Source organism: Archocentrus centrarchus, chromosome 4 (assembly GCF_007364275.1).
Source record: "Archocentrus centrarchus isolate MPI-CPG fArcCen1 chromosome 4, fArcCen1, whole genome shotgun sequence".
Lineage (NCBI taxonomy): Eukaryota > Metazoa > Chordata > Actinopteri > Cichliformes > Cichlidae > Archocentrus > Archocentrus centrarchus.
In genome coordinates, this window is record NC_044349.1 from 14931321 (window position 1) to 15175113 (window position 243793).

The 243793-nt window shown below is 40.3% G+C and overlaps 1 protein-coding gene across 1 annotated transcript; it reads left to right on the top strand.

Annotated features, from left to right (window-relative positions):
• Positions 1–111798: 111798 nt before the first annotated feature.
• On the top strand, positions 111799–243364 carry ptprsa (protein tyrosine phosphatase receptor type Sa). Its single transcript, XM_030728129.1, has 37 exons — positions 111799–111926; positions 127538–127683; positions 129748–129889; positions 150743–150931; positions 153126–153134; positions 158180–158197; positions 165432–165542; positions 167947–167958; positions 175696–175965; positions 176203–176784; positions 177400–177536; positions 177645–177789; positions 184346–184666; positions 187330–187523; positions 188659–188685; positions 189812–189929; positions 197879–198472; positions 199531–199625; positions 199871–200121; positions 200408–200495; positions 202117–202329; positions 202581–202744; positions 204580–204591; positions 204910–205025; positions 209628–209675; positions 213432–213529; positions 215930–216053; positions 218801–218976; positions 223095–223214; positions 228109–228263; positions 229112–229397; positions 233553–233731; positions 234086–234212; positions 234348–234473; positions 239357–239511; positions 242085–242220; positions 242662–243364. The coding sequence occupies exons 1-37, from the start codon at positions 111830–111832 to the stop codon at positions 242728–242730; spliced, it is 5850 nt and encodes a 1949-aa protein (XP_030583989.1). The 5' UTR covers positions 111799–111829; the 3' UTR covers positions 242731–243364.
• Positions 243365–243793: the final 429 nt, after the last annotated feature.

Below are 243793 nucleotides of genomic sequence, written 5' to 3' on the forward strand. Positions count from 1 at the left end.
AAAAAGTTAAGCTTCTGGAGCGGCCATCTCAATCTCCTGACCTCAGTATCACTGAGCCACTTTGGGGAGATCTCAAACATGCAGTTCATGCGCGACAGCCTGAGAATTTGCAGGAACCGGAGGCATTTAGCCAAGAAGAATGGGCAGCTTTACCATCTGAGCAAATAAAGTGCCTCATCCACAACTGCCACAAAATACTTCAAGCTGTCATTGATGTTAAAGGAGGCAATACACAGTACTAAGAACTAGGGTATGTAAATTTTTGATCAGGGTCATATGAGTACGGTATTTTTTGGGATATAAGGTGCACTTAAAATCCTTAAATTTCCTCAAAAATCGGCAGTGCGCCTTATAATCCAGCGCCTTATGTATGAATTCTTGTTTTGCTTACTGACCTTGAAACAATTTTATGTGGTACACTGCGCTCAAAAATCTGTCGAAATGTTTTAGTGCGACTTTGATAAGGGACGTTTAATAAATATCGACATTTTCCAGAGCGTACAACAAGGGGGAGGGGGGTAACACCCAGCGAATGCTTTTCAAATAGTTTAGCACTGCGGTCTGACTGCCGATGGCCGAAGAATCCACACCACTGCACGATTGCGTGGTCTGCAGCGATATTTCCTCAGGTCTAGCAGATCAGTTAAAAGGCCTCATTAAATTCTCTAAAATAGTCCATCATCGATTCACAAAATGACTCTACTGACGATATTAGACAGGAATAAGCTGTGAGTGCAGCACAGCAGGTGTGGAAAGCAGCCATAGCCGCTAGAGATAAATTCAGGAAGAAGTGGAAGCATTGTTCCAAAAATAGAAACTGTGGAGTAAACCGCAGAAAATGATGATGGATTTTATTCTACATCTTCCTGGCCTATTTTCATCTATGCTGGCCCGTATATTTGTGCGTAATCTGGCGATCAGTGGCCGGCGCTGTTGCCAGCTTTTGTGTAACAGAACTCGCTGTTGGCTGTCTCAAATGTCACTAGAAGTTGCTAAAGGACGATTCGAGGTCGGGGGTGTGTGTGCTGTCCCCCTCAAAATCAAATCAAAATCAAATCAAGGTTTATTTGTCACATACCTGGTCATACACAGTACAACTGGCAGTGAAATGCTTTCGTGACTGCTCCGCCACCCTGATTACAAAACTACAGAATAGTTAAAAAATATATTATACAGAAATAGAATGTATTTAAAAAGTATAAGTATATAAACATTAGAAAAATTAACAATATAATTAAAAAGAACAACCGCGACCCTGACCAGGATAAGCGGCAGTGAATGGATGGATGGATGGAAATTAAACAAATTAACAAATTAAATTAAGTAAACAAAATTAACAATATAATTACAAGGGGCAATTTAGAGTGAACCAGTGCGTAAAGCGACAGCAGTGCAGATGCTACATAATTCTATACAGTGTGATAATAATAAATATACAAGTACTAATCTATACATATACATACATATACACATAAAAACAGTATACATGCATATACTTATATACACATACATTATGTCCACATATATACATATATATACATATACATACATATATACACATACGTATACATATAAGTCTGGCGTTGTGTAAATTAGTCCTAAATGCTATGTTCGTTGAGGAATCGAATAGCTTGTGGGAAAAAGCTTCTTTTCATCCTCTCTGTTTTGGCTTGTAGAGTACAAAACCGCTTCCCAGATCGTAACAGAGAAAACAGTCCGTTACTGGGATGACTGGGGTCCTTTAATATCCTCCTGGCCCTTGTCCAGCACCGTTTCCTGTATATGGACTGCAGGTCAGGAAGCTCAGTCCGGATTATGCACTCAGCTGAACGTACCACCCTTTGTAGAGCCTGCCCATCCTGCTTGGTGCTGTTTCCGAACCAGGTTGTGATGTTTCCCGTAATGATCGATTCAGTGGTGCAGGTATAGAAGTTACAAAGCACCTTGGATGGTAGTTTGAAGTCCCTTACGCGTCTAAGGTGATAAAGACGCTGACGGGCTTTCTTTGCCAATGCAGTGGTGTGGCAAGACCATGACAGGTCCTCAGAGATGTGAACTTGTGATGTGTACTTGAAATTGTCTACTCTTTCAGAGAAACGGGGTGATTTCAGATCATAACGGGGTGATAGTTCCTCTCCTGCTTTATGCTGCAGTCCACTATCAACTCCTTTGTCTTGCTGACGTTAGGGAGGAGATTATTGTCCTGGCACCAGTCCTCCAGGTGTTTAATCTCCTCTAGGTAGGCCCTCTCATCATTGTTAGAGATCAGGCCCACTACAACAGTGTCATCAGCAAACTTGACAATGGTGGTAGAGCTGAAAGTGGCCACACAGTCATATGTGTACAGTGAGTACAGCAGGGGGCTCAGGACACAGCCTTGGGGGGAGCCAGTGCTAAGTGTGAGCGCGGGTGAGATGTGTTTTCCTATCCGCACAGCTTGTGTTCTGTCCGTCAGGAAGTTGGAGATCCAGTGACACAAGGATGGGTGAAGTCCCAGGTTCTCCAACTTGATGGTTAGTTTAGAGGGGATAATCGTGTTAAATGCTGAGCTGTAAGCAACAAACAGCATTTTAACATAATTTCCCCTCCCAGCGTCCAGGTGTGTTAGTGTGGTGTGGAGGAGGTAGGTGATGGCATCATCTGTATATTCTGAGTTATTGTGAATGAGTTGAATAAAGTTGGACTTACCTGACGCTTTTGTTTCGCTCTACATATGTTTTATCATGCGCCTTATAACCCGGTGCGCCTTATGTATGAAAATAGACCCGTTCACTGATACTGCGCCTTATAATGCGGTGCGCCTTATGGTCCGAAAAATACGGTAGTTTCTGTTGTCATTATGATCTAAAAAAGTCAAACACAATTGTGTGATAATAAACGGCTTCACCCAACTGCTAACCATGTACGCTCATGTAAGTTTAATATGACCATTACTGTGCTTTGCTTCGGCAATCGGTCACTTGAAACATTTTTAATCTACTTTAAATAGTTTGAATAGAAAGCAAAATTCAAAGAAGTGGCTGTGGGTAAAGTGCATCCATCAAGAAATAAAACATTTCTTGTGGCATCCAGCAACAAACACGGGGTGCATAAAGAGGATCCAGGTGCAAATTATGTTTGATATTAAATGGTCCAGACAGTCCTGAAAAGAGCACTCCATCTTCAGGTGAAATAATGCTGTTTAATTATTCTTCAAGCACAGAGGCAAACACCAACGCACACCAACTCTAGTCAACACATCATGGTCTGACAAACACATAATCAGTCTGCATTATATACCAGCTGTAGGTGGTATTTTACACAACACATGTTGCCTAGTACATAACTCATAAAGGACACTAAAATAAAAGTGTGGGCCCCACCAACAAAGTGTGAATATGCAATATTAAAGATAAAGTTACAATAAGTATTTTACATTCAGTGATATATCAAATCCTGAAAAATGCTAATAAACAATAATGGTCCATAAACCCAAAAAAAAAGAAAGAAACCAACTTTACATTTTATCTGTGAACTCAGTTAATGTGTGGATCAAGTGCAGATTAACAAATCTGCCTGAAAATTAGTTTTGTGATCCTTTACAGAATACCCAAATAATTAAGGAAAGTGCTCAAGTCTATTACAATTCAAAAATTGGCTTTTATAATGGATGAATAAACATACACATTGTTGCCAGATCAGAGAACTTCATTATTATTATAATTAATTATTAATTAATTATCCTGCAGTTAGTGACAGTAAAATATGAAAGTATGCATGCACTATAAACCTCAGCAGATGTGTATGATATTAAAATGAGGAAATATTATAGTCTTCACACTAGCTTCTAACTATTAGGGATAATGTGAGCTTATAGGAATCCAAAGGATATTAGAGAACTTCATTGTAAAAATAAAAAATAAATAAATAAATAAATAAATAAATTAATTAAAAAAAAGAGAACTTCATTGTTCACTTGTGGAGGTTTAGAGGCCGATTTCCACTCATATAGGACGGTTACTTCAAGATATTCACAAACAATTCTGCCTCTGGACCAGTACCAGCACCGACACTGGCACTGTGGGAGAGAGGTGAGAAACAGGGACAAAGCAGAAAGCAGGAAAGCATGGGGATGACCTGGAGTTAGAGTGGGGGCTTCATGAGACTTAAGCAGAATTCATGGCATTGTGTTTGTGTCTGTTTGCGCACGTATTTGAATTTGCAGAGTGAAGGATTTTGGATATACCACATATGCAAATATGCTCGCTTGTGGTCCTCTAAAAAACCAACAGTGCATAGCCAGACAGTGGAAACGATAATTGTAGGGAGACCGCTGGTTGATTGAAAAGTGGGCTTGAACAGGAACTGAGTGAGAACAAAAATAAAAGTAAAAAAAAAAAAAAATCAGAGTTCAAGAAAGCAGCATGGGACAGGGGCTGAAGTGGACGGTTCTGATTGTTTTAAGCACTCAATTTTACTTCGCTACAAAGAAGTTCTTTGTCTGTTATGACTTCTGTGTTCTATGCCGCAGACTGAAGGGCAGCAACACAAATGAGAGAAGCCCACATACCAGTTGTTCCACTTGTTTTTGACACTATCCCCTGGTGACAGTACACAGCTATAACATCTAACTGCATACTTCTACCTGCCTGACCAAAGAACTGCTGGATCACCATAAGGAGAAATGCATCACATCTTTTGACCTTTGTAGACTGAAAAATGGTTCTCAGAATAAATCTTAGGTGATGATAAAATGCAGTCATGCAGGATGAATTCCCAAATTTGTCATGGCTTTACACATCTGTCCATTTTAGTCCTTTTTTTATATTATATTTGCATTGTGTAGTTGTATTAATTATTTTTTAAGAAATACTTGATAGACTGTAACAGTATATAATGACTAATTAACATGCACATAAGAAGAGGACAATATTTATGTTATCAGTGGTTCCTTATTTTCTGTCATCTAAGAAACTGAGAATGTCAAAATATCTTCACTGTAATATTAGTTGTGAATATGTAGTTATAGGACACCGAAAAGGTCAAGAATAAGCTCTTAGCATCAAACAGACGGGTATTTATCAGCTGCCAAGAAGTAGACTCGTGGTTCTTAAAGGTTTTCTTGGGTTTTTCCCCAACTCTCCTGAAAGCTGAAAAATAATATATATATAAAAAATCCAATGGTGCCAGCAGGTGAGAGTGTGTCAGCACCAATACAGAAAACAGCATGATAGGAAAGATGGTCTGATAGAATACAGCAATGTATTGAACACAAAACCTGCGTTTTCAAGTGTCCATCAACAGCCATTTCTTTGCCACTTGAGGCTAAGTGCCTCCTTCAAGGAGCAACTCTGTGCATTAGGGCAAGTATGAGTGACCGAGCTCCAGCAGGCTAAATTTCAGCTTGTCCCTGTGAGAGCATCTGTGGCACTGAGGAAAGCAGCCCGGCCACTTTAAAGATTTGATTAACTAAAACCTGCAGCTGAAGTTGATTGATTAAATGCCCTCACTGGATTTTTATTTATGTGTGTTTTTTGGTTGTTTGTTTGTTTTTTGTTTTTTCAGCAAGCAGCCAGCAACAAAGTTTTGAAGTAAATTCAAGTGAAAATAATTTAATAAAATAACAAAAGTGAGTACACCCCTCACATTTCACATTTCTCAAATTGAGCACTGCTTGTGATTTCCCCTCCAAAATGTCATGTGACTCGTTAGTGTTACTAGGTCTCAGGTGTGCATAGGGAGCAGGTGTGTTCAATTTTGTAGTACAGCTCTCACACTCTCTCATACTGGTCACTGAAAGTTCCAACATGGCACCTCATGGCAAAGAACTCTGTGAGGATCCTAAAAGACTCTACATGAAGACTGTTATATAAGCTGCACACAGACTACTTTTCATTGTGTCAAAGTGTCATTTTGTCAGTGTTGTCCCTTGAAAAGCTATACTTAAATATATGCAGACATGTGAGGGGTGTACTCGCTTTTGTGATATGCTGTATATTAAAAAGGAAAAGAAAAAAAGATTTTACACTGACTTCAATGTAATGCATGTCTTCAATCACAATGTTTCTTTGTCGTTGCATTTTTTTTTTGTTTGTTTTTTTTTTACATATTTCTAGAGGGGGAAAATCATCATGTGGTGATAACTTTTGCCTGTTTTAGAATTATTGTCTTTACATAATAACAGCACCAAGGGGGAAAAAGTGTACTGGAACATAACTTATCCACAGTCACGCTTAAATAAATGGATAAAAAATGATTATTTGTATTTGCAGTGTAATATTTGATATACAAGCGAGCTTCACGTTAAGTCTGATATCAAGATATGATGCTTTATCTTTAAGATACCCCTGCTGCACCAAATGGGGGGGTTGCCATGACACAGTGCGCTGCATGCATTGGTCTGTTTCATGCTACCCTACCTTCCCTCTTATCCCGGGTAAAGGCAGGCTGACGATGCTACTGGATGAAACCTTTAGTGAGGCGGGGGAAAACTGTATGACTTCATCACAGCGAGTGGAGCGCTGCAAAAATTTGCGTTCCAAAACAAATTACGCTTCAGCCTAAAATCCCGTTTTTTTTGTTTTTGTTTTTATTTTGTTTTGTTTTGTTTTTCTACTGCTCAACGAACAAATTTAAGAAACTCCTGGAAACAGTACATTGTACTGCTGAAGTCTCGAGTTAAAATAACTTCTCCCCAAATTAGTTCAGTGTATGTCTATTTTTCAGAGCGGTTTGTATGTATAGTCGCTACTGAGTAAAATGCTAATTAAATAAATACATAAAGATAATAATGGAGTGAGAATGTTAAAGTAGCGCTATAAAAGAAGGGGGCAATGAAAGGAGGGTGAGAGAAGATAGAGAGAGCCTTCAGTTGAGGGGTGGCTGGAGAGGGAGGGCCGGACGCATGACATCATTCCCTCAGCTTCTCTGCACGGACAGAGCTCTGGTTTCTCCAAGTGCGCACGGCGGCTGCTGCTGAGGGAACGACTCCTCCTGCCGTACCCAGCAGGCGCGTCCTGAGCATCCGGCGCTCTTGGGGTGGATTTTAAAAAACACTACTTAACCCGGCAGGGGAACCCGCGTACGGTTCCTCACTGGACCTGCCGCGGGGACGCACAGATTTAACACAAACCCGGGGATTATTGCTTGTCTTAAACATGAAGATGTGATGGGTTTATAAGCTGAGAGAGAGAGAGCGAGAGAGAGACAGAAAGAAGAAGCTGGAACTCCGACGCTGACAGAAGGTAGGCAGACTTCTCAATCTCTTTTCCCGAACAGCGTTACGCTACTTTTCTTCCACTAGAGCTTGGTTTTTATGTCACGGTTTTATATTTGTGGAAAAGCCAAAAAAACCAAAACAAAAAAAATCAGGCATGAGCTCAGTTGGTCTCGAAGCGCACAAACCTGTTCTGTCGTCTTAACACCTGCACAGAGACTGAGGCAAGTCCCCAAAGAAAACCATCATTTACTCAGAATACTGCAAACAAGCACGTTCAAGCTGAAGCGGGGCTTTGCGATGGGGCGAAATGCTCGATAGTCCCGGACTCAGCGGGAGATTCGACTCTGCCATCGCAAAGCTACTGCTGGTGGCAGAGCATCTCTGCCGCTTGAACACCGGAGATACATTCCGAACGACTGTTGCAACAGGCTCTGCTTCGCTTTCAGTTATCCCACTGAGTTAATTGCAATTTTCGTCTCCTAAATTAAAGAAAGCTGCGTGGCTCTGCACCAGAGAGGCGAAAGAAGATTCTTTAAAGGTTTCTTTTACTCTATAAGCCGCATAGCCTTTCTTTAGAACATTATGCATATTTCTTAATCATCCTTTTTTTTTTCGGGCGGGGGTGTGTCTCTCGCTCTCTCTCTCTCTCGCTATTTCTTTCTCTGCGTGTGTGTGAGGTGAGTGAGCGCGCGTGCGCGCGCGTGTGTGTGTGTGTGTGCGTGTGTGTGGGAGGGGGTTCTCCATTCTAGCAAGTGCATCTCCACAGGGGGGGGTGTTTCATTGACCAAGTCAATCGTGACATGCGTTTCGTTAGAAACCAGCGATATAAGCATGCCCGTAGACCAGGACATATTCAGTTCTCTCAGGCATCGACCGTAAACGTCATTTTCAATTATTTCTGTCCCTTGTCTCTCTTTCTCCTTCTCTTTGTGCGGATCGCTTGTTTGATCAATGTTCAAGCCTAAGCTATAAATGTTGGACTTTGAGAGTGGTGTCGGTCTGCACTCCCTGGACGGGCTTTGCTTTTGCGCATCACGTCGCTGCCACTGGCGCGTAGAACGTGTTTGGGCTTATTTCGAGGTGCGCCACCCGAGCTTTCCACAGATCCACCGAGGTGGAGTCAGCACAGCAATGACACTGACTTTGTCTAAGTGCCAGTAATGCCCTTGTGGAAGCTGGAAACTCTCGAGACGATTGGAATTTGCTCCCGTCGGTAGAGCCTGCAGTCCCCGTGGAAATTTGACGTGATAGACGTTGTGTATATCCTCTGGAAACATATATATATATATATATGCAAGCTTTAAACTGGATTAGTATTAAAATATATATTTAAATTTAGCTAGACGGCCCGGCTTTCTAAAATAAGCAGTCCTGCTGCCAGATAAAACGGAACCACAGTTTAGAAATTGAGTAGCAAAATTATAAAGTTTTATCAGATTTGGAAGAGCCCTCTCAGAGTTTATTACTTCTATAAAAGCAACGCAAACACTTCTCCTTTTTGGCATTCTGTATCATTCGGATTCATTCGCGTTATTATTCATGAGAATAGAGAGAGTCATTAGAGGCGATTTCTTATATCTAACAGCGCGTTTTTATTTGGAGTTTAGCTTTGGCATATTTGCTACAAAACAATTTAGCCTATAATTTTCACCAAGTTGTGCATTTTTCCATCTTCTTCCATCTCTTTGTTTCGATCGCAATGAGCGCATCGCGGGTCTGCAAAGCTCATAAAAGCCAGAGGAGAGAACAATATCTCGCCCGCGCCCGGGTTGTTAAAAGAAAATGGCTTTATTCATTTTTCTCTGTACCAGTGGTAACTTAGTTATAGCTTTTTTATGGTGCCTGGAAATGGCTCACAGGCTCGCAGTGCTATGTAATGTAATCAAATTTATGATGTTGCTGTGTATTACAATTCCCTGTTATGCTCTGTCACATGAGAAATTTGGAGTGACTCCCACCCCCTCTTCCCATCCTCCACACAGGCAAAACACAATGCCCAGGCACATCAGAACAAGTCAGGTTAACATCCACCAGTGGACTGCAGGAAGAGACGCAGACACCCTCATCCCCCACCACCCCCAAGCCTCTCTGAAAATAGCCCGCAATCCTTTCTAAATTATATTCTGACTTATGCTACCATAAATTTATTCAGGCAACCAATCACATGCCTCTTGAGTTTTACTTCTCTTTTTTTTTCGTTTTTCATGCACATTTTTTTTTTCAGTAACAGTCCAAAGTTTGCCTTCTGCAAGGAAGACTTTGAAATATGCAGAGCTGATTCTCAGTGATGAAACAAACGATGTGATGCAGCTTAACACACCGAGAAAGAAACACACACAGACATTTGTATTACACAGGACAGCACCCATGGGAATTTGGGTTTTGCCCGTTATTTGTGTGATGTTAAGATTTCCAATTCAGATAGTTTTGATTCAGATCCATACTTTAACACAGATGTATCTGTATGTTTCTGTCTTCCTCTTAAAATTAAGATGGGGTGCCTCCCAATGATCCCTGAGACAGAGGACAGTCGTTAACTGTCTGACAGGGATATGAAAGAACAGCCATTACTGGAGCTTTTTCTTAATACTTAATTGGTGAACACATTTTAATGCAGTGCCTCAGCATCCGGTGTGTGTTCATGGAGCGGTCAAATACCCATGTTAGACATGCATAGAGGTCATTCTAACACACTGATGGGTCTTTAAAGATCTGGATGAAGTCAGTGAGGATTTTATTCTTAAATAATTGTGTTCCTGTACATCGTTATATTTTCAAAGGGGTCTTGATGCTCCTCTTAATCAAGATCTTATGTGCTAGGTGAAACCCTCTGTTTGTTTCACAGCCTCATTCACGCCACCTCACTGTTAAATGTCGAGAGACTAAAATAACAAAATCCTCATTATGGAACCTAATTTCTTTTTTTCCCTTTCTTTTTTTTGTTTTTTTTAGAGTGCAGAGCAAGAAAGGTCTCTGCTATGGTCATGTGGCGCTTGGTAATGGATGTGTATGTTAGCTTTTCTCTGTATTCAGCCAGCCTCTTTTTATGCATCAAATGTGTGATTGGATGACATGTTAGCATCCCTTGTTTGCTCCTGTTGAAACATGCTTCAGTTATGCTTGCCTGTCACCAGCTGTGCAGTCAAGATACTTTACGACATGCGAGTGAGGCCACGGCTGTTAAAAATTGCCACCACACTTGCAAATATGTAGAGCGACAGATATGCACCTGCTTACTCATATGCATCAGCATATGATTTTATCACAAGATGAGCCGTATTCTGCAGTCTCATTAAAAGCCAGCGAGCCAAAATGTTTGGTCATGTCATTAACGCAGGTGAAATGAAAATAGATGCGGATGGCTGGTAGAGCTATTTAAGGGAACTCAGACACACGAAAGTAAAATCAGAAAGAAAAGAGAGAGAAGAAAATATTTAATCATAAGCACCCTTCATGGAGTGTTTCGTCCATGTGCACTGAGGCAGTCTAATTACCAGGAGAGTGCTTGTTAGTTGTCACCTCCAGATAAACAATGCCCCCCCCACCCCCCCTTCCCCCCTGCCTGTGGAATATTTTGAAATTCCAGGAAGTAAAATGTCTGTTTCAGAGGGTTCACACCACTCTCACCTTCATCTTGGGCCACATGCAAATAAGGCAAAGTAATTTAAATACATGTTAACAGTCAGCATGAAGTAAAACAGGATTGACATCTATAACCAAACCACCACTGGTTGCCACTGCAGAGGTAATTTAGATTAAGTTAACTTATTAAAGAAAAACTGGGGAAGGATAATATAATGTGACAGCGCATTTTTGTACTCAGCCTTGTGTTCAACTGTGCCCCTATTGTACAGTAAATCTTGTCAGGAAGCATATGGTCCTGAAATCAATATGCTAATGAATTCTGGAATATTCTAACAGCAAAGAAAGAAATGTCCTTGCATCTTTTGAATGCTGATTTGTCATTTTAAATAGCTCAGATATAAGCTCTTTAGAGAAAGTCTTGACTGTCAGAATGGGGGCAAAATGCACTGTTCAAAACTTTTCCATGAACATTCTGACCTGGTTTGAGCCCACCATTGAGCTTGACACTTTAATGGCTTTGATATGTACTCATTTTCCCAGCACAGCTAAGATGTCAAGAAGGAAGATGTTGTCTGATCCTGGAATAATCGAAATGTTATCCTTCATTGCAAGCAAGCAAAGGAATGACTTGTGAGGGATAGGGTTAAAAGCCTCTGGGCCTTCCTTTTCTTGTCTAATGTATTAGGCTTCATCTCAAAAGATTACTTCATATTCATGCCTGCCAGTCCCAATCCCAGTCAAATAATGTGGAAAGATTTTAGTGGCAAGCGGAAGTGTGTTGCACCCTTTTACTTTCTGCTTCATCATGGCTTCATTATGCTGTTGATGATAAATGTAACCATGTTGTGGTTCAATTTCACTGGTAAGAATGATGCCAAAATGCATAATAATCAGATGTACTTCCTTTTCAACAATGCATTGCATGATCTAGAAATCGTTTCATGCATTTCCACCAAAAAAAAAAAAAAAAACAAATCAAGAAAAAACAAAACAGTTGCTGTAGCCAAGTAGCTGATGCTTCAAAGTTACTGAAACCAAAGTTAGAATCACTTTTATGTGCGGCCATGGAAGGGGCAAGTACGAGAAATTCACAGCTGATTCACAGAGGCAGCCGTATATATATATGTCCAATTTTCTTACTCAGTTTTCACTATAATGCTAAGTGACGTTTGGTTTTCAAACCTGTTGGAATATAGAGTGGTTCTCCAAAGGCATCATGGCAGAACTGTCATTGCACCAGCACCCCACTCACATCATTAAAGCAGGGTGTCAAGCATCAAGTGTTGCAGGCCTTTTAGAATATATGTAATGGTAATCTGTATTCTTAGAAAACCTGAGATTATGCCAACAAATAATGTGTTCAGGTGTAAAGTGCAGAGAAGGGGAACATAGTTGATGAAATGGGATGCAAACTACAACTGCAAATCCTAATTCTTATACAAATCTTGCACCAAATATTATACAGTATATTTTCCATCTGTAGCAATATTAAATATTCAGTTTAAAAATGAGGAAACGTCATTTCACTTTTTCAGTGAAAACAAGTTAGCAGAAAGACATTTCGTTAAAAAAAAATTCCTGTAATGATAAATCTGGTTTCTGTCAACCCAATGCCACTCATCCAGTTGCAGATCAGTAATGATGTTAATAAGATTAACATCATTATGCTTGCTTGAAGTGTTGGGAATGATTAATGTACAGATCTGATATGCTTAGAAAGTTTTAAGAGGCTCATTCAGTTTGTCCTAATATACATTCGCATGAGTCCCAGTTTCACAAGTTAGCACAGCCCATGCAGACACATTAGTTATACTTTAACAAATATGGCATTGTTAAAAAATGAACCATAAATTTCCTTTAATTTTCACATGAGGATATTTCAGTTATCAGATTAAGATGAACTATACAGTTTCATGTAGGGATATCACCAGAACCACTATTTATGGTACCTTTTGATACCAATATTCTTAAAACATGACAGTACTTGTGTTTTCTTGGTACTGTAGGTAGCATATGTACCAAGTAGGGTTGTCAAAAATCTCTATATTCAAATACTAACCTATATTAAAAATTCCTATCAGATTAGATAGGCATTTGCAACAGTACTGATATACTGCCATCTTCACCTCCTCCAGCTAACACAACTTTAAAGGCAGGCAAAGAGCCCGTCACTAGCAGCTGAACACCTGAACAAAAACACGACAAACTTGGCAACGCATCTTGCAGTCTGACACCCCGGTCTTCACGAGGAACAACAAGATCTAAGTATTAAACAGTCAAAAACGTTACCCTGGCCAATGCATACATTAACATTAGCCATTTAATTACTGGAACCCGATTAGCTGTCTGTTATCTTTAAGCTAGCGGCTAGTGGCTGTGGCTAATTAATAAAACAATAACAGTAATGTGGAAGCTTGGCAGCAAACGTTATCAGCACTGCCCTTCTGTAATGTTAATAGACAGTGTTAATTTAACAGGATAACAAAACTTTGTGCGTCTGAAAAGTGTTGTGTTTCTCTTGAAGTCTCAGATTAACATTGAGAAAAGTGTACAACTAGACAGAAACAGTGGCAGCCTACCTCACCAACTCTGTTTGATCTTTATTTGATCAGCAACACAAAAATATGGTGCCAAGTCACCAGAAGCACGGGAAATAAACATGGCTGTGGATGAATGCATTTGCTCAGCCGTGTATTCTTTAATTTTGTAACTTTCTTCCTCGTGGTATCAAATTGAGTAATAAGTATTTTCCGGATATTGAGGGTGAAGTCCTAGTATTGTGACAACCTTAGCTGTGGGCTGCACAGTTTGTCCCTTATTTTTAGTGTATATTTGATTATACATTTTAGAGCCAGTTGTATTTCTTTTTCCATTGATTGGGGGGGGGGGGGGGGGGGGGGGGTTTCTCCCCAGGAAAGTCCCGCTGTCTCTCAAAATATCTGTCATGTCTCTGTGTTCAGATCTGACCAAGCTGTGACTGACTGCATTTTGAGGCAAATTGCAGCAATTGCACTGTAGAATTATTTGAACACACACACACACACACACACACACACACACACACACACACACACACACACACACACACACACACACAAAATACTTGTAAAAGGAATTAATCCATTTGGTTTTTATGTGGGGTTCATGCAGGTAATGAGTTTGTTGTTAATGCATGATTAAGGTTTTCCAAGAAACAAACAGTAAAATACGAGGGAAAATATGCCTTATTCTTCTCTTGGTTACTACCAAAGATCCTCAGATCTGTAACTTACAAGTCATCCGTGGTTGTGAGCTTGGCAGGATGTTTTCAGGAAAGCAAATTAGGAAACCTCTCACTGGATGAGACCTGTAAATCTCCTTTGGGAAACAATTTTGCCCCCAAGGGTTGCATCTCTTGAAGGTCACAGTAGCATTTCACCTCCCCACTTGTCTTGCCCATGACTACACCACTGGGTATCACCGGATGTTTCCCGCCAAGCTAGTGAGGGGAAGCTGATGATGGTATGGGTCAGTGAGGCTGATGCACTGTGACAACAGCAAGAATAATAAAACACTGTCTCGCCTGTTTACTGCTTGCCAACATTATAGTCAAAGGAATGACAAAGAATGAATGATTCATATGCTGTCTTGGATAGTCATTTATGTTTGATTCAGAAGTGTAGTGTAACATACCAGCTGTGGTACCTTTGGGGCGTGGTGTGGTCATCACTAGGAGGATGGGTGGATGGCTGAAGATGCTGGTGAGGAGAGGAAAGAGATAGAGAGAATGTCACACAATAGCAGGGCAGAATGAAGACAGAGAGAGGATAGCACTGGTGGTGGCCTTGTACATTTCATCTGGAGGCCCTAATAAAACCCTCACAGGCCGGCATTGATCTCTCCCAGAATAATCCATTTAGACTGAGCGTGCCTGGCCATGTGGGGCCTCTTCAATTATTTATGGGAGAATGCTGTGCAAGCTTCCGTTGGGATGCAACAATGTGCCCTGGGAAACCTGTGAACTGCAGATTGCTGGAGAGCAGAGGAGACACTACATTTGGAAAGAGGAAAAATGGCAGATGGGAAACAAGAACTGGCTGGAGAAAGATATGAAGGACAGAGGGAGAAAAGATGGACAAAAGAAAACATGGAGGGTAGGTGAAAAAAATGCAGATTTGAGAAGGAAGGGGATGACAGGAAAAAAAAAAAGGAAAGAACAGAGAAGGAGGAGTGGCAAGGTGCCGAGGTGAGGAGAACACAGGAAACAACAAATGAGAAGAAAAGACTGCAGGGTTAAGTTTAAGAATAGAGCCCTTAAAAAGACAAAGGAAAAGGAGTGATGAGTGAATGGAGGGATAGAGTAAAAAGAAGAGCAAGTGGGAAAAAATGGTATTAAAAGTAAGGAAATTAAGGAAAGGAGATAAAAGGGGATGTGGAAGAGACAATAAGGCAGGTAATGAGGGAGCAGAACATACTGAGGAGTAGATGAAGGAGAAGTGGGAGAAATTTGTACAGAAGATGGAAAGAACAAAAGTCACAAAAGAGTTAAAAGTAAAATAAGGAGTAGGGAATAAAAGTAGTTAAAAGGGGTGGGGGGGTGGGGAAAGGAGGGGATGAGGGAAGGAGGCATCCGAGGAAGAATTATAGATGAGAAAGGGTAGAAGAGTTGACAGGAAATGAGGCAGGAATAGATGGATAGGAAGAAGGTGGAGGATGGGACCTTTAAAGCAAGTCATGAACATCTATTGATCATGGCAGAGTTATGGTTGCCATTGTGCTAAGTGGAGACATGCCAGCTTGACTGGCTGTACAGCTGATCATTATTCCTACTGCAGTCACCTTTTGTGCTGTGTTGTTAAAAAAAAATGAAAGAAAGAAAGAAATCCACATTCTTGTATGTAGTGATGTTTTTTGCATGAAAAGTTAAAGAAAATCCTTTGGGAGATCTTATTCATCTAAGTGACTTTCACAATATTGCTACAGGTTTTTATAGGGACAACATTTGGTGTAATCTAAGGATAAATCTATGATATTTTTTTCATGCCAGGCTACATATCCTAAACCCCTCCACTGCACAGTGTATGTTGTACAATTAGCAGTCCACGGGCCTCTCAGAAATCCGAACAGATTTGTCTTACCTATAATTCCCAGCACCGTATTAGGTTTTCCATCCAGTGCCTCCTGCCAAATCCAGATTTATGATAGTGCAAATGACAACTAAAATGGAAACTTTCACCTGCATGGTTGAAAGATTATGTCTAGCCCATTCTGAGATGGTATATGCCTACTTCACAATGTTGTTAACCTTTGTGACCTTTTGAAAGCTTTTGCTGAAACAAGTTATTGTAGTATTTTTTAGCATTTAGAACATAGTGCAGTGGTTAGCACTGTTTCCTCACTGCAAAAAGGTCCTGGGTTTGAATCCAACCTGGGGCCTTTCTGTGTAGAACTTGCATGTTTTTCCCCGTGTATGCGTTGGTTCCCTTCAGGTTCTGCAGCTTCCTCCCACAGTTCAAAGACATGCATGGGGTTAGTTGGTGATTCTAAATTGCCCATAGGTGTGATGGCTCCTTTGTTTGTTTGTTTAACCAGGATTCTCAAGAGCTTGAAAAAAGGGAAACTGGACTTTCTTAAGTTTTTGAAGATGTTTTACCTCTCATCCAAAAGGTTTCTTCTCTCCAGGTTCTCCAGTGATCCCCATTAGCATCAGCCTCAGGCTTAGCTATTCTTCCTGGGGTCCTAATTACTCAACCCAACATCCACAACACATCAACATAAAACAAGCTGGTTCTATTTATACAGATAGCACTTCATTGCATAGAGAGAGCATAAAACTACTCTATAATAGGACACCAAAAGAAACCATAATCAAAAGAAACAATCAAGAAACATCTGCATTAGTAGATTAGTAGTAGCAGTAGGAGAATGGTAGGCTGTTGTTATTCGTTGGCCCTGCAACAGATTGACGACCTGTACCCTGCCTCTCACCCTGTGACAGCTGGGAAGGCTCCTGCAACCCCTGCAATCGGTGGGTGGAAGCTACAAAATGTTCACAGTTTCTAAATATTTTCTTTCATGGTACAACTACCACATTTATTCATTTAGCCATTTGTCCTTCATTTATCTGCAATCTACATTAATACATTACATTAATATTGGAGGCAATTGTTTTATGATATCAAGTCAGTGCTGTAATACAATGCAAACTCGCTGGCAACATAATGGGTAAAGGGACTTCTTCAGACGATTTAAATTATTAGTGAAGCAGCAATTGAGGATGCATGCAGTTAGGAGGGGAAAGAAAGAACCGTGTAGTGGCTATTACATAGGCTATGTTAAACTGCTTAATCAGATTTGCTAAACGGTGTGGCAGTGTAGCTATTAACTAAAGATAGCAAGTTTCTCTTTAATTAGTAGGATCCCATTTCCCACCACTCTTCCTTCTCCCAAGCAGCCACCCAGAATTTATTGTTTGTCTGCGGACATTGATTATTGGATTCTAGTAATTGTTTTGTCTTCGCTTGATTAACAAACCTATGTTTTCTCCAGAGGCTGTGTTCAATAGCAGCCATTAATGGCAGGATTCCAGGCCAGCTTTGAATGCTAACGAGATGTTTACTATGATTACAGTGGAAATGCATGAAGGCAGGCGGGGGGTGCTTCCTTATTTTCTCACTTTCGTAAAAACAGCTAAGTTCATTAACTTAGGTAAAGGGGTTTTTTTAGTGAAAGGTTTCGAACACCAATCTTTGAGTGGGATTGGTCCCTTTGGTTGATGCATCTAGGTGTTCTGTGATTCCTGTCCAGCACAAGGCAAAATAGTAGATCTGTGGATGACTGTGTGAACTTTGGCATTTCTGGCATGTCAGGAATTTGAGTAGTCTGCCTAGCCCCCCCCCCCCCCCCCCCCCCCCCCCCCTTTTTTTTTTTTATTGAGAGAGAGATTAAGGTGGAAAGCAGAGTGTATTCCAGCTGTTGAGGAATAGGCGTATAATGAGAAAGAGGCAGCAGGGTGATGGGAGAACTTTTGGAGGAGCTTTGGGTCATGCTCAGGGACTTGAAAGATTCAAGGGCATAAGGTTTGGATGTAAGCACACTAGTGTATTACTCAGATTCTGTATATGCTGTTTTGTAAGCCCCTAAAATAAGACGTTTACCTTTTATCTGCTGCTTTTCTCAGGTGTAGGGTCAGGAACCTGCCATTCTCTGTCTGCTACCACAACGCCCTGAGTAGGCTTTGATTCTCATTCCAGGAGAATGTGTTTGAAAAAATCTAGATTGCTCCTTTTTAGATATCAAACTTTACAACAAGCATTTGTGCGAGCATGTTGTTACTACAGTACAATAGTTTAGCTGTTCTGTTCAACGTCCAGGAGGAATTTGGATCACTTATGCAACATTTGTGAATGAAATGATCCAAAGATACCAGCTGTATAATGTTATGGCCATGTTTCAGTATAACACCACTGTGCAGTGTGGGTGCCAGCATAGAACTTTTCTGTCAAAGACCTGAAAGTGACACAGCTTGCAGTAATACTGAGCTGGAATGCGCAATACTGTGGCAATCTAATAAGCTGCTTTTCATTGATACCTGTAGCAACACATACTTAGAGAGCAATCCTTTTAGTTTAAAAACAGTGCCGTTTTCATTCATTTGTTGCCCTCCCAGTAATGCAGCATGCTGCGCTGAACCACCTGCATGTAATTTAGCTTATCCTGGTTTCTCAGCAATTAATTCTATTATGTTTCAATTTGTTTTGTTTGCATGTGTCGTTCCTCATTTCAGATCATTTTCTATTTTTTTTTTTTTTTTTTCACGGTTGCTTTTTTTAAAACCCGGGGATTCAAACTACCCCCCACTATTTTCCTGTTTGCAAGTTGATTAAAGAAAGATTATTTCTAAGAAAATTAAGAAGTGACAATTGATAAGTGCTGTGAGGGGGATTTTTATTCTGGCTTCCCCTATGACAATCAACTTAAGGCCTCAATCTGCTGCTTGAGTTGTATTATTGACTTTTAACTTTCTGCTGTCCAACTCAGCTGTGCTGTGAGCTCAAACCAGCTGCTGAAGCAAGAACAGGATGCTTAGGGAGAGGAGGAATGAGCTCTACTTAAAAGTAATTTATTTCTTCTGTCGCTTTGTTGGGTGAAGAGGAAGTGACAAATGTGAGCTTGTTGTTTATGAGGCCTGGCTAAGTGCTGGCAGGGCTGCTTTTCTCTGAGGTATTTGGCTCTGTGTTTAATTCATGTCCTTGGGAGGTGCATTGCTTTGTGGTATAGTGTGTGGCAGGCGAGCTAATGAGAGGTGAACCTATCTGCTTCTTATTCTCCATCTGCCTCCCGCGCACTTTGACCCTGCTTTCTCTCACTTCTTGCCCCTGTCTCTTCCACTTTTCTGTCCTCAATCTCTCTTTTGACTTTCCTCTACTTTTGACCCTGTCCTTTTCTTTCCTCGCTGCGCCTTTCGTTTTCTGTTACTCTGAGCCCTTGTGCAAAGCATGTACACAAAATTTCCTTGAAATTGCCCCCTAGCTTGCTGTGCTTATCTGGAAGTGAAACATGGAAATGGAGCACACTCCTTGTCATCACTTCCTGTCAAATAAATCATTCAGACCTTTGACAAAACCCCAAATAGGACTGCCAATTTTCAAAGCTGTCCCGTTCATCACTTTGATTCATCTTCCCAGAGATGGAAACCATGTTACCCCACCCCCACCATCACCACCACATACAGTACACACAAACACACACACACACACACACACACACATCTTTCAAACCCACCCTCCACCACCACACAGTCAGCGAGTTAGCCAGAGAGGCTACTCTGCATTCAGTTTTCAAAGAAGAAGCAGTTCAGTGCTACACCAGTGGATGTGGGCTTTAAAGCACCCTGAAAGAAAGACAGGAGAACGACAGGGTGAGCTGAAATGTTGACCTCTTCGTCACCTCAGCTCAGCTACATCCTCTTTCTTCTCCTCTTTCTCCTGTGTACCTTGTAAGGTGCTGTTTTAATTGACATGAGGAAAAAAGCTCTAGTTATCTGGCTGCCTGCTCCTGTTTCATGTCACAACTTTTTTTCCCCCTTCCTTGTTCCTTGTCCATCATTCCTCTTCTCTGTGTCTTTGCCTCTTAGGCTTCCCTTCTTTTCATCTGCATTTTTTTTTTTGTTTCTCTCTGCCTCTTTCTTTCTGTGCCTGTCTTCCTTCAGCACAGCAACATAACATTTCCCACTGATTGCCTGTGTTGTTTCCCTCCTCTTCTTTCCTCCTTGTCTAGTTATTTACATCTCCCTGCCTCACACCATCCTTCTCACTTGTCTTCCTTTTCTCATCTCTGATTTAAAATCTTTATATAATTGTTTTGTAAAATTTGAAATGAGTGTATCAGCTAAGCTGCATAGATTCAGTTTGGAAAACAAAACAGTGGTACATGTTGAAGCAATATCTATGCTAGTTCAACTATAGACATTATAACATTAAATCTATGGGGGAATTACACGACAGTAAACACGGAGGTATAAGGAGGAGGGGAAAAACACTGAAATTAAAGTTAATCTCAATAATGCATCAAAATATCTACTTAAATAAGAGTCCAGAGGATTTTCAAGATGTCTGGCAAGCTACAACACTTGCTTCTACAAGGACTTTGGTTCCAGCAACTCTTCCTCCATTATTGAGCTGTCTATCTTTCCATCTGGCATCACCTGGCAGTGGAAAACCTTCTCCTTCCATCCTCTACTTTGCAGTGCATGACCAGTTTTGTTTGACTGACACGTCTGTACGTTCTTCCTATGTTCACGCTATTCAGCCCGGAAAATGAAAGAAATCCATTTTCACTTAGATCTGTAAAGATAGGAGCCCATCCCTCAATACTATGGTTTTTTCATCCATTTCATGATGGGCTCATGAGCAGGTGAATATCACCCTTGCCTCCTGGAGACAGAGGACAGACAAATGTTCTTTGGTTTTGAAACGGCCCATGGATCAGTATGAGCAAGTTATACCATTTTTTTTAAAGATATTTTTTGGTATGTTGAGTCATACAAGCAATATATTCTTGAGTTTATGATGAAGTCAGGCTTTTTTTAATAGATATCTTTATTTAGTCATCTCCATAGCTTAGATGCTTGGATGTGTCTGTATGAGCAGAAACCAGTTATCTGTTTTTTACACTGATCTTCAAAAATCTGGATCAATTAAATCTTAGTATCATAATTAACTTGTGCACAACCCGAAGATTTACAATATACACATGAGACAAAAAAAAAAAAAATGGCACAAAAGCATTAATAGAGCCTGTATAGATATCATCTAGCTTAATTTAGTATTAATCCACTGCCATATGCTCCTTTCTGTATTTCACTTCCAAAAATAGCTCTTAAGTGTGCAGCCTGTCATGGGACCTTATCATGCTCCTGGGTCAAATGCCAGTCCGGCTTAACACTGATAGCCACCTTTTATGTAATTTTCATGGCTTTGCGCACCTTTCCCCTTTTTTTTTTTTTTGTCATTACCTTTTCCCCCCTTTCCTCCCTAAGTCCAGCTTGTCCTGTCACTTCAAGGTGGGGCTTCAAACTCTGGTGCAGTTTTTCACAGCCGCCCTTTGTTTTCATCTATTGTTCTTAAAAGCGATTATGACCATCAGACAGGGCCATTAAATATTTAGCAGAACTCGGGCTGCTGCTTTCACTGGCTTCACAGGAACGCACACCACAGATGTTCAAAGTGTCTCTCTGTAGCAAGACGGTGCACAGATATTTTTGAGGGGCAGTCGCTCCATTACATAAAAGCTGCTTTTTGGACATTGACTATGTGGCGATCATGTGTGGTTAGGTGGCATTGCTTAATGTGTTTCTTTGCCCTTTAAGTAGTGTCTTTGTGTTTTGTGTGTGCCTGTGCAGTATTTCTGTTTCTTGTTTGTGTAAGCCAGTGTGTTGCATTCACTCCTACACCATTTGCTTTCTGTCTTTGTGTGTTTTCGGCGCCTGCCCCTCACATTATTTTGCTTTTCTATATGAGAAACTTTATATCTAACTCCATCCTTCTTTTCCACTGCAGAAATAAGTAGAATGATGAGTTGCTTGAAAGAAAGAAATAATGAACTCATCTAACTGCGGATTCACCAATCGTCTCTCATGTGACTGCTAAATTCAATAACGAAGTTCAAATCTGAGAGACTCTGTGTTCTTTTTAATGTCATTTCAGCTGAGGATTATGGGCACACAAAAATCATGTTCACTGGGTTTTTTTGTTTTCTTTTCTTTTTTGTAAAATATTAAACTGAAAATATTTAATTCACCAAGGTTTACAGGTTGTAAGGCTGTAACATTCATTGTTGAAGCCATCATGCCCTTGCAGCATAACGGGGCTTTGTTGTCTTGGCTGTTATTATTCAGAAGGATTTCAACTGAGAGAGCAGCCAGGAGTTTAGTGTCTTGCTCAAGGATGTTTTGGCTATTCTAAAAATGAAATGTGATGTGCCAGTTATGAGACGTCCAACCACAAGTCCACCCTTCCAGTTTATAATCTTACATTTATAGCAAGTGATGATGATGAAAAAATGCTTTGCCGTGCTAGATATTATGTCTCATATTGCGTCTAATAACATAATGCCGTCTGCTTGCGCTGAAGCTTCATTTTCTATAAACAAGTTAAGTAAGAAACACTCACTTGGTAGGGATTGCCTCATGGCTTCATATCTTCCTCCCACAGTCTAAAGAAATACAGGTTAATGAAGTGGGAAACTCCTTCTGTCTACATATTTGTTTTCTGCTGCTCAAAAAACTTTATGGGGCACTCAGTCACAACAGTGTAACACACAGTCAGTTAAACTTCAGGGATATCAGTCTGTCCAGTTAGGAAGCATAAACCATTGTGAATCTATTCCACCTGCTTTGGTGCAAATGAAAGTGACAACAGGTGCACTGGAGAGGCAACAACAACATAATCCTCACAATGGGAATAGTTTTGCTTATGGTGGCCACAGACCATTGCTCTCTCCTTATCCCTCCTGACTGAATGAGACGGTACCCGCAGCCCACTCAGGTTGCACAGGTAGTCCAGCACATCCCTATGCGCTGTAGGAAGATGGTTTGCTGTGTCTCCCTGCACGGTCTCAGATACCAGCAGATGGGCCATTACACGAGTAAAGCTGGGCAGGGCCATAGAAGAGCATCATCCCAGCAGCAAGACCAGAATCTGTTCTTTTCAAGTGAGAAGGAACGGGAGTACTGCCAGAGCCCTACAAAATGACCTCCAGCAGTCTATTTCCATGCAGCTCAATTGGAATTTGCCTGAGAACACCAGAACTGGCAAGTCAGACCTCGACATGTGAGTCAACATTTGCCTGACTGCTGTTATGTACTGGAATGAAATCCTCAGACCCACCGCCGGACCCTATGCTGGTGCAGTGCGCACTGTGTTCCTTCTGATGCAGGACAATACCCGGCCTCATGTGGCCAGACTGTGAAGGCAATTCCTGGGACGTTAACTATCAGTGCACCTGTATTGCCACAGATGGCTTGGAAGCTCATTGAGAGGATATCACCCAGGGCACCATCCACTGTCTCGTCAGAAGGATGCTCAGACATTGTCAGGAGTGCGTGTAGGTGCATGGGAGCCATAAACATTATGACCACATTATGATGCAAGTTGGATCAGCATACAATTTCAATTTTTAACTTTCACTTTTGGTGTCATTTTTAATCCAGCAATCAAAGGGTTGATGATTTTGGTTTCCACTGTTATTATGTAATTTTGCTCTCAGCAAATTACGGAGTGTATATCATTAAAGATTTTCAGCTTGAACAATTTGTTCATCAAGATTTGAAGTGTTCCTTTAATTTTCCTGAGCAGCTTATTTTTGTGCTGGGATGTTTTTCAAATATGATCAAATACAGTATTAAGCTGTGAAAAACAATAACAAACAACAACAACAAAAAAAAGTCAAAATATCCAAGAGGTTTCAATAAAGTTATGACCTCATAGTAAACGACTTCATCGCTCTAATTTCTGTCTACCTCTCTCTGCTCTCTGCTGAGGTGTCACCTCCAAGAAAATGAGGGCAGCCTGATTTTCAGCTCACCACACACCAGGTCAGGACCCCTTGATGTGACATTGTATTTTACCCTCTAAAATGCAGTAAACTCCGAGAGGGTGTATTTGAACAAAACCCTCGATCTTTTCCCAAACTGAACCAACCAGTGTTGTTGTCAAAACCAAATCCAAGAGCGACTGAATCTGAAAAGTCTAAAACTAGATGTCCTAGATAGGACACAAGCTACTGTCTTCTGGATGAACTGATTTTATGCATTAACCACAGCAACCCTAACTGCCTTGTAAAGTTGACTTTGTTTTCATTTTTTTAATGCCTCCTTATCCAGGAAGATGCTTTTCTAGAATTCTACCTATAATAAAAAGTGGCACTGATGGAGTATCCATTGCATTAAAATGAGACTGTGTGGGCAAAGTGAACAAATCCATAAGATTTTAAACACAAATACTTCTGATTCAGCTGAAGGTGTATAAAGGAACACAAAAACATACCCAGTACAGATATGAGTCTCAGTAGACGATCACTAAATCACTGGTTAAGGCAGACTTTGGGTGCAGCTGAGAGGCATATTTCAAAGATGCTGAAGAGCCTATTCATACTTATGCACAAGTGAGTTATGTTAATTGATAAAAGTCCTTGGTTTTAATGGCTATGTAGTAGTTGGTATTGAGAAGAAAGTGACAAGCTGTGATATGTGCTTGCATGGGCCAGCCAACTAACCCTCTCTTTCTTCCTCCCTTTTTGCCTAATGGTTGATAATGAAGAGGGCATCTTTACAGAAATGACATGTGCACGTCCTTTACTGGGAACAGACGCACACATAAAGGCTGGGCTGACTGCCCTTCAGAATACTGGACCTGACATTAATCTTTAAATGACTGTTGCTTCTTCCCTAAGACTTTCAATCCATTAGTGGCTGCATCTTGAGATGGAGGGAGATTGCCAAAGAGCCAAAGACAGAGAGGCAGCGTCTGTGTGTGTACGTGTAAGTATGTGTTGCGGATGAGGTGGAACGATGGAGAGAGTGCAATGGAAAGGATGATGTCAATGATAATGGAGGATGAGGACAGGGAATCAAAGAGACACAGAGACCAGCTTAGGCCACGTAGAGGTATGCAGTGGTGTGTGTGTGTGTGTGTGTGTGTGTGTGTGTGTGTGTGTGTGTGTGTGTGTGTGTGAGAGAGAGAGAGAGAGAGAGAGAGAGAGAGAGAGAGACTGAAGAAAGACAGAAAGGGCACAAGTCTTTTGGAAAAAAAAATTGTCATGTCAGCAGCTGTACTCCTCCATTTATGACACACTGACACACCGTTTCCTCACCCTGCTCTCAAACACGGGGGAGTAAGCTAAACAAACTGTCACATTTTTTTTTAATGTAAATAACTGCACAACAGAATCAATAAATACTGAATAACTAAAGCAAATAGATCAAAGTTGATTGTTCATGTTAATGTTTAATTCCCTTACCTCCATCAGTTTCTGTCTCTATATCTGTTATTGCACACAGTATTGCACCTTTTTCTCACCTTATTTTTTGCATCTTTGTTCACTTCTTTGCCTTGACCTTCTTTTATGCTTTCCTCTAATTGCAGTCTCTCCCTGCTATTCTTCAATCCTAACTATATGGCTACTGCAGTTACAACTTTTCTCCCCACTTCTTCTTCACTGAAAATCCCCTTTCCTCCCTTTTATGTCCTCTTCACGCTCTCACACTTGCCTTTCATACTTCCTATCTCTCCTGCTCACACCCTTTTCTTTAGCTTACTCTCCCCTTCCTCCCTTCCATTCTCTCTGCTCAACCCTCTTCTTTTCCCCATATCCTCCTGTCCCCTCATCTCCCTCCCACTGCTTCTCTACCAGTGAGCTATAGTGACTCTGACATCATTACCCTTGTTGTGACAGGTTTCATTTGTACCCTGTGGACCTATACATCAGCCTGACTGATAGTCAAGGGCCTGGGGCCAACAGAGGCCCCACCCAGACTGGGACAGAGTAACAGACAGAACGATCCTAAAACCACTCCAGCGTGTGTACGACTGGATATTTTTCCATTACTTGTTCTGATATGTCAAACTCAATACCGGTTAATAACACGCCCCAAAAACATCACCTTGGTTGAAATAACAACCCCTGTGCTTGAATGAAAGAAAGAAAAAGATTCCAGGGGGAAAAATGTGCACTCACACTGTTTGATTTGTGACAGTGATTGACTGGAAATTGCTATACAGGAAAACTAATGAGTGCTTAGAAACAAATGGAAGTCATTAAATATGGCATTTAGTAGGATTCGCAGTGCACCAATTTGCATGTGTCCTTTGAATTAACCACAAAACACCCTGTTTTTTGTTTAAACATATGGTAAGTCTTGAAATGTTATTGTATTGATTTGGATTGTTTCTGAAATAGCTTCAAGGTTGTTTTTTTTTCTGAACCCATGCAGACAGGAATATAACTTGACCAATAGAGTACACAGATACTTACATCTTGAATAAATCTATCAGATTATTCAAGTGCACTGCTCATACTTTATATACTTTTATGTAAGTTTTTCATAAACGTAGCTTCTTATTGTTCATTATAAATATGTAAGCATGTGTCATTGTACATATATCTATATATAAATATATCTAAATATCTCATTATAAATACTGAATATTTACTTTTACACCAATTTAAGTAATTTCATTGCTCAACATTACCTCCCCCTCACTGGACAAATGACAGTAGTAGGTGATGATTTGAGGGGGGTGATGAACAACTGCTGTTTACTCAGCCTGCCTCTTGTTTCTGTACTCATGCAGGTAATCTTCATGTGTCAAATGCATAACTTTATACTCCTTGAAGTCTCAAGAAGACCATTCAGGAATTTTCCTAGACAAAAGACAAAAATATTCATGCTGCTAGCAGACTGCAAATTCAATAGGCACAGAAAATTAAGTGATCATTCATTTTAAATTTTAAATCGCCCACAATCTAAATTATTTGTCCTGTTCTTACATACTGTTCAGTGCCATTACCAAAGTATGTGAGGTATTCCAGTCAACACAGCATCATACCCATTGCTGCACCCTCATAAATGCAGCCAGTACATTAACAATACCTTCAGACTGCTTCCAGTCCCATTGATCTGTGGTCATATTAATGTGTGGCTTATGAGCTCGCCGGCATCCTTTGTGGCCAGACAAAAATGAATCCACTTGAGTGTGGTGCATTTAATGGCCGACCTACACTGTTCTTTCACAATGGAACAGATCCCTGTTGTGTTCATTAGGTTACACAAAGTAGAAAGAACTGTTACGAAGGATCTTCCTTTTGCAGGCACCTGAACCCCTAAGTGTAATATACTGAAAAAATGGAATTGTGGGAGAGGTTTGAACATAATATTAAGTGCATCATAATAGTTTTATTTAACAAGTTAATATTTCAGTTCTTTTTTAAGTTTCTTTCTCAAATTTCACTCCATTTTGGTTTATTTTGAGAGCACCTTTATTCATATGTCCAAAATAATACCTCTTGAATTAGGTATTTATGCTCCAGTTAAGCATTTTGTGTATGTTCTCAGTTATCCAGGCCATGGTGGCCTTAAACAAAGAAAAAGAAGCCCAGCTGCTTTCTTTTAAAATGCTCAAGACTTCATATGTGTTCTTGAGTACGTAAGTGGGAACAATCACATATGGTCATTATCTGGTGATGAGTTATCCTACAGTGTGATGATTTTTTTTTTTTCTAGCTGTGTGTGTTCACTGTGTTGTGATGCTTGCAGTTGGCTCAGCAAGAGCATTTATAAATAAGGGCTAGCTGTCTTGCTGTAGTCAATACCCCTCCATTCACCATGGAGGTTAGCCAAGAACAGAGTGGAGCTCAGACATTTTTCATCTACTATCCTCTAGAATATAGCCTTTTGGTGATGTGTGTATGTGTGCATGTTTCTGCTTGTGTGCAAGGACCTGTGTAGGAAGGCATGTGTGTACTGTATTTTTTTGTGTGAGACACAAACTTAGTTGCATGTGTTGCTGAAGAAAAAGACTGACCACACAGAAGGTGCATTAATCATCCCGTGTTTCTCTTTTTACCCGCTGCCTTGTGTACTGTGAGTTGAGACCTGATGGATGGCTTGACTCTCACGCTAGATTCCAAGGGAAAGACTGTAACCTATCGACAGGCCAGAGACCCCTTGGGGAGATCCATAGCTTACTCTGCAGACTATACATCTCTGGAAACTTAGTGTGTATTTCTTCCATACACTGTAGATGCATTCTCTCTGACTTAAAACTGCAGTGGGAAACTAGACTGTGTAAATGTTAGCACCGTTACATGATTTTTGACTGTCATGGACATCCTACTAACAGTAAATGATGGGAAATTGGCTTACTAGTTTTACATTCTTTACACAAAAAATGATTTTCCACTGGTCTGATGAAGATGTCCCTCTTTGGGTGTCATCTTGATATTTTGTTGACCTTTAAATGCACTTTACCCTATTGTTTATTACTGTGTTCTGTTTTCAAGGCTAGAATGAGGAATTCTCAGTTGGAGATGTGTGCACAATCTTTCAAATAAGTGAAGCACTAAGCAGACAATTAAAGAGACGATACAGGCTAGCATGACTCCCGTTTGCCACCTCCTGTGGATCATTTAGCTCACCCATTGCTCCTTGATAGCTGATGAATAATAATGCCGAGTCAACATTAGGCTTCTTTCTTTTCTGAAGTGAGAGAAAAGGGAAGGGATGACACAAAACTGTAACACTGTGTGTGTGTGTGTGTGTGTGTGTGTGTGTGTGTGTGTGTGTGTGTGTGTGTGTGTGTGTGTGTGTGTGTGTGTGTGTGTGTGTGTGTGTGCCTGTGTGTTCTTGGAGTGTTTTGAGAGGCAAACAGGGGGGAAAAAACAAAAAAACAGGAAGCTCTTAGTTTTCCAGCGATAGCTAGTACCTCAATACAGGGACAGGAAATAGGAAAAGAATACACACAGAGACGTGACTGTAGCCTGCCTCTCCTGTTTTCATTCCCTCTATGGCTGTCTCCTTCTTTGTCTTGTGTCTCAGTAACTCAGTGTTGTCATTCACCTAACCTTGGTGGCAGAGTGGAAGGTTTCTTGGCGCCTGCCAGTTGTTCTTGGCACGGCAACGCAAGGGAATAAACCTCAGCACTTTGATGATGAGGCGCTTAGCAGATGTCTGATGTACAGCTTGACGAAGCTTCGATTTCCCAAGGACACAGTAACTCCTCGATATGTGACAGGATGTGCATATTTATATGTAAGTGCAGTAAATCAGACTTTGAAATATCAAATCAGAACGGGTATTTGGCTTTCTTTTTTCCTCGTTGTAACCCAAAAGACCATCACCCCGTAAGTTCGATATGTACCACAGAATTGTGCACTGCCTTCACTGTATAAGTAAATGGATGTTGACAGATGCTTGTGTCAAGCAGACTAAGACAATTGATGCTGACAGCCTGGGTCAACGTGTCCTGAGAGCAGAGGAACGTCCGCCTAGATTTCCAGGTACAGATGAAGAATTTTACCCGTAGGATGTTTCAGCTTTAAACATAATAGAACCTGTCCACTGACAAGGTAGATGGACTCCTCCAAAATATAGCTGAAACAAGGTTAGAATGTGGATAACATTGTAAGAAAAAGAGGTTACTTCCAACTTTATCCAAAAAACAAAGCCCTCATGCAACATGTTATTGTTCAAGAATTTATTTCATGAGCTAAAAGACATTTTCACAAAGTATCACTGTGTCACAATGCGTGCTGTAACTGCAAGTTTTAATGACAGTTTAATTCAGTCTTCACCAGTTAATCCCTAAAACATGCATTAAAGCAATACATTCATCTGTCTCACTGTGCATTTTGGAGTATCTGGCAAGCCTCATGCTCAGGTTAATTCCTCCATTGATCTTTTCGTGTTTTTGACTCGCGTTGGCAGGGCCATAGTATTAATTTGACTGATATGTGGTTGCTGATATGAGTGGGTCAGAAACAGGGGTCAACAACTATTTTGATTGGCCTCTCTGTCGCCCAGCATGCCACTCTGTAAGAATCACATCAGTGTATCCTATCAGGTATGAGATGGCAAGCATGCAAAATGCCTGACAGCCTCTTATGTAGTCATTTACACTGTGAGTCAGAATTCAAATTGTTCAGGCTCTCAAATCCTACTGTAAGCCAACTGTTTGTGCACCCCCACCCCACCCCACCCCCCCACCCAAAAACCAAAAAAAAAAAAAACAACTGGGGTGGGGGGTGGGGTGAAGCATAAGTGCACTTGCACACGTAAACAAGCGTACAAAACAAACATACAAAAGCATCCATACACACAGAGACCTGGATCACCCTCAAGGTCAGGCAATATTGGCAAATGGTAAGATAAAAGCAGATCATTACTTGAAGCCATGTTGCAGTCTGAGATAACATCTCATTTAGTGGTACATAAAAGACAAATGCAGCTGTGTGTTTAGTTAAGCCTGACCAAATGCTGGATTTTTGGGTCAATAGAGATTTTAGGGATTAAAAATTCTTATATATGTGGGCTCTATAATTTAGACTATGTATTTATTTATATTGGTGCTTTTTATAAGAGCCTGTCTGCTTTTCATGATATTGAGACAAATTGCAGTATGGCCATGAAAGCTACTCTGCTGATTAACTCTTTGCGGATGGCTTTTTATCTGTTGGCATTTGATGTACGACATCTTTGTAAGGGCTACGGTCGAATGCAATCACAGGCCCTTTCATTGCAGGGGTCCCTTCAGATTGCCTGCTAGTTCTCAAGGGAGGCCATCCCTCAGAAAATATTGACTGTTGGACAGTGAGCGCCTGTGTGTATTAGAAGGGTTGCTTTAGAGAGAAATTGCAAATGCCTTTGTGTTTGTGTGTGCGTGCATGCGTGTGCATGTGTGTATTGCGCTTGTCTGTCTCCATGTACTAATGGAGAAATAGTAGGAGAAAGCCACCCAGAAGGCAAAGGTCACTCGCCTTGTAAAAGGGACAGAAGAAATTCCATTTTTCGCAAGACATTGCTCCCAAACACAGCCACTCTCTCCTATCTCATTGTTTTCCTATGCTTTTCCCTTGTTGATAGCCTTCACTTTAAGATTGGCAAGGAGCTCTTGAGCTTTCCAATGATTTAAAGCTCACCTGCTGCACCTACATACTTCAGCAAGGCTCTCTCTTACCAATCTTGAAGGCTTTGCTTTTCCTTTTCTTCAAAGGGACTCCAGTGTTTGGTCCTTGGTGCACACGTTTAATGTTCACTTAGTAAAAGAGGGATTTCAGCTTTATACAGATGCACAGTTCTTTTAAAATAAAGAACTTGGAGATGTCCAGGTTGTATTGTCACTGAGTCACAATAGTTCTGTCAGTTATGAATCTTTACATATTTAAACTAACCACTGAAATTGAGTGTGCTTGATGGGTTTTACCAATATATGTACCTTTCTAAAAGACACAGCTTTTAATGCTTTGACTTTAGATAATGTCTAAAGTCTGATTGTTTTGGAGTCTAGTCATGTTTATGGGCATGTCCTAATTGTTTGCTTGTGCTGAAATGTTGTAAAATTCCTGCTGCAGCAAATCTTTTCAAAGACCTTGAGCATGTGCCCATAGTAGGTTTATTCTTAAAATCTAAAATTACACCAGTGCCAATGTTTCTCCATCAATGATTAATGCAAAACAACAAAACCCTACCTGCTCATTCACTGGAATTTGTTGGGACAGTAACTTCAAACAGTGAAATTAATTGGAGCCATAAGAATACACGATACCCATGGCTGTGACATTACCTCGGCCAAGAGGAAAATACAGGTGAATCGGCACATTAAGACATTTGCAGTCTTACAAAATGAACACATAGACAGCAGGTGTAAGTTTATCTTACCAAGAAACAGTCGCTAGCTAGCATATATTAATTCCTGCCTGTGCTGTGAGCTGCTTGATTGACAGTAATTATCGTTTCAGGCTTGTCATGGAGACACAAACGCTCTTGATGTCTTTGTGTAAAACCAAAGTGAGATCCCAGCCTCAGTCATCTACACAAAAATAACTCCAGCAACATGACAAAACATAATCTGTCTGATTAAATATGCATTTTTTGTGTGTAAAATTTGTTGATTAAAATTAATGGTAGTGTGTATAAATAAATTACGATTTTCAAACTTTTAGAGTTATGTAATGTGCTTAAGCCTTTGCAAGTGTAGTTTGCAAGTAAAGTCTAAATACTTAAATGAACATTATGGAGTTACATATTTATAGATACACGATAGCTGTCGGTGTTATTATCAGGTAGTCTGTTTGTCAGCGGGTGTAGGGATTTTTAAAAATATATATATAAAACCACTGTGGATGCCAGTACAGCTAAAGTGCGAGCTTTAACTGCATTGTTCCTCATGCAATATCTTTACCTACCCTAACACCCTGAGGATTCACCACATTTTAATTAGATAAAAAAATAACTTGTGTTTTCTCTTGTTTTGTGATGGGCACTGCAGGACAAAATAACTTAAAATAAATTAGAAATAATGTGAATTAATTTAATGCATTGATAGCAAAATACTATATACTATGAATGGCAAGCTATTGAAGACTACTATGAATTATTGTCTATGAGCACAACTCTCTTGGGACGGCAAGGTCACACTTCAGAAGGTTGAATTTGATCCTGAGCTAAAAACATGCCTTTGCCCTGTACCGAGGTGGATAGTATTTCATGTAGCAACTTTGCCTCACTTAAACAATGAACAACTTGGGTGGGGGAGGAGGAAATCAAGGTCTTGCCCTTTTTAACCGTGGTGTTCTGCTCTGGGCAACACGCCCCTGGGGTAGATAGTAATGGAGTAATCCTCTTATCTATTACTGCTTCCTTCACCCTTGCAGATCGTTTTTCTCCTGCTCTAGTGTATCTTTCCATGCAGTGCTCAGTGTTTTCCCCATTTGACTTTTGGACACTGTCTGGCTTGGGTCAGATTGAAATGGTCTAATGGTATTGGTGCAGTGCCATATCAATGTCACTCTGAGAGGATCGTTAATCAATCATTTAGTCTATTACAGTTGTTGAGTTTATTGAAACTCAGTGGTCAGTGGTGTTTTGCAATGTGCTGAAGCACATTTTTATTTGTTGATTATCTACAGCAAAAAAAAAAAAGAAAGAAAAATCATTGGCACACAGACATGCATTCACAAGCTGACAATACCCTGCAACTTTACACATGTTGGCTCACATATTGGCGCCTCGGACCAGTCGTGTTGGACATGGTGTGTGAAAAGTGTCCTGCTGTGTCGATGGTGACAAAGACTATTTCTGTACTCACTCTCAGACAGAGAGACAAGCAGGATGTGTTGCAGTGAACTCTCATCACACTGTGCTAAATAGCACCAAGGGGCACAAACTGCACCTAACATTAGCATGTTCCTTTCTGAAGCTGTCATGCCTTTTGGCCACCAGTGTGCAGTTACTGAAAGGTTATATGGGACCCATGAGTACATCTGCTTTTAACATACTGTACATCACCTTGAACCACTGGACACATCATCAGTGATGTTTCCTGGCATCATTTGGTGTTACTGGGTCTTTCAACATCAGACAGCCTCACCCAGGTGACCTGGCCGGGCTTGTATCCAAGTAGTTCTACACCACCCACGACTCCTCTCACCTGAACCACAGCCACCCAGAAGCAACTTGTACTTCTACTGTCTTGTTGGCCAAGTTAATAAGGTTAAGGTTAAGGTAACTTTATTGTCTCCCATTGGAGAAAATTGTCTTGCATTAGGGAAACTGCTGCATCAAAGCAGGCATTAGAAGCATAAACCACGAGTTGTGTTTGAAAAACAAGGACAGGCAGGTAATAGATAATGTAAGTAAGTCATGTACTGTTCAGTATTGTACTGTGGTGAACAGTCAAGTGTTACATTTAGTATGACTTTTCCTGTTGCGTAGATATCATGAAAAAAGGTTACTGAAATTATTAATGTTAGCCTTTACTATTACCATACACTCTGTGGTTCACTCAAAAGCTGCTGGATTGAGCCCGTTGTCTCTGAGATAAAATGTTTGCACATGTGGGATGCACTTATTTTCTTAGCACAGAAAAATGTGTTTGTATCACCCCACTGAGATGGTGGCGTGTACCCCAGTGAGATGATAGCATTCATCTGAATGGCAACACCTGTTCTGCATTTTGTCTGCATGTGTTTGGCTGTGTAGTGTTGCTCAAACAGGCCTCTCATAGACATGGCATCAGTGAGAATCCAGCTTTAAAAAGGTGCTTAGTAATTCTATTCAGATGAGCATACAAGGAGAAACTGGGAATTGCCATCCCACAGTTGCATTATGAAGTAATGGTAATAGAGCAGGTAGTAACTCGTATTCTGGGTTATGGTAAATGCCAAATCCAAAGTGCTGTACAATAAAACAATTAAATAAATAAAACAACTCAATAAAATGCATTCATACAGGATGTACAATGAGAGTGGAACACAAAATATTTAAAAAACACAGTTCACAGACTCAGCATTTACTTAGTGTTAAAAGCCAAAGAAAAAAGGTGAGTTTTTAAGAGTTATTTAAAGTGTGCGAGTGATGAGGCCTGTCTAATATACAGTGGCAGATCATTCCAGAGATTTGGTGCTGCTATGGCAAAAGCCCGGTCCCCTCTGAGCTTAAACCTAGTTTTAGGCACCATCAGAAGCAGCTGGTCTGTCGACCTGAGTGACCGGGTGGGAGTATAAGAGTGTAGCAGCTCAGAGAGATAAGGTGGGTCAAGGCCATTTAGAGATTTAAAAGCAAATAAAAGAATTTTGAAATGAATCCTAAAATGAATGGGCAGCCAGTGAAGTGAAGCTAAAACAGGTGAAATGTGCTCATGTTTGCAGGCACCAAATAAAAGTCGCCCAGCAGCATTCTGCACCAGTTGAAGGTGAGCAATAGCGGACCCGCTAAGCCCCATATAAAGTGTATTACAGTAATCCAGTGGTAACAAAGGCGTGGATTAATGTTTCAAAGTCTCCCTTTGGAGAATTGGCTTTATTTTGGCCAGTTACCTCAGGTGAAAAAAGCTTGACTTGACTACAGCATTAATGTGGATATCGAGCTTCATGTCAGGATCTATTTTGACTCCTAAGTTTGTGATTGTTGGCTTGAGATACTGTGCCAGAGATCCCAGATCTACCAAAGGGGTCACAGAATTGTTACCAAAAACCATCACCTCTGTTTTTTCTCGTTGAAACTTAGGAAATTTAGAGCCAACCACACCTTAATGTCACCTAAGCATTTAAGTAATTGTGCTACTGAGTAGGAGTCCTTCCTTTTAAGAGGCACATATAGCTGGCTGTCATCTAAATAGAATCGGAAAGAAATACCATATTTTCTAAGTATGGGGCCCAGCAGTAATAGATAAAGAGAGAAAAGGCGCGGGCCTAGAACTGAGCCCTGTGGTACCCCACACACAAGTGGAGCAGTGGAGGACACAAATTCACCAAGACCAACACAGAAACTCGTACTTATCAAGTACGACTGAAACCAACTCAGAGCTGTGCCGCTGCTCCAGACAAGAGATTAAAATTTTATGGTCCATTCTATCAAAGGCAGCAGTTAAATCTAAAAGAACAAGAACAACACAATCACCTGAGTCAGTTGCTAAAAAAATGTGATTAAAAACTCTTAAAAGTGCTGATTCAGTGCTGTGCAGGGGTTTAAAACCAGACTGTAAAACTTCAAAAAATATTGTGCTTATTTAAAAAGGTCATTAGCTGACTGTAAACTACCTTTTTGAGGATTTTTGATTAAAAAGGCAAACTAGAAATAGGTCTAAAGTTAGCCAAAAATGACGGATCCAAACCAGGCTTTTTTATCAGAGGCCGCACAACAGCAACTTTCAGTTACTGATGATATTCAAAAAATGCAGAAAGCATCAAAAGTACATTTTCTTTACTGTTAGCAAATAGTATGTGGCAATATCCTCTTGTTAGAGGTTAGAAAAGAAGTCACTACTTTTGCAGACCATTATGGTGGATATTCATTTGTATTAACTTATAAATATATCAATATTATACATAAATATTATTTGAACAAATTAGAGATTTAGAGAGTAGTAGACATTTAAACAAAGTGGCAGTTTTAAATGAAAGTGTAATAATTTTCTCTAAATGACAGAGCCTGATATTGAGTGCAGGAAATGTTATTGCATGCACATGAAATCCAGTTCCATCCTATATTTTGATTAATTTGTTTGGCTGCCTTTCATTTCTTTTCTTATTCTTTTTTGTATATATTTTTATCTGGTGCATGATCGAGGTCATGGAACACAGAAAAAGCACTGTTCCAGGAATGAGATGCTCAACAAACACATCACAGAATCAACAGTCCCTGGAAAATCACTGGAATGTGTATAGGTCCTAGCATTTAAAATTAAACAAAAATATTATTAAAAGGACAAAAATATTTATTTGTATAAAATAGTCAGAGCAGTCTCAGTGATCAGGCGAAATCAGCAAAAGTGCCTTAACCAAAAATGAATGTACTTTGGGTTTGACAAAACATCACAGAAAGCTGAACTTAAATACCTGCAGCTTCATATGCTTACTGGAAGGATCCATTTGTGTATACATTTATGTATCAAGTCAAGTTTATTTTTATAGCATATTTAAAGGAACAGCGGTTGACCAAAGTGCTTTACATCTAAAATAACCAAATAACATAAAATATAAGATAAAATGACAGTTAAGACAGGAAATATAAAATGTAGCACATTAGCTACCATGTCATAAATTATTTATTACTGTTTTGTTTTGTATTTCCTTTTGCCTGAAGCACAGACAAAATTGGTCAGGACTGTAAATGTAAATTACAAGACAGGTAGGCTGATACACAGAGGTATTACTTTACAGTTAAATCCTTTGTTACATAATAACTGTCCTCAGGTTAAGTCCTTGACTCCTTAATGGAGTCCTTGATAGAGTCAAGGACTAATGTCAGATTCTATCCTTACATTTTTGTTTTGCTGTTAATAAAATCCAAATCCATCCATCAATTTTCTTGAGCTTATCTGAGGCCTGGTCACAGGGGCAGGAGCCTAAGCAAAGAAGCACGGACCCCCCCCTCTCCCCAGCCACCTCCTCCAGCTTATCTTGGAGGGGGGGCACCGAGGTGTTCCCAGGCCAGCTGAGAGATATACTCTCATCCGTGTATCCTGAGTCTGCCCCGGGTCCTCTTACCAGTAGGGCATTACCAGAACACCTCACCCAAGAGGCATCCTAGTAAGATGCTCAAACCACCTCAACTGGCTCCTTTCAGTGTGGTGGAGTAGAGGCCCTACTTTGAGCCCCTCTTAAATGACTGCACTCTTCATCCTATCTCTAAGAGAGAGGCCAGCCACCCTTCGGAGGAAGCTCATTTCTGCTCTTTGGGACCATTGGCGAGGGTAGGGATGCAGATTGACCAGTAAATTGTCAGCTTCGCTTTTACGCTCGTTAACCACGACAGACCGGTGCAGTATATGCATCACTGCAACCACAGCCCCAGTCCATCTGTCAATCTCTCGCTTCCATCTCCCCTTACTCATGAACAAGACCCCAAGCTACTTAAACTCCTCCACTTGGGTCAGCAACTTGTTCCTGACCCATTTCCGGCTGAAGACCATGGCCTTAGACTTAGAGATGCTAATTTTCATACCTGCTGCTTCACGCCCGGCTGCAGACTGCTCCACTGTAAGCTGGAGGCCACCACCTGATGAAGTCAACAGGACCAGATCAGCCACAAAAAACAGAGATGAGATTCTGAGGCCACCAAAGTGGAAGCCTTTTGCCGCTTGGCTACACCTAGAAATTCTGTCCATAAAAATTGTGAACAGAATTAGTAACAAAAGGCAACCCTTGTGGAGTCCAGCACACCACCATAGTCTGACTTACTGCCAGCAATGCAGACCAAGCTCTCAATGCAGTTGTACAGGGACTGAATGGCCCGTAATAAAAGGACAGACACCCCATACTCCTGTAATCCCCCCCCCCCCCCCCCCCCCCCCCCCCCCACCCCCACAGGATGCCCCAAGGGATGCGGTCGAATGCCTTCTCCAGGCACAAGCAAAGCACAAGTAGACTGGATGGCAAAATTCTCATGCACACTTGAATATTTTTGCAAGGATAAAGAGCTAGTCTAGTATTCCCCAACCAGGAAGAAAACCACATTGTTCCTTTTGGATCCAAAGTTCGACTAACGGATGAACTATCCTTTCAGCACCCTCATATAGACCTTCCCAGGGAGGCTGAGGCGTGTGATCCCCAGATACTTGGAGCAAGTATCAGTCACTTTTTAGTCAGAATATTCATTGATTCATCTCTCCATTTTCAGAACCACTTATCCACTTAGTTTTACAGGTGGGCTGGAGCCTATCCCAGCTGTCATAGGTTGAAAGGAAAAGTGGCAGACAGGTCAGTAGTGTTAAAATATCCTTCCTGGATAATGGTTTATTTGCATGTTGTGTGGTCAATGTAGTAAAACGTGATCTCAGAATATTTAATTTCCCCTCAGTGGCTAATGTAGAGCTCCATACAAAAATCAAATGCCTGCACATAAAAATAAATAATAATTCAAATTTTGGTTACTAGCCAAACTGTAAATTGTAAACATCAATTAGAGTATGTGATGCTCAAGTACCTCCTGATCCACCTTTGACGATGTTTTCAATATGATCGCCTTCTTTTTCACTTAGAAATTAAAATAAAAGTAAAGGTAGCAATTAAATAGTTTTTGTGCTTCAGTCCTGTGCCAAGGTAACAGACAGAGTGGAGTTTTCAGTACTGCTTATCACCAGGATTGCACAAAATTAATACACTAAATGTCATAAAATGTAATGAAAACATCAGACCATGATCAGATGAAGAACCCAATAAGTTTTTGTGCAAATCCAAATCAGCAGTTTCCCAGTGCCCTTGATGTTTCCAACAGTTACCGCTTTTCCGGTAATAGTTACATCTTATTCCTTAAAATGTGGTCTCAAGATTCTGGATCTCTCTGTGCTTTTTTACCATGCCACTAAATTTTATATAATCAAAATTCTTTTCTACAGCTCTTCCTGATTGTACTCAGCCAGGGTATGATATGATATCACATAATAGAATCTAATAGAGGTGGGTGACAGGGGGGGGGGGGGGGGGGGGGGCATGGAAAGATGCACTGGTTGTTGAAGGAGAAAGAGTGGCAGCCATTTGTCACGTCATTATCAGCAGTATCCTGGAATTTGTCAGAGTCAATAACAAGACTGGCGGCGCAGTGACAGACAAGCATCTAACAAACAGAGAAACTGTAATTTTTCACAAGACAACAATTTCTATGCGTCAGCTCTCTCAATGAGGGATTGGGGAGACACAGAGGGGACATCAACAAAAGAGTGGAATACCAACTAAGTGTAGTCTGGATGCATAAATAGCAAGGAGAGTTTAGACACAACAACCCCCTCAGAGTGTTTGAAGGGCCAATATTGAATTTAGAGATAATGTGGCAAAGATGAAACGCTGGCTGATCAGACAGCTATTAGCTGCATCCTGCCACTACTCTTTAAGTGTTTTTTTTTTTACTCTCCTCTTCTTCTCACATGCTCTTTCAAGTGTAATCATATTGGATGTTGGGATATACACATCTTTAAATAGAACAGTGGGTGTAGGAAGGGCATATGTGGAGGAGGGGTGGAAAGACAAAAAGTTGATCTTTGATGTCTGTTTTACCTAACCATCTGAAAGAAGGCTTGATAAGGTTCTAAGATCAATAAATCTCAGGGAAGTAGAAAATATCAAAATTGGACTCTTGTATTTCAACCTTTTTCTTCTTCTGCCGAGTCCCTCCACTGGCTCTCTCATTTGTGTCTGGCTGTGCACCTCAAGGAGTATATACCTCTTCGTGGCTCCTGTTGCATTTTCAACCCTGCCCATCATGCTTCCACAATATAATGATCCCTGTTTGAGGGGGAACAAAATGCCTCTTGGGGATGGGGAGGCAAAGCTGCTGTTGAAAAATTATTATCCCACACTAGCAAGGACAGCCTAGGGACCCTGCCACACACACAGGTCTGTGCATGTTTTGGTCAACTGACTAAAGAAAAAAAATTATGCTCTTGGCTACACATTCAAGGCTGTAGTTGGAGTCAGCAAGGTGTGCCAAGTAACACAGCTGCATGCTGCAATCGATGACCTGGCTACCAGAGAGCTGGGATCAATGATGCCCTCCCTGTTATGCTGCAGGCTTCTTTTTTTTTTTTTATATCATGGACATGTGCTAAAGTCCTATTTTTTTATTTTCTGAGCCTAGGTGGTGAGATTAGTTGCAGGATAATTTAAGGCAGACAGATGGAGACAGATAAATACTCGCAAAGTTTTATTTGTTTATTCAATGCAGATTAACAATACCTTTTTTCTGTCTGCCAAATTTTGTGCTTATAACCATGTGATCACAGGCTTTAAAAAATATGAAGCACCCAGCCTCTCAGATTTTATCCTTTATTTCAGGGTCAGACAAACGTGGCACAGCACAAGTTAATTTCTACCATTGTTGAGGGCAATCGGCTCACCGCATCTTTAAATCTCTGCAAGGTAGAAGGATTGCTTGTAGTGGCCTGTTACTCTGATGCCTGTTCACAGTTCAGTTAGACAGCAATCTAGTCAAGTGTCTTCTGATCCTGATCACTAGATGCATTTAATGTTTAGGTTATATGATGTGTGAAATACTGCTTGGTTGTAGAATAAACAGGGGTATACGAAACACAGAGAGCCAGACAACCATCATGTTCACCACCTTGAGCCAATTTAGAATCTAACATGCCTTTGGACTGTGGGAGGAAGCTGGAGTACCCAGAACAAATGCACACAGGCACAGGGAGAACGTGTTAACACCACACAGAAGTCCAACTGGCTTGTGGATTTGAACCCAGAACCTTTTTGCTGTGAGGCGACAGTGCTAACCACTGCTTTACTGTCTCACCCTTAGTCATATCCTGTCTTACACAATGTGCTGTTAGAAGACCTCAAACAGTAAACATATTGGCTCTTATCTGAATGATAATGAGACATTTGCAAGGGCCAAGTTTGAAAAGGCCAGTGGGGGCAAACAGGGAGGTTCTAATTCCACTTCATCCTCTGAGATCTTTTGGCAAGTTGAGAGCTCTAGAGAGAGGGGTTGTGGGAACACCATCTCCCTGCTCTCTATCCTAATTCTGCTGCCTGGCACAGTCGGATAAAGAGGTAAAGAGGCCACCGGCACAGCCTCCAGTGTTTCAAGTCTGATTAATCTTCTGATTAGGTTAATCCAGCAACGCTTCAATGGAGGGAAGCCACTCCTCTGTGGAAAGTCTTCTCTTCCAAAAGATTTTTTTTTTTTTTAAATCTTCGGGTCTTTCTGTTTTTATCTTTAGTCTGGGGTTAAAGGTGTTGGTCTTCATCACATTAACAACTTTACGTGAAAACACTTAAGGGAGAATTTACACAAGGTTTGTGTTTGTTCCTCTGGATCTTTGCTGAAATGCCTCTTGGTTTGATTTCAGTTTAATTTCTCTTAGCAAAGTGCCCACAAGGAAAATACCTTTTAAAACCTGTGTTCGATCAAGGCTCTGGTTATTGTTTAAGAGACAAATGCTAATGAAAGCCAGGTAAGGAAGAATGCTTTACTGCTTTACACTGGAAGATACAATAGGAGCATTCCCTGATTTATCACCGAGTTGGAGCAATGAATAGAAGATGTTAATGAAGGTCAAATGACAAAGCGCTTTCTCTGGGTTCATAGTGAGGTTGAGTCTATTAAATGGCCCCCACTACCACACATATTCACCCCTCTCTCTCTCTCTCTCTCTCTCTAGCTCTTTCTTTCTTCTACACACACACACACACGCGCACACACACACACACACACACACACACACATAAAACTCATTTATTTAGCTTTCTGCTGCTTAATGATCAGAGAACATTTATTTTGCACAGTGTATCCTGTTCTATTGGATAATGTTTTTGTAGAGTTCACACTTAATTAGCCTTTTTGGTCTCTACCCATCTCTAAAACATTAAATAAATAGGATGTGCTGCGCTGATATGCAAGCCTCCCAGGCAATCCTCTGGTGTATTTAATAGACTATTTATTTTTGATAATCAAGCGTTAGAGAGTGGTGGTAATCCTGTTTCTCTTGGCGTGCTGCCTTTGTCTTCGGAAGGACAAATGAATTTGCTTAGCTCATTAATTGATTTGAGTGATCCAAATCTCTGTGATTATTTGGACTTTTCTGATTTCACAGTCAAACCAGTACCTGTAATGTTGATCCTCGAGCACTGTAGTCATTAGTTTTAACAATCCATCACATGATGTCACATTTTCATGTGATTAAGTTTAATGAGCTTCACAATAATCTGTGTGAATCTGAGGGTAGTAGGGCAGGCTGGCTGGCATTAAAACAGGGATGTGATTCGAGCTTCTTGAAGTTGTACTCTTTGCACAGCTGGTGGTCTTCCATGTCCAAGTTTGGTGTCTTGACATCTTGCCACAACACCTAGCTGTGGGCAGAAAAAGTGTTGTGCATTTGGATCAAGCCAGTGACCTTATAGTTACATGATATTCTGTCTAACTTCAGGCCACCCTGCTTCCTCTCTCGGATGCAGTGCCCAAAGCAACAAGCATCACTACTAAGTACTGCTGTGACACAACTCTGGTTGACTACCCCACCACCACCACCACCACCTGCAAACACACTGATTCAAGTTACACTGGGCACCAACCTAAATGGGCTTAAATTTTTAATTTGTGCTGGAGAACAGAGATCACATCTTGGGAGGATAGCATATCTGTAATTTATTTAAGAACCCTGCAGAGGAAGAGTTATTTTGGAGGCAGAGCGCTGGAAGGGAAGCATCCGGGTGGAATTTTTTTTTTTTTTTTTTGTTCAGCCCAAGGGGCTTGTAGGTAGACTCCACTCAGCAGTGACCTTCTCTCTGATGTGGAGGAGCACAGGGAATGAACATTCTATTTATGTGCAAGTCCTCGGGTAAAATCTGTTGAGTGCAGAAACTATTTCTTCTCTATCCCTAGGAACAATAGAAGTGTTTTAATAATTAATATGAAGTTTTGCTAAAAATCCTTTTACATTTTACCAGAGTAAAATGATTCACCAGCTCTGTCACCCAGTTTGCCTCATCTTGAATTACCCTTCCGTCTGAGGACTTGGTTCTCTGAGGAGTGCAGGAAAGAGTGCTCAGCTTCCCCTGGTCAAATACACGTCCCTTCGCTGTTGTGAAATAAAAGCTTTGTCGCTCTTAATTAAACCAGGCCTGATTAGCACCGACAGGTGTGGCGGGTGTTCTGTTTGCTCATGCAGCAGTAACAAACATGCCTGCTACAAATCTACGGCAATTTATTAAAATCACCATCAAAAGCTGCCGCTTATACACGCCAGTGTGGCAAATGCGTAAAAGTGGGGTAAAAGTGGTGGGGGCCGTGGAGGCTGATGGCGGTGGCATGCTATCATGGAGTTCATCCTTAATGAGTGTGGATTAGCAGGGATGATCCGGGCTTTGCAAAACCCCTGGTCCAGGGCTGGCCAGCGTTGTGTGTAACTGTGCATGTGTGGAGTGATTGGAGGTGACATCGTGACACAATCCAAACTCAGTTTTGGAAATCTTTCCCAGAATTCTCCGCTTTGATTTTGAACTGTAAAATTACACTGTATGACTAAGAGAGTATGTGTCTGTGTGTGCTTGCACTTTTTCCCCCCGTTGTGCCATCAGTCACCATGCAGTGCATCATGGAAGTGAAACCTCCCTCCCAAATAAGCATAAGAGCTGATTTATGTCTTTCTGCAGCGACTTATTTATTCATTTAATTATTTGTGAGCTGCTGTTTGTGAGGGGATAATGCTTGATTTTTTTTTTTCCAGTTATTTATTTTTTCATTACTGCACGGTGTTTTGGGGGTCATTTCATGTTTGGACTGCACAGTTTCTTGATGCTTTCTACCTTGGGGCATGAATTTTTGAGCATGTTTCTGGTCAGGGCACAAATTACGCTGCTTAGAGAGAGTTCAGGGAATCTTGTGACCGAAGCATCACCATTTTGAATTTGCATGCTGAGCACTGAGTCTCATTTTTGTGGAGGGGCATGTGAAACACACTCCAGTAGTAACTACTGATGAGCTTCCCTTGTACTGTATGTGTGAAGTGAGGCTGCTTACTAGTTTACTGAGGTGAGAAGGTGGATGGGTTTGTGTGCTGATAATTTACATGCAAGAAATGTGTTTTAAGTACAGAAAAAAAAGCATTTTCATTGTTGAATGAGTTAGATAAAACCCAAAACATCCTACAGTAACACTAAATGCTAAATGAGATAGCAAGCCATTCTCTTGTCCTTCAGGAAGTTCTTATTTTCACAATGTTACTGAAGTGCTGGATTCTCCAAATGTAATGACTGATGCCCTAGTTTAGCCGCAAGGTCAAGTTAACAAGCTGACATTTCAGACACCCTCTGGTTTAATGATGGCCATCTCTTTGCAGCCAATAGCTAATCCGGAGATTTGCAGCGAACACATAAAGACGTTACAGTGATATGTTTGCTGTCACAATGAAATATGGGCAATTGTCACAAAATAGCAAAGCCATTCCTCTACTCAACCGCGGAACTCTCCTGTCACAAATACACACAAAGTGCATACACAGCAGTGTCCAGGATGGAAATCGGATAGTCAGACAATAATTTGAGTAGAGCCATAAACATGTGGCCCGGGAGATGAATTATAATAATTAATCCACTGTGTCCATTCCCAACCACCTCTCGCTCTAACTCTCCACAAATTCACCACATGCGCACGCATAATACACACTCAAAACCTCCCCACCCCCCACCCCCAGCCATTCAGGCTCGGGAACACAGCTGTGACCACCTCGGCGCCTTTCCAACCCAATGTCACCAACATTTCTATCGAAGGACATTGAAGGGGATTTAGTCTGTCTCTCTCTCCCTATTAAACCCCCCTGCACCTTCACAATAGAACATGCTCTATTTTATCATGCCCATCATATCATGAAGCATTAACGTGGGGACCTACAATAACATTATTTATAGAGGCGTTAATATTAATATCGACCTGTGCGCTGTCAAGCGACCTGATTTACTGAGAGCTGGAATGCCGAGCCATGTAGAGGTGGCAGGTGGACTAATTGAATATCAGTCACTGCACACAGCGTGCCAATAGACACTCGTGCTGCTGGACAAGCACGCGCACAATTTACAATTGTCCAGTGTGCACATGCAAAAAATAAAAAGGACAGAAAGACAAAAAGATTTGAGTGGATGAGTGCACTCCCAGCTCAAAGAAACACGGAGGACTTCTGTGTGTGCATAAAACATTTCACCTCATAGACTTTCTAACCAATGTTACACGGCAGCAATTATGACTGGGAATCTGCTGAGAACGTGTAAGTATATGGGACTCTGCTGTACTTATCTGCTCAAAACAGGCTCTGCTAATGAAGCTTCACTCAGAGTGGTTCATAGCTGGAGCGTTTCATTTGAGAGTTGTGTTGTTTGAGTGCGTGGAGGTTTTCTGACGGAGCACAAAGGTAAAGGATTAGTTAGCAGCCACGGAGAATAATGAGGTTGTAGGGGAAAAGCTGTCTGCTTTAGTGTGTTTTGTTTGTTTTGAAGGAATCCCTTCACAAACTTTATTGAATTTGAGGCAGTGTGACAAACACGCTGATCAAAGTATTTTAGGGGAAACTGATTTTCTTTAATGAAACCATTAAATTGCACATTTAAACTATTTTCAAGCTCATTTCCTCAAAGTTTTCTGATGCTGCTCGGTGTGAAGAGTGTTTTTTTTTTTGTTTTTTTTTTATGGACACATCATAGTTATGCAGAATCTGTAGGCAAGGTACAGTCTTTTTGGCACCAGAAGCTTTCTTTGGTTTTATTCCCCAGTCAAATCTGAGCAAGCTTTAGCCACATGCAGATAGACACTCCCTGAAGAACATCATAGGAAAAAACATTTACTTGGATGAAATGCCAGAACTACTGGGTAGTTCTGGAAGCAGCTTTAGCTTTCTAAAAATGGTCTTTTACTTTTCATCTTTAAATCTATATTTGTGCACAATGTCTTGCACACAAAACAGAAAGTCTTGGCCTGGATATCCACTGGCACAGGAATACTGGCCACCCTGGAGGATAAGTCATTAGATGATATCATCACATACAGTACAGCAAGACATAGTCATTTTCATTCATTATTACGGCGGTTCAGAATACTGCCGAGAATAGACGTGTTGCTGAATTAAAATAAAGAAGGCAGGAGGTTATTATCCATCATTTATTAGTTTTTCAAAGCTTGGCATCCAAAGGGAGTCTGGCTGGCACTTATCTACCTTGCTAAAAGGTTTTGAAATCTAACAGTACTTACCAGATTGGTAATTTCACCTGTATTTTACTGTTTAACAAGTATTTCTAGTGAGTGAGGCAGAGATTTCATCAAGCTCATTATATTCAAAAAGCACACATAGCTGGTGACTGCTACATGTCGTGACCACCAAAATCTTCCCCCTTGATATTTGTCTTAGATTTGGTTTTTAATATAAGATTTAGTCCCATCTGTGCAGGCTAAATTGTGAAGCTAATAGTAAAAGCCCTTCAAAGTATGCTATCAACATAAAGGCAGCAAGACCAATCCAGCGCAGTGTAACATGACTGAGCTCGGGGTGGGGTGGGGGTGGGGGGGGGTCAACTTCAACTAAATATCGGTTGTTTCAAATGACAGAACATTCTCAAAGACGTTGAAATTGCATCAGTCCTTGAAAGTTTGTAATGTTACCACCACTGTCTCTAATCTTCTGATAAACTTGGAGGAAGCAAAGCACGATAGTATTCCAGTTTTGTTTCACTTCCATAAAATGTCAGTCTAGGCTCCAGTGTGTGTGTGTTATTTTGACAGCACAACTTTTGAGAAGTGTAAAAGATCTAAATTTGGATTTCAAGCACCTGTGGCATAGAATTTGAGAAGTGTGTGCTGTGGGAGAGCCACTAGAAGTTCAAATCAGTCAGTCACACAGAACATGCTCTTTGGTTTCCTCATTTCCCTCGACTTCTCTCCGCTCATCCCTTTCTTGATTTCATCTGATCTTGCATCTCTTCCAGCTCATCCTTTCTCCACCTCCCTACTGTCTTTTCTTATTCCTAGTGCTCATCCTTGTTTCCCCTTTCCCCCTCCTGTCTTTGTGTCTGTGTTCACCTCACTGCTGAACTTTTCCCCTTTTGACTCCTCTTTTTGTCTTCTTCCTCTTCTCCCTCCTTTCACTATTTGCTCTCCTGACTCTGATTCTCCACTTCAGTCCTTTTCTCCATTCATTTTTCACCATCCAATTGATTACATCACCTAAACCTCACACATTTGTCATTATTTCTTTTCACACCTATTCTCTTTTCCTTTCTGTTTTCTTTTCCTGACTCTTCTTACGCGGTCAAGATCTGGTTTTTAATCTTTAAATACCTGGAGGACAATGGAGACTGAGGAGGAGGGTGGCTGAGCATAAGGTGAGGAAAAGGTGCTACCATAGCAACATTTTTTCATTCAGAGAAAAATATAGTCTTTACTTTTGTGACATGAAGGTAGAAATTGTGTTGACATTTCATCATATGGTTGAGGTGTGTTTTTTTTTTTTACTCTCTAAGCAGCGTACCTGTTGACATTTGCAAAGAGTAGATCGTCCTTGTGGTTTGCTTCTTTTTGTGTTGTCATATTTTTTTTGTTTGTTTTTCACGTGGATGCTTAGAGTGTCCCAGTTCCTTGTTCTTCTATTCTGAATGCACCCTATGTGATCACATTGCTGGAGAGAAACCACATATACCCATTTCTGAGCATGCATGTTTTCATTTCCCAATTTGCCATGCACCATGATGCTCGACCATCTGTCTCAGCACGGTGACTAAACTCAATGCCAATATGTTGCAGGGTCATGAGAAAACAAACCGGAGCTGCTTTCCACATGATTGGACAAAGTGTAACTTAACCCATGTTCTGTAGCAAAAAAAAAAAAAGAGAAAAAAAAAAATCAATCTGTGAGTTGTGCTCTCGCCTGCATGCTACTGTAAGGATGGTAGGCAAGATTCCCACTTTCTTAGATGTTGATTTAGAAGGTATTTTAGCTCCAATGCTGTACAGCTAGCTCTTCATTCTGGCTGATTAATGGCAACTTGCCTGGTCAAGGGAGTGTCTCATGCGACAGAGGAAGCGGTAGTGCAACAGCGTGTGTGCTGTGAATAAATGCTGTACATTAAACAATTCCCCCGCGCTCGTCTTGGCAGCCAGGCGTGTGGGAGTATTGCAGAATTTGGCCTCACATTTTTTTTTCTGCAAGTGACAGGCATACATGCTCATGTGTGAAAACAGCCACCTATATTGTATGTGCTACTTTTTTCTCCACAAACTCGCTAAACCAATGCTATGTACTTTTTCCGAACTCATTCTCTGAAGCATTTAGCCTTCTTTCTGATATGCATGGGCACACAAACACATTGCAGTTTCTCTGTAACATCTTTCAAAACATATTTTTTATACACACACACATGCACACATCCAATTTCTACTCTCCCTTGTGCTATAGTTAGTATACCAGGGACTCCTATTGTAGCTAGCCAGTTAGTTGACACTGATTGGCCAGTGAGGGCCAGCCTGACCCCGGTGGCCTGTCAGAATGAAGGATCATGTTGACGGTCAGCCGTCGAGGTAATAATGCCCACAGAGGATGCTTGGAGATTGTCTGCAGGCAGCGCCCAGTTCATGAGACAGCGGTGGAGGAGGAGAGAAGTCAGTAACATCAGGATGAGGACAAATAGTAGTCAGTGGAAATTTGTTATCCTTTCTAGTGAAAAAGAAAAAAAATTCCTTTTTCCAAAACTACGAAGTTGTCAGATCAACAGTACGTTTTGAGAGAACTCTGAGTAATTCAATTTCATAAATGGCTAATACTTCTAAATCTAATTTACAAGAGATGTTCCACTTCAGCATTACATTGTGACGATAGTCCAGTTAGTAAGGAATCAGATGAACCTTGACCCTTGTAGCTATTATCAAAATTAAGTTGATAAAACCAAACGTTATTGCCTGCTGTTTTAACATGTCAGAGATTTGCTAGATTCATACTCTTAAATTTGAGAACTTACTTGTTTTGCCTTACATTAAGTATTTTGGGGATAAATATTGTTGGTCAGGGAAAACAAGAAATTTAATAACACACTCCAGGAAAAGGCAACTGTGATGTTTCTCTTTGTTCTTGTGTTTTAGAGCTCAAATGATTCATCGGAAAATGGCACTTAAACTTGGACTGAATTATGTGCTCACAATGGTACTCTGTGTATTAATTTGATCACAGAGTACAGCATTTACAGTTTTTATTCTTAAAAACGTTGTTTAGTTTTTTTTTTCTTTCATGTCAGTATTGTTATTTATTTATTTTGCTTAATTTTTTGCCACATTCATTTTTGATCCTTATTCAAAAAAATAATAAAATGCATTACTTCAAAAAAGTAACAAGTAGTGTGTAATATGTTTGTGTTATTACTACCCCTGAGAAAGTGTGCCATTACTTATTCAGTAACATGGCCTGAAATGCACTCTTACAATAACGATATAAACCTTAGTCCTACAGTCTCACATACTGGCACAAATCACTATCATAATGAGGACATACAGTACCTGTCAAAAGTTTGGACTAGTGTGTCCAAACTTTTTACTGGTACCACGATGCAAAAACACAGGTAACAACATAACTGTATCTGCAATGTACCTGTAAAGCACTATTATTAATCACATTACATCCAAAACATCACATAACATTTGATTATACACAACACTGATAATAACACTGATAAACACAGTACAAAACTTAAACTGGCATTTACAAAAAACTTCCAAAACAAACCCCAAAGTACATTTGGAGAAGCTGCCCACATACAGCTCTCCATATCCACGTGATATTGATGATGCTCGTGTCCTGCTGTTCTTAATGATATTCATGTTAGCTCAAAGGAGTCTCTACCCACAGGGTCATGATGAACTCCTCTGACTTCTCACTTGAGATAACCCTCCTCAGCTGCTCAGTGGAAGCTCCTTAGGGTGGACTTATTGCTACCCACAGCTGCAAACCTGACTGAGAGTAGACTGAGTATCGAGTGAGGCTACAGTGCTTTAGATGTAGCTTAGATATAGATAAACTCACAAAAGCATATGTACAGTACCAGTCAAAAATTTGGACAGACTCACCCATTCATATACGATTATATAGTACGTACAACTCATGTATATATTTAAGTAGCTGAATATTACAAACATACAAAAGTAAGTATGCATCCCTGCAATTACATGTCTGCACTATCAGCATAACTTCATATTGAAACCATGAACTTATTCCATCCATGCAGTGGCCTATTGTGCATGAGTAAATATCAAAACAGGCATCAATCACATTCACACATGCGCACACCTACACACATGCACGCACCCACACATTTGGACCAGGCTCATTAGAGATGTGAAGGAGAAAATGATCAAGAGAAGCCAGGAGGGATTTCATGCAGATTTGCACTCCATAGCTCTCAGGCAATCAGCAGCAAGCCTCCTCCTCACCCGAGAACTGTCGTCCTGTGGTCACAAAGGGCAAGAAGGGAGAGAGAGAGAGAGAAACTCATCACAGCATTTGTTGAATTCCCCCACCTACCACTTGAGGAGGTCGTTCATTTAGTAGTCCCTTTCATTAATGTTTCTCTGTCATTTTCCCTCTTTCTCCCTCTCCCTCTCTCTTGCTCTCCTTCTATCGACTTTAAAGGTACGAGCGAGTGAGTTGTAAGGAGGAGAAAAAGAAGCCACTGGAGCAGCTAAAGATATGAGGCTAAAAAGGTTTTGAAAACAACCCAGCGGTAAGTGGGCCCCTAAATTTTTGCACAGTGCACCGCCATTTTAGATGGAGTAATTATGTTTCCAGAAGCTGCCTCGCACCCTGCATAATAACTGATTTTACACTGGTGGGCACAAATTCATGCTTTCTCAATCCTTTTTTTTTTGTTCAGCTATAGTCTTCCTCCTGTGTTTCTACCTTCCCCGGCTTTTCTATCTTTTTTTCTGCTTTTGTTTACAGATCTCTGATAGTCACAGTGCACCATAATCCTGTGTGAATGAGATATTCCCATTTATGTCCCTCTTCTCATTTTTCAACCACTGCAGATACATATGCTTTCTAGCTTGCTGGGGCTACATTGTTACCTGTGTTTTGAAATGGCAATTATTGCTCAAAAAGTAAGGCTATGGCAAATTAACTTACCAGCCTAATTGAAAAGATAATAGGTCATTATTTCAAAATAATACATGTTTTGTTGTCTCTAATGGAAAATCAAATGGAGCATAGGAAGCAATTAATCAAAACTATAGAATATTAAAAAAAAAGTCTAATGTGTATCTGAGGGCTGTAGCAAAGGCTGAGATTTCTCTGTTTAATTAACCAAATCACTGCACCTTTTTAAAAAATTTTGCATGCATGTAAGTGTATGAGGTAAAGTTTATTGAAGTTTGGTTCAAACTCCCAATCCAGTGTTTTTGTTTTCACTTCCTAATGACACAATAAACTGTCATCTTCCTTCACGCTTTCCGTGCACCCTGTGCTGAGCTCATCCATCCATACTGACAGCTCAGCTAAGGCTGAGCGAGATATCATCTACCTGTCACCACAGACTGGCGCTGAGGAGCTCCTCCTGTACTTCTGCAATTCTTTCATTCAACAAACCCTACTGGTGACTCTCAGATCTGGAAGCTATCGCGCATCAATTTAGACATATAATGTAGCCACCTGTATGGGTTTTTACAAGCTCATTCACGGCTTCGGTTTGGTGCAGAATTACAAATGGTTACATTTTAAAAGACTGAACATGTTTTTACATATTGTTCTTGGGGTGTAATCCCATGATTTCTTGAATTATAATTGTGTACGTGCCACCCACCCTATGTCTCAAGAGGTTCATATTAACCTTTCAAATATTACAGCAGTAGGTCAAAATAAAGACTCCCAGCTTAGTTATGAAACTCCCTCATCTTGATTGCTCCAGTCGGGGAATAGTTTAATTTCAAGCTGATAGATCTAATGTAGGTGACTCCACAGCCATTACATGCACTCCACATCACATTCTCATTTCCATATCATCACTTGATTATTAGTGCTGCTGGCAGAGCAGGAGACATGCAGAAACTGTGAATGAATGTGAACAAATGGGTTTCAGAGCACATGGAAGCCCAGACATGCCCTCGTCATATGCACGGGGCCCCCTGCTTATTGTCACCTTGCTGCCAGAGGCTACCAGCCTCATTAACAGCTGTATTTGGTATACTGAGCCACGGTGAGAGTTAAGTCTCAGTGCCCTGCGTCGTTTGACTGCCGAAAAGGTGGAGAGGCAAGATGGCACATCTGGACCCCCCTCTGTGGGCTCAACAAGCTGGAAAGTGAAAGTGCAAAGAGAGCGTATATCAACATTAGATCCACTGATGTCATCTGAATGTGCCAGTTACACATCAGCTTAACAAAAACTGCTTTAAAAAGTGTCCTCTGCAAATGTACTTAATAAAAAAAAATAGTATTAATCTGTTTGTTCATGTCTTCAAGACACCACATATTTAGTAGATGGAAATGCTTTACTGATGATAAAATTTTCATGCTTTAGACGTTCACTAAAAAAATCACAATATTCCTTATGATATTGTGAGGTTTGTTTGTTTTATTTTTATTTTTTTTGAATGAGTAAGTAAACAAACTTCTGAATGAGCTGCTGCTCTTCCATGAGAGCGCTGCAGTGACAGGTAGCCATGTAAATTTAGGGGAGCAGGATGGTCAGAGGAGAGCAGTTCTGTTCACAGTTTGGAAATGATTCGACAATTCATTTATTGGTACAAGTTTGCCAATTGCAACACTGCTTAGTGAAAGGACACTTCACTGTTCCTGTTAAACTTGTTATGAACTAAAAATAACACCTCAAATTGCAGTGAAATTCCAAATGTATAAATTCAGCTACTCAGCTATTTCTGCTAGAAATCAGGACAATGCTTATCATTGGTTTCACAGACCAAACCCCATTTTTAAGCCATTTTAAACACTTCAGTCTGAGTTTGAGCACAAATATGGTCACCAGTGTGGCTGCTTCAGTTAAAACTGTATTTGCCTAAATTGGATGCAGCATCTTAAAAAGAAATTCTTCACTGATCACTCCACCTGGATGTTGTTTCTTTTAAATTTTGACATCTATTTCAGTCAAATGCTCTCAGCGTTTTGGTAATTCCTCAGCTGTGTTGCTGATTCAGTTGCCTTCCTCAGCAGGAGGGAGATGTGAGCTCCTCTGAGTGTACCTGACTGGGTCAAATCCATAAGGCCTTTGCACCTGAATGAACAGACAGCAGCAACTGTTGGCTGAGCTTTAAAGACAGTTTCGAAGGAAAAGAGAGCAGTAGCTCTTAAGTGGCTCCTAGGATGTTAGCAGCACAATTAAACAAAGCTCTGCTAATCTTTACAGCTGGCGTCAAGAGGCACTGTGTTCTCTCAGAGCAGTGTTATCCATAGCATGGCACTGGTAGTCTGACAGGGTGGATAATGTGCCTTTCTGCCACCATCCTCTTCACAGCAGTGCCTTTACTACACACTTGCTGTACTAGCAGCAATCCTAATATACATCATAAAGACAGAGACAAAAAAAAATACAGTGATGAATTAGCATTACTCACTTATATATGCTCCAGTTATTTGTTGCGGCATTTAAAGAAATTTAAATTGACCTCGAGTTTTTTTTAAAGCAATGAATCTGATTATGCTAGCACATGTAATTTCACGGTATTTGGGAATGAAGAATGCTTTATTATATATTCTCTTCATCTCAGAGTGATGATGTAAAACTATGCAGTGTGATGCATTTTAATAAAGGTCCTCTTTGAAATCCATTAAGCTTACTTTCTTTCATCGCTCAGTCATCAGCTCTGTCACGAGTTCTGGCCACCTGTTATACTAAGTTTTTCTTCATAATTCTACAGCATCCCCTGTAGCTTTGAACCTACACACTCAAAACTTAAGCACTTACATTTCTCCCATGGTTTGCCAAACTATCTAAGAAAACTTTATGGAAGCTGATGGAAGTGAACACCTGCTGATATGTCCGGATATTTAAATAAAAAAAAAAAGTATATATAATTTAGGGTGGGGATGGAGAGATGCTATCTTAGTCCTATTAATGCAGTCATTGCTATGTTGCCCCAGGATATAGAGCCTAATCCAGAGGAGTGCAAGTGAATGGGACTGTGGATCGGTCTTGCCAGACCTACTTAGGTTCTGGTTGAGAGCACAGTGCTGTGTGGGCGAATCTATTCTGTCCTAGGCAGGGCACAGCATAAACATTGCCCAGGGAATGCAGGCAAGCAAGCAGGCAGGCATGCAAGCAGTCAAGCGGACAAGAGTAACACTATAAGGATGGTTGCCTTTAATTTCCTTTCTACTGACTCCTCTCAATTGTCCAGGGCCTGAGAGCAAGAGTGGAGACAGAGAGAACAGTGTGTCCATGTGAGTGGAAATTACCTGTAGTAAAACCTTTTTTCTTGGGTCTCACCAAAGTATTTACTCTTGTCCACCCTCTCCCTTTCATATACTCTGACACACACACACACACACACACACACACACACACACACACACACACACACACACACACACACTTTCATACTGAATCTGCTCTGATTCATCCAGTTGCCACCACGAAGCAACGACTCACTTGCTCTCTTACTGTCTTAAAGTCATTTGCGTTTGCTCCATAGCACTCTGGCATTCTGACCTTCTGCTGCTGCATGTAAACAGAGTACCACTGCTCCCCCATCCACTGCCCTGCCACTGCCATCCCCCACCTTTCACTACCAAATAAGGGAGACAGAGCCTCTGAGAGCCACCAAGTCGGTCAGCCAGCCCACTGAGAAGGCCATTAGAGAGCCAGCAAGCCAGCAGAGGGGTTGGTAGAAAACCACCTCTGGCATCACTCATCACTCCTGGCCTCTCTGGCTTTACCCACCTCTCTGCGGTTTAGAAATACACATGCACTCACATCATATACACAAACACTCCCTGAAAGACACACATATATATCCACACTGCACCACATGCACTGCAACCTGAAAGCATTAACAGCACTCAAATACCGTACCCTCTGTATAGCGGCACACATTGAAAGGTGCATGCAAACACAGCACACACAAAAATCATTCAGCATAGATAGAAAAGAAATGTACACAGTGCACTACACATAAACAGAGTAATGATATATTACTTCATTAAAAGCACACCTACACACAACATAAATAATATATTGGGTGCTTTCCGCAAGACCTTCCTTTAAACAATCAAAGATGTGTTTCTAGATTTATATGGGCTACATTATTAAAGGTGCTTATCTGTCAGTAAACATAATTTTTACATCCCAAAGCAAAAAGCAATTAACATAACCAAGATATAAGACAGATGACTGTTAACAAAAATTATATTTTACATTGGTTAAATTGATTGTTAAGCTCGTGTCATATCTCCATCCATTTTCTTAACCACATATCCAGTTCAAGGTGGGAAGCAGGGACAGAAGATTATCCCAGCTGTCATAGGGCGAACACTAGAGAGGTCACCAGTCTATTACACAGATGCTCATATTCACAACTTTGGCCAGTTTAGAGTCACCAATTAACCTAACATGCATTTCTTTGGGCTGTAGTAGGAAGCAGGAGTACCCAGAGAGAACCTATTCAGGCCACTGCACCACTGTGCACCATATGTGCACCATGGAATGGCATTTATGAAATTATTACATATATTAGAATAAAACTCGAATATATGGAATGAAAGTTCAATATATTAAATTAAACTTGAATATACTGAACAAAAGTCTGAATATATTGAATGAAACTTGATGATATGGAATTAAATTCAAATTTCATTTCCAGCCATCCATCCACTCATCCTGTTCAGGGTTGTGGGGGGGCTGGAGCTATCCCAGCTGTCATAGGGCGAGAGGCAGGGTACACCCTGAACAGGTCACCAGCCTGTTGCAGGGCCAACACAGAGAGACAAACAACCTTTCACACTCACACCTATGGGCAATTTAGAGTAGCCAATTAACCTAACCCCAGTAAGTGCATGTCTTTGGAATGTGGGAGGAAACCAGAGTACCCAGAGGAAACCCACGCAAGCACGGGGAGAACATGCAAACTCCACACAGAGAGGGGGAGAGGCCTGGGCCAAGGTGGAATCGAACCCAGACCTTTCAGATGCTATTCTAACTGTGAGGCAGCAGTGCTAACCACAGTGCCACTGTGCTGCCCAAAATTTCCTTTCCTTCTTATAAAAATAACCAAGTTATTTTTAGTGTCAACAGCAAACCAGCATCATCAGTAACAAAACCTAAATATTTATACTGGGATGTCTGTTCAGTCTGAATGCCTTGGCAATTGCTGGATAATCAATTGACTTAGCCTTTGAGTGATAGAACATCAGCTTAAATTTATCTGCTTTTAAAATAAGCTTTGAACTATTGAAGTTACTTTGAACAGTGACAAAGGCTGATTGTAAAAGACTGAGTGTTTTGCTCAGTGTAGGAGCAGCACACTAAATAACAGCATCATCAGCATAAAAGTGAAAAGTTGCATGTAGTACATTATGATCTAAACCAGTGGTTCCCAAAGTGTGTCCCCTGGTGGGCCATAAAGGTACTGCAGGAGGCCCACAGTAATAATAGAAATTCAGTACTCATTCATACTCACAAGTATGCAAAGTTACATATTCATATAAATGTATTTATTTACATAAAAAGTGAATTAAAACTGGTAATAGGAGATGGTTAGTTTGTGACATTGCTCATTACTCTGACCAAAATTTATTGCTCTTGTATTGAAGTTTGTGTCCCAGTGGCAAGTTGGTCATATATTGGCATTAGCATTTTACATATGACTGGGTAGTTTTAGCAATTTATAGCCAACAGCCTGTGTTGTTTATGTTTCTTTTTTTAATCAAATTTTCAAGAGTGAAGATGAGAGTGAAGACAGAATTCTAGCCAGGAAAATTTCACAGGCTGACGCTATCAGACGACTGGGGGCAGAGGGGGGCCCTGTGGGATTTTCTGGTTTTTAAGTGTGCCACAGCACTCTTGACTTTGGGAGTGACTGATCTAAAAAATTTAAAATAATAAAACATTATAAATAATGAAAAGTCAAGTACTGATCCTTGTGGCACACCCTTGCTTATGGAGGCCAGACCTTCAGCTTGAACACACTGAGATCTATTTGGGTGAAAATTTTCAAACCAACCTACTGCTTGATCTGACAGTCCTGTACTAATAAGCCTCTGCCTCATAATATTGTAATCAATAGCGTCAAACACTTTGGATGAATCCATAAACAGGGTAGCACAGTGTTGTCTATTATCTAAAAAGTCAATAAAATCATTTACCACTTTTAGAACTGCTGTAGCAGTACTGTGCTATTTTCAGAAACCAGATTGGAATTTAGATAAAATATGTTTACTGTTAAAAATTATTTTATTATTTTTTAATCACTCACCGAGGACTCCATAACCTTAGCCAATGCAGACAGTTTCGAGATGGGCCTATATTTATTTACATCTGTCTGGTCCCCCCTTTTAAGCAATGGGAGCACACAGGCAGATTTCCATATTGCAGGGATTTCACCAGAGTCCAGGGAGAAATTAAAAATGTAAGTTACAGGCGGTGCAATAAAATCAACTTCCAATGCGTTGACCCTCCCCGGCCTGTTCAACAACCACGTCTGGTCAAAGTACTCAGTGAGTCATGCTACAAGATACACAGACTTCTTGGGTCTTTAAAATGGGATTGTTTCTCTCTTCAGCCAGTATTTCCATTGCCTTCAGTACTGCTAAAACTAAGCTAAAGTTTCAGTACATTCAGTCCTCTATAATAAAACAGTGACTAAATTTTTTCATCAATACAATACTGAAACCTCTCAATAGTATTACTTGAGACAGTACATGCATTTTCCATAGTCTTATGTCTTTATCACTACTGTTTTCCTGCTGACTCATAGTTCTTTTAATGACATCATATATAAGATAAGATAAGATAAGATAAGATAAGAAGGTATTGTACAGAACACAAACAATAACTAGGATACAATAAAAATAAAAATAGATAGTATGAGTTGAAGTAGAAAATAGAATGATAAAAAATCTGTATAAACAATATGTACAGTATAAGCAATATGTGTATGATGGTGGAAAGAACATATTGTATCAAGATTATGTTACAAAATGGATTATTATATTACACCTGTTTATTGCACTAAATAAATACTTAACCTATGAGGTACCAAATGAGGTATATTACACAGATATAGCAGATATAGCAGCTGGATAGCATAACTGCACTCCATGAGTGCCTGGCAGCACAAATGAAACAGCTGCTAATGGATAAGACGCACCCTTGATCCCCAAGGATCCCCAGAAGGGACCAGTACCATCCAACTACCGGCCAATAACCTGCCTCAGCACATCAGGTCCAGTAGTTCCGTCAGCTCCTTGTACATGTACTTAAATTTTCAATCTTCTTGTGCTCCTTCTTTCTGATGTCACTATATCTACTCGAACTAGTGCATCTATCCAAACTGCTGTCTTTTCCTTATTAACCACCAGTGCCTGTTAGTATTCACATCCCAGCTTGAATCTCACATTCTGCTACCGTGTGATGGACTGTGTCAGAGGCATCTTTTCAAAGCCTGAAACTCATATCCTCTTGGCTGTGGTAGACTCTATGTATCTGGTGCATAGGGCCTATTCCCATGCTGCCATGGTCAGAGCCTCTATGTTGTCCTTCAGGCCAGCCTTTCTTAGCCACTCGTAGCTCATCAGAATGAGACATTTTCATTTCAGCCTCTGACATTAAGAAATCCTCTATCTGCCGATGGCACACTGGCAGATATGTAGATATCTTGAATGATATTTTCTAGTCCCCAGACATTGCCATCATTATCATCTCTTTTTAACTGCCTATGCAACTCTTGTAGCAGTTTAACCAGGGATCTTGGCATTTTTATTGGATATGCATTGGATCTTATATTATTCCAATTTTTTGTCTGGCTTTTAGACCTTGTCTGTAGTCCCAGTCTCTCTTTCTTCTCTTTGCAACTATGCAGCCACATGTATCCAGTCCAAATTACATCTCAATATCCTGCATCCTGTACCCTTGTAGGATCCCTTCTGATCAGGGTTGTCCTGTTGGATTTTGGACAGTTTGGGGGAGTCATTTGTGCCATCGGGAACTCATGGAGTGCTGCTGGCTTTTACACTCAATAGGTGTGGACCATGTCAGTGCTGCCCAGTTCTTCATGCCTGAGACCCATTGTTGGATCAGCTCTGAGTGGGTCTGTCTTTGTGCCACTGTGCCTTTGCAGCTGGGAGTACACCTTGGATAGGTCTTTGGAAAACAGGTCATTTATTCTCTTGGCTTTTACTTCTCTGTTGTATATCTTCAGTCTAGCAGACTTCAGACTTCTTGTCCTGCTTTTTATCCATCCAGGACATATCTCTCAAATGCCTTTCTGCACCTCTGTTAGCCAATTATTATTCTTCTGAGCTTGAATTTGACTTTTAACCTTCTTCTCCATGGGAGGCTTTGCATATAAACTTGATCTTATACCCAAGTGTCTCCAGGTTTACTGTTGCAGTGGCATATATAAGCTTACTGGCTTCTGTGATGCCATCATGGGAGATGACGAGTAGAGCTGAATTAACATCTGCCAGCATCTCTTCAGATGGTCACTGAGCTGCGGGAGTCTCATCCAGGGTTGTGCACTGTGTTTAGCCTGACCACAACCTTAATCCACAGCTCAGTGGTCTCTGTCACTGAATCTGTCCGTGGAGGCGGTTGGATATCATCTCACTTCTCAACATTGCTCTCTTGAGCTCCAGTAAAGCATTGAGCTACCAAGTGTCAGTCAATACCAATCCAAACTTAAATGTATTACTTGTGATTTATAATATAGGAAACCCATACTAATTTACAAAATTCACATTTAACTCAACTGTCTGCTCAACCTAGCTGTCAACTTGAAAATTAAAATTTGCAGTTTAAGCAGGCGCCATATACAGCATTTGTCAGTTTAACAGGATTCATAAGACACACAGCAAAAACCCTCCTTCCCTCTCTACGTCTTTTTTGCCTGTTTCCTTATCTCTCTCTCTGAATTTCTTTGGTTTATTTAGCTGTGCTGTGTCACCTGTATCCAAATGTCAGCTGAGTTCAACAGAGCTTAAAGGAAAACACACTCAATGAGGAAGCCATATTTAAAGTGAGCATTTGAAAGCACTGCACGGGAGATAAAGGAAAGTAAGAGGCAAGACTAGGTCAGCGTGGTTGGTCACAGAAAAGCACTTCTGGATAGTTACATTAACGAAACACACTATGATTAAAGTATTTATCAGATGTCCTTCCTTTCGTCAATGAGCCCAGATGGAAAGAAATAATGCCTGAACTGTAATGAACCATGACTGTGCATGTACTGTTTGGAGAACAGTCCATCATGTGCATTAAAGCATAAAATTTCCTAAAAATGCAACAAAAAAAGTAGATTTATTCTTTGCCAGCAGCATGTAATTCATTGCAGTCCCATTCTTTCTCCTCTCCCTGCACCCACCAAGCTTCTATCTCCATTCTCAAACTCCTGTCTATTGCAGTGCTCACTTGTGTATCAAGGTAATGAATTCATAATCTCTCTCAAGCTCTTTGTAGATCTCTATCATGGAGGGAGATAAGAGCAAGCATCGTTGCACTCTAATAGCCGTCAGTCTGCCTCTGTTCCCGCTTGCTCTGTGTGTGTTTGTGTGTACAGTATGTGTGTGTGTGTTAAGCAAATCACCCTTCACCACAAACCCCGGCACACTGTCCTCCATTTTAGCTTCCAGGGAAGAAGAAAAAGATTCTAGCCTAGAGAGTCACTTATCAGCAAGCTGTTGAAGCTACAAGGCGACAAATGTCTCTCAGAAAGAAGAGCGTTAAACACTGAGCACTAGTCCACTTCCTCTTGTTCTTCCTCATGTGTACTAAAAGAAAAACACACTTGTCAGCCTAGCTGATAAACACTCAGTCACAGGGAAAGTAAATATCTGAGAGGGTGAGGCAGACTCAGTGTAACTAAACTTATGACAAGGGGCGGCTCTTGAGGGACGACTGGACGTGCACATGTTTTTAATTGTGTTTTCTGTAGGGTGATGAAATGTCCTCCATTTGAGCACAAGCTGGCAGTAAGTGGGCTGTCGCCTCCAGGGACAGAGTGAGCGATGGCCTGCTGCTATCAGAGGTGATTGTGCCTCAACCCCTAAGGGTGACATAGATGAACGAAAGGGAGCAGGGAGACAATAAGAAAGGAAGCAACCAGGGATGGACTGGAAACAAAAAGAAGCCAATGCTGTCAAGTGTCCCCAATTACATACACCAGACAGAAATTGCCACATTTATAAATCAACATTTTGTTTAAAAAGAAGTTAAAAAAAAAAAAAAAAGAACTTCACCAAGGCAAATATGTACATGGTGCGCCACACTTACTACGTAGCATGCTTGTCATTACTTCTATTTATTGTCATACAACAATAAATAAGTAGCTCAAATATGCATAACATAAAAGTTCAATCAAAACGTTTCATGACTCCACAAAAATTATTTAAAAAATTAAATTCTGCCACTCTTCCTCTAAAAGTGTTTCATCATAGCTTCTGTCTTTAGGTTCCCTGAAAGTCCTGTTTGGATTACATTTATATGTGTGCACTGGAGCTGAAAAGAGAGCCAACATCAGCTTCATTAACATCATAGTTAATGGAAGCTGGGTCTCCAGCTGCAAGCCAGGGAGCAGTGTGAAGTTTTCAGTGGAAGAGACCACACTGTCCAATGCATCAGGCCATGAGTTCAAACAGTGCTTATAGTTTTCTTTTGGGTTTTTTTGTTTGTTTGTTTTTAGACATTCACAGAGTTATATGCTGTGAATTCCTCCCCCAAGTTCAGGCTGCAAATGTGGAGTTTTACTGTAGCGTCCTTTGGCATTTCAGGGAAAAATATTTAGCGTAAACAGTCTCAGTTTCTTCCTACACGCCCTACATGCAAGATTTGGCTTCCTAAGTCTTGGACGTCTCCTTCACTATGATATTCAGATTGAAGGGTTGCCATTTTGATACAAAAGAGAAGATCGAGGGTGTGTCGCAGGTGCACAAGTGCACACGGTCAGAACAGGACTTCCAGGGAGCAATCTAAACATAGCAGGAGTGCTGGAACACTCACAGTACTTGACAAGGAGTCAGCCCTGAAGTGGATAGCAACCACATTTAAATAAGGTATGTTCTTTTTTTGTTTTTTTTGTTTTGTTTTTTGTTTTTTTTCTCTTTTTCTTTTTCTTTGCTTGTGTGTGTGGACTGACCGAACTTTTTGATCACACCAAGTATAAATGATGCAGCTTTACTCCGGTCACACATTAATGCTCAACAGGGCACCTGTAATTGGAGCTGTGTTGGTTGCTGCTCTCTGATCCTCTATCCTGCCTTTTTTTTTTATTTAATAAAATAAAAACATTGTCTATTAAATATAATATGCCACATAAGCTATACAACTAAAAAAAAAATAAAAAATCAAATACTAGAATAAAATAACTTGAAATGATTACTGTACCCATTTTTACTGTGTTATTTTAATTTCTTCTCTTAGCATTGGTGCACTGTGTCTGATTAGTTGAGCCTTGGAAATGGCCAAACCTGGATTCTAATATTGAAACCCAAGGCCAACAAAAACCCTTTGTTCTTTAGTTGGCTCTGTTTATTCTGGGCACATAGCACCTACTCCCTCACTCTTTGATGTTTTTTGTCTCTCTCATACTGTCTTCATAGTCATCTATCTTACCACACTTTGCAGCATTAGCCAGAAATTAGCTAGTGCCAAATACTAACTGCCTGAGTGCTACATACTAACAGTTGTGATGACGACTGGTGGCTGCTTATTGCAGACTGCACTAGTCGTGGTGCTGCAACTATGATGACCTATTGAGTATCTATAAAGCTGGGACTGGGGACAGAAAAGACCAGCCCTCATAAGATCAGCCAGGAAAATTCCCAAATTTCCAGATGGACATTTTTTTTGTCAGTAGACTCACTTGGGGTAAGCAAAAGGATAGGGCAGGGAGAAGAAGTATGTGTGTAAATATGTGCAAGCAGTGCTTAAGTGTTTGGAGCATTCTTCTTTTTGGTTGAGAAGAGTCTATCTGCAGCATCCAGACCCAACAAGTGAAGGTAATGCCATCTTAACCTAACCTTAACCCCAATAATAAAGCATCCGGTTCACTAAAAGACACACTCCTGCATGTCACAGCCAAGGTGGGCACACTTGAGTATATCCAAGTAAAAAGTGCAATCATAATTTTGAATATAAATTCAGAAATAACTCTTCTTCTTCCTGAAAATGCTTTTTTTTTGCATGCAAGCGTTATCTGTTTGACAACATTGCTAAGCAGACACTGTGATGAGGATCACCTTCACTTGGAAGCTTAGCAGCTGACAGAAGGAGGCCAGCAGTTTCAACAAGGTTCACCGCTTGTTTCGAGGATCTTCAAACAGTACATGCTGCTATGTGATTCGGTAACAAGACGCAAATGATTAAATGCTCTCCCCCCGAGCACTTGCCACATCTTCCGCTCTTTGAATTTACATGGCATTTATGAACACTCACAAGGAAAACAGAAAAAGCGGTAGTGGGATAGCCGGAGAAGAAGACTCCGGGAGTGGAGGAGTCTCATTATTCTGTTATGGATTGCACACGTCAGGCAGTAAGTGCTCTTTTTATCCTTCCAAGGCACTAGCCTCGGCCACTGAGCGCATTTCCCTACCCGAGTGAAATTTACCATGTTAAGGCTCACGCCACAAGGGGAATGGTGGTGAGAGCTCTGGGTCGCTTCTAAGATTTACCGCCTTGATTAAATAAAGGGCTGCAGTGTGAATAAGAGGCTGAGGGAGAAATCTTCGTAACATAAACACATGTTTTATACTCAACAGTAAATTGATTAGACCCCATCGTCTCACACACACACACACACACACACACACACACACACACACACACACACACACACACACACACACACACACACACACACAGTCTTTTACACCTCTTTATGATGTGCTATATGTCGCACTGGGTTTTAAACAAAGAACAGAAAGGGGGCAGTGGAGGATTGCTTGTGGCCCAGGGTGGCTTTCTGCCAGTACAGAGCAAAGATGTGTCTTTTCAAAAGGGCTTGTTCCTATCTGTTACTACCTGCATTCCTTGAAAAGTTCACACATAAAAATACTGTTACGCCTCTCCTCCTTCCTCCTGTTTCAGAGGAAGTGGCCTCTTATTTGATGCACTGTGCTTCACTAACTGGAGCCCCTTTCAAAAACAAAACAAAATAAAACAAGCAAACAGACAAATAAGCACACAAGCAACCCCCCCCCCCCCCCCCTCATATTTCAGTCTTATTTCCTGCCTTTACTTTAGTCCTTAAGGCTCCAGGAAAGTGCTTTACAACAGTCAGCTGCATTTTGCTGGGACAAAGCATTTTTTTTTCTAAATCGTGAGCTTAATTTAGAATAGTCTGAAACAACACTAAATTAAACCGGTCCTAATCAATGCTACAATTCGCGGCATGCCAGGCCGTAGTTGACTGATGTGCCTCCAGTGTGTGTATAGGCTCCCTGCTGGACATAGTGGACACCAGCTGTCACTGTTCAAATTCAAATCCCACAAGCCAATCAGGATTGCCTTTTCAGGTAAAAGCCAATGTGATTGGGTGATATCTTGTTTCAATTTATTTGCATTTATGCTAAGTTGGGGGAAAGTGCAAAGAGGGAAGACTGGGCAAATGCTGCTGAAAGCCTGCGATATTTTTAACTTAATTGTGCCATACTTAATCACTATGGCAAGACATATATTCCACAGATTGTCCACTGTTTTTTATGCAGTGAAATGTAGCTCAAAAGAGCTTGATATATAAGGTCAGTCTGTTACAGTTTAGAGCAAATTATGCAGCTTTTTTGCAGGTTAATTTGCATTGAATATCTGCAAAATGCACGTATCTAAAAAAAAATTACAAAAAGTATCGCATTTGTGCTACAATTAGACTAATAACAATTTCACATTAGCCTGTGTTCTCAAAGAACCATCATACTGTTAAAAGCGTTTCATGTAAATGCGCCACTGCTCTGTATAGTTGTCCCACAGATTTATAAAACAAAAGATCAGCCGCAGTAACTCGTTTCTTTTCGGGACACTTTGTGTTATGATTTCCTACTATAGTGCTTGAACGCACCAAGTGGTAGAATTTACGATGCTGGAGAAGTCAAGAGACGAAGTTTATGAGGCGGCATTGAACGCAGCACAGGACTCCGTATTTTTTTTTTTTTTTCTCTCTCCGCTTCAGAGGGGAGGGAGGGGGGCTGGTATTTGACTCCTGTCTCCCCACCCCCAGCCCGTACGGGGTGGCTTTAGGAAGAAAGGAATCCAAACCTGCGACTCGGAGATAACGAGAGACACCAATAAAGAGATACACATTTGGAGATCCGCGCGCGGCGGTGTCGCGCACGGATTATTATAGGGCATTTTATTTTTCTCTCACTGAGGAGATTCTGGCTTGCAGCGTCTGATCTTGGGGGGAAAGGAATACAAATGTACGGAGAATAAAAGGAGTATTTTATACTTGCTCTCTCCGCTAACAAGTGACTCTGCCGCTGGAGAAAGTGGAATATAGTGTTTTTTTTTCCCTCTGCCGTAAACTGTTTTTATTCATTTTTTTTTTTTCTGAGGGAACTGACCGCTCACCCAGAGCATACGGATTTATCAGTCGTACCCAGTAAACCAACTGGAGGGGGGGTAGTCTCAGAAGTACTTTTCTCACGCCGCTGAAGTGAGTGAGTGTAACTTTTTCTCCTTCTTAACTCTTAATGCTTAAAATCAGTTCGGGTGATCGGTTAAAGACCTAAGAGTGGGGAACGGGTATATATTTTCTAACTGTGCTATGGTTTTGTAGCTCAGTCCGCTGGGGAAAGCAAGAAAAGATGAATTTTAGTCTTTTTCTTCTTTTTTCCTTTCAGCTTGGTTTTTTTTTTTTTCTGTTTGCAACAAAGTCTTCCATGAATTATTTTGTCTGAACATCAGTGCAGTGGAGTTCCAGATTTACAAGCAGACAAATCAAAACCTTAATATCTGTGTAGTGAGCTTTCGGGCAATGGGCTCTGATTCTGTTGCATCTAAAGATAAAAATGTTTTTGTCACTCGCTCAGCATAGCCTCCCTGTGAGGGGTAACCGTTAATCAGGGCTTACCAGTGTAGTCAAAAACAAACATGAAAAGCAAAAAGAATTTAATATTTAAGTATTTTAATATAACTTAAATATGTATTAGTTATTGAAAGGCAAGACTGTATGAATTGGTTAGTGTAGGATTTCCATTAATAAGCCCCAGGTGCCCTTTAATATCCATCCAACTATATGGCAACGTGAGAACATGTGGATAGTGGAATAATTTGGATGTAAGTGCAGTAGTCTCAAGTATGTATTTAAGATATTTTATAAGCAATGGAAAACAGCTCCTTTGTAGTTTTTTATTAAAGGATTCAGTGTAACTAAGGGTTGTCTGGTGCCTTGTGGAGCATCTTTTGCCTGGTTGTGTTGGAAAGTTTGGATAGATCTCCAGGTGATAACCGCTGTTGTTCTTTTTCTTATTATTATTCATTTAAGTTCATTTTCAACTGGATCTTAATTTTCATAACACTTGGCAACAACCTCCACCAGAGAACACTGTCAACCCTTCACCCCCAGCGCCCCCACCCCAACAGCAAGTGAAGGGCAAAAACAAAAGATTAGTACCTCTAAAGCTTCTCAGGGACTGAGGTTTGCTGATCAGATGATCTCAAACACTGATTTTTTTGGTTCTTGATGTTAGTGGTTATTGGTGGTGGTGGTGGGGGGGGGGTTCAGAGGTCGGTGTCAGCCACAGAAAAGAGGCAGAGATGTGTTTTTGCATTAAGGGAAGGAATTCAGTCGTGTACCAGTTACTGCTGCTTACAACATGTTTTGTCCCATTTCATGTCTCGTTTCACTTAAGACAGTTTTCCTGTCTGATGAATAATTAATAATTTTCAGTTGCACCATTCTTGAAACAAAACAAAAAGCAACATAATAAAAGTTCCCTATTTTGTAAATCCAGCTCATCAGTCTCGCATTTCAACATTCGATCAGCCTGTTAACTTAAATATATAAAACTATTTGTCTTATGATGAGAGTCACATGCCTGTTGTCAATAGCAAGAAGGAATCTTGTCCTTTAGAGTAATTGGATGACACGTAAACCAAGACGCTGCATGTCAAGTGTGTTCTGCATTCTTAATGTGGCTTTAATTGAACAATTTATCACCCCTGATCACTGTCAAATAACTGGGCAAGAAAGACAACAGGCAATGAAAATGCCAAGGATAAGCTGCCAGCCATATTCCGCTAAGCGTGACCAGCGTGTCTGTCACGGCAGCATCTGCAAGGTGCTGTTTTATTTAATTGAGCTGATTTATTTATTTTGTGTGTAGAAATCACAAGTCAGTACCTGTTTGAGTGGCATGCTCGTAAGAAGTGGTAATGCATAGCAGGGGGGAGGAAGGGGCTGGCTGTGAGAACATTACATCCTTGAAAACTTCTTTTATTGGACCAAACTTTTGATTTCTCCCCGGAGCTCCTTTCCCTACACTTGGAAGAAAAGCTAATTGAATTGTGCCCCGGATATGATGCCTTTTTTTTTTTTTTTTTTTTTTCCCCCCCCCAAGTATGGAGGTCTTGCAGAAGTGTCCTCCTCAGGGTTTTGAAATTCATTTCCTTTGCAATTTATTACTTTCTGAGCTGTTTTCCTTTATTTCCCCTACCTCAACAGTAGGGTGTATTCTCTCCATTTTTGAAAGTATCAAAGTGGAGAAGAGAGGGAGATCCAAGATTGCTACAGGCGTTGCACACTATGAGTTATTCAGTCATGTACTTTACTTTATTTAATTGAACTCCTGTTTCTTTCTTTTTTTTTGTAAAAGTTGTCTTTCTAGATGTTTTTATTCAGTTTTGATGCTTTTTAGCATCAAGCCAATTTTTTGACATTTTGACACATGACCCACTTAAACATTATGTGGTAATCAATTTTCATAGCCCAAGCAAAGCTCTTGATGCCTTAAGAGGCTTTTATTGTTAGACTCTCCAGATGCGGCGCCAAAACTGAAACAACCATCAAATGTTTTCAAGGTTTTTGGTTTTGGCTTTTTTTTTTTTAAATTATGCATCTGTTATTTGCAAATACGATGATTATTTTTAATACAAATCCTTTGCAGTCAATGACTGCTTGAAGTTTGTAACCCTTGGCTATCACCAAATCTTTCCTCCTTTGAGATGCGTTGTCAGGCCTCGCAGCCGCCTTCAGTTGCTGCTTGTTTGTTGGTCTTTCTGCCTTCAGTTTTGTCTTAATAAATAAAAAGCACACTCAGTTCAGCTGAGGTAAGGTGACAGACTCAGACATTTTAACTTTTCATTTTTTTGCCTTAAAATATTCTTGGGTTGCTTTTTGCTGCATGTCTTATGTCATTGTTTGTATGTACTGCGAGGCACATGTGCTCTGTCTGTTGTACAACCTCTGACTGAATCTGAGCAGAAAATGCACTAAAGAGTTTCTCCTGCTACTTACAATATATGAATAGTAAACTCATCATCTGTAGGGCAGAGAGTACCAACCTTGCCCAAGGCCAGTACTCAAATTAAACATCATAATCATTTATTTAAATATTCTATATGCGCACATCTATCAATGCAAATCATCCATTGATTGGTTAAATAGGCATGTTAAGACTAGCCAGTCGCTGGGAGGCACCCTAAAGGCTGTCTGTTATGCCGCTGTCTTGTGTACAACCTCTCAAGCTGCTGATGCGACTAAATTTCCAGGATATGCACCAAAATCTATTGAGCTGTTTCTCTGCCCATGTGCCACCTCTCTAGCCAGTTTAATGAAAATCGGCCGAGCAGCATTTGCATAATCCTTCTAACAGACAGATAGATAAACTGCAGCAAAACCATGACCCCAGTGGTAGAGGTAATAAACACTGTGACCGAGCTCCACTGGCAGCCATACACGCTCATGCCTTAACACTGCCTCCACCATGTTTGAAACATGATGTAGTGTGTTTTTGGATCATGGGTGCTTCTTTTCCTTCTCTTCCAGTCATTTGGGTACAAGTTTATTTTAGTTTCTCGTGTCCAAAGAATTCTCTTCCAGAACTGAGTAGATGCTTTCTGGCAAGGTCTAATCTGCCCATTACGTTCCTGTATATTACCAGTACTTTAGTTAAACCCTGTGTTCATTATTAAGACACTTTTACATGTGTGACCTTGTGAGTAACCTTTTCATCTGCCTCCCTCATCAGGAAGCTTCTTTACTGTGTTAGTTGTTGTAAAAGGGGTTCACAACAACAATGGCAGAATTTTGCTGTAATCCACTGTAGTTACGCTTTTAGCCTTCTAGGCCCTTTGGTCTTGCTAAGGTTGCTGGTGCAAACATTTTTTACTAATAAACAAACAGCAAAACTTGGGAAAAAAGTTTTGCTTGTTATTAATTTTTCTGTGCGATAGGTTGTAAGATAAAGGGGACTCATCAGAAAAAGAGAGCTTTGATAGGCCGTTGCTTTGACTTACTTGCATCAACAGCTCTTTGGACTTCACACCAGTGTATTTAGTTCCACTGAACAGCTACTAAACACATTTGTTCTACCCCACACCTTTTGTCTGCTTAATTTGTCATGATAAAACAAGGGAACGGTCCACACATGCTCATGAACCTATTAAAAACAAAGGCACTACGTACACTTGATCACATTTAATCCAAAATTTCTTTTTACTGAATGTCTTGAATTAAAGTTGGAAGTCTACACTTCAATAACAGTCAGTCGGCCTTGGCTGCTTCATTTCAGCTCCACTGTGGTGGTGTGCAGATGTACAATTACAAAAACTGTGCCACTCTCAAAACAGCCTGCTGATGGGCATGCCTGTGGCTTTACTGTATACTAAGTTACTGGTGTACCAATCATTGATGGACTCTCCTGATATAAACTTCTTCCCCTCCTTTTTTCTGCTTACATTCATATCATGGTCTAACCAAAGGTTGTAAAATATTTAATGATCATGACAATGCCAAAACATCAATCAACACATTTATATTACTCAAGAGGACACATTGATATTACACACTTGATTTGTCCATTTTTAAGGCTTTTAGGACCACATTCTTCCTACCCCATGCCCTGTTTATTTTATTCAAATCCAAATTAACAGAGTTTTGGTGGCTTCGAGTGCTTTGCAATTATTCACATTGCACTTGACGCAACAACACAGTTAATAACAGCTGCTGTGAAGTGACTGTTGTGGTAGAGAGATCGAGAGAAATGCTGCACGTTATGCAGAGGCACTGTTGCACTCACAGCTAATTGTGTTTATTCATTTTAATTTGCTCCGAGTGCTAAATCAGTGCTCTTCCAGCGACACGAGGTGCAATTAGCTTCACTGTGAAAACAGGAGGCCGTGTGTCTTCTAAAGTGTCCCTCCTCTCCTCTTTGATTTGTGGATTATCCATCCCTTGTCCTTCACATTTCTTCCTACTTAACCAGGCTGGAGAAGCACTCAATAAAAGTAACATCTAACAGCTTCGTAGTGTGAAAGTCAGTGTGCACACAACGGGGAGATTACGCAGATTGTCGGAAAACTGAAATTCAATTTGTTTTGAGAAAACAGTGAGACATGAGGTGTCCTTGGGTTTTTTCCCAAGTTTTTGATGGATTTGTTTAATCATAGATTAGGCAGATGTACCCTGCAAAGTAATATTAATGATATTCCATGCATTGATGTAGTTGTTTTGCAGTGAATTGTTGGGTCTCTGTATTACAAAGAAAGTCTTTTAGCATCAAGAAAAAGGATGACATTTGGGCATTGAACTGTAGCATATTAGTTGTATAGTTTCACCAATCATAAAAAGTCATTACTGAGCCCTGTTAGCCTGAAATGCCTATACATTTGTATACATACGCAACTGTGAGACAAAACAGGATGTAGAACAGCACGATACAATGTGACTGTGTAAAGGCAAACAGCTCTTTGTGTTTTTGGCAGTCGGCTTGTTGTTTTGTTGCATGATAAATGTTAGCAAAAACCCCACAGCATATCTTTGGCTGCATCACCTTATCTGTAATGTCTACTGCACTGCATTACATGCATTACGTGTTTTAGAGTTTTGAAACAAGTCAGATCAGACCTCTGTTTGTGCAGGCCCAGTTACCAAGGAACACCTTCTCTGCCCTCTGGATAGAGAAGAAGAAAAAAAAAAAGATTAAAAAAAACAAAAAAAAGACAGACAAACTGGAGGTTGTCAGTTTTCTATTCTGTTTTCTCCTTGTCCATAGATGGAGACACAGGAGACTGGTGACTTGCAGAGAATGTTTGGCTATTCACTAAGAAACCAGTGGTTGGATGTGTTAGGTCCAAAGTTTGTAGCTCAGTTCCCCTCAGAACTTTGCCACACAAAAGTCACATTTACCCACCAACTGAAGTCTAAAGGTTACCACTCCAAAGCAAGCCATCAATGGATTTGAGCAGAGATGACACAGGTTGAGAGGCACAGGGCCAGATAAGAGAAGGCTGTGATAAGGTGTGTGAACTCAGCAGCATTGATTTGTTTCTGGCTGAGTTTAAGTCCACCTTGCATCTTGACTGACTCCTGGGCTCCTCTGGTGTTTGCTTGTTCTTGGTTTTCTTCGTCCCTCTGTCTTCTTCACTTAATTTGTCTTTCTCCCTCAAAATGTTTTCTCCACGTTTGACATTATTTTTCTGGCTTTTGACACAACTCCAGACTCTCTAGGTATACAATACCGGGGAAAACTGACCCCTTCTTTGTCTCAGTTTTGCCTTCATCATTCATGCATATGAATTCATATGCAACGGACATTTTTTTTTTCTGTTTGCATTGCTAATTTTAACATATTTGATAAGATTTTAAATATGTCTTCGGTGCATTTATATGTGAATATTATATTTCCGAGAGATATGTCTTAGTTGGAGAATGTGCAGTCATGTGTTGTGTGCAGAGGTGAAGGCAGCCCCTCATACACATGAACATGCTAATCTCTGCCAGACTATCTAGTAAAGCTTTTGAGAATACATAAGCACACTGTCACCCCCCGAGCTTCCTGCCCATCCCCTCTGGTACCTCCGGGTTTTACAAAAATGATTCGCTTCAGCTCCTTCTGATGAAGTGACAGTAATCTGCTTTTGACTACAAACAGGAGCAGACCTTCTGTTGATGCCTGCTACTTTCTCATACAGTTCAGTCTCATGTAAAATATAACACCCTTGAACAAGCATCGCGCCTGAGAGAGAGAAAACTGTATTAGAGTTTTTACACAAACACCGGTTTACTCTCATTTCCCTATAGCCCTGAACTCATCCCCTTTTATAGTTATATAGTTAATGTGAACTTGTGCCTCATGGTGAGAAGTAATTAACAGTCTGTGACAGCCTACAAACGGGTGTGTCTGGTCCTGTCTCTCTGTCTGCGTCCCCTATGGGGGTCTCCTGATGCTTGCTGTTGGGCTATTCCTGTGTTAAGTGTGATTACCAGCTGGCTTCCCCCAGATTGATGCACAGAGGTTCCCCTTAGGGTGTCTGCCTCCTTCTCCTCTTTGCAAAGTAGGTCTGGCAGGAAGGGCGGTCCTGTGCCCTGGCAGTTTGACCCCTGTGAGGTTTTACACAGGGGTGGTAGCGTGTTTGTGTCTGTGTGTGTGTGTGTTTGGGGAGGTTAAACCCATTCTTAAGCCTGAAAGATTCAAACAGGTTGTAGTTATTTCTGCACAAAATGTATTTGTGGACTAGAGTAGAAGAGTCCAAAGAACACTTAGTTTGAGTCAGCTGGAGCTTTTGAAGGTGATAAACTTTTCCAACTCTTTTCCAGGACTAAGTCTATGATCATGTCTGTCCATCAGCAGCTGTGTGCCCTGTTCAAGTTAACATACTTATTGTCTAGATGCTGTCAGTTCAGCATTCATAACCACATGTAATTTACAGTCTAACTTGTATTACTTTACATAATTGCGTGTAAGTCATCAACACTGACAAAGACTGATTGATTTCCTAATGTTCTGCATAATCTCTCCATATCAAAAACTCCTCCAATGACACAAGTATTTAATTTTAGTGAAACTTGAGATACTTCTTGCTCTCAGAGCTATATCTGAGGACAGCTTTGCAGCTTAAGTAAATGTGCCAGAATATAACTTTGTTTTTTTTTTTTTGCATTGTTGATGTATTTAGATGCCATATGAAAAGTTGATGCGGTTTTAGCTTGAGAATCCTTTTACAGCATGTTTCTTCTAAAGAAAACCTGGAATCGAGGTTCAAAAGGCGGCACGTTGCACACAGTAAGTGCAGTACAGTGTGCAGTTATTGCAAATTAAAAGCATGTTTGTGTTTTCATACGTTAGCAAAGCATTGTCAGACCTTTGTAAAATTCTAAGGGTCGCAGCTTTAACTAATTCACGCCAAACATGGGCTTATCTTAGGTTGTTGCTTCAGTGTGGTGTTGTAATACGGCGTGAGTGGGTTTGTGTGTGCATGTGTGTGCTAAAAGCTGTTAATCCGCTGGTGCTTATTGTGCAGACACTGAAAGCCCAAGGCAAGATGGCTTGGCACCATTCAGATGACTTCCCCCACCCCACTCCACCCCCTTCACCACCACACCCCATCTGTGTCCCCACCACCACCACCACCCCGTCCTTTTGTTCCTGCCCTCTCCACACATGCACACCCTCACCCAAACTTTACGGGACATCTGTTGTGAGGGGAAAAAGGAGCGGAAAGGGAGCGAGGACAAGAGTGCAAGGAGGTACGCTCAGCTAAGGGGTGGCGGGTGAGGGATGGAGGTCGCAGAGAAACACGTGTAATCAGGATCGTGGGGGTTGCCATAGAGTAGAGAAAGGGAAGTGGGGTAGCTAAAGAGGAGTAGGCAGATAATTGATGGATGGAAGTAATTGTGTGTAATGCAAGCAACGAAACATGGGCCTCTGGGAAAAAGAAAGATTGAGAGGGAGAAAGAGAGGGAGCCAGTGGATTGCCGTTTTGGGGTGGATGGGGGGGGGGGGGGGGGCTTGTAACGAGGGGAAAGGGAATAATGAAGAGAGGCCATGTGCAAAAATTAGGATGCTAGGAAAGAAGAGAAAGATAGGGAGAGAATGAGAAAATGAATAGAGAGAGGACGCTTAGAGACAGGCAAGCAGGAGGAGCAGAAAAGGGGAGGGGGGGGCTGCTGTTCTGTTGCATCACTCAGTGTGAGCTGGGGTTAAGAAGGAGTAACTACCTGCCTGTCAGACTGATTGTTCATCCCTATGCATCAGGGGATACACGTCCTGGTTTATGAGAAATGGCGCAGATTCACTATGTGGGCCACTTAACCACAGAAAATGGCTGCGTGCGCAACTCTGGGAATAAATGCAGTGCTTCCAGTTTGGGCATTCTGGAATGGTGATGATTGCTACAGATGCAGATGATGCTGTCACTTCCCTTAGTAGAAGACGGCCGTTATTAGATATTCTCATTTTACGCACTCTGTTTGCAGTCTGGCTCACTGGAATCATTTGTTTTGTATTAATAATTCCCCTACCACAACAAACCCCTTCCATCCAAAAGCCCAATCCTCAGGCTTCCTCAATAATTACAACTTCTGCAGCCTGGGCGCCTTTTCAAACAGCACGCTGCCTCATCTTTCAGTGAAATGGAAACAAAGCCTATGTACTCCAGTCTTGATACACAAATTACAGCGTACCAGTGGCATGTAAAAGAGAAAAAAGACAGTGAGAAGGCACCAGAGGCACAAATGCATTGAGTTTCCTCTCACTTTCTCACTGTGCAACACAAGCTTGTCTCCCAGACGGGGAAGAAAAGTTTGTCAAGCGCATCACGGTGGAGAGAGTAGAACCTTCCCCAGCCCCTGGGAAGATAGAAGGTGACATTTGTATGTAAATGGAGACAGACACTCTCCACTGTATTCCAGCTGACAGGAAACAGAGTGGGCAACCTGGCATTTTCTTTTTCTTTTCTGAGAAGTTGAAGACTTAGTTGTTTCCCTGACATTTGTTTTCTGGTTGAAAGATGAATACAAAAAGGCTTTACAAAATGAGGTTGTGTTTATAAGGAATGCTTTTGTGCATTTGTCTCACGCATGCACGTGCATATGCACACACACAAACAGTGTGTGTTATTGGCTCTAAATAACATTAACGCCTCAGCATTTAACTATTCCCTTAATCTACACACTCGTAGATTGGGTTGTTCGTTTGTTCTTTCTCATCTAAGGTTTAAAAAAAAAGAGGAAAAAATCTTGTAACGTGTTGTTCTGAAGTTTTCGACTTCCATAGAACTTCCAACTTAATGGAAGCTGCTCTCTTTGGTTGCTGTAGTTTTATAGATTCAGAGATCAAAATAAATTAGGGCAGGAAAAGAATGAGAAATAAACTGAGCAATCCTAGTTGGGCTGTAGCACCTGCAGTGGCTGGTCCCCTAATTAACTCTCGAGTCTCAGTGTCGGAGAAGATAATCCTGATTAAAAAGTGATTGAGATCGTAGGAAAAAATGACAGCAGAGCAATCAGAGATACCAGTCATGGCTGGGGAGATTAGAACCAGGGTGGGGAGGGGTTACCCCCTCGCTGCTGTCGCCCTTTTGTTTGTGGATCAAATACAGGGCAGAATAACAGCTATAGAGATTTCAGTTTTTACTTCTGATTTTTGTACTTGAGGGACGATCGTCTCAGGCGCTGAAGTGCTTTATAATTTTTGTGTGTTTGTTTTGTAGTAAATACAGAGCAGAGGAGCTGGTTACTGATTAAATGAATACTTATTTCCTGTCTTAAGATACAAGAAATAAAGTGCTTTTAAGCCTTGTGGAGTAATTACAATTTAAATAGTGGCAGATTTATTGCAGACCTATTGCTGGTATTTGCTTTGGCTATATAGATATGTAGATGAGACGGTTAATCTGGCATCTTAGGCATGTTTTCTAGAACAGAATTTAAAGGTGTTGTTCTTGAACTTATCTGGGATTCCCCAGTGGGTATAAAGCATGCTGGAACGTCTGAGAACTGCCGTATAAAATCACTAATAAGTTGATATGCCACTCTGGCCAGTTTTGAGACAGAAATTCAAATAAACAGCACTTATTATTTGAGAATAACTATAAGGTTTCAGTCTTCAATAGCAATGCCAAGCCATTACCTGCATAGTCTAAGAAAGTTGTTTAAATCCATCCGATATAAAGTGTAAAATTTAAGTGCCTGTTAGGTTATCTGGTAAAAGACAGAATCAGAGCAGGAGGAAAGTATATGGATTTTTTTTTAAAGGGGAAACAAATAAAGCTGTTAGTCTAGGCTGTGAGTCTATTTGTCGCTGATATGGGAAGATAGTGAGGGGAAAACAGAGCCGGCACTGCTCAGATTAAGCTTGCAGCCTGATGCCACCAAGTGGGAACTAGAAGAGAAATACACTTCAGAGACAGGGAGCGTTGGGCATCGGTGTTGGGCAACTGAAATCTTACCAAACAGTAGTGAAATGCACAAGATAATTAAATTGAAACACAACATGTTTCACAAGTTTCTCGGGAAAAAAGTGTATTTGATGTAAGAGTTACAAGGACATATTTACATGTTTTATCAGAGTGATTCCTCTGAGCAAAGTGTGTCATCTGTGGCAATGATGCTCCCTGCCCATTACTCTCATTCTGTCGTTTAGCCAAGGGTATAGGTTGGAGTTGTTTGGTGATAAATCCAGCCCCTGTCCCCACCACTTAGGACAGCCCCTCTGACATTTGTCATTATACCCCAATCTGTAGTCTCAACAGGGTGCAGGATAGGCCTGAAAACATGAAAGAGAAGACAGAAGTGGGTTTGGCATGGAAATAGGGGTTGCTGTTCACAGCCCCATCATACTTGCCCTTGGGTTAGTGTAGTGGAAAACCAGGGAGAGACAGAAACAATAAAAGCAAATGACAGTGAGTTGGTGTGTATGTGTGTGTGTGTGAGTGAAAGAGAGACAGACAAAGACAGAGAGAGACAGGCAGGGAGAGACTGCGGGCAGAAGGGAAATGGAGACCGCAGTTTAGAAACAGGAGGTAGATGGAGAGCAGAGGGTCTCCCATTTTCATGGAAATAAAGGAGCACTAATGAATTTGAACGAGTGCCCTCCAGGGATATACCATAAGGGCAAAAATAGGAAGAAGCAGATTGGGGGTTTAGGAGCTTTTTAAACTACAGCCAAACTGTCTTTTAGCACACAAGGGTGCTCCCGATTCTGCAATCACTAAGATGGCCGTCGCCCCACTTGCCAACTGCCGCGGGATAGGCCTGTGCCAGGACCCAGAGAGGATTTGATGCCAGAGGAGATGTGCCTAACTGGGCAGGCTACATTACCTCCCTCAGCCAACAAGTTCATTTGTGCACCTATCTAACTCAGTTTTATTTACCTCATTTGTGCAGTACTGTGTGCATTGTTTTAACACATTGCAGTGTAACAGTATGTGGTACAGTGGGCCTATTTTGTAGTAATAAATAGGTGTGAAGTAAATGTTGCAAATGTGGATTAAGGGATTGCTTTCCCTTTTTAGCACAATGAGCAGAATATGGCACAAAGATTAAAAAAGTATTCAAGAGAGTTACATTTACTGACAGGTCAATAAGTATTTGGACAAGGACACATATTTTCCCTCTTTAGACCACTGTGGCGGATTTGAAATCAAGATGTGAATGAAGTGCAGAATTTCAGCTTTAATTCAAGGAGGTTTCACAAAACTATTCCATTAATTGTAGCCAGTTCTGTACACTGCCCCCCCCCCCCCCCCCCCCCCATTCTCAGAGGCTCAAAAGTAAATGGACAGTTGACTGACAAGCAGCTCCATGGAAAGGCGCGACTCATTCCCTTGTTATTCCATGACTAATTAAACAGATAACAGATCTCAGTATGAGGTCCAAAGAGATCTAGATCCAAGTCAAAGATTCTTTCATTAGGCAGAAAAATGAAGAGAAAAACTAACAAAGAGATGGCAAAAATATTTGCCCAAATCAACAACCTGGTATATTCCTAAAAAGAAGCAATGCACTGGAGAGTTTAGTAACACCAAAAGGTCTGGAAGACCTTCACAACATCTAGCCAAGTTGTGAAGATTCTCAAGGAGGTAGATGTATCATTTTCAAAGTCTACAATCAAAAGACAACTTTATGAATATAACTACAGGTGGGTTTAAAATGAGGTGCAGACCACTCAGGAACAGGAAGACTTGAGTGGCCTTCGTGTTCTTGTTGTCAGAAAGTATCAAAAAATGCTTGCGCAGTTCTAGAAGACCCCTTTGGACAGAAGGAACCAAGATTAACTCGTTGTAGAAGAGAAGGGAAGAGAAAAGTATTTTGCAGGAAACGCTTCACGATCTGAAGCATACGGCATCATCTGTTAAACATGATAGAGGCAATGTTATGGTATGTTATGGGCATTTATGGCTGCCACTGGAACCGGGTCACCAGTGTTTATTGATGATGTGACTGCTGATAGAAGTAGCAGGATGAATTGTGTAGTGTACAGGGCTATTCTCTCTGCCCAGAATCAGATAAATGCTGCAAATCTGGCAATATTTCACAGTGCAAATGGATAATGGCCTAAAGCATACTGCACAAGGAACCCAAGTTTCTCAGTCTAAAGAAATAGCATGTTCTTCAATAGCAAAGTCATGCTTATAATTGCTAAAGTCAAAACTCAAGGCATGAATAAGCAGAAACTGAAGGTGGCTGCAGGAATGGCCTGGCAGAACATCACAGGGAAGGAAACAGGATTTGGTGATGTCCGTGGGTTCTAGACTTCAGGCAGTCATTGACTGCAAATGATTCACATCCAAGCCTCATATTTAAAATTATGTTAGTTTGTCCATTTACTCTAGAGTCTCTGAAAATGGGAAACTTATGTATTAAGACATCCCTGAACTGTTAATGTGATAATTGTCTTAAACTCCTTGAAGCTGGAAGCCAACACTTCAGTCGCATATTGATTTAAATTCCACTGTTCAATGGCAAAATGTGTCGTTGTTCAAATACTTTTGGACCCGATTGTATGTGGAGTTCGAGCCAAAAGCTACATTTAATCATCAGTTTTTCATTTGAACAATGGTTGAAGTCTTGGTTATCCATGAAGCCAACATTTAACAAGGGTTTTAGTACTCAGAGGACTCTGACTTTGCCTGGAGTCTACACTTATATACCTTATCTATCATTTTTACAACGTGTTGTTTTACCACATGAAGAGACCAACTGCTGCCTGTGGCATCTACCCCCATGTAGAGGTAATAGTCTTGCCCCCAGGCTGTGAGCCTAGCCAGTTAATAATGAAGTGGGCCTCTCTATTGTAAATCACAGAGGGAACTTGTTTGGCTGATGCCTTTGGGAGCATTGCTTATGAGAAGCATTATGTTATGAATGGCAGCCTCCCTTCAGTGCAGGCAGACAATCAGGGAAAGAAGGAAAGCTGCTTTGACCATGATGGATGGTGACCTTTGCTCCTGTTTGTGTCATGTGAGATCTTAATATTTCAAGGGGTGCCTATTATGATCATTTCTAGCTATATTTTCCTTGTTCTGCATTTCTTCTAAGACGTCACTAAACTATAGTATTCACAGTAATACAGCCCCTCAATTTACCGTGTATGAAAGAGTTTTAACTTCTGTCCTTTTTAAGCCCTCTCCTCCCTAAAGGCTGCTTTTTTTTTCTGATTATCTGACCCTCATCTGGTTTCCACTAGCAGAACCCAGAGTTTCTTAGCACTGGCTTTCCTCAGGAAACAAAGTTTAAATCTTCTAAGAAAGCTTAACCTTCTAAGTAAGTAATGAAGATTGGAAAATGCAACGTCTCAAATGGATAGCACAAATGTGCAGAGTAACATAAAATGCAGCAGGATGTCTGACTGACAAATATTAAACTCACCTACTGGCTTATTGTGGGACAGTTTTTCAGTCATAAGCTGTGTATACATTATTGTTATTTGTTTATTTATTTGTGACCTGTGTGTTAAATACACCGAAATGCTACCTAAAGTAGGAAACATCTGCTTTCAGGAAATATTATATAGGTAAAGACTTGTTCATATACCTTTACAAAGAAATAAAAACTGTAATTTTACAGGCTGTTTCCTTGGAATAAACTCTGTTAGAGCTCTGGTGCTGCCTGGAAGACACGACCACAGGAAAACCATGCTGAGCTGACGTTGGCTTGCTTTAAACAGAATATTCAAAGCTGCTCAAAGCCTAAGCTTTTAGCACATAACAATTACCTTCATATAACAGAAAAAAAATAAAAAGCAATAATAGTTCCCCATCAAAAGAGAAACTGAAGAGCTGAGACTTGAGCTATTTTGTCATATTTCATACATATTCAGTCTAAATCAGTCGGTGTTTCAGCCATGTGGGGATATTGGTATTTTCATTCACTTTAAAAACATGTATGGCTTCAAGCCAGCAGATGTATGTGTGTTGCAGATCTACTCAATTTACTGTATGCTCATTTTGCATTGGACCCAAGAGATACATTCACCCTGCTTCTCACTGTTATTCTGGTCTAAAACGTAGTCCCATAAACTTTGCATATAAACCTGAGAATCGCTCTAAATGACATGGAATTAAATTAATAATTACAAGTTTAAGTTTCAATTTAATTACAAGTTTAAGTTTTATTTTGCCATCTGTCCATACACAGCCTGTCTCGTGCGCATAATTACTCTGTCTCTGTCCCTCTCCTGATGTTTTTTTTTTTCCTACCAAGTCAAGTAAGTAATTTTAGGCATCACTGATTGCTTCCCCACTGCTGGGTAACCAAAGCAGGGAAGCATTTGACACATACCGTAGTTGTGGTAATAGTAGCATTACATTTTCCCTTTCATGTGATATGCATCTCGAGTGTTACACCTTTTTGCAGCAACAATAGGAATTTTATTTCAATTACTAAATAATCTAAGTTAAACTTTAGGGGTAAATATAAAAGACACAGCCTGGAGAGGATGATGTCAAAAAGTAAAATGGCAAGTGACTTCAGACATAATTTATTCCATACCTTGTCAAGTGTGAATAATTAGCAATTAAGTCCATGCGCTACCCTACGACTCTTACACTGTCACTGCAAGGCCAGTAGAAGCTGTAGATGTTCATAACGAGATCAGAAAAATTGTAAGTCCATAACTATAGTAAGTAAAACTGTAAAAATCGGAGCTTCATCGCAGTTTAAAAAATTTGCTTGAGCTGATATGCATATTAATTGTGTACCAAGGAAAGAAATGCAAACTTACAAGGGAGGTGGGAAAGTGTTTTTTTTTCCCCCCTCTGTGCATTAAGCAGTGAAAGCGTGACATTTTTGCTAAATTGCCCCTTGCATGCTGACAGCCAACCTTAAGCCTATCAGGCGGGCTGGAGTTGAACATTATATGTTTAGAGAAAGGAGCCAGGAGGAACCTTGAGGAACCCGGGCCGGCTATTTTTCCTCAGTTCAAGTGCGTCACTCACTTCAAAGCGGGAATTTCACACAAAATGTTCTGGTTTCCCCCCCACCTCTCCTTTGTGTAGAATTTACAGCACATAAAATGGGTCTGGGGAGACTTTGTCAGAAGGTAGCTGTAACCTAAGATGACTCAGTCTGTGTGTGTGTGTGTGTGTGTGTGTGTGTGTGTGTGTGTGTGTGTGTGTGTGTGTGTGTTTGTGTGTGAGCATGTTTTTGGGCCTGTTTTTGGTCAGCTTGTAGAGTGTGTTACACGTGTCCATAAAGGCCTGCAGATGCCTGCAGTGGTGGTCTGAGGCTTTCCTTTTGTTAATGAGATGGAATCCAGAGAGTGCCAACTATGTGTGGAGTCATGGCTAGCTAGGTTTGACCCCTGTGGTTTTACGGTTAAAAAGAGGGATTGGTGAGTAAGTGTTTTTACTTGTTGAAGACGGCAGCTGTGCTAAAATGTAACAGAAATTAAAATTGTCAAAGTCTTTCAAGTGAAATATGCAACAATTACAACACAATTCCAGTGGGCTAATGACTTTGATGTCAATGAGATAAAAGGTGTCCATGGAGTAAAATGGCTGGCATGCCACTGCAAATGAGCTTTCGCTTGTGTGCATATCACTTTTGTGCAGAGAGGATTCAGTGCTTATTAGCCCGTTCGACCACCTTTAATGTTTTTATACCACTTTTGTAATCGAAACCTCTTCTTGATGGCGTCCAGTTTTAATAGCTGAAGCCGGCGCTCGCATACAAACAGACAAGGGCATCTTTTCCACTAACTGACGTAGAGTTGTGTATGCGCAAGCTCACACGTATTGTGTCTGTTCAACTGTTTCTGTGGGTCTGTATTAGTTTGTGATCATAACATCATTTAACAACAACCATCTGTGCATGTGAAGGTTGTGTGTACAATTCACAGCTGCAAAGCTCTGTGTCCTTGTGTGAGTGTGTGTGTGGATGTGTGGATGAGTGGGTATGTGTGTGAAAGAGAAAGAGGTGAACAATAGAGAATAGTGTATCATTTAAGTGTAATCAGTTTGGGGTTAAGTTATCTGCCTGCTTCCTGCTTGGTCTATCATATGATTCCCTCAGAGCTTATCACCTTGCCCCATTTTCACCCTTAACTAAGTGCAGTCGGGGGTGCTTGGTGGTCGGTCTCATTCCTTCGTCTTCATCGTCATGTGACTTGGGCCTCTTGCCCTCTTGACTTCAATTTATCTGCTGGCCCAACAACACTGTAATTGAGTCTGGAATAACAAACAGGAGGACACTTTACCCTTCAGCAGCCACACAAGACGCGCTGCAATTTAAAATGTTCTTGTGTTGCGTTTTGACACTGCAGATTGAATCTGATGTGCTCAAGATGTTTTCAAGAGTTCAAATCCTTGCCTGCCAGCATCCAAAGCATTCAAAATACACCCCCCTCCCCCTTCCCCCCATGAAGCCAATTTGCACTTTGGCTTTGAATAGCAGCCAAATGTGTAAGATATTTTTACCCAGAATCCATGATTTCGCTTGATCTGAGTCGGTGCAGGTCGTTAGCTGAGGCGATTGCATGCACTTGACCTATTGGCCCGGGTAGCGTGGGCACACAACACTGGGTGCTGAGAAAGGAGGGCAGGATAAAGAAAGAAAGAAGAATGTTGAGGTGTGTGTGTGTGTGTGTGTGTGTGTGTGTGTGTGTGTGTGTGTGTGTGTGTGTGTGTGTGTGAGTGCGCGCTCTTTATAAGCAGGATCTTATTTTATTAGGAAGGAAGAAGAGCGATGGAGGCAGGGAGTAGGAGGAAGAGTTGAAGGAGGAGGAGGGTAGACGCGATGATTCCTCTGAGACCAAAGCTTCCAGTCCTATCAAGGAGAATACTGGAGAGGGAGGAAAAGAATTGCATGAAAACAAGAGGGGAGGAAGAGAGAGAGAGGTAGTGAACGCAAATCAAAAAGCCGGAAAGGGAAGAGAAAAAACTGGCGAGGAACCGTCGTTAGTTCGCTAGTAGTTTGACGGATCTGATTTTTTTTTTTTTATCTCATTGTATGATGTGGACCTTGACAGATTTTAATGATGTCCCACTTTGCTGTAAGGCAATTGTATACCAGTCACATATTAATATGTCAGCACATTGTAGATAATGGAAGAGAAGGTGCTGGAAGGACATCACAAGAGAAGGTGCCCCTCTCTCAATGCTCTCTCCTTTCCTTATCCTTATTTTCTTGCTCCTTTCCCATCCCCATTATTTTAGGAATTTAAAAAAAATAAATGAAGTCTCAGTAAACCGTGTTATAGACTGCAATCTTCAATTTTGGCGTATTCACCGACAAAGCCTTCCACCTTATTTCAAGCCTGATGTATTACATCCATCCATTTCTACATTGGTACTCTCTTCATTGCTTACTCTGCCTAGATTGGAGTCCTTGGATGACCTCTGTGGTGGAGGAAAATGGGCCAAAAGCTGCAGATCGAAATCGTATCAGCTGATAAAGGCAGCAGGTGATTTGGACTGCTATAGGCACTTGAGGCAAGATTTGATTTCTTGCCTGCACTGAATTCAAAGGTTTCCCATTGACTATTACAGTCCTGCTTAATTCTGTTTGAACTCTTCTCACAAGTAAACATGGCAACATGCACTACCATTTGGCTTGTTGAGACGTGGCTTTTTTCATCACTTTCGGGGCTGATGCCATGCTTGTTGTAGTGTTGTTGACACAAGGTGAATTATGTTCCCCTCTGCTTTCATCTTTTAGCAGCACCCAACTCATCACCTGGCACTCCACAAGAATTCAGATGACACCTCTTGATGTTAACTTTGGTTTCAGCATTCCTCCAAGCAAATATCAACCCAGCACCCAGTCAGCATAAAGTACCACCACAAAGCTCCCTAACCGTGGCGGTTACCAGCAAGTTAAGCGCGGTGAGAAATTTAGTTTGCAGATCCTCACTGCTCACCTCTCTTCCTGTGTTGGCCGTCTATTATGGCACACTGGCAGCCACTGTCACCTGATGCTGTCATCTTGTCCTTCACATGTCGACTCAAATTTCACAGCAGACCGCAGTTTTGACAAACGGGGACTTTACACTGTCAAACAAGTCAACCCCTCGGAGAAGACTGTTGATTGGATTAGCATCAAGACATTGCCGTGGCATCTTTAGGAAGTAGATGGAACAGCTGTTGACAATTTTAGTTGTGCTTGGGACTGGAATGTTTTTCTGTGGCATGGTGGCATTTTCTGATGCAAACCTTGCTCTATTCACTTCCTTACTCTTTTCAGCTTATTACACCTCAAGTGTGTTGTGGTGCCCTGCAGCACTGCATTTAAGGAGAACTATCTCCTTTGCCACTACAACCCTTCATGGGTCCATGATTTAAGTACCCCACCTGTTGATGCTATAAACACTTTAGATGTGAAGCACATGCGGTAGATATTGGAGGGCTGTTAGCCAGTGTCCAGACAGGATATTTGAAGGGATCAAAGTAAAGCCATGTAGGACAGCTAGATTTTTTTTTTCTAACTCACCTTTGTTCAAAGTTGTGGGTGTCTGAACTTGTGCATGATCAAATCCCACAGTTTTTTCACAGTTACATTTAGTCTGACAGCTATTGCTTAGCCCCCATGGACTGTTTCAACATGGTGAGAGGGTTTGGTCTACATTTCCTTTAGTTTGTTTCTGAGAGGATTTTCAGAGGATGCAAACTGTTTTCAAGCAGTCTGCCTTCACATGTACCCAGTTCCAGAATTTTTCTCGTGGGAGAGAAAACTTACATCAGAATATGGTAAACAAAAAATAAATAGAAACTGGAATTAACAGTTCACAGCAGACCAGTGTTATACAGCTATAGAGATGAAGTTGATTTTGTTGCTTGAAAGCATGTGAGCTGTAGTGGTGGTAGAGCAGTGTGCCATGAGTACTGCCTTGGTACCAGAAGGATATGTTTGTTTGGAGTTATTATACTCTGTAGTCATAATGTTTTAATTTGGCTGAGCCCCCATACCCCATCTCCAGTTGTGAAATTTCTGTGGCCTGTCACGACGTAAACAAACACATTTAACATAATTGCACCTTTGGTGTAGGCCTCTCTTCAAGGCAAGGTATTGATTTTCTCTCTGCCTCTGTCGCTTTTCCACTCTGGTTTTTGTTTTGTTCTCCTCAGCTCTATTCTCCCTTTTGCATTCCTCAGCCGGAGCACTCGATCCTTCGGTTTCTTTACTCCCTCTCTGTCTCTCCTGCCCTGGATGGTGCTCAAATGGAAAAATAGTAACAAGAACGCAATTCGATTACAGTTGCCAAAATAATGCTCACCTCGGTGACCCCGAAAGCCTGTTGCCAACCGGCCCATCTCAGTTCTGTGTTAAAGTTGCAATCAAGTGCCGTTCTCAATTCAGAAAGCACGCAGAAGATCGTGCAAAAACAACAAGAAAAGAAAAAACACTTGTAGCTGTGATGATTTGTTAAAAGGTCACAACGGCAGCTTTGTAGCATGTGGCAGGAATCTTGTAGACAGCATCCTCTGTGAAATTTGAGATGAGTGCAGTGGAGGTGTTTGGAGTCCTACAGAGCATGACGCACATATATGCAAACTTTTAAGCACACAGTGGGTCGGGTAGGACAGTGGTGTAATGATTTATCTGCAGTGGAACATCATTGAATAGAACACTGTTCCCTCAGCACAGTCTGCTGTGTTCCTTCTTTACCAACAGGATTTGCTGTGCTTCTTTATTCTCCTCTTGGTGCGCTTGTTTCTGTCGCAGCGTCTTGCCATCCCTGAATGATCCGGTAACTTCCCCCCTCTCTTTAATTAACAAGCCACAGTAGGACCCAGAACATCATGGACGTTTTTACACTGATCGAAGCGCAGAGACTCAGTGTCCATTTCCATCCATGTCCCATCTCAAGTCTTTTCCCAGCTTGCATTTGAAAGCTGTCAAACAGATTCTCTCTCTTTACACGTTTCTATAATCCAAAATGATGGAAAAATATTTCCTAAACTTACTTTTTTTTTTTTTTTTTTAATTTAGAAACTATTAAATAGTAGAGCGGAGCAATACATTTTTGAGTGTTTGGGTGATCACAGGATGTCAGTCTATTGTGGAAGTTAATGCAAAAATCGTTTTTTTTTTCTTTACCTATGAAAACCCCGGTTGATGCAATACATTTTGCCAAATGCATAAGTTCCCAAATGCGAAACAGTCTGATTATCTCCCATGCAGCTTTAACTTCAAATGAAAACCGCTGTTGCAACTGGTCTGTGGACCTGCTTTTCTATTTTGATTTTCAGTGTTTGAAATAGACCTAGTCCAATCCGCCTTCCAGGGCTGAAGGGAAAGGTTACCTGTGGTGTGTATGTTCTCCATACTTATTTTCGTAGTGCACTTCATTCCCTTACCTCTTGGATGTTAAGTGGAGGTTGAGTGGTACCAGTAGAGGTTGAATATTGGTTGTAGTCTTTTTGTGTAAATTGTCAGCTTCTCATGAATTTTTTATTCACACAGAGCAAGATTGGAGCAAAGAGAGGGGATGTTAGTGCATTTAAAATGGCTGTGTATGGTACCTGTGCTTGTGGTCTTCTTTCATGGCATCTCTGCTTCAATTTTCATCTTTGTCTCTTTATTCCACTAAGAATTTTATGCTTAATTTGATCTGCCATATTTCATAAACAAGCCAAAAGAAATCTATGTCAAAATATATGTAAACTTAGCCCTGGTCTCTTTTTGCCTTCAGCTGTCACCTTTCTCTAAATTCAGCCTGACACCGACAAGTGTAAAAAGGTATTGATTTGTTGTACAAAGACATTTACCTATAGGCCTATAATATTCATAGAAAATGTAGTGTTTTCACATTCAGAACAGAAGAATATAACAGTTAACATTCGCATAACAAAGAAACTATTTACAAATTACTGAATTAATCAAATTAAATACAATATTAACCAAAAATCAAGTATGAACTGAGCAGTTTATACAAACAATGTATCTTTCTTCTTCTTTTATTCACCTTGCTTTGTAGTCTAGATGTCTGTTTAAGACTTATTGCCTGGAGTAACACCCAACAATGATAACAGAGACAGACTTGCTGGGTTATGAGCCTACTGCTTGGCATGTGGTCAATGAACCAAGCTCACTGTAGGCTAAAGTAGTAGAATTCTTTGGGCCAATAACAAATACATCACATTTGTCATTGTTGAATTTAAGAAAGTTTTGAGGCACCCGGTAGTAGCCGGGCAGGTGGACAGATTTTCAAGGCTGCTGGGGTTGTTGGAGTGTTGGGCCAATGTCAAAATGAAAATGGGCAACGGAGGAGTAAGCATTAGTTGTGACCACCGAAAAGGTGCTATTAGGAATGTAGAAGGGAGGAATGTAGAAGATTTAAAACTTGATAACAATCTAGAGTTCTGGTAAATGCAGGATTGTTCAACTGTTTCAAAGGCAGCATTTACAAAAGCACTAAAACTGAGTAGTCACCTCTATGAGCTGCTAAACCGTGCAACCCCGTAAACCCGTACCCTTCACAAGAGCAGTCCCTGTACTGTGGTGAGCTCTAACACCTGACTGAAAAATATGAAAAGTATTTTACTATTTATAAGATATTGAGTTGAAATGACTAAATCCAGAAACTTAGGTAAGAACGATAGCTTAGAAACTGGTCTATAATTGTTAAATAATTGAGGATCTGAATTGTGGTTTGTGAGTCAGGGCTGATGGCATTTTTAAAGCAAGTGAGAGTAATATCAAAAGTTAAAGAACTGTTAAAGATTACAAGAATAAATTAAGGAACTATTGGAAATAGCTCTTAAAAAAAACTTGGTGGGGATGATATCTGTACCATAAGTGGATGACTTCATTACAGAAATGATTTTAATTTAGAGACAAATGTTTAATGGTTTGAAACTGTAATAGTGAAGCAGTGTTGCTATTGGAAGTAGGTAGAGGATGTGAATCAGCTGCAGTTTCCAGTCTAATGGGTTTAATTTTCCCAGTAAAGTGGGCTGCAAATTTCTCAGGCCAGTCATTTTCAGGTGTGAGATCTGTGCTTGGAATGCAGACCGAACGTATTCGTCCACAGTTAAATGTTAGAATATCCTACACTCCCTACAAAACAAAAACAAACAAAAACAAAATGTAGAAAATATAGAAAATAACTTTAGTGCAGGAGGATCGCAGGGTTACTATTCATAATGACAACTAACATTTCACCATAAAGGAAGACAGGATGTTTACAGCCAACACTCAAAAGCACTGTCTTACATTGCATGTTTTACTTCAGTCAGCCTCTAGGGGGCAGACCACAAGTCATTTACATGCTTATATGTACAGATGTGCAGACACCTGTTATTTCCCCTTTATTTATCCTTATATCCATCACTCACACCTAAATGTCAGGGCAACTGTAATGTGATGTAATGTTGCCAAGTCCATTAACATAAATAAGACATATTCCCACACAAACACACATCGATACACACTTTCTTTTGCATCCTTCTAAATGCTCAAATGTCCAGTCGCCTGCTGTACCTTTCTTTAAATAACTAATTTGCACAGGTCAGCTGGATGTGTGTTTGCATGCATGTGAAAGGGAGACGGGCAGTCAGGAAGTCATTTAGGGGCCCTCAAGTCTGGTGGTGGAATGCAGAATGGGGGTGGGTGGTTGAACACCTTTTTAGTCTGACAGAGAAGGGGTAGTGAGTGAGAGAGAAAGTGGAGTGTGGTTCTCTGAATTCTTGAACGCACATGCACCTTGTACACTTTACTATATTTCACATTATGAATAAGCTCACACACAGATGTTCACTGTTTATACAGCCCTCATCAGCTTTGATTCAGCACTCCCTCTGAGCAGCTGCATGAAGTGTGTGTGTGTACGTGCACACACAAACTCACACACACACACACACACTCACAGCTTGGAATTTGCTATTTTTAGTCAGCCTTAGGTGGTGAAGAAGCTAAGAGTATATCCACAGGCAGAATATGGGTAGAAAATACTATTTTGGAGAGTTTTTTTCTGTAAATCTTATACTTTCCGTCCCTCCTTTGTGTGACCTGAGTAGATCCAGTGTACATTCTGTAAACTGGTTGCAGTAGAGGGTCCAAAAAAGGCCTAAGCACTTCACCTCACCTGCTTTGGATAAAACAGGCAAGAGAGAAAAATTTCAAGTCAGCATTCTTTTACACCACATGGTGTTCAAAAATGTCTGGCACTGACTTTAACTGGAACGGTCCTGTTCATTGTTCATTGCCAGCTGAAACCAGTTGTCTGTGACAGCACAGAACTCAATCTGTATATACATCACCAACAAGCAAACCAAGACAGTCTTCAAAGTATGATGGAAAGCCCTCATATTGCAACATATTACAAGAACCTTACAGCACAGTCCAGATTTGGCACTCATCTAGAAAGCAAAAAGGAAGAATATGAAATGTTAGTTCCCTATGAATTGACATGCTGCTGGTGTTTTAGTGTTTCCACATATGTGCAGTTATTTAGTTAGACGTCCAGAGCTCAGCAGCACTAAACTAATAAAGAAATGTGAGTTTGGAGTGTTTGGAATTTCAATGAGCCTCAGATGCTTGCTGATCGGAAAAGGGGGGATAGGTAAAATTGATTTCTAGCTGAGCAAAAACAGATGCAAGTGAGCCAGTCAGCGGACACACACACACACACACACACACACATGCACACACACACAAATGTCAGGAAGAAAAAGCCAGCACATATGCACAATCACAGACACTCACACTTACCCAGACTACTCATGCACCCCTGTATTCAGGAGGAAGGTTAATTGAAGGTTATAACTGAGGAGCTGAAGACGAGAGGCTTTCAGTGGCGATGTGTGTGCATGTGTGTCTGTCTGTGTGTGTCTGTGTGTTTCACCTCCTTTACTCTCCCTGACCCCACCCCCACTCTCCATTTCTCCTCTCTTCCTCTCTCTCTCTCTCTCTTTCTGTCCTCCATCCAAAGCCCAGTCAAAATGTGCAGCCATGCAGATACCTACAATCTCATTAATTCAACCCATCGGCTACACTGCAGTGCTTTTTCTCTCCTTCTGTTCTTCTTCCATATGCAAACACTCCCTCTAAAAGGTTAATATAATCTGCCACTGCTGAGGTTAACTATCTGTGCATACACTCTAAGAAATGATGTGTCGACACATTCTTTTTGCATTTTTGTCTAAAAACTGGCATTAAAAGATCAGATGGAAATTTTAGTGAGAAGAATTATTTCAATTTAAGCAATTTGATAATGAAGTCTATGTGTAGTAGATTTTTTTTTTTTTAAATTGAAATGATTTGTTTAAGCCCTAAAAATGTAGCTATTCTATATGGATAAAAGTTTTGGACCACCCCTCTTAATCTTTCAATTTGACCATTTCAGTCTGACTGCCATTGCTGCAAACACCTAGCCATGCAGATTGCCTTTACGAGCATTTGTAAAAGAATGGGTCTTTCTAAAGTTCTCACTGAATTCGAATGTGGTACTGTAACAGGATACCAACAAGTCAGTTTGTGAAATTTCTTTCCCCCTGGATATCCCATGATCAGCTGTAAGTGGTATGCATAGTGGAAGCTTTTAGGAACCACAGCAACTCAGACTTAAAAATCACCCAAACTCTGCTGGCTCAGTAAATGCGGCACTCCAAACCTCCTCTGGCATTAACATCAGGACAAAAACTGTGCACTGGGAGCTTCATGGCTTGAGTGTCCATGGCCGAGCACTAATGGTAACGCCGAGATTGAAATAATTTAAATTGCTGTCCAACTTACTCGCTGAGTGATATTAATTTAAATGTTATATCCCTGTGAGCTCTAGTAGGACTGGTTTGTTGTGGCCTCCTCTTTGTGAAGAAGAAGGAGAAAGAGCTTTATTTGTCACATACATATACATGCAGTGAGATTCATTCTCTGCATTTAACCCATCACACACATGGAGTATGTAGTACACACAGCACAGCATGGAGCAGGGGGCAGCCAAAGGGCGCCCGGGGAGCAACCTGGGGGGGTGGGCTTGCTCAGGGAGCCACAGTGATGCCAGCCCGAGGATTTGAACCAGGGTCCTCTCAGTGATAAACCCTCTTCTTCTCCCCTAGGCCACCACTCCAGTGGTGTGAATACTTGTGGAGTGAATACTTACCTGTAAATGTCAAAACAAGATAACTATATCAATTTTAAGTCTTTTGGACAAACATATTGACTTCCTGCTGGCAGGAGTAAAAAATCTTTCCAGGGAGATGGCAGTGTACTTAAGTATCAAAACATGGCAGTCAATTTCTTTCTCAGTTTTTGCTTAGTTAACTGTTGGCTTGTCAATATAGAGGTACAGCCTGTAAGCATTCACCGGTAGTTTGCAGTAATTATTAAATGATTGCTATGTGGCACAGAGCTATAATGCTGAGGACAAACCTCTTTCCTAAGTGTTAAGAATTGGGTTTACGTGATAGGGGCTTTGATGATTATGTGTGTGGCTGCTAATGTGCATGTGTGGTGTATATGGTACTTTGTATTCATGTGCGTTTGTCTTTTTGTGTATGTGAGTGACACTTGTGCTCAGTAGCTCTTTGTATCAGTGTGTATTAGCCTTTGTGTGCATGAGCCAATGCATGTGTGTGCCCTTTTATCGTCACCCTCTTAGAGCCTCTCTCCCACACACACTCATTAAAATGTCATCCTAAGCAGGGTCATCTATTCTGGCTCTGGAATGCAGTAGGCTGGGAGGGAGAGAGGCAGTAGCCATATTGAGTTTCTGGAAAAACTGGGCAGTGAGGGTACAAAGCATTATGTACATTTTTCTCAGTACGTGTGTGTGTGTGTGTGTGTGTGTGTGTGTGTGTGTGTGTGTGTGTGTGTGTGTGTGTATGTGCGCACGTGCATGTGTATCTGTAGTCCTTTTTTAATAATTTAAATAGCATTTTAGCTTCTAAAATGTGATAACTTTTTGATTTTATGTTATATTTTATAATATTTTCATTTTTGAACTGTGTGTGGCTGTTCTAAATGTTTTACAGCTGGTTAATATGGAGCTCATGTAGGTAGAGTACAAGGTATCATGCTCTTTGTTACAGACTATTTGGTCCCTCTGTAACAGTAGTGAGAGCTTGGTTCAGATTGTGTCAGATCCGTGCCTGGTGGGTGCCGGACTCTGTTAGGACTGCCTGATTTCTAGGTGTCGTCAAGGGACTGAGGGTGTCAGACCAGTGGTCTCAGGATCTCATTTCTGCTGTTTGTGTGTGGTGTGGTTCTGCTAGCTTCATCAAGCCCAAACCTCCACTTGCACTGATGCAGTGCTGCAGCTGAGTTTGAGGCGGCTTCTATGAGAATTAGCACCTCCAAGTCTTAGGCCATGATTCTTAGTCCAAAAAAACTGTGGTGTGCCTGGATTGGAAATGAGTTGCTGTGCCATGTGGAGGAGTTGAAGCATCATATTCTTCGTCTTCTTAATGAGTGAGTGAAGGATGGAGCAGGATGTTGGCAGAAAGATTGGTGTAGTGTCTGCAGTAATGAGGATACTGTACCGGTCTCTCGTGGGGAAGAGATAGTTGAGCGTGAAAGCGAAGTTGACGATTTACTGGTCGATCTACGTTCCAACCCTCATCTGTGGTCACAAGCTGTGGGCAGTGACTGAAAGAATGAGACTGTGCATACAAGCAGCAGAAATGAGCTTCCTCCAAACAGTATTTGGGCTGTGCCTCAGAGATAGGTTGGGGGCAGCTCACTCACTTGGGAGGGGCTCAGAGTAGAACCACTACTCTTCCACATTTAAAGGAGCCAAGTGAGTGTTTTGGGCATGTCCAACTGGGAGGAGGCTCTGGGGTAGATCCAGGACATGTTGGAGAGATTATGTGTCTGGGCTGGCTTGGGAATGCTTCTATGTCAAACCAGAGGAGATGGAGCGGCTGGGGAGAGAGGTGTGTGTGTGTGTCTGTGTGTGTGTGGGGGGGGGGGGGGGTCTCTCTGCTTAGACTGTTTCCCCCACAACCCAGACCAAGATAAGCCCCAGATGGATGGATAGATGTAGGTAGAGCTTTCAATTTGTGGAATCAGATTGTGTTGTCATCTTGGTGATTTGTAGCTAGATTTAGTGACTTCCTGTACCCTTTACCTTTTAGTGTGCCTGTTTTTGTTTGGTTGGTTTCACAAACATCCAGTACCAGGACTGCAATGTCTGGTTCTGCCCCACAAGCACACCTCTCTCTGCGTTTACCCTGTTCAGTTTTACCGTTCAGTTAACGTATGTCTGTGGTGATTTTGTCAGATGGCATTGCAATTATAGAAATCAATGCTTTTAAAGCACAAGACCACAAATGTCCACATGAACATAACAGAACATGACTGTTAGCACAGGGTTAACATAGCCATGGGTGTATGTCTTTGCAAAACTGCACCATAGTAGATACTATAAATTTGTTATTGAATAGCACTGAAAGCATGGCAGATACAAAGTACTTAAAAGTAGACACGGCTACTGCAAACTCTAGCACATACAGAAAATCATTATCGTAAGATTAGTATGGGAAATTCATATCAGAGATGTGATTGGTTTCCCACGTTCTCTTGCTTCTTTTCCCTTCTCCCTCCTATTTCCCTCAAACCCCTCCATTTCCATGGTAAACAGACAGATGAATAATTTAATCACGATCGATCAGTTTGTTTCGGGCTCAAATGTCAGGGTGTCATTCGATCACTTCCCACTCCTCCACCCCCCATTCTACACATCTCCCCGCCTCCTCATTACTCCACTGGGCCAAACAACAGGCTTTCCTCTCTTTTAATTACAAGGAGGACGCCTCCCTGTCACTGAAACGTGTTTATTGAAAGAACTGCTGTTTGGTCTTAACTGATCTAATGGTTTCAAATGTTTGTTGTCTCATTGTGGGAGTCTTTGTTCTAACGGTGTGTATTTTACTCTAGCTAAATTTTAAATGTGCAGGCGTGTTCACCAAGCCCAGCAAGATGCAGCTACACATGTGTGTGTGTGTGTGTGTGTGTCAGTGTGTGTGTCAGTCCTGACCCCAGCTGTCTTAGCAGTACCTTGTGACGACCAGTCACCATGTTGCAATTTTTCTTCTCATCCTTTACTCACAGAGGAGTGAAAGTTAGGCAGGCAGGGGGTGGACCGAGGGGAAAGAAGTAAAGCAAACAAGAGAAAAAGCAGGCAGATGAGTGATGTTAAGATGAGAGGCAGAGGAGAGATGGATGAGGGTGGAAAGCAGCAGGGGAAGTTTGTAAAAACTAAAGAAAACAAGTGATCGTCAAAGGAATTAAGGGAGGGCATGCAGAGCAGGGAAGGAGCTTGGGTGACAGCATTTATAGAAAACTGGAAAAAAAACAAAAAAAACACAAAAACATAAAATCAAAAAGCCTGAGGTGGACTCACTGCTTTGCTACATCAAACAAAAACAACTTGTTTGTGCAGAAAATCAGGAACATTACCACCAGTGCCTGATTAAAGTATGAATATAATTTATTTAAAATCTCACATGATTGGTTGCATTCCCAGTTGCTTTGTGGTAAAGTGTCTCTGCTGTTTACATCCAAATCTGCAGTAAGTATTCACACACTTTCAGCTGGAGTTTGGGCTAATCAGTATTTTTTAACACTCCCACATTAAGGCACAAGAAAACAGAGAGCAGTAAGAAACAAAAACCAAAAAAAAAAAAATGAAAAAAGACAAGCACACATGCTGGGTGAAAAAAATTTAAACAAGAAGATAAAATAGGGTCTTTGTAAATTCAAAGCTACATTAGGCTCTAATTTCAGATTAAGTCAAATGACAGTTATTGGCAATCTATTGGCAATCACTCTGACCGTGATCATAAATGATCCCTCCAGGGATTTCTCCATTTTTACTGATAGAAATAGCACTTTGGGTGCTGTTTGTAGATCAAATGTGCCCATAACTTGCACTTTCTTTTCCCTATCTTTTTTTTTTTTTTCAGTCAGGAAGGGACATAAATATTTGTAGCTTGAAAGCGAAAATTGACAAGCCTGTGCTCCGGCTCAGTGGATTTTGTTCATCATGTTGTAATGGTGTTTTGCTCTCCAAGTCTCTGCCTCAGTAAAAACAGTAAATTGTGCTCATAGCAAAAAAAAAAAAAAAAGAAAAATCCCCTTATATAAAAACAACCTTAGCATGACTAGAGGTCAAAAACAGAACAGAGCAAAGCATGAATTATGGGTAGTTGGTTTAGCTGGTTTAAAAACATTTGTGGCTGATGATGTTACTGAGACAATGAGTGGAGAGGAATATATAGTTTTGTGTGTGTGTGATTGGTGGGGGTACGACAGTGTCTGTATTATATGTCATGGAAAATGAGGGTAAAAAGGGCAGGTTCACCTCTTCATGGTATGGGGACATAGCAGCCAGCTGCACCACAGCTCTACTGTAGTCTGCCCCTCACACATACACACCCATAACTGTCGCTCTGGTGGAAAATACTTGGGAATTGCTGTTGTTGCTCTGGGTTCATTCATGAGTGGACCTAGCTACGAGCTTACTGCAATGCCCAGGTGACTGAGGCAGCCTCGTGGGACCTTGTTAGTGACAAAAACACACACGCACACATACACACACCCTCACACACATACACACACCCACACACAGAGATATGCCATATCCTCAGTTTACTCCTACAGCCAAGATCTGAGGCACAAATCATTGAAAAAAAGGATTCTGTTGCAAAACTCTGAAAAATTATTCTATATAATTGTTACCTAATAGCTGTAATATAAAAAGGTGTCTTCAGATGCTGTCATTTCATTAATTAATTTATAAATTGCGCTTTTATTTGTTTTTAATATGTATATATTTTTTGCCATCCAGAAATTGTTGTAGTAGTGGGATTGAAAACCATCATTATAATGAGGAAAGACATGATCCACACTGTTGATGTTTTTCAATCTGCCATCACTTGTCTGTCTCATTCACTTTTCCACCAATTTAATATTTCTTTTTGTTGGAAAGCTGTGTAGAGAAAGTGATCTTGACTTTATTTTTAGCTTTATCAAGCAAATGTGCTGCAGTGAGCTGGGACTGAGCCGGGTGGGTTTGTCTCGTTGACTCTCCATCCTCTCATTTTGTTCTCATCGTCTCTAATTTACCTCAGAGGCTCTCCTGCCATCATGCCAGCAAACACAGTGCTGAAATTAGGGATGGAAATGCAATAGAATACATGCTTTTTATGGATGTGTGCACATACAAGGATGTACAGACATTTTTGCATGTCGGCGTTCACGCAAATGTGTGTTATAGTCAAAGCCGTGGTAATGCTTTTAGGCGCAGGCATATGCATGCAGACAGCACACACTTAAAATACACGGAGTAGGTAGAAAAGACAGCGAAGGGATGGCTTGACCAGATGGAGCTGCCTGCTTCTTGCTGAGTGAGCTTGACGACCGTTGAACAGCTTGAGGTGCACCAAAGTGTCAGGCCACAAACACAGACCAAACCACGGTCACATACAGTGAACATACACATGTAGTAAACATGCAAATGGGGTGACACATTATCTCATACACTCATGTTTCTGTATTATTGTCACACACAGATGAAGTCACACATTCACAGTCGTAGTCACACAAACACATGCGCTCACGTAAGGACAGACACACTCAGACTGAAGTGTTACTGCATCAGACAAGGCCTTCAATCAAGCCCTGTGTTTTGGATTATCAGCAGCTAGAGTGTCACTTATAGTACTGGCTTATTAGCTTCCTCTCTGTGTAACGCCCGTGCATAAAAACATATTGATAGCCATTTTCTTCTCTCTCCCACTGTCCCTCTTTTAATTTTCACCTCTTATCCCGTTGTTCCTTCCCTTCTCTCGCTCCATTCCTCCCTTGCTACGAATCGTGACTCTCCAGTCAGTCTATTCCCTTAGCTGTGATTAGGGGCTTTGGATTTCAGCCTGCATGTATTTCAAGGCCCGGAGGCGTTGAGGGGAAAAAAAAAAAAAAAAAATGGCCGTCTTTTTCAGTCCAATAAAGAAAGGCGAGTGAGGGTGATCCAAATATGCAAAGCGAACAAGTGAACGAGTTGTACACAACTCTTTTGATGAATAACCGAAACAAAAGAAATATAAAAAGCATGGGGGGAAAAAACTGGGCCTCCTGGTTGACTGAGAGCCAGCACTCTGAATGGAGCCAAGAAGATGAGCAGCTTGGTGGCACAGAAGCCAAGTGTGAATGTCAAAAATTTATGCTCTTTCTCAATTTTTGTTCACTCTGTAACTCTTCAGATGATTAATTGCAATGGTGTGTGTTTGAATGAAGCTCTGACATTTTGATTTTGCCTTGCTGATAAGCTCTTAGAAGACTGCTGTTGCTTTGTTGCAAAGTTTCCATCATGTAAGTAGGTCTTGTCTCCTTTTGAACAACCCTGCATGAAGTGATCTGTGTTTCTAACTTGCTTCAGCGATCTTTTCTGTGGTCATTTGGTGATTGAACTGCATTTGAACAAGGACTCATTCAGAAGCTGACCCCTCGTGGTCACATTTGAAGCAGTGGGCACACTGTAAATTGAAAATTTGTGAATGTATGTAGTCAAGTTTCCTCCAAATCTAGGTTAGCCTACATGTTACCTTATAAGATGACGTAGAAAAGTAAAAAGTGCAGCATTTGACTCTAAAGAATGCTGCTTGGAGAGTGATGGTGACTGCTTAGCAAAGAAGTGGATGTTGGATGTGCACATAGATATTGATCATTATTGATTGTTGGCTTTTCTTGGTCTTATATTTACTTCCTGGTAACCCCTCAGGGGATATTTCAAGATGAGAATGTGAGCTGGGAAGACCTGGGGCAAAAGACAAACCCCTCCCAGACAAAGGCAGAATATTGGAAAACCTGTCTCAAGACTTGGCTTGAGACTGGGACCAAGATTGACCCTGGTTATTGATGTAAAACACTATAATCCTTAACTGGATTAGAGTAGAACACATTTTTATTTAGTTTAAGGGCTTCTTCCATTCCATTTGTTGTCTCTAACCAGTGTGGTGTAAATCAGTGAAACTGAAAGGCTTCAGGTGTAATCTTGGGATAGGATAGTTTCCCTGAGCTCTGAGCTTTAAGAACACAAGGTATTAAAGTACCCACCAGCAGTGGCATAGTGTTCCTTAGTTAAACACTTGATGCCCAAACTGATACAATGGAGCACAGACTCTGCAGTCAGAGCTCTTCTAAAGCTGTGTCCCCACTGGAAGCAATTCACTCTTTACACAACTTTGAGACTGACTGCTGGTGGTTTTTGTACTTTTGAGGCTCTGGTTGCCTAGGTAATGCACTAATGTATTTACTACCAGGTCATATGTCAGTCAATTGTATCCTGCGCTTCTGCACTTCAGTCGTGTGCCTGGAACTTGACACTTTATGTTGCCAGCGGCTATTTTGTCCATAGTTGCTTGAAGTTGCCAAATGGTCTCTGGTCACCACATTGCCTCCAGTGTGGCCACAGCTTAACTTCACAGCTTAACCTCTCTCACTTGTTTTTTCTAGCATTCTCTCTCTGTGTATGCATTAGCCATTTTTTGATTGCATGAAATCTGGACTTTCATAGGAATGGCCTCCTAATAGCCTCTTACAGCTCTTTCACTGCTTACTGTATAGTATTCACCAGAATAACAAGGTGATGTTATGATTTTACTATATCACTTATGAGTGCCTTGTTAATTCTGAAGACGGCAAAATGACAAAAGTTGAGCATTGGTTACGTTTTGTGACCACAGATTGGCTTTAGGTAACAGAAGGCTGATCCATTGCCATCATTTTTGTCAGCCTATAAGGCTATAACTTTAATATTGTTGATGGGAGACAGTACTAGAAGATAATTTGGTCTAATTTCATAGCTTGCTGGTTCATTACGGGCTTACCCGATCTGAACTGCAGTCTTTTGACTGCCTTAACTGGATTAGGCAATTTTTTTGTTCCAAAATGTTCCTGCAGTCAAGCTATTTTAAACAGCCACAGCGTCCTTGCAGTAGAAAACTGCCAATATTCTCCATGTCTCTGGGACTGGCTCCAAAGCCTTGTCTGGGGCCAGTATGATACACCCATCTACCTCCAGTAAGCCCCCATCACAGACCTGCATATCCTCCCACTTGCGTGTTTCATTGTGTTTCAAGTGCAGGGGGTGTGTCTCCCCTCTCACTTGTGTGTATTCTCCTTTATGCTGTCATTCTGTGTGCAAAATAGCTTTCAATATTTCTATTGTCTCTCTTCTTCTCTTTTGTCTTTTCCAGACCCAGTCATTGTACATATGGGTCGGAAAGCCTATCACATTGCTTTTAAGTCATAACAGAACAGCAGAGCTGTCCGTCCTTACTTACTGTTTTTCTCTCAGTCTTTCCGTCTCCTTCAAAACTCCAAGCAGCGTGGCACACAGCAGAATACACAGCATGGGTGTGCAAAGTGGTAAAATGACAGACACACACACACAGAGAAAAATAAAAGACAGCAAGACAGAGAGAAAGCGGTCTTGTTTATGCATTAGTTGCAGGACTTAAAAGCCCCCCACCCCACCCACTCTACCATCACTTAAAATCAGTGTGCATACTGCAGGCAGGAAAACAAACAAGCCCAGCAACAACCCCCACCCACACAATTTCTACCGGGGTGTTGGTGTTTTGAATAAACTGCAGAATAAATTTAGTCTTGTTTTTTTCTATCTTCTAAAAATATATTTTATTTGCATGCCACAGCTTGGTCTGACTCATCCAAATATATAGTATATAAAAACTTGAGGTTATCCTTCACACACTAAAACAGAGTTAAATCAGGCAGGGATGGATGTCTAGATAATTCCCTGCTGTGTAGGAATGTATGGCACTATAAAGGAGTATTTAAAGATGTTTACCAGCTGTCTGACCTCTCACCTTTGACCCCCACACACCACCAAAACCACCCCCAGCCTTAACTCCCAAGAGCCCCTCGGCACTCTGAAATTCATTCTCAAGTCAAAGGCGCACGTCATGCTGGGGCACTGGGGGGGTTAATAGTATGGTGGTGCTGAAGCGTCATTTGTTGGAGTGAAAGGGTCAGAGGGTAGACACATGCTCAGAGGAGTGATGGCTTGTAGAAAGACCGCACACATGAGTGATTGTGTAAGTGAGAGAACCAGTGCATAGACATGCATGTCTGAGAAGCAACATGTTGCCACTGTATGGCCCTCCACTTAGGTACTGTATCTATCTGTGTGTGTGTGTGTCTGCGTGCATGCGTGTGCACGTGCGCATGTGCAAGCGTGTGTCATTTTCTTGTAGGCTCCATTGTGCTATCAGAACTGCCTTTCTTCTGGCTTTTGCCCACATCCATGCCTGCCGTCCACAATAACCTTCTGTCTGCCACACAAACAAACTCTTTATTCCAACAGTTGGTAGGAAAGTAAGACAAATTCAGAACCGGCACTGTGTTTCAATAGCTTATTGTGGAGGAATACATTAATATGTATCATGCCACATAATTACCACAAAATACTGGCTAAATGCTGGTCACATGAGGTGGCTTGAGCCTCAGTGCTTGGCCAGAAGACATGTCATTTCACACTGGGCTGTGTGATCGTTATCTAGGAACACATAGGGATATACACAAAAAAGAAAAAAACATGGTTAGCAGTTCAGCATTTAATTCACTCAATACGTAGGTCTTATTTTCAGCTAATTTTTGAGTTCATTATAAATTTATACTCCCTCAGTTGGCAAGCTACTGTTTATATAGGTGACTCATCATGAATAATGTCTATGAATAAAAATTTTTCCTGTTAAATTGCAATGCAGATGCATTTTGGGGAGGCTTTAATATTATAATTATTCTTTGAATCGAAAGGGAACCTTTTTACTTTTATGTTTTCTTGTTTTTGTTGTTCTTTGTAAAGAGTCCTTTTTTTTTTCCTTTTTTTTTTTTTAGATCTTTCTGTCTTTGGTTATTTACAGCATGTTAAATTCCCAAGTCCAAGTCTGACATTTGTTCCTGTGTGTTTCTCAAATCTTTTTAAAGTGACTGTAAAAGAAAAACAGTTTACCACTATAGTGGGAGCACTGGTGCTACGACTGTGACGGGTGCACAAACAGGGAGAGAGACAGAGTGTGGGTCAACCTTGCCATCTGTTTTGGATCTCTACAGTGCAGTAGACTGACGGGGATACAGACACTCCTGTAACACACAACCTGCTCCATGTAGTGTTGCACAACACTAATTGCTATGATAGCATGTTTATTGTCTTTCGTGTATATTTGAAACATATAATCAGATCCACTGTCGTTTAAACCAAACAAAACCAAAATATAGTAATTTTGCACATTTGCACAGAGCAGTGGATGCTGGTCCAATGAGGCAGAGGATGTTGTTCATCTTCTGGTTTTTGAGATCTGAGAGGGTGGTTTAAAAAAAAAGTGTTACATTTATATTGGGCATAGGAAAGTTCAGATAAGTCGCCAATTGAATGTAAAATAACATAACAGGGGCTGGTTTTATTTCCTCCATTTTTTTTTTTTTGAGTCACCAGTCACCACTGGCTCAGAGAAACACTCCTTCTAGGTTTGAGCTCGTAGCCTAGAATTTGGTTAGGACCAAGTTAGTGTCCTGCGTGAAACCTCCAACTATCAAGGTCCCCGGTACAGGCAAGTTTTAGGTGAGATGATATGTTTAATTTAATCACTTGTTAAGTGAAACTTTCCTTGCAAAAGCAACAAGAATCTAAAGCCCTGTCTACACAGCAGGAGATTTAGTCATTTTGCATTGCTTTGTCACTGATGGTTGATTGCTAGCAGTCATTCCAGGCTTTAGTTGCCTAAATAACACTGTAATGTATTTACTACTGTCACATATTGGTCGGCAGCATCCTGCATTCCATGTCACTTCAATTGTTTGCCTCAACGTGGTGATAAGTTTAACTCGGGAGCCGCCTCCTTCATGCAGTTGCAGTAGACTAGATTTTGTTTTTTAAATTTGCCTGCCCCTTGCCAAAGATTTTCAAGGGCAACTTCCCAGATGGGTCTATGCAACAAACCATTTGGCTAGTCACCTTAAGTCTGATGGACTTAATATAAATTCCTCAAAGTCTGGAATACATGCCATGAGAGTATAGCCAAATGCCTTTGTTGTTGTGGACACTGTTGTCTGACTTTTCACTGTGGAAATGAAGAAAATGTAGGAGAAGCTTGTTACAGGTGGGAGAAGTTTGCTTTCTTGACCAACATTGGAAAGGAGCATATTTTAACTGGAGCTTTGATTTTTTCCTAAATCTTCCTAAACATTGGTGACTAAACCTAACCAAAAAGCAATGAAAAAAAATTGAATGAAAAATAGGGATCCTAGAGGGGACTCAATGTACTGGGTGGAAGCCAGGTTTTATTGGGGTATGAAACTTAGTCCAAGCAGTGGCTTCAATGGGAATTCTTGAATTATATTTGATTATGTCCAGTGTTGTGAGTTACATTTTCCTGGCTAAATTGTGTTGGGAATGTGAATTTCTTGTGGAGATGTTCAGTCCTTTTTGTCATTAATCAGATAATTGCACAGAGAAGTGCAAATTAAAATGCACCTTCCCTTATGACACATACAAAAAAAAAAAAAAAGTTTAATCCGAATTCTGGCTCCCCCAGTGAGGTTATTAAATACTGTTTAGCCTGCTGATGAGCTTTGGCCCAGTTCTGCAAATTACCAGGATTAACTCAATTTTCAATTAAATTAATTTTTAAAAAAAATGAAGCTGAAATGATGACCACAGTGGATGAAGAGAATGTTTTCTTTAACAGAGCCAATAGAGTTTGCTCCATTTGTATTTGAATAAATGTCCCTTTATCAGTGTGTCTTTGTAAATTAATACACATTTTCATCTATCTCATTCTCTTTTCCCACTTTTGTGAAGTACAGAATTCATTAAACAGCTGGCAGGACAAAAGGAGCCTCAGCTATGACCCTAAACAGCAGCTCCAATAATAGTTAACTGATAATTACTATCAGTGCAGATAAGAATCATATTTTGAAACCTGAAGTCGAGAGATGGATGGATGCTGCTGGCAAAGAGCCCTATTTATGTTTATAGCTAAATAAATAAATGACAAGAAGCAAAGGTATGATTATCAGGTCCAAAGATACTGTAACTGTATAAGTTAGTTAGGATGAGACGTCTTTCAGATGACCATCCATTCATGCCATGCAGCAACGTTTTTGGACTTCCGTTATGTTAAGCAGAAAAAAAGTGTTTCTTTTCCAATCTGTCATGTTGAATCTGTAGTGCATCTCGCGTTTAAGTGAAATTAATGCAAATGAAACGGTACACTCATTTCAGCGGCAGATACACAAGTATCGAAAAACAGATTGTGTGCTTTAAATTTCAACTTTTCAGAGCAAAGAGCCAAAAATAGCACCAGTTTAACTCAGTTGTGAATTTTATTAATGTGCCGGCAACCATTTTGTTGTGTAGGTGTCACAGTTTTTCAAATGGTATATGTCTCATTTTGGAAATGAAACTTCTCAAACCACACAGCAAATGTTACACAGTAAGCCCTGCCAATTGCAGAGAGGAGTTTTTCTAAACACCCTGGACTGCCAGTCTTTCCCTCCTCTGCCTCCTACTTGATCACTTAGAATAATCTCACCCCCCCCCCCCCCCCCCCCCCCCCCCCCCCCCCAACTGCATCCCATTTCCAGAATGAATATGAAGCGTGCTTCCCCAGCTGTCCCAGCCGCCCTTCAGAAACTTCTCCGTCTCCTGTGGCAATTTCTAAAGGGCATTCAAGCTGCTGGTTAGTTGGTGCGATACTTGTCTGACTCTGTCGGCAGCAGGCCAAAAACCGATGTCACTGCTCCGACCCCCTCCCCCTCCCCCTCCCCCAGCTCTTCTTGCTACCACAGACACTCTTGAACAACCACCCCTTTATATAAAGAACAGCCACACACCCCCAATCTCATCTCCTTTCTCCAACTTCAAATTGTGATATTTACTGTGTCCTATAATCAGATACCTCTTTTATACATTTTGTGCTGTTTAGTTATACCCTTTCTCCCTACCATGGCTACAAAGAGAGGCAGACAAAGTGTATATTTGTGTGAATTTCATGTGCCAACTTGTAATGTCCCAGTATGGCGAGGTTACATAGGTGACATAGGTGCATCACCCCTCACTGACAGACAAAATGGCTGTGCAATAAAGTCCGGATTTCAGTGGTCAGCTTGGCGCCCAAACCTCCCAGCTGCCAATCCGTTCGTCTCGACTGCACAGCCCCGATGCTTACTGCTGTGCACTCAGCCTCAACAGAGGTGGATTTCAGCTAAAAGCCTCACAGCCCTGGGTGTTTATTGGAAGGACAGCAGTGCCTCATAATGTTCAGAGTAAACCCATTTCCTGCTGATCGAACTCAGAGCAACGCCGCGAGAAAAACAAACAGTTGAAGATTCAGTGGGCTTGTGGTAATTTGGTCTCAAATCTTTTTGTAAATCTTCAGTTCCTTTTAGAAGAAGTCAGACACAACAGTGGATGTTTTTTGGTCTGTTTTTTTTTAAATGCTGTGAAGGTTGTCTGGACATCAATCAAGACAAATTTACAAAACACTGAGCTTTAAAAACTGTTTTGGTCTTCGGCTAACGCATAAGTCTAAGAGTGACCACTAAAGTTCTACGCTTTTTCAAAAGGGAAAGTTAACTTCTAATGTTTGAAATATACCTAAATTAGCTATCTTTAGTATTGCTTTGCAGCAAAACCCTTTTTAGCAGGCAAACTGTGGCTCAAATGACGGCTCCCAAAGATCCCAGAGAAAGGTTACGGTGCTCTCGGGGGGACAGCAGATGGCCGACACAAGGTGTCTCTGAGGTGTCAAGCATCATTTGTGGAACTGGGAGACTGGGAACAGTTAAGGGCAAAGGCTCATGGGAAAGCTATTCTATGGAGTCGTTGTCAGGGCAGGGCGTTCTACAGTCTCATAATGAGGTCAAGGCAGTACAGTTCTCCCTACCCTATGCAAACAGTCTTCACTTTAGGCAAAAAGGTGCTCATTCATCACTGTAACGGTGTAATATGCTGTGGATAAACATCAGTTGAGGTTGGATTCAGGGTGGCAATATCATATGTTCAGTTTTGTTTTCCTGGGATGCTCTGGTGTCTTTGCTTTCCAGAGACTTAGAAACCAGAGACTTTAGAATTTCTCAAAAATTGGGAACATTAATGTCTCTATTTACATTTCCGCCCTTCCCACTGGCTCTGGTTCCTGTACCTAATTTATAAGACATGCAGGGTCTCATATGGAATGATCACATTTGTTTTCAGATTTCTGTTTTCCTTTTGCTTTTAATGGGAGCATTAAAATCTTAATGCTCCAACAATATCTTGCATATCTAATACCCTTTCCTTCCGTGAGCTTTTCTTCTTCCACTGGGGGCTTCGCTACACACGGTGAAAGACAGGTGTACCTTCTTTCAGATTCCTTTCACATTGATCTCTCTGCAGGGAGCGGATGGCAACGAAAGAGTGAAGCTGTGAGGTAGATACACACTGGGGCATTTACATAATAGTCCTGCAGTTCCATGCAAATTCATGTGATTTCCTACCAAACATCTGCAATGCAAGCATAGTTTAGTATGCATGAGTTCAAGGGGGAAGGGAAGCAGAGAGAGGAAATGAGGGATTGGAGGGGAATGGGTAAGAAAAATAAAACAGAGACACTGTAGAAGACTGGAGAGATGACTTGTCTGATTGGGAAATATTTAGAAGGCAAACACACCTTTCTTCACACACTCTTCTCAGATTTTGCCTTAAGATGCATAAAATTCTGATGGAAAAAAGCTAATAAGATGCAGGGGGCGTGTGTGTGTGTGTGTGTGTGTGTGTGTGTGTGTGTGTGTGTGTGTGTGTGTGTGTGTGTGTGTGTGTGTGTAGTTGGTTGGTTGGTGGTGTTCCTTACCAGTGACACATGGAATCAATACTGTTAGGACTTCAGCATGGTAAAAAACAGATGGTTTCTATAGACTTGTTTTATAGCTGAGGCCTGGGTGAGTGTCTTGTGTAACTCTGCTTCTTACAGAGACACATATAGACTTACTCACAGGGGGAAGAAATATACGGGCATTCACGCTTTAATTATTCCACAAATGCTTACAAAGACACAAGAAAGTCGTCAGATCTCAGTTTGTTCAAATAAAGTCCTTCATGCTTGCAAACACAAACAGTGCTATTCATCTATAACACAAACGCATTCATGCACAAGTATAGGCTCCTAATAAGCTGAATGGCCTGCATCTTACATCCTTGTGTTGTTGCTCCTCTATAAGGTATGAATCAATGAAAAGCAGTAAACTGGCTGAAGTAAAAGCCTGTAACACGGGGCAGACGCATAAAAACTTCATCTAAGTTCACCTTAGATGAAGAGGGAGAGACAGCAGTCAAGATGCTACAGGTGCATCAAAGCCAGAACAAACAGACTCAAGAACAGTTTCTTTGCCAGAGCAATCACCACCCTGAACTCACACACTCACCCACTGTAACTGTGCAATATTATATTATTCATACTGAACAATATCTGACATTCCTATATTGTGTAATATCCAGTATTCATTCACTAGTGCAATATTCATTCACCAAGTGCAATATTCATCATCTTCATTATTATATGTATACACATATTTACTTTTCTTACAATGTACAGATGCACCAATGTATGTATATATTTTTATACATGCTATTTTTTGTATATTTTACACATTGTTTATTTCTGTATAAAATGCACTGAACAGGAGTGGCCCTCCAATCTCATTGTACATCCTGTATAATGACAATAAAGGCATTCTATTCTATTCTATTCTATTCTAAGAGGCTGAGCATAAGCAGCACATAACACATTGTGAGGGGAAAGGCGCGGCATGCCTAAAAATCTTTTTTATTGTTGTTTTTGTTATTATCATCCTTCAGGAGGGTCTGGTATCTGCTCAGTTATATTACTTTAAATCCAGTGATTGGGGATGCAACGCTCCCTTTAACATATCGCCTTCAGTTGTTTTGATTTTAAGAGTTAAAAACTCACATAGAGGGCCACAGATTAGAGTTACTAGTAGTATGTTAGAATTACAAACAAGATTGAACAAGAGCACTGATGTTATGACAGCACTAACTCTGAGTTAATTTGATACATATCTAGGCCTTTGGTCTTTTGCAGTAGATTAACCTTTGTCTTTGCATGGATGGTGAGTTACCAGTGTCCTACAACGCCTCAAAGTTAGATGGTGTTACATACATTCTGGAAACCTGACAATCTATGAAAAAACACACTCTTTCTAAAGCCCCCTGAGTCACTTTTTGGACTACAAACACTGAAAATATTATTCTTTTTGAGAGTCTAGACATCAAACACTCAGTTTTGATCATGAAGCCCAACCAAACTGTGGACTTTTTAACCGTGTGTCTGAAGTGAGCTTACTGTTCATCACATAAAAGGGATTATTAATGTGGTCCCTCAGGTTATAAGTAGTTTTTCTCAGTGTAAATGCAACTTCATATCTTCAGTGTGTGTGTGTGTGTGTGTGTGTGTGTTTATTACAGCTGCTAGCTTTGTAACAGTACAGTGCGTGAGTGGATTAAAAACAGCTTGTCTTGAAGTTGTGGCTCTCCTGGTCTCCTTATTGTAAAATTTGCATATACTTACCTGTAACTTCATTCACTTTTTAGGATTCACTTCCTCTTTTAATTTTTTTATTTATTTATTTTTTGTGTGTGTCGCATTGTGGCTGTGTGTGGGTGTGCACATGCGCGCTTTTTATTATCAACTTGTCATACTCTCATTTCATGCTTATGGCGTGGATTCCCATCTTCCCTTCCCCTCAGCGCCTTTCTCAATCTTAGTAATCAAATGCATTAGTATCAATATTGCATGGGGAAACGAGCCGAATTTAAAGCTTGACCATGTCAAAGTGAGAGTCCCTAATAGCCAGTGACTGCGACCACTCAGTGGAAATTGTGCTGCCATTTTGGCTCTAATTACTGAAGCTTGGCTCTGGGTTAATATCTAGAGTGATGGGCAGTTTTCACATGGGATAAAAGTTCTAGCTTCAAAATATATTCATTGCCCATCAGTGGGAATAGCCCAAAGTAATGAATATACTTTGTCTCTGTATGGTTCTGGGTTTTAATCAAAAATGTGCGGCACTTTTTAATTTATTTTCTGTTAAATGGAATTTTCAGTGAGGAATTTTTGTCACGCAATCTTGTGATATTGTATACTCACTGTTTGTGATTTATGTATTTTCGAATACTTCACAACACTTCCCCACTGGAGTTGCAGCTGATGAATATAGGTTCCTTATTCAATCACCTTTTAAATCTAGATCAACATCTTGTAGCAGTTAAAACTACAGTGAACCTTAACATGAACAGTAACTACACAGTATGCTTTAAGTTTACTTTTAAGAAAAAAAAAACATAAGAAAAATTCATAACTTTGAGTAAACTTAAAGTGACATCCAAACTATGGAAGCAATGTTTATTTGTTGTTATTGGCCCTCAATAAAAAAAATTAAAAAAATCAGTACAGCTGTGTTTTGAGTGAGCACTTTCATCTAAACATTTCATACCTGAGTGGTTTGGAACAGGATGGCTCCGCCCCCATCCATGGGGTGGTCACTGTTTGACGATTATTAAACTGGTATGGAATTTATGCTAGGGCCTTTTTAGTCTCAACTCATCTTTCCGTGCGCATTTCTCTGTGTACTCTCTGTCTTCCATTTACTGAAACAGAATGAAGGACTATAGCCAGTGTCCTTGGTTAATCTTGAGCCCCCATGTGCTCTTAGGCTATGTTTGGTGAGGCTGTTTAACAACAATAGCTGTCATAGTTGTGCTGTGAAGTTTATATAGCAACCAGAGGTGATGATAGTAAGCCGTGTCCTTAGGGTGGGCCCATAAATCACAACCTAGGCATGTTGTGAACACAGTTATTCCCTAAAGACATACAAGATTCTCTCTATCTACACCAATGTTTAAAGTCTGAAAAATAGGGGTGTCATTCATAAGTGTGGGCTCTAGACAGTTTTTTTTAACTTCCCTATTCTCTCTGTTTATGTTTTCTATATTTTACTCAGCTCTTACCAACGACATCACTGGCCCTTCAGGCAAAGAAGAAAAAAATAAATAAATCAAGGACACATGTTGGTCGTGTGCGCACAGTATTGTGTCGAAAGATGAGCTGAGCTTCTGAAAAACACCCACTCTTTCTTGGTATGGTGTCGCCACAAAAGACCTATTGTTAGACTGTCCTTTTGTGTTTTCGTAACTGTACCTGTGCCAAGTTTTCTTAAATAGTTTCCACATTCTTACACATTACATATATTGGGGGGGGGGGGGTTTGGAAGCGAATAGATTTTGGGTTTTATATGGATTTGGCTGCAAGTGTTTGGGGTTTAATTTTCAGTGTGCCTGCAGCAGCATGTGTCTGCTGTGCGAGCCCAGTCCAGGAGTTGTGAAGGGTGGGGCACTCTTAAATGCCTGCTGTCTGGGGTGCTCGGTTACACTGCAATTAGCCCTGGTTTTCTGCCTCTCACAAGGCCACAGTCAAAAATGGAGCCCAGCAAAACAGCTGCATTACATTAACCTTTTAACTCTCCTGAGAATTTAACTGCTTTACATAGCTGATAAAATCACAAAGTTGTAGGTAAGGTTATCTAATTTCATTTTAATCATTTTTTAGTCATTTATTTATTTATTTTACTTATTCATTTTAAGGTGATCATTGTAGCTCAGTCTTCTACTCCCAATAAAAGGTCACCAAGATAACTGAGCACATGATATAATGAGGTTAAGTGATGTAGTATAGTGTATGATGAAGTGATGCATCCCTGAACTTGCATGTTCGCTTGTGTGCCAATGCGCTTTTGACCCTGAATGCATCTGAACAGGATTGTCATGCTATTTTTTTTTGTTTTTTTAATTATATTCATTTCACATTTCAGCCTCTGTGCTTGAATAATCACTCTTTTATTAAAACCTTGAGTTGTGAAGCAGGTAAGAAATTTTTTTTTCAGGGACATTTTGAAAATGATCATTTCAGATATCATCATGTTGTCTTTAGTGTTAGCCATAAAAAAAATGATGAATTGTACGTCATCTACACAATTTGTTCATTTGTACCCTTGTTAACCGCCTATGGTGCAAGGTAGTTAATCTCCCTTCTAGTAAATCACTGTCGCCCCTCGTGTCACCTCAGCTAAGCAGCATCCCTGGAGCTTGGAGTTCGTCGTCTTGCACAAGGACACCAAAGCAGGGCAGATGCTGGCTGACACTTTGTCCTGTGATCTGGGTCCTCTGAGAGTGGACAGTTTTGCGTTTTCATGTTCACAGCTTGATTGCTGAGGCAGACACAGCTTTGCGTTTAGGCGTCCTTGAGCATGACACCGAATCTTTCCAGCACTTACTCGATATTACCCGCTTATATGTTTCTCTGTAAAAGCATGTCAGCACATTAAAAAAAAAAGAACATGCTCATTACATTCGTGTCATGATTGCTCTTACTTCTCCCTTTGTGTGTCTCTGTGTTCATATCTTTTTAATTAAAGAGTACCACTTGGTGGTGACGGTGTGCAGCACCAGCCATGCTGATGAGAGAACTAGGGTGCCTGTGTTGGTGTGTAGTGGGTGTCACCACGGGTTCCCTGGTCTCTCCGTGTAGCTTGGGGGATTAATGGCAATTTGACTAAAACAAAGAGACGATGCCTGGAATATTGTTAGGTGCCTGTATAATTACAAGGCAATGAGATAAGCAAATAACGACAAGATCAGGTGATTAGGAGGTGAAAAAGAAAGGGAACAGTGAGTGCCCTGTCCTGCTAATTCAGGGATGTGAGGAAACACTGGTCGTGAGATGGAAATGTTAAAGGTTTGGGGGATGTAGTGCATTTACTTCCAGCTGTGTCACTGATAACCTGTTAGCTTACTTCCACCAGCAACAAGGGGTTGTAAAAAGTGCAGCAAATTGTCTCAGCCTGAGTGGTTTTTTTGATGGGGTTTTTTTTTGCTGTGAGTAAAACCACCACCGTGTAACTGGGAGGGGCTAAGAATGTCCTTTTTTTTTTCTATAGAAGTGTTCCAACAGGTAAATTGTTGTGATACTTTAGTGTCATAATATGTAGATGCTAAGAAGTCATTTGTCTTTTGTGACTGCTTGGAAATGAAATAGGTCATAACACTGTGGTCGTCACATTTATTTGTTTTTCTGTCCTTTTGCAGAGTGTCAAGCTGTCCTGCTTGAAGACCCCAAACGTCCTTGCGCAGTCAGGGCCTCGGCTCTCCAGCCAGGTCAAAGATCAGTCCCACCCTACCCTCACCCCTTCCCCCCCCCTTCCCTACCAGAGCCAAGATGGCCACCAGTGGTGCCCTGCACCTCTCCTTGCCAGTCCTGCTGCCTGTGATCACTCTGCTGCTATCACTGCTGCTCACCGGCTCCCACGCCATATGTAAGTACCAAGAAATTGACTTCCTCTGCTACTATTGATAACTTCTCAACTTCAGTGCCTTTAATAGGTTCATCACTCATAAGTGATAACTTGTTAAAAATGGGCATGATTGCACAAAAGGGAGATTATTGGAGCTTTGGTGAATTTCTTTTTTTTTTTTTTTACAGTAGAGAGATGCTTTTGTTGCATTTTGCTATTGTACATTTGCACTTGTTTTTCAGTGTGCATGTAAAAGCATTGCTTTTAGTTACTGTGTAGGCTAATGATTGTTGATATCATATCAAGGAAAAGCTGTTTAGAGTAACCAAAGCCAAATAAGAACTGCACTGCAAACACATTTAGTTGTAAGAGCAAAGCCATATCTACCAAGCTCTAGCACATAAGACGGGCAACGGTAACCCTTTGACTTGTTTGTTTGTGTCTACGTAACATACATTGAGGTCCACTATTGAGTTAGAGGGCACTTGTGTGTTGAAACCACTGTAGCTACATATATAATGCAGCTTGTACGGACACTGGTATTGTTTAAGTGATAAATGGACTGCTTCTTGCGCAAAGCGCTTTCTTTTACTACAAGCCTCATTCACCCATTCATAGACACATTTGTGCCTTTTAAGTACTTCATCTAAAATTCATGCACACACTCATGGCCAAATCAGGGATAATTTGGGGTTCAGGATCTTCCCCAAGAATAGTTCGACATGCGGACTGGAAGAGCGAGGGATCAAACCACCGACCTTCCAACTGGTAGACGACCCGCCTACATGCACCCAAAAGTATGCTGGTAGATGGCATTGTGAGGATAGGGTAATGTGGCTAAGATGCGTCCTGTTTGTACAGTAAATGTACTGTAATTGGCATTTTAGACTTTTGCTGATGTTCTTGCAATCCACTTATTTTACTCAAGAAAACACGGACATGAGCTTTAAAAAAACATTAATATCTCAGAATAATTATTTAATTTAGGCATGATATTTGTCTGTATGTGTTTGTCTTCCCTTACTTCCCTTAGTTAGTAACAGAGGAACATCAGTACTGTGTTATCCCACCCTGTCAACTCTTGCTTAGGATTTGTTCTGCACCATTTCCCCGTTAAGATGGGCTCAGACCAGCATTAAAGAGACAAAACAAAGACGATTCTCTGCAGAGAAACAGAACAAGAGCTAAAGTAGGAAGGCTCCCCCCCGGTAAATCCTGCCTGAATGTGTGCATGTGGACAAGTTAGTGAGTATATAAGGAGAATTATGTGGGCTATATGTTATAAAAGATTTATAAATGAACTCAACAAAAAAATGTGTACATTTTTGTGCACGGGCCTTTTAAATGTTTGTGTATTGGCATTTGAGTGTGACAGCCTTGTTTATTTGTACTTGTGTAATATATTCTTCATAGTTTATATTTCATGTATTTATTTAGGGAAAGGCAGGCCATTGTCTCATTTTGATTTGATATACTCTTACATTCCCCCTCACCTCCACCCCATCTGACTCTTGGTATAATATTTGTACAGTGAAATGAGGAATCAAAGTGACACAATCCTTCAAATAAAAATGTAGAGAGAGAGAGAATAAAAATGTTCCTTAAAAGGGGAAGTAACCGATTATACACATATTGTTTCACGGTCATTTCTAATTTTTGTTGTCTGCCTTACATAATTTTTTTCACACTGTTTGCACCGTCTTTTCCTTTATCTCCATTTTGACATTCAATGAATTTATTCTCAGTGGTTCATGATGACATGATCGCTTGATTTTTCTCATGTAGCAACAGAGGCGACCCTTTGATTGCACAGTAGTTTGACTGTCTGGTAACATAATTGGAGTGTCTTTCAGCTCAGCTGGCAAAAAAAAAAAAATATAAAATAAAACTACACTCAGACAGATGTCAAACAGATGTCTTTGTTCTCACTGACAGCAAGGCCATAGACGAATTCAGAGTGAAAGTGAATGTCTTGAAGCCCCTTTTCCTTAACATGTGGCATATTAGAATGTTCTCGTCTTCTGTCCACTTGCCCACTGTTTATTACCACTCAGTTTCCCTCCTGCACGGCCTCTGTTTGCTAACCCTGCTTTAAATAACAATCAGTGCAATCTGCTTCATCTTTGATGGAGATTAGCCCCCCACCCCCACCCTACCACTGTCACCCACCCTCTCACTCTTTGTCACTCTCTCAAAACAGTAGGGCTCTCTGCCCATCTTTGTCTACTCTGTAGATATGATTGCTGCTTTTGTCAGACTCCCGCACGCTGTCCTGTTGTTTCATTCTCATGTTTACACTTTTTTTTTTGTTGTTCTCCCTTTTTTGGCAAGAAGCACATGCACACAGACACACACACACACAGACACACACACGCATGCATGCTGTTCTACTCTTCTTTCTCATCTCTTTTGGGGGCCAAACTATTATGCTTGGAAATATATGCACAAATGCACAGGCTACCTTCCTTCTTTCCCTTTGAATGGCTTTCACCCCCACATTCACAGCCACACACACACACACACACACACACACACACACACACACACACACACACACAGCCCAGTAGTGCAGTTGTCCAATTATTTTCACTCCCACTTGCTGGACTGAAAGGATGCCACCGTTTTGCAGAAAAGCCCAGCTGAAAACATGATGTCATCCCTTCCTCGCTCACCCCTCCCTCTCTCCGTCTCTCCTTGCCCTCCATTCCTTTTATTTACACTCATAAATCACAGTGAGAAGGAGACATTTTTAATCAAAAGAGAAAGAAATATGGCTCAATAAATCCTACCACCCCAACCACAATAATGCTTGGCTTGTGTGAACGTCTATATTTGCATACGTTTGTGTTCAGGTACAGAAATGCGCGCGCGCACGCACACACACACACACACACACACACGTGCAAAAGCTGAATTATGCTTATGTGTGGAGTTACACCTGAACCCTTTCACAGGTAAGCTGTAAGATATTGCTAAACTATAGAAACTATAGAAATATAACATTTGTTAGGACACTGCTATGAAACTGGATGACAGTGCTTATGTGTGATATGCTCTTTTTATTTTCATTTGTTTGAGCACTTTTTTAAGTTCATTTAATAAAGCCAATTCATTCAAAAACACTGACAATACAAACACTACACCAATGAAAAAGATAAACAATTAATGACTGACCGGCTGTTCATATCTTCAGAATGTGTGGAACTCATGATGCTTTCAAGTCCCTATTAAAGGTAGAAAAGCATCTAATGCAAAAGAATCCAAAGTTTTAACTATATTCAACAGTTCTGGTTAAAAGGGCAGGAGCAGTGTAGTGATTTTCTTCTTTGGTTTAAACAATTTATAGTTTGCTTTCCTTTAGAGACAGTCTCTGTTGATCCCAACCTGACTTTTTGAGCCAGCACTGATATGATAACTTGCTAGAACTGATTGTCACAATTTATATACATAGATATCCATTACATGTGAGTTTAGCTCTAGCGAGAAGTGTTCACCATTTTGTAACATGAGTGTTTAAATTTCAGCTTGGCTAGTACTGTAGTGGGTTACAGATTCACCTAACAAGTAGAAGAGCTCGGTTCATTCCCGGGAGGAGACACAGATCCCTCTGGGGTTGCGTCAGGAAGGTTATCTAGTGTTCAAAAAGAAAAAGAAATCTGCCAAATTAAACATACGGAGCAAGCCCGTGTGAATAAGGGAGCAGCCGAAAGCAGTCTTAGTGTTTAAACTTCAGGTATAATAGCTGTGCCATTTGATTTTTTTATTGTGATTATCCCTAGTTTTTAATTTGTTTTGTTAGCACTTTATGACTACATGTCTGTGAAAAGTGCTTTATGAATAACCTTTACTTGACTATTTACTTTAATTACTAATTCCTAAATTGACAATTCCCTTAGTTTGTCACTAGATGTTCATGTGGATTATTGTTTTGAGTTAGACTCTGCTTTCATATATTTAGAGAACTATTTTTTTGTTTTGTTTTGCTTTTTTGGAGAAGCTTATTTTACGTTCAAGTTCAAAGTTTTAATTCCTTTTTTGATATATAGCTTTTTCTTACCGTCTTTAATCGTTTTCGTATATGGGTTTTTGACAGGTAGAGTGGAATATTTGTCATCTTTTTTTTAGGCATTTCACCTCCTCTTCACTTCTTCCTCCTCCTCTCTTTTTGCCTCTTAAGAGTTCTCAAATGTAGCTTTCTTGGCAAAGGACTTCTAATAGTAATTGGCCAGAACTCTCAGCGATGGGGTGAGGGTGTTCAATTATTTATATTTCTTTGAAGCTGCCAATTGGAAAAAAAAAAAAATGAAGCCCCTTAGTGAAGAACATTTTCTTGTTCTTGTTTCCAATATCTTCACCTCTTGGTTTCTCGCTTCTTGTTTCTCTCAGTTTTTCTTTTTCTCGCCGCCTCACTCACTCCTTATCTTTTTCCAGTCAAATTATGTTTGAGACTCTCGATTTAGTTCTGTCAATTCAACTTTATGTACACCCTGCTGTTGCATGCTGGGCCCTTGTGTTTACTCTACGCACTTTTCCCCCTCTTGAACGAGAAGAAAACAAGTTAATTTTTAATTGAGTTACAGGCATAAATCTCTGCTTGAAGAAGCCTGCTGCTGCTGCTGCTGACTAGAAGTTGAATTCTCTGAGCTGTACATTTAGAACTGGTAGACAGAAATGCTTTAATTTAATGGTACAAGAAGTGTTCTTTTTCTTTTCTTTCTTTGCAAGTGTGGTCCCAGTTGTTTGGGGGAGGTTTTTTCAGTCATTTCATATATTCCTCTGTTGTTCCTCAGTGGCAAAAGCAAAAACTAAAACAAAACAAACAAACAAACAAAAAAGCAGTATTAGCCAAAACGTCACTGCTGGCTGTAATGGTTAATTTAAGTTAATTATGAGAATGCTGCACTGTTCCAATTTTCTCAGACTATATGAGCCTTAATTAAGGCTGCAAATGTAGGTGTTTTTCTTTGCATATACATTGATTTAAATATAGAGAAAGATAGAGGACATGTTTGGCTTGTCGTGTTTTGGTTTCATTGAAATGCCAGACCCTGTTCTCATTCCATTTCCTTTATCCTCTTTTGTGTTTTGTCTTTTGTTTTGATCAGACCTATAACACCTTTGGCAATTTGAGGTGTCCTCTTCATTTAATGAGCCAACAAGTGTCAATTGCCTCAAGTGAGTCTCTAAATGACACAAAATTGTTCTCATTTCACCTCACCCGTGTGCGCTCTGTGGCCATTTTGAAATCAGGCACATACTTAAGCTTAATTTCCGTCCTCTCTCTGAGGAATCACACCTACTTATTTCCAATGGGCTGAAGGATACTTAGTGACTTTAGCTTTTTACTTTAGCCTCCAACAATGGTTTCAGTGGGACCAATTTGTGCATATTATAAGTGTGCCATTCTTTTTTTTAAAAAAATGCTGCTGTGCTTTGACAGCAGTGTGGTCAGGCAGTTTTTCATCTCTGGGTACCTACACTCTACACATTTTTTGTTTTTTTGTTGTTTTTTTTTAATCCTGGGTTCCCACATCCTGCGCAATTCCCCATGGACTGCTAAGAAGTGGTCAACAAGTAGAGTTAACAAATATAGCACACTAAGTGATGCAGTGGTTTGCATGCAAGCGTATTTTTAGATGCCTCCTGCACTGCTGGCCTTAAAATGATTATTTTATTAAATAAGTGACAGAAACTCCAGAGACATATTTTCATTACTTGCTTTTAGAAATGTCTCATGTGATGGTATCTTTGCATAAGTCTTGTTTCTTGTTCTTTGTTTTTCAATTATCCAGAAGTAATGTCATGTGTCTTCAGTTTTTGTTTCTTTTATTTTCTGAAAGGAAGAATTTGAGACACAATTTTCACTCCCTGCTCAATCAAGGCATCAGAAACTTGCTTAGCACCCCAGCTGCCCCAAGACAGAATTCCAATTAGCCTTACTTCTGTCAAGGTAAGGGCTGCCTAGGAATGGAATATAACCCCAAAATGCCCTTTAGTGTGTGTGTGTGTGTGTGTGTATATATATATATATATATATATATATATATATATATATATATATATATATATATATATATATATATATATATATATATATGCTGGAGATTTGCACAATTTAGCTCGTATTATATCATGTATTATTGGAAAGAAAGAAAGAAGGAAAGAGGTTAAAATATCCTGCGTCACACACCAGCTCTGTGGCTGGAGATGAAAATGTTTACATCTTTTCTCTTGCGGGTGTCTAATGATAGTTGATCTTAACTTACAGTTTTCTAACCACAAATAGCAGACCTAACTTTTTCTCTCTTCTGTCTTATTTTCCCTTTTTTGTTTTCTTGTCTGGTTCAAGTTTTTTTTGCCTTGGCCTGCTGGGCTCAGTTGGCAGTGATTATGTGTGAAAACCTTCAGACAAGACAAAGCAAGGCGGTTTTTAAGTAAAGGCTTGGTTTCCATAGTGATGGCCCCTGCCCAGGCAGCTTGTGAGAATCAGCCCTGATTGATGGGGTTTGGTTGTTTAAGCCTGAAGGGTGTGTGTTTGCATGTGTGGGTCTATTCTTGCATTCAATTGAATGCGCATTTGGTTAAAAAGATCTATTTATCTACCTGTCTTTCTTTTGTGTTCCTCTATCCATATACTATATGTGTGTGTTGATAAAGTTCAAGGTTTTTAGTCAGGTCCAGGATTGGTAGATGGTAGCTTTATGGCCTTATGATATACACTATATTGCCAAAAGTATTCACTCATTCATCAAAATCATTGAATTCAGGTGTTCCAGTCACTTCCATGGCCACGGGTGTATGAAATCAAGCACCTAGGCATGCAGACTGCTTCTTCAAACATTTGTGAAAGAATGGGTTATCCTCAGGAGCTCAGTGAATGCTGGTCTGGTACCGTGATAGGATGCCACACGTGCAACCAGTAGTCAAATTTCCTCACTAGTAAATATTTCTCAGTCAGACTCTTAGTGATATAAAAAACTGGAACAACAGCAATACAGCCACAAACTGGTTGGCTATATAAAATGACAGAGCGGGGTCAGCGGATGCCCTGATAGTGCACAGAGGTCACCAACTTTCTGCAGAGTCAATCGCTACTGACCTCCAAACTTCATGTGGCTCAAGAAGAGTGCGTAGAGAGGTTCATGGAATGGGTTTCCATGGCTGAGAAACTGCATCCAGTCCTTACGTCACCAAGTGCAATGCACAGTGTCGGATGCAGTGCTGTATAGCAGGGTGCTACAGGACTCTAGATCAGTGGAGACGTCTTCTCCAGAGTGACAAATCACACTTTCACATCTGGCAATCCGATGGATGAGTCTCGTTTTGGCAGTTGCCAGGAGAACGGTAGTTGTCTGACTGGATTGTGCCAAGTGTAAAGTTTGGTGGAGGGGGGATTATGGTGTGGGACTGTTCTTCAGGAGTTGTTCTCAGCCCCTTAGGTCCAGTGAAAGGAACTTTTAATGCTTCAGCATACCAAGACATATTGGACAGTTTCTCCTCAGGCGGCTGAGAGACTTCAAGCTCCCACTCAAGGTGCTCAGGAACTTTTACACCTGCACCATCGAGAGCATCATGCGTGGGAGCATCACCACCTGGATGGGAAACTGCACCAAGCAGGACTTCATGGCCCTAAAAAGGGTGGTTCGTTCAGCTGAACGGACCATCAGAACCACCCTCCCCAACCTGCAGGACATTTACACCAAGCAGTGCAGGCTGAGGGCCATGAAGATCCTAAAACAGCCCAGCCACCCCGGACACTCTCTCTTCTCCCTGCTCCCATCAGGCCGGCGTTACCGCTGCCTGAGGGCTAAGACTGAAAGGTTGAAGAAGAGTTTTTACCCACAAGCCATCCGTCTGCTCAACTCTGAGCCCTAAATTGGACCATTATTGCACTATGTAAATATAATATTCTATAATTCTATGTAAAAGTGTGTATAGTGTATAGTATATAGTGTATAGTGTGAATTACTTATTTTTATTTTTATCCTTCTTATTTATATGTGTGTGTATATATGGTTGCAGGTACAAAATACATTTCACTGTGCATTGTACTGTGTATAACTGCGCGTGTGACAAATAAACACTATCTTATCTTATCTTACCCTATGGATTAAGAATGGGATGCCACTCAAGTTCATATGCGTGTGAAGGCAGATGAGTGAATACTTTTGGCAATATAGTGCATATAGTTGCATAGTGTAGCTTACAAAGTATCACAAATGTAGGGAATTAAATGTGCGATGTGGGCTTCTGGTGGCTATGAAAACTAAACATTTGGAATGAAACTATTTTGCGTTCATTTTTGCAAGGAAGCTCTTTTTGTTTGTGTGTGTTAAAACCAAGTGCAACCATTTCATTTGAAGTGGTGGCCTTTTGCTTCTTCCTCAAAGTTTAAATTTAGTCATTGTTTAAAACAGCTTCAGATAACATGACTAAAAGGGCGGTTTCAGTTAACAAGCTCTAGAGGAAGGAAAACTCACAGGGCTTCCATAGGGGAACCTGTGAAGGGTTATTAAAGGTTGCTTGAAGCTGACCTTGTCTCAGGTCACTCACCCAGGCTGTCAGCTTCCACTCTCTTTTACTCACCCCGTGACTGCTATGGCTAAGTCATGCAAGTCTGCTACCGCCTTGGATTCTCTTAGCCCCAGTCTGCACCCACAAACATCCCACAGTGAAGAGAGACCAGCAGTTGCCCTAGCAAGATGTTTTTTTTTTACAGTCGAAACACACGCTAGTCTGTGTCTAATTTTTTAAGTCTTTAAGTCTTACACAAATGCTAAATTTCCACCTTCTATTCATTGGTTGTTTTTCCCCAAGTAATCTGTATTGACTGCTCCCCTGTATGTCATGTGTCTGCTGTTTGGGTAACACGAAAATAAAGTTTAATCTTAGTTTAGCTTAACTAAATTGACTTCTTTAAATTAGTAACACACTGTGGTCTGTATTGTTCTCATGCACCTTGTAAACAGACCAAAGTGGACTTAAGATTATACCTGCCAGACAGGCTTTAGAGTGTCTGCTTAGATAAAAGAATCGTGAGCAGGATGAAAATATGTGCATTTACTTGCACATATGCACTTTTAATTCATTATGAGTAAATTGGCATTTAAAAAAAAAATGGAAGAAGAGAAAATAATAAAGTTAATGTCATCCTAATCTGCATCTCCACCCTGACAACCCATTTCTCAGGATCCTATAGAAGCCAAGAGCAAGTGAAATTGGTTTGCTAGTTGTAATACCTCTTATAGTACCAAATGTACTTTTTAGACGTTGCTGGTAAATGTCCAATGTGCTGTGAAAGATACCTATTTGTAGCAAGATGGATAACAAGTGCCCTTTACCAATTCTCTGCAAATCACTGAATGGCTGTGCATCATTTTGTCTCCCACTTTGCTAATTCAGAGGATAATGGCTCCTATTTATGACCCGAGAAGCTTTCCTCCATCAATTACAGTATTAGTCATAAAGCCAGTCCCCTCCCTCCTCTTATACCCCTGCTCCCCCACCAAACGACAACAGTAAAGTACTGTAAATGGAGCCGTCTCATATTCACATTCCCACCTCCCACTCTCCACCACTTTATAATCACAGTGCTGGTGTATTCTGTTATCGGGTCCAACAGAGGTAGCGGCCAGTAGCAGGTGGTTGCTGTATTAGCTAAACAAGCGTCTGTGTGCACAGTGTGAGTTTTTCCCCCTCCTTCTATCCAGTCTTGTTTGCGTGGATCTGTTCTATTCTCGGGGCCTTGTGAAGATAGCTGGGCCCCTATTGCTGGTTATTTTAGCTCAGGCCATGTCTCCCTGCCAGGCAGATAAAGACTTATCTAGGCAGTGCTGTACCTCAGTCTGTCTGAGGGAGAAGCTTAGTGAATAGAGGGAGACTTTGGTAGAAGGGACAAATGACCTCTATGGGTGCAGTGTCCTTTCAATGTCCTCTCTGGTAAAAGAACGGACAACAGTATGTGGAGACTCTTATACAAGTTGCCTTACAGCCATAGAAGTGCAATAAAACCTGCATACTAGTTCAAAAGAGTCAACTGAATGCTGTTTTTACCCACCAGACCAAAGGAAGCCTGGAGGATTTGGTGCTAAATGTAGCATTAATGAACGAGAAGGTTGGCAGTGACTTGCAGCTTTTGAACTAGATTTTATATTATTTGATACTGGTGGCAGATCATATCGTCATAGCATGCGGCCATTCAATGCAGGAAACACTGAACAATTTTATCTGTTGATATGGGCTGCTCTGTGCCATTACTCATTATTGCAAAGCACTTTAAATCCAGGCTCCATTCAACCTTTCTTACCCTGCAATTACTGGTGTTGGCAAAGTTCAAATCAAACTTAAAGTCAGTGGTAACTGGCAGCAAAAGCCCACAGGATCACAGCTGGGGAAAACAGAACAAAAGGTTAATTATGCTCATCAGAGTTCACACAGTCACACGCTACATACCTGTAGTAACTGCACCTTTATAGACATTCACAAGGCCTACAGCCAGTGCCAGTGCATTCCAACATATGGACACAGGCACATATTGTGGAAAATCAGTACTCAGAGACACCTCAACAAAAGACGTTTGCCCACCACTAATTGTATTTCTATATTGTCTTAAACACACTTTAATAGCTTGTCCAGTATTTTTCTTGAAAAGAGAACCACATTAAATTAATTTGGGAGTCCACCTAAATGAATTATTGCAGACATCTTTACTTAACCTGAATTGTCTGGAAGTTAATTAATGCTGCTGACTTTCAAAGAACACAAACTCACTTTGTGAGAAGAGTAAAGTCTAAAAAAGCCTAAAAAAAAGCCTAAAAAAAAAAAGAGCAAAGGAGAACAGAGCTAAAGCTAAAACTTTTGTCAAAACTTAGTATGTGACAAAAGTTTCAGGCAGTAGGATATAATATATGCATTTTTATGGCTTGCAGTAATCTTTATAGAGCTAGAATTTTAGATGCATGTCTCTGCGAACAGTGACGCCCAGAGATTAACCTGTGACAGCAGTGAGATCTATAGGCCATACACAGATGTCCTCAACATGAAAGGGATATTGTGTCTTACATATACACACACACACACACACACACACACCACCTTTAGCAGAAGGGCTTCTCATTTTCGAGCACTAGCATTAGCTTTTGTCAAGCTGTAAGTGTTGCCTTACAGCTGGGCTGGTGGCCGTGACAGACATTCTTAGCTGCGTTTTACATTTTTTATTTTGTCTCCCAGCAATGGATGTCTTCTATTCAGAAAATGTACAAAGACCTGGTCACTCCTTTCCTTTCATCATTACTGAATGTTGCTTTAGATGAGAGTCATTATAAATGTACCTGTTGTTGCCCAGGTGTGTCCTGTTACAATGATTATTCAAACAGTAAATAGTGCTGAATGTCTACACTCAGTATCAGATTCTGGTTTTGCCTGTGCAGACTGTGCATTTATAGTTAGAGGAGTAACCAACATGAAAACCAGAGAGCTGTCTGTGGGTGACAAGGAAGCAATTGTGAAGCTGAGAGAAGATGGAAAATCAATCAGAGCCATTGCACAAACATTGGCCATAGCCAGTACAACTGTTTGGAATGTCCTGAAGAAGAAAGTCATCACTGGTGTGCTAAGTAACAGATGTTGAACAGGTAGACCAAGGAAAACAACAGCAGTTGATGACAGAAACATTGTAAGTGCTGTAAATGAAGACCCTAAACCAACTGTTAGTGTTATCAGCAACAACCTCCCGAGGGCAGAAGTGAAAGCATCACAATCCACTTTTCGCAGAAGACTTCATGAACAAAAGTACAGAGGCTTCGGCAGAGATGCAAACAACTAATTAGCAAGAAGAACAGGAAGGCTGGGCTGGAATTTGCCAGTAAGTACAGAGACAAGCCTCAGAAATTCTGGGACAAAAGTTTATGGACTAATGAGACAAAGATGAACCTTTACCGAGGTGATGGAAAGGTTAAAGTTTGGAGAAAGAAAGGATCTGCTCAGGATCCCAAACATACGAGCTCATCTGTGAAACACAGTGGAGGTAATATCATGGTTTGGGCTCGCGTGGCTTCTTCTGGGACAGGCTAATTAATCAACATTGATGATGTCACACATGATGGCAGCAGTACAATGAACTCAGACGTCTACAGAAACAGTTTGTCAATTTAAAGAAAGATGCAACCAAACTGATTTGAAGATCCTTCATCATGCAGCAAGATAATGATACAAAAAACACAAAGGAGGTCATCAGGTGCACGAAATGGAAGGTTTTAGAGTGGCCTAGTCAATCTCCAGACTTAAGCCCTATTTTACCTGATAAAGAGGAGACTGAAGGGAGTAACACCTGAAAATCAACAGCTGAAAGAGGCTGCAGTGAAGGCCTGGAAAAGCTTTTTAAGTTTATCTGTTCCAATACTTTTGCTCACAAGAAAAATGGGTAGGTTCAGACAAAAGGTGTTACCTGGAAATTCCTGGAAATAAAAGCTGAGATGTTGCTCTTTTGTCCTATATTGACTTTTATGATTCAAACCCAGATGATTTCAAACTACAGCAAAAATAAAGGGATTGGCCTCACTGTTCCAATACTTTTGGAGGGGAGTGTAGTATTAGAATTGGCTCTAGAGAAGAGCATATGAGCTCATGTGAAAAAAAAATCTAAAATGGCAAATAGCAAAAAAAAAGAGCAAGAGTTAGTAAAAGTTATGAAATTTTTCTTTCTGTTGAAATATGCAGCACTTTCTGTCCTCCACTCTCTCTTTACAGCCTCTCCTCGAGTCTCTGGACCTCCTGTCACCTTCTCTACTCTCCTCTGCCGCTGACCTCTCCACCTCCTGCTGCACTTGTCCTTCAGTCATTCCCAGCGGTCACATTCTTTTTCTTTCTATCCATTTTTTTTCCTCCCAGCTTCCCAGCTGCCTTGCTTAATTTAAATGTTCCTGAGACAATATTGAAAACTATGTATAGTACACTATGAGAAAATTCTGAATGCGTCAGGAGTTAAATTCAGACACACATGCAAACAGTCACATTTATTGTACATTTCTCACAACCTAGATGGAGAGAGGTGGAGATGGCGACTGAGTGGAAATGTCAAATGGTCCAGGGGAAAACTAATCAAAGAATGCTGTCCTTCAGCAGAACCACCGCCACAGGCTTGATCTGTGTAAATCCCTCTTCTGTCTCAACAGAGAGCACATTGTCAAGGGAGGTCAAATGCAGAGGAGCTGCGTTGTGTAAAGCTGTGTTGTGCAGTTTTGGAATGGAAATTGAAAGTGTAAAATGCCAAAAAGGGGTCATTGTATGCACCACACAAATAAAGCAGGCCTGGTCCTTGATGGTGAAGAAAGGATATGGTACCTGTATCATACCACAACCTTTACCGGCGCATAAAGGAAATATACTCCTGTGAAATAAACAGAAGAAAGTTATTTGATTTTTCTTTTCTTCCCTTCATTGTTTTGATATTACACACTGTAGAGCATCTTTTAGTCAGTATGTTTCCTACAAGAGAAATAGTTTGAATAATTAAAATTTATTTATGTTTAAATTCTAAAATAGTTCATTAAGCAACATTAGTTTTGTATTCATGATGAGCTGGTCTATAAAACGTATGCTGTAGATGTATGATAAATATAGGAGAAGCTTCTTCAGTTAGTGCTACTGCATATTACTGAACTTTTTCAACTATTTGCTTGCATAATTGTATTATTTCTTAAAATCTTTCTGAAATGCTGGGATTTTGTTAGGGAAATATTTATACTGCGTCAAGGAATGTGACTTCACTAGAGGATGTTTTTATAGATATATAAGACAGCTGGAGTTAGAGAAGACCAAGAATTTTTTTTTATCATCAAAAGAGTAAGAATCAGTATTTTCAAACAAAATAATTCTCAAGCAGAAACTCGGCCCATACTGCTTATAAAAATGGAAGTTTCAGTGTTGCATTTTGGTTGATTTATTTAGATCAGTGAGGACTGTGTCGATATCCAACTCTCACAGCCTGGAAGGAAGATATTTTATCAAGTTAGCACTATAAATCTTTAAGTCTTACAATAGCATTTACACTTTTTTAAAATGATGTTATGGAAACCACTAGCCTTGTAGTTAATGCCGTGCTCTATCCCTTGAGCTATGCGTGCACCACTATGCCTAATAAATAAGGATGGTAAGGCAGACAAAAATAGCAGCAAGATGAGAAAAACTGCTCATCTGCAGGTGGAGAACCCTTTCTGCCAAACACTTGTCGTGATAAAAGAAAAATAACATTAATAAAAAATAGTATTATTTAGTAATGTTTTCAGCTATAAATTACTGTTAATAGTTATTAACAGTATAACTCACAATCTTTCTTTTTGTCACTTCACCATTTATGGTGCGTTTTGCAGCAGCTTTGAGTGTGCAGACTATGTAAGCATGCAAATCAAGGTCATGATTTTCTTACTTTGGATTATTTTAAGGATTAAACACATTTTAATGTTTATTATGTTTCTAAGCACTCATCCTAATAATTCAGCTGGTTGGGGAAATTGTGAAAGCCATTATTGAATGCCATTACTGAGATATCAATTACGAGTTAAGCTAAGCATGTGTTTGATGTTGTGATATTTGCATCAGATACATTTGGATTGCTATTTGAGGGCAGTGAGATAAACTTTGCATGTAGTGCCTCTGCTTTCCTGAGGCTATACACTCGCCCTTTTTCCTTTCCTTCCTCTTGTCTCACACTATTTCTCCTTACCTCATTCTCCAGTTGCATATATCTCTTTACCCGATAATGAATGCAGGAACTCTCCTTCATATGTGTTTAGCAGTGCCTGGAGACTGGTGTTGGCCCATGGTCCCTTAATTATTAATTTGACGTTACGCGCTGGCCGTTTGATCATTCCCACATATCTGTACGATTCAGTTTTAACGAGTTCCCCAGGACTCTGTTTTCTCTCTCTTTCTCTCCTTCTATCAGACTTGTTGTCTTGAACTTGCTGCAACCCAAGCACGGGGTGGGGGGGATTCCAGCTCCAAAAGCACTAAAATTACAAACTTTTGATGGGCTAAAGCATCGATCTTCCCGGGCAGATCAATTTTTAGTATGTTTTAGCGCAAGTAAGAATTGAACTGCTGAAGTGGCTTTGTCACTGCCATACTCTGTCAAGCAGGAAAAATCATTTTAAGCACTGAAATAGCATCAAATTAAAGCAAAAACTCACTTTTACTGTCTTATCTTTTTAATGACCTTTTCTGATGTGCTTACTGCAAACACTGGTAGAATCGTAGGGCATAGTCTATTTCCCACTGTGTAATCATTTTAAGCTGCTAGTCATCAGCACCTTGGCACAGACTCCACATGCAAATTCACATCACAATGATCTATACACAGCATGGCAGAACACTGATGTTGTAAGACTAGATGCAGCTATAGAGGGAAGAGTAAGAGACTGAAAGAGAAGAGTCAAGTGGAGATTGATGTGACACTGTTTACTTGTATGGATGCATGCACTTAGACTGGGATTTAAAAGTCTGTATTTTCAGAAATGTAATTATGGAAATGGCATTAGCTCCAGTGGTGCAAGGTTTGTCTTATTGTCTGCTAATGTATCTCCCTCTTTTCCCCTCCCTCTTTCTGTCTTCCCTCTGCTGTCTTCCCTCCTCAGCACAACCACGGTTCACAAAAGTTCCCGTTGACCAGATTGGTGTCTCGGGGGGTGTGGTCTCCTTTGTCTGCCAGGCAACAGGTGACCCCAAGCCAAAGGTTAGTTGGAACAAAAAAGGAAAGAAGGTGAACTCCCAGCGTATAGAGGTAAGTCAGTGAAACCTGCTATTTATTGGTGCAGCCTGCACTCTAAATGTTCTTTGATTTATTGATTTTTTTTTTTTTGTAATTGTGCCTCTTTACACTGGTCTTTAAATCAAATAATTAATAAGTGAATGAAGTGCAGGCTTTCAGCTTTAATTCAAGAATTTAATAAATATATTGCATTAACTGTTTATGAATTAGAGCCAACGTTTATGCATAGAGTTTATGCGTAGAGTGCTCCACTGTGCTGGTGTATAGAGACAAAATTACGGAATGTGTGTCACTGTTCAAAAAATGATGGCCCTAACTATACATTTACTTTGTGACTGCATGTCAGCATTAAAATAATCTTTACTGGAACATTTTGGAGTAAAGCTGGAAATTGTTGTTGATGGCATCTACCAGTGTCTTCATCGGCTTGCTTCTCTAACCTTTAAGCAGTATGCTAGTCCACTAGTAGCAACTGGTCTGTCGTGAAATGCAGAACCCTCTCATTCCTCTGTTTTTGCATTTGCGTGTCTCTGCTGTTGTGACATTTTTTCACTCTTGTCTTTTTCCAGCATACAGCCCTGTCTGTGTGAATGTTTCTGCGTGTTATTCATGATGTTTGTTGTTCACTTCTCGGCAGGCATCCCAGATGGCATCTCTAAAAGTCTTGATTGATGCTCAGTGTCTCTTAATTAAAAAGTTGCTTTCGTTAACAATGATGACAGTGACAGTGCGGAGATGCACACACATGTACACACAGACACCCACAGAGCAGCATGAAAGCAGCCACAGGGGAGGGGCTAAAAAGCAAAAATGGCACCATCGACAGGGGGAGATCAGCATCTCCACTGAGGACAAAATTAAAAGACAAGTTGTGTTTGTATGTTCTCTTCTGCATGCTAAGTGGGAAACAAAGCCAAGGGCATGAAGGAGCCCGCCAGAACGGACGCTTCTTTTTCTCCATTTATCATTAAAAAAAAAAAATTGTAAAAGGGTTTTGAAGTAGTCATGTTTTTTTTTTTGGGGGGGGGGGTTCTGTTCCACCCTCTAGACAGCTGCTTTGATATCAATCATGATGCCGTGCTCTGCAGTGTTTTTAGCCTAATTAGCAGCTCAGCCCTGAGATGTGCAACAGTGGAGCAGCAGGGCTGCTGAAGACTTGTACTTGCATCTTATAGTCATGCTTTGCTCAGAGTTCACAGCAGTGAGTCCTTGGCTGAGATGGTGTAAGCTTCTGTGAGGAAGGACAGATACTGGAAGAGTAGGTTTGCTGTGAGACTGGCAGTCTGACCACCTACACTGACACTTCGTACATCCAGAATGAGAGCGAAAGAGAAAAGCACTGGAAATATTAAAAGCAAGGGCTAATTAACTGAGAACTTCCATAATTTGAATTCTAGTCTTTTACCCAAGTCTTGAAGTTCAGCTCATTGCTTCAGGATACATGCCTGTTGATGTACTGGTTTTCAGGGAGATCAAACAAGGCCATTTAAATGCTGGCCAGGGGGCAGTTTCTGTGATTAATGTGTCAGAACTGCCCTGCTGTCAGTCTCTCACAACTGTTTACATTGCCCTTCTTAAGCATAATAATAATGAATAATTTTTTATCATAACCAAATCGCTCTCTTCTGTTCAGTATTCTGATTGTTGTCCAATTTTTGTTTTGAAGAGGCTTCTTTAACAAGGTTCAAAACAAAAGGCTTTAGAGAGAACACAGGGCATAATTACAGATCAAATCAACAGATCAAATCGCAAAGCACACACCATGTTTGGAGAGAGAGCATGTTTGCTTATGTTTTTTTTTTTTTTTTTTTTAAGGACCTCAGGCTATAAAAGATTATCAACATAGTACATTTCCATCCAATGATATCTTGGTGGAATTGAAACTGATTTCTTACATTTTGAGGACACCAGTGACGCTCCCGTCCTTGTATCTCTTTAGGAAATCTGAGGAATTTGTTCTCCTCAGATTTGCCGTAGTTGTCTACACTATGTTGCTTCAGGTTAAAGTAGTAGTATTTCAGTCCAAATCACACATTTTCCCAACTGAATTATGTTCCCTACACTTCAACCCCACAGACCATCGAGTTTGACGAGGGTGCCGGCGCTGTTCTGAGAATCCAGCCTCTCCGAGCTCCTCGTGATGAGAACATCTACGAGTGCGTGGCTGAGAACAGCGAGGGCGAGATTACCGTCAGTGCCAAGCTGTCCATCATCCGAGGTAAATCTTGCATTATGTAAGAGAGTGCAGAGGAGTAACTACAAAATTAATCATGAAAGTGAAAGTCCATGAGCTCAAACGATTTTTTTATGATGACATCTTGACTTGGAGATCTTGCCCTGCAATTTCCAGTGTTGAGGGTTAACTTTGAAGGCTCTTTGTTTTGAAATTTCTGTAGATAGTACCCTACTCTTTTTTTTTTTTTTTTTTTTCATTTTGTATTATTTATTTGTTTGCTTCTTTGGAAAAAGACATTTTTGGCTTCAGCCATAGATGCTAGATAACTAGGCTCTTTAGGATTTGATATAAATTTGTTAGTTGCTTAACACGACTTTCCTGAAGTGATTTTATAATGTCTGGTAAAGCCATATTTGACATCTGTAGAAGGTTTCACTTACTGAGTAGTTCTGAAGCAAAGTGAAAGGTTTAGGTTAATCCTCACTAAAGAAAAATTAAAGTAGAATTTTAAAAATATGGACAATTATTTCTTAAAGCATTTGTACAGGTGATTATCACAGACTTAAAACAGGCTCATACTCACTTACAGAAGAAGCAACACACCTTTATTAGGTAGAGTGTATAAAATATCACCAATGGATGTCAGTAGATTGCAGATTGAATTCTGTTTTCTTACCCCTCCTGATTCAAGCTATGGTAGCCGCTGTAGGACTAAGAACTCTGGCCGCCGTTCATTTGTAGCAGCTGTAAGCTGTCAGTACCTCAGTGGTCAATATGCCAGGTGGCCACTTCTATTTACGCTAAAAGAGGCTGTAAACGTTTGTGAAAGGAGTCATATACTGTACAAGTCGATGACTCAGTAAAACTCACTTCTGTACAATGACAGCAATACTTAGTTGAGCTGCTGAAGATATCATAAATTTTTCTCTTCATAAGTGCCGCTTCTGTTGCCGCTGTTATCTTCTCTTAGCTGCTGTTAGCCGGGGTTAGTGAAACTTTCTTTAAAGTGGATCTACATATAGGCACAGGTGATGGTTTACCTGCTGGGCATTGCTGCCTGGCACACCTCCAACGGTGCCAGTGGGTCGATTTCAGGGTCGTCAGCCGGAAACCACCACTCATCGATGTTTCACTCCATTAATAGCCATAGCATTGTTGGACTCTTAGCGAACAGACTCTAATATAAGAATATAATTAAACTGTTTATCAGATTGAAAAGTGTAATTTTTCTAATACTCCAACCTAACATTAGCAGGCATAATGTTAGCTCATAACCAGCTGCTGTTGTTTAGCCAGCTCGTTTTCAGCTGTCTGGAGATGGGCGGGTCTCATGTCTAATCTGCTGACAAAAAGTAACTGGGACAGTATCAGGAATAAATGAGCATTTTTATGCATGCTTTCATGTGCTAGAGCCCTGTTAGAGTATGAGGTGGATATGAGGGAGGAGAGAGAGCTGTGGTGGAAGATGAGAACGACATAATGAGAATGATGAAAATATGCATGCACAAATGTTAGATGGTCATATATTTTGAAAGAGCTATTTGTGATCTTTAGATTAAAAGTAACTTATATAAGGTATACTACGTAAGTGGCTGGTCTCTAGCCGCATACATAAAACTTGATCAGGAGGAAGGGTGATGTCCAGCTCAGCCACTGTATTCAAGATGGCAGAGTAACATGGTAGCTTCCACAAAACGATGCAGGCTCCTATGTTTTTTTTTTTTAATGGATTAATTCTATGTTTCCGAGAATGCATCAATTTGTTGGAAGACCTAAATACACACTAATTGATGTATATTTATGGGTACAGCATTCTTTTTTTCTATTAGATTCTATTACATCTGTCATTCATGCAAGAGCAGAACCTAGCTTTGAAAACCCTTTTAATGAAATGGATTGATTGGTCATCCACAGTCAGTCATAGCACATTGACTGACAGATATGCCCGGAGACACACACACTGAAAAAGTTCATTTCCATTTTACTGATATGCTGCTAAATACCGCTACTTTAGATTCACTAACGATATTAAACCATTTATTTAACAGTGGATTGGAGGTGATGAGGGATAGTATCGTAGACAATCAAGCATATGGTTACTTATGCTTCTTTTTCACTAGTGCGGTGGTAATGTCTGGTACCAGGTACTTTTTAAGTACCTACTCAGCTGGAGTTCCAAGCAAGCTAAGTCGAGCCAAAAATGTGGCATTAACAGACTGCATGCCACCGATGGGCCAGGGAGTGACTTCACTAGATGAGTCATAAGAGCGACTCCTTCACAAGAATAAAAAACCTGCTGTTTTAAAAACCTGGCAACGACGGAAATGGCTGCACACTAACCAACACTGTGCAACACTGTGTGTCCAACGACGAGGTGCAGAAGTTTTTGTGCTTGGTGGCTTATGACAGAATCCAGAGGGAGCTAGCTGGAGTGACCGTTTGTATTGGTGTCTCATACAAATGATGTAACAGGACTTTTGAGTCGCCTTGCTATAATGACCTTACCCATATTGCATTCGCACTCGATTGTAATGGAAAATGACTGAAACCGAGTAGAGTCAAGTTGAGCTGGGTAGGTACTAATGGAAAAGAGGCAATACTTACACCTTTTTCTCTCTTTTTCTACCTGTCTCTGTCTGCCTCACAGACACACGTATAGTGTCCTTTTCCTCTTCTGTTCTCTCCTACTGCCATCTGCCATGTTTCCAGGGCTGGATAAAGCTGAGCGATTGCTGGCTGGCAGTGCACAAGCTAGGCCGCCTTGGCTGTCACATCCACAGGCATTGGGATGGAGGGTGTGTGTGTGTGTGTGTGTGTGTGTGTGTGTGTGTGTGTGTGTGTGTGTGTGTGTGTGTGGTCGGGGTATTTTGGAGGCCTGGCCCAGAACCTTCAGTCAGTTATTGTTAGAAACAACCCCAGAAGCATTTGGCTGGGTGCTATTTTGGGGGGGTTATCTCCCAGGTATAGAGCTGCAAATGTCCATTTGATTGGTTGGCAACTTTTTCAAGAAGTGATTAATAATTTAGGTGATTTTGCAAGAAGAAATGCCAAACATTTGACATGTTAGGTTCCCGAATTAGATAATTTGCACATTACACAACTATATATGTTTGGGTTGGGTACCCAAAGAGTTTCCATTTAGATTGAAACAGAACATGTTGTTGTTTGCAGAAATATGAAACATGATGTCATCCACAACAGTTCCTCTTCTCTTAGCTTAGGAATTGTCTTTGTTCCTCATTAGAAATTTGAAGTGCAAGGATTTTGTGTGACTTCCAGTGACTTTTGAAGCCCTGAACTTAGGGCCCTATCAGTCGGTTTCCCAGTCATGGATTAAGCATGGTCCTAGACTAAAAGTAAAAAGTCAATGAAGACCAAAATAGGAAAAAGTATTTAGTCCAGGATTAGACATAATCACTGTACAGGAAACCGGGCCTACATGTTTAAAGGACTTTATATCCTGCTTTTTTAGGTGACTTTATATTTTTTTTTTTATTTAATGCATTAATTATTTTAAGGTAAATTAAATGTGCTGAAGCTTAGGGCCTGTAAAGAAATATATATGTATCTGTCAAAATACTAAATATCCTGACTATAATCCAGAGTTGGAACCCAAATTAACTTAAAAAAGTGTAGGTACATTGACAGATTTAAAAATTCAAACAGGAAAAATAAAAACAAGCACACCAGATTTTGAACAAGTCCTGGCATGTGCACATGAGTATGTGTGTACTTGTGTGTTTGTGGCTCCATGAAAGAGCACAGAGCAAACCCAGGGCAGTCCACAGGAGCAGAAGGAAAATGAAAAGTTATTGGAATCAGCTCAACAAGGCTTCCTCTTGAGCCCAGAGGAAGACGGCAACTCTCCTGCCCAGGCAAGACCCAGCACTTAAGGAGGGATGAGAATGTGATGATGGGAGTGAATGTGCAAGATGAGTGTCAGAGGAACAGAGCAGTACAATCTCTTTGTTTTCCATCCGTAATGAGTTTTGGGGGCCCTGCATTAATCTGTCAAGTGTTGAGAAGGAAACAAGGAAAGGCAAATTAGGAAAAAGGAAAATATGGAATTTTAGCATGTTATAGTTTCATTCAGGTGTAAAGTTAAGTGAAAAAAACGTGATGCAATAAAAGAGGTTGAATGAAGGGAAGGAATGCAAGTAGAGATGGAAGTCGAGCAAACCATAGGAAAAAAAATGGAGAAAAGCTGGCCAAAGATGAAGGGAGAAAGCAGGAGGTGTTGCAGGCGATTGGCAACACAGAACAGGTGAGGAGGACAATAGCCCAACACTGGTTCTTGGCACTGGGGCAAAGGATTATGGGATATGGCACAAGGCACAAGGGACACATTCGCAGTAAACATAGGGATGTGGTCTGGGATCTAGGGAGATTGAAAATGGGTCGCCGTGATGGGTGACTTGGCCAGAAAAAGCCATAGTGCACATTTGTGAGAATATACAGCTGTATGCACAGAGGCATCCACATCCCCACATTTGAATACATTTACATGGCTCGTGTCTCATTGTAATGCTTTAACACGCACACACACACACACACGCACACACACATATATATATATATATATATATATATATATATATATATATATATATATATATATATATATATATATATATATATATATATATATACACATGACTAAACTTGAATACATATAGAACAAAAAAATATTCACTCAGAGTAACACCACACAGTCTATTTGGACAGTATGCACTGTAACTGATAAGCACACACACCAAAGACTGCAATATAGCTTTCTCTGCCATACTGAGAACTCATCTGCCATGAGAGCATATGGGATTTGCTTGGAGTCTGAAAGAAAATTAGCAACAGCACAGTGTCCACCAAACTCACATTTCAATTCTTGTCTGAAATGCTACCACCTATATACCTGCAGCTAACCACACCTTATGAATACTGCTCATTCATCTACAAGCATATCTGCACATACAGGATAAGACATTTCTTTTTTTTTTTAATCAAAAAAATATGTGCAGTCTAACCTTAAGCCTGGTCTTTTTTATGCTGTACTGTGACAGTACCCCACATTCTCTTCTGTTGTCTCTTCTTTGTTTGTGTGTGCATGTGTTTATTGGTGGCAATGGCAGGTTCTGTTTTGCATTGACTGTGACACCTCCTTGGCTGTTACTGCAGCAGCTGAATACCTAAGATCAGGGCCATCTGGCTCCAGTAAGACTTGCTCACAGTCCTCTGGGAGTCCTTGGTGAGGGACCGCCGTATGAAGCAAACTCTTGAGATGTGACACAAGTTGTAGCTTGCTGTGGGCTTTTTGCTATGTTTTACTTTTATTATTTTTTTTCTAGATTTTAAGATTTGTCTTTTATGAGTGGAGGGGTGGGAGGGAGAGATAGTGTTTTAGAAGTAAGGAAAAGTTGCCACTGGGATGCTGTCAGCTCATGCTGTTGTGAGGGGAGCGTGAGGCGTTATCCCGCTTTGTGTGCTCATCTTTTTATGTGCTGCAGTGTTTTGCCCTGTGATTACTGTTGCAAATGAAGTCTCCCATGAGGCATTCCAAGAAGCAAAAACTGTGATTGATGAAATTGGGTCTGATATTCAATTTTTTTCTTCTTCTTTTTCTTTTTTTTTAATGTCAGAAAAAATATGTAAGATATGTGTCTGTCTTTGACTTTAGAGTATCCTCAAACAGATCAGAAAAAGGCTTAGCTGCTGAGTGGTTTCAATAAGTGAATACTAAAACCTTACCTTAACACACACACACACCAGAACTGGCCAGGACCATTATAAGCTGCTTTTGCACCAGTCCCATTCACAGCCTTCTTATTTTCTTTTGCCACGCTCAAACAGCTGGAATCAATCAGACTTATCTGTCTCTGTCATGACTCTCTTCACAGTCTCCCAGACCTTTCTAATCATCTTGCTTTCCCTATGCCAAGGTGCCTGGTTTCCATCCAAATCACCAATTTTGCTAAAATATGTCTTAACTGTTTTTTTTGCCATTAGTTTCACTTTTAAACCCTCCTAAAGTCACTTCACTGCCCTAACCTTGCCTCCTTAAATTCTGTGTTATTGTTTTTTCTAAGGTACAGTAGGTACAGGTGAAGCCTCATCATTGTGAACATTTCCATCACCATTTTATCTTTTTGACTGAGAAACACTGCATGCTCGTTAACGAATACCTGGTGATTGATAAGGCTTGAGAGAGTCAGCATACCCTCCTTTTAAACTAGAAACATTATTTACAAAACAAACTTCTGCTATTCAGAATGGCCTGATTGAGCCCATAACCTCACCAGGAAAATGGTCAATGTTTACTGCAAAGGCATTGCACTATTTTCTAGTTTTCTATAAATCAGTTTTTTTGCAAGTCACGCCCTGCCACCCATTAAAAGTATAAGCTACTTCTGCACTTACTTCACTGTTCAGATGCTGCATCTATCTTTTATGTACACAATTATGTGAAAAAAATAGTTTTTATTGGAAAAACCAAGTAGATGCTTACTGCTTCCATAGGCATAAAGAGGATTAGTAGCAGCCAACTGTTTACAACTGGTTTGCAAAGTTGCATCTAAACAAACCACTAGATATCTGGACAGACAAAACCAAAGCATATCAGCACAAATAGCTCATACCAACTGTCAAGCACGTTGGTGGAGGGGTGGTGATTAGCCCTTGTTTTGCAGTCACAGGCCCTGGGCACCTTGCAGTCATTGAACTCCTCTGTGTACCAAGTATTCTAGAGTTAATATGTCTAACAGATAAAGCTTGGTCAGATGGGTCATCCAACAGGACAGCAAAACTACAACAGAATGGCTGCAGAAAAAGAAAAGAATCAAGGTGTTGCACTGGCCCAGTCAATGTCCAGACCTCAGCTTGACTGAAATGCTGTGGTGGTACTTTAAGAGAGCTGTGCATGAGTGAATGCCCGCAAATGTCAATGAACCGAAGCAACGCTTTAAAGACAATTGAGCCAAAATTCTTCCACGTCAATGGATTTGGGTCAGCAAAAGTTGCATGTACCATTTCAAGACTGAAAACTCACTCGCCACAGAGCCGCACTATGTGGTTTATGTTCGGGGCACACCCACTATTACCCAGAGAGTAGTGGAGCATTGTGAGACTACTGTTTGATTGGGGTGTCTGCAAATTGGCCACTCTCATGCAGGAGCAGGTAATGGCAAATTTTAATGGGATTCGGTGTCCTGATGCACACACAGTCAGTGCACCAATCAGGCCCTGTGAGTTCTGGATACCTTGTTATTTGAGAAGGGTAGAGAACTGTGAATTGGGTGCTTGGGGGGTTGTAGTGATTAGATTGGGTGGGTTGGAGTAGTGGTGGGTGGAGGGGTTTGGATTAGTTTTACTGACCACTGAGATGACCAATAGAAATAGGAAAAATCCCACTTCACCTTTGGTTTCCATTTACCATCTACCCTTTTTTGTCCCTTCCACATAATTTCTTTAACAATATGCTGTCAGCTCTCTGCTTTCTCCTCTTACTCGTCTTGCGCGCATTGTTCTCATTCCTTCTTGTTTTCTTTTGTAATTCAAAAGGAAATGTGAGAATGTGCAACCTGTCATAGTGGACAGCAGCAAATAGAGAATGCAGATGTTTTATACAGTGATGAAAAAAAGAGTGAAGGAAATGAAATGAAAACAAAAATGGAACCGTGGAAGAGGCTGGAAAAGGACCAAAGACTGAAGGTTAGGCTGATGTTACATAAGGTTAGCTTATGAAAAGTTACCATCTTTGTGGTTTTAAGTATGAATGTGCTTGCAATGGGAGTTGAGAAAAAAAAAAATTTAAAAATGTGAAATCTCCCAATGATGTCTGTGATGCAATTTGATTCTTCTTTTTTTTTTTGCTTGAACCAAGGCTACAACAGAAGGGAAGAAGGCAATAAGAGAGAAAACAAAAAATTTCTCCTCCTTGCTGTTCATTTCATCAGTATTCCCTGTATGGGCCTAACAAGCACAAACCCGCACTTAGAGCTATGAAATATTACCCATAGTTTTAGTTTTATGTCCCCTTGGGTTTTTGTAACTTCCTGAAATTACATTTTCTCACTATTGCATACATTTGTGAGAAAAAGCTGGTGTTGCATTGGTTTTAGCAGGATTTTTGAATTGATTACATATAAAATGGGGTCTGAGCATAATCTAGACAAACAGACAAACATAAACTAAGCTAGTAATGCGCAAACAGTTTTAGTTTCCTTTTTTAAAAAAATATAAGGTTCAATCATACATAGGCAAGACTGGAGTAAGTGGACCTTTGTGGTAATAACTGCAAACACTGGCTATTTGTTCCAGTTAAGGAGATGAGTGTGGAAGTGTGGCTTGTAGAGGCATCCTCGCTGTGAGTAAAAGCCTACGAAGTCTGGTTCCTCCATCACGGCAACTTTTACATTCACTTAGAAGAGGCATAATAGCAATACATGAAAGTGTAAAAAAACTGCAGTGTTTTCTAGAGACTTGCTGTCTTGGGTATTAGTGCAGAGTAAGAAAAGCTGTGTACAAATGGAATTCACAGCTGCTCTCCATCTCAGCAGGTATCCTGCAAATATCCGAAAAAGTTTTGAACAATTTTCTAGGGAGGAGTTGTCCAGAATTCCTTTAAATTGTTGTTTAAATCTCATGAGCAGCTACAAGAAACATCTAATCGAGGCTGCCTGCAAGTGCGGAGCAATGTTTAATGGTTGAAATTATTATTCAGTTGTGTGTATTTTAAAAGAGGATTTCAGAGCATTGGGCAGTCTTGATGAAAAATGAGTTAAAGTAGTGAAACCAGAACAATTGTGCGCGTGAGAAAGAGAGAGAATCTGTTTCCAAAAGTGTCTGCAAGTATGCATTATGCACATTGGTGTGTGTGACACATTTCTGATGTCTTTAGGTCTGTTGTTTGCATGCGTGAACAGTACAGAAGGAGACAAAGAAAGAGAAAGATCCAGCAGGCAGGCAGTGGCCACCTGGTAATTAGACAGTGAAGAATGCGCTCGGTGGTATCAGTAACAGATCTGTCTGATCTTCCTCTTCCTTTCTGCCTGCATCTGAATTGACCTTTACTCTCTTCCACTAGTCCCCAACACTTACTGACTAGAATGATAGCTGAAAAGAAATTGCAGGAAAAAGCAAAGAGGTACGAAAGCTAAATACAGTAGATTTGAAAAACAGCTACGTGGACAAAATGAAATGCATGAAATATCTATCACATTGTACTCAGAACTGCTCAAGGGGCTGCGATTGAAATGGTCAAAAATTGTAAATATTTAAGTATCAGAATTTGTCATTTAAAATTCAAATTGAAAAGCTTGTGTCTAAGCTGAAACTTTAATTAAGTTTCTTTCTTTCTTTTTTTTTTTTAGAAATAAATGGGCGAGGATTTGATTTGTTTTATTTTGGCCTTTACTGGATTATAGTGCTCTGCTCTTTATGAACTCACCTGGCTAATACCTAGAGATGCTAGATACTGTCTGCCACTGTGCTTTACGTTTTATTACTAGCTGTCGTGTACGTCACCATTCTCCGTATGTTGCTGCAAAGTGGCCATCTGTGTATATCTGCTGGTTGGTTTTTATATACAGTACCGGTCAAAGGTCTGGACACATGGGTGTGTCCAGACCTTTGACTAATAATACTAATAATCTACAGAAGGACCTGAAATTGTCAGAACTGGCTACTGTGTGGGAGCTTAAGTCAGTTTTAAAGAACTGGAGAAAAGAAGGCACCCAGCTCCTTGTTTCTTGACTAAGAAATTAATGAAAGTACGATGCAAGATCTACTGGTGTTTTTTTTTTTTTTGGGGGGGGGGGGGGGGGGGCATGCCCATGCCCATGCCCATGCCCATGCCCATGCCCATGCCCATGCCCTCCTTTTCTGATCACCTAAACCTGCATTTTTTTTCTGTTCTTTTTGTCTTTGTTATTTGGCTCTTTTTGAGTAGAATTGCATGTACAGGCCTCCTCCTTACTCTGCTGGCATTCTTTAGTAGAGGGCAGGCTTGACACAAACAACAAATCAATAGCTGGATGTTGACCACGTGGATGGCCCTCACGCCCCTCTCTTATTGGAGGCTTAAGAAGTTCTGTGTTGTTTCCTCACCATTATCCCCTTTGCTGTCCTTCGGTGACTCCACCACTTTCTTTCAAATCTGGGCAGATTTGTCTCTACCCAAGTTTCACCATACTCCTCTGTCATATTCCATATTGGCATTTCTATGCCTGTTATCAGCCTTCTTTGTTAGTCACTCTCTGTTTTTCTCTCCTGTTCAAGAAAAATCCCTCCAGGGAAAAATCACTTACATATGAGTTTATGGACACTGAATCCTTTGATCCCCTGAACCTGTGATGTAGTAATCAGGTGTGATTGGAGGATAAAGAAACAGAACACAAGCTAAATGGTAGCAAGAAAGATAAAGGAGACAGAAGGGAAGCTGGTGTGATGGAGTGCAATAAGAGGAAGGAGCTTGCCTCTAGTCTGGGGTGGATAGCTCCTGAACAGTTGCCATCCATTTCACATAATTTCTGTTCAAGTAGAGTGACTGTAGCCACCCAAGACATCTGGGCACAGCCATAATAAAACACTGGGTGATAGAGATGAAGACGGGTAAGCAGACAGGGAGTTAGTGTCTGGCTGATTGGTTTATTACTGGATAGAAATTTCAGATAAATGGATCTCATTTCGCAGCAATGAGTGGGGCAGAGACTACTTTGAAAGATCAGTCTTCCGAGAGGCTTTTACAACAGTGAGCACATGATTGCCCCGGTGATTAAACCTGTGGCAGTTGAGTTTTTTCCTACCATATTAGGCAATTTCATAATGTGTTTCTTAGTAAGACAGCATTAAACAGCACAACAGAATTTGTTTGCCTTTGTTCAATTATAAAGAAAAAAAGACTTTCACGTGTAAAATTCAAAGTATGACAATTATCATTTATATGCTGTCTTATAGAAATGCACTGATGTCCTTTTTTTTCCTGGTCAAGTACCAGCACTTATCACTATTACTATTAAGATACAAGTACTTAATAGTAATGCAATAGTTGTTGCATGAAAATGACCATAGGGATACCATAATTTGACACTGACACCTGCTTGTCTAGCATGACAGGAAGGTGTGCGACCTGCTTTGCTTTTGATATTTGAAGTCTCGCTGGGGAGTAAAATGTGCATCAATCCACCAGCAGGCAAAAGAAATTTCTTGCCCACATGACAGTGATGAAACACCAGGCTGCTCATCAAAATTTCAGTGGAGAAGGATTTTTTTTTTTTTTTTGGAGTAAAATCCGTAAGACTTAATTTCAAACAAAATCGTTATTTGGTATTTCAACAGCTGACTACAATACAGGAAAAAACCAAACTTGTCAATAACAACACAATTTAAAAATACATGAATACATACATAATAGATAGTATTATGTATGTATTTATGTATAGTACATAATAGAAGTTCAGCTAAAATGAAGTTAAAATTGCATAGTAACTATAGATACAAATTTGTTTTCAGTTCTATACTTAAGATTTTTCAGAGTATTCATGCATATTCAAATTCATTTTTTAGCTTTAATATTGAACAAAACACAAAGAACTGACTTGACAGTCCAGGTTTGACTGAGCCAACAGGAGGAGAACAAAATACAAGATTCAATCTCAACAAAGTGAAAAGCAAAAACGTCCTCTACCATTTCTCTTTATCTTGCAGCATTAACCACATAGTGAAGCATAAATGTATAAGAATGAGTGAAGAAGCTCAATCAGGGTTACTAATTCTAGATAGCTGTTACATCACTGCTGAGTTACTGTTGGAGGTTAAAAAAAACAAAAAAACTTCCCAAGTGGACACTTAACCCCAGCTTGTCCCAGGCACTGTTTGGTCCAAAAGTTTGGTCTAATGATCCAAACTCTACTAAGATTTTGCTCTGCAGCTAAGTAGCGAATGAGAGGGGAGGACAAGGTCATTCCTGTGGAAACGGAATGAGTGAGGACTTTTGGAGTGTCCCAGTTCATGCATAAAGAAGAGCAGCGGGATATGACCTGAACCACTAGCTTAATCCATATACATCAGCCACCAACCCAGGTGACTGCAGTCGTACAACACAGAGGTCGTGCTGCAGGCCCTGCAGGACTAGCAGAGTAGATAAGACCTGAAGTCTTGCATGCCTCACCAGTGTCGTGCCTAGACTTCCTGTGGCAAAAGTTGGATGGGAAGCCTAAGAGCATGGCTATTAGTATATTTACCATGACAGGAGAATACATCTTAGTTAAGACTGTGTATAGGAGATAGAAGACTCGCATTGTCCTAAGAAAGTAATGCATCACGAACAATGAAGACATCACAATTCATAATCATAATAGATATTTGAACTTCTAAAACCTGGATTTTATGAAAAAATTTAGAGCATTTCAGTTGGTAATTAGGGAAAATAAAGAACAGGAGTGTGAAGGAAATGAAAGTCTTTGAAAGAGGCAGGACTTAATGTGTTCTTCAGCCTGGAAGCAGCCCAGGTCCTATTGGATTTAGCAACTATTCATATTTGCACAACATTGTGCTCCTTGGCTGTTGAAGTTTAACAGCACATCCAGCATGTGTTTCCGTCATGTCCTTCCATGTTTAATTTAAGCGTCGCATAAGGATGTGAATGGAGCGGTCACTGGGTTGTCACATTTTAAGGGGAAACTTATTTGTTTTTCCTTAGGAGCAGGTGTCTTTTACTCGCCACTCATGAATTCCTCTGCGGACGCCTGCTTTACTGAGGGAAATGATGCTGAATGAAACTGCTGCTGAGGTCCTGAGTGCACCTTTCCTTCTAATAAACCTGCTTGATACCCAACTAATCAGCATTCTACCCACGACCTGATATTGGCCTCTTCTAAGTGACTTATTTACCCAGCATTCCAACTGCTTTCAGTTAGTGATACATCCTGTTTTTTTCACATCCCAAAGTGACATTAAGTAATTACTAAGCCCTCATCTCACTGGTCCTCTGCTCATTTCAAACAACTACATATTCATAATTGTTGTTCTGCTCACTAAAGGCGTCCCCAGCTTAAAGAACCTTTATTTCACATGTCAGGAGCACCGTGTCTTGATTCTCTCACACATCCCAGCCCTCCTCAGACGTGGAACCTCCAAATAATTCTCTAAAGCAGATCTTCCGAAACAGCAGTCCTTCCATATAAACAACGACATCAACAATGACTGGGCTCATAAATGATAATACAGATTTTAAAGCAACAGATAGGCGCGACTGAAGAATGGTGGTGACGTTCCCTGACCTTATTAGGGGAAAAGTATTCTCAGTTATTACAGAAGCTCTTTGGATAGTTTGCAAAGACTGGTTATGAGAAAAAGATGATTACCAAACTTATGGAGTATATTACACAGTCTTCCATGAGTGTTCAATTAGAAAGAAAAAAAAAGTGGCATAAAATGGATTGAGAAGTCTTGGCTCACATGTAATTCTATTTTATTTATTTATTTTTACCACTTATCGCAGGAAAATCACTTTAGAAAGTATCCTTTAATATATAACCAGACATCTTTTGTCCATATTTCTGGAAAACTGTGAGAAACTGTGAGATGACATCACATTCCTTACAAGTCAAAACCGCTTTAACAGTTAAACAACTGTCGTTTGCAGCGTGCAAGTCTTGTAAAGCAGCACTGCCGCCCTGATGTAGTAAACTGACGTCAAGGTTCAGCGTGCCCACTACAACTCCACGCGCAGTCCTTCTTTTCCATATATGCGCACCCACTTAAGGACAGGCACACACACGTACGCATGCAAACTCAGAGCCACCCACCACTAAACTAAATCTGACTGGTTGACGTTTCTCTACGGAGAGGCACTTCCTTTAATGGCCCGGGTCTCATCTCCTGTCTCCCCCGGAGTTCGCCTGTCTTACCCAGACTCTTCAGGAGCCTGACAAGGGGGAGGGGGGGGCTTGGGGTAGGGTAGGTGGGTGGGGGTGTTTGATAAACTTCCACTTGCTGAGGCAGGTAAACAGAATGTTTTTTTTTCTTCCCTTTTTTATGTTTTTATTTTCACTCCACCTCTTTGCCTTGCAGGCAGGGGATCATTGGAGCTGTCCTACAATTACTCCTCTCTCATGTCTGTGCCGTGTCTGCCGTGGTGGCTCGGCACATCAGGAAAGAGCCTGTGTGGCATGTTTTGTTTTGAAGGCTGGACCCTGCTTTCCAGGCTTTTCAAATTACTGGTGGGGAAAAGATGGCATTTTAGTTTACATTATGGAACTTTACAAACAATCAGCTGACAACATGCTTCGATTAAGTTCTAAAAATCCTTGTAATAATATAATAAATCCACCTATATTTTATCTGCATTAAATTAAAAAAAAAATCCCCTTCTTGCACCATTGTTTTTTCTTTTTTTCTTTCTTTTCTTTCTTTTCTTGGTTTGGAACTTGTGCTGAAATTAGTGCAGCAATTTAAGCCAGAAGAGCTTAAGAAAAGCTTGAGTAGTTGTATATGCAGTAAAAAGTATTCTACACTAAAATAGTGTTCATTATGAGAAAGATAATTCTTTGGTTGTCTAAGAAAATATATGACTGCAGCAGTATTGGCTTTATTTAAAAACATATCTGAAAAATATGATGTTAAATGGACAAAAACTTCCCTACTTTGCCTGTAATGGGCAGGAAATGATGCCCCAGTGCTAACAGTATTAAAATGTTCAGCCTGATGGTAGAAATTGTTTCCATCTTAGTGTTATACTTTCCTGGATTTGGCTTGGTCTGTGCTATTTTTCTTTAAATTCCCTCTTCCTTTCTTATTTTTTGCTTTTGTATTTGACAGTTGGTCATAGCTGCTACCAGTGGTAGCTGCTGCATATTGTTCCCCTTCTTGTCTTTCTTTGGCAAATGTCAACTTGGTGTATAGCTCAGTGGTAATGATAGGCTTTATGGCTTAGTGTGGGATGTGTTTTGAAGATGTTTGCAAGCTGCCTCCACCACCACCCTTTATCCACTTACAATGTAGAAGCAATCAGCACAACTCAGTGGCAATTTAATAGGACATACAGCTGCTGTAGAATTCAGGCCTGTGACATTTTTTGGGTACAATGTTTCCTCTCTACATACACAGCACACATAGAAAATAAGTAAACAATAGTTTGCTGTTAAGCAGTGTCATTAAAAACTGTCTAAAACCAAGAAAGAGAAAAAGTGACACAGATTACCCTCTTGTGGCGGGAAATTTGAGCAAACAAACTAACTTTGCAGTTCCATAAACAATGTTTCTTTCTTTCAATATTTGATGTTTTCAGTCTTTTCTCTTTCTGTAATCCTTAATCACCCTTTTCTTTCTCTCGTCTCGTCTTTCAGTCCTTGGGCAATATTTTTGGAGATTTGGCTGTAAATGTTGCCCTCTGTAGCTCGATGTGTTAGCTGTGGAGAATATCAACAAGACTTCAGACATCTTTCTGGGAACAGAGCGGGAGGGGTAGAGGTTGAGTGCTGGCTGTATAATAACCATTATTCAGCTGAGATGGCTATCCGGAGAGGGCTATCAGTGCTGGGGCCAGAGACACTGTGATTAGATTTCCCCCGTGTTGCTATTCTTCTTCTGTCCCTGGATCTTTCTGTGCCACTGTTCTCCCTTTGTATATTACTCAAACAGTTCAACAAGAATCTCACTGGTCATAGAACTGAAGGCATGTCATACAGAGATGTATTGAAGAGAGGAAAAGTACAGATTTTTTTCTTCAAAGTTTCTTGGAAGTTGCCTTGGTCAGAAGTCTTTGGAAATATACGATAAATAATAATATATATATAATTTGTAATATATATATATAATTTGTAATATATATATATATAATTTGTAATATATATATATATATATATATATATCAAAGTGTACTTAGAACACTCGTTTTGCATATTTTTAGATTACAGGTAGTTTTGAATCCAATAAATAAATCACTCTATTGGCCAAATGGACTTTACTGCAGTTGTACCTCATCTGTATTTTATAACCTTCCTCTCAGCACAGGCACTTGTCCCTTGTTGACAGTTGTGGCTGCATTGTAGGTGTAGAGCAAATGAAACTGCATTGTTGAGAGTCTGAGCAGCCAGGTCTGCCTATTAGTTAAACATCTAATTTTTCAGACTCCAATATGTGCCTTTCAAAGAGTGCACCAATGTTTTTCCATCCGTATCCACTTCATCCACTTCCACTGTCTTTATTATCCTGTTTCTTTGCGACTTCTTTGAGTACCCCCCCCCCTTTCTCTTACTCCTCCCTTCCCTTTCTCTCACTCAGCCTCATTCCCTCTGGTATCAATGCACAGGGCTGCTTAAAGCCTGTGTCTGGGTAATCAGTTAACCTCATTATGCTGCTGATGAAATTAAATCATTGCAGTAAGTGAAAATAATAATATGAGTAATAGGTGCGGGGTATGGTGGAACACCCCATGGCATTTGCTGCAGTCCCAGCCAGTCAAGATTTACCTCTCCACCTCTCTCTCTCTTGCTGTAGCACTCTCCGCTCTGGAAGATAACTGATGGCTCAGAAAAAAAGGAGCTTTGAAACCACTGATGTTGACATCAGTTAAAGAGGCATATGCAATATAATATGTCAATATTCATATAAAGTACAATATGCTGACCACCAGCCAGCACTAGAACTGCCAGGTGCCTGGGTTAAGTGCTTGTTTGGTTTAGGTTGGGCACTTTGTTCATTGTCCTGAAAATTATATTTTAAATTATACATATGTATTGCACTGTATGGATAACACAGCACAACTTTATAGTGCCTACAAAATAGCAGTAGGAGTTCTTAGGCTATACATTCAGCAAGACCACTCATTCATCAGTATATTATTTGTTCCCTTTGCCCTAAAAATAGTGAAAGCCAAACCAAATGGCCATCAAATCACATTTCAGTATTGCGCTGTAGGACTCTAGTGCAGTTACCTGGTTCAGCTATTTACTTAGATATTTCGTTTAAGAGATGATTTGGTAGCAGTGAGCAGTCACTGGAAATAGGATTAGTCAGGGGAGTTATATGAGTCTAAAGGACAGACCTTTTTGGAGGGCTGCAGTTAGCATGCTGGAAAGCAGAATGCAACAGCAGGCATGAGTCGGCAGATTAACAGCCGGGCGGTGGCTAAGCTAACCAGAGGCTGATTAAAGGCTTTGCACCTGTCACTTGTGTAATGATATTAAGTGGTGAAGCAAAATTAAAGACAATTATGGATAATGATGGCATTCCAACAAACACAGAAACACCAAAGAGAATAACAAAAATCAAAAGCTAACTATATACCCACCCAACCCATTATGAGAGCCAAGTTATACAAACCATATCTTTTTATAACTGTGTATTAAACTAATGAATACAAACAGCATGAAATGCTGCGCTCCAGAGTTCGTTCAGGCAGGTTTTTCTCATGTTTCTCAAACCCTGCAAGCAGGGCCATTTTTCATTTCATAACCTTGCATTGTGTCAACTGTAGTAGCAGCCGAGTGTGATCAGTGCAGGTTCATTCCCTAAATCACATCGGCAGCTCTGCCTACACTAAAGGTCTTTAAATTAAAATGTATATTTATAGTTACCTCTTCTCTTAAATATTTTGTGAAAGAGCTTTGTCCAGGTGTATTTTTGCCCACATTGCAGGTAACAGTGTGTTCCCAATATCCTATTTCACTTCTACAAATGCATGTTGATAGATGCAGGCCCCTTTACAGTCTGATAATGCAGGTTATTGACAAGGCCAGGGCATTAGCCAGTAAGTATTCAAGCACTGAGCGGTGTCTGAATCTGCTGAATTAACTGGATGCATCAAAAAAAGGCGTCTGACAATCAGAAGTTTCTTTGAGGCAGTCAGGTGTTTGTTTCCTTTTGTTTTCTTATGGAAGAGGGAGATTTTTTAATCAGTCATATCAAATCAAATCAAACTCAATTAGATGTTTATATTTATATTTATATATAAAAACAGCCATTACTTTTACCCTTATTACTGCAATGTCATAAAGAAGCTATTTTGTGTCAGATTGTGGTGATTCAGTTCAGCAGCATGTGTCTCTTAGCACTGTATGAGGCTTTATGGTGATTGTTGGCTTAAATGACAAAGGCTGTTTTCTGCAAAGAAAAGAGAAGAAAAGTGCATCACTGTCACTGAATAGTGCATGTGTGTTGATTGTATTTGGCCTGAGATGATCTGTCATTTCAGAATGTATACGTCGTGGAAGTGCAATTGCTATGCCATTATGGGGAGCTGGCCCTTTGGGAATTCTAGGATACCATCATCCCATGTCATTGGTTTCCTTCTCCCCTTCACAGTCAGGCTGGCTAACCCTAAAGTAACACTCCCTCGATGAGTGATCTATTTATTTTTGCATGGCCGCCTTTATCGACAGAGCCTGTAAGCTTCAGGGGAAAAGATGGTATCAGACTCTATTCCAGGGGAAGCAAGTAACCAAAATACAAGCCTTTTTTTTTTCAGCTGCCGATGCTCTATCAGGTCAGAGCAGCTGTAAGGATAGCACAATCTCTCAGTGAATCTGCTATCCCTGCTTCTTGTTTACTGCTGTTTGGGTCGGTTTGATTTGTTTTTTTTCCACCCATCTATTCTGTCTTCTCTTGCTCTCTTCATGCAGATTCCCACTTGTCTAACACTTTATGTTTTCAGTTTCATAAAAGCTCTGTCTAGGATTTATTCTGCTCTTTTCATACTGTGAAGACATAGCCAAAGACATTAACACAACATGACGTAAAGATCCAACATCAAATGAATCAGATGTAACACTCAGAGAGCATGGTAGACCTACACTTTACAGCTGTCCTTCTCTTGCAGAGGGGTACTAAAGTGCAGCACATTTGATGGTATGCATGGATCATTGATGTCATACATTGATATGAGTACATATTCCTGTGTCTTTGCTAAGTGATGTAGCTTGCCACTGCTTTTTAAACTCCAGAAGAACTTGGTATAAAGAGATTATTTGGAGTGATTATCAATAACTGATGGAGAAGATATGAAAGCATGAAACGGTGTAAATGCCTGTACTTTTTTGAACCTTTCACTGAAATATTTATTTTGCTCAACTGATTAGTTAAATGCTGAGCTCAGGATTCTTCTTTTTGTCTCTCCAGTTTGTCTATTTTTTTTTTTTTTGTTAAGATTCAATATTTCATTTCTAAATGTGAAAGTACATAATGTGTCATACAAATCAATTAAACAAGCCTACATATTTTGCTTTATTTATTTATCTTGGTAGTTTTAACAATTGAAGATTTTTTTAAAAAAAATCATTATAAAAGCTACACAAATCAATAATATTCATTATCTTTTGATTTGAAATGCTTAACTGCCGTTACTTAAAAATGAGACAATAGTGGTCGTGTGAAAATGAAATATGCCTCTTTCTGTAAAGGTTTTTAAGTGAGTGCCACCATGAGATCATATGCAAACGTGAAATAAATAATATGGAATTGCTTTTCATGTCTTTTAAAGGCAGATAGTCAGAGCCTGCGATCCAACCAGCTCTCCTAATTCCCCTTATTTTCGTGCTTGTAAGGTGTTCGTGAGACCACCGCAGTGTCTGCAAAGTGGACATGAGGTCATTGGCTTGCCAAATGAAAAGTGAGCTAAGTCAGTCAGTCTTCTCCAATTTGGGATGTGGCCTTACTCTTCTGAATCATATTACAGCTTAGGGTACTTCCCCTTCAGCTCTCATCAACTGAGAATTACTCACTACTCTGGCTCCAGTCAGGGTAGAGGTCAGGGGATTTGACCCATGAGACTAATTGCCCCAAGACAGCGCGGAGTCTACATAAGAACGACAATGGCAATGGAGTGCACTAGACTGTCATCTGCTAAAAGTGAAACAATTACTCAATCATGCATGATTATTAGCTGTAAGGATTTTACAGTGTTTGTGTGTCTGACTAACAATCGCTGATTAGTGTGATGGCACTTGAATTGTCTTGATAATAATGGCAAATACGTTCAACAGTAACTGCTTAAATCTCGCACGTTTAATGCAGATCTGTCAAATCTGATCAGTTGCATCTCTCTCTAGACCTTTTGATTCCACAGTGGGCATTTTGGCTTGTCACAGTAGGGAAAGCACTGGTGCATTAACGATGGCTGGGGGGAGGCTCTACTTTTGTGGATGCTGGCTCACTGTATTTGCTTACTGGAACTCTTGATGGAAGCTATGTCAATATGTTTACCCTACTGTGTCAAAATGTCTGCCATGAAAAGAGTCTGTTGGTATCAGTTGTGGGCCTTTGGGGTTATAGTATGTCTCAATAAAGTGGTGGTTTTTGGTATCTGTGTCTGAATCATGAACTTACGGTGTGCAGATGGAAAAATGTCGAAGATTTTCTTCTGGTATGCCCAAGAGGGCACTCTCAAAGAATATATAATTGGTCCACAGTTCAGTGAATACTGTAAAGCTGACCACGTCTTTTCATGCCTATTGTAAACACAGGACTTGTAACCCTGGCAACCTTTGTAGCACATTCATGTTGTAAACGGGTGTATTTTAACACAAACCATGAAATATTCCTAAACCCAAACAAGCCGTTTTGCTGCCATAACCTAACCAAAGAGCGAGTGTAAATGTAGCCAAATGTTTACTCAAAATTAAAGTAAGTTTAAACAGGAAAACAAAGACTATTAATAACCCAAAGGAAAAGCGGCACCACAAAAGACATAAATTCCTGTCTCCTGAGGTTTCATTGGGTTTTTATTGAGGTTTTTATTTGTCTGTTGTACAGCATATGGGAGCCTAAACTGTGCCAAATGAGTCAAAATGACTCAAAAACAAGTGGGAAGCAAAGTAACAACTTTGAAAGAGACTATTTTAAAGTCATAACCCTTGTTTTTTTTCAGTCAGAGGACTCATACGCTTTCTTGTGTTCTTTTTACAGAGGACCTTCTTCCACCAGGCTTCCCTAACATCGACATGGGGCCTCAGCTCAAAGTAGTGGAGCGCACCCGAACGGCCACAATGCTCTGCGCTGCCAGTGGGAACCCTGACCCGGAAATCACTTGGTACAAAGACTTCCTGCCAATTGACCCCAGTACAAGTAATGGACGAATCAAACAGTTACGCTCAGGTAAGGAAAGCTAAAGCATTATGTTGCTGCTCTGTTTCCTTCTTACTAATGTTTAATTTCCCGGAACATTTTCAACAACACTTAACATAGATGCATTTTGTTGTTTTGTGTCAGTTAATGTAGCTTTAATGCCCAGTATTTCCTTTTCTGAAATTAATTATTTTCTCAAAATAACTAATGACACTGAGAACACACATTCTCTAGTTTGGGAATGCTTAATTATTTGGCAGTCAACACAGATATTATATTACAACAGCCTTCACTAGGGTTTAGCTTTTAACCTGAATAGGGCTGCAGTAGACTGAGTGACCCAAGAATTCATTCAGCTGGTATAAATGTATAATCATTATGTTGTGCCAGATATTATGCGATGCTAAAGACATGAAAGTTACCCAAAGTTTAAAAAAAAAATCACAATTGTATGTCGGCCTAAAAACTTGGGTGTTTATTATTGTAAACTATTTGAATAAAGGACAAAAAGTACAATCTTTTAAAGGAAATCACAGTAGCTGTTGTACCTTGCTATAAACATAGATCATCATCCAAAAAGTGGTGATGGAAATTATGTTTTAGAATGGAACACTGCAGAATGAGGTCAAAGGATTCACAACAAATGTGTCAGCAGACAATGAGAGCAAGGTCCATGTTCTACTGACATACTCGGTGGTGGATATGTTGTCTTGTTCCCATTGATTAAACCCCACTGAGAGGCCCAGTAAAGCAAAGCCTAATTATATAGCTAATTAAGTGCAGGCCCTCTGGTGGCTCTGGGCAATAAGGGGTAGATATTTTAGGTCAATGATTTGTCACCATTTGAAAAATTCAATGACTCCTGTTTGATTTGTTGTTGCGAATGTAAATCAGGGTAGATGCCACTAAATACGGCCACTGTTGCCATTCACTTCCTGCCCAAGCTATGGCCCTCGAGAGCCGTACACCCAAAATAATCAATTTGTCATCTGGTTATTCACACTTTACCTAATAGAGCAAGTTTACAGTTCTGTATATTTTCAGTTTTCAGGTATGGTTCATCTTTGATTTATTATTATCCGCAGTTTTGAAGCAGATTGAATTTTTACATTTTTAAATTAAAACCTTAATTGTCTCATAATTTAACTGCTACCTATTTGTGATTCTATTCTTGAAGGATAGTCTTGCTTTTTTTTTAAATTGACATTGATGTTTCACTATTGGAATGTCATCTTTGCACACTAGAATATTGTGACACTGATAGCAGGATATGAATCATGTCAAACATGGCGTATTTCCAGTACTAGCAGCTAGACAGTCCCACTACTTTTTAAATGCACCACACCTCCTGTTGCATAAAAGGCAAAGTTGTCATAAAACTGCTTTCATGACATAAACATGCAAGTTGTTAAACTTTGTTTTGCAACATTCAAACTAAACAGGAACAAATTGAAATATGCATTGACAGGTTTATTGAATCATTACAATCACATTTTGAGATACCGATATTTGTTTTGCAGGTACATCTACAAGGGTAGTCTTTTTTTTCCTCCACCAGTAATTTCTGAAGTCATACTGTATTATGCTCATGTGGAGGGCCATCGCCTCTCAAAATACATTGAATTACCTGGTAACCTTGTTAATATGGCTTTTTGAGTTTTGTGCCTCTCTGGATAATCCATAAAGAAATTCAGTTTGCTGTCTGTTGTCTAATCTCCGTACCATCTGTCTTTATTTGTTTCATGATTTTTCAATTGTCTTTGTTTGTCCTGTTTAACTGAAACAGAGCTGTTTTCTTGTCTCTTTTTTCTTAATGTTTTGTCTATATTTGTGTCTGAAACTCAGATGTGCTTCTGTCCACATCGCAGAGTCTTCAACACATTTCATGTAATTTTGACCTTTAACACAAGCAACCCCACCCCACCCCCGACTAAGAAAACAGGACAATAACCAATAAATACATTTGAAAAATAACATTACATGTGTTATTTTACAACTGATAATAAAATGCATTTTTTTAAATAATAAAATAATAATAATCCAATAAATATATTTATAAATTATAAATAAAATGTTTCGGATTAAATGTAACCAAAAACACTGAGGTGGGACACAACACCAAACAAAACTAAAAAAAAAAAAAAAAAAGGTCACCTTGAACCTCAATCTTAAATAAACTCTGTTTTTTTTTTCTATTTACCTGTTCTTTCTTTACCATTTTCAGAAACCTTTGGTAAGTGCCTCAGCAATCCAGCCCACTGTCCTTGAAGCACATGGCATATTTACACTATTTTCCAGAATGCATGAACTCCCTGCTCTTCTACCACCCTTACCCTCCAATTCCACATCTTCCCTATATTCTGTTTCTGTATATCCTTAATTTTACTTTACCGTACTCCTCCTGGTTTCAACTATATCTTCTTTCACCCCACTACTAGTAGAAAGATAGAGGATTCATTGAGGAAGCATCACGGTCCACCTGTCAGCATATTTTCCTTTATTTGAGGAAGACTCGATGATCAAGTCTTTGGCGGCAACATTGTACTTTATGATAAAGCTAATATGCATATTAGGTCATGTGAACTGTTCAGTTTAGAGTTTTTCCACATTACTTTAGTACATGTATTAGTGGGATTCCAAAGTCACCTTAGAAGTAACCTTATATAAAGTTACCTATATGCTTTTTTCCCCAGTTATTTTACCTGTTCTTTCTTTACAGGAGATCCTACTCTCCTAAAAGTCCCGTCACATCTACTTCTTTTTCCTCTGCTGTATTGCAAGACAAGAGGTTTTAAGTAAATAACTGGACTCATTTGGAATCCAAGACAGTCATTTCTTTGCAGTCAGCCTGCAGCATTTTCGGCTTCATAATGAGATACATAGTAAGCACATTTCCCCAGCAATGCACATCACTTACTGTTCCATTTAACCTGTTTTATTTGAATCTTAGTTTTCACAATTAAACTTTGCTTCAGAAAGACTCCTTAAAGGTGCAGCAAGTACTGTTAGGAGCTTGAATTCTTTTCAGAAGAACATCAGTGTCAGGCTTCTGGAATATGTATTCTACTCCCTAACTCATGCTGCGTCAACCCTCTGGTCTTGGCCAAATATTTTGTCAGAAGAGCTTTTTCTTCTCATGCCAGATTGGCCTTCTGCTTCACTACTTAACAAATGTCTTGCTTAGACTTTTTTGCCCGGCCTAGAAGAGTAAGGGCTCATAACTGGCTTCATAGCTACATGTTGCCACATTTTATGCTCTTCCTGACTTTTTTGAAATACTTGCAAAAAAAAAAAAAAAAAAAATATATATATATATATACCCAGTCACTTTAAGCTGGATGCATTTTACTCAAATTTCAAACTATAGGTGCCCGTAGGAGGGGAGACAAGGAAATTAGTTTCCCTTTTTTTCAGTACCATAGCTCTTATAAGGTTATGTTGGCTTTGGGGGGTTTTATTCTATAGCTCTTTTGCTGGAAAGCTCAGCAGTCAGACAGGATTTATGGTGATTTATGGCTTGAGCCCCCTAGGCCGCCATCTTCTCATCCCTTCAGCACTTCTAGTAGCCATCTTTGGTCCCTAATAACTTTTTCTTTTTTGCATTTAGAAATGCATTTAAGAAATCCCCAAAACAGGAAAAACATGTGACAGCCTCAACCTTTTTTTCAAGTTCTTCTGGTGTGCTGATCACTGTTGACAGTTTCTGGGGCTTCTCTGTTTGCATCAGACACACTCTCAAGCCTCAGGGGGTCACGCCGGTGGGCCCTCTGCCATAAACGGGGGTTAAATAGAAACGGGAGAGAAGCAGGAGAAGGGAGAACATGGAAAGTGAGCTGGGGTCCATCATTTCAAAAACTTTCTCAGCTCCCAGCTTCTGCAAAGATTCTCTGTTCTTTTTTATATGACCTTTATCAATAAATAATGAAATGTGAATGCTGATCTAAATTACTCCCACTCCAAGAAAGAAAGAAAGAAACAACATCACAGTTGGAACTTATATATATATTAATATTGTTTGCAAGATAGGTGATTAGCTGGCAGACTGGTTCCCTATGTTTCAGTCCATGCTTTGCTGTCAGAATTGATATTTGCATCAGAGTTTCCAGAGGAGCTCTTCCAGACGTGTGCAGAGAGCCTGACATTTCTGCCTAAGTACCCCTGTCTGCAGACCTCAGGCCCTCCCTAGCCTTGTCAGCTAGAACCGATTAACTGCAGGCCACAATGACAGTAAGAGGATGGGCAAAAGTGTTCTAAAGATTTATGTCCCTTTTATAGTAAAGGCTTAAAATCATGACCGTGACATTAGATGGCACCCTTAAACACATATGTTTGTAAGTCACATTAAGCTCAGTTGAGTGTAATAAGAAAACGCTGAAATCCAGTGTTATCGAAGCTGCTGTGAAGAGAGTCGCTCAGACCTTTTCCCTCAGACCTGCTGTGACACCACCAGGATCCTAGACTAGTGTCAGTGGTGATGAGAAGGTCAGCCAGACACCCTCTTGAGGGTGGCTAGACCCTGACACTCAGCCAATCACGCAACCCTATTTGCCCCACATGCAGATGTTCTGTGGAAAAAAGAATGCCAGATTTGATAATGTGAGGGAGACAGCAGCATGTTGAGATGTATTTAGGTCATTGTCACCCTAATCTGATCAACCCCTGGCTGACCAAAGCTTAGATGGGAAGCTTATGGCCATTAAGTTGCATGCCCGTAATACAGGTGGATTTGCCGTTGTAATTGAATATTGGCTGGCCTCGTGGATCAAGCCTGCCTGGTCTTCCTCAACAAACTTTTATATTACCATTCTCAGGCCTTTTATATTTAAAAATTAGAAATGACAAAGCCAGTTTCTTCTCTCTATCTCGATATTTTTCTCTCTGTGTGTTTGTTTCTCCGTTGTCCCTCATCCTCCTCATTATACTTCTTGTTTTCATTTCTTTCTCACTTTTGTCACCCAGGCTTTTAGAAGATCCATGTGACAGCCCTCCCCCCTTTACAAACCTGCTTTATTAACCTTAACCTTACTCTAACCTTAACCTAACTTTGACCTTAACCTCTAACCTTCAACTAGTAACCTCTTAACTCCCGACTAAAATCCATCTCAGCTAAAGCAAGATAAACCAGCTTCCTGCAGCCTCTAATCAAACTCTAACTTTATAACCTTCCCAGCCCCGTTGTCCTTTGTCTTGTGATCACCTATGATTATGTGGTCTCCAGAGTTATTATAGAAATGATAAAATTGTTGCTTTGATTTTGCCTGGTTTTTCAATGACTCTAAGTGATTACTGTGGCGCTTATAAGCACATTGCACTGTTTGTGGCTACAACATGATAAGATTGTTTTTGTGGGGGTTTACAGACAAGGCAAATCTATAAAGTCAAAACTGCATTTAGATTCTGTGTCTGAAATGATCGACTTTCCACTTCAGCCACAATGTGGACAATTATAGCAAAAAAAAGATCAACACCAGGAATTTTACAGTGCAGTTAATGTCAACAAATGCATACTTTAAAAACATAAATATAGATTTTTTTGACTTAGAAATGTATAACACAACACAAAATGGTCAAAAAGGAAATGAATCCACCTAGGTGCATTGTAAACCAGGCAGAACCTCAGATTCAGTTACTGAATCCTAATTGCTGGTATCACAAAAGATGGCTGTATACACAAAAATGTAATAATCTGACCGGAAGGCACTGAACATTTCAACTCCACAACCAAGCCTCTCACACCCCTTATTGTACTGTAGGAAATGCTGGAAAATGCTGGGTTGAATTCACATTTTTAAAAACCAGGAGCTGAGATGCATACATTTATGTGTGGATTTACATCAAAAACATGTATCATTGTCAGCTTAATAAAGCTATGAATAATGCCTGATTCTGTTTTATATGTCTTAGTGAATGTGCAGCCGCACAGCCAGCCATGAATAAATATAGAAGAGTCCCTAACCATCACTTTGCAGTTAAGCTTGTTCCACCACTCATTACACCTGTCAGTGACAGCGGTGGGGGGAAAAAAGGTGTAGTTAAACAGACTGTCATGAGGTTCTCCAAATGCCGAACAAGTGTCCGTAACACTGCTGAGGGAATAAAATTTCACACTTAGGAAAATAGAATTAAAACTTACTTAAACAGGTTCTCTGTGCATGACTGCATGCCTACACATGGGCCAGACCTCTAATGTTAGGCTCAGTGGATAGTGAGTACCCTTGATCCTTAGCCCTGTGGGTGCAGGCAGTCTATGCCAAGTAGGAATAACCAAGAGCACATTGTTGCCCTCAGTCAGCCTTTGGTTTAAAAATGCACACTAAGAGAGAAGTAATACTATGATACACAAAAAAACACAAAAACAGGGCGAACGAGAGAAAATTAATAGAGGAGCTGCTCGAGCAAGAAGACAAAAAGGAATTATGAAAAACAGTCAAGAGTGGAAGGACAGTTTAATTTGAATTTGAAGGGATTTAAGTTAAGCTGACTCGCCTTCCCACACCCAAAGCTGTGCCTATAGGGGATGCGTTTTACAATGCAGCATTTCAAACCACACTTAAAAAACCCGCCGGCCAGTGACTGGATAAGCTCGATATTTTATTGTCCCTAATGGGACATTTGGCTTGCAGTCAGCCATGTAATACAATACAGCCTCACAATAAACAAAGATAGAGAAACATACAACTCTCAGTGAAATGAAACAACTGGAAAAGCAAGGAGACTGAATGACTGGGGATAAGGGATCAAACTTGAGTCTATCTGTCACAGTTAAACAGGTTTATGACTTGCAGGATAAATACGAACTTCAGTCTGTTTAATTTAACGTGCGGTTGCATGAAGGCGCCGCCTGAATCTCGGTAGAGATTCTGTTCCTCCCTTTGACATGTTAAGGTTCAACACTAATGCGGGTGCCCAGTGCTGAATAGTGGCAGTTTTTACACACACTTTGTTCAAGTAGATTTTGACAGGCGTAACATGTCAACTTAAGAAACCCAACCTCTCATGCTCCCCTCATCACCCTAAGTTACAGGCATGATAAAATGCATGCCGAGACACCGGGCGAAAAAGCTAATTGAGTATGCCAGCTTGATAAAGCTCCCCATTGTTTTGTGATACCGGCACTTAGATGTTTTTTTTTTATTTTTAGCCCCCTTATCTGTACAAGATTACCTGATGGTTTAATAACCAATTTTCAGTGACCCATCTAACCCAAACACCTCCTCTAACTATTACTAATAATTGAACTTAACTGATGTTGTGTCTTCATTTTTGTGTCTCCTCCAGAGGGTACCCCGATTCGAGGTAAGATGTTTAACCATCACGATAAAAAGAGCGAAAAAAAAAAAAGACTTTAACTGACACATAACCAAATATAACCACTTCTAATTTCACCAAAGTGACTAAATATGGCAAATAATCGGGGATTTCGTATTTAAAAAAAATATTTAACCTTTTTCCGCTCCCATTAATACTTCATTTGTGTTTGTGTTCTGTGTGACATTGGTCATGTATGTTTCATATTTCCGTGTTTAATGTCAACACTGACGTGCTGTTCTTCCACCTGTGTGTGTCTGTGTGTTCTGTGTTCGTGTCTTCCTGCTATTTCATCGACATTATCAGAGTCAGGAAACTTGAGATTAAAACAGCAAACAGATGAATGGCGAGGGCTGTTAGCTCTGCTAGGATTTGTGTTTTTTATTTATTTCTTTTCACCTCTGACAGTGACATTTTAGGGCTTCGACAGATTTATGTAGACTGATTATTGCAAACTGTTTAGCAACACCCTTCCTTTTTTCTCCAGCTCTGCTTTGATATCCTCCTCATTGGTGCATAAACCACAAGGACACTAGCCACATCTTATATGTTAGTGCACCTCCCTGAAAAACATAACCATGGCACATCAGGGGGGTGGATAGCCAGCAAAAGATACATTTGCTTTAATTCCCTCATGTTACTCTGCAGGATACAAACCTATAACTGCAAATTTAGGAAGGCTGCCAAGTGCGGTGGATGCCTTTTCAAAAACTGCCAGCATGTGCATCCTTTTACCGTACAAAAGAGCTGCTTTTATAATTTCAGAGGATAAATGGGAGAATGGGAGGATATCAAGGTAAGAATGGAAGGACACAGGTGTAAAGCAGTGTGACTACTGTGAATTACACAAAGGCTTTGTTCAAATAATTCTTCTTCTCCCCTCATTTTTTTCTCCCATTTTCCCTGGACATTTTAAATTTCCCTTGTAATTATCTATCCGACTTTATAGCTGAAACATTCGCTCTCAGTTGAGTCACTGTGATGCAGCGGGGTTGTTTTTAAATGCTTTTGTTCCACAGGCTGAGCAGGTAAGTGAGTATCTCAGTTTCCCGTGGTTGTCCATATAATCAAGGGTATGGATTCATCACTTATCTTTTTTGGTTTCATGACTGCAGGGTGGTATGGCAAAGGAGGTGATTCATTTTGAGACCCCACAGTAGGTCAAAGGTCCTCTGTCCTCAGTCATTTCATACAAGCATTTCATGAAAATATTCTAAATGGTACCATGTTGTCAAACATATTAAAGGACATCACATGACCTCACAGACCAACATAGTCAAAGCCGCCCCTCCCTGCATCTCCTTGGTTAATTAAGAAGGGCTCATAAATCATATTGTGACAAATGTAACTTGTGAACGCAGCATTTGCATAATGACTTAAGCAGCATGAAAAAGATGATTTTTCACCCATTGCCAATACTGACCTGCTGTCAGGAGTGCATGGCACATATGTAATTACAAAACAAATTGTATGAGAGTTGGATGTGAACTGAAATCTTAATGAAACACAAGGGTGTTTGAGAAAGACGTGTTCATAGGTTCATATTTATATTCAAGCCGACTCTCCCAGTACACGTTATTTTCGATCTCTAGGTAAGACATTGTTGTCCCACTGCTGAGTCATTCTATTTCACCTAATAAAAGAGCTGATTCCCAAAATGTACAACTTCAGTGAATTTTAGTTCCATACAAAGCCGTGCAGGTGCTGGCCTTGAGGTAAGCGATATGTATAAAGGTAGCTCGACTCCCTACCTGCTTCATTACTAATTTCATGGGAGCGTTACAAGCCACCAGATGGGCTCTGACAACAATGGCATCACACGTGGAGCCTCATGCTGGTGCGATCACAGTATAATGACCTTGGGGTGGTAGCAGAGCGTTGCGGAGTGACAGCCAGGACACAGACAGAGGGGGGAGAGACAGTGAGAAAATGGCAAGTCCAGACTTGGCTGCCATGTAGCGCTACTGGCTGTCTTCATTTATGCAGTTATTAAAACTGCGGGTACACAGCTGAAGTCTGTAACTTCCAGCATGTTGTCATTTATAGCTGCAAATAGAATTTATGTCCCATAACTCAACAATTCTGTGTTAATTCTGTAGGTCTATTTTCTGAAACAGCTGTTGCAAAACTTGGAAATTAACCAACAGTTTGTGAAAGTGAAAACAAGTTTGTTTTTTTCCTGTCACCTGGGACAGGTGTGGGCTTTCTCAGCTGTAGAATGTATCTATAAAAATGTGTCTTTATGTGTATGCAGTTTTATAATGGTGAGTATGCAAAATTTGAAACAGCTATCAGCAGAAACTGAGACGTTAAAGTTTGATTCGGATTGCAGTCTGCACTCTTCTGTGCGTCCAAATGAGTTTAATGCACGTACTAGAAGGCTGTTGTTTTTGTGTGTCTATTTGTAAAGCAAGGTGCTAATTTGGGGTTTTAGTAAGAGTTGCCCAGCAGTTTTGTTCACCGCCTAAACAAATCTATCAAATCCTGCTAGAGCACACTAATTGAATTACACAAATGGGACGTGGGGGGGGGGGCAAAGCTGCAAGCAGCGACTGGGGTGGGCAGACCACAGCTTTAGGCACTTTCTGAAATTAATCAACCATGCTGGCCCCTCCTCGCCCTCCTTTTATCCCCTCATCTGTCTTTCTGTTTTTCTATGCTTGTCTATCTTTTTAACTCTTCCTCCCACCCTTCTCTTATTGTTTTTTTTAGGTTTTTTTAACTGTGTTTCTTTTTTTTTTTTTACTTCTCCTCTCATAAGAAAATTTTTGTTCCACCTTTTTTCCTCTTCTTTTCCACACTTCAGTTTGTGATAGTTTTTCCTCACTCTTTATATTCTTTGCCATCAGTCCGTGTCATTCCCATGTTGTTAGCTTGTAAGCAGCTACAAAGAAGGACAGTGAAGTCTGTGAAACATCTGAATGGTCCCTGTCTGTGATAGCTCTCCGGCCTAGACCTCTAGACAAATCTAGTCTAGTTGTAAGTGTTGGTTATATAATATAGATCATCATTGTAATATACTGAATAGGACAGCAAAACATATCTGCTTTTAACAGTTTCTCTGCAAGAATGTTTGTCCCTGAATCAAAAACATGTATTTGTTGAACTCTGTCTAGGCAGTCTTCTTTGTTATCACACCTTGGCACCTCAGTGCTCCTCTTTAGGTCAGCCTGCAGCATGCAGCACTTTTAACCAGGGCAGCTGTCACAACTGGGACAAATGTTCCATTACAGCCTTCTTTATCAAATGAATGAAGGCAGTAAACTTGCTGCAAGACAGCCAGAGTGGGCAGCAGGGGAGGTTGGAGGTTGTGAGTCTTTGTGTTCACTCAGACTTAGAAGATCGATCAACATGGATAACTGATGTCATTATTATAAGAGACTTAGCCACTCCTTTTTTTTTCCTTCATACTGACCTTAATATTGTGCTATGTATACATCACTGAGTAACGGAGAAAGAAGGCTATCTTTTACTCCTCTGACCTAGTAAAACATGAGTTATAACTCAGTGGGGGCAGTTTACTAATGGTCATTGTGACTGGTGAGTGGACAGTCGGGCCTGTTCCAGGATATTCTCAGATCCATTCCCAGTACACCTCACATAGTGTCCTTGATGTGTCCTTTTTAAATGTCACAATAATTCTCAGTTACACTGAGCTGGAGTTGAAGTGATATGCTATCTATTTATTTATTGGTATGAAAAGTGGCTTCATTCAAATGAATAATTAGTGTTCATACGATCAAGCACAACATGCAGGACAAAACATTAAAAACAGCGATTTGTTCTGCAGTTGTAGTGCTGTAGCACTGATGCACCTGCAAAAAAGTGCAGGTAAAGTGCTGGTTTTGTTTGCACATAGTCAAACTGTGCTGATACAATATAAAGTAAAGCTAGCCAGGGTTATTGTTCATTCAGGCATAATTGCCAGCAGATTAGTACTGACATGAGTATTTTTTTTCCTCAAAAAAAAACTGTGATCTGTGGTAGTTTTTGCAGTTGTTGTTTGTGATAAGAATTAATAGCTAGAGACAAGGAAGACACGGCAATAGGACCCCATATAGGATTCATTTAATAAGCGTGTTTCAACCATTTTTTTTGAGCAACGCTATAAATTGCTGTCTTTATCAGTAAACACCAAGTGTTTGAACAGACAGGGTGCATGTGTTTTATTATGTTTGTGAAAGATAATTTTCAGCATTTATTTCATTTCTTGCGCCGCTGGCCGCTCGCACCACAGGCTGACAGAGCAGACAGAGCACATTATGCAAAACACAGAGTGGAGTCATTTAAAATAAATAAACAAAAAAAAAAAAAATAAGAAGTGATAGGAAAAAGGATGCATGGGTCTTGGTTGTTTTGTGTGCGTGCTTGCTGCAGCTCCAGATAGGCCATCAAAGAGATTTGGTGTCATTAAATGCTAATATTATGAGGCTTTAGACCACCTGTCTGGTCACCGGTCGTTGCAGAGGAATTTTTTGTTGTAATGAACTACATCATTTACAAAACAAGTAAGCCAGAGCTAGAGGAAAATATGTGGGAAAGAGGACAGAAAAACTGTAAGTTTGCCCATATTTTCACAAGGCTAAGTTACAGAGTCAAACAGGGTTTTAGTATTTTCCTTCCTAGAGTTTTTTTTTTTTTTTTTTTTTACACAAGTTTAAGAAATTCATTTTCTCAACCACCTATCCTGCTCAGGGTCATGAGGCACCTGAAGGCTATCCCAGTTGTCACTGGGCAAGTTATGACAAGTTTAAGACAGAAAATAATAAATAGTGTATATTCCTCCTCCTCTCTTGTTGTCCCTGTATATTTGTTTTCTCTCGCTTCCTTTGCTTCATTTGCTTCTCCTTCTTTTCTGCTTTTAAGCTTCTTGTACTTGCCTTTCTTGCTTCGCTAACTTTTCCCCCCCTTCCCCCATGATCTGCAACTAGAAGGACTTTTGTGTGTGTGTTTCAGCGCCCCACATTGAAATAATAGCTAGAATACATAATGAAGCCAGTAGGGGCTTGGAAACAATAGATAATCCCACCTAGCATGGTGTCTTGGAGCAGATGAAACTCTGCGTCTCCTCTCAAAGCATATTTTTCTCTCTTTCTTTTGTTCCTGTTCACCAGTAATTCACAGCACCAAATATTGGTTAATTTTCTTTGATTCTTTATGCATCGCCCATCAACATGTTGGCAGTTGTGTTTTGTTTACTGTTAAATTGCACTTGATTTGATTGACATTTATATTTGCTAGAGGCAAATAGACCCGCAGATCGTCAGCAGCTGGCAGGCATGAATTGAAGACCTACAGCATATTATATAGAGCATCACTTGTTATTCAACGGTGTAGTAGCGGTTAACAACAAGGGGTTTCCAACGATTTTATAATTCAGCACAGTGAGTGAGGGTGACAAGCCGCTGGCAGAGCTTTCTGGAACCGTCCACCTGGAGTTGAACTTCACACAGTCCTTACTTTGTGGTCTCCCTTGTGTTGAGGCACTCAGCTTCTGAGCACATTCCAACCCACCTGCCACCGCACTGGCATTTGCTGTTCCAAGTGCACATCAAACAAATCCAAATCAGATGCTTGCATAAACCCACGGCGAAGACTGTGCCACCTGCACTCTGCAGGTAGATTTTTTTCATTTGGTTCACGAGCTGTGTGCCAGGAACAGTTCCCTCTCAGGGATGAGGATGATCTGAGTTGTAGATTGAAATGAAGAGACAGTAAAAAAAGATAAATAAATAAAATAGAGCGCCATAGATTGTTGCAGCTTCATAGCTTTATTGTTGTCTTGAAAAGCAAATATATTTGTACTGACCCAAAGGTATAAAATAGTCAACAGGGGGAACTGAGTTATCTTTATAATTAAGCAGGATCAATGATCTCATTTGCAGCACAGCTGAAACAGCTTATTAGGCCAATGTTCCAAAATAGTAGCCTTGTTCAACATTGTGTTCAATCTACTTTGCTGATGTGATGGAGTAGGCTATGGTATATTACAAAGCATCCAGGGCAGCTCCTGGCATATTGATGTTTCCTGGCTAAACGTTAACGAGCAATGGTGCTGTGTTTGTCAGAGAGGCCTAGGCTGCAATCTGTCTGCTGAGCCAGCCAGAAGCCCTAATGATATCATCAGGAAGTGCCGTCAACAGCGCTCTAATGAGGAATGATCTGACGCCTGTTGTTTCACCTCCCTCCTTTGTCCCTTGCACCTTTTTCTTCAATGTTGGCTGCCAGGCATTTTAGGTTTAGTTTATTTGCACATACTGTATAAGAAGAGATAAAGTCTAGATAAAGAGGTAATGTCTGAAACGAGCTCTAAGGCGTTCATTTAAAATATGATAATGACAATAAGTGAGAAGAGAATGGAGGTCAATGAGAGTGGTGCACAAAATGGAGCAATTCTTATATTAATACTCTGGTGAAGTAACTAAAACACAAGAATGCAGCAAAGAAAATAGCTAGCTCTGCGACAGAGTGGTACCCCACCTCTCATTCTATGACAGCTGGGATAAAACTTTAATATTAATAATAATAATTATCGGATGCATTTGTTTACAAGATTATTTGAGTATTATTTTGTCACAATTTGGGTGAGCAGTCATCACATAATAGCAGAAGGGCTGGAACGCTACATTATGTAGTCAGTGTTTACATGGATGTGTGGATATTTTCTCTTAACCTTTCCCCCCCGCCACAGCACACACACACACACACTCTCTCTCTCTCTTTCTCTCTCTCTCTGAGTTTTATGCAAAGGATGATCTGCTAATCTCATGGGGTTTAGAAGACCAACTCAACACCCCTTCTCTATTACCTTTCATCACCCTTACATCATTACTTTGTTGTACTTTCTTTGTAAGAGATCTCACATCTTACACGAGTTGCATAAACCAAGCATACTGTAGCTACAAATCTAGTGTGACTGATTCAGTCCACATTTTTATTCATTTATTTCCCCCCCTCTTTTTAATCTGTGGATGGCTGAGGCTGGAGTGGGAGCCAGTTTGTCATGCCAATCTGCATAAGCATTGCAGAGAGAAGCAGATCTTGACAAAGTGGTCCTGAGAAATTCAAGATACCCACCATTAAGGAGATTGTCTGACTTCTTCATGCACTGTCACAGACAGATTGACTAATCATTTTCTCCCTGCTTCCTTTCTCTCTTTCTCTCTCTTTTTTTTTCTGTCTCTTTCCCTCCCCTTCTTGTCTTTGCTTCGTCATTTTCCAGGTGCCTTGCAGATTGAGAACAGCGAGGAGACGGACCAGGGGAAGTACGAGTGTGTGGCGTCTAATGTGGAAGGCGTGCGCTACTCGTCCCCCGCTAACCTTTATGTGCGAGGTAGGGAGCAACCCGGTCAAAGAATCAGGCCAAGAAAACAAAACAAAACAATAAATAAATAAATAAAACATCTACCCATTCTAACTAAAATAACTTCACAGTGCAGCTCAGCTTTAAATGGCATTACTGTTGAGCTTAACAAATGATAATTGCTTCCATTCTAGTCTAGTTGTGTTTGCACAAAATGTATTTTGCAAAATAGTATTACCCGAGTAATATCAATCTTTTAGCACTGATAGTATTGCCTGCCCATAAATGTAATTTCATATGCACTGAAACTTCCAAATGTAAAACTATAATTGACCAACTAATGTTCTTCTCTGTTATGATGTTATGCTCCATTTTTTCTTTTAATGCCCTCCCCTACTCACTCGGAAGGAAATGTGTAGCACAACAAGCCGTATGTCTTTACTTTATCGGTTGTAAGACACCTTTTACCTGTAATTGTGTGCCCAATCAAATGTTTCCCGCGCTGTCAGAGTTGGAACCCAAAAAGAGTCTGGAAGGACTTCTTTTTGATTAGCTCTTTTTTTACAGGTAAAGGAGCACAACGGTAAGTCTCGATTTTGATTGAGTGGCGAGGTGTTATCGCCCACCAATCAAAATCTCAACCCCTCAGCCTTCTCCAGATTTGGAGGAGGAGAACTGATACAGTAGGAAAGGACTGTTAGCACAATAGGATGCTCTGTTTAAAAAAGAAAAAAAAAACCTGCTCTGTCACATAGATTATAAATAGTACACTTCCTCTATTTCTTTGTCATGCTGTTCTGGAGCATAAATCCATAGTATTCCCATGTTTCTGCTTTGGTGTATTATCTATAAAGGCTTTTACAGTCAGTAGTAATTTTGGCTGGCATGTTCCAGCAAAGTGAAGATATAAAAAACAATCAGTCACAGGGAACACAGAGTTTCATAGGAAACAGGCAATGAAGACAAAAGCATACTCTCCACCACTAATGCTAAATGACAATGAATCCCAGTTGAGGGAGCCTTAATAAATTGAAGCAGATGCATTTTCGACATGTATTATTTATACTGTGCATATTAAATAAAGATGCCTCCGTATCTACTCAGTTTGTTCCCTCTGCTGTGTACCAAATAACTTTGTTCCCAATAAATAATTCACTACTCTGACATTATAAAATGGGTCAGGGAGCTGCTTTTTCATTATTATTGCTATTATCATACCATGTGAAGTGGCAGCATAGGGAAGAAAAATTCAACCGTGAAGAGCTGAAGGTATTAAAAAAAAAAAAAAAAAAAGGTTCATCAAGATTAGTTTCTGTTTTTGTCAGCATTCATCCTGAAGGCCCATGCTGTCTCTTCTATGATGCAGGTGATGTCAAGTAGCTATCCACCTTGCTAATATATAGCATAGTAGGTGTTAAAAGGGTCATTGAAAATTCTAGTCAAGTGCTCTACAGGCATCATTAAATACAGATGAATAATTATGGGAACACTTTGTTGACACAGCACTGGGATATTCAGTAGCTCCTTTGGTCAAAATATATATACCCTGATATCATTTCCAACAATTCATGCAGTCTCCATGAACACTGGCTCCATCAGCATGCCTTTAAAAGAGTACACAAGGGTCATAAATACTTAAGTACTTTCACGCTATGTAACACACTTGTTATGCTTTGATGGTGTCAACCTTTGTCTGTTTTCAGTTAACTTTTGTCAATCAATTCTGATACTTGATGTTGACTATGTTTTGTTCACAAAGCAAAATGCACTCGAGATTAGCAGCTGTGGTAGGGATAAATTTCAGGCGAAAACAAAACAAAGAAAAACCATATACAAATCTTTAATTGTACGTGAGGCACAATTGGGACTACAACCCAGCCGAAAGCCTAACGACGGTGCTTCTGATTGGCTTCGAATAGCATTTACTGTGACTACCTTGAACTGCAGCTTCTAATTTCATCCCAAACTGTGTCTTTTTTTCTTTTCAATCTCTCATTAGTTTTTGTTTTCTTTTTGTTTTCTCTTTATTTTGTTTCTTTCTCTAATAAAAGCAAATACGGCCACCACAGGAGCTTCTCCTTGTGGCTATAAGAAGCTTATGAAATTCTGAATTATGAGAATGGAACGCTTGATGTGACTCCAGTGGCGCCTCACTTCTTTTTTCTTACCAGGCGACAGTGCAGCCACTGGGGTGAATCTGATTGTTTTGGTTCAAGTTTATTTGCGGGGTGGGGCAGGCAAGTGTACTTTCAAGACGGGTTTCACTGATAGCAGGGAAAAGGGGGAAAGGAGGAAAAAAAAAGATGAAAGAAAAGGGAAATGTAGCTGCAGCTAAACACCTTGAGGTGGCTTTTTTTACTCTCTCTGTGTTTCCCCTATTTTTCTCTTCTCCTCATGTCATTGTGTTCTGCATCAACCCCTTTACATCCCTCAGAGCTTCGAGAAGGTTGGTGTGTTTTTTCTTTTTTACTTTTTTTAACCCACGTTTGAAAAAAAAAAATAATAAAATTCAACATGTTGAAAAAATTTTAGCTGTATTTGCCTATTACAAAGCTCAATTAATTACTAATTTGAAGAAATACTAATCAGTTGATCCAAACTGCTAAATGATTATGAAAGAAATTTTTATTTATTTTCAAAGGAAGAAATGATGAAAGCAAACCTGATTAGCTCGGGTCTTGTTAATTTACTTTTATGTTTGCATTGTGGGGCCTTTTCTCGTTTTGCATCCTTTGGTATTGCTTCTGCACCTAAAGGCTTTCTTGCATGTGCTGAATGGAAACCCAGCGTGTGGAAATAACAGGACCTGTTGCATGATGGTAGAATGTAACTGCGCTTGCATGCCTCTACAAAATCCCTTTGGCCGCAATGGTCTTTTTTGTTTCTGCATTCCCTTTGTTTTCTTCAGTTGTTCCTTTCTCTTTCTTTGGTTTACTACAAGTATTTTCCCTGATACACACCCCCTTTTTTTTTGGCTTACCTTTTCTTTTACTTTTTCTTATTTCTTTTATTTTTTGTGTTGTGATTATAGTGTTGTGTTGTACATTTTCCTTTAGTTTCTGTTCTGTTGGTGACCCTTTTTTCTGTTTAAAAATGTTTGTCTTTTCGTGGTTTATTTGTTGGTGAGATTTGTGTTTCTTTTTTCCAAAATGACGCTGCTCTGCTTCTTGGGTCTCGGAGTGCAAATGCAAATGTCGAATGAAATAATAAGTGTGTATACAGCCAGTGTTCCTGTCATCTTGTTTATAGCGATCCATTACTGAAAAAATTAGACCTGATTGGGCCTGATTGGGTTCCGTGGTGATTTAGGCAGCCATTAAGGGATGCCATTTACAGTGTCGTGTGGATCAATAACAATATAATGAGTTCGACATCAAATTTGCTGTTGCTTAGCGGGTGCTCAGAGATACTTTTATTTTCAAATGGCGGCAGCGAGATGTGATTGGTTTTGTTGAATGACTGCTGTTTGTGTTCCCTTGCAGTCATGACACTCCATCAAATTATAATCTATTATTCAAAAGCCCTCCTTTCCTTGTACACGTGCACACACACACACACACACACACACACACACACACACACACACACACACACACACACACACACGCATACTCTCCCTCTCTTTTCCTAAACTAAAGCAGTGAAAATTCTAAAAAACACAAGAAAACATGCAGTATTTTCTCTTTTTACTTCATGTTATTGTCCTGGCACAGTAAGAAGAAAGTGCTAAATGAATTGGAGCTCAATGCAAACATTGCTTACTGCTTAACTGTAGCGTCAGTGGGCTTTGTACAATAATCAGATTAAAAACAAGGAACTATGGCTTTATGTTAGGGGTGTTGCATGTAGCTCAGAGAGTCTCAGTAGATCAGGTAGAAGAGATAATGCACATTCTTACTATCAGTCTCCTTTTGGAGTGGCGGTATTTGTATGTGTGGCTGTCAGAGTGTATCAGTCACCAGGGATTAAATGAATATATCTGAAAATCATAAAAAAAATGTAAAAAAAGGACTGCTACTGCAGCAGCAAACTAATGAGCAGCTTACATGCTTTGGTAATGCTGAGGCAGGCACAGGTGTGTATATGGTTTTCTCAGTGAGATCAGGTATAAAATTTACGTCTGGAAAAACTAGCTAGTTAAGCCACATTTGCATATTATCTATCTGTTTACATACCAAGTAGCCACAAGCCAACAAGTGCATTTTATCTTGCCCTTTTGTTTGCCAAGACTTTATGGACTTACTACACTAAGCCCAAAAGTAAAAATAAACCCTCAATAATTCAAAATGTAGCGCCTGTAGTTTTAGTTGCAAGCTGCCACATCAGTGCCACTTCTTTGTAATGCACAAGGCACACCTTTTATCCCTAGGGAAAGTCACTGGACTAATATCTGTAATTATTTTGTCAGATCAAGCAGTTATTATGGACAAAGTTGAGGGTTTCCCTTCCATTACCTGTGTTCACCAAATTGGCTGTCAAGGGATGGAATCAGCATTTGCAGCAGTAAGATCTGTGAAAACCGCCCAGTAACCTGCACATGTTTCCCTCCCGTAAATAAGTGTTCACAAAGTATGTCAAATTCACACAAAAGAAACAGAATAAACCTGGCAGCGTTTATATTAAGTCTTATTTTAAGGCCTAAAAATAACAGTGATGCAGAAAGACCGCGCTGTTATGTTTGCATGTGCATGTTTACCCTCCTACGGTGGTATCTGCTTGGTTTTGAATGTGCTTGCATGTCCTGCTATGCATTTGTGTGTACTGTTGGGAAAGAAAGCTAGATTACACCTTATGTTCTCACTGGCCAAAGCAAAAATCCTGCCATCTCTATTAGATGTTTGTCTCAAGGAGTTGCCAACATAATACCCACTTTAAAAAAAAAAAAAATCATGTCAGTATCAGAAATCTTTATTTTTCATACAAAACAAATGTTTCATTACCTCTTATTCTAATATAAACATATGAATATAATACCTTACCAAATCAGAGTGATGACAGTCATTACAGTGACGGGACATACTTGCAGTATCATTTGGCTGCTTGTCATCTACTTTCAGGACAATAGAAAAAAAGTGATTTGCTCTGAAATCCCCTCAATCCGCTGCTTGCTATTATTAGACACCCCTGCCATTATTCTTGTCAGTTTCCTTTAGGTAATAATTTCCATTTTGATGAGCCACCCATAGTGACTGTTTAGCACTGGCGCAGCCAAGGTATGTTAATACAGACCGACCCCTGTGGCTTATATGTAAATGCCGAAGGCCTCTCCCAGCAAGTGTGACTAAAGGATCTCTATACTGCACCTGTGTCCTCAGGCAGCAAGAGGGTGTAATCTCAGCTTCAAGGTGACACTAAAGGCTGCACATTATTTTGGCTTCCCCCCCTCATTTTGGGGCAGCAACACCTGCCTCACCAAAATGGCCGATAATGTCCACCTTCTGACCTCTGTTTTTTGGCACAAATCCCTCCACAACACTGCCCACTATTAGAGTTAGTGCAGTACTCTGGCATTCTCTCTCGACTGCGTTTCACCTCGTCCACTGTAAGGCTTCTTGTCTTTCTCTCCACATTGGGGCTTGAAACAAGATTACATGTTGTTAGTATACTAACTGAAAGGTATACGTTTGGTTTATTTTCTCTTAATTCCAAATGGGCCGGCTGGGCTCCTGGTCTCTGTGAATGAGGAGCCTGTCCATGCAATTGGGATTCTTTTTTTTTTTTTCTCATGTTTAAATACATTTGTGAGGTAGGATAGGAGAAGGTTCCATGCACACATGCATACAGCTTATCCAGGCTTACCAGACCATTACTATTGGAGTTCACTCAGAACATTAAGTCATATGGCACCAGGGCTGTGTCCAGTCAGTAATTTCAGTGACTCATTTGCATGTGACATTGACATTTAGATGCACAATTAATGTTGTTTCTCAAAGTGTCTTCTCAAGATTCAAACAATTTCCAGCCAATCTGTAGTGTAATGCACTGTATTATCAGTTCTTGATCTTCTATAGATATCTAGACTTAATTCACTTACCTGTCGTACGCATGGTGATGCTGTTGACAGGTACCCTCACCTGCGTTTCATTTCTTTAAACACATATCACTTATTAATTTCCCCAGTACCAGGAAGCCTTTAAGGAAGGATGTTTTTGTTTATTGGCTCAGTGAATTGAATGTTGGAATTTCACACGCCAACCAAAAGCCAAACGTTACCGGCATTTGGCAGATGACTGGTGTTAGATGCCTGACACTATAGGTACTCAAAGGTAAACAAAGACATCTTTATGTGGGGAAACCTCATTCACTCAGCCACTACAGCTCCCGGTCCATTGGCTGACCTGAGCCCCAGGGAGAGAAGAGCTCCCTCAGACACTCTTTGATTGGATGTTTCCCCCAAATAACCTTGTTTCCCCTATTGAGTTTTCACCATTATTTTGGATTGGAGACCAAATTCAAGATTCAAATTCTAGCCTAAAAAAAGAAAAAGTAATTAAAAACATCTAATAGTATTGATGCATACCTCTTTGTTGAACACAGCTGCACTCTGGTACTGTCTATGCTGTTCGGACGTAGTTCTTTTTGTGGATTTGTTCAGTTTGATTTGTTTACTTTAATTTGATTTCGTGTGTGTGTGTGTCTGGAACAATGCTATATTTGGGAATGGATGGCATGCTTGGACGGGCTTGGGTGACATTTTTTTGGACTGTATTAGTTATCTGGTGTCTGCCCAAATGGATGGGGGTGCACCTGTATATGTCACTCATGCCATAGCCACACCCATGCATGTCCGTGTGAGGAATGGGCTGCCCTTTAACCTTTGTTGTTTAGTTAGGAAATTTTTGAAAATTAAATGCAGATATTTTTTTTTTTTTTTTGCCTTTTTATCCAATTCAACATGTTTTTAGAATAATCTTCCTCAGTCACTTTTTTGAATCTGTCATTTAATAACAAAGCATATCTCAACCAAATTCAATTTTCCTTCCAGTCGGATCAGGGTAGCGCAGATTTTTAGAACCATGGTTACTGAAAGGGACATTTTTGTTCAATTGTAATCTTCAGAGATTTGAGATTTTTAAGGACAGCGTGTTTCTTCTAATTTGTCATTGACCTTTTGGTCCATTTTTACAGTTGATAATTTTGTTCCCCACAAGAGAGCCATTTTTTGTTGTTGTTGGGTTTTTTTTTTGTTTGTTTTTTCCTCCGAAGGTCAGCAATGAACTTTTTGCCCTCAAGGTTAGGTCATGTCTGCACCAGGGTTGTAGAGTAATTGCCAATCACAATAAACTGTTGATAGGATGCACATAGAGTATCGAAAATGACAGAGAATCCTGCTCAGGATGCAGAAGGTTCATAGTCTGTAACTGAAAGGACTATCTTTTATTTTTCTTTACATGAAAGCAAAATGCACTGTTTTCTAAGACTGAATATGAAATGGCTGTTAAAAGTCAACAACATTTCAAATGTTTTTACCATTTCAGCCGACTAAAAAGCTTTGCACTTCTGGACTACATGTCATCATACTATATTTACATGTTAGCAATCATGGTAAAAAAATCCCCTTTGAGTGTGTGTAGGTGATATTTGTGCCTTACTTTGTTGGAAAAGTTCAATTGTCTCATGCAACGATCATATGAATCCCATTTGGATTGACACGGTGTACTTTGGAATGCTACCTATCCTTGCTGCCACTCTCAGTCTCCCCCCTCCCAAATCTCCCCCTCGGTCTCTACGTACCACCTCCACACACATCACACCCACCCATCCCAAGACTTCTCAAGTCGTATTTGCATTGTTGTGCAAAGCTTAAGATGGGGAGAGGGGGACGTGAAGTTGAGTCTTGATTTTAAGCCCCAGTGTGTGAGACTTCTAAACCCACTTTGAGTCATTATTTTTCTTTTCTTTTCCTTTTGTTTTTCTCCAGAATCACAGTTTACTTATTCTATCCCCACTTATATCCTCTTCCTCCTTCCCCCTTTCTCCAACAACCCCAAACCCTTCCTCTTCCCCTTTGCGTATTGTACAATTTGTCTGCGTGCCCATACGTCACTGTATGTCTGCCCGTCTCCCTCTGTCTGTCTTGTCTATTGTCTTGCTGCTTGAGTCTGTTTCGGTCTGCCTTGTGTTTGTCTCTCGTCCCTGTCTTTCCTGTCTTGTCTATCTCTGAAGTCATCTCTTCCATTTAGTTCATCATTTTTTTCCTTCTATGCCTTTTTTTTACTTTCCTTCTGTCTCTTTAACGTCTGCATCCCAACAACCATCTTGATTTAGATGTAGATACTGTGTTTTGCTCCACTTTTCCCTGTTGACTTTTTCAACCATGGAAGTTTTAGACCTCTGTAATAGTCCATACCTTTTTTTAAAAAAATTGTAAGAGCTCATGGATTTTTCCTGGCTCAAAACAACATGGTATATCAACATCATGGATATTATAATAAAAACAGTGTTCCAGCTTAAATTAGCTTAACATGGGAAAGGAAAACTCAAAATTGTACAACCCTGCACGATTTATACATCCAAAGATTGTAAAAATTGTGTGTTAATTACTGTTAGCATTAAGCTAGACTTCCTCTTGCATGTTACTATCTGTATCAAGTGTTTGCTGGGATGCCTCTCATGAACACAGTGTCTTATTGCTAAATCATGCTCTTTCACTCTCCAACTTTTGCATACTCTGCACAATCATTCCTATACCAATGCAAAAAAAAAAAATGCACATATCTATTTATATATACATATAAACACATGTAAGTACATAGTATCTTTCACACCTTTCCGTGCACATTAGGCTCATTATCAGCCTCCTTCCACTCAAATTTCCAGTCCTATCCATGAGTTTTGAGGTTCTCCCTGTCTTTCTCTTCTAGCTTTCATTCTGTCCCAGTTCAGTTACCTCTGTTTCTCCTTTTACTTCTTCTCTGTCTTATCCTCTGGATTTCTGCTCCAGTTTCTTTTCTCCAACACTCTGTGATAGTAGACTCTTTGGCTACAATTACTATAATTCTTTTTCTGTGTATTTCTAGGCACACAACTTGTTCCTCAGTATTTATTTTGTGTTAACTGGGACTGCGATGTGACAATGTGCCACCATCACATTTTGTCACATTAGCTAAAGAGAAACAAAGTTTACACAGCACTGAAGCGGGTTACTCCCTCCCCCCCTTTACCCTCCTCCAACCTTCCCTCTATTTTTCTTCCTCTGTTACTCTTTGCTACTCTGTTCCCTTTCTTTCTATACTTCCTTCGGATGTCAAATCCTCTATCTTGTACCTCTACTTTCCTCTCCAATCGTCTTTTGTCTGGGCATGCTAGCGACCCTTCAGTTATATTCCTCTATGCATTTTATCTCAATTTTTATATCTGATTTTGTTATCATTTACTCCTTAATTTACCTCGATCTATTTATGCATGCTGTCTGTGAAACTGATAGCTGCATCTATCAATGGAACCGTGTCAGATCTTAATAAGGCTTTGTCCAGTGGATCTACCCTAAACCACAAAAATCTGATTAAAGTTTCTCATCTTTAAGCTAACCAGGAAGTAGAGGCAGGTGTCAAGTGGCAAACATATGGTAGAATGTGTTTAGAGACCTCATGTAGATGGTCAATAGTCAGTAACCCTACACTTCCTGTGCTGTGGGAGAAGCCTGTAATGGCTAACTTCTTGTTTGGCATGAGTGCCTGATAGGACAGGAAGTTCCAGGTTGCCATGTTGGTCTTATGTGATAGCATTATCACATGGCCTTTACTACACACCCTCATACTTCGGGGATAGGTTATGCTGTAGTTGTATATTTGTCAGAAGTTCAGTCCCAAAGATGAGAAACTCGTAATAGATTTTTGTGTCTTTAATTGTGCTGTGATGGGTCAAATATTGGTCAATGGAACCTTGTTGCTATGAATCGTTGCTTAATTGTTAATCTATATTGTTGTTGAAGCAGTTCTGTTAGTTTAGTTCCTTCTCATTATTTGTATATTTTTTTATGTTTTGAAAAGTCTAGTTTTATTTTGTGTTTCAGTTCACGTTTACCATGTTAAACCTTTTGTGTTAAGTATTTTCTTGAGAAAGGTCCATTTTCATCAGCCTCTCTTGTTACCTCTCTCTCTCTTTCTCTCTCTCTCTCTCTTTTTTTGACACCCATGCCCTCTGTTGTCATCCTCTCCCCCTTCCTCATGCCTTCTACCAGTCCGGCGGGTGCCTCCTCGCTTCTCCATTCCACCAACAAGTCAGGAAATTATGCCCGGTGGTAGTGTCAACATAACGTGTGTGGCAGTGGGGTCGCCCATGCCTTATGTCAAGTGGATGCTGAACTCAGAGGATTTGACGCCAGAGGATGAGATGCCAGTGGGTAGGAACGTTCTTGAACTGAGCAGCGTCCGTGAGTCAGCCAACTACACCTGTGTCGCCATGAGCAGCCTTGGGATTATTGAAGCTGTGGCGCAGATCACTGTCAAATGTAAGAGATAACTGTGCATGTGAAGAATGGTGCCATTGACTTAGACATACTTCTAGAGTTCTCAAGATCAGTTAACTGCCAGGATTACCTAAAATTGCACTTATAGTCTGCCTTGCCATAATGTTCTTGGAACTTGTGAAGAGATGTCCAAGCTTTATGTTTTTTTTTTTAAATTAAAATTTACTGTCTTTATAAATAACTGCTTCTGCTTTAATTTCTGTTTTGTCACTCTAACAGCTCTCCCAAAGCCCCCGGGTACCCCTGTGGTTACTGAGACCACTGCCACCAGCGTGACCATCACCTGGGACTCAGGAAACCCAGATCCAGTGACATACTACATCATCCAGTATAGGGCCAAGTCCCCAGACAGCAAATATGAAACTGTGGATGACATCACCACAACACGTTATAGCATTGGTGGCCTCTATCCCAACACAGAGTATGAAATACGTGTCTCAGCTGTCAACACAATTGGCCAGGGTCCTCCCAGTGAGCCGGTAGAAACTCGGACTGGTGAACAAGCCCCCGCCAGTCCACCACGAAACATTAAGGCCCAGATTCTTCCCCAAAACACCATGATGGTTCAGTGGGAAGAGCCAGAGGAACCCAATGGGCAGATCAAGGGCTACCGTGTGTATTACACCAAGGATGACTCCCAGCCCATGAGCAACTGGTGGATCCATAATGTCCAGGACAGCCTCATCACCACTATCCAGAGCCTAACTCCTCAAGAGACCTATACAATCAGAGTCTTAGCATTTACCTCTGTAGGTGATGGACCTTTCTCAGAACCCATCCATGTCAAAGTACTGCAAGGAGGTAAGGATACGACAATGGATTTTTCCTGGCTAGGTCAGCTCAGTTGCTGAAGTTAAAACTATGTATGATAAGCATCTGTTCAATGTTCAAAAAATGTTGACAGCACATTGTTAGGTAAGTTTAAAGTAAGTTAGACAGAAATTCTTCTAGAAGGATGGTCCCTAAACCAGAAGATTTTAGATGAAGAATAAACAGTTGTTATTTTATGAATCTGTTGCATCTTGTATTTTCTTAAACCTTAAATAGACTGTGCTTACTGCCTAAGAGACACTGTTTTCTTCCTTGCTGTGCAAAGTTCACTCACACATCGCCAGATGATGTCACAGTATGTTTGATTATTGTAGTCTGGACAAAAAACTGCCAGATTTGAGAAAGAACTCACCGGGATCGGCTCCAGAGCTGAGTGAGACCATGAGCACACCCGCTTGCAGAGAGTAGTGTCGTGTTATCTATGCAAATATAATTTAGAGGATAATACATGTTCTTTTAATTAAAAATTCGCCAATCAAAATAACAGACGTCATGATTCATGACCACTTGTATTTGGATGGGACTTTAGTACCACTAATTTCTGAAAACCTATCCTGCAACAATATCCTCTGCTGTGTTCTTCAGTTCCAGGTCAGCCATCCAAATTCCAGGTTGGAGCTGTGTCTGACACCAGCATTCAGCTGACCTGGGAACCTGCCTATGAGAAAGAAGGAATTATAAGTTATGAACTTCGTTATATGGAAGTCGGTCATGGCCCCCAGGTAAGAATTTCAGTGTTTGTTGGATTTTACATTCAGTAAGCTCTTAATTATCAGACACTGCATGCTGTTTAAAATCAGACTTGTCAAAGTTATGTTTTTAATCAACAGATGAAGAAAACATTTGGACCCACAATGTCATACGTTGTGGAAGGTCTCCGCCCCAACACAGAGTATCGTTTCTCCCTGGCAGCCATCTCTAACAAAGGCATCGGAGCCTTCACAAATGACATTATACAGAAGACCTTGCAAGCGAGTATGTAGCCTTTTATTCAGTCTCCCGTCTTGTTTTCTTTGCGGATGTGCTAACAAAAATATTTTCCTATTCCACAGTTAAAAAAATGATTATGCCTTTTGTGAATCCTTGCTACACTGAATACTAAACGGAATTTCCAATGGGGTTATGTATTTTTTTTTTTCCCTGTTCTCTGATGTCAGCTGTATCATTACATTTCCCTTAATAATGATGTTATAATCACAGTTTAAAGCTGATTGAGACTACATAACAAAACTGATTTAACTGTTGTGTTGTTGAACTCTTGCCTTCTTTTATGGATTCATATTTTTATATTTGACCTTTATATTGCTAACCTTACTGAACCAAACAACACTGGTATGCTCTACCTCGGTGGTATGGTGGTTTTGCAACCTTTTTTTTCATTATTTGAGAATTACTTTATCTTCTAAATTAGCTCTGGTGCCAAAATGTGAGTGTACTGAATACTGTCAAACATATTGAGTCTTTGTGGACTGACAATTTTGGCCGTTTTCTTTATTTCCCTTTTACTTTGGTTTGTATTTGCTTTTCTTTCCTCAACAGCAATTGCACTTCCCATGTGACAAAGACACAAAAAATGTCAGATCTCCTCTAAGACCGCCAAGGCTCTTACACGAACTGTATGTGTAGTAGCAATGTGGAATTGAGAGTTGAATTTAGCCATCAAAGAACAAAAACCCAGTGGTAGTCACCTGAATTACTAACATTCCCACCCTAAAAATTTATTGTAGCAAGTCTGTTCTGCACTGATTATTGCATTTTACTGAAACACAACTGAATTATTCAAAACACCTGGCTAAAAATAACAGGAGTGACATCACATAGTGCACAGCAGTGGAATCTGTAGAGAAAGAAAATGCCCATAGCTTATCAAATCAAAGATCCTGTAGTAGGTAAAAGTAAAACAGTGTATTAATGTATTCATGCCTTTTGGGTTTATGCTACATAAAAAGCCCAACAATGATGTGTATTAAGATATAATGCATTAATGATGAAAAACCTTGAAAATATAACTGGGTTTAAGGGATTTCTGGTGAATCTGAGCCAGTCATTGTAATAATATAGAAGTCAAACACACATGCTTTGTTGGAGTGTCTATTGATATTCTCAATGAATTGCATTGTGTTAGATTCTGCCAGGTTTTAACTAGAGGAGTTTTACACAGGCGAGGGAGAGCCATGGCGGGAGAGAGACTTCTTTTAACACATTTTCTGTTTCTACCAGTGCAACTTGTTGGCTGTATCCCCACATCTGGATGTGGGGGGGGGGGGGGGGGGGGGGGGGGCACTTTGGAACAACCACTTCACAGTTCTTTTTTTTTACTGCCAGGCAGCAGAGCTACACAGGCAGTGCATAGTCACTGAGGAGGGTGCCACCTGCATGCCACACTCACTCCTGCCCACTTGGGGTGCTGTTGAAAACCGATCACTGTACCACTGATCTTTAAACAGTCCTGGCATGATAATACTCTATGTTCATCCAGCCCCACTTTTGTCTTGGTGTCTTTGGAGTGTCTGTGCACATCTTCACCCATCATTGTGTCTTTGTGATTTCCTTGATTGTTTTTTTTTCTTGACCGGTAAACCACAAGCTGATTGGATTGGATACACCTCTATCTTTCTATCACATCACCCTCTTCCTGCTGTTTCCCTTTTTTTCCACTTGTTCCCCTGTGCATTGGAGTAAAATGTCTCCTTTGAATGGCTTGACATCACCTTGCTTACTTTGTGACCTCTCCCTTTTATTTTGACTCTTTTGGAAAAGTTTTCTGTAAGATGTTTTAATTATTTATTTATCAGTTTGTATTCATTTCTGGGTTATCTGAAAGTATTGGTTTGGCATCACTCCAAACAGTAGCTTGCTGCTCTTTTTGGCTTTTTTTTTCTTTTTCTTTTCTTTTCTTTTTTTTTTTTTTTGGGGGGGGGGGGGGGGGGGGGGTCTTCCCTGAACCCTAGTCCACCACAGACAAAGTAACTACAACACAATAGACAAAACAGCACATTGCAAATTTGCTTTTTGAGTAATAGGTTTGATTCTTCCTCTGAGTTGCTTCATTTACAAGGGACAAAAACTATGACCATTGGTTGATAATGATATTTGTCTACCTGCCTTAAAAATCTCCTAGATATTATCAAACTCTGTTCAAATCAGTATATATACATATTTTTGTAAATATTGTGTCCCATCTAATTTCTGCTTTCCATAATATTGATGACATTAATAATATTGAATATTATTTCAGCTACTATTTTAAGGTTAATAGCCACCTCTGCCTTTTCTACCATTCTGCTTCTGTGGTTTCACCTTCAGTTCTGGTCTCAGCTAAGGATTTCTATTTTAATGCATTGTCACTACACAGTAGTGAAATACAGCCATCGGTCTATGACTGTGGACACCAGAAACATCAAAGAATAATTCAGGCAATGCAAAATATTTTCTAACACTACACATTAAATAACTTAAGCTCTGAGGTAAGTGGTTGTGTGGTTTAGGGATTCAGTCTGCCATAACCTTAATCAAAGATTTACCCGAGACATCCATATAGTCATCCAATTAATCACCCTTTTTTGCTGAAACGCCAACATTAAGCTGCAGTTTGGTTGCTTATACTGAGCAGAAAGCATACCCTTTCTACACATTTAATGTCAGACGGACTTCTAAAATTGTCATTCTGTGCATCAGAAAAAGCGAAATGTGTTAAGAAGGCAAAAATGGGCCATTATCAACATATAAATGCAAAGAACTGCAACAGCCACCGGTTTAAAACTGCTGCAAATACAGTAACATGGTCAATATAATGAAGAAGATATTTAGTGTAAGTGTTTGCCTGACTCAACTTACTCTAGTTCATTTGAAAGATTATTAAATATATATATATATATATATTTATATATATGTTGCCGTTGCATGTTCTATCCAAACAGAGCAGCAGCATATAATTTTAGTGCTTCAAGTGCAAACTCTACTTTTGTTGCACTCGCAACCCCGTAGACCCCTTTCAGCTGGATTTGAATCCATCGTGACGTCTGGCAGACTGAAACGCTTTACCACATAGTGAAAAGAAAGACAGACAACATGATTTTCCAGTTTGCTTTGTTGTCTAGTATCTGTGGTAAAAATGTTCACATATCGTTGAAGTTTGTGCTCAGTCCAAGTAGCATTACCCGAGGCTATTGTCATGGGGACCATTCTGTCAAGAACTCAGAAAAAGTCACTTCAAAGAATAACAGTTCTCTTCGAATTTAATTGCGCTGCTGCGACTGGTGCCAAACAACTTATCAAACGATAGAGCACCAAAATCATTTCATTCAGTTCTCTTGGCCAGTATTATAACAGGCCGAATTAAATACAGCAAATGTTATTGGCAACAGTGGCCCCCATTCAGAAGCAAGGCCTTGTGAGGTATGCTGCCATAGTCAAACCAGGATGAGATAATATTTGTGAGATCTTTCAGACATGGCCGGAGTGGGTCCACAACCTGAGAGCCAGGAAGCGCTCCCAGCATTCCTCTAGCTGTTATCCACATACAAGGCAGGGTAACAGGACCTGAGACAGACCCTGGGAGTGGGTGTAAAGGGACTGCAGGGCCCCAGAGTGGCAGATAAGAATCCCATTTCATAGCGTCAGAATTAATTTCATGCTTTGCGATGAGCTATAAGCCAAGGCCCTGGATTGTCAGGCTTTGTTACACATTTAGATTATACCTAGAACCTGCCAGTAGCCACTCAAGTGCTATCTCTCAAATTAAAGTGGCAGATTCTAAATCCTCTGTATTTAACCAAACAAGCAGTCAGACGCCACCACCCCTCCCTCCACACAAGCACACTTACTGTAATTGAAGTGGGTTTTTAGATATATTGGAATATTTGTGCGAGCCACACCATGGCCATTTGGCATCAGTGGAGAGATTAATTCCATAATGATCTACAAATGCGAACATCCTGTCATCTGATGAAAATACAGTGCTGATGTAGACATGTGCTTAAACTCTGATAGCAAAAGCACTGGCAATCTGTCATTTTAAGAGTTCAGCTCACAAAAGGCATTCAGTAATGACTCACGTAGCTAAATTGCTAGCATTAATGTATGTAAGTTGCTTCACTCTTGAGGCACTGTTAATCTGAATGTAGTCATAATAATTAGGTATGCCACCGGCACCTGACACTGTAGATTTTATATCCAGAGCACCCAGTCACATCACAACAGACCTAAGAGTCAAAGAGGAGGATATGAACGCAGACATGACTAATTATTTGTCAAAGAGCATTTGAGAAACTCTTTGAACGGAAGAACCTCAAGTGAAGCATTAGCTGAGTTTCTTCTTTTGTGCTTGTATAGTTCTAGTATCCATAATCCTGCCACTGGCCTTCATGGGATATGCACTTTATTAAAGCTGTGCCCCAGCCACTCTTAAACTGTTATCAGGCATGAGGATGCCTGTGCACTGTGATAGCTTGGCCCCTGTCAGATTCATAGCCATTCTCTGCACCACAAAGATTGAGAACTGAGCAATCATTCTTGACGTGGAGAGTTTGCAAATACAATATGAGCGAAGGAAAGGAGCTGAAAAGCTCAAAATCCAGTAAGACCTTAAGTAAATAAGCCCATTGGACACAGAAGGGTTTGGAAACTGTGGCTGAGGTCCTGTTTTATTTGTTGTGTGCTAGAACATTCAGTCTTCACTGGGAGGAGGCCTGTCTTATACTCAGAACTCCTGCTTTTATTTTCATTTTTTTTTTTTTTAAAGCTGTTCAACCCAAAGTGACATTACAGGCAGAACACTATCATTAAACTTTTATGAATTCCGCAACACAAGCTTTCCATGTTGCTTCTTCTATTATGGTGCCTTGGCATTCTCAAAATGGCAGTAAGCTTTATGAAGATACATAGGCACAGGGCTATGAAATGGGATTTATTTTTACAAATTGCAAATAAGGAAGGATGTTTTTGTGTGCTTGGCTAAATGCACTAGAACAGAATATCTTGGGAGGGAGTTTTTCCACCCATAGCTTCACTGCTCACAGTCTTGTGGACCTTCCCAACCGACAGTACAGTATCAAACAGCCCTGGCTACAGCATAGAGCCAACTCTTTCTCTTGTAGTCAACCGCCCCCCCAAAAAAACCAGGTCTAAAGCTAACTTGTGGCTTACTGATTCAAACAGGAATTCATCTCTGAATTTCTGCTATGCTTTCTGGCAGGGAAAGTGTTGTCGCACAATAAAGCGAGCTCATTCTGTAGTCAGGTGCTGGTGGTAAGAAAGTCTTTAAAATGTTGTATTTTTGGGAGTCAGGTACGTATTATGCAGACGGTGCTTGTGTTTTCTTTACGTTTGTTTTTTTTTTTTGTTGTTTTTTCTCAGAATGTGGATGTTCTTATTTTGTGTTTATGCAGAGTTTCTCTTCATGTTTTCTCATGAGTTGTCATTTTGAACTTTAACTGTTGTTGTAGTTTCTTTTTGAGTCACCTGGGTTACAGAGAAATTTGTTTCCCAGTACCCTCCTTTCGTTCATAATTTATATTTTCAGACTTTGTTTTTGGAATGAGAACATGTTGTTTTGTTTCCCGTGTTTTTCTTAATTTCAGTTATTTTCTGCTCTATGTGGAATGCCTCATTTTTATTTATTTATTTTTTGAAGACACAAAAGTTGTAATAATGAACTTGGTTTGTCACATCAGGTGGGAAGATGTATATTTTTCACATTAAACTATCACAGGGCTGATGAAGGAAACCCCCTGATCGATAGAAACATTTTCATACAAGTCTTCTTTTCCATGCAGTACCAAAGCCTGGATGAGAAGGGTTATCGCTCCCTGCACAGCACATTCTCTGGACAAGCTCAAGCTGTCTAAGAACTTGGCACAGATTAGAAAGAAAGGCACTGAGTTTGATCTAGAAAGTTTTCAAAGACCAGTTCAGACACAAATAATAGACACCATGTTGGAATGATTTAATAGTGTAAAAAACATTAAAGGAGAGATACATAATCTCTCTGTGGGCCTATACGGTATTTAATTATGTTAATTTCACTGGAAGCACTGGTGCAAATCCAATATATTTTTTAGATAGACTACTGATTTTTTTCAGTACTTTCAGAGCTCCTGAACTGGAAGAATTAGTGCTCTTTTACGTTAAACAGTGTCTCGTTTGCAGTAATACACAACAATGTAAAGCACTGACACATCATAGTACCAGTATCAAGCCTTGCATAGCTAGTACCCCGAATTTCACATAATGATAACAATCTTGATTCATTATTACATTTGCTTATGCCATTGTCCATTTATGCCTCTTATGTTGACATTTGCTTGATTTTGATTTTTTTATTTTAAACGTTTTTACATCTGTTATTATTTTACAGTTTTGTTTGGATTATTCTTCTAGTTTTTATTTAAGTTTTGAATTTCCCTTTCTTTTCATTTTCTTTATCTCTCCCATCTTTTTTATTTTTTTGTTTTTCACCCCTCCTCCCTCCTTCCCCATCCTCCTCGTCCTCAACCTGCCCCCCTCCCTCCTGTCCTCTCCACCTCACCAGAGCCCTCAGCTCCCCCTCAAGAAGTTAAGTGCAGCAGCACCAGCTCTACCACCCTGTTGGTAAGTTGGCGCCCCCCACCTCTGAAGAGTCAGAATGGTGACCTGGTGGGGTATAGGGTGCGCTACCAGGTGGTGGGCCAGTCAGAAGGGGCCAGTGACACCGAGGAACCACTGGAGGAGCCCACGGTGCCTGCCACCGAGGAGCAGGTGTTGCTTCAGCGATTAGAGAAGTGGACCCAGTACCGCATCACTGTGTCTGCCTCCACTGCGATTGGGCCTGGCCCTGAGAGCGAGCCCCTCATGTGTCGGACAGATGAAGACGGTAGGTGAACCTCTTTTGTGGAGAGGCTTTTGTATCGACTATTTATTATAGCTCTGTGGCTCTTTAGTAGTCTAAATTGCTGGTTAGTATGCCACTGGCAAACACTCTTTTTGTATATGTATCTGTGTGAGTAACTAGTTGCATGCATTCATGTGCAGTGCATGTCCAGTGTGATGGACGTACGCTGCACATGCATGCACAAAACAAGTTATTTGTTTCATTTATTCCAGATACACTAGCTTCTGATCACATGGTATCAAATGCATACCAATAATACCACAATGGCATACTGCTTTATAAACCATACGAATGGAAACACTCAACATGGTTAATACACCTGGGAAATCAAGCATTTTGCTATTGCAACATAAATAACTAAATGCAATTCATAATAGCTGCCATATCTAATATCTTACCTCTTCTACTAGGCTTTTAACAGTGTCCTATTGCTCAGCTGAGGACCATAAGCATTTATGAGTGATGTACACTACGAGGCCTTATCTATTCATGCAGTTATAGTTGGATCAGTACATCTGAGGTTGCAGCAGAAATTTCCTATATGAATCTGGTGGCTGAAACAGAATATGTAGCCCACTGTGTTCAGTAACTGCTTTTGCACTGCCTCGCTCAAGGCATTCAGGTGGGACCTACTTCACAGAAACAACTGAGAATGGTGCACTTTGCAATTTTCTCTGTGGGACTGCTGCGTACAAAATTAATAAACATGGCAGAAATGAGACCACAAACTGAGAAGCAAAAATGTGACTGTGTCACATCTGAATGACTGACAAATGGCTGGCACTGGCTTCTCTTTTCCATCTTCTCCATGATCCTTTCCACACCCATTAACAAAGAATTGTGAGCATTGTTCTGACACTGATGCACGACAAGCTTACCAAGAGAGATGAGCATAATTTTTTTAGCCTCTTATCTTGAAAGGCACCAGTATCAGGTATTGCTGGGGCGAAAGTCACAACACAGTGACAATATCTATCTAAAGTCAGTCATTATGATAGTAAGTGTCTTTAAGTGTCACATTAAGAAAGGAGATTCAGGGCTGAAAAGTAGAAAATGCTTTGGAAATAAACACAGTTGTTGAATGATGTAGGTGAAGATGACAAAAAAGTGGAATCATGATTTAGGGGCAAAAAAAAAAACAGGAGTTAAAAGTGTTTAGTGAAGGAGCAAATGGAAGCAGTTTGAGTGGAAGAGTTTTATCAACAAAACATCCATCTCACAACGGGATGAACTGTGGCAAACTAAAAGGCCTGAACGCAAGGCCTGCCATAAAAATCTGTCATTATGACTGACAGACAAGGTTTACCACAGACAGACACATACTGAAAAGGTGGAAGAGACAACAGGAAGTGATGAATGTGTGTGTGTGTGTGTGTGTGTGTGTGAGTGTGATGGATATTGTGGGAAGACTGACACTGGAGTGTGTTTGTTGTTTAAAAATGTATTTGTCCATCATTCTTGCCAGTTGTCAGTAGGTTTCATTGTGTGTACATGAATCGAGGGTTATTTATGTAGCGATACGGTGGTCGGTACTGTTGCCTCACACCAAGAAGGTCCTGCGTTTGATTCCATCATCTGGTCAGGGCCTTTCTGTTTGCATATTCTACCTGTGTTTGTGTGGGTTCTCACTAGGTACTTCCTCACACAGTCTAAAGACATGCAGTTAATGGGGTTAGGTTTATTGGTAATTGTAAATTGCCCGTAGGTGTGAATGGTTTTCTGTCTCTCTGTGTTAGCCCTGCGACAGACTGGCAACCTGTCCAGGCTCTACCCTGCCTCCCGCCCTATGACAGCTGGGATAGGCTCCAGCGCCCCCCCTACAACCCTGAATTGGATAAGTGGAAGAAAATGGATGGGTTATTTATGTCATGGCACAATGTGAGGTGTGTTTCTCATCCAGCATTGTGCTCACAAACTGTGTAAAAGATGTGGAGAGTCAAAATACTGTGTTTATTCCACATTTTACACCAGCCTAAAAAGGCTGATGGGGTATTGTTGTCACCTTACCCGCTGGGCGGTTGGACGGTTTTCAACTTTGTGAACACGATAACTCAAGAACCATGTGACCTACAGTAGGATGCTCAAAGTCACACCATAGACACACCTACTAAAAATCTCGGACCAGCTCGAATCTCAGCAACCTTGACCTCAAGGTCAGAGGTCAAGTTTTCTGAAAATCTTGTGAACACGATTACTGGAGAAAGATGTCACCTAGGATTTTCAAATAAATGCCATAGATGTACCATAGATCTGCTAGAAATCTCGGACGACTTCGTTCTTACCATAATAATGCCAATCACACAAAGTGACAGTGTTCTCAGTGGTTTATATTTATTATAATTTTAGCATTTCTTATTCCTGGATCTTACTTCATTTACTTTTGAACTGATATGATGAATAAAGTCACTAAAGCTCATATGCACCCCATTAAGATCTACTGAGACCTGGTAATTAACTTGTGCTTCCATTCGTGCCACTTAAAAATTCTACTGCCAGGAGGCTGAGGGGTAGCACTGGCAGCTGACAGTATATTTAAATAAAGCATTTCTTACTGACGTCTAAAAATGGTGAATCACAATCACAGCTGTATAACCGTCTGATTTGAGGATTTTCTTTCTTTCTTTTTTTTTTTTTGCTTCTTGTAGTTCCTGGGGCTCCTCCAAGGCGGGTGGAGGTGGAGGTCCTCAACTCCACAGCAATTAAGGTGATGTGGCGTTCTCTTACGCCAGGCAAGCAGCACGGACAGATCCGTGGCTACCAGGTTCATTATGTACGTGTGGAAAATGGCGAGTCTCGGGGCCTGCCTCTCATCAAGGATGTGATGCTGGCTGATGCCCAGGTATGACCATCTCACAGTTTTCCCAGTGCAAATCAGTTGTCAGAAAAATGTAAATCCCACCACACAGCATGCGTATATTGTACACTGATTACATTTTTGCACGCATAAAATTGCAAACATATGCATATGGCATTTTTATTCTTCTTATGCAAACTGTGACTTGTGTAGTTACTCCGCACTGTTGTGGCAGGAATATGGAAAGTGATAGTGCTCTGCCCCTTGCAGATTTCATTTCATATTGTTGTAACATTCTTTCTCCTTCAGCCGCACGCCGCACAATGAGAACTATAATCAAAGCTTCACTCATCTTGTCCTCCTTCTTCTAACTCAATGGCTTTTATTAGGAATGTTAAGACCCCTGCTTCATGGCAACATCTGCAATGAAATATTTATGTGTGTGTATCCAGTGCAAAGACTCAAAGAAAATGGGCATGAGAATATTTCACCAAAATTTAGGCTTTGACTAATGGAATTGGAAAGGATGTTTTTTTTTGTTGTTGTTGTTCTTTCTGTCCAAGTTTCCATCAACACAGTTCTAGAGAGATCTTGCCAAAGTGATGATTGTGTGCATTACCAATGTTCCAAAAGGAGATTATAGTACTGAACAATTGGGTAAACAACACACAAAAAGGCTGCGTGCAATACAACATATTTTGGATGTAAATTAACCTAATAAGTGCGTATTTGTACCACTTAGTTCACTCAGTAACCCTTATGTAAAGTGACGTACAATGTAGCAGTACATACACAGGCAAAAACCCCTTTTTATATTTACCTTAGCTTTTATCATCATTAATCCATGTAATGCTACTTTTTGATGTCATCGCTACTTGTATTTATCGATAACTTAACACTGATATGTCTTTTTGTCAGCTGAACAGTAACATAGTTAAACTGGCAGACCTGTACGGCTCTCAGCTTTGTTTCAGCCGCTCCTCACAACATAAACTTCAAACAGCTTCTTTTTCTCCTGACCTCCTAAAACTAGTGACCTATTTCTGATACCCACCCCCTGCTCCCAAACCTCTTATGCCCTCGTCTCTCACAATCCTATTTCTTCCCTTTCTTTTTTTTCTCTTTCTTTGAAAAAAATATTGCTCTCTCTCTCTCCTGCACTCTTTGGCGGGGGGGTTAGTGGGAAACGGACGATACAGCTGAATATGTGAGTACGAAGCTTCACCTGGGTGCTTTGTGTGCCTGAAACGGTATAGACAGAGGGTATTGCATCAGCCTGGTTGGATCCACAGTTTGCACAGCTTGTCCGATCTTTATTCAGTAAGTCTGGATAACATAGTGGCTCAAGACCTAAACCTAAACTCTCAGGTCACTCAGTCTCACCGCTATACATAACCAAAAAAAAAAAAAAACAAGTTTCAAAAAGGAGTTTAACTTCTGTCATCATTTAGTTTATACACTTGATGACTGATGCAATATCCACTGACCACTATGCCTGGAATGCTAACGCTACTATCATACTGCGTGCTGACAGTGTGTCATGTCTTGTGCTCTGGTGGTGTTTGTATTTTTTTTTTCCTTTTGTGTTTGTGTAATCTTTGATCCATAGATATATATATATTATTTTCACTGTGGTGCCTTAGAAATACTGCGCTTCCTTGAGTTTCATATATATTGAGACAGCAGTTTACAGAATAGCTTTTTACAACCCATATTTGGATCTTTCTAAGTAATATACTCTACCTTTGAACCCAGGTTTGAAACCTAGGTCCATCTATGTTACATGAGTACCATGTCAAGTGAAACACACTGCTTACAGCTCATTTACCTTTATTGACTTCTCCCATCCTTCTGCCTGTTAAAAACTTAATTCTGCATTCGTTCAAACCTTCTCTCTTGAAAGATTCATTAGAATTGATCGGAAGCCTCTCTTTGAAGAGGACTCAAGGAAACTTAATGGCTGAGGTTTAAAAAAAAAACTACCAGGGAATGGCCAGGATGTATTCAGCATGCATTTATCAAAGTTAAGTTGTTGATTGGAATATTGCTAAAGGACTAAGTGGAACTACTTTCCATTTACATGCATAATGTCCCTCCTCCACCTTGGCAGATCTAAGAATTTATGTAATGGAAATGTCTTCCATTACACAGGGGGGAAACATTACATTTAATGCATGCCTCGTGAAAATTAATAAAGAGGAGCAGGAGACACTTCACTTAGATTAACATTCTGCATAAGGCAGTTTGAGCTGCACGAAGTGGGGTCAAATCATGAAAAATTCAAGACATATTTTGACATTTTCCTGTCCCTGCTTCTTCCATGTGTCCCATAGGAAATGGTCATTGGAGGACTCAAGCCAGAAACCACTTACTCCATCACAGTGGCAGCATACACCACCAAGGGGGATGGTGCTCGGAGCAAACCCAAACTGGTGGTGACCAAAGGGGCAGGTTAGTACAGTGATAAATAATTGATTTGTTTGTTGTCAGAGAACCTTTGTTCATGCAGTAGTAAAGCTAACTTGTTGTTTTTCTGCCTGCAACTGGAGGGTTTCTTGCTCAGGGACTCCTGTTCATTCTTATCCAGCTGTCTCTGCTACGATTGCGCAATGATTGCCTGCTCGTATTTATTTAACAGCATTCAAAGAACCCTCACAGCGAGCTACAATATAGCATGATTAACTGATTCAGATCTATTTAGTAGACATGAAAAAATTCAATAATGAATAAATCCAAGCATTTCTGATGGTTAGCTAAGTGTAATTAGGACTCTTTATCAACAGCAATCTAGGGTATGATATTAACAGTATGTTCAACTACTCTGTGTTACTCAAGGCACATCTAAGTCTAAGGTAGTGCTTGTTTTTATCAGTGCCTCATTTATCATTTGAGTCGTGTTCTGAAGACTAGCCACAGATTTTAGAGATCAGGGTATGGTGTGAGGTTGTTTTTTTTTTCTCCTCAGACAGATTATGACAGCATGAAAACACCTGTTGGTCTTTGGTTTTAGCTGTAAGAATTAAATGTTAGGGCCTACACTCCACAAAGCATTGATACCTTCAGATTTCTCCTCCTTTGTTACCACGGGTAAAGCACACCTGTTTGACCAGACTCTGTATGCCTCCCTGGAAGCTGGCAGTTTATTTACTATGAACATGATTTACAGTGGATATAAAAAGTCGGCATACCTCTGCTAAAATACCAGGTTAATGTAAAAAAAAAAAAAAAATAGCCGAGAAAAATAATTTCAGAAATGTTCTATTCACAAGTATTTTTTTGAAACCCTATGCCCTTAACTTACGCCGAAACCTGACATGCTTCCACAAAATGTTAGTTTAAGGGTGCGCGTCTTTATGCAACAAAGTTATTGTGTGTTTTTCATTTGTATTTTCCCCCCCGATTTCAGCTGAATTGCCCAGGTTGGAGTTCATGTTAAAAGCTGAAAAAGTTCTAAAATGATTTCTCTTGGTGTCACTATTTACACCACAAAATCTAGCATTTTAACAGGGGTGTGTAGAGTGTTTATATCCACTGTAAACTTGAGGTTGACTCCCTGCGAGTTTGAAATCCTTCTGCGAAAGATTTTAAGGCATTGAGCCAAGATGAAAGCACCCATTTGCGTAAGCATCCCTACATATATTTGGGAAGGGCTCAAAGAGTCAATATGTGCTCAACTATATACGAACATACTTACTGTATACTTAAACATGCCTGCATACATGCAATCTTTTGATTTTATTATCAATCTAGAATAGAAAGTGTTATTATATGTCAGGATCCAAGGATATAATATATGTCTCATCGTTTCTGTGGCTTACTAAAAAATAACCCCTCTATTATCTACATTTACTGTCTAACCAACCCAAAATTGCATTGGTTTAGTACGACCCCTAAACTTAGTATCTCTAAACATAAAAAGAAAACTTCCTGGATTATGGTGCATTGTGTGTGAAACAAGACTACCTGGTCTGGTTTCCAGTAAATAGACAATGGCTCATACTGCATACAACAATGAAGTAGGTTACAGAACCACTGGAAACCACTAGACTAAGTGACATGCAGAAAACTAAGCCTGTTGGGTACAATCAGTCCACAAAATGTGTTTTAAGCTACAAGTAACATTTACAACAAAAAAAAAAATGCATACAGATAAAGGGACACAAAAGACCCTAAATCAGAGCTGGCCGGAATAACAGCTTGGCTGTACTTTTGAAGCAGGTGGAAGAATTACTGCTGCAGCTTGATGAGAGCACAGAACTGGGGCACTGTCCAATCAGCCTTGACAGAAGGCAGAATGAAGGAAGAGCAGTTAGGGTTGTAGGCAGAGGGGAAAAAAAAGTGCCGGCACTAAATGCTGATCTTGGGCTTATACTCATAATTAGATTAGAAAACTCTCAGAGTTAATCACAAAGGAGAAGGTGGTATGATGATCAAGTAATGTAAAAAAAAAAAAAAAAAATGTTTTTGTTTTTTTTTGCCGATATCCTAATGAGGCTGGTCCTTTTCAGTCATTGTTTTCACTCCCCTCTACTTCCCAAAACAAACAATTTTTAAAGCATCCATCCATTAATTTTTTCCCTGCTTATCCATTATTATTTTTTTTCTGTACATTTGCTGAATTTGTATTTGCATTTGATTCCTTCCCCTATGACAACAGTATGTGCAGACCTATACAGTGGCATGTCAGACACTACTGTACACACAACCCACATTTTCACAACCCAACACGCATACACACAAATTTCCCATCTCCTGACAGGTGTGTGTTGCAGGTGTCAGGGAACGTGGTGCTGCCAAAGGGGCTTGAGTGAGTGCTGTCACTCTCCATTCTTCTGTCAGGACGGGCTGACTGATATGCCATTCTAGAGCAATTCTGTTTGTCTCTCGGAGGGAAAGCTTCTCCTTTTTATTACTATTGAATTAAAGAAATGGTTCATGCCAGGGGCCACGAATAGGGGAAAGAGTGAGAGATGGGGGTGTGGGGGCAGTGAAAACAGCCTTTCTTGCAGGTAAAACAGCTGTTCTTCTTGTTCCAAGAGTGCTGTTAGGATGCTGTAGTTGTGAATAGCTGTGAAATAGCTGAACTTTATGAGGTCCATGACAAGCACTGAAAAATAGGAAAAAATAGCTTTTTTGTTTTGTTTTTTTCCCACAGAGCAAGCTGAGCTAATTGGACACAACATGAAAAAATGTGACAGATATATATATATATATATATATATATATATATATATATATATATATATATATATATATATATATATATATATATTCTGCATGTATCCTGCACTTTTAACAATTATTATTATTATATTCTGATATTGGACTTGCTTATTTTAATTTACTCTTATATTCTGTTAGCCCCAATTTCAGAGGATTTTTTTTTTTTTTTTTTTTTTTTTTTGGTAAGACACTTCACACTGACCTATGTAATATTCAAGCATAACAAAGACACCTACTTTAAGGGATGAACCACTGTTGTGTCTGCAACTAACAGATAACTTAGCAAAGAACCAGTTTTAAATTGTATCTTAAGGCACTTTGGTACTAACAGCCTGTCGCAAAAAACACATAATTTGTTCCCATTTATGATAAATGCCAAAGAGAGCAGAGTTTGACAGGTTTAAAATAGTGTTTGTGCACCAACAATGTGGTTCCCAAAGAGCTATTAGCCAAAAACCTGTCATATTTCAGAAACTGGGCAAGTGGAAGATGATAAGTCACAGGTTTAAAAAAAAAAAAACTGTCTACAGTACATGAACATTAATTTTCTTTTTTTTTTTTTTTAAAGAAGCCATTCCCAAGTAAAGGAAACAAAAGAAAAGGATGAGATATGCCAAATTACACAAGAACTGGATTGAAAATCAGAGGCAACAGGTCTGATGAAGTGATGAATCCAAATTTGAAATTTTTGGTTCTGATTGTCTTCAATATATATGGAAGAGGTCAGGAGAGAGTTACAACAGTGAGTGTTTACAGTCATCTGTAAAACACGGTGGAGGCTCTGTCATGGTGTAGGGCTGCATTTCAGCCAGTGGTTTTGGGGATCCTGTCAAAGCTGATGGAATTATGAATGCAGAAAAGCTTTTTTTTTTTTTTTTTTTTACTCTGTTTTTGCCTTATGCGCTGTATTTCCATGTATGTTTGCACATTTAAATAAATTGCTGCACCTATTTACCTTTTTTAAGCAAAATATAAAGAAATGTGGGTTGGCACAGTACTGTAAGTGTAACATTTAAAACTACAAAAAGAAAACAGAAACTCTATACATTTCATATAAAATGCATACTAAATATGGATCCCAACTTTCCCAAAAATTATAAACCGAAATATCTGATATTTTCTTCTTCACAATGAAAATAGATGTTTACTGAACAATCACTCCTTAATGTGATTTGCCCTTGTGTGAACTCATTAATAAACTGGCACACTTCAAATTCATAATTTAAATTAATTAAATATTCTACCATTTGAAACCTTATGATTGCAAAACCTTTAAAAAACACACAAAAACACACATAACCCGAGCAATTACTTTTTTGCTTTGTTTTGTTTTCTTTCTTCTTTTTAAACAAGCACACACTTGAGGAGAGTAACTGCCTACAGAAGACGTCACTGCCTTGGGTTTTTTTTTTTATATGTAGCATAAAGGCTTGAAAAGGGACATCAATACAGAGCATCATGACAAAGATGGTATGTTTTCTTGCCACTTTAAAGAAAATTCACATCAGTGGCCAAGGCTTTTTGTCTTCCAGACTTTCCAGACTTTTTTTGTGCATCAAAAAGTATCTAAAAGAGTCTATCTCAAGATTTTGTATCATTTGAAAAAGAAAAAAAAAACTGGTGCTCCATACCTATTTGTGAGTCACAGATGAACAACATTTATTCAGCGGCTGAAACGGTCTTTGTTTGCTGAGTGAAAGCCAGGTTTTAAAAAAAAAACAAAAAAAAAAAAACAGCTTTTCATGATTCATACTTTTAAAACTCTTCCTTTAAGGGCTAGACTGAGCCATGGCCAACAATCGTTTTTTCTTGTTCAGATGCTAATGGAAAATATAGTCAGGGCTTTATTATAAGAGTCCAAAAAAAAAGGCAGACAATCCAGTAAACAAAATCAAAACACGATGCTGCAAAAGCACGCTGTTCATTGGTAGTCCGTGCACCAGGTTACTCAAAATATCAACTCGATATCCCACAAGGCTAGAAAGCAAGGGAAAAGCTGTTATTCTGCATCATCAGGTACCAAACATTAAATCAGTGGGTGTGAGACATTCAAATGGATGGATTAAGATATGAAGCTTTATTTTAATTATTTAAAAATTGTATTCCAAGTATGGATCGATATTGATTAAAATAAAATCAGCCACACTGTTGTTGCTTACAGCTTTAAAGACAGCTGGGTATCCTGCACTTGTAACATCTTAACTGGTTAAAACTCCCTTAGGCCAAGCTCACCAGTACTTGATGCATCATGCAAAAGAACTCTTTTTCTCCTTGCTTCTTTTAATGGCTCCTTCTCTCCAAATGGGCCATGTGAAATTTATTGCTTTTCTTTCTCCATTACATATCCCACCCTACAAATTACTGCTCTCCATGAATCCCTGAAATATAGACACATATTCTCTTACAGTAAGCAGATTACATTCAAAGACATAAAGGGAAAATAGAGATCAGAGACAGATTTTACTTGGCCTTTAATGTTATGAAAGGCCTCACTCACCCCCAGTATATCCTAAAGCTAACATACCTACCACTATAGTAGCCCTCAGTCAAATCTTTGTATGTATATGTTGGCATCAACATTTACAAAGTTGCATATGCACGAGTGACATGCTCAAGAGAAGTAGAAAATGAGAGGAAACCTGATCATCCCCTTCTAAAGTCAAGCTAAGTATCAACAGCATTCTGTTAATATGGTGGCCTAATGGGAAATGTGCATGGGGGCCCACAAGGAGGGATTGAACAAGGGCTGACCCTGAAATGGACAGAGAGAGGAAAAAAGAGGAAGTTAGGAAATGAGAGTGGGAATTGGACACTGTGCAAGGGGAAAAGTAAAGAAATTGGGAAGAAAAAAAAAGGTACTGTGGGTAATGGGAGGGTGACACAGAGGAGAGGTGGAGAGGGACAATCAAAGTGTCCAGGAACCCCAGAATCACTCAGGTACACACACACACACACACACACATGCGCACGCACACACATTTCTGCCTCCTCATATCCCTGTTGGGCCCTCTTTGCAGCTGATTGCACCTTTCCCACAGTCACCTTCATCATCTCTCATTCACTCGTTTTTCAACCCCTCACTATGCCCTTGTTGACTTTATCATCTCCCTGTAGCACATACACACACACACACACACGCACGCACTCACTGCCCACACCATGAGCAGTCCCCATGCCTCCTCCCTCCCCGCACCAATCAGCTGGCTCAGTACCCGTGATCCCTCTCCCCAGTGTGCAATAGGCCCCAGTTTAAAATTTACAAATAATAAAAACTGTTTTGGGGCTACAGAGGCTGTAATGGATACATATGGTGGCCTGTTGGATTTGGAAGCGAAGCGCAGAAACAGAGAAACGAAGACACACGTAGCGCTATCAGAGGATCATTTTCCCTGATTCTATTTTCTTGATTAGCAGTGATCATGAAGGGAGAGTGGGTTTCCAAATGACACCAAGCTGAGCTATAGTATGTAGCCAGGGAGTATTAGAAGCATTTGTCTCACCCAACACTCGCCACCCCCGCCTTTCCATTACCGGCAAATGCTCAGCTGACTAGCCGCCATCTACCCACTCACCTCCATCTTCCTCTAGCAACAGTCTTCAAAAAGAAAATCATTGGCAAACAGAAATGAATAATAAGAGCAGAGGAAGGGTACTATGTAGAGTGGATTTCTCTCTATCTCTCACTCTCTCCCTTTCTGTCTGGCTGTGTGTGTGTGTTTTTACTGCATGCACAAAACTTACATCTTATCACAATACACTGCATGTAGACACATGCCGTATACATGGACATACTTGCACGATGATACTATTCCACTGAGAGGCAGTACTGTTGCCTCAGACTAATGTTGGCTTCTCCAAATTACTTTAAGTTCACACTGGGCAGCATGCCAAATGGCTCTATGTGCAGCTGGAATGGTGATATAGGAGATGAAGCTGGCTGGAAACCAGGGCCAATACTCTGACACATATCGGCACAGCACATTCAGACTGTCCATCATGCACAAAGATATACAAAGGAGTTGTATACAGGCTTCAGATATTAAGGAAAAAAATACTTAAATTGATACCACAGTATGAATTCATCCAGCATTACTGTTAACAAGCTTTAGATGGAGCAAGCAAATGAAGCCATAATTGTGGCTGCGTAAGATAATGATGAAAAGTATATTACACCTGCAACCACAGTTAATAATGTGTATTCAGCTCATTTAGTATTTAATAAATTTATGCTGAGGAAATTCTCGATGGCTGGACTAAACAGTTTGAATCTCCAGTATGCAGAGATTGTCACTCCCCATTCTGTCTCACCACTGTAGATAAATTTAATTAAATTCATAGTGGTAAATAAACTGTCTCATTACCTACTTTATATTGTTCATTAATAGTCAGTCACAATATAATAAAATAATGCATTTACAATTAAATTAATTTTGAAAAATGTGTATCTGTAATAGAGTAATTCTAATATTTACCAGTTATTTGTCCTGCTGCTGTTTGGTGTTTCTCAGAAGTAGGGGTGGGGACAGAGATCAGTGGACGAGTGAGGAAGCTAGAATCTATTTACATGGGGCTCAAGTGCATATCAGCCACACTCATCTCTCACAAAGCTTTGACAGCAGCTTGAGAACTAAAGGCTTCCCATAACTGCCGCTGCCTCTGTCTCGATGATGGGACCTTAAAAGGAGGGTTAGGATGAGACGTGTGTCATCCGTAAAAGCAGCAAAACTGGGCCACACTGAAGAATGGTGTCTAGACCCCAAGAGTGGATCATCCATTTTGCAACAAGAGATGAACAAGGCAGTGTTCTTTGCTTAAAATTTTAGTGGTGCTTTTCTGTAATGAAATGATTTTTGGCTTGGGCTTACATGTATCATGAAATGGTAATAGGTACAGCGATCACTCAAGAATTTAAAAGCTCTGGGGATCTTCCACATCTCCATTCAACACAATCTGGCTCACTTTGTTAGGTTATTGACTGTAAGTTAAAACAGTTTCTATAAGTGTGCTTGTGGCAATCATTTAATCTTTAGTTGACAAGTAGCCATTCTTTTATCATACCATGCAGGATTTTTTTTAGTGCCATATTGTATAATCAGATGGCCTCTTATGTAAAATCATGCAGTCTCATAAAATCATGATGCAAAGAAATTAAGCTTTTTATTTCTTCATTTCTGCAGTACCTGGTCCACCCTATCTGTCAGTGGCTCAGGACTCAGACACATCAGCTGTGGTTCGCTGGGATCCTCCAGATCTAACCAATGGCATGGACCTGCAGGGTTACCGGCTCCAGTTTGGCAGAAAAGATGTCACTCCTTTGGCCACACTGGAATTTGCTCCCCAAGAGCGGCAGTACTCTGTGGGCAACATCCACCGGGGGGCCACTTATCTCTTTAAGATCTCTGCCAAGAGCAGGGGTGGCTTTGGGGAAGAGGCTGTGGTAGAACTCGCTGTGCCTGAGAACACGCCAGGGGGATACCCACAAATTAACGAGGGCTCCAATGTGACATGCTGCTCAGTGCAGCTGTCCTGGTCTCCACCAGTGCTGGCAGAGAGGAATGGGGTAATCACAGAGTACACTTTGGCCTATAAAGAAGCTGGCACCAGAGAAGCTCCACGGGAACTCCACTTATCCCCCAGCCTATCCAGCTATGTGCTCAACAGCCTCAAACCGAACTCAGCATATGATGTGAAAATACGTGCACACACCAGTGTAGGTCCAGGGCCCTACAGCCCACCTATCCAGTATCGGACCGTGGCCTTTGATCCATCAGGTAGGGCTTGCCTGTTTGTTACTTTTATCCAACCCAGTTGGCAGGGGGTTGGAAATTGGCTAAAAGCAATCTGCAACAACACAAAAACTGCCCACCCCCTCCTCCAACCACCTCCACCTCTCCTCAAGAAAGAGGAAAGATTGATAATTAAATTGCTTGCCGTGGGATACTCACTTCACTAACCCAAATCAGGTAAAAGCTAAGTCAGTAAGTTATAGTCAGTCATTTTGAGAAAGAGGAAAGAAGCCTAGAATTTCAAGGTAAGTGCCATTTGGTCAGACACTCTTCTCAGTCATTCTTGCAGCCTGTTGCCAAGCACAGTCACTCAGCTAATGCCAGCTCACATTCCCAGTTTACAAACAAGGTAGGACCTCAATCAAATCTAGTCACATCGAGAGTAAGTGTGGACTATTGTAAAATGGCAAAAATCAAATTTTGGTTCTTTATTTTTGGTTTTGGATTTGGTTTAAGATATTCTGCCCTTCCTAACTCCCTTCCTCTCCCAAAGCCTCAACCCCGTTCCCCTGTCTTTGACGGGACAGCTTGTGGCATGGCATCCCACAGATGCACTGCAAAGGACTGTTAGCATGCTGTGTTTTGGGTTTGTCTCTATGCCTACATGGCATCACGCTGGCAGTGCCAACCCAGACTTAGTAGAGGTGTAGGATCAGTTGGCACTGGGACCGCATGGGTCAGTTGTTAATCATCAAATGCTCATGATTCAAAGATAATAATGAGCTGGGTTGGCACTACCCACGATGGCTAGCCAGTAGGTACACCCTTGTGCTCCATGGGTTTGTTGTCCATGAGTCTTACGTGCTGTGTGTCTTAACCAATGGCATTGCCCTTCTCACAGCCAATCACAGCTCACCGTTACACTCACTTTCCTACCCAGAAGAACGTTGCAGGGGAAGAACAGCTTAAAAAAAAACACACATACACAAAACAAAAAAGCAAAAATAAGGTTCTTCATTTGTTTCCCTTTCTTTGTGATCTCAATATGTTCCATTCATTTATGGTACCCTCTTTCTTTTTTCTTGAATTTGTCCACTCAACAGATGTTCCAAAGAATTTCACTGTCAAGTGGACCACCAAGACCACAGTGGTCATTGCATGGAAGTTTTCTGAAAGCAGGTCCCCATACAAATGCACAGTGAGTGTAATGCTGCAAAATGAATAAATACATGAATAATAATGACTGTCAGCTGAGTTGCACTTTAACTTCAAAGCATTCTGAAAATCCCACTGTGTAATTTAGAATCTTGAAGCTGATTTCAACTTTGAAAACTGTCATTCCATTTGTCATATTTCAGCGAGTGAATTCACCTCTCAGCCATCTTCCTTCTTAACTGTCCATTCACTCACCAATCTACTGACCAACTATCGCTCCAATCCTAGATTGAGTATAACCGTCAGAAGATGGATGTGGACGCCAGGCAGTTGAGGGTGCTCATCACTGGACTAAGACACAACGCTACCTATGAGTTCACAGTGACCTGCCAAGAAAGCATGGATGGTGGGCAAAGACACCGGGTAACGGCCAGGACTGCACCGTTCATACTGAACAAAAAACCCAAGCTGGACATCTACATTAATTCGGACAACGTGGTCACGATGTCCTTCCCACCAATTGACGGCAAGGATGTCAAGTGAGTTTTGATGGCTAAAAGACTCTGAAAGCTCTGCCTAAATTGTCGTTGCTTAAATGTCATCATCTTTAAGATCTGATATGACATCTGTTGAGATCACAAGGTAATGAGCATGTGAAGTGAAAAATCCAGGGACTGCTGGTAATTGCTAGAGCCTTTGCAAGAACTGAATTATCACTTCAATTTAATGTTGACTGTATGGCATTTTTTTTATGTTAACTTAGTTACAATGTTAAAAGACTTTATTTTGTTTTATGTGTAATTTACATTCATGCTGTGCCCCCAGGAATTTCTATGTGGTAGTGGTGCCACTTAAGAAGACCACGGGGACTGTTAAAAACTTGAAAAGCCCTGATGAGATGGACATGGAAGAGGTAAGCCCTATAAAAGCAAAAGGACTTAATGTAGTAAGCTTTTGGTTTGTACAGTTAAGCCCATGGGGTTTTGAAAAATTAAACCTTTTTTTGTGTAATTTTGCCTCTGTACACCACCACAGTCAATTTTAAATCAAACAGTCAAGATGTGGAGCAGCACGGTGGTTAGCACTGTTGCCTGGGTCCTGCCTGGAGTCTTTCTGTGTGGAGTTTGCATGTTCTCCCCGTGTCTGCGTGGGTTTTCTCCGGGTACTCCGCCTTCCCCCCACAGTCCAAAGACATGCAGTTAGTGGGGTTAGGTTAATTGGTGATACTAAATTGCCCATAGGTGTGAATGGTTGTCTGTCTCTCTATGTTAGCCCTGTGACAGACTGGCAACCTGTCCAGAGTGTACCCCACCTCTCACCCTATGGCAGCTGGGATAGGCTCCAGCCCAACCGTGACCCCGAATTGGATAAACCATTCTCAAAAGCAATCCAAGAGTTTCTCGAGGCAAAGAAATGGGATGTTTTCAATGAACAGGTCAGTCATCTGATCTTAACCCAACAGAACATGCATTTCAGTTACTGAAGACAAAACTGAAAACAGAAAGAACCACAAACATGCAGGAGCTGAAGGTGGCCTGGCAGAGCATCTCAAGGGAGGAAACAGCATTTGGTGATGTCTATGGGTTAGAGATTTCAGGCAGACTGTGAAGGATTTCCATCCAAGTATTCAGTCCTTATATTTCAAATCAGGTTAGTTTGTTACTTTTGAGGCTCTGAAAATGGAGACTGTGTATAAAAATGTCTGGAATTCCTAAACAGTTAATGCAATACTTTAGTTAAACCCCTTGAATTAAAGCTGAAAGTCATTTCAATAACTTCTTGACCATCTGATTTAAAATAAACTGTGGTGGTGTACAGAGGCAAAATTACAAAAATTGCATCATTGTTGAAAAACCTTTGGACCTAATAGTATGTAATAATAGCACATACTGAAACCTTTTCAAGGAGAGATTCCACAGGCACGTATTTGTGTTACCAGTGGTTGCGTGTTCTGTCTGTATTGTGCGCATCATGTACCCGAAGTGGGCACACAGAACACAGACATAACTAAATCTCAGCTATGCTAATTTGTCCCCCCAAGCATGCAGAAGAGAGAATTACACAATCTTCTCCCACTCATACCATAGCTGGAGGTCACCTTGAGCACCAGATCAACAGCAACCATCCCTATTGGATTTGGGATTATACACATATTCCCTGTGCTTAGTGCCCGCCTCTGTCTGCAGTTTGAGCTAAATGAGAGAGGTTTGATGTTGGGGAACGGTTGCATGGTTGAATGGAGCATTGCCAGAAATGTAGAAGCTTTTAGAATCTAAGTGTGCTGTTACACCTACAGATTGTTTCCTTTGATCTCTGGGAGTGCACATAAAGAGTTCAAGACCCACAGCTTACAGTATATATTTGAAAATCCATCAGAAAATATCAGCAGGTCAGAGTTAGCTGTTCTCTAGATTTAGTCTTGGTAAAAGATCTGTTACTTGATTTGGGACTGATTTAGGAAGAAAACACAGGTGCAAGAATAAATAAATAAGTAAGCATAAAAAAGTAAAACAAAACCTTTTTACTTTAATAAGCTGTTGCGGGAGGTGATCCCAAAGCGTCGTTCCCGCCGTCAGCTGGCTCAGCTGGACCAGAAGAAGCCCTACATCATAGCTTGCTTCAGGCAGCTGCCCGCCAGCTTCACATTAGGATCTGAAACCCGCCACAGTAACTGTGAGAACAAGCCTCTCGAACCTGGCGAGGAGTACGTCTTCTTCCTGCTGGCTGAACTCAACGCCACTAGTGGGGTGAGTAACTAGTTCAGCTCAGTTCAAGACAATTCAGTTGAATTTTTGTCAGAGTGGATTTAATTATTTCAGTTTCCTGCACTTAATTGTGGTTCACTAAATGCCGGTTCATCCAAATCTAACACATTTGCTTCAATCATTTCACATTTGTGTCACATTTGCATCCAGTTTGTGCTGTTAGTTTAGGTTGCAATTTGTATATTTGTGTTTTAGGTACCATGCTAATTTTTGTCACATTTCTTTCGGTTCAGAAAATGTTTGCAACCAGCCCGTACACTGACATAGTGACGATTCGTGAGCTGCCTGTGGACCCTGCACCAATAGAGCCTGGAGATGGGCTCATATGGGTGTTGGGCCCTGTCCTGGCTGTGGTCTTCATTATCTGCATTGTCATCGCCATTCTTCTGTATAAAAAGTGAGTTGGCTTTTTGAATTTGTGTTTGTGGTGAAACTTGTGCTTAAAAAGAACACCGTTCAAGCTGAAATAGATGTCAGGTTTAGGGTTTGTTTGTAGTGCAACTGGGGAATTGGGCTATTGGAAAATGATTGCATGTTAGGAGGCATGTTGAACGAGGGTCTAATTATGTTTTCACAGCAGCATGATATTCAAAGTCCCGACAACCAGGTTGCATGTAAATATGAAACGGGCTTTTTTTTCCTGTAAAAAGATGGTTGTGGGAAGTGAGTTGGTTGGAGAAAGAAGAGAGGAGGAGATTCTTTGAGATGGTGCTCAACTCGACTAGGAGAAAGAATATGCTAATCAAAAGATCTCAGTAGCTGTCAAAACTATTTATTTAATAAAAGATGGGTAAAAAAAATTCAAGGGAGAAATCAAATTAAGTGTCTTAGTAAGGTTTTGGAAAGCTGTGGGGCCAAAACAGGTCCAGTGGACCTTAGCTATGATCCTACAAGTCTGAAACTAAGCTGAAGGGATGGAAAGCCATTCTTCCAGAATCTGTTCCTTCGTTTGTTGTTGATGATGGTTGGCAGAGTGTCTAATATATAGTTTCTTTGTTTTATTGTGTTTTTCTGGTGATGGCAAAGACCATAGCATATAAATCAGATCATTTTCATATACGTAAAAAGCCCTCATGCATTTGGAGAGGGCCATTGTCATCCAGAAAGGGACCATTCCCATCAGGATAGAAATGAGGATAAGATAAACACTAAGAACAACTTTCTAATTTTGGACAAATGGACACAAACCATGCCACCAGAATGCCCCTCAATACATAAAAAGCCACCTGTGTTATTAAGGAGCTCAGTTATCAGGTTACAATATCACAAATGGAGGTTTTTCCTATAGATTGTCACCAGTCTGTATGTGAAATCATAACTGTGTGTTCTTGAGAGAATAATATTGTAAATGTGTTGTTCCACTGTTGTCTGTTACTTAATAATCATTTTAGAAATCACAAGCATAATAAATGGGTGATCTTTTTTTTTTATTATTATAGTGGAAATCAAACGTCTCCTTAAAGCCCCCACACCTCACCCCCTCTGACGGGACTAAATTAAATCTTCGGATTTTGGAAACTGCACATGTAGTTGATATATCACCCTTGTTTTACTGTTAGCTGCAGCTTTTAGCCTCAGGGGCTGCAAATCCAAACAGAGCAATGTTGCAAGAGGTTGCCCTGCATACCAGGGAGGATCCCTGAATTATCTAAAAGGGGGCAGGACTGGTGTGAGCAACATGAGGTGGGCTTGATGCTGTCAGATGATCCATGGCTATCTGACCTTGGTTTACCTCCATCTTGATGGTTAGTGGGAGAGTAACATCTCTCCTTGAATCTCCTCTTTTTCTCTTCTCTTTCACTCCACCTCACTCTCCCATCTCCCCCATCTCTCCATGGTGAATAGTGTTTCCCGGGACTGCCCTTGGCCCTGACATTCCCCTTTCCTATCCGTATCTGCACCCTTGTGCGCACACACACACACACAAGCACACACACACACACACAGATGCAGACTCACAATTGTATGCTCTTACTTGCACATTTCATTGAATACTCACTCATTCTCACTCATTGACACATGTACACACCCACACTCTTGCACACAACTTCTCCCAATGCTGATGAGCTTTATCTCGCTTTTTGCGAGCCCAGCAGCGACCCCTGTGAATTTTAAACTGCTCTCTATTGATTTATCTCTCTTCTTGCCTCCCCGTCTCCCTCTCTCCTTGTGTGTTGTGTTTTCACCATCTTTATATATTTATTTGACTCCTATTGCTTTCTCTGGAAACAGCAAACCTGACAGGTAAGGCTTAGTCTTACTTAGATTTAATGCATTTTACAAGACAAAATAGCCCACCTCAGCACTAAATGCCCTTAATTAGTGAGAGCGAGGGAGACTTTTTCATACTTGATACATGTTATCAAATTCCCAGTCCTTGATTTTGTTTCAGTTTTAACTTTCTTGACCAACTGAGCTACCAGCTGGTTGGAGTTATTGAGTAGATAGTGAGGGTGGGAATTGCTGTGCTGGATCAAGTGCACATTAAAGTTATTCTTTTGTTTTTCTTTCTTTTTTTTTTTTGTATGTCTACCCGTCTTTCTACACTGTTTTACTCTCCAGCCACAAAAGAAAAGAGTCGGAGCCACGCACAAAATGTCTGCTCAACAATGCAGACATTACACCCCATCACCCTACAGACCCTGTGGAGATGAGACGCATCAACTTCCAAACTCCAGGTACGGGAAAAGCACACAACATTCACAGTGGAAAATGGAAAGCATCTCATGGAAATATTGAACAATACAGTATACTTCTATAGAAGTGTAGAGGAAATAAGAATTTGAAGAAGAAATAATGGGGGCTGTAAAGGAGGTTTTAGTGCCTTTTGCATAATCAGTTTTGCTGGAACTACTTGAATGGAAATCAAAAATGTACATGAGCAGCAGCCCTAATCTAAAAATTCAGTCACTGGCTACATACATATACATATGTACCTGCACAAGAGCTTCCTTCATTTTACCAAATTATTAATTGAGAGAGAAAACCTTTCATGGAAGCAGAACATAAATGCGTGGTTATGGTTTAATATGTTTTACATGTCGTGACAGCAGATTGTTACACTGACACCCACATGCACTATTCAAAAACGATTACATACGTGCTTTTACACTCTGTCCACGGAGTGCACCCATATCATTCTGTTTGACATTATTTGCCTTCATAACAACCTGTAGGCTAGGAACATGTGTTTGCTGTATCCCCGTTAACTGCTGGTGAATATGAAAGAGTTAGAAATTTTGTTTGTTGTTGGACTGGAAACAAATCCTGTTTTCCTTACCCTGGCTTTCTAAGTGATTCCATTTTCATCTTACTTTACTTTTGACGCTCATCTGAGCTAAAGTCCGGTGTTAGTAACAAAGCACATTCAATCCCGTTCACAGTCACAGGTTTCTCCAGCTACAGCTTACTGACATCTTCCCACTGGCTTCCTTTCAGACCGATTTTCTGTTTGTTTGCCTTTTTATCATCAAGCCTTCTGTGATTTGACTACACTGACCTCTGCAGTTTGTTGACTCCGGTCTGAGCCACACTGGAAGTGTGTTTCTTGTACTGTCTTTGTTTCAGTTAATTTTCAATGTCCAGTTACAAGCCACGGTTTGCAAACATGGATTGTTAAAAAAAAAAAAAAGCCAAGCATTATGTATTGTGCACCTATCCCAAATCCCAAAGTCCCTATGTATATAAGTAGCCTTTGTACTATTCCTGTAGATGGTCCTTTTTCTCAGTCAAATGGTTTATTTGACAAAAACAAAGACCTGCATTTAAAGGAACTTCAGATTCAAATGGCATTGTTATCAGTTCAAGCAAACAGCAAATGAGGGAGGAAATTCTCCATAGGTGGAATAAACACACCCAACCTTGTTTCTGCTCATTTCTTTTCCCTTTGTTTTGCCTGCCGTCTTTCTGTCTCCAAGCCTAGTTGTTTTTTGGCCATCCATCTGTCATCCATGGCCAGTCTCTGCTCCATCAAAAGGCTCAGATTTCAAAATAAAGCATTTCTATTCAGCCCAGGCGTGCCGCCCTGAGTTTGTATCTTCGAAGGAAAGAGAGATTTCTTTACATCAGAGGAGAGAGATGCGAGGAGAGGCACGCAGCCACTTAGGCAGAAATGCTCCTGTTCCCATCTTTACTTCGCTTGGTATTCAGAGTCCTATTAGAGGTTCTTTAATGACAATGTTATAGCGGCCATTCTTATGTTTTGAGAGTTTCTCCTGTGCCTGCCACTGTCCTTCAGCCTTCCTTAAATAATAGACACTCTTTTTACAAACACTTGCTCCCTTTTACGTAACAGTCACCAGTATATGTTAAGACTTGTCTTTATATTTGACAAGCATTCTCATTCGACAGCCTTGCCGTTGTTCTGCAGAATTGGGTGCTGTCGTTATCTCCGCACCCGGGGAAATTTAATTTGAATGGACATTTTAGCCCAATTAAGTGGGCCGGTGAGCATTTGTGAACATCCCCATCAGCTAATAGCGACCATTGTTCAAATGAGCATACTCCCTGTGCAGTTATCCAAGGCCTCTCCAATCCAACAGAGCATATGCTACATCGGCAATGTGTGCTCAGTGACCCCTAGTGCTGAGGAACATAAAATATGTTTTTGATTAGCCTTCCAACGGGCAACGTGTTTCAGAGTGTGCACACTATGTGTGTGTTTGTGCATGCTTGTCCATGTGTGCTTAAAACCCTGTAGGTGATATGACAGCCTCACAATGACATCCCATAACTCCTTGGGGCACAGAATGACTTGTTTTGTCATTATCTTCCATTGTGCCCAGGGTTTAATTGGCAAATGGGGCCAAAGTAATGAAGCATCACGACTCAGTGGATATCTACTGTCTATCTTCAGTTAAGCCCTCCCTTTTGCCTTAAGTGCTTACTTTTTTTTAATCTTCATCATTTAATTCTTTTTCTGTTCTTCCTTATGTTGGAGTTAAAAAGCTGTAACAGTAAGTGACCATCGAGAGGTTCCAAACAGCAATAAATAAATAAGTAAATATGTATAATATAAATATTTTCAGTTTGATTTCCCTACGATCATATGGTATGGAGGTATGATCAAGATGTTCTGTGACTGCGGTGACCTGATTTGAATTTGACCACCATCCTTTTCCAAAAAGTCACCTTTTGCAGTGATACACTGTCTCCAATGCAGCTGCCAAGCTTGGAACACTTCCTGAAAGCATTCTTAAGTACATCAAGCACCATCTGCAGTGTGACGACTGTGCTGCTGCAGCCGCAAAAATCTGAGCATGTGTGTTGTCTTGATGTAGCACTGAATTGCATTTGTGTAACATTTCAGGACCTTTGTACTAAATGACCTCCCTTAGACACATCATGCTTTAAGTTGAACTCGGCATTGCACCTGGGGAGGAATTATACACAACCCAGTGAATTTGGGGGGGAAAAAAAAAATAGCAAGCCTGCTCCTGGTCATGCTCCTGACCTTATACTTCTTCTTGGGTCTTGGAAACTGTGGGCTCTTCTTTTGCAAAGCTGCTATTCAGTCTTTATGTTGGCTAATTCTAGGTCTGCTGATGGAGATGATCGCAGACTCTGACATGAAGGTGCAAATGCACACCTGCAAGTGGTCAAAAAGGCATGTAATGGGTCCCAATGTTGAACTTTTTCATTTAAGGCTAAATACAAAAAATGTTGTATATCAAAGAAGAGACCTGACTTATATTTATATATATATATATATATATATATATATATATATATATATATATATATATATATATATATATAGCACGTTACATCACAATAATTTAGTTAAATCAGCAGCCTGCTCACTGAATTTCTCCAGATTACACCGACACCTGTAACAGCCGTGCCCTCTTCGTCGCAGTTCTGTTGAAACACACACATAATACACACTTCCGCATACGCGTAATCAGACATGCCTGTACTTTCTTCATGCTGTGATGAATGACGTTTAGAGACAGTGTTTCAGAGCACCACCCACTAGGTTTAATTAGTCATTGTCACAAATCAATTAGGGAGAGGGGGATTTTCAGTGTCTTCATTTCACTGCACTCACTTTGCATCAGTGCAGTGGTGTCCTCTCTCTTATAGACATACAAGGAAGGTGAACTATATTTTGCAGAATCAAGCTGAGCACTGATTTTAGGTAGATGTGTTTGTTTGGTTTTTTACATTTTTAATTAATAAAAACCTGGATTTAGCCTATAAGCCTTTTTTTAGCTCAGAAAAAGAAAAGAGACATTTGGGAAGAGAGCTGTTTCATTTAGAAAGTCTTTTTATTCTTTTTGCCCTTGAATCTTGTTTCCATTACATTCATTTCTCACTTCTTACACATGCAGCTTAACGTAATATTTGATTCCCGTGGATAAAACTTGCCATCTTTGTATCGTTTTCTGTCACTGAGCAATCCTGTCAGTCTGATGACAGCTTTCAGCCCATGCAAAATCTATTTTTCCTTGCTTGATGGGCAGGTTGGCCACATCCCATCAAATGCCATCTCTTAGCCACATGTCCAGTTAATGCTGTCGCAGATGGCTCCTTTCTGCTTGAACAGTTGGGGACACCTGTGTCTACCCGGACATAACATCGGCTGGCTGCAGCCCCGGAGGACTTCTACTCTGGAGCAGATAAGATTTTGAACTATCACCACCCTCCTCGCCGATCCTACTCCCATCAGCTCTGACTCCACAGCTGTCAGCCAAGAATGTGGACACTTTTCCACACCTTTCACTCCCAGTGCTTTGGCATGAAGCCACAGACGAAGGAACCTTTCAGAGTTAGTTTTCAGCAGCAAACATGAGCTGTTTTTCCCTTCTCTGTCTCTCTCATAGTTCTCAGAATCGACCCTTCCAACTGGTGTTTATGAAGACTTAACTATAGTAAATCAATTTTCTTATCTCTGATCTTTAAAGCCACTGATACGGGCCTTGGCAGACAGAATTTTTCCACAGTCCCACAGAGGCTGATACCCTTGGCCAACCAGTCAGTTCCCAAGTGGGAATCTGGCACTGATTGGTATTTGGTGGCGGAAGGGAAGTTCTGTTAAGATTTGGAAATGTTTGCCCTACTTCATCATGCTCATGTCAGTTTGGCCTGAAAACTGAAATAACATAATTTAGGCTGCCCTCCGGGATGAACTGTTAAAAAAAAAAAAGTAATATTGCCCATGTGTTTTACTTCATACCGTTGTGTTATGTTGCACATTTCATATTTTCTGTTAACATGGCATTTTCTGTTGCATTACAGCCTTTTGAAACCATTTCCCTTATGTCTGCTGTCCTTTACAGATTCTGGTCTAAGCAGTCCTCAGAGTGAAGCAGATTTTGACTATGAAAGTTAGTCATTATGCTCTCAGAATTTGCGTACCAGCTTTCTTTATATACATATGTTGTTCGTTTTTTTTGTTGTTGTTGTTATTTTGTTTTGTTTTAGGTTTTTGAACACCGCTTGCCTCAATTTACAAATACCTCATTTGCATTTCTTTGTTTTTTCACATGATGCAGCAAAATTTGAACACTAATTAATTTTTTGTTGGTTTCTATTGGTCCACTAGGATGTTTTTTTTTTTTTTTTTCTTTAATTGGATCACAATATTCACTTGGGCTGTTGGCTGTGCATTAATCTACCATGCATAAATAACCTGTGCAATCACTTCCGCTCATGTATAGATGGTTAATAAGTGGAGGGGGTTTGTGGGGGGGTTGTTTTGTTTTTTCAATACAACTTGTGTTATTCCTTTTTCACTTCCTCCCAATCCTTACCTCCAAGCTGTTGTTCTCCCTACTGCTTCCTCCTCCTCCTCCTTCACCACCACTGCTCCATTTCCATTCTGAACCAACAGGGTCTTTTCTGTGCTCAGAGATAACAAGCAGAATTAATTAAAGAAGCGGCAAACAATAGCTCGACATTTGATCACCCCCTCTCCTCCTCACTGCAAAAGAATCATCCGAAAGAAAAGGAGTTTTTGGTTTTACTCTTCCTCCAGTTTTCCCTCTTTATTTTCTTTGCTTATCCACAGACAGACATCTTCTCTTTTAAATGGAAATACGCGACATCATAAATAGGCTTTTGGAAAGACTGGCTTGGCTTTTCAAAAAGAATGATTATATTTCTCAGGCATATCGACTGCGGATCAGGAGACTGGAAATGTATAATTAGACTTTTTTGTGGCGTGTGTTTACTAATCACTGTGTTGATTACAGTGGGGTAAAATAGAGTGGATAGAAAAAAAAACCCTTTGGGGTGGAGGGTCGAGCTAGAGAGAAGGGTGTCTGCGTCAGAGTTAGGGTGGGGAAGAACAACAATTCGCCCTTGATTGACTTTGCTTGCGTAAGCTTAACGGCCGAGCCTAGTTTAGAAACTAAATATTTTCTTGGAAAATCACTGCAGTGTGCCTTCAGCACACAATCAGGTGTGGTCAATTACTTTGTTTTGAGACTAAAACACATAGTTTATCTGTGCATGTATGATATTATATTTTATTAACAAAATGAGGCATCAAAAAGTAAACACTACTAATGATACGGAGCAAACAAAGGGAATTGTGTGTTTGCATCAGGCTCTAATGTAAGCCTTCTACAAATAAATGCCTCTTACCTTCTCCAGTGGAGGTAAACAAATGCTCTGGTCACTTTTTTGGGGGGGAAAAAAAACTGTAAAGGAGTAACTCACACACGCACAAATTAAGAAACGCGCACGCACAGAGTAAACTACACACCACACAAACACAAACATGCTTTGATCTCTTCTCAAACAACCTCTTGCTCTTGTTTTCTCAAGGAGAAGTAAGGGCCCCTCGTTTGAACACGCATTTACTTATTTCACTCGTAGCTTCTGATAGCGCTTCCCTTTGAAACTGAAGCTAGTAAACTGACAACCAAATTTCATTTTTCATCTTTTTTTTTTTTTCCCCCTCCTTGATATCCATCATAATGAATTCTTACAGCAGAGGCCGTTAACAACTCCAGCTCATTCCAAAGCGCTTCCGCAGAGCTTTGTTAACTCGCTGAGAAACTCAAGTACGAATAAACAAACAGTCCTGCTATTACCCAACAAGGTTTTGTTAAGGTTTACAATTAAGATGCTTAATTGAAACACAAACTCAACGTGAGCTTTAAGAACAGGGGAAAACTGCTCGGCATTTAAATGTTGTACATCTTTTGTGAAGTAGACTGTTAATGTAGCATGTGCATTCATGCCCAGAAGATGACACAGCATCCAGTGTCACCTTTCCATTTGTCTCATGTATGCATTGTAATCTTCATGTAATTGAAACTGCCACATTGTTATGTCAGTGTAAAATAAATTACCATTACTAATGAATACTGTCAGCACAGAGAGTTGCCCCCCCCCCCCCCCCCCCCCCCAAGCGCAACAAAACACTGGTGACACCCCCCCCCATGACATTGGAGGGGTATTAAGCATCGTATAAAAGGGAAAGTTAAGGATGGTTAATGTGATTATGCCCATTTGCATGCCCAATTAAGCTGGGATAACTTTTTTTTTTTTTTTTGTGAGGAGGTGTCAACATTTTGGTGACTTTTGACCTCAATACTCTGTAGGAAAAGAGGCCTCTTACTAAAAATATGGAAGCGCTAAGTATTGCCAGTCCGCGTGCAGGGACAGAGCCACAATCTATGGTTGCTCCATATTCCATTACATGGCCTCAGCATTATGCTTCTAAATGGATTAGCGACTGGAGTGCACAGCAGTGCTGATAATATTATAGTAGCTGCAACACAATATTCAGTGGATATTGGAGCAAGTGGGGGGAGGAGAAAAAAAAGGGAAAAAAAAAAACACAATTTTCCCCACCCATGTGAAAAGCTTGTACTTTCAGTGATTGCCTTGGGATAAATGGAAGAAGGGTTGTTTTTTTTTTTTTTTTTTTTTTTTAGAGGGATGGGGGGGTATATTGGACATGCAACTGAGAATGCCTGTTTGTGATATTGGAAGGTACTGTAAGGATATATATCATTGAGATAGTGTTCGGCTAATACTGAGGGAACCGGCAGATGAAGGAAAGGGTATCTTGCTTGCTTTGCACTAGCTGGCTGAAATGGAGCAGCTCACTGTGTCACTCAGCATCATTCACACTCCTAAACCTTCTGATCCCTCTCACACCTCCCCTCCTATAAGCCCCCCAGGTCAGGGCTCGATTCTGGAATAAGCAGCTTTTTATAGAGGCAGCAGTTTAAAAAAAATAAAATAAAATAAAAAACTGGTCGCCGTGCTAACAACGCTGCACAAACAGAGCACTACAGATTAAGAGTGCACTAATGCTGTAGTCTCCATGTATAGCTAGTGAGAAATAACTAAATCGACTTGAATTTGTAATGTCCTCCTTAAGTAAAACCGTTCAACGACTCAACAGTATTTACTGACTGGTCGTTCAGCATTCAGTTCATCTCTTGTTGATAGCAGTCGAGCTGACAGCAAATGCTACTTTTGATTATCTTTAATGAGGAGTTCAAGGGATTTTTGTCAACATGAGCATTCTGTTGATCGAAAGACTCGAGCGGCTCTGTGAGGTTCCTCGTCTGATCTCGCCATCAAAACCTTTTATTGTTTGTCTTATGTCACTTAAAACTAATTTCCCAAGCTATCACAACTATTGATGCCTCTGAATGGTTGAGCCATAATTGGCTGCACTCCACAACTTTTGTTTCTATTGGTCTGCCTGTCCGTCTGCATCACGATTCTCATGGGAATAATTACAGTTTGGTTTGTGGGTGTATAACACAAGCGTTTTTGGCAAATAATCAGCCCTGTAAGATAAACTTAGCTATTCTTGAGCTCTGGCCTGGTCTGATCAAATCCCTATAACATCACCAGTCAATAAATATATATATATATTTATATCTTTTTTTTTTCTTTTTTTTTTTACTGTGTGTGATATTCACTATGTCCTGCTCAAGCTTCCTCATCACTAAAACCCATTGTCCATTTTTATTTAAGTAAAGAAAAGTAACCAGTAAATGGCATGTGTGAATTTTTACACCAGTGTCCTGTCTGCTGTACTAATACACTTTCTTTCCTTTCTTCCCCTGTGTGGAATGCCTCTCTATTTTTTTTCTTTTTTTGGTGAGCAGGTATGATGAATCATCCTCCTATCCCCATCTCAGAGCTGGCTGAACACACAGAACTTCTCAAGGCCAACGACAACCTCAAACTCTCCCAGGAATATGAGGTGGGTGGGCCAACGAATCAAACATGAAACTTGCCTTAGTGTTGGTTTCTGTCCAATTGTGTTTTCATTGGAAAAAAGGACAGTCTCATCTGCTGTGCTCTATGGTTGTATGTTTGTTCTTTTGAAATCTTTCATTTCTGCTTGGTCTGTGTGTATGTATATGTGTGTGTGCATTGTAGCTGGTTGTACTTGAGAAATTATGCTGTTTACAACAAGTGATCACATACATTAGCAGCCTCCACAAAGCAAAGAAAGACCTCTGCTAATTCGGGAAAAAGCGCATACTGGCAGCCAGGCCCTAACGCGCGTGTGTGTGTGTGTGTGTGTGTGTGTGTGTGTGTGTGTGTGTGTGTGTGTGTGTGTGTGTGTGTGTGTGTGTGTGTGTGTGTGTGTGTGTGTGTGTGTGTGTGTGTGTGTGTAGGGGATAACTGAGCTGTCTGAGCTCTGAGACCGCAGCGGTTATAAATGACACCAGAGTTGATTAGAAATCAGGAGCGCTGAATCAGCTCTCGTTTGCATACAAGCAATATCCCCTCCTCGCCATCCCTAAATCACTGTGCCTGTCGTCTCGCTGCACACCAGGCTAAGGTGGGAAGCGGGTACACCAGCACAGATTGCCGTCATCATGCCCGCTGGTGGATGTTGGTGGATAATGACTTTTCATAGCAATCCTGTATTTCTTGGGTATCTATTATTCATAAATCCACATCCGGGCTATATACCAAATGGACAAGCTTGTTCCATTCTGCGGGAAAGAGAGACGAGAAACGTGATGCCAAAGTTGACGCTTTGCTACAACTTCAGCTTCTAATTACTTGGCTTTGAGAGCCTTAAACCACCAGCTCATCTCTGTCTTTTTCACTCCCTCCATCCGCCTGCCCCTTTCACACAACCACCCCCCAGGAAAAATAAATGACCAAATTAAATAGAGAAGTGTAATTTTAATTTTGTTATTTTCTTGATGAATGGCTGCTCGTGCTGGTGCCCCAGCTTGCCAAGCACAGCTCTACAGGGCTTTGACTGATTGGTTTTTAGCCAGGCGGGATGTGAGAGTGGAGGAAAAATGGAGGGGAAGAGGGCAGAGAGAAGAGAAGAGAGAGATGAGGTGGAGAAGTTTGGTTAATGATGAGGATTCAGTGAGGGGAGAGAAAGCGGGAGAGTGGAGATGAAGAGAAGATAATCTGAAGTACAAACAGAAGCGAGAAAGGCAACCAGAGTTTTGTATGATGATACTGAAGTCTCAGAGTTTATCTGTGTGCTGTCAGGTGCTCAGGAGGTGTCGAGCCTGTCGCCCGGGCACGAGCTGTCATTCATCTTCAACCATCATCACAGAATATACAGAGGAGAAAAGGGGAGAAATGAAAGTTTACAAGAGAACTCTGAGTACTTCTTATTCTGCTAGTGTATCCAATTTTTAAATAATTTCTTGAAGTACTCATATGGAAAAATCCACCCAGGACTTTCTATACACATTCTTTAAATGTCATTTATGAAAAGAAAATATATTAAAATGGGAAGTACACAGATGTGGTTTGAAGTTTTTTGATCTGAGGGTTTTTTTTTTTTTAGAGAAATGACCCTAATCTTTATATGCAGACTTGACTACACACACTTCCGTAAGATAATTTGAAAGGGAAAATCGAGAGTAAGAGAGGTGGAGGACTCTTTAATAGAAACGGGACGCAAACTTCAGAGAAAAGACAGCAGATGAAGAAGAAGATAAGAGAGGAAAAATTGGAAGAGTTTGAAGATGGAGCTGTGCTGATAAGAAAAACGGGGATGTAGGAAAGGATAGAGAAGGAAAAATACTAAACAGTGGGAATCTCTCATTGCTGTAATGATTGCATGTTAGATTAGGTTTCCAATTGGACTTGGTTTTAGTTTCAGTCTCTCTCGGTCTCTCCAGCACCAACTGCAAATATCATTCAAGCCTCCATCCTCACGCCAACACAGCACCAGACGCCTATAAGCAAACATCAGCGCATAATGGAATACTTAATTATCCTGGCAAGGGAGCAGAATATTTATCTAGAATTCTCGTATTTTAAAGAGGCAGCTGAATTTGTCTTTCACCCAAGTGTCAAGTCTCATTCTACAAGCCTCCCGTCAGGGGGGAAGAGGCGCCACCGTTATCAATATTGTTATTTGTCATTATGCACCCGCTACATTAATGATCTTGATAAAGTACTGTGTGCAGCTGCTGTATTAAAACCCAGTCAGCACGCAGATTGTTATGATACCATGTTCTTTTTCTCTCTGGGAAATCAACCTTTCAATCTCTCCCTCCCCCGTCTTCCGCTCTTCTTTCTGTGATAACACGGAGGTTGTATTGTTATTACTCGGCTCCTTTTGATTGCTTCTTTATGTGTGCATGTTCTTTCTGTCTCTGCACCCCGTCAGTCTATTGATCCAGGCCAGCAGTTCACCTGGGAACACTCCAACCTGGAGGTGAACAAGCCCAAAAATCGTTACGCCAACGTCATTGCCTACGACCACTCACGTGTCATCCTGGCTCCCATAGAGGGTAAGGCTCACGCTCTACACCTTCACCGCCTCTGAGATGAGCTCATATCACTGCTATTTGGTAGGTGTTCACACAGAGTCAGTGTAAGTACGAGGACCAAACTAGAACAGTGAAAAATAGAATATGTTGAATAATCAGCAGAGTAGCAAGCTGTATGTTATTTCAGTGATTTCAGTGGGATAGATTATTAATTTAATCTGTCTGGACAAAACTTGACTAGATTACAGAAGGGGATTAGGGCCACTGGGAAAAAAATATATAAATAAATAAAATATATATATATATATAGTTTTCCAGTGGCCCTAATCCACTTGTCCACTAGATCGGTGTGTTGTCATATAATTTGTACATATCTAACAAATAAATGTAAGAAACAATGGTAAAAAGAAAAAGAAAGGAAGTAAAGGAAGAATTAATTTATTAGACCACCCACGACCTAATGTAAGGTTTATGCCACTGCTGCCCTAAATTAACAGTATTGGTAATTACCAAAATAATTTCTAATGTTTTTGTAATGGTTAATCTCACACTATGAATTAACTCTTTATTGGAAATTATATTTTTCATGCTAAAATATAATTATTGTTGTTATCCATGAATTTTCAAATTTTACTGTTTTACAAAAAAGATGAAAAAATAATGAAGCGCAGTATTTTTTCATTAACATGCAAACTTAAAGTCATTTACTTGCATGCTTTCCTTTCCTTGGTTTAGTTGTTGAACGTTATGCTTGATTGATTTCCTGACTTCTCAGAGAAGTCCAGTGTGCCGGCTCAAAGAATAATGTGAATTCAGTCATAATTAGTTTTTGACAGATTTTTTAAAATATTTATATTTTCTTGTTTTAATGACAAGTGGTCTAATAAATTTGCTAAGCACCGTATATGCTTGCTGTATAAGTATATAAAACAGAAGAAAGCTGTGCTGATTTTTAAAGTGAGGACTTTTTTCAAGCTCAGCTTTCTACTGACCAGCTAAGCAGTTTCTACAGCCAAATTGGGGGTGAGGCAAGGACTCTTTTCAGCACATCTTTGGCCTGAGTACTCAGATCTCACACTCAAATTGAGTCAGGAGTTAAACCAGTGTTTTCAGTGTCCCATTTGTCTCATCACATCTACGCCTCTGTCTTGACTTCCCTCTAACTGCCTATAGACACTGTAGTGAGAATCTCGGAGCCAGAAAAATTCTTCCTCTGACTCCTAAATCTCAAGGGACATTGTCAGAGGTAGTCACCCTTCACTGCTGACATTGTTCTGGCTTTGCATCACCAGAAGAGCTCCCGACTTCTTCACAGTAACGCCAAACTCTCTACTCCGTAGTCCTCTCCTTTTGTGTGAAATAACTACTCAGACTAGATTTCGGCATCTTGCAGTAGTCAGGCCAATTTTAGGGTGCAAAAACGTGCATAACAAAATTATCCCAGGGAAATAAAATGCCTCGTCCATAAATACATAAATTAATCAAGTCTGAAATTTCTATTTTACACTGCAGTGATTTTGCTATTAGTCGCAGCAGTAGAACAATTCATGCACACCACCATTCTCTGTTCACTTAGCTATGACTAAAGCCAAGGCACCCCAGTCAAATTGTGCAACGTGGTATTCGTTTTAATGGCATTTCACTTTCTTTTCTCTCCCTTACTTCCATTCTTTGTCCTTTCTTTCGTCTTTTTACCTCCCCGCCTGCTTTCTGCCTCTCACTCAAGTCTCTCCCTTTCTCTGTATCACATTCTTCCTCTCCACCCTGGATTTAGTCCTCACTGAGTTGCCTCTTTTAAATTAGTCCAGTCGAGTGTTTCATTGTTTGTTGCTTGAGTGAAGAGATGTCAGTCAAAGAGACGTGACTCTCTGACACATAGATGCTGTCACACTGGTGCCTTTTCTCAAATGGAAAGATTGTAGAAGTTGGTAAATGAAGATGGGTGATGCTCTGCCTTATCACTGTCAGATGCTTGATGTAAGACACTCTAATCACAAGATAATCCTGTTAACATCTAAAGCATTTTGGCCTTTAGTCGCTCCCTTTTACACTCAAGGGCACCTTGAATTCTTAGTATCGTGTGATCACATTTACACAGTCCTTTGCATTAAACCATTACAGATCTTTCTACACAGCAAAAGGCCTCCTTGTGTAGGACCAGTGTGTAGCACAGCACGGTGGCAGGTTAAGGGGGATGGTAACTAGATCTACTTCCCAGCTATGTTGGTTGAAAAATCTGATTTATTTTCCACTATCTTCCATCATCTTTTTGGTCTGTTGTGGTGGTAAACACAATATCTACCAGAATCCGGGAAAATCTACAGACTTAGAAAAGAGAGAAATGGTAGAATATGTCTGACAGATGTGTTTGAATCAATTAAAAAGCAAAAATAAAGATGGGGCAACTGCAAAAGACAAAATTAGCTGTTAATAAAAACATAGTAAATTGCTAATAGATGCACAGTACCACATCAATTAATCTTACATTGCCACTGTAGTACGAACAGCCTGAAAATGTTTTGCTGGCTTGTCTTTTTCTGATCTAAAGTCGTCACATTTACACACACACACACACCTTCCTCGGCTGGGAACTGTGTCAGTGTGTGTGACAACTGGGAATTACTGAGGCAGATGGCGTGATAATAATTGTGTTAATGAAAAAGTCTGATAAATTAAGGTAGAAAAGGATTAATAGAGGAAATGCCACCAAAAGTACATGTTTCATCTTTTAATCTCTTTTTTTTTCTCCTGTGTCTCTCTCCATGTAGGTATAACAGGCAGCGATTACATCAACGCTAACTACATTGATGGCTACAGGAAACAGAATGCCTACATTGCCACACAGGGACCTTTACCGGAGACATTTGGGGACTTCTGGAGGATGGTTTGGGAACAAAGAGCAGCCACGATTGTCATGATGACCAGGCTGGAAGAGAAGTCACGGGTAAGTCCACTGAACCTGTTTGGACTGATGATGGTCACTGCTTTAGCCAAGCTTCCTTTTAAACCCCCAACCTTACAAATTATTTTAAAATGCTGTTTTCTTTTAAATTAGCCTTAGAATCAAATCAGTGCTTTACACAACCAAGTACAACAACCAGCTGCTGAAAGTGGCACAGCTTTACATTGATTTCCCAGTTGCATAACTGAACTCCATTGGTAGGCAATCAGACTTCATTTTCTTGGGATAGATTGCTTTCAGAGAACTGTAGATATTTGAATGGGGTGGTTAAAGCAACTGGGGAGGCTGATAAAGCAGAGCTAACTCAAAGACACTCTACCTGCGCACATCTGATAAGTTAGGCTCCATACCCACTGGGAGTACCTTCACTGGCTTAGCTCTGTTTTCTCTCATTTGGAGCAGAAACCACAAGCTGTTGCATGTTCCCAGAGAGAACGGCAAGTTGTTGAACTTAGACTGCATAGTGCAGGAAGCTAAAATGAAATTTTAAGAAAGGAGTGCTAGAGTGCTGTGGAGTATTTGCAGTACCTGCGACCAGTCCCTCCTACAACCATCTGTTGATTGTAGACTATAGAGGAAAAATGGTCCAGGGAGCACGGTGGCTTAGCTTCAGCATCCTGTTTTTGTAACATGAGAAGAAACCAGATCCTAACTTAGAAATTACAAACATGACAACATTATAGAAAACACTGAATATTTGGGAGGGGTGGGGGGGTGGGGGGGTGGGGGGCTGGGGGGATAGCGTTCAGCAATGCAGTCACAGTAAAATGGCTGCATATTTTCAGGAAGTATGTCAGTGAAAGGTTTCTGATAGTCACCACTGCAAATGAGACAGTACCTGTCATTTATTTGGTGCACATTTTGGGATCTCAGCGCTAGGAGACGCTGCATCTATCTAAGTATAAGAACGCAGGAGACTCTAATTACCTCTCCCACCGATGGGTGGAAAGAGAGGTGATGTTTTCGGTCATATCTGTTAGCAGGATGACTCAGAAAATTATGAACAGATTTTGATGAACATTTCAAGAGTTGTTGGGGTGGTGCAAGAAACAGTTGATCTGGATCACAATTTGGATTGAGGAATTTTTAAAAGGATTCCTTACCATTGTGAGATACGGACAATATTCACATATTTGAGGATTAATTAGACAATTACGAATAGATCTCCATGAAAATTTCAAATATTGTTGGGGGTGGTACAGGGAACAGTTGTTTAAATTTTGGTGGTGCTCCAGATCACGGTCTGTATCCAGGATTGTGTAAAAGGATTCTTTACCATTGTGAGATAGATGCAAATATGTGAATATTGTCTCTAACCTTATGAGAATAAGTCAGAATCCGCTGAAAAGAATTACAGTGTGACATGATCAGAAGTTATGTGATATAGTAAAGTTTGTTCATGATCGAAGGAGGATTTGGGATCTAATGATAACACAATGCTGAAAATTATAGAGTGAAAAAATAATTCACTCCTGTAGAGTAAAAAATAAAGCCAGTGACATGCAACTAACACCAAAACATAGCTGAACCTGATGGAGTATAACACCTGATGGGTGGTATCTATTGGTATTTAAGTACATGAAGTTGTGGTACATAATCTTGCCCAGGCAATATAGTTCATGAGTCTTGAACAATTAGTTGATCAAATGTAACAAATGTAGAAATTATCCAATCAGTCTCAAAAACGGCAATAATGCTTTGGCAAAATGTTTAATTGCACTTAAAATGGGAGTAGAATGAGCGGGATGTGTTTGTACTGCTGGCATTTTTGTGGTGCTTTTTAAATCCAATGCGCTCTTGACCAGTCTTGAAACAAGTTTTCACAGCTAAAAAGAGTGTTAAAAGACACAGTGTGACCTCAAATGGTGTCATGCTAAATAACAATAAAAGTCTGGGCAAATAAGAAGAGAAAAAGAAAAGCATTCTGTCTGCTCTTGCATAATATAATTTATGATGAGGACTTATGGCTTGATATGTTAGCAACTCTTGTTTAGATATGGAGATCTTGTAGTGAATAATTAGTATAGTATTAATCATATAGAAATTGTACTATTTACTCCACTTAATTATTTAACAGTTATAGCTACTATTTTAAGATGAAAGTTTGACATAAAATGTGTGTACAGTGTCTAAGGATTAAAGCACACATCTGAATACAAGGAAGTTCAAATTGTCTACATTCCAACTGTTTACACCATTAGATTTTCTGGGAACCCATTAACACTAACCAGCCACTTTATTCAGAGAATGGTCAGACCGCTTGAAGCAGATTAGGAAGACACAGTTCGCACAGACTCACTAAAATTGGACAATAGAAGATTGGAAAAACTTTGCCTGATCTTTTGAGTCTTGATTTCTTCTGCAACATTTGGACGGTAGGGTCAGAATATGGCATGAATAACATGAAGGCATGGATCCATCCTGCCCTGTATCAACAGTTAGGCAGCTGGTGGTGGTCTAAAGGTTTGGGGGGGCTACATTCTTCACATGCTCTGGGCTCCCTAATACCAATTAAGCATCGTTTAAATGCCACAGTCTACCTATTGTTGCTGACCATGTCCAACCACAGTGTACCCATTTTCTTATGGCTGCTTCCAGCAGAATCATGCACAGTGTCACAAAGCTCACATAATCTCAAACTGGTTTCTTGAATGTGACAATGAGCTCACTGCACTCTGATGGCCGCCACCACAGTCACCAGATCTCAAATGAATAAAGCACCTTTGGAATGCATGGGAGATTCACATCATGCATGTGCAGCCATTATGTGACTCTGCAGCAGATGCATGATGCTGTCATGTATGGCCCAAAATCTCTGAGGAATGTTTCCAGCACCTTGTTGAATCTATGCCATGAAAAATTAAGCCAGTTGCACAGGCAAAAAGGTGTCCAACCCCTTACTACCCCTTACTAGCAAGGCGTACCTTATAAAGTGGCCAGTGCATGTATGCATTAGTGCTAATTATGCTAATAATTTTTTTTTTTTTTTACAATTTGTTCTCATGCTTCTCTGCTTCTCCTCACCGTTTTCAGTGCATTCCTTTTACATGTAATGGATATTTTTGTCATGCTGGATGGACACTTTTACCTAAATGAGTCTAGTGTGGTAATATTTAGTTCTGTCCAGGAATAAACTTGTCTAAATGTCAAAAAGCCAGCCGTGATATTTCGTGCTATCAAGTCAAACCCGTGTCAACATCAGGCTCACTCACCCCAGGTGTCTCCACTCATTTTCCCTTTCTCCGTTGTCTTTGGAATTGTTTACCTATCCTCTATCCTGACATGCGCATTCCAGTCCTGTCAAACGTGATCAGGGTTAGCGGGTGCTAGAACTTGAGTGTCAGCTTGAGCAGGAAATGGGAGAGAAAACTGGAGAGTAACGTCCCTCACTAGCTGTCACATCTGATCAGATGTCCACTGGCACATCACACCCCATATTGAATGAATCTTTATTATGTGGGTTGATGGGGTGCAGGCGTTGGCAGAGAGGGGATGTAGGATTTGTGTGTTTTTGTGTCCTGCCACAGGACCAGAAGCTGCGCAAAAAAAAAAGAGCTCACAGTCACACCAAATCCAGGATTTGCTCTAAAAAAAAGCATTATTCTCTTACGAAACTTTAAAGTCAAATGTAACATTCCTTATGGAGATCTGAAATTATAGCAGCTGTAATTATGTGAAGACATTAAGGTAATTGTATTTCAGTTACTGTAAATACTGTGTTTTCTTTTTATTACCGTTGAATGTGTTTTGTTGCAAGATTAAGGGAAGGAAGCAGGCTGGACTGTATAAGGCTGGTAAAGTTATGCTATGAGATTGGAGTCGCTGTGACAGTCACATCTGTTCAGTGTGCATAATTTTGTTTCTGAGATGTGAATTATGGAGAAGCATCCCCGGTGTTTCTGTCAACACTGTGTGGGGTTGTAATCCATAGGAGGGCTTGCTGTACGAGTACACCATGATACAAACAAACATGATTTAAAAATTTCTGAACTGCTCCTTTTTATGTGTGCGAAGTGGTTCATTAGGAGAATTTAATATTTATCATTTAATAGAATATGATATGTAATGCATATCATCTAATGCCTCCCTTTCTCTCCCAGATTAAGTGTGACCAGTACTGGCCTAGCCGAGGTACAGACACGTACGGGATGACCCAAGTGACCCTTTTGGATACGATAGAATTGGCCACTTTCTGCGTGCGCACTTTCTCCTTGCACAAGGTAAGATGGTTACTTACATTATTAATATACACTATTTATGCATACCATTTGTGCCCCTGTCTTATGTTTGACAAGTGATACTATAACAAGCATGCAAAGACACGCAGGCAATTCAAAAGTGCTGCTCAAACATGTTTAGGCAAACAAATTATGGTCATTATGTTTAATGGTTCAATAAATGAATAGCAGTGGCTTTATAAATGTCTTTCTAGTAAAAGGAGTGATCATCCAGAGGGCACACCTTGTAAAAACACACACAAGGTTTACATGGATACTGAAAAAATTGGTCTAAACCACATGGCATTTCTCCACTTGGAGTAAAGATTTATTCAAATAAAACCTTTTGTTTCCATTGTCCTTCCAGACCACCCCTTTTACCTTGTAGAGCTCTCTCTCTCTGCTCAATAGATCATCTGTTTATGTGCATCTGCCAAATTGGAGCACTTAGGTAAAGTGAGCAGAAGAGAAACTCAATATACATAATTGGCAGACTGCTCTCATGCTTCTGTGCACACGCATGCACGCACGCACTCACGCACGCACGCACACACACACACACACACACACACACACACACACACACCCCTGCACACATATTTGGAGATGCACTCACTGCAAGAACTGTGATCTCAAAAACAAGGGGAAAAAAAATGAAGAAAAAAAATAAGGGAAATATTTATTCAAATAAAAAAAAACATAACAGGAAAATCTCACTTACCTATATTTTGTTTTTTTTTTTAAGCGAGTAAAAAAAAAATCTAATATTGACCAGACTGAAAACAGGTGCATTTATCCAGTCTGGATTATGTTTTTGTTTTTGTTTTTTATTAAATCAAATTAAGTAAGTAATAGTGCAGTTGTCTTCCAATAAGGCTGCACAGTATGTTTAGAAATTATATGCTAAAAGCAAAACAGCTACATTAGAAACAACTACAGTGCCTGTGCCTGGGTACAAAAAAAACAACTTTAAATGTTTTAATCAATGTGGGAAAATGTGCTTAAATTTAGCACCCACATAGTCACAACTGTGCTTATCAAAAATGAAGGTTAATAAAACACAACACGAGCAAAGGAACTGTAAACATAATGGGAAAAAAATGAGTAACGGTAAGAATGTATAATATTTTTACAAAGATCCATTAACCATTATACTGTTTTTAAAATCACAAATCCTGGTTAAAGTAGATGTGCTTTCACTGAGAATGTCTTGCTTAAGGGGCTGGCTAAATTAGATTAAACATACGAAGGTCAGTTTAAAGTCATAACCATATAGTTATAGCCAGATCAGTATAATGGCAATATTTATTTTCCAAATAAGATTTTACTGCAGTAATCATCCACACTGACTTGTTAAAGAAATAGCTTAATGTCTTTGTTCTGTGGGAATACAAAATTGTGGTTCTTTTGTGTAAGACTGAAAACATAACAGTTCCATTTATATTATCATTTCTTAAAATGCAAAAAGATGACCGTAAAATCTTATATATGAAATAGTTAGACTAATTACACTAATTCTAGTTTCAAATATTAGGTTATAGAAACATATAATGTGGAAATTCAGAACACAAAAAAAGCTTAAAATAATAGTAAAATGTTCTGGGGGGGGGGCATAATGTATATCCCCTTTCAAGCTATTTCATGTTACTCACTGCGGTGCAGTTTCTCCATGCGAATGAGCACACTCTCAAGAGATAAAGAGTTTGCACATCCAAGCTTGCATGCATGCAAATATCGAAAATGCTACAGGCATAAATATGATGCCACACACAGATACAAAACACCACATTATTACCACATATTATCATGCACTGTAGCACGAGTGAAAGACAGAAAGAAAGGACGGAACAGCCACTAGGACATGTGCACTACATGCAAGCCCGCTCTCACTCGCAGCCTAATGCAAAGACAAATTTTGCGATAGGGGCTCAAACTGGCTCTGGAAGGATTAGACATTTCCAGAATTTTCCTTTTACCTAGATAACACCAGTGTTAAGTCACTGTTGACTTTTTTTTTTTTACCTGGATTGTCAATGGAACAATGAACGCTGAGGCAAACCGGTGACGGTAAAGATAGCAACGTATCAGCAGCCATGGTGCTTTAAAGCTGGTTGACATTCAAGGCCATTTACATTCTCCCTCTCTCGGCCTCTATCACACCCACCGGTGCTTTCTTCCTTTTATTTATTTATTTATTTTTTTTTGCTTGCTCTCTCCCTCTTGCTTATACCTGAAGCCATTGCCGGGATTTCTCACTGAGCTGTTTTCACTTTGTTGAATTTATGTGAAGAATCAGGTAGCAGAGGCTGGCGGTAGTCACACAGACAAAACACAGCGCATTTACAAAGCAGCTGCTGTGGTATGTATCTATATGTATGTGTGTCCTACAGTGATGCGGAATTGTGTCTGCTGATAAATCCTTGACAAAAAAAAGCATTAAAAGAAAAAAAAAAAGAAAGAAAAGGAACAGTAGCCAGGTACCAGTCACATCCATTCTGTCTTCCTCAACTCGAGAAATGGGGAATGTCCAAAAAAAGGAAAACAAGAACTAGGTCAGTTTGCTTTTAATTACCACATTCATTTATTCATTTATTCAGCAAGGAAAAATTCCCTCTGTCAGGCAAGTAGAAGCACTGCACTGAAGTGCAAACAGTGCCTCCATTAGAGGATCTTATGAGAGGAGAGAGAAGCGGACAGAAAGATGCAAGGCAGTTCTTTCTCTCTCTCTCTCTCTCTCTCTCTCTCATTCTCTTTTTTCTTGTCCTTCACAAAACTCTTTCTCTGGATCCCAGTTTTGATGCCTCAATGGTTGATTTTCTGACAGGAGCCGTCAGACGGGTGTGTGATATGAGTGTTTGCTGCTTGTATCATGTCCCGAGTCTTCTCAGCTGCAACATGAGAACATGAAGATATACACATAAATGATGATCAGCATGAAAATGATATCTATTCCAACAAACTATGTAAACTCATAGTAAAAAAAAAAAAAAAGAGAAAAATTTTGAAAGATTTGCCAAAACTGCAAGCCCTGATTTTAATTGTGAAAAAGGGCAACACAGCAAATCTTAAAAAAAAAAAAATATATATGCTCATTTTGAATGTGATGTCAGCAACATATTTAAAAAGAAACTGTGACAGGGGCATGTTTACCACTGTGTTTTATTTTAACAACATTGCAGCAATAAGTCTCCTCAATTCCCAGACAAAAGCATGTTTTCTCAATTTTGTTTGATTTGGAATTTCAGCCACTCAGAACGTTCAGCAATAATAAGACCAAAAAAAAATTAATTAATTAAGGAGCCCCAATCCCCCAACCCCCAACCCCCAACCCCCAACCCCAGTACCATCACAGATGCTGGTTTTTGAACTGTGATAACAAGCTGGAGCCTGAAGGATGTGGCGCCTATGATTCCATGGAGAATTTCCATTTGTGGTTGGTGGTTATCCCTTGTGTGCAAAGATTTCTCTAGATTCTCCTAATTTTTTTAAATAACATTATTTACTGTGGACTATGAAAACCCCACATTCTTTGCAATATTATATTGAGAGTTATTCTTGAGTTTTTGAGTTATTCTTAAATTGCCGAAGAATCTACCCACGCTGTCTTTCTTGGAGTTTTGAACCCTTTCCAATCTTTACTTCTGAAACAGTCAAACTCCCTTGGATGCTCTTATTAAACCCAGTTACGTTCCTGACCTGTTTCTAAATAACTTCCACATTTGAGCTTCCACTAGATGTTTTTTTTTTAAGTTTCATGCATTTTCAGTTTCCTTGCACCAACTTTTTAAAAAAAAATCAGTTTCAAAAGTTGATATGCTGTCTCTGCACTATTATCCAATTAATATAGTCAAGTAAAGTTACATCAGTTTATTTTTAAGCATGATTAAAAACAACAATAAAAGCAGAAAAAAATGACACAATACAGAAAAACAGACAGATGAAAAACAAATGTCAACACTGGCTTAAATGCCAAGGAGTAAAAATGAGTTTTCAAATGGTTTTTGAAGATGTTGAGTGCTGCTGAGGTGCAAATTTCAAGGAGCGGGCTGTTCCAAAGTTCAGGGGCAGCTACAGCAAAGGCCCGATCTCCTCTATGAGCCTGGTGGATTCCAAAATAAAGACCACTGCAATAACCAAGCCTGGATGGCCTTTTGCAAAGGGCCCTCATCTGGAAGAAATTAACTCTAACAACAGCATTTATTTGTTTTTCAAATGTGAAGTGGTTGTCAAAAATAGTTTGGGTTTTTTTTTGTTTTGTTTTTTTTTCCAAAAGAGTGTTTTGGAATTTTTCAAAGGGCTGAGATCACATTTCAAGGAGGAGTGAGGGTTAGGAGGTCCGAATAATACTACTTCTGTTTTTTTGCTCATTCAAAAGCTATAGTGCATTAATATATATGGAACACACATCCTTCAAAGATGGCCCTTACTAGTGTTATTCTTGAAGGAGTACAACTGTGGTGGCTTTTACTCATCAAGGTTACAAATTGAAACTTTGTCACAGTGAATAAAAAAAAAAGAAAAATCAATATGAATGGTGAAAATCCTGACAGGAGAAATGATGCCGAAACCATATTTTTCAGTCCTAACTCTCCTAGCTTTGTGGTAGGCAAACCTATCCACTGAGCAAGTCAGTGCACTGGATCATTAAGTTGACTGAACTAAGACAGCTGTCTGTCTGTCTGAATGTTTTGTGGGATCATTTTTGTATTGTACAGGCCTAAAGAAAAAAAATCTCATTGTACAACAGCTGTCCATAACAGCCATCTTGCAAAAAGCAGCACAGTTATCAGGACACCATTTGGGTTTTTAGAACAACAATAACCTGCTTAGTGAATCAATGCAAACACAATTCTCTATATTTACCACTTGGTCCAACCAACCCCTCTGTTTTATGCAGAATGGTTCGAGTGAGAAGCGAGAGGTTCGTCAGTTCCAGTTCACGGCCTGGCCTGACCACGGTGTACCAGAGTACCCAACCCCATTCCTGGCCTTCCTCCGCAGGGTGAAGACTTGCAATCCACCTGACGCCGGACCAATCATTGCTCACTGCAGGTCAGTTTGTAATTTGATTCAGTTTTGTGCTTTAAAGGAACCCAGGAGTGGCCCTTGCACCTGCTGGTGGAGTCAAACCCAGCACATGGAAGAACACATAGATCCCAGTCTCATTTGTGCAATTGTTATCAGGTCATTGTGTGTCCATGAGCAAACAGAGTGGCTTTTACCTGTGTATTTGCTATTATAGGTTACATAACACACTTAAAACAGACACACGCTTTTTTCCCAAATGACCGCTCCCTCTTCTATTCTCGATTGGTCACAGCAGCCTTCTTTTTAATTTATCCTTTATTTCCCTGCTGCCATTCTCTCCACCTTTTTCTTTCTTCTCTTTCTGTCAAAAGCCTCAAAGTAATCCCTTCCCATCTCTTCTGCTTCTCCCATTTCACTCCTTAGCTCTTCCTCCTTTTACAAGCGGTATTTCTCAAATGGCTTATTCAAATTGAAACCTTCCTTTTTGTCAAGATAAGAAGACTTCAGTGAGTCCAAAGCACTACACAATAAAATTGAAATTTGACGGCTTGCTTCGCCGAGTCTCCATCACTGTCCTCCTCTTGTTCTATTTGTCATCTTTTTTCCATTGTTTATTTATTTGCTCTCTTAGCTATCATCGCATCTCTCTCACTCTCTTTCTGCGTCTTCCTGTTCAATTATGTAAACTGTAACTCCACAACAAAGCTTACAGGACTTGCTGTATCTGAAAGATTATAATGGAGCTGTAAATTACATTGAAAACATTCAGTGCCAACACACTCTGAGAAAATGAGAATAACAAGAAAAAAAGAAAATTGCAAAAAGGAGTAATTTGGTATCTTTCTTCTCATTCTTTTTTAATTTTGCTCCAGCGCGGGCGTCGGGCGGACGGGCTGCTTCATAGTCATCGACGCCATGCTCGAGCGAATCAAGCACGAGAAGACAGTCGACATTTATGGCCATGTGACACTTATGCGATCGCAGCGGAACTACATGGTGCAGACCGAGGACCAGTACAGCTTCATTCATGATGCACTGCTGGAGGCGGTGGCCTGCGGAAACACTGAAGTGGCTGCCCGGAGCCTGTATTCTTACATCCAGAAGCTTGCCCAGGTGGAGAGCGGTGAGCACGTCACTGGCATGGAGCTGGAGTTCAAGGTACAGGAAATAAAGCAATTACCTTAATAACCTTTTAAGTGCATCGTGCACTGAAATAACAGGGTTTTGCACACTTTTTTTTTCATTAATAAGGCCTAACTTAACTTTAAGTTCTGCTGGGGTCAGGCGTGAAAATTATGAGACATCATGCTTGTAGTTTTTCTCAGTGTCTGAGTCACCTGACAAGTCAGTGGCAAATAACAAGTAACCGCAGATCAATGTTAGTATTAACTTTCATCTCCGTAGTCCTTATCATAACTAAGTAATGCAGACAGCACTGGTGTGTTTTTCACACACCTTGTTTTAAGCCACCGTAAGCCTTTTAAATAAGCCTAGCTGCCAGATTTATCTTCCCAGAAGTTATTTTGGATGCAAATCCAATTTCACTGCTTTTCGTATTTTTTGTCGTCATTATTTGCAGTGTACCTAATTATTAGTTTCAGTCATTGCTCTTTGTTTTGTGATAATGCATTTCTTTGTATAAACTCACAGTGGTTCTTAACTATCAGCATCTGTGTTTCTGACAAGAAGCTGTGAAACCAAATTAGGGGACTGGGATAGACACAAATTGGACGGCTGCTGTCACTGACTGGGCGGACTGAAAGAATAGCTGAGTGAAGATGCGGTTTATACAGTATAGTATAGTATTGAGTCAGACAAAATACAGGCTGGATGTCTCTTTTAGATGTGGTGGTAACACTGAATAGCCATAGTTTAAGCTTAAAGAATTCAACTTTTGAGGCAGAAACCCTTCGTTCACTCGTGTTACTTTCAGTCTTAGGTAAATAGAATGTAAATTAAAACTACCTTATTTGCATGGCATCTGTTTGTCAGTTTATTATAGATGCTGTCCAAGTAAAGCACAATCTCTTTCACTTTCTTGAACTTCATTTAAAACATTTAATCACTTAGGTACACAATGCTGTCCAAAACTAGAAAACAGAAATATAGAGGCCCTTCACTGTTAGGCCACATTGTTCATTTTTGAGGATTTTGCAATAATATGCTTAGGCTAAGAAATTGGGTTTAATCTAGCAGGCACAAGACAAAGGATTTTTGGCTCAAAGCAGCATGGATTTAAGTTTAGGTTTTAGGAAGAAAAATTAATGAAAAAGCAGTAGGTGAGAAAAGACAGCCAAGCGCAGTGTTTACGTACAGGCGGGTGACTAATTAAAGGAAAAACCTGAACCCTTCATCCCTACAGTGAGGGGATTGGGGGACTGTTGCAGCGGGCAAATTTAGCTGGTATTGTCTGCTTTTCCCCTCATGCAGCCACTGCAATTCATCTATGCTATAGCTTTCAAAGTGACCAGACATCAATCTATCCGACTATCTATGAGAGATTTTGAGTGACATGTGACACGCCATCATCAAAACACCAAATATCTTTTGGAAGAATGCTGTTACGCTTCAGTGCTAAAGCACATAGCAGTAGTAGACTAAGTCCTTGCTGAAACATGTAATAGTTGTTTTTTCCTTTAATTTGTCACCTGTCTGTACTTCACCTCAACTCATCAGGTATAATCACCTTAATTCTGGTACACCAGTTGATATCTGCTGACCTTGGATTACACACACAGATTCTTAAATCATTCGTCATTTTTTTCCATCACTCTTCATCAATGCAGCCCTCCTGCCAAGAAACAATAATAGTGCCAGTGTGATTTGACCCTTTTTTTTTTTTGGTTTCTTCTTCTCCCCGGTGCACAACAGTGATGGACTCTCCATCACCATCTGTATCAGGGAATAATGCTGAGCTGGCGTCAGGAGTCGAACAGGGATTAATAACATCCACCCTACAGTCAGTACGGGGGGGGAGCGTGTGAGAAGAGGGGTGGTTTGAGCTAAGTAATTAATACTTGATGATGACAAATGGAGGTGGAAGGCGAGGCAAGCGGAGGGAGGAATGTTTGGCTAATGAACAAAGGGATGACTGTATGCTAAGTTGGCAGTAAGGAAGTGATTCGACAGAATTCTGCTCTATAGGCAGAGTGGGAGGGTATTGTCATTCTCAGGTAGGATACATAGTCACGCAGAGTTAAGCCATAACTGCCGTGAATCCCTAAAGATGATCCTGTCATGAAGTTGTCAGACAAATGCTTTCTTGCTCACAGTATGTGCATTTTTATGGAGATTTATGCACATAGCACGCTTGTGCGTATTTGGCAACAGTACATGAATTACAACACACACACAAAAGCTACTTAGTTACTGGGATCCATTTCAAATTAAATAGCAGAAGAATAATTTGGAAATGAACTGTTTAAACTGGGACCCAAATAGGAAAAAAAAAGACAAAAATCTTCTCGAGTTATAAATAAAAGTGATGGGGACAGTTTACAAAACTCTCGCAAGCCTTTGCGTGGCATTGTATAATTAATGCTGTCAAAGAAGTGCGCAGCTGGAAAGATAATATTTACTGGAAATGAACTGAAAAAGCACAATGTAATATATAATTAATGTATCAAAAATAATGAATATGTGTGCATCTGTGCTCATATTTGGAATGTTTCACTACAGATTTATAAACATAAATGCTGGATGGTATTTAATATCCTCAGACTTTTTATTACAGGGCTGTTTTGGGTTCTGACTTCCCGCTTAGATTTGTTTATGTCCTCGGAAGATTACTGGGGATGGTAGAGAAACGGTGGTAACGGTGGTTCTACTGTGTTCTGGATCGCAATACTTCTATAAGCCTTAGTTTCTGATATATAACCAAAGATAATTGTATATGTTTTGGTGCAACATGCCTAAATGAATGAAAACTGACCAGATAAGCTGTACTATAAATGGGAAGGTGCTAGTAACCATGAGGTGCAGAGATTGTTGGATGACAGGCTGCCAGGTCTGGCTCAATTCCCTTCACCCTCTGCGGTGTTTGGTGGTGGAGCTGAGGGCCTCTTTAGCACTGCCAGGCCACCTTAAGCCTTTCCAGGTGCCTCTGTGAAACACAGATCAAAAGGAAGACAGTAGCGAGGGATAAAGGCATGGAAGGAGGAGGAGGCAAACACTGGATGGACTCCAAGTAGCCACTGATAGAGAGCTGCTGGTGTAATGGGGTTGTTGGGTGGAGAGAAAGAGAGAAGGAGAATACTCTAATTGGAAGATAAAACGGAAAGTTAGACCTGGTTTCCACAGAGAAGTATGAACACACTGACTTTTTGTATTTTGACAAGTATTGTGAGCTGAAAAGTCTAGGAAATAAATTCACATTCCCGCCTTCTTTTTCACTGGGGTCAGATGCGGCTCGTCTCTTGTCTCGTTCTCATTTCTTATGATGCTGCTGGTGTTTTCAGTGCGCCATGCTTTCTCTGTCTGAAAGGGGCCCTAAACCATCTGACAAGGGTATCTTCTATTTGCAGGCTAACGAGCAAGAACACACACAGATGCGTACACACACACACGCGCATACAGATTTCTTTGTTGAGACGTCGAAGCCAAAAGGAGGCGATCATAAGACTTGCTGACCCACAAACTCGCACTTACGACGGTGATGATGTAGCAGTACAACATTTCATTTTGATCATTATAGTGTGTGTGTGCAAGTGTTTGTCTTTCTGAACATCCCTATGTGAGTCTATGGTTTATGCACAGTGCCATTATCAAAGCTGCCAGTGACCCACTTTTAGGCAAGTTTTCTGTTTCATACAGACTTGATCCAGAGGCTTGTTAGTCTGGGTGTGTAGCATATTTTCCGTCATTTTATCTGACCCTCCTGGACCTCACAGGTTGCAAGCAGGGATAAAGTTTTGAATTGCTTTCCGATATATATATATATATTCTTGATAAACAATGTCCCTTTGAAGCTGTGGCATCATGGGTGAGAGATCAGATTAGATTGGGTCTGCTTTATTACTTTCTGTCATTGATATTCTCCACTTTTTAGTTATCTTCTGCCTGTCTTCTGCTCCCTCCTCCTCTCTTTTTCCTTTTATATCCTCACCTGCTCTTCCTTTCTCCCTTTACTTCTTATGTATTTTCTTCCCTCTTCTGTACTACCTTTCTCCTTTCTCCTTTCTCCTTCCTTCTTCTCTTTCAAATCATTCATTACACTCTCTCTAAATTTTTTATTTTTTGTAATATATTTTTACCTCACTCTGTTACTCTTCCTTCTTTGGTATGTTAAACTATCCCTCTATCTTCCCCCTACAGCGTTTGGCCAACTCCAAAGCCCACACGTCGCGCTTCATCAGTGCCAACCTGCCCTGCAACAAGTTCAAAAATCGGCTGGTTAACATCATGCCCTATGAGACCACACGTGTTTGCCTGCAGCCAATCAGAGGCCTGGAAGGATCTGACTACATCAATGCCAGCTTTATTGATGGTTACAGGTAGGAAGCGTTGAGATGGCGGAAAGATGAGCATATGTGAGGTGAAGGCGCCATGTTTATTTATGTGTTTATGTGTTTATTTATACTGTAAGGAAACATCTTTATTAATCTGAGACATTTATTACATGCAATTAAGCAGATACAATGAGAAGTCAGCATCTTATTTCCAAGCAAGCTTTTTCTCTTCATTGCAGTCATATAATCATGTTTATTACTAAGTAAAAGGAATCATTAAGTTTAATTATCACCCAGAAGTTTGTGTTGTACAGTGGATTTTTGTTCCTTGAATTTGCATCAGTGATGTTTACAATTAATTATACAAGTAAACATGGTGTGACTTCACTGTTTAAACAGGCAACAGAAAGCCTACATTGCCACGCAGGGCCCTCTGGCAGAGACTACGGAAGACTTCTGGAGAATGCTCTGGGAGAACAACTCTACTATTGTAGTCATGTTGACCAAACTTAGAGAGATGGGACGGGTACGACACTGATTTATGTTATCCTTTTCCTTTTTTTCCCCTTTATTTTTTGCTTAAGAATAAAATCAAATGAAAATGAAAAATTTCATAAAAAATGAAAATAATATGATTTATCAATCACTTTATCTCAAACAGGAAAAATGTCACCAGTACTGGCCAGCAGAGCGCTCTGCCAGGTATCAGTACTTTGTGGTAGATCCCATGGCGGAGTATAACATGCCTCAGTACATCCTCCGAGAGTTCAAGGTCACAGATGCCAGGGTAAGACACACTGGGGGGTCTTTGGTGGCTTGGGAGGGTTAAATAAAGTAGGCTGCAATATGTGAAACCTTGCGATATGAAAAGATTTACATTACACACTTTTAAAGCCTGCATAACATCTGTCCGTGCATCTTCCCCACGTTCTAGCCTGCATATTGTATTTTTCCTGTTGAGCGACATTTGTTGTGGATGCTAGGGTGTAAATCTGAAGTCTGCCCATCACACCTTAAAAAAAAATAACTTTGTAGTAAATTGCTGTCAGCACTCAATAGATATTCAGCTGCAGTTTCTTTGTATCAAAGAGCAGGAGGGACTTTTTCCAGCCTTCTTTGTATGCCGCTATTCAACAGAAGTTGTGCACAAATGTCACATTTTCAGCAGCTTCAAAAGACTGAAGTACGACAGCATAAAAAAAAAAAATGATGCTATAATTTGGACAGTTGCACCATCAACGACTCACTGAGGTGCTGGAAATGTCGAAGACTGAGCAAGTTAAGTAAAACTAGGTCACGTAAACACAGAAACATCACAATCTCGTATCTTCCCCCAAAAAAGTTCCTTAAAAGGCTTTGAGATTGTTTTTTTTTTTTAGTGTTGTAATATGGATTTCCACGCAATGTTTCACTACTGAACTGACTTTTCTTGCCCTGAACTGTTAAGACGCTACTCTGCTCTTTTGTAGTTATTTCTTTACCTCTGATAACGTTTCTTTTTTGGTCAAATTAGGTCAGACAGTTCAAAGGAGCAACAGTAGAAATCTAGCAGAGATGAAAATCTGCAGTCTCGTTGCCAAACGGGCTGATATATCCTTTTATTTCCCAGGCACCATCCTGTTGATATTAAAGCAATTAAGGCGACTCCTCGCCAAGACGCACACGCACCTGCACTCACAAACGGGCTCGTCTGCTCACAGATTCCGATTCTTCCACCTGTCAGTGTGCTGATTTTCTTTTCTCTGCACAGACGCATAAGTGTATGTTCGTGTTAGTTCACATGCAAATTCAGATATCATCTTCCAAACACCCTGATCCATTAAACATATATGTATGCATATAAAGGGCAGTGTGAGATTGCTCTAACATGCATGCAAAAACATTGTCCTGAGGTCTGGTCAGTGCTGCTTTCTTTTCGAGGATTCTCGAAGGGGCCTCAGTCATCAAAGCACGGCGTTAGCAAACAGGCAGTCAGAGCTTATCGCACAGTTAAGAAAACAAAGCGGAGAGATGGAGAAGATGATAGTGCAGCCTGTGATATCAGGCCGCATGTGTGTGTCGATTTTGCAGTTGGCGACCCCTTATTGCTGATTGTGTATGCACTTAAAAGTGTTTGTGAACTGTGCTTAACCTCACATTCCACAGATCACATGTACACGTTTGCTTGTTTTGTGTATATATATATATATATATATATATATATATATATATATATATATATTGACTAAATGTGTGTGCGTGTGTGCGTGCGTGCATGCGTGCATGTGTGTGCGTTTCTGTCGCATGCCTCTGCGCAGTAATAGCATAGTCTCCACACCTCAACACTCACATCTAGCGAGCCAGTCACGTATTTAATCACACAATTTGACACGGCGCGTGGGCCCTCAGGTTGTGTGTTAAATTTTCCTTCCCCCCCCCCAGCCCCCCCCCCCAGCCCCCCCCCCCCCCCCCCCCCCCCCCGCCCCCCCTCCTCTCTTTCTTTTGCGTGCTTGGTTTATTGTGTTGTTGTCTTTGCCCCTCTTTCATTTTTAATCCCCCTGCTGAGGCTAAATGTTTTTGAGATGGAAAAACAAAGGCTACACAAGAAAGAAAACATGCAATGCGTCATAAAACAGGGAAAGAGACACGAGATGTTTTACAAAGAGAGCCGGTATATGAGGCTTAACTTATTAGAATCTAAATCACTTTATTTGTCAAGTACAATAAATGTACAAGAATACACCTTGCCAGCAGCGGTGCAGAAACATATCAGCAGCATGTATACTCACATGGGACAACAGGCACTCAAACTGAAGTGGAAGATTATGTAAATCCTTTGACATATAGTAGTAGCATATAGCATATATTCATGGAGTCACCATCTGTACTTAGCCTGCTAGCAGTAAAGGAGGGTGGTTAGCTCTTGGCAAAAATCTGAATGAATCAATAAGAATGTAGGGCAGCTCCCGTCCATGCTTATTAGAGACCCTCAGGTACTTGTTTATGTCAACACTTTTGACATTTACCATAAATTCTGCTCAATCTGCTCAGTTTTGACAACTTATGACACGGGGCATGCTACATGTTTTTGTGTTCAGTCAAGCATTAGAAGAGAGTTCATTGCAGCTAGTTCTGCACATACACTATGCTGTACTGACTTTACTAATATTGAAGCAATTACGGTGCTCAACAAAATTTATTAGATCACCTGTCAGTAAAACAAGAAAATGCAAACATTTTAGAAGTCTGTCAAAAATTTGTCTGTTATTTATTTATTATGCAAATAACAAAATGAATCCAAATTTGAGGCAGTACTCTGGACCTCTCTGAGAAGTCAGACATTAGTCAAGTGTAACATTCAGCCACTACAACTACTTTCTTCTGTTCAGGAAAATAAGTAAGTAAGTAAGTGTTTTTTTTGTAAAATAGTGAATTTGAAAATTTATGGATAACAACAATAATTATATTTTAGCATGAAAAATATCATTTCAAAAATATCATATCAAAAATATAATCATATCAATATCATTAAAAGTGTATTTGTACTGGTAGATTAACCATTACAAAAACATTTTAAACAGATTTTAGTAATTACAAGTACTGTTAATTTAGGGCAGGAGAGACATAAACCTTATACTGGATGGCAGTTTAATAATTTTAAGCACTGTAGATACGTACTTATTGTTAGCCTGTTGCCAACTATTGACACACTGTAATATTATTTTAAGTTACTCAGTTAAACCCGGTTTCACTGTTATTATTTTTCTTAATAACGCAATCGAAAATGTGTCTTTTCCATGTGGGCTCACATTCTTATTACATGGATTGTGTAACACAATTTAGAGAAATTTACTCCAAGCACATTTTAGAATCTACTATTATTCACCAGCTAATAGCGGGATCTCAAAAAAACACAAACAAAAAAATGCAGTTTACTTGCCAACTGAGTATTCAAACAATTGTGCTTCTGCAGCGTGTGAACAAATGGGAAGGGAATGTGTGAGAATGGCACTTCATATCTAAGCTGAGGCCTGTTGTGCAGGGAAGTGAGAAACAACTGGAGAAATGAACACCTGGTCGTCTTAATTACTGGTGGCATCAAGTGGAGAGCTCGTCTCTGCAAAAATACTCGTCTGCTCGCCGGCTTTCGTGAGAAGCGTGTTCTCTCCGAGACAACTTCAAAAGAAGTTTCTTTGCAAGGACGCGAGTATTGACTGTGCATTCTCAGAGTGGATAATCAGCTCTCTCGTAATAAAGCGGCTCCCGTCCATTCTCCTCGTGCATTGCCGCTTTATTGGAAATATTTATTCAAATGCTTTTGTTTGCGGTGCAGTTGAAGCCAATGCAGTTGTCTCACCATTACAACAAGGTTGTAAGAATCAATATAAGATTAAGTTGTCAAGGTTGACATTTTTCTAGCATGCATGTCATTGTGTCAGGGTTTTTCTTTCCAATTTTCATTGTCCAATCCTGCCTCCTGTTCCATAAGTCCTTCTTACTTCTTACCCCCCCCACCCCACCCCTCGCCGTGCTCATCCATCAGCTTGCTCTATTGATTGCATCTCGGGATTATCTTATTCAACTTGGTGTCTAGGAGAAGACGCTTGTCACGGCAGATACACTATTGATTAGCTATAACTAAAACCCACTTGTGACACACACGCACACTCAGAACACAATAAGGAAGAAAACAGAAAACAGCTGGGGTTGGAGTAAGAGAGGACACACTGTCCCTCTCTTGTGATATGTGTGTGTCACTGTATCAGCAGATTTAGTCTTGTACAAAAAAAAAATTAATTTCAATGCATATTTAATTAGTAAGAAGGCGTTTTGCTTTGGGTTTGTCCTCTGTGTGTATGTACACACTTTATCCTTTTTGCTCAAGAATGCAATATCTCAGAAATGCCTTGAGGGATTTTCTTCAAGTTTGGCTTTAATGTTCACCAGGACTCAAGGTCACTGTGAACTTTTTCAGCCATAGCTTAAGAATTCATACTCTAATAATGACAAAATTTCAAGCTGCTGTCTAATGGAATAAAATGATAAAATGATGACATTTTATATCTAAAAAGGTCACAATTTTACACTGGTATCAAATTGTTCTGCAAAAACACTTTTCTAGCCATTATTCAGCAACTCGGGAAGAGAAGGGCAGATTGTGGCCATATTTCACATTTGGTTAGATGCTGAATTGGTCGCACTGATTATGGATGCCCATCTTTTGTACTTCTAGTTCTATCTGAATTGCTTTTCTTGGCCACACATGTGAACAAATGTTTTTGGTTCCTCTTATTGAACTTACACAGCAATCCAATGGACATACAGCAGAGCATGACAAAAAAAACAAGGCTTTACGAATTCAAGTCAAATCAATTTCAATCTCCAGCAAGTGGCATCCTTTAGCTGGGCCCTTGACTCAGATGGGCAACAGCTCCCTATAAAATGGAGACAAAGCAGAAATGTGGTTCTCAACCACAAAGAGATAATTCTAGTTATCAGTATTGTCTTTATTGTGCATTAAGTTAATGGACAGATACTGATATTGTGGATTCGTTGGTGGGAAGAGAAGTGTAGCTCGCATCTCTGACGGTAATTATAGTCTGTTTGAGGGAGCCATTGTCTTTCATATTAATGCTCTTTAATCTTTAATCTCTTTTCTATCTGCTCATCTAATTTTCTCTGTATTTGCAGGATGGCCAGTCCAGAACAGTAAGACAGTTCCAGTTTACTGATTGGCCGGAGCAAGGGGTTCCCAAATCAGGGGAGGGTTTCATTGATTTTATTGGCCAGGTGCATAAAACCAAGGAGCAGTTTGGGCAGGATGGCCCAATCTCTGTCCATTGCAGGTAAGGTGCATGTTATTATACACATTATATTATTGTATAATATAGTAACTGTTTTCCTGAAAAAAGATGAGTGGTAGCCTGCTTTGCCTCAAACTGGGCTTCAAAGGCATTCTTTCATTTTTGAAAGAGATATGTCTCAAGACAAGATTAAATCTCATCTTAAGATGGTTATTGTTTTGCAATAGAGCTCCTCCTAAGGCGCAGCTCTATCAACATCATCAGATATGATCCCTCCTCTCCTCTTTGCCAGTGCAGTACACTACCTCAGCACCTCCACGGGCCCTTCTCCTTCATAATTGATAAGCCTCAGATGTGGCTTGGCATTTGCAAGGAGAAGACATGAAATGACACAGCCATTCTTTTTGGGGTTTATGATCATTCTGTGTTGCATTTTTATCATCTCGGGTCTAGTTTCCAAGGTGGGTTTCATCATTAACTTGAGATGCTGGATGCAGGTAGTAATTGATATTTGGTAGTGGTCACCAGCAGAACCTCATATTATTAATATTCATACCCTTGAGTGGAATCCATCTCAATGAGTTGGTATTCTCAGTAGCCAAATAAGGACTTCCTTCATGGCTTTGGTTCTACAAGACCAGCAAAGAACAAATGAATGTCTAGAAATTCCTTCACACTTGCCTGTGTATGATCTCCAAAACACATTTTTATGTTTGATTGGTATTCAGTTCCAAGGATACCGCTGTTCCTTTGGATGGACTACTGTTAACAAACATGTTAACAAGAATAATTCCCTTCCTGTCTCTTAAAAATATTTTACTTTTGGAGTAGAATAGGTGTCACTTTTGCGCCACAGTTCTACTGCAGAGGCGCCATGACATCATCGAATATGGCATCACGTCCTTTGTATTAAAAAGCAATGATGTCACCAGCCACCAAATGACCCTCTGGGAGTTGTAATATGTGTCAGGGTAGCACCACTAAGACTGAGTTATTCTACCCCTCTATGAAGCCATTATGGGAGTGCTGTCTTAAAGTGAAAGGCCTCGTTATTGCAGGACTGAAGTAATGGACAAAAAAGCCCACAGCTTTTAAAACAGTCACATGACCGGTCCGTATTCAGCAGCTTAATAAGTGATGCATCTCACTGAACGCGGTCTGATTTTGAGGAGTGTAAGAGGGTAAACACAGCAAAGTATTTTATGTCAGAGTTTGATGATGTTAATCAGGGAATCGTTTTCCAACTATATGTATCTTGAGTAGTTGAGTAATAATAGTGGTTGGTTGCATTATCTGTCAGTACTGTAGCTACCTCCTTCCCCATCTAATCATTCCACCCCTCTCCTCTTTTTCTATCCCTCCTCCTTCAGGCTTAGTCGTTTCCAAAAGCAGAGCTTACGGCTTCCTTTTCTCTTACTCTTTCGTCTTCTGTCACTGGCCTACCCTGTCCGTCATTTGCCTGTCTATTTCTTAATCCTTGCTCTCTCCCTCTCTCTTCCTCTCCATCCATTCTCTTGCACCTCTTTTCTTCTATTCTTCCTTCGCTCCCTTCCTCAGCGTCTATCTAATAGACCCACATGCTTTTTGTCATTAATTGCCTGATTACTTCCTGTGAATGGGGACACCAAATCCTCTCCGTCTGCAGTGGCTCGGCGAGCCTTCAGATTTGGAGAGTCGATCTTCCTGGGGAGAGGGAGAGGTTGAAAGAGAGAGAGGGGAGCTCTGAGTGAGTTTAAGAGCCCATGTGACAGTCTGTGACTGACTCCCATGAAGAGGCTTTGGGTGGGCTGAGAGATACTGCAGTCTGGGGGCGATTAGGCTACTCTTTTTTTTTTCTTTTTTCTATTTAATGGTGTCAAATGATACAAGTCATCTTTTGTCTTAAGTCCACCGTTTTCCTCCAACAGATACACCCAAACTTGTCAACAAACTCGCGCACAAGTCAAAAAGCGTCTCTTAGCAGCCACCACTTTCACTCTCCATTCAACAAAATAGCATCAGAGGCTGGAAGAAGCCCAAATAAATCTGTTGTCATATCAATTATTGTTCCATTGGTGAAGTGGAAGTCATTTCACAGCAAAGCAGCTTAGAGAGGCAGCTCTCAAGTATTTCAGGATCTGAGTTAAGACTCAGCCTGTATTTCTGGAGAGCAGCAGAAGGCTGAGTTTTTCAGCACATGGGAGGAGGGACTTAATGAGACAAAATGTTTACTTGGTCGTTTGTGTGTGATTTGAAATGTGTGTCTGTGTGTCCTTGAGGGCTTGTTTTTTGTTAGACAAGAATGTGGGCACACATGTAAGTGGATTCACAAGGTTCTCGCACGCAATTTGCCTCCTTGCCTGTGTCACTGATGTGTTGCAGTCCAGCGTCTGGAAGTTTGCTTCTTTTAAGTGGTTAGAGCTTCCAGTATTCAAAGATTTTATGGAAAAATGAATTTTAGATCTTTGCAATCAGTCTGAAGGGTTTGGTTAAACTAATGGATCATGAAATGTGGTGTACGACACAAGAGAAAGGCACAGTTTGCCTTCATACAAAGGCACCATTTAGTCACTGTGTGTGTGTGCAAGACATGTTTTACAGCTTCATTAATTCACTTTGTCTTTTTGTATTTGTAGTGCTGGCGTGGGCAGGACCGGAGTCTTTATCACCCTTAGCATCGTCCTGGAAAGGATGCGTTATGAAGGTGTGGTTGATATCTTCCAAACGGTGAAGATGCTGCGAACACAGAGGCCGGCTATGGTCCAAACTGAGGTCAGAACTCACAGAGTCGCACTCAGAAACATACACTGCTCACTGTTTGGCTAAATCAGCAATACGTAAATGAAATCCTATTAAATCGCTTTCATATATTTTTATGATTTCTGTGTCTAGGCTACTATATGCTTCCACCCAGTAAGGTCTATTATTGGTTTTCTGGTCTTTCTGTGTAAAAAATGCTTAAATGCAAAATCAAGATATATACATTTTTTTTCTCATTACAATCGACACTGACTACTTTGATGTTATACAGGGCATCAGCACCTTTAGGTATAGGTTCTATAAAATGGTCTTGTCAGGACATGCTCTGCATCAGCAAATAATGGAATTTATTGCAAGTTGAAATTGTCTGAAAATTGTATTCTCTCATCTCATTAAAACACTGGTGAGGTGCTCTAATGCATTTTTTTATGTGTGTGTGTTTTTTCTGCACAGGATGAGTATCAATTCTGCTATCACGCAGCTCTGGAGTACTTAGGAAGCTTTGATCACTATGCAACGTAAAAAGCCATCTTTTCCCCCCAGAATCCTGTTGCCCCACCCCCCCACCTCAACAGTCTCTTGAGCCATAGAAACTGACATTCGAAACGACGACAGCAGACAACCATATCGCCAACCGCTAATTCAGACACATCAAACAGGATCTTGTAGATTTTTCGAAGACGACGCCCCGTCCAACCAGTTTAGAGTCCAATTCGACTTTTGAGGCGCATCATGAGGAAACAAGAAAATTGCCCATCATTTCAAGAAAAGAAGATCCTCGGCAGGGGAGGAACCAGACGCTGTGGCTCAAGCTGTGGGGCGGGTATCAATCAAAGTGTCAGACTGCTTACCTTACCTCAAGTGTTTCAATGTGGAGGACATAGTAAACATTCGTGGACATTTCTCTTCTCAAAAATATCTTCGTGATACGACAGTAACAAGCGACAGACGACGAAGGAAAAGGAAAGCAAAAAAAAAACAAACAAAAACAAAACAAAAAAAGAAGCAGATGGATGTAGCCAAGACTGGGTGACTATCTTGTTTTTTGATATGCTCGGGAGTAAAAGGGGTTCAAGTATTTCCATCATCACAGCGTGAGTAATGTTATGAGAAATGAAGAAATTGTGGTTGCCTGCATCAAAATAACCCCCCCCCCCCCCCCCCCCCCAAAAAAAATTTCTCAAACAGTGCTAAAAATGTAACAGAAAAGCATGAGTTCACTCACATTTGGCACAAAATCCATCAGAAAAACTTCAAGTTTTTACAGTATTTTGCTAATATCCATAATTTGTCTGGAATAACACTAAACTATCAAACTGACTCTTAAGTGCTAAGAGCTAAGAAACGACACTTTTTTTCTAGCAGTTGTGAGGATGAAAACAAAATGTGCTAATTTCATCAATTGTGAATTTGTGTAAAATCAGTTTCCCAAGCCAGGTAACCACAGCAGTGTTGCAACGTGCCAGTATATTTACAGTGAAAAGAACCCTGAGGGAATCGCGTCTCAGTCACCGGATAAAAACCTCGCCTGTTGCAAGAAGCTTCAGCTGGGTCGTCTTGCGGGTGGCTAAGGTGAGAAAAATGG

Coding starts and splice junctions, on each gene's coding strand:
- ptprsa (XM_030728129.1), top strand. CDS start 111,830: ATGGCCACCAGTGGTGCCCTGCACCTCTCCTTGCCAGTCCTGCTGCCT. Junction 187,524..188,658: donor TGATGCTGGCTGATGCCCAG/GTATGACCATCT, acceptor CGGGGGGGTTAG/TGGGAAACGGACGATACAGC. Junction 242,221..242,661: donor CGGCTATGGTCCAAACTGAG/GTCAGAACTCAC, acceptor TTTTCTGCACAG/GATGAGTATCAATTCTGCTA.